This window comes from Oryctolagus cuniculus, chromosome 3 (genome assembly GCF_051225735.1).
Source record: "Oryctolagus cuniculus isolate XC-2025 breed Fujian yellow rabbit chromosome 3, ASM5122573v1, whole genome shotgun sequence".
NCBI classification, from domain to species: Eukaryota; Metazoa; Chordata; class Mammalia; order Lagomorpha; family Leporidae; genus Oryctolagus; species Oryctolagus cuniculus.
The window spans coordinates 104,042,784-104,331,141 of NC_142869.1; the positions used below are offsets into that span (position 1 = coordinate 104,042,784).

Sequence of the window (288,358 nt, forward strand, 5' to 3'; positions counted from 1 at the left end):
AGGATTCATAAAATATATTTATAAATGATTTATAATATGGAAATATTCATGTTTGGATGAAAAATGAAAATAGGACACAAAAATCATATACAGAGAGCATAATGATGAGTAGACACCACAAAGAGCTGTGCCTAGAGGAAAAAGGACTAGAAGCAAAACCACTGGTAGCTAGGGGAGCAAACTACAAGTAAATATTTTTGTCCTACTTTTCTTTATTTCCAAGTTTCTGTAATGGCACAAGCCATTTGTGTTATTTAAAGAAAGAATGTTATTTAAAGAAAGGTTTTTAACACCTTACTTTGATTATCAAATAGCCAAGCTGCTTCTCAGAAGACATCACCTCATCAGATAAGAGATCATATTCTCCAATCACTTCAACAGGAAAGATAACAATTCAAATGAAGAAGCTAGGGCAATTTACCCAAACGAAAGCAGAGTCTCTCCCTTCTGCTTAGGGCCTGAACTGAAAAGTACCCTTTTCATACTGAAGTGCAAAGTCATGGAACAGAAACTCCAGGCATTTGTTAAAAGTTCAAAAGCCCTGAGGAATAGGAGACAGATGGGCTTTAAATCATCCAAAAACCACTTCATAGGTTGATAGCAAATCATAAATGATTTCAGAGTCTGAAAATTTTGCTGCTTTATAGTCCTTGGCTGTAATTTGAGCAGAACTTAGATGAGTTTCTCCTGAAAGTTCAGACTCTAAAATGTTTATGAACATGTTCCAATTCAATTCAAGAAGCATTTATTAGATAGTGTGAAAACATTTTGTAAACCTGAAGTGCTACTAGAAAGGAGTGAGGTATTATAAAGTCACATTGTGGGCACAGATATGCCAGAGCAACCCAAGCAAGACACATCCTCCAGAGAGCCAGCAGTGTCCCTGAACAGCACAGTGTCCCCATAACCCAGTGCAAGCAAGAGGAGGTAAAAAGTTGCCTTCAGAATCTGAGAAAAGGAAACCAAATAGGGTAAGCTTAACATATTGTGCCTTAGATTGTGAAAAACAATGGCATTTGGCCATATCCCAGAAGAAATGTATATTTTCTGTTTAAAGAAAAGAAACAGAAATTTTGTTCTGTGTTTTGACAATAAGACTGAAAACTTTACTTGTTTGCCTTGGCATCTTAAAACAAAGACAAGCTAAGCGTTCTGCAATTTTTCATCTCATTTTTCTGATAAAGAATTTGAGTTAAGTTGTAACGATAGTCTTTTGGTGGGAAATAGTCCAGGTCCCTGAGTGTGCCTAAAATTGGTGTACAAACAGATGTCTGAATGTGAGCTGGTGTGACTGTGGCTCTGGTAGGATTGTCATTCATTCCCACAGAATAGAGCTGGTGCTATAATACATCCAAGATGGCCTACACAATTGGCAGGGCCTAGCTCAAAATGAAAATATGAGTCTCCTAGTTAAAAATTATTAAGAACGTTAAGATGATGACAAGCAGACATTAAATCAACACAGTCCTGAGCATTGAGCCCTTCTGAGTGTGAGGATCTCACAAGTCAGGGTCCCATGTGACAACACAGGTCACAAGCTCATGAGGTTGGCCTGATGACATTTACTTGTCCAGGACTGGATCTCATATTCCTATTTTTCTGATTCCCTTATTGAGTTTGCTATCCTCTAGCAAACTGATGAGTAAAGTGTCTTATGTTTGCAGCTCTATTCTTTCCTATCTTTTACTCTTTTCCCTGACTCCAAGAAACTTGAAATTCTCTGCTGTTACCCAGTTGCTCAGAATCTTCCCTCACGATATCCCACAAAGACCAGGTTCCAGACAAGATCCTGACTTAGATAATATCAATCTCTTTTTTCAAACACAGCCAGATTTTACTCTATTTTTTTCACATTAGGAAGAAGAAAACATTGATAATGCCAATGAAGACTTCTTTCAGAATATACACACTTAATCAAAATTACAGAATATACAAAACCTAATATGAGTAGACTAAGACTCTGGATTTGCTGGTTCTCCCAAAAATCAATAGGAGTTGTCTCAGGAATAGAATGATTGATTACACCAAATAGCACCAACTGCTATGCATAACCACATCTAACCATGTCTTAAATGGTCTACTACTATAATAAAATTAAAGAAACAGCAGACAATTGTCAGCAAGCAACACACAGGAGGCCAGTTTGATGTAAAGATATTTCATTTCAAGAGAACTGAATTGTCTGTTTAACAAATATCAATTGAGCACTTATTTTTCACACTACTCATTACTTTGAAAACAGGTACAGGGGCCGGCACTGTGGCGCAGTGGGTTAATGTCCTGGCCTGAAGCGTCGGCATCCTATATAGGTGCCAGTTTGATATCCGGCTGCTCCAAATCTGATCCAGAACTCTACTGTGGCCTGGGAAAGCAGTGGAAGATGGCCCAAGTCCTTGGACCCCTGCACTCGCGTGGAAGACCTGGAAGAAGCTCCTGGCTCCTGGCTTCAGATCAGAACAGCTCTGGCTGTTGCAGCCAATTGGGGAGTGAACCAGCGGATGGAAGACTCTCTCTCTCTCTCTCTCTCTCTGTCTTTCTCTCTGCCTCTCCTCTCTCTCTGTGTAACTCTGCCTTTTAAATAAATAAATAAAAATCTTTAAAAAAAAAAAAAGAAAGAAAAGAAAACAGGTACAGAGCCATGTTTTACCCAAATAACATTGCTATGCATCTAGGTCCATGATAAGATCAGAAAAGATTTGTATATAGGGCCAGATGCTGGCCTGAAGAGTTTATATTTCATCTAATTGTGTACAGAAAGTCCAAATGAATCCTATGTAAAAACACAGCAAGCTAAAAGTAAGATTCATTAGAAATTTTTATTCTGACAGATAAGAAATCCAAAATGAAGAGGGTAGCAGCTGTCAAAAGAATGAAGGTTTGCATCTAAAATATGTAAAATCCAAATCGTACAGAATGCATGTTTATCGGTTCAATTTTAAATGATGAACTCCAAATTTAATTATCCTTTCTCAGTTACATTTCATTGATTACACGTAGTGCTTTGCATTTCTGTCTTAATTAGAAAGATTGTTCAATTTAATTTGGGCCAGTTGACCAAAAGATGCCTTGAGAGGTATTTAAATTCACAATGCACCATGACAAGCAGGCTTGTAGGTTTTCTCTAAAGTATTACAAGATGAAGTTACTAAGGAATACTCAGGGTCAACCATTTGGCATAGTGATTAACACGCCACTTGGAATACTAGCATCCCATATTGGAATGCCGGGGTTCAAGTCCTAGTTCTGCATCTGACCACAGCTTCCAGATAATGTGTACTCTGGGAAGCAGCAGGTGATGGCTCCAGCACTTGAGCTCCTTACACTCAGATTGGAGACATGGATTTAGGTCCAGGCTCCTGGCTTTGGCCTGACTCAATTCTGAGTACAGAATGAATCAACAGATGCAATCTATTTCTCTCTCTGTATCTCTCTCCTTTCCAAGTAAATAAAAATATTTTTAAAAACATTCAACACATAAGGCCAGTGCTGTGGCATAGTAGGCTAAGTTTCTGCTGTGATGCCAGCATCCCATATGGGCACAGCTTCATGTTCCGGCTGCTCCTCTTCTGATCCAACTCTCTGCTTATGGCCTGGGAAAGCAGTGGAAAACGGCCCAAGTGCTTGGGTCCCTGCACCTGCCTGGGAGACCCAGAAGAAGCTCCTGGCTCTTGGCTTCAGATTGGCCCAGTTCCAGCTGTTGCGGCCATTTGGGGAGTAAGCCAGCGGATGGAAGACCTTTGTCTCTCTTTCTCTGTCTATAACTCTGCCTCAAATTATTAAATAAAATCTAAAAAAATAACAAATTTCATGAAACAAAAAACTTTTGAATCACAACTAATTTTAAAATTTACACAAAATATTGAGATTTACCAGCTCAAATTTACACTTCATAACTAACTCTAGAGCTGAAGTTAGGAAAACAGATATCATGATGGGATTTACTTATTCCTATGAATGAAGCCTTTGGGAAGAAGGGCAGGCCTGAGATGAACTCAGGACAAAATACCTTAAGCATTTAACTTGTATTGGTTGGCCTCAGTACCAGCCCTACCAACTGCACTACTCATTATTTTCATATTCAACACAGTAGTCCTCCACACATAAAGAAGAAATATGGTGCCAGGACCTGGCAGGGAATTTTTTTCTTGTCTCCATCAAACTTTAGAAATTATTTGAAATGCCCAGTAACTACAAAGGGTTAAAAAAAGTTTAACAAAGTTTATAGACTATTGCCATAAAATGGTCCAAATTACAAGTAGGACAAAAATTACAAGTATGTGTCATTTTAAGATATCTAAATATAGGTAACTTGGATGAATTCTGAACTCATAAATTGATAATTTATGGAAATTTAAACCTAAATCATGATCACATTGACCTTTTCACTATGTATGGAGGAAAAAATAGGTCAGCAAAGAAAAGAACTGAGTACTCACGAGGGATTGTTTAAGACAGTGACCCAATTTAAAGATAGCTTTGCATATAAGTGATTGTTACGCTTATAAGTGATACTGATTAAAGCAAGCGAGGTGAGTTCTGATGTACTGCCTGTAAAAAGACATATTTTAGAGTTGGCTTATATAAAATTAAATAATGTGCCAGTAATATCTAATATAGCATTTTTTAACTTACTGAGAGTAATCTTCTTTCAATTCAATTTGAATTAACTATAACCAAATATGGGCTAAGTTAGTTAATAGAAAATGCATATAGCTAATTATAATGAAATCATACACACAAAATTAGAACTTCCTGATATCAGTGACCATAGTGAGTCAAGAATCCCTAAATTTAGGGCTGGAAGTAATGCTTTATCATAATAGTATTTGTTTTGTTTAGAAAATATATGGCAAGCATGACACAAAATAAGATTAAACTCAATAAATGAGTCAGACTGCATGGGCTTTAAGTTCCACACTGCTTGAGAACTCAGATGTCCTTCAAAGTATTTTTTTCTTTGACGTTGAGTTATGAAAGTGTTATTTGCAATAAAAATTTTACTTTAAGTGGTTAAATTTAGCATGATAAATGATTCCATTCCCTTAAAAACAAAAATAATTCAATTTGAAACAAAATCTGATTAAGTCATTAGTTCTAATAATTAGCTTGCAGAATACACAAGATACAGAGAATCATGTTCAAAACCATCACAAAGATGCAAGCAGCCAGATGCAGAATGTGGGAAATGCTATAATGCTATCAAACCTGGGATTTTCAGCAAATAAGCTGAAATAAAAAAAAAAGTGAGAGGATCTGTAGATTAAAAGATGTGGAAAAGACATAGCAGTGGGTTACAGTGGATCTAACTTGGATCCTCACTCAAAAATCCTAAATAAAATTTAAACAATAGGGACAATCTAAACACAGACTGCATAAAGGCCCATGTGTTTTAGAGAAACATATTGGAATATTTTTAAAAAGTAGTAAGATTTCACAAATTTGCTTCAAGATGATTTTGAGAAAGGGATGGATATACAAAACAAAATTGGCCCTGCATTTAAAATTATTGATGCTGAGTGATGTGCGTGCAGAGGCTTATTACACTGTCAATTCTTATATTTATTTGAAAGTTTGCGTAACATAAAGTTTAAATCACATGAAATGCTATTTGCCTCTGTAAAAATAAAATGATTGGAATTTGTAGGTACTAAAAAGCTGAACCTGTTTCATGACTAGGAGAGCCAGTCTCACACTGTCTTGATTTCCACTGACCAGCTGAAATCCCATGATCAGCTGAAATCCCGTGGCCTTCTTGGCTGAGGTTGAAAAGCTAGCAGGACATGGGAAACTGCCCTCAGGTGTGGGGAGCAATCCGGACTAGACTGAGTTACTGGAATTAAGACTTATTCTATGCATCTGCTCTCCCACAATATGGCGCTGGGAGAGAAGTAAACAGCTTCCGCACAGCTGCCTCCAGTTCAACTAATAAACTGTAGGACTTGCTCCTGATTGGAGGAGAGCAGCGTACTCGGCGTGTGGGCAGCCGAGTTGGGATTGGCGGAGGAGGACTATAAAGGAGGAGAGAGACGGCATGCACCAGGAACATCTATGGGGAACATCTAAGGGAACCCGTGCAGCCCCCCAGAGAGCCGGCCGGCGGTGTGCCGCTCCCCTGCGGAAGTGGGGAATGTGGCCAGGGGGAACTGCCCTTCCACGGAGGTGGAAGGGATAGTAGCCAACCCGGGAAGAACCAGCAGCAAACCCGGGGAGGGCCGAGTAGACGAAAGAACAGCGCAGGGTCCTGTGTTGCTCCTCCACGAAGAGGGGGAGCGACACTCAGGTAGGGACCATCCCATCAATGAACGAAGCAGTGCAGTTATGTCACGGTGCTTTCTGAGAGTTCTCTGAACCAGCCTGCTGTGGGCTCCCCCTACCTACATCAGGACATCCAAACTCCTGTGATTTGGCTCACTTTTTTCTCTAATTGTAGCTCTGTTACCTTTCTGTCATTGAAATCCTCTGTGAACAGGTCTCCATCCTGACCAACATTTAAATGTGTTTGGAAAGATAAGTATAAGTCCAAATTACACCATAAAAATACACAAAAACTAAAATGTCTTACATGAAAGGTCAATGGCTCTTCAATATCCTTTTCCTTTTCTTCTCTCCCAATAAGGAATTAAAAGTACTCACTTCCGGCTGGCACCGCGGCTCACTAGGCTAATCCTCCGCCTTGCGGTGCCAGCACACCGGGTTCTAGTCCCGGTCGGGGCGCCGGATTCTGTCCCGGTTGCCCCTCTTCCAGGCCAGCTCTCTGCTGTGGCCAGGGAGTGCAGTGGAGGATGGCCCAAGTACTTGGGCCCTGCACCCCATGGGAGACCAGGATAAGTACCTGGCTCCTGCCATCGGATCAGCGCAGTGCACCGGCCGTGGCGGCCATTGGAGGGTGAACCAATGGCAAAGGAAGACCTTTCTCTCTGTCTCTCTCTCTCTCTCACTGTCCACTCTGCCTGTCCAAAAAAAAAAAAAAAAAGTACTCATTTCCCAGACTCCTACAAATGGCTGATTATATGACAATCTTGGTCAATGAAATTTAGGGAAAAAAAATTTTTTTTTTTTTGACAGGCAGAGTGGACAGTGAGAGAGAGAGACAGAGAGAAAGGTCTTCCTTTGCCGTTGGTTCACCCTCCAATGGCCGCCGCGGCCGGCGCGCTGCGGCCGGCGCACCGCACTGATCCGATGGCAGGAGCCAGGAGCCAGGTGCTTTTCCTGGTCTCCCATGGGGTGCAGGGCCCAAGCACCTGGGCCATCCTCCACTGCACTCCCTGGCCACAGCAGAGAGCTGGCCTGGAAGAGGGGCAACCGGGACAGAATCCGGCGCCCCAACCGGGACTAGAACCCGGTGTGCCGGCGCCGCTAGGCGGAGGATTAGCCTAGTGAGCCGCGGCGCCGGCGGAAAAATTTTGAGAGAGAATTTCAGCAATACTTTTACAAAAAGGATCATTTTATTTTTTTCCTTTATCCTTGTCCTGTATGGATTGTATCATGATACCTGGTGTTGTAGTTGCCATATTGCAACCATCAGGACAAAAGCCACACTAAAGACGGCAGGGCAGGAACAGAAAAGGAGCTAACCACCCATATATTGTTTACCCTCTAGCCCTTATAAGAAAAAGATTTCCATGTTTTATGAAGTCATTGAGGTGGTATTTCTTCTTCACAGGGCCAAAACAATCCCTAAATGATGTGTCAGCCTATAAACGCTCAAAAATCTATTCCTTATCGGCTGGCGCTGCGGCTCACTAGGCTAATCCTCCGCCTAGCGGTGCTGGCACACCGGGTTCTAGTTCCGGTCGGGGCACCGGATTCTGTCCCAGTTGCCCCTCTTCCAGGCCAGCTCTCTGCTGTGGCCAGGGAGTGCAGTGGAGGATGGCCCAGGTGCTTGGGCCCTGCACCCCATGGGAGACCGGGAAAAGCACCTGGATCCTGGCTCCTGCCATCGGATCAGCGCGGTGCGCCGGCCACGGCAGCCATTGGAGGGTGAACCAACGGCAAGGGAAGACCTTTCTCTCTGTCTCTCTCTCTCACTGTCCACTCTGCCTGTCAAAAAATTTAAAAAAAAAATCTATTGCTTATCATTAAATTCCCAAGGAGAAATCAAAGTCCAAAAATTGAATTTACATTGTCTCACAAGAATAATTCAAAGTGAATAAAGTAAAAATATTCTAAAAATTTCTCATTTGCTGAATCTCAATTAGAAGATCCTCAACCAGGTGGCTCGTCATTGCAAATGGCTCTTCTACTATTAATAGTCTATGCATCTGTGACTCGGTTTAACATTCACTTATTGAGACCATTTAATGCCCTCACATTTTATTTGTGTTGGAAGAAAAAATTTATGTGTAATGTATGCTTCTAAAACATATGAGCAGATCACACATGTCAAATATACTGACTTTAAATAAACAATTTACAAGTATTATAGCATCCTGTTAGTCATACTGTTAAGTATATGAAAGATCATACTCAGACCACTTCTAGACCACATTCCCGTCATGCTAATTAGAATATTTCACCCTTTCTATAGAACAACTTACTATCGTTTATAATGTGTGTGTATTAAATATTCAGGTATCATGTACAAAATATATGATGCAAATTGCACCCTCTCGAGGTATGCCAGGGTATAACCCACCCACAATCAACTGTACTTACAATAAGGAGAAATCAGTGTAGGATGAGGTCAGAGATATTACTTATGGAAATAGTTTTGGGGTTAAGCTGTTAACATGTTAGGCAAAGTAGAGAAAGAGTCAAATCTTGTGTCTTATGGATTTTAGATTAAGTTCTCATTGCATTAAGAATAGGTGTCTATTCTCAGAAAATGGTAAACCATACCTTCAATATTGATCCCCATATCCTGCCAGGTCTGCAAACATAAATAATTTTCAATCTTTTCATGAGAAATCCAGGAAGGACATTTAGCACAGTGGTTAGGATGCTGTTTGGGATGCCTGCATCCCATATGTGGAGCACTTCAGTTTGAGTCCCAGCTCGGCATCTGAATCCATCTTTCTGCTAACTAGCACTCTGGAAGGCAGCAAGTGAAGGCTCAAGTGCTTGGGTCCTTGTCACCCATGTGGGAAACCTGGATTGATTCTCAGACTCCTGGCATTGGCCTGGCCCAGTCCTGGTTGTTGATGACATTTGGAAAGTGAACCAGATGATAAAATCTCTCTCAAATAAATAAACATTAATATAAACATTAAAAATAAACATTAAAAAAGAACTACATGGGAGTGTGTTATCCCATGCCACAAAAGCTCCTTCAGAGAGTGCCAGTAACCAAATTGCAGAAGCTCTTTTGTTGCACTTGAAAATTACCCACTTGTAAGAGAATGAACATATGTAGCGGAAGCATGGTGGTAATTACACTTCCTGAGATACCCTGAATATAGCTGCGAATATGACATTGCCACCAATGGGGCTCCAGCCTCACTGATAAGACACTCAAGCCCAGGGATTTCATTTGCAAAACATAAATACAATGTTTGACCTATTTCTGAACAGTACTATGACAAAGAAGAGGAACTCCTTTAATGACTCTTTTGAGTGAAATGGTCACTTGACTGCTCTGGAAAATGCCCTTCTTAATATCTCTTTCTTTTTTCAGACTTAAAATGGGACTAATCCCACTCTCAGGTAAGATCAAATAGAAAATCATTTCTAAGTAGTTAAAGTCAAGAGTACTCAGCTTCGTAGGGCATCTCATCTCCTGACATTTAGTTTTCTTTTTTTAAAACAAAAGAATTCTCAAACTCAGTCCTTTCCTCCTTGGATAGAAACAAGAGCCTGTAAATTTTTATAATTTACCCACATGATTCAGATATTAGCCAGTGCAGCCTTGGGCTGAGAGATCACCTTAAAGAATTTAAACCACATAATTATGCTGCTTCACATTTATTTTTCTATAGGAGAATGTTTTCCAATTTTCCTGAAGCTATGAGCCTCTTTAAAAATAATATTAGGTTCTCAAAAAGTTCATTGAAAAAAAATGGAATTGAAAGATATGTTAATTTTGATGCAAAAAATTTTGAAATACATGCATGGCTTTTTCACTTTATGCATTTTCTACAAAGCTTTTGAAGCACCCTTATATTCATAAAATACATTAGTAAAAGGATGAGTTTTTTTATAGCCAGAGGCTACAGACTTAGAGATTTCTAGACACTGTTCCCACTGAGCAGCCCCCAAGAGCTGAGGGAATCAGGACCCTAGCTCACCTGTAACCCATTCAAGAAAAGGAGGAAATCCTGTGACAGGTATTTTAACTTAGAAGTGTGATATCCCATGCCACAAAAGCTCAATCAGAGAGCCAGGACATTGAATACTAATTAGTTTCCCTTTCCTCTTCAATCTTGGAAACGACTTATCCCTTCAAGTAAGAATAATTCAATATTTAATAGTTTATACCAAACATTTAAAAAAGTTTTATACCTAATATTACTTGGCCTACATGATAACAAATAAAAAATTCTAAATTCTGCTGCTTCCAGCTTGTTTTTTTTAGTATATAAACTCAAGATTCCCAGGAAATCTAGCTGCTGCAAATCATAAGCATTGATTTTAAACTCTTAACTAGCTACGGAATTTAAAACTTTAAAAGCTCTGCTTTGACACTCAAAGACTAAGGAGACTGATTTATTGTCAGTGGAGTCTGTTCATTCCCCTGAACAACACACAGGGTCTTTTTAAAAGTTTTTGGAAAACATATTATGAAAAAACTATGTTTGAATTTCAAAAGTGTTTTTACAATAAAATAAACTTATTTTTAATTCCATTTTACCCTGAACTCCTTAAAATACCCTTTATATGTCAGCTTCAAAAAAGCATGCCTTAACATAGAAGGGGTGCAGTAGACAATTTATATATATATATGTTACGGTTTATTCCTTTATTAAGTGAGGAGATATTTCAATAAGCTGAGAGACAAAATGAACCATGGTAGAACCAGATAATTATATAAACTTGGGGAAAATATGTTAAAGGAAGTGAAAGGTTCTTAACTGAAGTGATTCTCCTTTTAAAAGGAAAGGAAAGGAAAGAAATATTGGGTGTTAACCTGATATTTACTTGAAGATACTCCTTCTGTTCACATATTTTGATTGCAGCAAATGATTCTGTAAATTCATGATACAGTAATGCTCTATTGATTTAACCATTCTCAGTGTACAGTAGTTTCAGTACAGGAATGGCCCAGAAAACTATAGCTTACCTCCTAAAGTCCTGATTCTAATCTTTTGCTTTGTTATTTAACTGAAAATTATTTCCACCAACTATGAAAGCAAGATATGCTTAGTGTAGGTCTAAAAAAATAAAATCATGGGGCGGAGCCAAGATGGCGGAATAGTGAGGGCGCGCACCGATAGTCCGGGAAAATTTAGTTTAATAAAAGGGGAGTTATGGTAGCCTCAGAAAAAAGAACCAGGAAAATATTGCAGAGGAAACTCTTCTGGATCGAGTGGCCGTGAATCGGAGGACCTACTGGGAGAATAAGGTCGCCCACTGCGTGGAAGCCGAGCCGCGGGACCGAGCCGAGGAAGCCGCAGGGTCTGCGCGCCAGTGCTCGAAGGGGAGTGCGTGCCACACAGACAACAGCGAGGAGACTTGGGACGTCCAGGGCTCCGAGTCCACACATCGGCGCTGGAAGGGGAGCGGACCTGCGTGGAGAGCGTGGGAGCCCACAGTTCGGGACACCAGCGGCAGACTCAACACACCAGCGCTGGAACGCGAGGTGAGCCGAACCTCAATAGCCCGAGACACTGGCAGGCAAGCGGAGAGAGGAGACTAGAGGGAACGACCCCCGGGGGGGGGGGGGAGTTCAGCAGGCTAACTGGAAGAGAGAGAGAGAAAAAAAAAAAAGGTGACTGGTACGGACACGGGTTTCTCTCTCTCCGCTCACCTCTCAAGGGCGAGCAAGACAAAGAGCAGGTGCCATCTTGGACATACGTCATAAGCAGAGCGACCTCAGGTCTGCACTGGCCCTGAGCCTAGCAGAAAAACCTGACTCTGGGCAGGGCGAATTAACAGGAGATTAGGACCTAGTAAATTTGTGGTGCTACTGAACTGAGACTGTGAAAAAAGAGACAGTGGGGGAGAGAACTCACGGAATTCACGTGAGCACTCTCCAGAGACGCTACAATTCCGTAACTTTGGCAACCTAGTGAGAGACTGAAGGAGAATTTGAGCCCACTCTGAGGGCCGAACAGATTCCCTGAGTGGTCCTTGGGAAAGAGCTTCCGATCTCTGGCTCCTGTGGGTATATCATTTGCCTGCTAACTACCTCCAACTTCGTTCAGCTGTGCGGAATTACTTCCCTTTTGAATCAAAAAAAAAAAAAAAAAAAGAAAGAGAGAGAGAGAGAGAGGTTTACCACGCCTAACCTGGGAGTGTCACCTTTGGCACACCAAACAGAGCTCTCAGGCCACACCCATCTCAAGCCCTAAGGCTCCATCAAAAACAGATAGTCCACTTAATCTAGAGTCATAGTATAACAAGAAAAAGCACCACAGTGAAGAAACCAAATATCTCCAATATGCCAAATAACAAACGCAAAAACCGAAGTAATAAAAACAAGGAAGTCACCATGACGCCCTCAAATGAAAAAGACACCCCAATTCAAGATTATGAAGATGATGACATAGAAGAAATGCAAGAAGCAGATCTCAAAAAATTGATAAGAACATTAAGAAGTTCTCAAAAACAAATTCTGGAACTACACAAATCCTTAATGGACAAGATAGAAAATCTCTCTCGTGAAAATGAAATATTAAGGAGGAATCAAAATGAAACGAAACAACTAGTACAACAGGAAACTGTGATAGTGACTGAAGTGAAGAATTCAATAGATCAAATGAAAAACACAATAGAGAGCCTTACAAACAGAATGGGTGAAGCAGAAGAGAGAATATCGGACTTAGAAGACAGAGAACAGGAAAGGATAGTCAGACCAAAGAAAAGAAGAGGAAATTAGAAATCTAAAACATATTGTCGGGAATCTTCAGGATACTATTAAAAAAACCAACATTCGGGTTCTAGGAGTTCCTGAAGGCATGGAGATGGAGAAAGGATTAGAAGGCCTTTTTAGTGAGATATTAGCAGAAAATTTCCCAGGTTTGGAGAAGGACAGAGAAATCCTAGTACAGGAAGCTCACAGAACCCTTAATAAACACGACCAAAAGAGATCCTCACCACGACACATTGTAATTAAACTCTCCACAGTGAAACATAAAGAAAAGATCCTAAAATGTGCAAGAGAGAAACGTCAGATTACTCTCAGAGGATCTCCAATCAGACTCACAGCTGACTTCTCATCAGAAACCCTACAAGCTAGGAGGGAATGGCGAGATATAGCCCAGGTACTAAGAGAGAAAAACTGCCAGCCCAGAATATTATATCCTGCAAAGCTATCATTTGTGAATGAAGGTGAAATAAAGACTTTTCATAGCAAACAGAAATTGAAAGAATTTGTTGCCACTCGTCCAGCCCTGCAAAAGATGCTTAAAGATGTGTTACACACAGAAACAAAGAAACACGGTCATCAATATGAAAGAAGGTAAAGGAAGGAAACCAAGGAAGGAAACCTCACAGAAAAAGATCACAGGGAATTCAAAGCATGTATTAGAACTTATCTTTGGCAAATGGCAGGGCAAAGTTACCACTTATCATTAGTCACATTGAACGTGAATGGCCTGAACTGTCCAGTTAAAAGACACCGATTGGCTGATTGGGTTAAGGAACAAAACCCATCTATTTGCTGCTTACAAGAAACACATCTTTCCAACAAAGATCCATACAGACTGAAAGTGAAAGGCTGGAAAAAGATATACCATGCCAACAGAAATGAAAAAAGAAATTCTTTGCCTGTGCCAATACCTTGATGGGTTTCTCCATTGGCAAAGAATTTCTGGAAAAGACCCGGGAGGCACAGGCAGTCAAAGCCAAAATCAACTATTGGGATTGCATCAAATTGAGAAGTTTCTGTACTGCAAAAGAAACAGTCAGGAGAGTGAAGAGACAACCGACAGAATGGGAAAAAATATTTGCAAACTATGCAACAGATAAAGGGTTAATAACCAGAATCTACAAAGAGATCAAGAAACTCCACAAAAACAAATCCAACAACCCAATTAAGAGATGGGCCAAGGACCTCAATAGACATTTTTCAAAAGAGGAAATCCAAATGGCCAACAGGCACATGAAAAAATGTTCAAGGTCATTAGCAATCAGGGAAATGCAAATCAAAACCACAATGAGGTTTCACCTCACCCCGGTTAGAATGGCTCACATGCAGAAATCTACCAACAACAGATGCTGGCGAGGATGTGGGGAAAAAGGGACACTAACCCACTGTTGGTGGGAATGCAAACTGGTCAAGCCACTATGGAAGTCAGTCTGGAGATTCCTCAGAAACCTGAAGATAACCCTACCGTTTGACCCAGCCATCCCACTCCTTGGAATTTACCCAAAGGAATTTAAATTGGCAAACAAAAAAGCGGTCTGCACCCTAATGTTTATTGCAGCTCAATTCACAATAGCTAAGACCTGGAACCAACCTAAATGCCCATCAACGATAGACTGGATAAAGAAATTATGGGATATGTACTCTTTAGAATACTATACCGCAGTAAGCAACAACGAAATCCAGTCATTTGCAACAAAATGGAGGAATCTGGAACACATCATGCTGAGTGAAATAAGCCAGTCCCAAAGGGACAAATACCATATGTTCTCCCTGATCAGTGACAACTGACTGAACACCAAAAAGGAAACCTGTTGAAGTGAAATGGACACTATGGGAAATGGTGACTTGATCAGCATAGCCCTGACTGTTAATGAACAACTTAATACATTATCCCTCTTAGTAGTTTTTTTATCTGTTCTACTTAATATGACTGGTTTAATTCTGTAATTATCACACAGTTATTCTTAAGTGTTGAAAATTAACTGAAATGTGATCCCTGTTAAACATAAGAGTGGGAATAAGAGAGGGAAGAGATGTATAATTTGGGACATGCTCAGGCTGACTTGCCCCAAATGGTAGAGTTAGAAACATACCAGGGGATCCAATTCAATCCCATCAAGGTGGCATGTACCAATGCCATCTCACTATTCCAAGTGATTAATTTCAGTTCACAATTGATCATAATGAAAGGACTAAGAGTCAAAGGGAGCACATGAACAAGTCTAGTACCTGCTAACGCTAACCGATAGAATAAATAAAGGGGAGAGTGATCCAACATGGGAAGTGAGATACTCAGCAGACTCATAGAATGGCAGATGTCCTAAATAGCACTCTGGCCTCAGAATCAGCCCTAAAGGCATTCGGAGCTGGCTGAAAAGCCCATGAGAGTATTTCAGGCATGGAAAGCCAAGACACTCTGGCAAAAGATCTCTGCGAGTGAGATCCCAGTGGAAAGAAAGAACAGGTCTTGAAAGAAGGAGGTACCTTTCTCTAAAGGGAGGAGAGAACCTCCACTTTGACTATGACCTTGTCTAAACAAGATAAGAATTGGAGAACTCAGAGGGCTTCCATAGCCTTGGAAACTCATGACTGGAGCATAGGGAGATTACTGATGCCATAGACAGGAGTGTCAATTGGTAAAGTCAACAACAGGAGTCACTGTGCACTTACTCCTCATGTAGGATCTCTGTCCTTAATGTGCTGTGCATTGAGATTTAATGCTATAACTAGTACTCAAACAATATATTTCACTTTGTGTTTCTATGGGGGTGCAAACTGTTGAAATCCTTACTTAATGTATACTAAACTGATCCTCTGTAAAAAAAAAAAAAAATTATCAACTCCCAACTTGACTCTCACTGGGATTAAACATGACAATAGGTCTGATCTGATTTCATCATCATTTAAAAAAAATCATCTATTATTTTTCACTTTATGTTTCTGTGTGGGAGCAAACTGTTGAAATCCTTACTTAATGTATACTAAGCTGATCTTCTGTATATTAAGATAATCGAAAATGAATCTTGATGTGAATGGAAGGGGAGAGGGAGTGGGAAAGGGGAGGGTTGTGGGTGGGAGGGACGGTATGGGGGGAAGCCATTGTAATCCATAAATCGTACTTTGGAAATTTATATTCATTAAATAAAAGTTAAAAAAATAAAATCATATAATAAAGTATAAAAAATAAAAATACATAAAATCTGTCACCACATGAGAATAGCCAAATCCCAACACAGACCATAATCAAGCTTTTCTGTTTTGCTAATACATAGGATGTTTTAATTTCCCTTGATTACTAGCAAATTTGAATATTATTTTAATTCATCAAATAACTTTTTATAGAATTTTTTAAAATCCTGACATAATTGTATTTTTCTCATTATTAAGGAAAAGTTTTCACAGATTACTGATAGTAATCTTTTGATTGTTAGTTATATATGTGCCAAAGATTTTTTTATCTTCTCACTTGTTTCTGACTTTTAAAGTTGTTACATAATAACATCTATAAACCTTTTAAATTTTCCCCCTTTTTAAAATTATGTTTAGAAAGTCACCCCTAGCCCCAAGGTTATAAAAATATTTAATATATATGAAAAACAATAAAAGCACAAAACAACTTTTTTTCAAAAAGTAAGTCATTTTTTGTCCACTTATGTAACAATGGAAACAATTTTTTTTACAAATGATTTATCAATTGTGTCAACTCAATTTAGTGACTAACTAAATCTTTCTCCACTGGCATGAAATATTTCTTTATTATGCACTGAATTTCATTTATTCCTGAAACTGGGATCCATATATTTATATACCTATGTATAAGCATATATTTTATTCAGGATTAAATATTATTAAATAAGGATATTTAATTTTAATTACAGTGGGAATTTTGATTGACTGTATATGGAAATAAATTCATTTATAGAAAACTAGTATTCACATTATTTATTCTTCCCATCCAAAAACATGAACTTTCTGATGTAAGTAGTAACATAATTACTATATTAATTATTAATATACTTTTATAAAATTTTTCCTAATTTTTTGCTTTGGATGTATGAATTTTTTTTCATTTTTAGGATAGTTCAGTTGCAATCAATCATATTATGTACAATGGGTTTCAGTAGATTCCCTTGGTGTTTTTAGGCCAAGGAATGCACCACACAAAAATAATTTTACTTGCAACTTGCTAAAAATTTTGCCTTCTGTGTTTTTTTTTCCTCTCTCATGTTGAAATTACTCAACTGGATACCCATTTTATAATGAAAATTGTGTTTAAGTCATTATTATGTGGGAGGGATGACTCTGTTTCCATTTGTCCCAATTTTTCAAAGCCATATTAATAGATAAATGATGATGTGTGTGGGATTTGTGCTAAAGTTGGATAGTTTCTAATCTGTTTTCAATCTTACTAATTATCTTTTCTAACAAGTTTCCAATCTGCTCTTCAACAGCTTCTAATTTTAGTTGCTGCATTTTTCATTTATAGAAGTTGTGCTTTGTTCTTTTTTTCAAATCTTCTGATTCACCTTAAAATATGTAAAGATTGTAAGTTTTTATTTAACTATGGTGAGTTGAATTGTTTGATGTCTGTGTGTGTTAATTCCAATATTTGAATTCTGTAAGAAGCTATTGCTAACACCTGTTGTTCTACCAGTTCTTGGTCATATTGCCTTCTTACCTGTGTGCCTAGTTATATTTGACAGTTTGTTGAATACTACTCTTGAATAATTATTTATAAAGATTCTCTGTTACCAGGATTAACTATGTACCCTCCCTGGTGAGATACTGTGTCTGCTTCTTCAAGTTGCCTGGGTATCTTGGAATAGTACCCAAGTTCACAAGTAGCAGTTTCTTGACCAGCTCCAGCACTGTAGCTGTGACCACAAAATCCTAGGGGTAATTTTGTCCCTTTTGCTTTTCTTCTGCTCTACTCAAAGTAGGCAGCCTTTTTTACATTTAAGGTTTACATTCAGATAATGGGTACATTAATCTATAAAATAAATGTATAATTTTAAATGATAATAGTATATTCCAAATACTTCCTGGAGCATTATTATTCTAAAACTACTTATTGTTTAACTGAAATTCAAATTTAACTGTGTATCCTAATTTTTATGGCAATATTAGTAATAGGTTAGTTCTTGTTCATAAATGATATAAGACTTAGTGACCCCAGGTAAATGCAAGAAATAAAATTTTTTTAAGAATATCTCCATGGACAGACCTTGGGCTTTAATTTCTGTTCCTCTTTTCCTACAAACCACAAATAAAGTCGAGATATGCAGCACAGACAAATGCCCCCAAGAAAAATGATTTTGGTGCTTTTATGATTGCCTTACATGTCTGATTCAGGTTATCTTCCCAAAACTGCTGTGGAGCTATCAATTATCATTTTAGCCTGTTAGTGCTTTTTTTAAAAAAATTATTTATTTGGAAGAAAGAGAGAGAAAGAGACAGATCTTTCACCGGTTGGTTCACTCACCAAGTGCCCACAACAACTGGAGTTGGGCCAGGACAAAGACAGGAGCCCAGTACTCCACTGGGGCTATCTACATAGATGAGAGAGACACAAGTATCTGAGCCTCTCATACCCACTAGCCGGAAGCTGGATTGGAAGAGTAGCTGGGGCTCTATCCCATGCATTCCAATGTGGGCTACAGGTGTTCCAAGACAAAGCTCAACCAGCTGTACCACAACACCTGCCCATAGCTTGCCAATGTTTTAGACACTGGTTTTGCTTTTGTTGGCAATGCCTTTTGTTATTGGCATTATTCTAACAAGAAGGATGGCTTGAAAACCTAATCTGAATTACTGAGGAAGTTGGGAGACTTTCAGTTACCACAGACAGAGGCTGTGTCTTCTTCCAAACTACTGAGCAGTGCAATTGCATATTAAGTGTATGAAAGGGAGCAGTTGTGCAAAAGACCTATCTTTATCTGGCAGATTTTTTTTCATACTTTAAGCACTAATAAATTGAACATGTTAAACTGGCGCTTTCATCCCAGCTGGAATTAATTACTACTTCCTCAGAGCTCTCAAAGCAATTTGTAACTTAATATGGCACTAAACCCTCCCTTGGATTATAGATTTGTGTATACACATCTGCCTTTCCCCTTCTATTGAAAGCTTCTTGATGGCCTGGTTTTGTGTTCTCACCTTCAGAATTCAAACACCCTTCAGTAACGTGGTGGCTGACATGCTTTCAGCACTCCAAAGATATATGCTAAATTATATTAACTGAAAGGGGAAATGGTAGAGATTTTATCCAAATTCAAAAGTCATACACTTTCTAACTTAAGAAAAGGAATATAGATGTTAATGAGCACAGGCAGGTTGAAGACAAATGTGAGCATTACTTAAGAAGGGTAACAGAGCTGTTATATGCTATTAACACTGCATTTTGCATCAATCTGTCAGTCGCCCAGCTGCAGACAGTACCCTAAAGAAATGAGACAGGACAAATATATGTTAATAAGGACAAAGTAAGAGGTATGCCTGGAAGTGGCCATAAGTCATGTTAGGGGTAAGCCATAGACTGCACAGAGGGATGTGGTAGGATACAGAACTGCATTCGCAAGTGTGTAAAAATGGAAACAGGGACATGACAGCACTTTCAGTTGCACCAAATATATTTATTTTGCATTGAAATAAATGTATCTTTTAATTCTTCTTTCAACAAATTGTTTGAAGTTCCCCTGAATAAACAGTCCTCTAGCAGACTCCATAATGCTGGTTGAGGAGTGGTGGTAGAGGAGGTGGTGATAATAGCAGGGGTCCAAGGAAGTTAGATCGAAAACTCCCACAGCTCATCTTCTCATGATGCAGAATTTTGGCCCTGGGAAGTTATCTTATAAATCATCTGCAAATCCCTCTGCAACAACAGTACATTTCATGTTCTTCATTCCTGCCTTAATCAGGAAAATTTGAATGTAAACATCTGTTTTTTTAGGACTTCAAAGACCTACAGAACAACAGAATAAAGAAGGGAGTTCCTGGGAGCAAACCAACATAATCCAATTAATTACCCTGCACATGGCAAGGAAGACAGGATGAATATCAAATAAGCCTAGAGAGAAGAGAGCAGGTAGAGCTGGATGAAGGCTTTCTTTTTGAGAAAATGCGTGAACACACATGTATGTTTGGCCGAGTACTCTAGATACTGTCAGCTGCTAAGTGGACTCCTCTCTGCCTTAGAAGACGAAGTGGTTAATTTTATGGCCACTTACCTGAGACACAGGGTGTTCAGATACTTGGTCAAACATGATTCAAGATGTTTCTACAAGGGTGTGTATAGAAGGGAATCACATTTAAATGTGTAAACTTTTAGTAAAGCAGATTGCACTCCATAGTATGGGCGGGGCTCATCCCATCAGCTGAAGGTCTGAACAGAACAAGACACTCTGGCTTCCCTTCCCCTGAACTAGAAATTATTTCCCAGCAGACAGCTCCCAGATTCTACCTTCCCAGCAGCTCTTCCTGGTTGTCCAGCAAACAGCCATCATTTGAGCTCAAATTACATCAGTGGCTCTCCTGGTCTCCAGCCTACACATTGCAGACTCACCAGCCTCGAGAGTTATATGAGCCAATTCTTAACAAGAAATATGTAAGTCGGAACAGCACGGTGGTTTAGTAGGCTAAGTCTCTGCCTGCATTGCCAGTATCCCATATGCATGCCAGTTCATGTCCTGGCAGCTCCTCTTCTGATCCAGCTCTCTGCTTATGGCCTGGGAAAGCAGTGGAAGGTGGCCTAAGTGCTTGCACCAGCGTGGGAGACCAGGAGGAAGCTCCAGACTCCTGGCTTCGGTTTTACCCAGCTTCACCTGCTGCAACCATTTGGGGAGTGAACCAGCAGATTGAAGAACTTTTCTCTCTGTTTCTCCCTCTCTGTCTGTAACTCTACCTCTCAAACAAATAAATAAATCTTAAAAAAAAGTAAGTAAACAAATATACACACATACATGCTTTGGACTCTGTTTCTCTGGACAACCCTAACTAACCCAAAAGGATGCTCACAGGAAATGTAGAGATGGTAAATGAGTAAACAGAATCCAAAAAGCTGAATTAAGAACAGCCCCATGTAATATTTTAAAGTATTTTCCAGGACCAATTTACCCATTTCCTTCTAGATGTACCTCCTAATTTCTGTCATAATATCAATTTTAAAAGAGCCTAGTGATAGGTAGGATCTCGGATGAATTCCTGGATGCACAAGGTCTATTTCACAAGAATCCAAATTCTGGCCATCCTGACTTCAAAGCTTATTGTACACATCATCATCTAGGAGCATTGCCAAATTTACCACTAGAGGGAGTAAGCACTTTAAAAAACTATGCTGCCCTTTGGCTATATTTTATACACAACTTATGCCTTAAAATATTATTTTTAAAAATGTTGCTCATGGGGCAGGCGCTGTGGTGCAGCAGGTTAAAGCCCTGGCCTGAAGCGCTGGCCGCCCATATGGGTGCTGGTTCTAGTCCTGGCTGTTCCTCTTCCAATCCAGCTCTCTGCTATGGCTTGGGATAGCAGTAGAGGATGGCCCAAGTCCTTGGGCCCCTGTACCCATGTGGGAGACCTGGAAGAAGCTCCTGCCTCCTGGCTCCTGGCTTTAGATCAGCACAACTCCAGCCGTTGAGGCCATCTGGAAAGTGAACCAGTGGATGGTTCACTACCTCTCTCTGTAACTCTTTCAAATAAATAAAATAAAGCTTTAAAAATTTTTTTTGCTCAGGGCTCTGCATTGTGGCATAGCAGGTAAAGCAGCTACCTGCAATGCTGGCATCCCATATGGGTGCCAGTTCAAGACCCAGCTGCTCCACTTTCCACTCAGCTCCCGGCTAATGCTCCTGGGAAAACAGCAGAAGATGGCCCAAGTGCTTGGGCTCCTGTACCCAAGTGGGAGTCCGGGAAGATGCTCCAAGCTCCAGTTTCCTGGCTTCAGCCTGGCCCCACCCTGGCACTTCGGAGTTGTAGAGGGAACTAGCATGGTTGGAAGATTCTCTCTCTCTCTCTTTCTCTCTCTTTCTCTCTCTCTCTCTCTCTCTCTTTCTCTCTCTCTCTCTCCAACTCTGTCTCTCTAACACTGCCTTTCAGATAAATAAATAAGTCTTTAAAAATTGTTTTCTCAGATAGGACGACTGGCCCGCTTGCTTTCACTACTGGCCAAACCCATATAAAACAAGAAGTGGTGGAGAATATGAGAATGAGCAGGAGCTATCATTTCATCTTTTAATGAGCCTCGGATTTAAGACCTTGATGTCCATGCTCAAACTTCAAAATTCCTTAATTTTAAACACTTTATGTATTAGAGAAAAGAGCCTCCTGTACTTATCTTACCTTCTCATGTTTAGAGAGTACTCAACCTGAACCCAGTATCGGTGTAAGAGTGAATCACCCACAGGCGCCGCAGCTCACTAGGCTAATCCTCTGCCTTGCGGTGCTGGCACACCGGGTTCTAGTCCCAGGCGGGGCGCCGGATTCTGTCCCAGTTGCCCCTCTTCCAGGCCAGCTCTCTGCTGTGGCCAGGGAGTGCAGTGGAGGATGGCCCAAGTCCTTGGGCCCTGCACCCCATGGGAGACCAGGATAAGTACCTGGCTCCTGCCATCGGATCAGTGCGGTGCGCCAGCCGCAGCGCGCTGCCCACGGCAGCCATTGGAGGGTGAGCCAATGGCAAAGGAAGACCTTTTCTCTCTCTCTCTCTCTCTCTCACTGTCCACTCTGCCTGTCAAAAAAAAAAAAAAAAAGAGTGAATCATCCAAACGCAGAACAAATTAAAATCATGACACAGATTCACAGATTCCTGTCTATGCAGAGATATTGCTGGATATGTTTACTTCATGTGCAGTCTTATGGCACCATGTATTTTAACTTTATAATTCCATGAATTTTCTACAATAATTTGGAAATAATTCTGATTGTGGGTGAAGTGGGAATTTTAGGACCCATTTGATCAGCACACACAGTGTGAAATCACAGTTAAGATTGCAGGGGCTGGGGCTGGGGCTGTGGTCTAGTGGGTTAAGTCACTGCCTGCAGCACCAGCATCCCATGTGGGTAGCAGTTCAAGTCCTGGCTGCTCCACTTCCAGTCCAGCTTACTGCTGATGGCCTGGAAACCAGTGGAGGATGACTCAGGTGCTTGGGCTCCTATGCCCAAGTGGGAGACCCAGAAGGGACTCCTGGCTCCTTGCTTTGGACTGGCCCAGCTTCAGCCATCACAGCCATTTGAGGAGTGAACGAGCAGATGGAGAACCTCTTTCTGCCTCTGTCTTTGCATCTCTGTAACTGTTTTCAAGTAAAATAAATAAATCTTAAAAAAAAATGTGTGCAGGGTCTGGTGTTGGACAGTGGATGAAAATCCTGGGTCCATCAGTTATACCAGATTTTCCTGAAATAGGAGATTCTAGCCCATCTGATTCAACTTTTAAGAAATCCTCTCTGCTTTAACATTCACTAAAAAGTAACCTAATGTTCTCCAGTTTTTTTGCCTGTGTGCTGTTGTCTTGCTTCCACCTTATGAAATCCACTCTTCTGCATTGCTTTGGGAGTTTTCATTGTATTTTGTAGAATGAAGACTACCCAGACACACAAATAAAAAACAATTATATCCATAACTAAATTTATTGAAATTTTATCTTTTGATTAAAGTAAGAATAGCCAGGTACATTCTTAATAGGATTGCTCTAAGGAATAAATAAGTAACTCATTTAAAATGCCTGGGACTTAGGTAATGTTCAATGTTATTCATTATGAAAATTATTAAGATTCAGAGAAAATTCATGTAAATCAAGAGTCCTGGAGCAACAGCTTTAGAAAGATAATATCTAAAGAGGTAAGCATCATTCATGAAGCAGCTGAACAGACTTGACTAACATTCCTTTCCAAAAACTCATTCTTGTAAACTACTCTGTGCTTGCTGCTATCCAGAAGCTGATGTAACCATAGATGGCCACAGGCCTTATCTTAATATAGAGAAATATTTACATAGGAGTCATTCAAACCTTTAGACTTGCTGGATTAAGCCTCAGATCTAAATAGGAGTCATTCAAACCTTTAGACTTGCTGGATTAAGCCTCAGATCTAAGTGAGATAAATAAACTCAGGACAAAATAGGAGCCAGATCTGGCTGGGAATAATCTGTGAGTTGCTCTATTGAAGCCTATCTAAGTTATTCCCTTGCAACTTTTTTTTATTTTTACAAACATAGAAATTTTTTTCTGAGTTATTATAAATGTATTAATATTTTCAAAGTTATTAAATATTTACTTTTCTCAAATTTAAACTAAGGGTGCCTGTAAAAAAAATTTAAAAAAACTGATGGTGCCTATTTACAAATAGAACATTACAGACACATGCTAATGCAAATAACAAAAAACAAAAATGGTACAAAGTGGGCTTGATTTTTACCATATTTGAAAGAATTGAGTTATCAAGGTTCTCAAAAGGCCTCACCCATGAGAACAAACCTCTTACAGGAAATGACAACATGCATTTGCTTTGTCTGTTTTGTTGTATCCCAAGGACACTTGTCTGTTCATCTCCACACCTCACTGAGAGAGAAAAAAAATTAACACTAAATTCTTTTTTCCCCAGAAACTTTTTAAGGAATATGAACTTCATACGTTTCATAATTACAACTTCAGGAATATGGTGATTCTTCCCAACATACCTGCCTTCCTACTCACTCTTCCACCCTTCTTCCTCTTCCCTCTCCTACTCCAATTCTTATTTTTTACTAAGATCTACTTTCAATTAACTTTATACATATATGATTAACTCTATATTAAGTAAAGTGTTATATAAAAAAACTATTCTTCAACAGTCAAGACAAGGGCTGTTCAAAGTCATTGCTTTTCAAAGTGTCAATTTCACTTCTATAGATTGCTTTTTAGGTGCTTATTAGTTATCACAGTTCAGGGAGAACATATGGTATTGGTTCTTTTAGGACTGGCTTATTTCACTAAGTATGATGTTTTCCAGTTTCATCTATTTTGTTGCAAATGACCAGATTTTGTTTTTTGTTAACTGCTGTGTAGTATTCCATGGTGTACATATCCCATAATTTCTTTTTTTATCAATTTTTATATGTATTTTATATTTTTAATAAAATTAATTAAAAATAAATAAAACTCCTTTATTCTAAGGGTCTACATGTCTCCCAGAGGTGCATAATTTTATTTTCATGATCTCTAACCTTTTAAGTGAACACCATTTTGGTTAGTGTAGTGATTAGCACTAATATGATAATAAGTCAGCATTTTGCATCTTACTATGATTAATAAAACTCTGAATATAAATGAAATAGACTCTCTTGCCCTGGGACAATAGCCTATGAACATTGCTTTGTAAAATCCCCCATTATTCACTCGAGGTCTAGTATATACAGCATAGTATAGAACAGCATGAATAAAACAGCATTTCCAATGGATCTAAAGGGTACAATATTTAGCCTTAGTCTTTTTTTCACAATAAGGAAAAAATTACTTTTAATTCAATTCAATAAAATTTAACCATTCTGAGTTTTAATTTTTTTTTATTTTAAGCATTCTTTTTTTGAGAAACTTAACTTTGAAGAAGAACCCAAGAATGATACAACTTTTGTGAGCACTTAGACATAACTATAGCTTATGAAGCATAAGAATACCCCCTACTCAAGATGGCAGAATAGTGAGGGCGTGCACCGATAGTCTGGGAAATTTTAGTTTAATAAATGTGGAGTTACGGTAGCCTCAGAAAAAGGATCAGGAAAAAATTGCAGAGGAAACTCTTCCAGATCTAGTGGCTGTGACTCGGAGGACCTATGGGTAGAACAAGGTCGCCCACCGCGCAGAAGCCGAGCTGCGGGAGCCACAGGGTCTGCGCGCCAGTGCTGGAAGGGGAGTGGATGTGACACAGATGACCAGCAGGGAGAGCAGGGACGCCCACAGCTCCGAGTCCACACATCAGCGCTGGAAGGGGAGGTGAGCTCAGTAACCCGAGACATTGGCGGGGAAATGGCAGTCAGAATCTAGAGGGAAGCAGGCTTTGAGGAGGGAAAGTTCACCAGACTGACTACAGGAGAGAAGAATTAAAAAAAAAAAAGGTGGGGGAGTACTGGTACAGATGAGTTTCTCTCTCTCCCAACCTTGCAAAGGTGAGCAAGAGGCCCCACTCTGCATATACATAACAAAAGGGTAGAGCTAAGGAAAGGAGGTGCTACAATTCAGTAGCCTAGGCAATGCAGTGGGAGTCCACAGGAGAAACTGAACCCACACAGACTCTTTGGGTAGAAGCCAGACATCGGAAGCTAAATACCATCAATTCTACTCAGCCGTGCGGTATTACTTACCTCCAGAATAAAAAAAAAAAATAAATAAATAAATAGAGAGAAATTTACCATCCTTAACCTGAGGGTATCACCTTTGCACACCCGTAACACAGAAGAACCAAGCAGAGCTCTCAGGCCACACCCATCTCAAGCCTCCAAGGCTCCTCCAACAGCAGACAGTCCACTTAACACAGACATAGTATAAAAAAAAAAAAACTCACAGTGAGGGAAGAAGAATTAACTATGCCAAGCAACAAACACAAAAATCGAGGGAACAAGATCAACGATGACACTATGATGCCTCCAAATAAACAAAACACCCCAAGACAAGATTATGAAGATGATGAGATAAGAAGTAATGCAAGATACGGATTTCAAAAAATTTATGATAAGAACATTTAGAAGTTTTCAAAAGCAAATCCTTGAACTACAGAAATCCTTGTTGGACAGGATTGAAAATCTCCCTCGTGAAAATGAAATTTTAAGGAAGAATCAAAATGAAATGCAGAAACTAGTAGAACAGGAAAGAGTGATAGTGAAGAGAAATCAAAATGAAATGAAGAATTCAATAGATCAAATGACAAACACATTAGAAAGTTTAAAAAACAGAGTCAGCAAAACAGAAGAGAGAATATCGGACTTAGAAGACAGAGCACAGGAAAACATACAGTCAAAACAAAGAAAAGAAGAGGAAATTAGAAATCTAAAAAATATTGTTGGGAATCTACAGGATACTATTAAAAAAAAAAAAAACATTCGAGTTCTAGGAGTTCCTGAAGGCATGGAGAGAGAGAGAAAGGATTAGAAGGCCTTTTTAGTGAGATATTAGCAGAGAACTTTCCGGGTTTGGAGATCCTCACCACGACACGTTGTAATTAAACTCACCACAGTGAAACATAAAGAAAAGATTTTAAAATATGCAAGAGAGAAACGTCAGATTACTCTCAGAGGATCTCCAATAAGACTCACAGCAGACTTCTCTTCAGAAACACTACAGGCTAGGAGGGAATGGCGAGACATAGCACAGGTGCTAAGAGAGAAAAATTGCCAGCCCAGAATATTATATCTGGCAAAGCTCTCATTTGTGAATGAAGGTGAAATAAAGACCTTTCATAGCAAACAGAAATTGAAAGAGTTTGCCACCACTCGTCCGGCCCTGCAAAAGATACTTAAAGATGTGCTACACTCAGAAACACAGAAACACGGCCATCAATATGAAAGAAGGTAAAGGAAGAAAACCTACCAGTAAAAGAGCATAGGAAGCTCAAAGCATATACTAGAAAATATCTCCGGGAAAATGGCAGGGCAAAGTCACTAAGTATCAATAGTCACATTAAACGTTAATGGACTTAATTCTTCAGTTAAAAGGTACAGAATGGCTGCATGGATTAAGGAACAAAACCCAACTATTTGCTGCCTACAAGAAATACATCTCTCTAACAAAGATGCATGCAGACTGAAAGTGAAAGGTTGGAAAAAGATAGTCCATGCCAACAGAAACCCCAAAAAAAGCAGGTGTACCCATATTAATATCAGACAAAATAAACTGTTAAGAGAGAAAAAGAGGGGCACTATATAATGATTAAGGGTTCAATTCAACAGGAAGATGTAACTATTATAAATGTATATGCACCTAATTACAGGGCACCAGTCTATTTAAAAGATATGTTAAGGGACTTAACAGAAACAGTCAGGAGAGTGAAGAGACAACCGACAGAATGGGAAAAAAATATTTGCAAACTATGCAACAGATAAAGGGTTAATAACCAGAATCTACAAAGAGATCAAGAAACTCCACAAAAAACAAAACAAACAACCCAATTAAGAGATGGGCCAAGGACCTCATAGACATTTTTCAAAAGAAGAAATCCAAATGGCCAACAGGCACATGAAAAAATGTTCAAGGTCACTAGCAATCAGGGAAATGCAAATCAAAACCACAATGAGGTTTCACCTCACCCCGGTTAGAATGGCTCACATGCAGAAATCTACCAACAACAGATGCTGGCGAGGATGTGGGGAAAAAGGGACACTAACCCACTGTTGGTGGGAATGCAAACTGGTCAAGCCACTATGGAAGTCAGTCTGGAGATTCCTCAGAAACCTGAAGATAACCCTACCGTTTGACCCAGCCATCCCACTCCTTGGAATTTACCCAAAGGAATTTAAATTGGCAAACAAAAAAGCGGTCTGCACCCTAATGTTTATTGCAGCTCAATTCACAATAGCTAAGACCTGGAACCAACCTAGAACCAACCTAAATGCCCATCAACGGTAGACTGGATAAAGAAATTATGGGATATGTACTCTTTAGAATACTATACCACAGTAAAAAATAATGAAATCTGGTCATTTGCAACAAAATGGAGGAATCTGGAACACATCATGCTGAGTGAAATAAGCCAGTCCCAAAGGGACAAATACTGTATGTTCTCCCTGATCAGTGACAACTGACTGAACACCAAAAAGGAAACCTGTTGAAGTGAAATGGACACTATGAGAAATGGTGACTTGATCAGCATAGCCCTGACTGTTAATGATCAACTTAGTATGTTATCCCTCTTAGTATTTTTTTTGTCTGTTCTACTTAATATGACTGGTTTAATTCTGTAATTAATACACAGTTATTCTTAAGTGTTGAAATTTAACTGAAATGTGATCCCTGTTAAATATAAGAGTGGGAAGAGAAGTACAATTTGGGACATGCTCAAGCTGACTTGCCCCAAATGGTAGAGTTAGAAACATACCAGGGGATTCCAATTCAATCCCATCAAGGTGGCATGTACCAATGCCATCTCACTAGTCCAAGTGATCAATTTCAGTTCACAATTGATCATAATGAAAGGACTAAGAGTCAAAGGGATCACATAAACAAGTCTAGTGCCTGCTAATACTAACCGATAGAATAAATAAAGGGGAGCGTGATCCAACATGGGAAGCGAGATACTCAGCAGACTCATAGAATGGCGGATGTCCTAAACAGCACTCTGGCCGCAGAATCAGCCCTTAAGGCATTCGGATCTGGCTGAAAAGCCCATGAGAGTATTACAGGCATGGAAAGCCAAAACACTCTGGCAAAAAAAAAAAAAAAAAAAAAAAAAAAAAAAAAAAAAAAAACCTAAATGAAAGATCTCTGTGAGTGAGATCCCAGTGGAAAGAAAGAACAGGTCTTCAAAGAAGGAGGTACCTTTCTCTGAAGGGAGGAGAGAACTTCCACTTTGACTATGACCTTGTCTAAATAAGATAAGAGTCAGTGAACTCAAAAGGCTTCCATAGCCTTGGAAAGTCATGACTGGAGCATAGGGAGATTACTGATGCCATAAACAGGAGTGTCAATTGGTAAAGTCAACAACAGGAGTCACTGTGCACTTACTCCTCATGTAGGATCTCTGTCCTTAATATGCTGTACATTGAGATTTAATGCTATAACTAGTACTCAAACAGTATTTTTCACTTTGTGTTTCTATGTGGGTGCAAACTGTTGAAATCTTTACTCAATGTATACTAAACTGATCTTCTGTATATAAAGAAAATTGAAAATGAATCTTGATAAGAATGGAAGGGGAGAGAGAGCGGGAAAGGGGTGGGTTGCAGGTGGGAGGGAAGTCATTGGGGGGGGAGCCAATGTAATCCATAAGCTGTACATTGGAAATCTATATTCATTAAATAAAAGTTTAAAAAAAAAAAGAGAATACCCTCTATTTAATACACTAAAATCAAGTAAATATTTGAGAACAATTTTTACTATTAACTCTCATAATCCAATTCTTTGAGGACAGAGTTCCTGCATGGGAAGTTATTGCACAGCAATTCCTGTTGTTAATTTAACAATTAACATTCTTATGTATGATGTCAGTGATCACCCAAGGCTCTTGACATGAGCTACAAAGGCTATGAAAGCCTTTTGAAAGCATAACTCCTTCAATATTTAGACAAAGCCATGAGCAAAGTAGAAGTTCTCTCCTCCCTTCAAAGAAAACTGCATCTTTTGCGGAAGACCACTTCTTTCCAGTGGGGTTTCACCCACAGAGTTCCTTCATGTAGGACACTTTTTGCCACAGTGTCTTGGTTTTCCCTGCCTGAAATGCTCTCATAGGCTTGTCAGCCAGACCAGAATGTCTTATGGCCTGATTCTGAAGTCAGAGTGCTATTTAAAGGGATTGTCATTCTGTGAGTCTGCTGTATGGACTGCTTCCCATATTGGAGCATTCACTCCTTTTTAATTCTATCATTATTACCAAACACCTAATCCTATTTATGTGATCACTTTAAACTTAATCCTATCTATATGCTCACTTTAACACTTAAAATGCTATTTTTAACACCCAGCTTAAAGGGATTTAGGGTCCCATGGCAAGTTTTTAAATTGTACCCTTAGAGGAAAGTCCATGGGATTGTATTCAGAACTATACAGTTTTACAGTTACAAACTTAGAAACATGGCAATTCTTTCCACCATGCCCACCGTCCCACCCACACTCCTACCCCCTTTCTTCTTCCCTCTATTATTCTCACTCTTATTTTTTACTAAGATCTATTTTTAATTAACTTCATACACATATGATTAACTCTATGTTAAGTAAAAGTTCAACAATAGTTGAGACAAGGACTATTCAAAGTCATTGCTTCTCAAAGTGTCAAGTTCATTTCTACAGATTGCCTTTTAGGTGCTCAATTAGTTTTCACAGGTCAGGGAGAACATATGGTATTTTTCCCTTTGGGACTGGCTTATTTCACTAAGTATGATATTTTCCAGTTTCATCTATTTTATTACAAATGACTGGACTTCATTTTTTATCGCTGGCTAATATTCTATCATGTACAGAGCCCATAATTTCTTTATTCAGTCTTCTGTTGAAAGGCATTTGGGTTGATTTCATATCTTAGCTATTGTGAATTGAGCAGAAATAAATATGGGTACAGATATTTCTTTCATATGCTGATTTCATTTCCCTTGGGTAAGTTCCCAGGAGTAGGATGGCCTCATCATATGATAGGTTTATATTCAGATTTCTAAGGTATCTGCATACTTCTCTCCACAGTGACTATACCAGTTTACATTCCCACCAACAATAGATTAGGGTATCTTTTTCCCTGTATCCTCACAAGCATTTGTTGTTTGTTGATTTCTGTATGAAAGTCACTCTAACTGGGGTGAGGTGAAACCTCATTGTGGCTTTCACTTGCATTTCTCTGACAACTATCGATCATAGGCATTTTTTTCATGTGTCTGTTGGCCATTTTCATTTCCTCTTTCAAAAATTTATTTGCCCATTTCTTCACTGGGTTTTTTGTTTTGTTGTTATTGAGTTTCTTGATCTGTTTATATATTCTGGTTATCAACCCCGTATCAGTTGCATAGTTTGTAAATAATATCTCCCATTCTGTCAGTTGCCTCTTCATTTTTGCTGTGTGTTTATTTTTCAGTACAGAAGCTTCTCAAGTTGATGTAATCTCATTTAATAATTTTGGCCTTGATTGCCTGTGCCTCTGTGGTCTTTTCCAAGAACTCTTTGCCTGTGTCAAAGTCTCAGATGTTTTCCCCCAATGTTCCCTAATAATTTGATGGTATCAGGTTATAGATTTAGGTCTTTAATTCATTTTGAGTGGATTTTAGTGTAAGGTGTAAGGCAGGGGTCTTGCTTCATACTTCAGCATGTGGAGATCCAGTTTTCCCAGCACCATTTCTTGAAGAGACTGTCCTCGCTCCAGGGATTGATTTTAGCTTCTTTGTCAAAGATAAATTGGTTGTAGATGTATGGATTGATTTCTAGCATTTCTACTCTGTCCCATTGGTCTAGCCATCTATTTTTGTACCAGTGCCAGGTTGTTTTGATTGCCTTGTAGCATGTCTTGAAATCTGGTATTGTGATGCCTCTGGCTTTGTTTTTGTTGTATAAGATTGCTTTGGCTATTCATTGTCTCGTGCGTTTCCATATGAATTTCAACATCATTTTTTTTCTATATCTGAGAAGAATGTCCTTGGGATTTTGATTGCTATTGCATTGAATCTGTAAATTGCTTGCAGTAGTATGGACATTTTAATGATATTGATGCTTACAATCCATGAACATGGAAGATTTTTTCAATTTTTTGTATCCTCTTCTATTTCTTTCTTTAATGTTTTGTAATTCTCATCATAGAGATCTTTGACATCCTCGGTTAAATTTATTCTAAGAGTTTTTTTGTAGCTATTATGAATGAGATTGATCTTAGAAGTTCCTTCTCAGCCATAGCATTGTCTGTGTATACAAAGGCTGCTGAGGTTTGGTTTTTTTTTTTTTCTTGTTGATTTTATATCTTTTATATCCTGCCACTTTACCAAACTCTTCTATGAGTTCCAATAGTCTCTTGGTGGTGTATTTTAGATCACCTATATATAGAATCATGTCATCTGCAAATAGGGATAATTTGATTTCCTCCTTCCCAATTTGTATCCCCTGGATTTCTTTTCTTGCTTAATGGCTCTGGCTAAATCTTCCAGGACTGTATTTAATAGCAGTGGTGATGGTGGACATCCTTGTCTGGTTCCAGACAAGGGGAATGCTTCCAATTTTTCCCCATTCAATTGGACGCTAGCTATGGGTCTGTCATAAACTGCCTTGATTATGTTGAGGAATGTTCCTTCTACACCCAATTTGCTTGGAGTTTTCATCATGAAAGGGTTTTATATTTTATCAAATTCCTTCTCTGCATCTATTGAGATAATTGTATGGTTTTTGTTCCTCAGTTTTTTAATGTATTGTAACACATTGATTGATTTGCCATTATTGTACCATCCCTGCATATCAGGGATAAATCCCACTTGGACAGAGTGAATGTTGTTGGATTCAATTGGCTAGTATTTTGCTGAGTATTTTTGCATCTGTGTTCATCAGGGAAACTGGTCTGTAGTTCTCTTTGTCTGTTTTATCTTTTTCGGGTTTAGGAATTTAGGTGATGCTGGCTTCATAGAAAGAATCTGGGAAGATCCCCTCCCCTTCAATTATTTTGAATAGCTTGAGAATAATTGGATTAGCTCTTCTTTAAATGTTTGGTAGAATTCATCAGGGAAGCCATCCGGTCCTGGGCTTTTCTTTGTTGGGAGGGTCTTCATTACTGATTCAATTTTTGTCTTGGTTATGGGTCTGTTTAGGTTTTCTATGTCTTTATGGCTCAGTTTTGGTAGCTACCTAATAATTTTTATCCATATTATGCCTTCTACCTACCAGCAAATGAATAAACAAAATTGAATTGTCCTATGTATAAAAGAACAACAAATTCCATTCAAGAATTGATTATGAAATTGAAAATGAGAGCTCTGCTATTTGCAGTGCATATCAATTATTATCTAAAAACAAGAGCTGTGGAGAATAAAAAAGATCTGGGTCCACCAGGATTGAGTACCACTATGAGAATCTGTGCAGACTTCAGACCACAGGGAAGGTCATTCACTATCTCACCTTCCTGCGGAAGAGACTCATCCTTCAACCTGAAGTTAGCAGGGAACAATCTCTCCTCTTCTGGCTGTGAAAGGTCAAGGTATCTAGGAGGCAGATGTGGGCTGTAGCATGTCAAGGGGGCCCTCTTCATAAAGGAGCAGTCCTGTATTGGGAAAGAATGCCCCATGCTAGGATCCTGAAGAAGTCCACCCTCCTTAGAAATACTCCAAAGAGAAGAAACTGACCCACAAATTAATTTTTCACTTACTGCCAATGGAGGGAAGGAATACCTTCTCCATAAATTACCTAGGAATAACTATATAAAAATAACTTTAACAATGACCTCATTCTACACTTGACTTAATTAAATAGGTCAAAGTCACATATGTAACATTTAAGATTATAATTCTAGAATAAAATATAAAATTAATATTATGATATTGCGGTAAGCAAGGTTTCTCCAACACATTAAAATGAGTTAAAGCATTCAAGAAAATATTGTTTATTAGATTTGCTCAAAATTTGAAAATTTTGTTCTTCAAAAAGACACAATTTGGGGACAGGTATTTGGGACAATCTTTTTTAAAAAAGATTTATTTATTTATTTGAAAGGCAGAGTTACAGAGAGGCAGAGGCAGATAAATAGAGAGGTCCTCCATCTGTTGATTCACTCCCCAGTTGGCCACAATGGCTAAAGCTGGGCCTATCAGAAGACAGGGGACAGGAGCTTTGTCAGGATCCCCCGAGTAGGTGCAGGGGCCCAAGGACTTGGGCCATCTTCTACTGCTCTCCCAGGCCATAGCAGAGAGCTGGATTGGAAGCAGAGCAGCCAGGACTCAAACTGGCTCCCATATGAGATGCCAGCACTGCAGTTAGTGGTTTTAACCACTATGCCACAGCACCATCCCCAGCACAGTCACAGTCTTTTTTTTTTTTTTTTTTTTTTTGACAGGCAGAGTGGACAGTGAGAGAGAGAGAGAGAGAGAGAGAAAGGTCTTCCTTTTGCCGTTGGTTCACCCTCCAATGGCCGCCGCGGCTGGCGCACCGTGCTGATCCAATGGCAGGAGCCAGGTGCTTCTCCTGGTCTCCCATGGGGTGCAGGGCCCAAGCACTTGGGCCATCCTCCACCGCACTCCCGGGCCACAGCAGAGAGCTGGCCTGGAAGAGGGGCAACCAGGAAAGAATCCGTGCCCTGACCGGGACTAGAACCTGGTGTGCCGGTGCCGCTAGGCAGAGGATTAGCCTGTTGAGCCGCGGCGCTGGCCCCAGCACAGTCTTTTAAGATGCCACTTGGATGCATTCATATCTGAGTACCTGGGCTTGAGTCCTGGCTGTGCTCCTGATTACAGCCTCCTGATAATGCACCCTGTATGAGACAGCAGGTGATCACTCAAGTATTTGAGCCCCTGGCTTTGGCTTGGCCCAACCTTGCATGTTGATGGCATTTGGAGAGTGACCTAGTAAATGGAAGATATCTCTCTCTCCCTCCCTCTCTCCCTCTCTAAGTAAATAAAAGTTTTAAAAGACATTTTTTTAAAAAAGGAAACCATAGATTGTGAGAAATATTCATAGCACATATACCTCTGATTAAGACTTAATGTCTTAATTTTAAAAAGGGGCAGGTGCTGTGGCATAGCAGGTAAAGCCACCACCTGCAGTGCCAGCTTCCTAGATGGGTGTCAGTTCGAGTCCCGGCTGCTTCACTTCCAATCTGCTCTCTGCTATGGCCTGGGAAACAGTGGAAGAAGGCCCAAGTCCTTGGGCCCCTGCACCCACATGGGAGACCCGGAAGAAGCTCCTGGCTTCAGAGCGGCTCAGCTGCAGCCATTGTGGCCAGTTGGGGAGTGAACCAGTGGATGGAAGACCTCTCTCTCTCTCTCTGCCTCTCCTCTCTCTATTTATCTCTTTCAAATCAATAAATAAATCTTTTTTAAAAATCTAAAATATATGAAGAAACCAAGAATAATCTACAATAGTGGTTGCAAAAAAATGAGAAAGATACATATGGTGGAAAATATGACTGAGCTTTCAGAAATGAGTCCACAAGTTCCTCCTTAACTACCAACTTACATTGTCCTGTCCCCTTTGATTAATGTCATTAGTTGTTCATATTACTAATCCTGGTACAGGTGCACCACACATACACACACACACACAGAGGCAATGTCCCTACCCTTCTTTTCATACTACGCGAAAGAACAGAGCATCAAACTGCACAAGTACATTCAGAAATTCTGTGTCTCCTATCACATAGATTCCCATAGAAAACCAAAACAATGAATTACCAGTATATTCATTTAGTTAACATTGTATTAAAGGTCTGTTAGATTCTTCAACAACCTGGTTTCACAAATATTTTTCAACTCATCAAGAATGATTTAGGCCTTGATTATCTAACATCCAAAGATGCTTGAAAAGTAATGTATTTTTAAATTGAGACAAATATATAAAATCACCCTAAGCGGAAGGAAATGGGAGAAAAAGAAGAAGGAATAAAGAAGATACATCAAAAGGCAGACACTGTTCACTGAGCAAGTTGTCTTTGGTTAACATTTAGAAGAGGAACTCATATGCAAATGTTTTCCTGTGGAACCCCATCAACTATAGACTATAGCATGAGTAGTGGGACCAACCACAGGAATGATCTTTCTTTCCTTCCTGCCTTCCTGACTGCCTTATGTCTTTCCCCCTTACTTCCTCTGTCCACTCTTCTTTCTCACTCTCTTCCTCTGTTTCTTTCTTTATTATTTGAAAATCCAAATTACATATGAGAGTGAATTCATTTATATCTATAAAATACTTATATTTACTCATATATATACATTTCTCTGAAATATTTTTCAGTCATATGATTTTCTTACTACCTCTTGTAAGTGCTTGGAAGATAGGTTGGACAAATTCTTTTCCCTTACATAATTTCTTTCCTTCTTTTCCACCAGCTATCCACTGTTGTCACCAAAATGAGTGTAGAATCTGGTAAAAGATTCAGCTCAGAATAGGACATTGCTTGGAAGTGTTCTATTTTCTAAATAAAGGGCAATAAATAAACTAAGCGTAATTACACCTAACCTGTAAAAATATGTAAACAGAATAGCTGCCTTTAAAAGAAACAATCATTGTTCAAAGGTTGCTGAATAGTTAAAAGTTAGATTTATATTTATAACATTTTTCAAGTTTGACACTACAAGGTAAGTCTTTTTCTAATTCTATCCAAGAAGTAAATATTTGTAAGATTAAGGTAAATGTGGTGTTTTGCATTAATGTCTACATGGAATCAACTTGATATACATATCACTCATTGATCAAACTAAAATCCTGAGACTAAATTTGAATTACCTGTGAATCACTTTCAGAACTTCAAAAATATTCATTTCCTCATTTTTAGCTTTGAAGTCTTGAGAAGATCAAAGAGACTTGTTTAACAGCGCAAACCTTCTTAAGAGCTTTCTAAGACTTTAAACATCATACATATTTCACATATAAGACAAGATTTAGGAGAATTTAGGCCACAGTGGTATAAATGTCAGATTCGTTTGCTTATAATATAAGTAATGCAAATGTTCTACAGCAGTCATGATCAAATTTTGCTTTTTGATGAAAAACAGAAGCAGATGGCCCATCCAGGATGATTAGAGCTAAGTAAAGTATTCTAATACAACTGATCCAGGGAAAGAAGGAAGGAAGGAAGTGGGGAGGAAATCTAAAAAGTGGAGAGGAAGGAGACAGTCACACAGAAAGGGTTCCATTTAAATAATGATATTTATGACAAGAAGAACTGGTAGTGATCTGACTCAACCACAATTATTGTTCTAAGTGGGGAAACTGAGGTCTTGAATTTAGAAGTAGCTTGCACTTCCCTTATGCTTCAGTTTGCTATTCAGATATTACCTGCTTCATTGAATATATACTACCATGGCCAAAAAAAGAATCAATCTGTCATCTCCTAGATCTGAAAAAAGCAGAGACCCCATTCATTCTACTGGAATCCCAAGCACTTTCATTCTTGTAAAATAAAAACTAGTTATATTTAATAAATGGGTTATTTAATAGAGTCAATTTCTGTATTCTAAAAGTGAGCTATTGATGTATTTATCCAAATATATTGGACAGAATCCATAGATATAGATATATGAATGCTGCCTTAGACCAAAGTCCAAACAGGCATGGTAAAATAATGGAAAACAAATGGACTTTGGATATAAATAATGACAATAATAATTAAACTTGAATGTCACATATAATCCTTAATGAATATGTGTTATGGGCCAAGAAATATAAGTAACCTGTATTCTGTCTCTCTCATCCCCTTTTATAGAAAAGATTTATTCATTTATTTAAAAGGCAGGGTGAGAGAGAGAGAGAGAAAGAGAAAGTGAGAAAGAGTTCTTCCATCCATTGGTTAAAATGGCCACAACAGCCAGGGTTGGGTCAGGCTGAAACCAGGATCCAGGAGCTTCGTCTGGGTCTCCTATGTGTGTGCAGGAGCCCAAGCACTTGGGCCATCTTCCACTGCTTTTCCAGGCACAAAAGAAGGGAGCTGGATCAGAAGTGGAACAGCTTGGACCTGAACTTTCACCCATATGGGATGTCAGCTCTATAGACAGTGGCTTTACCTGCTATGCCACACTGCCAGCCTCTTCTCTCACCTTTAAAATGAGCTATGCAGTGATATATGGTTATGGTGAAGATGATGGGAGACAACGCATTTTACAAACTTAGTGTAAACCTGGTGAATAAATGTCCTCAATTTTATGTATTATTATGTTTATTATTATTATCATATTTTTATTCCACAAAATTATTAGTTCACATTAAAAAAAACACCTAATTCATGACCTGATGATCCTCATCCTTGAAGAAAATTCTGAAGCTTTATTGTTCTACACTATTGAAAATAACAAGTGACTGATTCAAATGCTGGAGTATTTTTCTTTTCATATAAGTGGAAACTGGTCATAGAGAAAGGGTATTACTGTGCTTAAGAGATCAAATTATATATTCAGCATGGTTTGATAACCATCACAAAGGCAGCTGGAAAATATTAATAACAGTAAATGTCAATTGGATAGTTACTATGTGTAGAGCAGTTTTCTCACATTATCTCATGGACCCAATATCAATCCTGTGAATTAGGCACTACTATTATGCCCATATCATAGATGAAATAAATTAAGGCACAGAGAGAGTCAGTACTTCATTCAAGTTTGAGGAAGTAATTGATGGAGCCAAGAATTGAATAGGTATTTCCCAGACTATTAACCTTTATACAATCCTACCTTTGTAAGCCCTAGTACTGTTTCAAAGTAAGATGAAATATTGTGATCAAATATTCTCTCTCTGTATTGATTAAGGTATTACTATAATAGAGAGCAACAATATCTGAGATTGTGATGATTTTTCAATGCTATTGTATTTCTCAGTTGTATAAGAGTTGAGGTAGGTAGGCCAGACTGACATGGCAGCCCCATAGCTACACTTCTGTACATGTACATTTACATAACTCCCCCCAACACACCTGCATCTCTGCTGAGGAGAAGAGGGAAAATGGACAAGAAGTAGGTGCTATACTTTTACATGTTTAACTCTAAATATACCCATACTTCTACTGTTCCACTAACCAGTATTTGTTCACATAGCACAACTAGTTGCAAGAGATATTGTAAATGTGTTTTTAATTGAAGATGGCATGTGATCAGCTAATATTATATTAAAACTAGAGAAGGGGAAAATCTCTAGTGGATTCCACACTGCCTAGGCCTATTTCTGTCCAACAACCAAGAAGTCAAGATTCAGAATATGCTGTGTCTTGGACATTGGTATAAACACCCTGATGCTTTCTGTGTTCTGCACTTAAAGCCCACTGAAATTGTGTTTACATTGGCACTGAGTCTTTTCTCCTAATGGTCTATTACAATACCCATGAATATAGCTCAGTTTACATTAATCACAATTTCCTGTTCATCTTTGGTTTACCTAATGTGGGATATGCCTTTATTTCACATAAAGGGAATTGCTCTTTCTAGCCTAAGTTCATTCCACTCAGTTTCCCTTGATCAATCTTAATCTCTTTGTGTTCTCTGCCAGGCATTTACTATCATGGGCAGATATGTTTTCAATAATGAAAGAATTTACCAGTATCACAGTTTCCAAGAGCAAGAACTTCAAACTTATAAATTCCAGTTTTCTGTTATAGAGGTAAGTATTCCATTTCTCTTATGACATCTGTCTTTGGTTCTCCCTTGATCAAAAAATACTTTAATCAAGACTGAAGATAGCCCATAGAAAAACAAACAATTAAAAGTATCGGTCCTGATAAGGTAATTGATCGCTTTTGCTAAACTGTCAGAAGAGAATCAAACCTCCAAAATCTAAACTACATTGGAGAAGCAAGTATCTGGTGGGATGAAACAGTAAATAACAACCTCATAACACTTAGGACAAATGGAATGATTTTCTTCTTCAAAAGAGCCTCTAGAAGGAATGTCATCCTACTGACACCTTGATTTTGGCCCATAAGACATGTTTTTGTACCTCAGACTTTCAGAACTGTAAGATAATAAATTCATAATACATTTGTGTGGTTTTAAGTAGAGAACAAAAAAAAAATGAGTGAACACACAATGCAGAGACCTTAAGAAACACTATCCTACTTTGCCTGCATTGCTCTTTTGTTCTTCTCTTAGGCAGTGTTTTTAGCATAGATTTATAAAATCATAGCCTAACCTCCTCTTGTATTTGGGCTTTAAAGTAGTCTTTACTATCTAGTGTCCTTTAAGTTCTGAACACTCAGAGAATAGCACCACATCAATAGGACAGAATGTGTTAACTGTAGGGGACATCAAGGGTAAAAATTTTGATGCCTGTCCATGGAGCAAAGTTTGTTTAGATAGTAACTCCACTTTATTGTTCCTGCCAGAGACTCAAATAACAATTCAACAAGTTTACTTCAATAAAGATCTTAAAATGAAGTAGAAAAACAAGAGAAATACCAAAATTAAAGGGCTTCTAGATCTACTGTGCCCTTGGTTTCAAATACCTACATCTTGCTATTCAGAAGCATAAGTAAGCACTGACACTCTACACCAACAATGCCTTCTCTTTCAGCAGTGGCAGTGCATTCAGAAGCTGAATGAGAAGTGACACGCAAATAGCCCTCTCAGCAACAGTGACCTGGGCATGTCCCCAAGTAGGGGCCCAGTTTTCATAACTAACAAGGCACAAGCCATGCAGAAGGGGGATGAAGCTTTTTGGCAGCACATGATACTAATTCTGATGAGGACACTAATTGCCGTGGCTTTAACATGTGGAATTGTGTCTTTTCATTATCCTGTGAATTTTCAGAGGGTCTTTGAATGCTGTTTAAAGAAACCTCTTTATCAAATAGTAAAAATTCTTAATGACAGGTTGGCAAACTAGGGGAAAACAGCACCATAAACAAGTGAAGACACAAACAATTCTTCCTGGAGGTTATAGCCATCTAATGCCCTGATTTGTTATTTTATTGAGCATAGGGAGAAGTAGTCACTTAATGATCTTAAAATCCAAATTACCTGGAGAATAAGTTCACTGACTTTTGGTTGCTAGAATTGTCAAAAGGTATATACGAAGAAGTTATGAGGGAGTGGAACTCAGTAGTAATGACCACAGTGCTTATAATTATACCAAAAGGCCATTAATTCATTAAGCAAATAATTATTAGATAGATACTCTCCGTCATGGAGAAGAAACACATCTGAGGGTGAAACAGAGAAAATATTGCACAAATAAATGTTTAATCACAGACAGCTGTGTTCAATGCTATAAAAGCAGATGGCAATTGACCAAGTACAAGAGGCCTGTCCTCTGCTGGTCACTGGAGGAGGCTTATGTGGGCAGCTGACACTTAACCCAAAACTCAGCAGAAGAAATAACACTTACAATGATTTTTACAGCAAACTTTCTGAGTTTTTAAGTATTTATCATTTTATTCTACTTGAAAATAAACAATAAAATATTAAAATCCAAGCTTCTTTGTCTAGTTATCTGAGGTTTGAAACTCAAGATATAAGGGCCCCTAAAATACTTGATATTCTTGGTATTAGACTTGAAAAAAAGGGAGCTGTAGATTTAGGAAGTGAAATATTAAGGAATCATGATCCGTAGCAAGAACACTGGCTTTCTGAGCCATTCCTAAGGGATAAAATCATTTTATCTCAAGAATTCCCTTTTACTGTAATCTTTATCTGCGAATCTAAGGAGAATTTTTCCCTGTTATCTTTTTTTATCCTAAATTGGTTTTAGCCCAGAAGAAAATTGCATATTTCCAGAAGATAATGGTCAACTTATATCTGACTTGATATTACATCAGGTGTTTGATTTCATTCCCAAATTTCTAACAGCAAATGTAGTACGTATTGGAAAGAAAAAGAAAAGTATTACGTTATTACTTTTATTTCCAGACATTCTGGCTTTGAAATAATATTTTTAAGGTTTATTTATCTAGTGTACAAACATTGTCTTATGTTTTGGATAGTTTTTCTATTTTTTCCAGGCCCCTGTTAAGTTTCATTTTATAGCACTTTTTCTAATATACGCACGGTGGGAAAAGCAGCTTCTCTAGAATTCCAGTAGATGGCAGCATACAGCTATTGTTCTGGCCAGGATGGTCTCTCTTCTACAGAGCAGAGTCAATACAAATAAAGTTCTGATACACAATCTAAGCTGGATATATAAGCCAAGTCCAGACCAACTGACAAATAAAACATCTCCAAATGTTCCTGTGCAGCAGCCAATGGAAACTCAGAGCTAAAACTATAATATTGAAAAAAGCAAACAAGAGCAAAATACATGTCCTCTTACACACTGACTGATCCACTGACATTTCAAAAGCAATAAAAAGAACATTTATGAATTTGAATACTGTTTATAGGTCAATTAGGTGAAAGAAACTCGAGGCCTAAGTGCTTACCTCATTGTTTTGTTACCAGGAGTGATGCTGAAAGCAGTTAACTGCCAGGAAGACTCAGAGCCCCCAGCTCTTGCCTCCCCTACCATGGTTGGAACTGAATCTCATTTCTTCTTCTGCAAGTAATAAGAGCCCTAGCATCCTGCTGCCAGGATATCTGGGAGCAGCTTCTAGACCCTACTTCACTTTCCCCAGTGTAAAATAGCAATAGTGAGTCCTTCACTGCCTCCTTGATAGGGCTGTGCTGGGGATCACAGGAAGGTGAGTGTACCCCATGAGGTATCACAGGATAGATTCAGGCTGCAGCATCTGGTGACAAAGGTGGGCGCTGCAAGCCACTGATGAGCATTTGAATCCCAATCCCTACACTTTACCATTTAATGTTGGCCAAATTACTCAAGCTCTCTATGCCTCCTTTCCATTATCATACAGGCATGATGATAAGAACTAGATTATGAGACCAGAACATATTTCATCTGTTTTCTCTGCTCAGTGCATTATGCTGTTATTCAGAAATAAGCTTCGCCATGAACTTGCCATTAACCATCTGTATAGACTTGAGTAAATCACACAACCTCTCAAAGTCTCAGCTATTTACAAATTGAAACTACCATAAGAAATGAGAAGTCTTTTTACTAAATGGAAATCTGGAGGAATTAGAGAGACTCAGTTGACAAAGGCATTCATGGAAGTGGCCAAGTTTGGAAGATGAGTCTATCAGAGAGCTGTCACATGGTCTGTATTTACAGCTCAAACAATTCAAAACATTCATAGCAGCAGGTGTTTGGCACAGCTGTTAAGGCACTGGCTTGGGACATCTGCATCCCTCATTAGAGTGCCTGAGTTCAAGTCAAAGCCAGTTTCCTGCTAAGGCATATCCTGGATGGCAGCAAAGATGATTCAATTCATAGGGTCCCATGTGGGAGACCTAGACTGAATTCTCAGCTCCTGGCTTTGGCCTGGCCCTGCCCAGCTATTGAAAGCATCTGAGATGGAAGATCTCTCTCTCTCTCTCTCTCTCTCTCTCTGTCTGCCACCCTGCCTTTTTTTATTATTATTATTTTACAGATAGAATCAGACAGCGAGAGAGAGAGAGAGACAGAGAGAAAGGTCTTCCTTCCATTGGTTCACCCCCAAATGGCCGCTACAGTCAGAGCTACACTGATCCGAAGCCAGGAGCCAGGTGCTTCCTCCTGGTCTCCCATGCGGGTACAGGGGCCCAAGCACTTGGGCCATCCTCCACTGCCTTCCCAGGCCACAGCAGAGAGCTGGACTGGAAAAGGGGCAACCTGGACTAGAACCCGGTGCCCATATGGGATGCCGGTGCCGCAGGCAGAGGATTAACCAAGTGAGCCATGGCACCAGCCCCCACCCTGTCTTTCAAATAAACTAAACTAAAATAAATATTTTAAGACACACATATTCATATGCTAGATGTTAAACAAGTGACAAAGGCCAGAGGCAACACCAAAAGCAACTGGATCTGGAAAACTTTTCAAGAGCGGGCCACCCAAGCCCCAAGGAATGGACAGAAGGAGTGGGTAATTGGATTCCCCACAGAGAGGTAGAATCTCCCAGCATTTACCCCAAGGTCTACTCTTTTTTTCTAAGCCTGCCCCAGCAGTCCTCTTTCCCTACAGTTCTTTGCTACTGCCTGCCTTTTTCTGATGCTGTAACACTGTTTTCTGCATTCAGTATCTGATCATTGTTGCTAACAATTTGGGGACCCTTATGAAACCCTTTCTATGTTTTAACTTAATGTTCACAACTTCCGTATGAAGGTTTATCAATTTTAACTCATTCACAAAGAAAATAAGACACAGATCATTTAAGCAACATACACAATACATGATATTTACTAGACAATAAATGAAGTGCCAACCCAGACACTGGTTTGGGAGCCCATGTTCTTAACAACACCAAGGAACTGACAACTGTAAAATTCCCTTACATACAAATAAAGTACACTGGGAATAAGAGTGAAAAAAAATACTTTAATAGATCCCTTTTTCCATTTCCAGCAGTTGTCCTCTGCACCTTATACCTTGAACCTAGCAATGCTATCAATCAAACCTAGACTAAATTGACCAGCAAGAGTATTTATCACATTAAGCATTTGGTATATTGATAAAAATGATGTTAGAAATGGAAAAATAAGAGGTTAATGTCTGGAATCACTGTTTTTCCTCATAATCTTTTGTTAATAATATTGCAGAATGAACAAAAGTGTTTAATCATGATTCTCTATATTAATCATCTTATATCTTACATGAGTGTTTTAATAAAATTTAATTTTTTTTTCTTTTCATTGTGTTTATTAAACTTCAGTTTTGCCTGTTAAATACAGTAATAAAAATTGGAAATTGTATTTTGTCTGTCTTATCTGTTAGTTTACTTTCCAAAAGGACTCCAACTATAACAGAGTAGCAGGCCAGAGCTGGTGCTTTCCCATGAATAGTTGGGGAAACACTGCTATTAGATATACAAAGGTGAGCTGGACCAAGAATTATCCTGCAAGAAAGTCTGATAGGTCTACCAATTTAAATGAAGTTCATTTGTGTATGAGGAAAATCAAAATAATTGTGCTTTGATCAAAATAAATCTTAAGACCATTTCTTGACCCAAAAGTGACTCATGCATTTCATCTGTGATCTACATGCCCAGCAGCACAAATGAAGGTGGAGCAAAGAATGTGTTGTCTCTGAGTTTTTGTGGAGACTCCCAGATGTCTCACCCAATATCTCTGCTCATGTGTCTTTAGATAGAACTTGATTAAATGACAACTTACAGCAAAAAAGGAGCTTTGAAATATCCCTTCATTGAAAGCACTGCTTTTGGAATAGTGTCTATTACCAAAAAGGAAGGAGGAGGATAAAAGCTATGATTTAAAAAAAAAAAAAAATATAGCAACCTCTGTAACATTAACGGGTATACAAATCATACTTTAACAAATGAAACAAGACTGTAATATAAACACCATAAAAGAAGTTGATATAAAATACTTAAGAGAGTTAAGGAGATAATTCATTCTGATGAGAAAATTTCATGAAAAAGAGAAAAATTGTAAGACTTGTACTCAACCACACCAAGGCATTGTTCAGGTCATCTGCCACGCATTATCTCATTCTTTCCCATGACAGCAGTTCCACACAGGATATGTAAAGTCTTCACAATTGAAAGTCTAGTGAGTGATAAAACCCTGATTAAAGGAAAAATAAAAGTGTGCTACCAAGAGTGTAAGATTTAGACAGGAGTGTGCATAGGAACAGGGGTAGAGAATCTGAAAGATCTGAAAGAGAATCTGAAAGTTCACTGGCTTGAGCTTGTTTTTCAGAAGATGTTCCAGGAAAGCTTTTCTTGCAAACTTCTGTTCAGAGGAGAGCAGACCACCACAGACAAGGAAAGCTACAACAGCCCAGTGGGACTGTTTTGAACATACAATGTATGTTCAATGTGTGTTCATTTTTGAACATACAATGTATGGGAATATATGTGCTTGAGCAGGAAGTGTCCTCCCACTTCCTCTTTTCTATATCTTGAGCACTCCCCTAACCCTTGCTATCAAAACCCCGGCCAAACTGTTTCTCAAGAAGTCACTTACTTTGGGAAACTGTAACTTTCTAGTATCCTTTGCTTGTCATAAATAAATAAAGCTTTTCTCTGAGCAAATTCCACTTGTGGTTGATGATTTGACAACACCCAAACAAATGGTTGCCCTATGTCTGCTAACAAATATTCTGAACAAAAGAAGCATGAGGAGTCGGAATAGGAAATTGCAGGTTATGTACCTCAACAGTGATCAGTTCAGTTTGCCTGGTGCACAGAGATCCTGAAGAGGGCAGTAGGAGTCAGACTGTGGAGTTAGCCTGGCTCACTCCATGCCAGTCTCAAGAACTACAAGCTTAGTCTAAAACAAGATGAAATAATGGAAAACACCATAGATTAGGGTGGATGTGTTGCCCTTTATAAAACTGCTATAAAAACTGAGAGTTGAGGAAATGAGTGCAACTCTAGAATAATTTAGAAGATATCTTATCCAACATGATCATGAGATTAGCAGACTCAAAAATTCAACACCTACCTCCCACCACACACACACCTGACAATGTATCCAGCTCCTCACCTATGTGTACATCTCTAGCTCCAAGACAATCAGGAGCAAGGAGTGTCCAGATGCTAACTGAAAAAGACTCCGCCTGCCCTATTAGGGCCTTCCCTTATTTGTATGCATTTCCAGAATACCCCAATGTAACAGAAATATGACCTTCCTGGGGTGGGCAATAGTTACCAATATCACCATTTTGAGGATTCTGTATGTAAAAAAGGAACACAAAGCAAGGTGCGAATGCCTCCACACCCAGTAAAAACCCCTGTCTAGCTGCCCTCATTGAACAGTCAGATAAATCTCTTCCCATTATGCTGTCTCCCTTGTTCTCAATCATAATTCCCCAATAAGCCTTGTCTGTGTTGCACAGTGGTCTTTCGTCAATTTCCATTTGCAAGTGAGACAAATAATCTCAGGTTGGTAACAGACATGATACTTAGTTACATTTTTAAAAAGGACTCATAGCAGGAAATCACGAAAATCTGGAAATGTATTTAGGTGAGAACAAAAGTCTTAAGAATAATCAGATGTGACGCAGCACATGTATTCATCAAACTATTTAGTGGAGGATTAAGGTTGTGGTTTTAAAATAATATTAAAGTATATTATCACAAAAAATTAAAAGAAAAATAATAAACAAGGAATGAGAGTAGGAGAAAGGAAGAGTGAAGTATGGTTACTTTCTTCAAATTGTATATATGAAATACAAGAAATCTGCTCTTTTTATGTAAATAAATAAATAAATTTAAAAAACAAAGTCTTAATATGGATAAACATAAATAAACGATTCAGTATTGCAGATGGGACAGCCAGCCACTAGAATTCTTCATTGCTTTTCTTATATAACCCATCTCATCCTGCACCCTTCACAATTTCCATTTTTTTCTTAGGTCTTAGTAACACTGTGAAGCAAGCCAAGTACAAATTCCTTGTAGATGTTTTGCAGTTCTACCAAAAACTAAACATAATGTGGTAGCATAGTTTAACAACTTGACTTTACTGACTTCAAAGCATTAAATTGACTTTTCATGGAAACCAGTGGCTTTTCACACTTATATTTCACCAGCCATTTAGTATCTGTTAAGGTGTATCAACACAATATGTAAGGCTGAAATAAACAGGTTTGGGAACCAACATAAATGATCTCTGGTGCCTAGATGTTTCAGTTGATGAGGTCATAATTGCTTGGGCACTTGATTAGCCAAGAAAGAAATTAGCAGTGTCTTTGTGGGACTCTATCACTAGGTCTTGTAGAAAAAGTAGACTGTCAGTTAACCAAATTAATAGGTTATGTGAGAGACATGTAAGAGAGCATCTACTATTTTAGATGTGAAATATCAACATTTATTTCCTTTTCAAATATTTTAGTTTTCTTTAGTAAAGTATAATTGAAAAATAAAATTATATGTTATAGCATAAAATATGATGTGAAATAATTAAATCAAGCTAGTCAACCTATTTATCACCTCACGTAATATCATTTTTTTTGTCATAAGAACACTTATTATCAAGCCTTTTAGGAACATTCAAGGGTATAACACATTATTATTAACTATTGTCACCAGACTGTACAATAAACTTTCAGAACTTACTCAATCTAACTGTAACTGTGTACCTTTGATGAACCTCTCCCCATTCCTCCCTTTCTGCCCTGGACCCTGGAAAAATGCTATTTAACTCTCTGCTTCTAGGAGTTCAACATTTTATTTTCTATATATAAATGAGACAATGTATTATTTATTGTTTGGGGTCTGGCTTACTTCACTTAGCATAATCTCCTCCAGGACTATTCCTTTATTTTCCTATCTTTTTGTTCCCATCATTTTCCTTAAATTTATTTTCAAACATTTTTCTCAAATAGTTCCAAGTACCTTTGTAAAGTTAACGTTCCTCATATTGAACAAAAGTTAATCCATGGATTTTCTTCGCATTAACCCTAAAACAATGTGCTTCATCCTGATCCCATTTCGTATCTTGGCACATTATTTATATGCACTTCTAGATTCACAGAACAGTGTGTGGAAAGGATTTTAGAAATCATTAAGTTGGGGGCCGGTGCTATGGTGCAGTGGGTTAACGCCTTGGCCTGAAGAGCTGGTATCCCATATGGGTGCCAGTTTGAGAACCAGCTGCTCCACTTCCGATCCAGCTCTCTGCTATGGCCTGGGAAAGCAGTAGAGCATGGCCCAAGTCCTTGAGCCCCTGCACCTGCGTGGGAGACCCGGAAGAAGCTCCTGCCTCCTGGCTTCGGATCGGCACAGCTCCGGCCATTGCAGCCAATTTGGGAATGAACCATCGGATGGAAAACACCTTTCTCTCTCTCTCTCACTCTCTCTCTCTCTCTCTCTGAGTGTGTGTGTGTGTAATTCAGACTTTCAAATAAATAAATAAATAAATCTTTTAAAAAAGAGAAATTATTAAGTTGAACATCTGAAGTCTCTAAATTATCCTGTCTATAAAAGTCAAATGTAAATTACATGTGACAGTTAAATTTTCTAGCAGTCATATGAAAAAGTTTAAAAGAAATGGCAGAATTAATTTATGATACAATTAATCTATTATATCCAAAATATCATCATAAAAGCAATATAAAAATGATTATCAATAAAATATTTTACATTCTTTATATTAAGTCTCCAAAATGCAATGTGCTTTTTTAATTTGCAATGCATCTCAGATCAGACTGGGCACATTTTGAGTGTTTAATGGCCTCATGTGATCAGTACCTACCATACTGGACAGCTCAGCCTCACTGATTCTACACGATTAATCTCCAGTTCAGAAAGTTTAAGTGACTTGCTCCAAACCATTAACTATGACTAGTCATACTCTGGTTCCCAGTTCCCAACATTTTGGGTAAAGAATAGTGCTAATATAACATTGCCAAACCTAACAGAAGTTTCACAGATCTAAAGGTTTACATAATACTGCATTGTTTTGATTTTGAAATACAAGCATGTTGTAGAGAATGTAAAAAAAAAATCCAGAAGTATATATAGGTGAGAATAAAAGTCATTCTTAAGAATAATCACAAATGTTAAAAAACAAACACTATGAGTAACATCATACTCATGCTTTTAAAAACCCAAATATTCTAAATATTGTTTGGGGGCTATTTGCTCTCTGTTATGACTTTAACATGGTTTCTCTTCTTTTTTAGAAAACTTTCTTACTTTTATAAAGCATCACTAGCATACTCTCTGCCTTTATAATTGGTGTAGTTTTTTAAATGCTACAATCAAAAGAGTAGCAGCTGTCCAAAATATCAACTTATTAGCATCAGGGAAGAGAAACACAGCCAGGATCTAGCAACACTGTGTTTTTAAATACTTCTAATGATCCAAAAGCAGGCCTGCCAGAGTCTTCCAGCTGTTAGGAAAGGTACAAGCCAGGTTTATGAATTCATCTATCCCAGATCAACTAATTCTGAGTAAAGAATTATTTTCATAAAATAAAATACCATTCTTCTGTATACACTCTGATATGTATCACTGGAGCTGTAGTGTTTGGATTTTAAACATATTATGTTCCTTAGTGTTTACATGCAAACATAATCAAGATTCTATTATCTAGAAATAATAGAAACTCAGAATATTTTACATAGAAATCTGGTTCTGGGAGTGGGCGTTTGGCCTAACAGTTAAGATGCTGGTTGAAATCCCACATCCCTGTTGGAGTACCTGGGTTCAATTCATGGCTTTGGTTCTTGACTCCAGCTTCCTGCCAGTGCAGATTCTGGAAGGCAGTGGTAATGGCTGAAGTAATTGCACTCATGCCACCCATGTAGGAGACCTGGATTGAGTTCCTGATTTTGATCTGGCTTCAGTATGGTCTGATCCCAATCACTGTGGGCATTTGAGGAGTTAACCAACGTAGTTTCCCTCTTTCTATCCCTTTCTCCTTTTCTCCCTCTCTCCCTCTCTCTCTCTCTCTCTCTTTCTCTCTCACTCTGCCTCTCAAAAACAAACAAAAATAAAGATTCAGATTCTGCAATTCATGTAAGTAGTTACTCCAGATACTGATACACATGAATGAAGTTATGGTTTAAACAAATTTTAAGTGGGTTAGAATAAAGAGAATTTGGATCCATATAGTATCTAGGAGAAAAATTCAGGATTTCAAATCACAGCATAGAGATAAAAAGGAAATTGAAAAAGTCAATTAGAGGAGGTGAAGGGGTAATTGAGTTATTTTCAGATAATATCACAAAAATTGGATTGCACCCAATTGTGGCCATCCAGACAATACCAAGTGCTTATGTTAATTGCCACCTCCTTGCAGCCGGGGAATTACACAGCACACAGGAAAGCATTATTGACCATATTTGTAGGATGAGCCAGAATTCTGCTTTTAAAATGCACCCAAAAATCAACAAGCAAACTACTCCCAGAACATTGTGTGGGGAAGCAGACAAAGCCAAATTTATAGGCAACTATTCAGCACAATTTATCAAATTTGGCTTCACACTGCCCAGTCTGTTCTGGAACACATTTGACCTGGCTTTGATTGTGCATTTAAAGGCGATCTGTTCTGAGGAGGACTCCCCAGCTGGGCTGAGAGATTTCCTGGCCTTAGGCCATGCAAAACAGGCAGCATCTCTACTTCTGTGCTCAGACTCCTTCATCAATTGTTTCAAAGTAAATGAGGATAGGAAAAGCCTGGGAGATGAGACTCCTGTATATTTTTGGTTTCTAAAGTTTGGAGAGGTTGTTGATTAGCAGAGTTTCAAAGTGAAATTGTTGTTATCCATTGCACTTAGCTTGGGAAGAAAAAAATGCCTGGCACCCATGGCTCCCTGAAATGTTATCAGTCTTTTCACAATATTCACAGAAATCTCTTCCAGGCAAAAATGATTTATTCAGTATCACTTTCACAAATGATACTCCTCTACATTTTTCACTCTTCTTCATGCATGGAATGTCCAGCTCTCATCAGTCTGACCCTTCATACTCTATCCGAGTTTCCAAGGTTTTTCTCCATGAACTTCCCTGGGTTTCCTGAGCCTCTCTCGCTCTGTTTGCATTCCCAAGGCCCTGAAAAGAGGTAGTAAATAACCACTACTTTATGAGCTATCACTTTGCATTATCACCCAAATGTGTGTTCTGAACATCAACCATGAGCCAGGCTCTGTGCTGGGTGTTGAGAGTGAGCAAATACAGAGCATGAGCTCACCTGCCTAGAGCTCCCGGACTAACTCAGGAGATAGACACCACCAAACCAAGTCATTGCTTTCTCCCCCTCTCAATTTTTAGTGGTGCCTCTCATTTTGCACCTAGTATTGATTATAATTTTATCTTTTGTACATTTGTTTACTCTCCCTAATTAGATTGGAGATTTTTATATGAAAGAAAAAAACCAACACATCCTCCCATTGTTTCATTCCAAGTACTGAGATTATCTTAGTTTGTTTTCTGGTGCTATGTGAGAATACTTTAGACTTGGAAACTTATAGAAAACAAATATGTTTCTTACAGCTCTGGGAGATAGGAAGTCCAAAATAGAGGGATTACATCTGGTTAGGGCCAGCTCTCTGTACTGTAATATGAAAGAATACAAGAAAACCTGTGAGAGGGCAGGGACAAGAGAAAGCTGAGGAATTCCAACTTGCCTTTCTAACAACCCACATCCACCGCACGTATTCTAAGGTGTAATACCTGAGGAGCACTTCTAGGACAGCCCCATTAATCCATAAGGAAGATAGAGCTCTCATGACCCAAACACCTCTTATATACCCAACTTCCCAATACCACTGCACTGAAAACTAAATTCAGGATGAGTTTAGAGAGATACTCAAACCGCAGCAGTGTGTACTATTGTGTGTACTCATGTAATTCAGAACATACTACTAACACACGTTGTTTCTAAGTTTTGCTACAGCTGTACCTGAGTATCTAATGGGGAATTGCTTCCAGAAGTCCCCATGGATACAAAAATGTGGGCATGCTCAAGTGTTTATGTAGAATGGATTCATATTTGCATAGAATCTACATACATCCTCTCACATACTCTAAATACCTCTAGACTACTTATATTATCTAACATAACTAGATAAAGACTTGTTATACTATATTATTTAAAGAATACATTTTAAAAATCTGTATGTATTTAGTGCAGGCACAATTTCTTTTTTTGAATATTTTCAAACTAGTTGGTTGAATGGGCAGATGCATCCTTTGCACATTAGAGATTCATGTCACAGGAAAATCAGTGACTGGCCCATGTCTTGACTGTCTACTCTCTCCTTGTGCCAGCCCAGAAGCATGTACTTCCTAAGCATTATTTGAATGAATGAACTGATTGAGACTGGAATTAGTATTCTAACCCAATGAAAATTTTAAAATACATATTAGTTTAAAATCTTAAACAATAAGAGCAAACAGTACATAATCAGAGGAGATTCTTATTTCTCCCCTGCTCACTATAGTGTTTTTAAAGACTTGAAATTCTTATCTTTAAGTTCTCTATTCTTTAGCACACAAATACTCACTTCTATTCCTTCTCACTATATTTTTCCAACACAATTTGGCGAAGTCCACTTATTGGGTGTAATACCTTAGGAGCACAGAATGCATTTCAAGAGATCCCTCTGACCCACAAGAGTATGTTTAGTGGAAATGATTGTGATGTGCCCTTCAAAACACGCATTGCATATCATCTGGCTGTGCAGAGGGATTCCATTCTTTCATCTTTAAATCAGAGTCTAAGAACTACTTAGGAATTAGCATAAAAGACTACACTGGCTCCAAAATACTTTCTATTAACACATTTCCAAATCTTACCTTAGAGACCAGCATCCATCTTTCCCTTTATGCTGTAGTTTGATGCGTGTTAACCTCCTACAGTGCTTAAAGGGAGAATCCTGAAATCCCTGTTGTGCTTGAGACATAAGAAATTCAGAACAAAAAAGTCAATTCTTTACAACATCATGTCGAGATATTTATATATTTATTTAGGGATTTTGTAATTATTTGCTTTTTTTGGATTTGGAAGCTTAAAGGTCATGAATTGCTAGCTGGTTTAGTAATAAGCTCTATCCTAGGGTGATGCAGAAAGATGCAACATCAGCAGATAAAGTCAAAGTGGAAAACATCAATAGAGTAAGGGCAGGAAGCAGGATGTGAGGCTAAGGTATCTAAGATTCTACTGCCTTCTTGTTCCTCTACCCAAGAAATTAAAATTAAATCAGAGTGAAATGAGAGCAAAGGCAAGTCAATGAATAACAGAGAACAGAAGAAGAGGTGAGTGAGTATACTGAGGGGAATGAGAGGAAAGCCCTTGTTTTCCTCATCTGTAAAGTGAAGGTAATAATAATACTAATCTCAAGACCATTACATTGCAGAATTCTAGAGGACACTCACCATTCATACCACAACCTACCTCCTAGGGATCATATAACTAACAAGAAAGTATATTAAGTTTGTAGAACAGCACCTGCTACATACTAAAGGCTCAAAAACGGCTATTTTCTTCTCTAAATATCTGTTTTTCAAATTTTTTCTCTTGTTTCTTCTCTATTACATGCTTCCATAATGACTGGATGTCTCATTCATCACCTGATTTTCTTAGCAATTTCATTTGGTTTGGAAGCCATGACTTTCTTTTTTTATTTTTTTAACTTTTATTTAATGAATATAAATTTCCAAAGTACAGAATATGGATTACAATGGCTTCCCCACCCATAACTTCCCTCCCACCTGCAACCCTCCCATCTCCTGCTCCCTCTCCCCTTCCATTCACATCAAGATTCATTTTCAATTCTTTTTATATACAGAAGATCAATTTAGTATATATTAAGTAAAGATTTAAACAGTTTGCACCCACATAGAAACACAAAGTGAAAAATACTGTTTGAGTACTAGTTATAGCATTAAATCTCAATGTACAGCACATTAAGGACAGAGTTCCTACATGAGGAGTAAGTGCATAGTGACTCCTGTTGTTGACTTAACAAACTGACACTCTTGTTTATGGCATCAGTAATCACCCTAGGCTCTTGTCATGAGCTGCCAAGGCTATGGAAGCCTTTTGAGTTTGCTGATTCTGATCATATTTTCATATTTAGACAAGGTCATATTCAAAGTGGAAGTTCTCTCCTCCCTTCAGAGAAAGGCACCTCCTTCTTTGATGACCTGTTCTTTCCACTGGGATCTCACTCACAGAGATCTTTCATGTAGGCTTTTTTTTTTTCTTTGCCAGAGTGTCTTGGCTTTCCATGCCTGAAATACTCTCATGGGCTTTTTAGCCAGATCCGAATGCCTTAAGGGCTGATTCTGAGGCCAGAGTGCTGTTTAGGACATTCGCCATTCTGAGTCTGCTGTGTATCCCGTGGAAGCCATGACTTTCTAAAACATTTTTATTAAGACGTAGATTACCATAGAGAAGTCAAATTCCTAGCTCTGATTATTGTTTCTACTGGGACTCAGTCAATTTCTTGTTAATGGATTTAGAACAATTATCCACTAAGACTGGAACAGTTCAATATGAAATCCATTCAAGACATCTCACCACTAAGTCCCCAAAATCAAATGAGTCCAAACAGAGATGTGTTGTTTATATTAAGGTCCAGCCTGGATATTTAAGTCTTAGCATGAAGGAAGAAAGCAAAATATTTCATTCCAATTATGTAAGTGATAATATTTGTGATATATTAGGTTAAGAAAAAGTATTGGGGCCGGCACTGTGGTGCAGCAAGTTAAAGCTTCAGCCTGCAGTGTCGGCATCCTATATGGGTGATGGTTCGAGTCCTGGCTGCTCCACTTCCAATCCAGCTCTCTGCTATGGCCTGGGAAAGCAGTAGAAGATGGCCTAAGTTCTTGGATGCCTGCACCCAAGTGAGAGACTCAGAAGAAGCTCCTGGCTTCACATCAGCTCAGCTCTGGCCGTTGCAGCCATTTGGGGAGTGAGCCAGCGGGTGAAAGACCTCTCTCTCTGTGTCTGGCTCTACCTCTATCTGTTACTCTTTCAAATAAATAAAATAAATCTTTTAAAAAGAGAAATTATTATTAAAATTAATTCTGTGCCTGTATCTTCTTGCTTTTTTAACGTATCTACTAGAAAATTAAAATGGCATATGTGTCTCTCATGTTTATTAGGCAGCACCAGCCTCAACCCATTTTTTTTAAACAGGCAGAGTGGACAGTGAGAGAGAAAGAAACAGAGAGAAAGGTCTTCCTTTGCCATTGGTTCACCCTCCAATGGCCGCCATGGCCTGCGCGCTGCGGCCGGCACACCACGCTGATCTGAGGGCAGGAGCCAGGTGCTTCTCCTGGTCTCCCATGGGGTGCAGGGCCCAAGCACTTGGGCCATCCTCCACTGCACTCCTGGGCCACAGCAGAGAGCTGGCCTGGAAGAGGGGCAACCGGGGTAGAATCCAGCACCCCGACCGGGACTAGAACCTGGTGTGCTGGCGCCGCAGACAGAGGATTAGCCTATTGAGCCATGGTGCTGGCCATCAATCCATTTTTTAAGAATACTAAACCAGTATTTTGTTTGAGCATTTGCCAACGGCATTGTAACCTTTCTCTGCATTCCCACCATGAACTGAGATCTAATTTTTATCCATTTAACATGAGCATTGTGCCTAGTACAGCCTTCCCCCAACTCTCAATGCTAACTGAAAGCCCTAATGTAGCTCCCTCCAGTCAGGTTCACGTTGCCTAGGGCTCCTCAGGACTGACTGCCCAGCAGAATCACCCAAAGACAGAGCTTTTATGTGCAGTGGTGGTTTTCGGCACCTGTGGTTTTCAGTCCAAGGTGCAGCCAGAGTTACACATTACTGCTTCAAAGCCAATTTCTCCAAACGTTGACTTTGAGTGAAATATAATGGTAGTACAGTTTTTCAAGTGGGAAACAACTTATAGTCATCCACTTTGGTGCTATTCCTTCATAGGTAATAGAAGAAAGAGTGTGTTTACCACTGGAGGAACTCATACGCATGGTGGTGAAACAGTCAAGATAACCACACAGACTAAGCCCAATTTCTCTTAGCTTCAGGCCAAAATTTACTGAACTCAGCAAGTATCTTGTTATCTTTGTTTTTAAAGGAGAGGTAACACACTAATTATTAAGATAGTGCATAGATTTAGCCATATAAATAGAATTGTAAGTGATTGGCTGTTTTTCATATGAAATTTCTTAACTCTTTATCTTTGATTTATGAATTTTTTCCTTGTTACATATTTCAGTGAGCTGCTGATTGATTTTTCACCAATAACTACAGATGATGATTTGGAACAAGCACTGTTACTGCTGGAAATCAGCCAAAACTTATTTATTTAAGGTATCTGTTTGATTTCATAAACCAAACCTAGCTGGTAATTTATAATAGTGCCTGCTGAGAGAATGCCTATCATGAGCTTGCAAGACTGAGTAGACCAAAAAACTAATTGCCTCTCAATGTCACAGTTAAAGGAACTTAAAACAGTGAGAAAACTTAAAATTAAGCTCCTAGCATTTAAGAATCCCTTTCCCAAGCTCGGAAGAAAAGGTGAATCAACCTGAAAAAACAAAAACAGAAAATCAAAAATCTCTTTTTTTTAACCCATGATTTTGCAATACTGAGCTCAAAGTCTGGAATATGGTAATACTTGCATACTTTTTGTTGAATTTTTAATCAATTCATAAGTAAATTGGCATAAGTAAATTAGCTACTTATAAGAAAATGTTAACTCATACTATAATAAACTTGGAACTTGTATATTAGCAGGACCTACAAAATTAATTTAGGTAGACTTTTATAAAAACTATAAAATTATCACTTAAATAGTTCTTTGTTGAAAAAGAAAGTTTAGGTTAATAAAATGTAGTGTGGCAGAATAGTTAAAGGCATGGTTGTGACTGAAACACTGGGTTTGACATTAGCTAGATGGATGGCAATAGGTAGGTAATTAAATGGATGGTTAAATGGCTGACTACAGATAAGCTCACTGAACTTCATGCTTCATAGTGAACACAAATCAGTTATATAATGAGAAAAATATTAATAAAGTTAAAATTGAAAGTGATGCTTTATGTAATAAAACTGTATTCTCAAAGGTAAAGAGGATGCCTTTCCTTAAAATAACACGTGGTGAGGTACTAGAATTATAAAGTGTAACCATTTGAAATATGGGCTATTGACCAGAAATGAAATGGCTGCTATAAAAATATTTTCCCTAAAAAGACATATGTGAAAAAGAAAAAAATTAAAGGAGGAAACCTGGTCAAGTGAGAAGCACATTCTAGAATTATAAATGGTAACTCCAATAATTATAAATATATCATATATGAAAATTACTAAGCCAGTAGTACTTTGGGAAAAGATGAGAGGCAGGGTAGGGAGGGCTGGTTTGTCTTCTGTGTGTCCTGGAAAGACTTCATTTGCTGTTCCGGGAGCCTCTGGGCAAGGAATTTCTGGGAGAATTTACAGATCAAGGAATGCTTAAAGAACTGGAAACCAAGGTCAGCCATGTTATATGGACTCAGGAACCTCAAATGAAAAGGAAGGAACCCACTGCTTCTCCAGGGTCCAAGATGGATGGGCTTAAATAACAGAGCCCTTCAGACAGTGAAGGGGTGAAGGGGTCTGGCAGAGGGGGCAACACTAAGCACCTAATCTGGAATTGAGAGAAGACAACAACCAGGTTCAGCTGAAGAAGAAAGTTTGAGTCAAGAAGAAAGAAAAGTGAGTTCTAATTTAAATTGGCTCCATTAGGACAACAATAAATGCAATGTATTATTATTTTTTATTTTAAATGCTAAAGTCACAGTGTCAAAAATATTGGGAAATGAAAGGACTAAAAATAAAAATCAAGATGGATGTTTAGTCTACTGGTTAAGATGCCTGTGTTCCACACTGGAGTAGCTGGGTTCAATACCCAACTCTGGCTCCAATACCTATCTCTGACTCCTGATTGCAGCTTCCTGGGATGCAACAAGTGACGACTCAAGTAGTTGAGTTCCTGCCATCCACAACAGATGGCTGGATTAAGCTCCCAGATCCCAGCTTCCACCTTACCCAGCCCTGACCATTGCAGGCATTTGGGAAATGAACTAGCAGATGGGAGAAGCATATTCATTCTCTCTTATTCTCTCTCTCTCTCTCTCTCTCTCTCACACACACACACACACACACTCCTGCTTCCCCCCTCACTGGTGCTCTCTCTCTCCCCCCCTACCCCTCTGAAATAAATACATAAATAAGAATTTCCAAAGAAATATACAAATCAGGGCCGGCGCCGCGGCTCAATAGGCTAATCCTCCGCCTAGCGGCGCTGGCACACCGGGTTCTAGTCCCGGTCGGGGCGCCGGATTCTGTCCCGGTTGCCCCTCTTCCAGGCCAGCCCTCTGCTGTGGTCAGGGAGTGCAGTGGAGGATGGCCCAGGTGCTTGGGCCCTGCACCCCATGGGAGACCAGGAAAAGCACCTGGCTCCTGGCTCCTGCCATCGGATCAGCGCGGTGCGCCGGCCGCAGCGCGCCGGCCGCGGCGGCCATTGGAGGGTGAACCAACGGCAAAGGAAGACCTTTCTCTCTGTCTCTCTCTCTCACTGTCCACTCTGCCTGTCAAAAAAAAAAAAAAAAAAAAAAGAAATATACAAATCAGAACAAGCAGAAGGACTTCTAGTATCTGTCTTAACAGACCTGAGAAAACTAATCCTAAGCCAGTGTGTCCAACCTGGAAGGAAACCAATTTGTAGTTTCAAAAAAAGCTTCAGGAAAAGATGGTTTCAGATATCTCTTAAAAATGCAACCCACAGATGCCTGCAACTACGGCACCCCTCTCAAAAAATGTAACCAGAAAAAAAATCAATTGAAAGTTCTGATTAATAAATAGATATTCCCAAAGTCCTCGCCCCAGCTCGATATAGATGGGTGAATTCCCCTTCTTCACTACCAGAAATTATAAAAAAGAGAGCTTCTGGACTGGACATCTTGAAATATCTGGACATGAGACATCCTAAAAGTTTGGAAATGTGTAACAAACACAGAGATTCAGTGATAGTTCACATATTGAATGTTCACATCATTCCTCCCAGGCTTGCATCACTGGTCAACTCTACTTGAAGCAAGACTTATTATACAGGCAGAGCTCCTGATGGGGAAGGGAAGAGTCTTCTCCGATCATTTCTATCAGGACAGGGGAGTGGTGCTAAACGAGTTGCTGCTTGGGTCCTCTGAGGAAATAGTCCAGGAAAAGCAACTTTGGTGACATGCAGAGTTGACACATGTCTCCACAGGGTGGTACAATCAGCTTTTTGGTAGCCCATTTTTCAATATCAGCAAACAGACAAGGACCCCTTTGCCATTAGGAAATCTCTTACTATGAAAAAATGAGACTAAAGTATTCAAAAATAAAACATTGTGGGAGGAGGACAGATACTACAGAGAGAAAGTAATTCTGGAAATGAACTAATATTCTAAGAAAGATGGGGAACATATTTCAAGCAGGTAATAGCTTTTGTAAAAACAGAAGTATAAGATAAATTAAAAATTTGAAGGCCGGCGCCGTGGCTCAATAGGCTAATCCTCTGCCTTGCGGCGCTGGCACACCGGGTTCTAGTCCCGGTCGGGGCTCTGGGTTCTGTCCCGGTTGTCCCTCTTCCAGGCCAGCTCTCTGCTATGGCCCGGGAGTGCAGTGGAGGATGGCCCAAGTGCTTGGGCCCTTCACCTGCATGGGAGACCAGGAGAAGCACCTGGCTCCTGCCTTCGGATCAGCGCAGTGCGCCAGCCACGGCGGCCATTGGAGGGTGAACCAACGGCAAAGGAAGACCTTTCTCTCTGTCTCTTTCTCTCTCTCACTGTCTACTCTGCCTGTCAAAAAAAAAAAAAAATTCAATTGAAGATTTGGAAGACATTTCAGCGAGTCAAGGAAAAAACATAGGGAGGTGAAATATAGTATTGAAAAAAACAAGAAAATAGTCCAGGAAGACCATGATATGAATATTAAACCTATCAGAGAAGGGAAGAAAAGGATAGAGAAAAAAAATGGAGAAAATAATAAAATAAATAATTCAAGAAAGTTTTCCAGCATTGCACAGGGTATATTCAGCTTGAAACAGCCTTCTGGATTCTCAGCATAATAGGCAACTGTAAACCCACATGAAAGGCACAGCATCATGAAATGCAGGATACAAGCAGAAAATTAAAATCATCCAATGAATGCAAACCAAAATAAGAAGCCAGAAATATTTTTAAAAATTTAACTCAAGATAACTTGAAAATTGTCAATAATAGCAAAAACAATAGAAGATAGAACAAAGCTCTCAAAATGAAGAGAAAAAAATAATTTATAACATAGTTATGTGCATTCAAAATAACGATGCATTGTGATGACTAAAAAAAAAATTTTCCAAATTTTCAGTGTAGCCAATACGTCCCCTCCCACATAGATTTCTCTGGGAAGCTACTGAGAAAAGCTCTATTTGCACAGGGGAGTAAAGCAAGAAAAGGAAAGCCATGGTACTCAGGAGACAGGAGGACCAATCCAAGATACAGGGGATGGTAGACCCAGGATGCACTGAACCCAGTTAAAAAGAAAAAAAAAGCATATAGCAACAAGTCAAAGATTTCTAGAGAGACATCCCCAAAAAGATAAAGTAATTGATTGACTACTGACTATCTTTGTACAGAGAAGATTTAAGCAATTGGAGAAAAGCCAGTGATCAGTTTGTCCACAAGTATGTAAAAATTCAAAAATAAGACAATTTTTAATTCTAGGAAAACAAAATATACAGAAATATAGTGACCATAGTCATTCATATATGTTAACCATGAAAATAATTTATGGTACTCGTAATATGGTAAAAGTCAGATTATTGTAAATTATCATTTTTTAATTTTGTAACAGACACATAAGAATTGGATATATTTGTGGGATAACATGTGCTACTTTCATACATCTTTTTTTTTAATATTTATTTATTTACTTGAGAGGCAGAGTTAAAGAGAGGGAGAGACAGAGAGAGAGGTCTTCCATCAATTCGTTCACTCCCCCTAATGGCCACAACAGCTGGAGCTGCACCAATCCAAAGCCAGGTGCCAGGAGCTTCTTCTGGGTCTCCCACATGGGTGCAGGGGCCCAACCCCTTAGGCAATCTTCTACTGCCTTATGAGGCCATCATCAGGGAGCTGGATTGGAAGTGGAACAACCACGACTCAAACCAGCGCCCATATTGGATGCTGGCACCGCAGGTGGATGCTTAACCTACTATGCCACAGCACCAGCCCCAATGCTTTCATACATTGTGTAATCCCAATCAGGGTAAATATGTATATCTCCTCAAATATTTAACATTTTTAATAGTGAAAGCTTGGAGAAATAAACAGAATATCTATAGTCACCCTATCATGCAATAAAACCCCAAAGCTTCTTACTCTTAACTAACTATAATTTAGTACCCTTGAATCAACCTTTACACATCCCTCTCTCCCCTCTGCATTCCCTAGCCTCTAGAAGCCAAAACTGTAGTGTTAACTTCCACGAGATCAACCTTTTAAGACTGCACATATGAATTAAATTATATGATGCTTGTCTTTCTGCACTTCACTTATTTCACTTGACATAATGCCTTCCAGTTCCATCCATGCTGTTGCAAATAAGGTTTTTTCCTTGTTGTGACAGAGTAGTATTTTGTTACTTATATGGATCACATTTTCTTCATTTTGATCCATTCGTCAGTGGATGTACACTTAGCTTGTTTCCGTTTCTTGGCTACTCTGAACAGTGCTGCAACAAACATGGAATGCAAATATGTTTTTTGATGGACTGATTTTATTTCCTTTACAAATATACCCAGTAGTGGGACTGATAGATCATATAGTAGTTCTATTTTTCATTTTTTGAGGAACATCAACATTGTTTTCCACAATGACTATATTAACCTACACTCCTACCAAAAGTGTGTAACGGATCGCTTTTCTCCACATCCTTACCAGCACTGTTATCTTTCATCATTTTGATAAAGCCAATCTAACAGGAGTGAGGTGTTATCTCATTGAGGTTTTGATTTGTGTTCCCTGAGTACTAGTAATGTTGAGCATTTTTTCATGTACCTGTTGACCATTTGCATGCCTTCAAATGAGAAATGTCTGTTAAGGTCTATTGCACATTTTAAAATTGGATTATTTGCATTTTTGTGATTGAGTTGTTTAAGTTCTTTGTACATCTTGGTTATTACCTCTTGTCAAATATAAAACTTCAAACATTTTCTCCAAGTTTTTAGGTTGTCTCTTCACTGTGTTGATTGCTTCATTTGTTGTACAGAAACCCTTTAGTTTGATGAAATCCTGTTTGGCTATTTTTTGGTTTTGTTTCCTATGTACCTGGGTCTAATTTTAAAAATCCCTTGCCAATTCTAATGACTTGAAATGTTTTCCTTACATTTTCTTCTGATTGTTTCAAAGTTTCAGATCTTATATTTAGGTCTTTAATCGATTTTGAGTTGATTTTTGTACATATTGAGAAATGGTAGTCTATTTTCATTCTTCTGCATGTGAGTAGTCAGTGTTCCCAGCTAAACATTAGATATTTAACCATGCTTTTGATGTGACTATATGAAAGGGGTAAGAAGATGGGAAATAATAAAAGAATGTTACAGCTTTATGGTCAATAGCAGAAAGTTGATAGAAGATGTCTATCTCAGAAATATTGCTGAAGAGAAACATAATCACTATATTTAGAAAAGTAGGAAAATCAGAATGGCAAAAACTGAAATAGAAAAATAGAAACAGAGAAAAATTAAAAATAAAAACAAAAAATTTAAAAATAGGAATAAGTACCAAAGAGACAAAATAAAATTAAAATGTGCTTGACTATGGGGATCCAGATATATATATATATATATATATATATATATATATGTATATATATTTACATATTTATCCAGAAGATAACACAGGACTATTGTCTTTCACTATGTTAAAGGAAAATAAAATTAACTTAAGAAGCAGGAGAAGGCAAAAAAAAAGAAGATAAAGAAGAAGTCTTGCCATTTGGCCATCAAAATCACTTCTCTGGAAGTTTCTAGTACAGGTTGCTCACAAGAAGCAAAGGCATTTATTTCCCTTCAGGACAGAGAAGGATCCTCACCACACTTCAGGCCAACTTCAGAGAAGGCTGATCACTCAGCCAACTCTAAGGAAAGCACTACCATGGAAAGCACATTCATAGAACAGCAAAACTGAAAGCAACAGAACCCAGAAATGGACAACTACAAAACTGCAGGCAGGAGCTAGGATTGTGAATTGTCAAGTTCTTTCCAACAACCTCTAATTCCTCCCCAATTACAGAATCCCACAGAGAATCACTTGGGATCAAAAATGAAGGCTGGAATTCTTGCTAATCAAGCTGAACAGTTAAAGTGTCAATGGAAATAACATCATCTACAATGTTAGAACTGACTTCACAGTGTTTCCTGATTAATTGACTATAAGGAGTCACTATAGAAAAGTCCAACAGAGTGCTATGAATATACATATATATTTTGTCCAACTAAAATAGGTTTAATAAATCACAAAAGGGTGTTAAATGTAACTGCCTCTTGTAGTGTAGGCTGAAGGACTACGTGAAGAATGTCTGCAACTTAAAATATATCTCCTCCAAGTTTTATAAAACATAGCTGTACGTAACTGAGAGTTCAAGTCATTTTTTTAAACATTTATTTCTTTATTTGAAAGTTGGAGTTACACAGAGGGAGAAGGAGAGGCAGAGAGACAGAGAGGTCTTTCATCCTCTGGTTCATTCCCCAACTGGCCACAGTGGCCAGAGCTGCACGGATCTGAAGCCAGGAGTTAGGAGCCTCTTCCGGGTCTTCCCACAGGTACAGAGGCCAAGGAATTGGGCCATCTTCTACTGACTTCCCAGGCCATAGCAGAGAGTTGGATCAGAATTGGAGCAGCCAGAACTTGAACCAGCACCCATATGGGATGCCAGCAAGGCAGGCAGCAGCTTTAGCGGATACGCCACAGCACCACCCCAAGAGTTCAAGTCTTAAAAGTAATAAGACTGTGGTTCAAATGTCAGCTTCACTACTTGCTTATTTTATGAACTTACAAAATGTTCTTATGGGCAGGCACTTGGCACAGTAGTTAAAGATGCCACTAGAAACCCCTGTATCCTATGTCAAAGTGCCTGGGTTCAAGTCTGGGCTCTACTCCCGATACCAGCTAATGCAGATCCTTGGAAGCAGCAGTAATGGCTCAAGTACTTGAGTTCTGAGACTCCTGCTGGTGACAGGGACTGAGTTACAGGCTCCTGGCTTTGGGTCCTAAGTTGCAGTTTTTTAGGGATAGAGACAGCAAATGGGTAAGCTCGCTCTTTCTCTCTCTTGCCATCTCTCTCTCAAACCTTCTCATAAAGAGAATGAATAAAACTTTTTAAAAAATATTTTAATACCGTGTTTGTTCTTGTGAAAAATATTACAATAATGGCAAATGGCTTTGAAGATTTTGAGAAATTAAAATAAATCATAGCTATTGCTGAATTCTCAGGGAAGGATGATACAAAACCAATGCAAATGAACCAACATATGCTATGCTTTCTGCTACCCCCTGCATACCTCTGTGTTCTAGAAATGCTAAATGTACTTTTATTTAAACTTCAAAATTCACCACAAAATGGCAATTGGTAGAATTTGGATTTGCATATAGACCTATCTGACTTTAAAGACCATGTGCATTTCACTAAAGATTCCTAACATGAATTCCATTACTGCATCATCAAAGATTAATCCATCAGATCAAAATCTCTGCTCTCTGTCTCATCTCCACACATCACTTAGAAAGAAAGAGTCCTTTGAGGACATGGTGGTGTAGCTGACAGAAAATCTTTGATCAAAATAGTGAAATAAGCAAAGTCCCAGGAAACTTGTCCGTACATAGAGGATTTAACATGGGGAACCCCCAAATAACAGGTGAATACAAGAGTGCCCACCCAGATGCAAAAAGAGTGGGGATGATAAAGAGAAAATAAAAGAGCTCATTTAGAATTATGAAAATGAGCTACATAAGGGCTCTGTCCAAATCCAAACCCTTCACAAGCCAAATATTTAAATTTGTAGCCATATCAGAAGTTGTGATATTTTATTATTAATGTTTCAAACATTGAAAGTTATTGTAAGTAACAAATACACTTGGATATCAGTCAAAGAGGCTTCATATTCTTATATCCTATCTAGGCAGAAAATAATGTAAATGCAGCCTCTATCTTCAAGGAGTTTACCAGTAATGCCTCTAATAAGACACTGTCAAACATTAAAGATTCTAATAAACTAAAGAACTGTACAAAAAGCATCTAATGTGTGGTGCTCACAACATCTGTGGAAGAAACTCAGAAAGCTGGGTTTGACTGCAGTCAGATAAACCAGGGAAAGTTTCAATTGAGTTAATCCTTGAAAATTGATTTGATTCAAACATACAAATGGAATAGAAAGATGGTTGACAGAGGTTGGGTTTGGAGGTGGGAATGGTGAAAGAACAAAACTTTGAGTTACAATATGAACAAGTTTTATTCACCTAATTTGCAGCATTAATAGTGATGGATATGTTAAGTGATTTGATTTTGGTAATCATTGCACATATTTTGCATATCAGATCACATATTTTGAATATACACAATTATTATTTGTCAATTAAATATTTTTAAATAAAATAAATAGACCAGTACAGAAATAAACAGGGTGGCAGGATTTTGGAGAACATGAAGGAGTGAATTTATGAGCTTGGGAATGTCAAGGCATGCTGGAGGAACAATGATTTGCTTTAACTGGAGATGAAAATTTAGGTTCAGAAGTTATAAAAGGTAAGCCTGGGGAAGTGAAGAGGCAACCAAAAGAACGGGAGAAAATATTTGTAAGCTATACAACCGATAAAGGATTAATAACCAGAATATATAAAAAGATCAAGAAACTCAACAACAAAACAAACAAAAATGGGCAAAGGACATAAACAGACCTCTTTCAAAAGATGAAATCCAAATGGCCAACAGACACATGAAAAAATGCTCAGGATCACTAGCCATCAGAGAAATGCAAATCAAAATCACAATGAGATTTCACCTCACCTCAGTTAGAATGGCTTTCATACAAAAATCAACAAACAGCAAATGCTGGTGAGGATGTGGGGAAAAATCCACTGTTGGTGCAAATGTAAATTAGTAAAGCTGCTATGAAAAATAGTATGGAGATACCTCGTATATCTGAATGTAGACGTACCATATGACCCAGCCATCCCACTCCTGGGAATCTACCCAAGGGAAATGAGATCAGCATATGAAAGAACTATCTGTACCTACGTGTTTATCACAGCTCAATTCACAATAGCAAAGACATGGAATCAACCCAAATGCCCATCAATTGAAGACTGCATAAAGAAATTATGGGACAATTTCATCACGGACTACTATATAGCAGTTAAAATTGTAATCTGGTCATTTGCAACAAAATAGGTGAAACTAAAAAACATCATACTTCATGAAATAAGCCAGTCCTAAAGGAACAAATTCTATATGTTCTCCTTGACCTGTGATAACTAATAGAACACCTAAAAGGCAACCTGTAGAAATGAAATTGACACTTTGAGAAGCATTGACTTCCCTTGAAGTCAACCCTTCTCTTGACTGTTGAGTAACAGCTTTTTAAAATTTATTTTTGTTTTCCCCTGAGCTTTTCCTTTATCATGTTTTCCTTATCTTTTTTCTTTCAAACTAATCATTGAACTCTTTACTTAACATAGAGTTAACCATATGTATATGAAGTTAATTAAAAGTAGATCTTAGTAAAAAATAAGAGAATAAGAAAGGGAAGAGGAAGAAGGGTGGAAAGAATTATCACGATCCTAAAGTTATAATTGTGAAATGTATGAAGTTTGTAACTGCAAAGCAGTACAGTTCTGTGTACATTCCTACAGACTTACTTCTAAGGGTACAGTTTAAAAACTTGCCATGGGACCCCAAATTCCCTTAAGCTGGCTGGTAAAAATAGCAGTTAAGTGCTGCAGAGATCATATGGATAGGATCAAAAGTAATCATATAGGTAGGATCAAGTGTTAAAGTGATCATCTAAATAAAACTAAGTGTTTGGTAATAATAATAGAAGTAAAAAGAAGTGAATGCTCCAACATGGGAAGCAGTCCAGACAGCAGACTAATAGAATGACAATCACTTAAAGTTGCAATCTGACCTCAGAATTAGCTCTTAAGGCATTCTGGTCTGGCTGAAAAACCCAAGAGAGCATTTCAGGCATGGAAAGCCAAGACACTGTGGCAAAAACTGTTCTAAATAAAGGACTTATGGAATGAGTCCCCAGTGGAAAGAAGCTACCACCGAAGAAGGATGTAGTTTTCTTTGAAGGGATGAGAGAACTTCTCCTTTGCTTATGGCCTTGTTGAGTTAGTGGATCCAAGAGGCCTCCACAGACTAGGCAGCTCATGTCAAGAGCCTTGAGTGATCACTGATATCATACATAAGAGTGTTAATTGTTAAATAAGAAACAAGAGTCACTGTGCACTGACTTCCCATGCAGGACCTTTGTCCTCAAAGAGTTATATCATGAGACTTAATAGTAAAACTTCTCAAGAATCACTTTCTTTTAGTGTATTAAGTGGAGGATATTCTTATTTCTCATAAGTTATAGACATACCTAAGTGTTCGCAAAAGATTTATCATTCTTGGGTTCTTCTTTAAAGATAATTAAGTCTCTAAAAGGAAAGGAGGAAGGAAGGGAAAAGAACAAGGGGGAAAAAATGCAAAATCACCTTCAAGATGCAATAACTTTCAATAGCCCTTGTCTGGACTGTTGAGGAACAGTTTTTGTTATTATTGTTTTGTTATTTTTCTTTTTTTTTCTTTTTCATTCTCATTCAAAGTGTTGAACTCTTTACCTAGAATAGAGTTAATCCTCTGCATATAAATTTAAATGAAAATTGATCTTAGTGAAAAACAGAACAGGGAACAGGAGAGGGAAAAGGAAGAGGGATGGGAGAGTGGGTGGAAGGTCGGGTACGTGGGAAGAATTACTAGGTTCCTAATGTTGTATTTATGAAATGCATGCAAATAAATTTAAAAAAGAGATAAGCCTGGGAAAATGGATTGTAGGCAAATAAAAGAAAACTTTGAGAGTTAGACTAGGGTATTTGAATTTCATCTCCAAATAGGAAAGAGTTATTAAGGTTTGAGTTTTGCTTGCTTATTTATTGTTTTATTCAAAATATGATGATTACAACTCCATTCCCCATTGTTTCTCCCTACTTTGACCTATAGATTCAAAATGCAGTCCAACATAAATTCTAGAAAACTTTTTTAAGATATTGACATACTGATCCTTAAATTTATGAGCAAAAAAAAAAAAAAAAGGAATCCAGAGTAGCCAATTCTGAAACTCTTACAAAGAAAAAAGTCAGCAGCCTCACGTTATCCATTAATAAGACTTCCTTTAAAGTTTCCATAATCAAGGCAATGTTGTATTTCCAAAAGATAGACATACAGATCAATCAAATGGAGTACAGTCCAGAAAAAGACCAGCACAAATATAACGAACTCATTTTGACAAATTTTTAAAGGCAATTCAATGTAGACAATCTTTTCAACAAATGATGAGAGAATAACTGAACAAATCTGGGGGGAGTTTGGGGAGAGGGGGAATAACTTAGACTCATACTTTACAGTGTTTTTTTTTAAATAATGATAATAAGTCCAGGTAGCTGGTGTTTGTTCTAAGAGTTATGATGTCCATATTCCTTTTTGGAATGCTTGGATTCAGTTCTCAACTCTGGTTTCTGACTCTAGCTTCCTCCAAGTGGGGATGCTGGGAGGCAGTAGTGAAGTTTCCAGGAATTGGGCCATTGAGAAGCCAACACTGAGTTTCCACCTCTTGGCTTCAGTCCTAGCACAGCTCTAGACATGCACGCATTTGGGAAATGAACCAGCAGAAGAGCATATTTTCTCTCTCCCAACCACTCCCCTTCTTTCTCTCTCTAAGGTTAAAAAATGTTATCCTCTAAATAAGTACAACTTGTATATGTCTGTTAAAATATTAAAATAAATTCTTTAAATCCACTTCAATCTACAGTCTTTGCTCCCTTTATTCCTTCCCCATGATCAACGCAGAGTCAAAAATTCAGACATATTTGACTTTGCCAGGACCTCTCTTAATTTCTCCTATGTTCAGGAAGACATAACTGTTATGTGAGTCACTCTGTACTCTTCAAAGTATATCTTGGATCTCTTTTTGAAAGTTCTAAAGGGAGGTACTCCAAAACTACCAAAAAAAAGTTAAGAGTTTTAAATAGCTCTAGAGTAACCATCTATTTGACTTTGCTTCATCTAGTATTCCCAAACTTAGAATTTTTCTTCATGTAAATATTTTAACTTTTGTCAGAGCTTGCTTTGTAAACTACTATAAAATACTGAGAAACACAGATGGTAGAACACACTCTGCACTTTGGGTAACACTTAAAAGATTAACTTGGAGTCAGAGTGTTGAGGTCTTCATAAATTCAAGAGGATTGGGTGAATTGTTTTCACTGCCTATAATCTCATGAAGCTGGTTGATTTATGCATAACCCTTACAAAATCACAGTCCAGGTAGTTCATCCTAAAGAGGGATCATAATTAGATAAATCCAATCTAAGCAAACAAATCTAATTTAAACAAAACTCAGGTTCTTAATTTTTTTGATTGCCATGAAAGTTATGCACAGTCTCTACAGTATTTTTTATGATTCTACCTTTTGTTATTTTCTACTGCCTTTACACTGAAACTACTCCTACACCTCTCTCTTTAATAGCATCTGAAAGGCTCCCTGAATACATACTGCATTCTGTCTCTTTCAGTTTACTTCACCCACCATGTTCCTTCAAATTACCATCACTGGGACCAGGAAGAAATCTGACAAGGTAGGTATTTCATTAGGAAAAAGGAAGAAACCACAGCAGATGCACATGGAATCCAAGGAAGGGAGTGTCAGGAAATACTCACCCGGAAATATTTCTGCTATTCAGTCCTAGGGAGGAGCTTAGGCCTGGTAGAGCACTTCAGCTGCCAGTGAGTAGGCAATCTGCATTAACGGGTCAGGGGCCTCAGTGCTTTTAGGCCAACTGTGGCCATTATAACCAATGCTGAGCTGTAAACCGAAGAGAGGATAAAACATAGAGATTAGAAGTTCAGTTAACGAAGCAGGGCTGTTAGAAGCAACTGGGGACTTCTTCGGGCCGAAATTAGACTACATAGTTGTTGGGGTAGCTGTGGAAGTGAAGACTCAGAAGGAGGAGTTGAGCTATCAGAGAGGGAGTTGCTGGAAGGTCTCACTGAAGCACTGCCACATGTGAAAAATAGAGCTGTCAGAATATTATGAGAAGCTGAGAAGGTTCACAAAGGGGCACCACATGGTGTGACTGGGAAGGTGCTCTGTCTGGGCATGTACCACCTCTGTGGACACACAACCAAGTGGAGGGCCTGGTGCAGCTGTTGGCCATCTGGCACAGCACCATGGATTGGAACCAGACACGATGGAGGGAAGGGACAGCCAGCTGGATCTTTGTTATGTCCCCAGCTGAGAGTGGCTGCCACCACACTTTTACCTTCTAGATCAAATCTCCAGCAGATTCTCTTTGACTAATTGTAACACAGAACTGGATGTGGAAAAAGATACTGGGCCATGTGGTTTCCAGCTTGATGAAGCAATCCATCACAGGGGCTGTTAGCAAAATGAAAAAAATAAACTTATCTCATTTCTGGTTGAAAATGGTGTTCCAATGACGAGAATTTAACAAGCTTGGGTAGGGTGCAGATTCCACTCAGTTTCAAGCACTGTGCCAGATAGTCTTTCTCTCTATATATGTATATATACATGCAGATAGATAGAAAGATAGATAGATAGATAGATAGATAGGAAGATCCTACACATTTCACCCTGACAAGTGAAACATGAGAATAGCACATGAATGATGTGATCCAGTGAGGACAGAGTAGAACAGAACAGACCTGCTTCACAGAAAGAATGAAGACCTACAATGTAACATCTTGTAGTGCTCATTGATCCTGCCAAAGGACACAGTTAAAAAGCCATATGCATTTCAGGAGACAATGCTTAAATAATTAAGAAACTGTCTGTAACCAAAAAAAGATCAATCAGTCAATGTGTGTGTGTGTGGCCACAATACACTACTGCATTTTTCCCCATTTCTGCCAGTCACAATAAAAGAAGAATGAAGAGGACTTTGTGTAGTTCTGGAATGTTACATCTTAAAAGATGCCACAAACAATACAACTGGAGGTATTGCTGTGTGATGGTCAGGAAAGAAATCTCCCAAGTTCCTAGTTTCAATCCTGAGCTCCATCACAGGAGGCTAAGTGATTTTTAGTGAAAAGCTTAGGTCCTCTATTTCTCAGTTTTTCTGTTGGAAATTTCAGATGCTATCTGCCATACAAGACATTCATGATGATTATTTGTGTTAATGTATGTATAGATCCTAAGGTTAAAACAACAGAAAGCTCAATTTAGAAACAATGAAAATTAAGTATTACTGATATTTCTACTTGTAAGTTTAATTTTAAAAATAATCTATTGTCAATACAGAATGGTTTAAAATTATAGTTGCAGGGGCCAGTGCTGTGGCGTAGTGGGTAAAGGAGCTGCCTATAGTGCTGGCATCCCATATGGGCTCTGGTTCAAGTCCTGGCTGCTCCACTTCCCATTCAGCTCTCTGCTATGGCCTGGGAAAGCAGTTGAAGATGGCTCAAGTCTTTGGGCCCCTGCACCCACATGGAAGACATGGAGGAAATTCCTGGTTCCTGGATTTGGATAGGCACAGTTCCAGCCATTGTGGCCAACTAGGGAGTAAACCAGCAGATGCAAGATCGATCTCTCCCTCCCTCTCTCCTTCTCTCTCTGTGTAACTCTGACTTTCAAACAAATAAATAAATCTTTAAAATTATAGTTGTATATTTTTAATTTATTTTCTTTCTCTTCCATATCAGTCAAGATGCTTGGTCTATCATTATACAAATAACAATAAATGCATCACAGAGTTCCAGAATTAGATTATTTAGTTTTAAAAATTGTAATCTGAGGGGCTGGCGCCGTGGTGCAGTAGGTTCATCCTCCACCTGTGGCACCGGCATCCCATATAGGCACTGGTTCTAGCCCTGGCTGCTGCTCTTCTGATCCAGCTCTCTGCTGTGGCCTGGGAAAGCAGTGGAAGATGGCCCACGTCCTGGAGCCCCTAAACCCACATGGGAGACCAGGAGGAGGCACCTGGCTCCTGGCTTCAGATCGGTGCAGCTCCAGCCTTTGCAGCCATTTGGAAAATGAATTAATGGATGGAAGACCTTTCTCTCTGTCTCTCTCTCACTGTCTGTAACTCTACCTCTCAAATAAATAAGTAAAATCTTAAAAAAAAAAAAAAACAACCCTGTAATCTGAAATAGAATACAATTTGAAATAGGTATGAACTCACATAAAATAAGTCCAAATAATTGAGCAAAAAACTTAAAAATAATTGAATTAAAGGCAAAATTGCATCTTAATAACTTAAACTTTTAGATAGGACATTTTATTTCCCCATACGTTGTTAAATCTATTTGCTCGCATGAAATTCCTGCTAAGTATAGCTTCACAATCTGGATTTTTGCTTAAGTTAATGTCAGCACATTAGGCCCTGCTCTTTACTACTTCCCAATAATCAATAAAGATCTCTTGCCCTTACTCTTCCTGTGTAGGTATTTGTCCTAAATAGCACTCATTTTGCTATAATAAATAGATCCCAGTGCTCCTTGGGTGTGACTTCCCATCACTTTCCATTGGCTCCCAATTGCCCCCACTTTGCACTCTCTACTGATGTACTGTTTCCTACAAATTTGAATAAAGCATAATATACTTCTCTGGATATTTTATGTGCTACTTAAAAAGAAGAGATATTGGGGGAGGAATAGAATTTCACCAGCATAAATTCGATATATTTAACTCAGGCTTAATACTATCTGTTTCAAGTAAGCTGACCAATACTAAGTGGGCATGTACATTTTTCCTCATACTGAGTGTAAATTAATCAGAAAGGTTTTTTTTTTTTTTAATTCTCTATTCTTCCTTTATATACACATAAAGACAGATTATTGATTGATTCTGTCTAGCTAGGTTTCATTTTAAATTAGTTGTTTATTTTTATCCATTCATGTCACTCAGCAAAATGCAAATCAGATTTAAGCTATTTGTTGTTGACTATTTCAGGGAAAGACAAGTGGCACCTCCCCACCCATTGCACTTCACTTACACTATAAGTGTATAACTCCTAATATAAGGAGCCTCAGTCTAGAAGGCAATGATTAATCTCCAGAAGTGACATCACCCTTGTAAGAAGGCACGTCCCATATGTGCTAAAACATATGATATGTATTCAGCCCCACAGTTATCTTTAAGAGGGCTTGAATTCACCATTTATGAGGCAGTGCCACATTTGGCCAGTAGATAGCACTCAAGATATTCCAATAAATGGAGAGAGGAATCAGCTTATTACTCTACAAGGAAAGCATCAGACTAGTTCATTTCAGATCAGCAGAGCAGAAGAATACAAACTCCTAAATGTCTAGAGATTAGGATTTTTAAAAATCAAATCCCTATGGCCTCTTAATGTAAACTTGTACTTTATTAGAATAGGAGAATTAACTGATAAGTGTGTTTCCTAACACAATTTCTGTCAGAAGGTGGTAAGGTCCCACATATTTCACCCTGACAAGTAAAACATGAGAGTAGCATATGAATGATGATGATGATGAGATCCACAGGACACAGAGTGGAACAGACCAGTCCTATTTCACAGAAAGAATGAAGACACAAAATGTAACACCTTGTAGTGCTCATTTATCCTGCAAAAAATTACATGCATTTCAAGAGACAATGCTTAAATAATTAAGAACCTGCAAAAAAGATCAATCATAATTACATAAAGCAGGTGGATAGCACCTTGGCAGGGTTAAACCTACTAGTTTGGTGTTGCTACTGTTATGTTTTGACAAGTGATGACTTTCTTGGTATGTAAGGAGTAACTCATGTTTCTTTGGAGGTAAGAAATGGTAAAGAGCTGCTTTAGTGATTTTGAACTATCATCTCCACATTGTAACTTCAGTTCATGGGTCTTCAAAAAGGTATAGTGTTTAAAAAGGCGATGAATGCTAAAGTGCCTTAATAGATACAGAAAGCTGAGAGAGTCTTTGAACTTCTTATTCATGTGAACTTCCAAATTCCTTCCTATTGTAGCTGTCTGACTTGAGCTGTGTTCACTTGCAACCTAAAAGGGCTATCAATAATACATGGTGGAGAATTGGTACCAGAGGTGAGGGTAGGAGGTAAGCATCACTCCAATCTCTGTTCATCACAGGTTTCTGTCTTCCCTCTCCTATGAACCCTAAGTATTTTCAGATTGAGAAATTTCTATTTGATTGTGCTTTATAAATGTTTTCTCTTCCTTTTCCCTTTCATTATCATTGTAGTATAGGCAGTTAGCTCTCCACAGCTCCAAACTACCCACAGAGTAAGCCTTGCATAAGAAAAAGAGCCACTCCCCTGGGGTCCATTCTTGATCTGCTATGACCTGACAGTGATTTTGGGAACATCACTTTCCTGCTCTGGGCTTCAGTTTCTTTATAAATTGAACAACATTTTCAGTACTAACTGTGGTCCTATTCCCCCATTCTCTCACCATATATGAAGCAACATCCAAAGCAGTCCAATAGAATCAAGAATACAAATAGGTCCTGGTAGTATTCTGTTAAAGCTTCACTGTATTTTCAACTATTGTGGTTACAACTCTGTAGAGGAAGGAAGGAAGGGAGGAAGGAAGGAAGGAAGGAAGGAAGGAAGGAAGGAAGGAAGGAAGGAAGGAAATGGAGGGAGGAAGGAGAGAGAGAGAGGGAAGGAGGGAGGGAGGAAGGAAGAGGGAAGAAAGAATGAGAGGGAGGGAGGAAGGAAGGAGAGGGAATAAACTTAAGTTTCTGGTAGAGTAATAGTTTTCAAGCATGCCTTTGTGTTAACATCTGAGTGAAAAATATCAATGTTCAAGCCCACCTTCATATATATTTAAAGCCTCCAGAAATTCTTTGGGCAATTGGGATTGAGACTCAATGTAATGCAGAGTCATATTTCATTAAATGACTCAAAAAATAAGCAATTACCTAAGAGTGGCACTCAAAAGGATTTCTCTTATGAAAAACTGCTCTCCCAAAGCCCATCAGTTTCTTAATACTGAGGTCTAAGGTATCAAAAGCCTCCCCAGGAATTCCTCCTATCCTTGGGGTTGGTGCTGATATGTCCCCAAATCCTGAATTCCACTTCTCTGAGAGCTGCACAGTATCCCCATATCATTCTCCCTCCCTATCATCATTCTGAAATTATTGCCAGGTCAATGCTTCAGGCTTGCTTTAGTTAAACCTCTCTTCCCGATAATAAGATAGACTCTGGCTTTTAGCATCCATAGATCATTCCCACATCTCTTATTAGCTAAAGGTTCATTCGTTCACTACATCAAAACTTTATAACTGGTGGCAAGTTGAAAAAGACCTAAGGCAGAGTGATGAATTGGAAAGAGCAGTATATTGAGAATTTCAAGGCCTTGAATCAAATGACAGGTAACCTTTGGAGACTCCATTTCCTTAAATACAAGGTGAAAATTATACCCACTACCACCCTGGATGCCACACTGCTACTACTTTCTTAACAACTTTCTGATAATGATGCTAACAAACAGTAAAGAGTAGGAAAGCAAGTACAAGGGAGAAGCACAATAAGAAGGTTCCAGATAAGTCACAAGTTAACTAATCTGCTCTCAAAGCACTGAACATATCCTTATGGGTTGCGATAGAATCATATGGTAGTGACATTTGGTAGATACTGCTTTCTGCTTTTGGTCTATGTGAAGACTATTCTCACTACCCTAACATTGGAAAAATCATTCTTGCAAAATGAGAAGGTAATGACCTGACTCTCTAGTTTTTAAATTGACCCTGAAAAAATGTGTAATTTTTTTTTTAAAAAGAGCCCTTTAATTTGCCAAGTAAGTTCTAAGATATTCAAATCCCAAATTCAGTTAATTGTTCCTTTCCTGTGACTTACACTCACATCTCTACATCCCGTTCTTTTCCAGCTACCATGGCCATCTCTTCATGCCACTGCTTCCTCAAGATCATCCTACATGTTAACACTGCATATATTTTTGACAAAGCTTTGTGCAACTTCTTGTTTTCTGCAGTCTGAACTGTATGACTTGGCAGTTCCAGATATCTATAGTCTTGCCCATATCCTACCCTTCCCCATCTGATGTCTCCCCACCCATCGTTTGTTCATGCTGTTTCCTCCCCCTGGACTAATCGTGACCACTCCTGAAGGTTCAGCCAGCACATATTTCATCTGTTCTGTGAAGTCCTCCCGCTGACTGGCCTTCCCTTCCTCTCACTGTAATAAGCAGCATGAACATTTACCTGTATTGTCTATTGTGCTACATGGATTTCATGATTCCTGGTTAGACTTCATGCTTCTAGAGAATAGATAACATGTATTAAATACTTCTTCCTCCATCCCCCCTCCCTTTCAATTTCATGTAGTTTATACAGCAGAATTTGGTGAAATCGGTAAACAATAAAACATCACTTAACAAGTAACACAGTAACATCAGACTTAAGTCAGTAAGGTCCCTGGAGCTTCTCTTTGACACAGCCTGATTACTGGAACATGCAAGTTACCACACATAACCTTTAGCTTTTACCTTGGAATTTAACATCCCCAACTGTGCATCCTGGGCCCTTACAATAATAATACTGTTACAAAGACACATATCCAGGTTTTTCAAAACATATTCATTTATTTGAAAGGCCTAATAGCAGAAAAGAGGAATGGTAGGGGAGGAGGGGAGAAGGATAGGGGAGGGAGAAAGGGAGAGAAAAGAGGAGAGAGATCTTCCATCCACTGGTCCCCTCCTCAAATGCCCACAACAACTGAGGGTGGTGCCAGACCAAAGGCAGGAGTCAGGAACTCTAAGTCATCCACATGGGTGTCAGGAAGGCAAGTACTTGAGCCACCACATGATGCCTTCCTTGGTTCATTAGCTAGAAGCTGGATTGGAAGTGGAGAAGTCAGGACTTGAACTCCAGTATGGGATGCTGACATCCCAAGAGGTGGATTAACCTGCTGTGTCACAATGCCTACTCCTACATTTCAAGTTTTATATAAACAACTTCTATTTAAACTTTATATACAGTTTATATGTATTTCCCCCAAGCATGGAATTGATCTAAGAAATACAAACAAATTGAAAGAAAACAGGGAAGTATCCCAGTAATTAAACAACTTCATTCTTTGTGTTAATGATGTGTTTAAGACACGCACCTTTGATTTAGAGAGATGGTGATAATGGAACTGCAACCAAATGGAGAAGGGATCTCATCTTCTGGTTTTCTACCAGAGTCAGCTGAGGCTCAGAGACATGGAGTCTAAATGACCTACCTGCCTTGCAAAACCATGTGCCCTCCTTCCCCTTCTAGCTGCATGTATTCAAAAGAATGTTCCTCAGTTTCTGCCAAACCTTCTCATTAAGTCCATTTTGTTTCCAAAAGGTCACCTGTAAATCAATGCAGTCCTAACCAGGAACCCAAAGATGGGCAAAAGAACCACCAAGAGAGATCCCTTGTGGTTTCTGAAATTATCTTTTATTTCTAGGGCTAAAGAATATTCTAGAAGAGGTATAAATAGCTTAGTAAAGTTGCTAAAGAGGATTTGGGGTGGAGGCATGGATATATGATTTAGTGATTTTGTTTAGGATTCTGCTGCAAGGAAAAGGAATAATCTCATGGCAAGCAAAAGTGGGATAGAGCACTTAAAGGGGTGAGGAAGAGTATGTGGTCCTTGTTCATCTCTCCCCCTCCATACAAGGAATAGAGTGGTATGGAAAAGATCCCCCACCCCCTCCCTGCAGCCTCAGAGACAAGGCACTGTAAAAGTCACACTGGGATCCTACAATAACTTCCCTCCCCATCTGCACAAACTTGGCACACACCATGAAAGCACAAGTATGGGGATACTTCAAATAGTTCATGGAAAATGGAAGGAGAAGATTTTTTTAAAAGATTTATTTATTTATTTGAGAGGCAGAGTTACAGAAAGAAAGGTCTTCCACCCGCTGGTTCACTCTCCAAATGGACGCAACGCGGAGCTCCAACGGCTAAAGCCAGGAGCCAGGAGCTTCTTCTGGGTCTCCCACACGGGTGCAGGCGCTAAGCACTTGGACAATCCTTCACTGCTTTCTCAGGCCATAAGCAGAGCGCTGGATCAAAAATGGAGCAGCCGGGACATGAACTGCTACCCATATGTAAGCTGGCGCTACATGCTGAGGCTTAGCCTACTAAGCCACAGTGCCACTTTGAAAAGATGTTTTTAAGGTGCAAAATTTTGGAAATACATGCAGAGTTTTTCACGACACTTGTTTTCCATGACCCCCACACATGCACAAATTTCAAATTATTTTTCTCTAAAATAAACTTATCTTCCATTTTTCTACGAACTTTTTGAGGCTTTATAGCACTTGCCTTACTTAAAACAACCCTCCTGCTTTTGAGACCTAGACCTAAGCTGCCCTGCTTCAAACGTGGCCCTGGACTACTGAAAGATTTAACAAATCTCCCTCATTTCTGCTTTGGAGGGGACGGAGAGATGGTTCTCGAAGAGAAGGGAACTTTTCAGTCCCAAAATTACAACCAAAATGTTTCGCTGTTGTTGTGTTTCATTTTTTAAAGCCTAGAAATCAATTGCAATTCAACTCCCTTGCCTCAATATATTTCTCTTGTTAAGGAGCTTTGCATCTCAGGTGTAAGAACTAGCCTTGCCTTTCCTAGTCTGTTAAACAGCCGCCTGGCCTCTCATCCCTGGAGAAGTAAATTTACCTCTGTGGACCTTAAATTTCCCATCTGTTAAATACCGGGGTTGATGGATGGTACCTCAAATTCTCATCCACCATCTACGTTGTGGGAGTCTGCAAGTCCCCTTGCCTGTGACTTTTCCACTTGAGGGGACAGCACAAATGCAGTGAAAGGTTAAGGATGCCTCCACCAGAGATTTGTTAACACGGAGGTGGAGGCTCCTGGGCATCGGATTTGCAACCTCGCGGGCCTCCAACCTACCCGCCTCTCCAAGTCCAGCATAGAGGGCGGCTGCACCGGGCTCTCCTCTTTATTCCGCTCCTCTCCCGCGCAGCAGAAGGTCCCCGCAGCACAGCTCTGTTGCTGTCCTGGACACCGAGCTGTTTACGCCACCCCAAACTACAGTAAGCCTGGACCACTACTGCTCGCTCCGTTTCTCACAGCTCTGCCGCTACCCTTCTCTGGAGATCCCGCGAGGTCCTCATTACTTCTCAACCCCCAAAAGTCTTCCCAGCCGCGCCAGCATCCTTGCCCTCGGTTCTTCGGGCCAAGCGCGGTAGAGGAGTCAGGGCGCTCTCCCGGGGCGTCCTCTCTCCAGCCCCACCTCCCCGTCCCTGCCGTTTGGGTTCGCAGACCCCACGCCCCGCCCCGGGACGCTGCCGCCCCCCCCCAGATCCCGGGGTGCTCTTCCAGCGCATCCACCCCGGGAGAATCCTTCTCCCCTCCCCACCCCATCCCATCCCCATCCCCATCCCCACAGCCCGCCCCCCATCCTCCCCAGCCAAAGCCGGAGCCAGTCAGTGGGCTGGGCGCCTGGAACTGCCGCGCCGTGCGGACCGGCCCTCTGCTGGGCGGGGGAGATTCTCGGCCTCGCGGGGCTCCCGGGCGCCAGTGGCCGGACGCGCTTAGCTCTGCCAGGCAGCTGCCCGGATCCCAAGAGCAGCCTCGCGCGGGAACCGGCCCCGAAGCGCTGCGACCCCCGCCAAGCCTGAGTGCCGGCCGAAGCTCCAGGCGCCCAGCGCGCTCCTCGCAGCCCCCTCCGCTGTGGGGCGCGCGGGGGCCCGTAGAGGCACCTCCCGCCGGCCCGCCCACCCGGCCCGCGCGGCGCGGCGCTCGCTCGTTTTCCGGGAGGCGAGTGAGGCGCGGTGTCCCCCCGCGTCGTCAGTCCTGCCCCGCGAAGTGGAGATGCGCGAGAGGCAGGCGAGGGCGCGCAGCTCGTGAGACGCCGCGCCAGCCGGCACCATGCGCCTGCGGCCGCTGCCCCTCGTCGTGGTCCCCGGCTTGCTGCAGCTGGTGAGTGCGCCCGCCTCGCCGCGCGCAGGCCACGCGTTTCGGCGGGAAAACCGCGTCGGGGCCCAGTCGGAAGCGGGACCGGGGGCGCCCAGAGTGGAGGGAGTTGTTGGTTGCCTCCGAGGTGGAAGGGGAAGAACTGCGGACTGGGCTAGAAGGGACATTAGACAGCTGAGGAGCTAAGTGGGCAGTGCGACTCAGGGCTGGGATGAAGTAGGTTGAAAGTGGCCGGAAAGAAGGTGCGGGCGAAGGAAGAGGGTTACGGAGGAGCCATTAGCGAGGGGACGGGAGTAGGCGGAAATGGTGGGAACGGGTTGACAGACGGGAGTTTGAGAAAACCCATGCTGGTGGGGCTTGTTTCTCACGTGGTGTTTTGTCCAAACGCCCGCAGACACTTCTTCCCAGGCAGAGAGCATCCCGCGTCCTCTTCCCCTGAGCCAGAGCGGCTCCTTGCCTGGGGGCGGGGGTTGGGGGAGAACTTGGGCAAAAGACCGACTCGGGGTTTCTCCTGGTTTGCCGAAAGGCTCTGGGCTCTGAGGTGGGGTTTTCTGCCTGCGGGGATGGCAAGAGGTAACTTGCACGCCCAGCCGCACGCACGAGCCGCTCCCAGCCTCCTCTAAGCGGTCTTCTAGGCTCGGAGGCCGCTTCCGCCTGAGGGCTAGGAAGGGATTTAAAAGGTGGATCCGGGTTCGCTTGCGACTCTGGGCGCCAGTGCGCGTGGGGGTGATTCCGCGCTCTCCTGAGAGCCGCCGCGCGCTCCTCCTGCCAGTGCGTACCTGTGTGGACTGTATATACTGCTGGTTCATTTTCTGTAAGAGAGACCCAAAGGAAAGCCTTCGGGAGGAAACTTTGAGTAAAGTAAGGTCAGAGAGGAGGACCGCTTCGACTCATCCGCCGCGGAGATGGGGTTCTCATCCCAGGGCACCTGTGTTGATGAGGCGCTTAATGAGAGAGAGGGCTTTCTCCTGACGCCGCGGTTTCCTTGGCCCTCAGCCTTAAGATTGTACCCAGTTAAAACCAGGTTCCAGAGCCCAAGCGTGACAGACTCTCATCGTGTTCCTCATAGAGGGAAAATCAAGTCACTTAGCAAAGTTTCTTTGTGGGATCTGTGACACTGTGCAGGCAGAGGCTCTTTGTAACTTTAGAAGGTGAATGAGGCCACCGGAATGGCCAGACCTCCTTCCCTGCCCTCACAGAGATTACCCGTCTCATCTCCTAGTGCTAATAGAAATTCTCCAAAAACATCAAGAAAATGCAACGACATTTTCAAGTGCCCTTGAAGGAGCCAGCACAGCCTGGCTATATACAACCCTGCATGTTAAAATACATTTTACATATAAGGCATTATGCATCCAAAATATATGCCACATTTATCTTTAGTATAACTTGCTTAAAAATGTTTAAAATCTAGATTCCAATCGAAGGTGCCTTAACAGAGCAGCATTTGAATGGCGAGAATAAGGAAACGTGTGGGGGAAATCAGGTCCTTCTGTGGGCTCTTTTGAATATTTTCATGAATCTTAGTTCATTAATTTTGCATTCAGTGATCAGGAACTGAGAATCTGCCTCATAAGCATGTGTTAGGCTCTTAAAGACGAGAAAATGTATTTGGGCCTGTGTTGGGGAAAAGTTCTCCCATCAGCTACAGTATTGGAAATTTTCATCCACCCCACTCTAGTCCATAGGGAATAGAAATACTACTTGAAGGGATTACACACCCTCCTTAAGAGCTAGATTCTAATATTGCAACATGGGTTGATTGATTACTTTTTAAGGAAGCTTATGTCACATTCTAATCTGCGTTTGGATTGTGCTGGGGTTGTAATGTAGTGTGTGTGTGTTTTTTTTTTTTTTCCCTGGGAGCACTTTATCATGGTAAGTGTGGTGGGGAGCTGCAGCCCTGTGATAAGCACACATTTCCTTATGCTGCCATCCTTTTGGACAATAAAAGGCTGTTTACATTCTCGGCATTCTTAGAGCTGTTTCCAGCCTTGTAATACAAGGGGGATAGGCTGTGAAAGGAAAACAGAATGGCTGAGTGGGTAGATCTAAATTGAAACACTCTGGATTCCCACCACCCACCCCACCCCTGCAGGTATCACAAAGGACAGATCCTCATTTGTTCCTTTGGAGGACTTCTACTGTTGTTCTACCTTTCTCAGCTGATATTGAACTTCTTGGACACATTTTAACAGCAAGTGGATGACATATTTTCTAGATTTGAAAACTGAGCTTTTAATTTTTTTGGAATCATACCTACACAAGAGACAATGCCTTCTGCTGATGTAGAGGGAAAAAAATCTGTAAAAATATTTGTTGGGGGCAGAGAGGGGCTGATTTGCATTATTGTTGGAATTGGATTTTACTTTTTCAGCTGCTCTGCCAGCCTGAACAATATACTTTTTTAAAATGCTAAATGCTTTCATTGAATAGTGGATTCCATTGAGCATATTGAAAATATAATTATGTGAAAATGGCCTGTTTTGTCCACAGTCTTGAGAGTTGGGTCCAAACAAGGCACTAACCGTATACTAATGTTTACAATAACTGAAACTTTTTATCCTTATTTTTATGCTATTTAAAACTTTGAAGGAAACAAGTTGAGTTGGTATATATTGCAGGTAGTTTATAAGGAATGTGTGTATATGGTACCTGTCGTTGGCCAGTTTTCCTGGCCTGTGTCCAGTGTTTCTAACAGATTGCTATACCTATTTTAAATGATTACTTGATATTTACAAAATTTGCATACCCATCTAAAATGTATTCTTTTCTTTGAAGTCTTTACTAAGCAACATATTCTTCATAAGACTATTTAGGGCACATTATTTTTCTTTTCCTATTATCTAACAAAGAAAAAATATCATTTGAAGTTAATATTAAAAAAAAGTGAGTTTTGCTTCACGATACAAGCTAAAAACTTCACCAGATGTCAACTTCTTTCAGATTATTGGGTAACTCACTGTAAGTGTGATTTTTGCTCTTAAATAAAATGGAGATTATAAAAAGGTTAAATTTGAATTTAAATGATTAGCTCAATTTAATAGAATTTAGCATTGGTTTAAAAACTAAATTTGTTGTACATTTCAACTTTTTTTGTGATAAAATACTAAGTTAAATAAAATAGAAGTTTAAAGTGATAGAAATTATCACATTTTTAGAATTCTATAAAATGAGAATAGCTATGATGCAAGATAGTACATTTTCAAATTCATTCTTGTTACATGATATCTCATATATATTAAGGATATTTATGTTTATCTTAATAAATTAATAATCTCAGTATCTGCTTAATATGATATTCATGTTTATTCCCTGTTCTGTATTTATTAGAATGACTCTTCCATTCAAAAATCACAATTTCCCTCATACAGCCTTGATCAATAAACATCAAAACAATCATTTCCCATTGTAAGATCAATATCATCTGTTGGTCATACGACAACACAGAAGAGAGAGAATCATCACCATGTCATGGTCATGGCCAGGCTTTAAAATTAACTCCTCATTGTAAGCATCATTTTCTTAGATGTTTTAAAAGTGAGAATTAGGATTAGACAATAAAGTCCTTGGTTCCAGCCGCCTACCTCCCATTGGCCGCCACTAGCCTATTCTTAGTTTATGTCATCTGGTCTTGCTTTAAATGCCATCGATATAGGGAATGGACTCCTTATGGCAAATTATTTTATTGCCTAATAGATTTCTGAGTGGAAACAAAAAAACTTCCTTAATCTTTGTTCTATATTTTTCTTAACTTCCTTTTTTTGTTGTTTTTGATGAACAGAATTTTGAATAAAGAGAAAGCATTTTTGGAAAACCTTTCACAGGTTTACATTGTTAGCTTAAAATGTATAGTTCTTGGAAATCGAATGAATTAAGAAGTGTTGATTTTTATTATTTACAATCTGATGTTAAGATGTGTATTTGTTTAATGCATTGCTCACCTTTTATCTGTTCAAAAGATAATCAATACATCTTCAATGATTTCATCATTTAGCAGTAGCAATCAAAGAGGAATATAAACGTGTCACAGGTTTGTGATTTTGTAAAAGCTGCAGGGCTGTCTCTTAGTGTTTACATATTCTCTGTACTCCTTTACCTGAAGCTGTGCTGGGTGAGATTTGAGAGAAGAATTATAGCCACACACTCAAGTGCCTTCAGTTAAGGCTGTGTCAGCATTTCTGTAAAGAATCTCATTTCTGTCTTAGCCATAAGCATTATTGTGGGTTTGAAGTTGGCATTTAATATCTTGATTTGGGAGTCAGTTATTTTGAAACTGCCTTAAAGAATTGGTTCAAGTGATTTTGTGTGCTCACCCGTGTGAGGTTCCTCTCTATGCATTTCTTCAGTATTCAAGATGGTGACTTAACACACTGATTTGTATAGTATTGTCTTGGTGGCTCAATTAACAGGCAAAATCCTTTAGTTTTTACTTGCATGAAGGATATAACTAAAGTTGTTACATGTTTGAATTATTTTGATTATCTTTTCCTAATTAAATATTTTACTGCCGTAAGATTTTGTAACATGATTAAATTATTGATTATTTCAATTTCAGGCTCCCTAGTCATTGTTTTTATGAGTCTTTATTTACTAACAGTCTATTTAAGTTTTTTATTATTTGTGACATGACCAATGGTGTAGTTGACAGCTCCATTCATTATTTTAAAATCCTTTTCAGAATCAAAGGTATCTAACAGTTTACAGTATAGATTTTCACGTTATAGAAAAATTATGATGATTGAAAATTTTTATTTCATGTTCATTTTAATTTGTGAAAATCTAGATTAAAAATTCTCAGACACTTGTTTGGTTCATTATGCTATAAGGTTGGTATTCAATAAGCAACTGTCTCTTTATAGAACCTCTTAAAAATGAAAGTTTTATTACATAAACCCAAGTGCTACAGGAAATGTTTTTCTTTTAGCTAGTCAAATCATCTAAGAAATTCACATAGTTGTCTTGCAATTTACCATTCTTGTCAATTTTTCTTTTCTTAGATAAATGGATCTATGTTAAGACATTTCAGAAACTTCAACTTCAGTGACAATGCTGTGTTAGATTTGTGTATACATACCCATTTTCAAGTGTATTTCATGTAATTGATGATATTCTTTTCTCTCAACAAGACTAGAAGATAGAGAAGGGCATTTTTAAATGTTTCCATTCATAGATTAGGTAGAACAAATAATTTGGTATTGAAAGACTTGGATTTGTGTAACATTGTGGAATAGTGGTAAAGATAGCTGCCTTCCAAAAGGCTTGTGTTCTGTTTCTAAATAAATCAAACATTCAACAGATAATTTACTATTTGCTTTGACCTAAACTTTCTACTGAGACTGGATGAAATAGTGAGGACATAACAGGAAACAAAATAGATTTGGTCACAGTTGAGAGTGTTTGTGTGTTGTGTGCCTTGGTGGGTCATCCTACAGCCTCAGAGCTCTCATCTATAAAATGAAGTCATTAATGACACTCTTATCTCTCTTTTCTTTTTTAAATATAATATACAGTATTTATGAATTTTCCTTCTTCTGTTCACATCTTTAGTTATTTACAACTTAAAATATATCTTACATACAAACATAATTGTTTGAAATATAAATTTCCTATAGGGGTAAAGTTAACCACATCACAAATGATAAATTCACTTAGAAGTAGAATCAAAACACAAAAAGACTTATTACTGTTATCTTTGCTTATGGGAAAGGAAAATGTAGTGAAACTATGCAAAGGGAATTGATGAACACTTAACACATGTAATCAGCAAAATCAATAAAATTTAAATTAAAATGGTACATTCCAGGTTTACCCCTCTTTATGCTGTTTTTAAATCACAGACTACTAACATCTAGTCATTGCTTCAATTTAAATAAAAAGCAAATTACTCTCAGTTAAATTCTAATTATTAAGATAAGCAAATTTATAGAATAATAGTGCTATTTAGCCAGAAAACTGGCCTGTGACTTTTGTATGACTCAGTAGAATATAATCCATTTTAATCAAAAATACTTTTAATTAACTTCAAAAATCTCAAGAGTTCATTTATAAAGGTTTAAAATAAAACCAACAAGAAACTGACGAGTGAGACCTGTCAGAGATGGAGAAAAATCTCCAAGGATTGTAACTTTGGAGATAACCCAAGTGAAACAGAAAGACTTGACTGGTCCCAGGGTTCAGTTTAACTGTAAGCACTGCAAATGTCTCTACAAAGAGACCATGATGTTGTGATATTGCTATTTTTTAATTTGCCAAACAGTGATTGTAAGGTCATTAAAAATACTTGTGTAAGTCTCTTCATATAAGAATATGTACAATTAAGATTTTCAAGCATTGTCATATATAATGACGGTTTTTAAGTCTCATCAGTTTTACCTAAAGTTACGTAACATGGATATTTATTCTCTCAAAACTGTAACACTAGAAATAGTGCAGATTATTCAAAGGGAATAAAACACATGGTAGTTTCTATGGCAGATAAACCATGATTTCTGTTCCAGAATTCTATTCCTCAAGTGTGTGTAGGCTTAACTAGTGAAAAAAGTTGATAAGTGAAAGAATCTGTATATTTTGAGTGGATAAAGTATACGATAAGTAAGTAGGGACTGTAGAGAACTCTTTACCATCTTGTAGTAATGCTAACAATAATATTTATTAAAAAGGTTTGCATTTCATCAGTCCAAACAAGACATGATTGGAGTAGTTTAAGGAGTAAGGCTATGAAAATGGAAGGAGAAGTGAAGTTTTCAAAGGCATAGTTCCATAGTTTTGAAGTTACCTGTTGTTTCCATATTGGAGACTCTCCTATTTGTCCCCACTCTGCAGAACCCAAGCCCATCTCTCTATAATTTGCTGTCCATTTTGACTTGGACATTTTACTACCCATGCATACCCAAAGCCACACACACACACACACACACACACACACCTTTCCTGAACAGATGCCTTCCACTCTTCAGGGAGTCAGATCTTGAAGTCACCATCTCACTCTTTTGTATGCCTTGAGTGTTTGTGCTAAGACTAGTGGCTTATATAAAACACTGCATAGTTTACAAAATTCTTTGCTATAAGATTTTATGGTTCATCTTCATGTCAGCTCTGAGAGGTAAGGCAAGCCATAGTTGGCTGCATCCTCTTTACAGGTGAAAAAAACAGACTCACCAAAGGTTTCAGAGACAGACTGTAAGCTGCACAAATGGTAAAACTTGAATTTTCCACACCCAGTCTAGCTCTTTCTTCATAGCAACAACCATGTGCAGCATACTGAGGCATGCATAATGAATACCATCTTTTTAGACACTCATCATTGACACCCAGAATGATGGATTTTGGGGGCATTTTTTGAAACATCTCACTCTACACAGCAACTTCTCTTAAGTAGAATGTCAGCCCATTTTTTCTTAGGGTTATTTAAAAAAATATTTATTTGAGCAGCCTAGAGACAAATAGAAAGACAGCCTCCATTCTCTAGTTGACTCTCGAAATGCCCACAATAGTAGGGAACAAAGCCTAGAGCCAGGAATTCAGTCCATGTCTCCCACATGGGTAGCAGGGGGCCAGTTACTTTAATCGTCATTGCTGCCTCCCAGGGTCTGCATTTGCAAGAAGCTGGAATCAGGAGTGGAGCTGGGAATTGAACTCAGGTTTGATGATAGGAAACACAGGCATATTAACCGTAGACTAACTGGCTGCTCATCTCAGGGATATTTTAAGCAAGTTTTGCCATAATATGAAACAAGTTAAATAGAACAAATGGGTTCTTGGTGTGTTCCTTAATCTGTAGTTCAATTTAGAATGTAACTTCATAGAGTCAAGTTGCACAGCGTTTCAGTTTTTAATGCAATTTTTCTATTAAACTGATGTCCAAGTAATGTGGCTCTAGTTAGAATCAGCCAAGGATTTGAGAATTCCTTCCATTTCCCAGGATCTCATCTTAATCACTCAGATTGAAAAGATAAGTAGGAGAGAATGGGGTTTGAGGGCCACTTAACTCTGCTTTTCTAGTGGACAAGAGGGATTATGAGAAGGAGCTGCTGTGCATATGAGGCCGTGTAGATAGGAGGTGTCCACACTTGTGCAGAATTTGAGAACATAAAAATACAATGTAGTTTTACTAGTAGCATACTTGCTCTTGCTTTTTTCTCTTTCTCACTTAAAAATTATTTATTTATTTGAAAAGGTAGATTTACAGAAAGAGAGAGAGAGAGAGAGAGAGAGAGAGAATATGAATATCTTGCATTCACTGATTCACTTCCCAAATGGCTGCAATGGCCCAACAGGGGGCCAGGCTGAAGTCAGAAGCCTGGAACTCCATCGGGGTCTCCCATGAGGGTGGCAGGGACATAAGCACTTGACCTATCCTCTGCTGCCTGCCCAGATGCATTTTCGGAGAGCTAGGATGGAAGGGGATTAGTCAGGAATCAAACCGGTGCCCATATGGGATGCATGTGTCACAGGTGCGGTTTAACCAACTCTGCAACAATGCCGGCCCATCTTTCTCACTTAATATGAAAATATAAATTTCATTGTAAAGGTTACACACTGTGGTGGATGTTATTGTTTTTCTGCTTATATCCTTTTGGAGGAACTAGCTTTGCAAGAATACACTCAAAGCTGTACAATACCATTCATTTCTGTTGAGGAGCTCTCGACCAATGACTGATAGATGCCAGAATGTGAAAAGTCCAACTCCCTTGTCAGGCATTCTAGCAACTCTGAGTCCTGACTGTGACTGGAATGTCCCTGCAAGAGCAGCTGAAGCCATCCTCTGCAGGACTTTGCCTCAGATCCCACACTTCCACAGCTTTCTCCCATTCTCTCTTGCTGCCCCACTCTTTTGCCAGGCTTCCCTGGATGCCTTTTCATTAGAAATCACTTTCACTCACTCAAATACTTGTCTTAGTGTCTTAGTGTCCTCTTCCGGGGAACCTAAGCTCTCTGTTTTTTTTTTTTTTTTTTTTTAATATTCAGTAAAGTTTAAAATAATTATCCTCACCCTTACCTACTTGCTGGCACTTCATACTGACATTGAGAGATCATCACTCTCAGTGGTTTAATGTCTATCCTTCCAGGTAGTATGGATATGTGTGTTTTTATCATGATGATGTCATGAACAACATAATGTTCTCTCATGTGTTTTTTAAGAATAATTATTCTTGGGACCAGTGCTGTGGTGTAGCAGGTAAAGTTGCCACCTGCAGTGCTGGCATCCCATATGGGCACCGGTTCAAGTCCTGGCTGCTCCACTTCCAATCCAGCTCTCTGCTATGGCCTGGGAAAGACCTTGAGCCTCTGCACCCATAGGGAAGACCTGGAGGAAGCTCCTGGCTCTTGGCTCCTGCCTTCAGATCAGTGCAGCTCCAGCCGTTGCAGCCTATTGGGGAGTGAACCAGCCAATGGTAGACCTCTCTCTCTCTCTCTCTCTCTCTGGGAAGTGAACCAGCCAATGGAAGACCTCTCTCTCTCTCTCTCTCTGTCTTTTTCTCTTTCTCTCTGCCTCCCCTTCTCTCTCTGTGTAACTCTGCCTTTCAAATAAATAAATAAATCTTTAAAAAAGTTATATATTCTAGCCATTTTTATACAATACAGAGCAGTTGTATTTTTGAAGGTTCACAGTATTTCATAGCAGTGCTGAGCTGTAATATATTACTTAATCCTCTTACATTTTGATTTCTTTGGTAATTTGTAAGTATATCTGTAAAATAAATTCCTAGAGTTATGAATGCTAGTTCCATGCTGCAAATACACAATTTGAAATTTGATAAAAATACTTTTTCCTTAAAAGTGTCAGTGTGTGGTAGTATTACTCTCAGTATCTGTGCATGCCGTATTCCTAAGGGACAATTTTTTTTAAATGTTGTCCATCTATTACATGAAAATACCTCTGTTTGTAAAATGTGATATATGTTACTTACTAAGAATGTAAAATATGCTTTCATATCTAGTAACTCTTTGTATTTTTCATTTTTTTAAATTGCCCTTTCAAAAATTTCCAAATTTTTCAATTTTTTTTTATAACCTTTAAACTTTTACAGTTTCCTTTTAGTATTGTTCTGGCACAATTGTTATTTTATTATTCCTAGATATTTTATACATTATGAGGTTTTTATGGATATCTTTTTTATGCCTGACATTTTAAAATTGGTTTTTGCTGGATTATAAGGAAAACTATTTATTTTTGCATATTTACGTCTGTTCTGTTTCTGAACTATACTATTAGTTCTAATAATTTTTATTTGATTATGCTGGATTTTATGTCTAGACAATCATATTACCTTGTAATAATCTTATATTTGGCTCTTTCTATTGAATATTCTGTCTCATGTTAAATTTATTCTCCTAGTATACTGGATAAAACCTTCAAAATATCATTGAATAAAACTGAAGTTGGGCAGTTTTTCATGTTTTAAACTTTGATGTAAATTTTACTAGATATCAGCTGTGCTTTTAGTTTCTGAAAAATCTATCAAATCAAGAGTATACTTTTATATTCCACAGTAAATTTACATCCAGAGTTGAAATTGACTTCAGATACATTTTAGCATCTCTCATAGTAATCATTTAATTTTTAAAACTTAATCTGTTTATCTTTCTTACTTATAAATAGGACCCCTAATATTAAGCTGGAATTGTCTTATCTTAATATAGTGACATGAATATATATGTGTTTTTATGTTATTAGTATTTTATTTATGAATTTTGTGTCTATATTAATTAGTGAAATATAGCTAAACTGAAACAGAACAGGTTTTTGCATCAGGATTGTGCCAAGATCGTAATTAGAAAGTCATGTATTTTTCCCCTCACTCAGTTATAGGAGAAGTTAAAATAGTTGAGAATTATTTTTCACTTGTTTGTTGAGAATCATCATAATCCATTTGAGCCTTTTTGTTTTGAGAGATGAGATCTTTTATAAATCTTTTATGTACTGTATGACTACTTATACATTCAGATTTTTTTCTTAAATTTAAATTTTATTTGTTTAAAACTTGGCACATGTTTGTGAATCTTCATATTTATTCACCATAAGATTATATATACTACTACCTGAATTTTAAAAAACATATTATATATCTATGAATTTATGACATGCATTTCCCCCAAGTTTATATGAATTGTTTTAGGACACCAGTGGCTAGAATACCACCTTCATTCTCTAAGTCTAGTACTATAATAGAAGGCCTCTGTGGTACATTCCATGGCGAAGTTCCAGAGTAGTTATCAAGTTAAGAGGTGAGCGTCCTAAGCCCTGGCCACTTTCTGCTCAGCAGGGGCCATTGCAGTTTCCTGGGAGCTACCCAGCTCCTGCGGCTCTAAGCTTAGTAGTGGGAAGGGGTGTGTGGTAGTGTTAAACCTCAGCTTCTTGCTCAGGTGCTGTTCTCTTTTGCTTGTGTTTGCTTACAGCCTAATTAGCATGCTTGGCTTTTCAATCATTCTGAGTCATTCATTTTTTTTACATTTTGCAGAGATTCTCAAATTTTGTAAACTCTTCTGGCATCCTTTCCTCTTTCTAGTACCCTTTGCATTCATGTTTATTTTTGCATTTCTGTTTCATTTCCTTGAGATTTGGGGAGAGAGGAAAGCTGAAGGCATTCACTCCTCTGTCCTCATTGCAACTGGAAATCTTGTAGTCATTTTTGGCTCATCTTTCCTCATTCCCTATAATATCCATTCAGTCACAAAATCCTGTGACATTTTCTTCCAAATCCCGCTGTAAAATGGCTTTTCCTCTCCATCCCCAGTCATTTCATCATTACCACAGCCTCCTGTCTTATTCCATCATGAGCCCTCTAAATTCATTCCATGTCCTACAGAAGCATCTTTCTTAAATTCTCCTTTGATTTATTATGCCACTCCACTATCAAGAATGAGATTGTGATTCTTTTTTTCTTAACACATTGACTCTAAATTCCTCTTCCTGGCTTTCCCAGACTAAAATTTCTCATCCCGTATTCATTATGTACTCTTAACTGCAGCCAGGCCTGTGTCCTTAATTTTCTGTAAATACTTGAGAGTGAAGGAAAAAGCATAGGTTTTGATGTCAGACTGACTTGGATTCTGCAGCTTTCTCTGGCATGGTGGACAAGCTAATAAATCTACTCATCTTGATTTCTTTCCTCCTAAGAGAATGGTGATTATAACTGTCTCATAGAATTACACGCAAAAATGTAAATTGCCTGACATACATCATTAGCTTAACAAGTGTCCCATTTTCCTCTCCACCTGTATAAGCTTAGATTCTTTGTGTACAAGCAACAGGAACTGACTCTTACTGACTTAATGAACACATTCATTAAAATGAATCAGTGCACAGGAAAGACTGGAGACTCCAGCATGTGTCTACAACAGAATCCACGGTCTAGATATCAGGAAATTGTCAATTAGCCAAAATAGTGAATAAATGCCAACTGTTCTTTTTCCTTCTCTAATCCTTGCTTCACATCGCTGAAGATGCCAAGTCCTAGTTGAGTGAGTCTGGTTGACCTCAGTAATTGGCCTTGGCTTGAGAGGGGCATGATACTTTGATGGATATTCTAGACATCCTGTGGAATCAGTGCTAGCAATTCCTATGAGAGAACTTGTGATCAGCACTCTTGCTAAAGAAGGAGCTCTGTTAGAGAAAAAGACCTAAACAACTACAGAGAAGACTGATTCCAACTTTCTACTCATACACTTCAAAGACACCATCAGAAACAAGGGACAAAGAGAAAACAGAACAGCCTACTTTAAAAGAAACTAATAATACAAGAAACGGACTATAATTTTTAAAATTCCAGTTAGTTTTCTCATAGTCAATAGGAAACTGTGTCTTGAAAATAAGAACAGGTTCTTATGAATAAAGATCAACTGGGGAACAAGAAAGAATTCTTTGAAATCAAATGTGGAACCAGCAAAATAAAAAGTCCAGAGGAATGCTAAAATGAATGGGGATAAAGCCAAGGTTGATGAACTCAGGAAGTTCCTATAATATATAATGAAAAGGGCTGGCGCCGCGGCTCACTAGGCTAATCCTCCACCTTGCAGCTCCGGCACACCGGGTTCTAGTCCCGGTTGGGGCGCCGGATTCTGTCCCGGTTGCCCCTCTTCCAGGCCAGCTCTCTGCTGCGGCCAGGGAGTGCAGTGGAGGATGACCCAAGTGCTTGGGCCCTGCACCCCATGGGAGACCAGGATAAGTACCTGGCTACTGCCATTGGATCAGCGCGGTGCGCTGGCCACAGCGCGCTGGCCATGGCGGCCATTGGAGGGTGAACCAATGGCAAAGGAAGACCTTTCTCTCTGTCTCTCTCTCTCTCACTGTCCACTCTGCCTGTCAAAAAAATTTAAAAAAAATTAAATATATAATGAAAAGACCAAAACGAGAAATATGTTAGAAGAATTGAAAACACAGAAGATAAAGCAGGGAGACGAATGGAGAGCTTCAGGAAAGGTGACAGAGGCAATGAGAGAGAAGATATAGTCAAAGACACGGAATAGGCCAACCTGAAAAATTCATAATGAAATTTCTGCACTCAAATGGAAAAAATTCAAGAATCCTAGTAGTTTTCAGAGAAACATGATAGATTACAGACAAAGCAAACACCTCTGGTTAACCACACTGGATGTTAGAAGCAGTAGAGTGCCTTCAAAGTTCTGACAGAAAAGGAATACTGAACTGACAGCCAAATTGCCAATCAAATATGAAGGGAAAGGAAGAGAATGAAGAGGGGGAGAAATTCAGAGAAGGCAAAATGACATTTGGACCACACAGGACTCTCAGGGAGGTTACTGCTGGAAAAATCCTCAGAGATACTTCAAGCAAGAAAGGGATGCAAGACAGAGGGATGATGTGGGATGCATTTGCAGTTTAGCCTCTGATGCTCAGAAGTCAGGGGTTCCAATTTCTCCTGTGGCACAGTCATATGTGGCTCTACAGGGTGTTCCATTCAAATAAGCTCACTGTTATGAATGTATTTATTAGTGTGCTGTATTTGAAGTGGATTTTTACACAAAGCATGAATAATTCAAATATAGTTTAAAAGTGGAGCATAATATAAAAATACTGATGAACTAATATAAAATAATAGAAATTTGGAGGTAAAGATAATACAAGGGGTAAAGGGAGGTGAACATGCCAAGTTCTTTATCTTGCATATTAAGAAGCTATTAGAACTCACTAATATTAATAAATTTTAAGAAAAATGTTGTCTTAAAAGTTACCAATCACTAAAAGAATTCAAAGTAATATAGCAAGCCTTCTGTAAATAAATTTGATTGAGTTTTTATTGTTTTTTAAAATTAGCTTTTAACAAATTCAATATGGTTTGTAGAACCAATCCTAAGAACATAATGATATTCCCTTCCCTCTCACTCATACCCTCTAAACTTGATTGTTTTCATATATTCTGTAATTTATATGTATTAGAAAATAAATTTAAATTATCATCTAAAATGACACATTTTTTCCCTTAAAATGTGACTTTGTATTTTATCTCAAAATGCATTTATATTTTCTCTAATATTTCTGACAAATGGTTATTAATCTGTAAATTTGAAAATAAAAGTGATCTTTTTTAAAAGGTTTTTTTATTTATTTACTTGAGAGGTAGAGTTACAGATAGTGAGAGGGAGAGACAGAGAGAAAGGTATTCCATCTGTTGGTTCACTCGCCAGTGGCTGCAACGGCCAGAGCTGCACTGATCCGAAGCCAGGACCCAGGTGGTTCTTCCCATTCTCCCATGCTGGTGCAGGGGCCCAAGGACTTGAGTCATCTTCCACTGCTTTCCCAGGCCATAGCAGAGAACTGGATTGGAAGAGGAGCAGCCGGGACTAGAACCAGCGCTCATATGGGTTGCCGGTACTGCAGGCGGAGAATCAACCCACTGAGTCACAGTGCCGGCCCAATAAAAGTGATCTTTTTAGTAGGGCTGGCTGTCCAGTGGGGTGAAGACAAGCACATGATGCTATGGGTTCTCCTCCATTACCAGTGAGGTAGGTTTATCAGTCTCAGCACCATTGTTCATTTTGCCCCAAATAATTGCTTGTTGAGGGAATGGATTGACCAGTGCATTGCAGGATGTGAAATGTCGTCCCTGGCCTCTCAGCACTAGATGCTGGTGACACACTCTCTCACTGTGACAACCAAAAAATGGCTCCGGACGTTGCCAAGAGTACCCTGGGGGAAGAATGGCCCTAGTCACTTCAGTGGGTCATTTCTGGCTGTACGAGAAGCTGAACCAAGAGACCTCTTTGGCCCTTCTCAATTGTATGCTTTGTCCTTGAACTGTTGGGAAGGGGATTAACATTTTATATCGAGATGATTTCTTTCTTAATACTTTTGTTTTTCTAACTAAGGCAAATTTCCTTCACTTCACTTCAGTTCAGCCAGTATTTTCAGGTGCCAACTATTTCAGGCTCTGTGCCCAGTGCACACATCTCTTTTTGACAAATTTTCCATTTTAAGGGAAATAAATGATGAATGAACCCCCTGATATTCCTTGTCTGGATAAGGAATTCCCTAGTAGAAATTGTCACACATTCATTTTGCCTCAGGTACAGTTGTTAGGGCTGGCTCAAAAAGTTTTAGTAAAACCTTCTAATTTCCATGTTTTAAAGTATGGTAATGAGGAACATTACTTTGTAGGAAGACAGTAAATAAAACTGAAAATGACAGTCATAAACAGTGGTTGGCTAATAAAAATGTGACCTAAATCCCACCTTATTGGCATATTTGTTACAATTAAGATGTACCAGGATAATATTCTTTAGTTAATCACAAACCCAGATTTTATATTTTTAATAACAAAACAAGGGGAAGTAGTTTTGAGTGTAAAATTTTATTCAGTTTTTGAGATTTTTGCAAGTGGCTTAAAATTAATAATTTTACTGCTTAGGAACTAGATTGCAGTTCCTTTTTGTCAAAAAAATTTGGAATTTTTGTGATTATGCAACTGTCAACTATGAATTACTTGATTTTAATAAATGATATGCAACAACTTTCTTTTATACTGGCATGCAATTTTAATTGAGTTTTCCTTTTAAGGAAATTCTCATTTCTAAAAAAAATATATCTGTGAAGATCCCTATGAGAGCTGTGTCTCATCCCTTTAAAATAAGCATGGTGATAAAATCACAGCTGGTGATACAACTTGAAAGATAATATATTTTTATGAAATTAGAGCTGTGTATAAATAACAGCCTTACTTACCTGGGTTAAGTCTGAGAATCCCAGTGCACTGTAGCTGGGTGGCTGTTACATGCCTTCATTTTTTTCTCCCAGAAACCTTTTATTTACATTATACAAACTTTCATAAATACAACTTTAGGAATATAGTGATTCTTCCCACTGTACCCACCCTCCCACCAACACTCCTATCCTACCTTTCTTCCTCCTCCCTCTCCTATTTCCATTCTTTTTTTTTTTTTTTTTTTTTGTAAAAATGCTGCATGTTTTAATCCAAGAAATGAACAGTTCACAAGCAACCCAGAATAGGTGCCAGCAGTTCGCTCCGAACAGCCGCAGCAGCCGTTCAGCCCTGCAGAATCACGCTGTCCAGTGCTTCCTGAGATGCTCCTTCAGCTGAGGAATGGAAGGCAGCTGCTGCTGGCACTCGTGACAACGAAGGGGCAGCTTCAGGAGCTCAGAGGTCCCATCTCGGACAGTCACTCCGCCAGCCTCTTGCACCATCCCGATCACAGCTTGTGATTCTAGGAAGTATTCTGTATTGAAAGAATTCCAGTGTTTTTTATTTTTAAGGCAAGGAGAATCAAAATCCTGGCTGATCACATGAAGGTGTACATGGCTCATGCTAGGAATGGCGTGGTAGCCCAGTCGGAAGCGAAGTTTGCTGGACCCAAAATCTGCAATCACCTTTTCCCCTACAGTGTGCATATGCTTGAGGAGTTCAAGGTGTTCCCTGGTCACAGCCTTCAGACTGGAAATGGAGGCCCATGGTAAGACCAGCCAGTGGTAACGGGCCTTCGGATATTTATCCTTAATCACTACCACCTGCTCATCTTTGTAGACCTAGCAGAGAGGCACAAGAGAAGAAAACAGACATCTGCATTTTGGGGTCCTGCATTGAAATCTTCAAGCCTTGACTCCAGTGACCCAAAGGTTCCTGCTTCACCTTCACATATCCCTTGTTACACTCCGCTTTCAACTTGCTGTCGAGAACATTTCTTATCAGTGATCTTGGTCTCTGGGCTGCGTCCAATCACAACTGCTTCCAAATGTGGAAGTTTGATTCGCTGGTGCTGGCTGTCCTGTCTCACCAACCAGCACACCCGCATTGTCGATCTACTACATGCCTTGTGACATTCCAGCGCCAATAAAAAGACATGAGCTGTCTTCAAAAGGTTCAGGGTCGCTCGGCGACACAGAGCGATGCGCTCACGTTACTCCAGCCGTGCCTCACCTCCTATTTCCATTCTTATTTTTTACTAAGATCCATTTTCCATTAACTTTATACATAGGATTAACTCTATGCTAATTAAAGGCTTCAACAAATAGTATGAAAAATAACAACTATTCCTCACCAGTTTTTTATTTCTCTTTTGATTTCTTCAGTGACCCACTGTTCATTCAGGAGCATGTTATTCAGTCTCCATGTGTTTGCATATGTTCTAGAGATTCTTAAGTTGTTGGTTTCCAGCTTAATTCCATTGTGTTCAGAGAAGATGCATGGTGTGATTTTTGATTTTTTTTTTTAATTTGCTGAGACTTGCTTTATGATCTACCTGTGGTCTATCCTAGAGAAAGTTCCATGCACTGGTGAGAAGAATGTGTATTCTGCAACTGTAGGATGAAAAGTTCTGTAGAGATCCATTAGGTCCATTTGTTCTATAGTATCAATTAACTGTTATTCCTTGCTGATTTTTCTAGTTGATCTGTCCATTGCTGAAAGTGGAGTATTGAAGTCCCCCATTACTATTGTATGGAAGTCTATGTCTCCTTTTAGATCTATTAACATTTCTTTTAAATAGCTAGATGCCCTGTAATTAGGTTTGTTTACATTTATTATAGTCACATCTTCCTGTTGGATTGATCCCTTAATCATTACATAGTGCTCTTCTTTGTCTCTTATAGCAGCTTTTGTGTTAAAAATCTATTCAGTCTGATATTAGGATGGCTGCATCAGCTTTTTTTTTGGTTTCTGTTAGCATGGGATATCTTTTTCCATCCTTTCACTTTCAGTCTGCTTGTATCTTTTTTGGTGAGATGTGTTTCTTGTGGCACCAAATAGATGGGTTTTGTTTTTAATCCATTCAGCCTGACTGTCTCTTTTAACCAGCTTTGAGGCCATTTACATTCAAGGTGACTATTGATAGGTAATGACTTTGCCCTGCTAGTTTTCCATAAATATTCCTACTGTTTACTCTGGATTCCTTTTGTACTTTTACTGGGAGATTTTTTGCCTTCACCTTCTTTCATAGTGATGGTGGTGTTTCTGTGTTTCTGTGTGTAGCACATCCGTAAGCATCTTTTGAAAGACTGGATGAGTGGTGACAGTTTCTTTCAATTTCTGTTTGTACTGAAAGGTCTTTATTTCACCTTAATTCATAAATGTGAGCTTTGCAGGGTACATTATTCTAGGTTGACAGTTTTTTTCTCTTAAGACTTGGAATATATCTCGTCATTCTCTCCTACCCTGTAGGGTTTCTGATGAGAATTTTTCTGTGAGTCTAATTGTAGATTCTCTGAAAGTAATCTGAAATTTCTCTCGTGCATATTTTAGAAATTTTCTATATGTTTTATTGTGGAGAGTTTGACTACAATGTTTTGTGGTAAATATCTTTTCTGGTCATGTCTATTAGGATTTCCATGTGCTTCCTGTACTTTGCTGTCCCTTTTTCTCTCCAAATTGGGGAATTTTCTGTAGTTATTTTTCGTGAAAAAGGACATCTAAACCATTCTCTCTTTCCACACCTTTAGGAAATCTTAAGACCTATATGTTGGGTCGTTTGATCATATCCCATCGATCTCCAACACTGTTTTTTTTAGTATTCTAATTTCTTCTCTGTTGTCTTCTAACACAGATTTTCTTTCTTCTGCCTCACCAAGTCTGTTTTCAAGACTTTCCACCACATTTTTTATTTGATCTATTGAATTATTCATCTCTAATATTTCATTTTGATTTCTCTTTAACACCTCAATTTCACTGGAAAAATGTTCTTTCATGTCATGTATGGATTTCTTTAATCCATGAATTTGCTTCTAATTACTTCTGAGTAATCCTTTGATCAATTTTTTGAATTCTGTTTCCGGCATTTCTTCCATCTCTTCATTTTCACATTCTAGTATTGAAGTGTTGTGTTCCTTTGGAGGTATCATGTTGTCTTCCTTAGTCTTATTTTTTGAATTGCTGCATTTATTTTTAGGCATTTCTGGAGATACTTGTTGGTGTTGTGTTTTGTTGTTTTTCCCTGTGATGGCTTTTGTCTTTGGACTGTGCTTCTGTGGATTAATGGAATGTCTGCTCTTTCAGTGGTATTCCCTGAGGTGTATGCTGAGTGTGGCCAGAGAGCTCTGTTCATCGCTCCATGGTGAGGGAGTGTCCAAGGTGATACCACTGAGCGTGGTAAATATCCTCTTCCTCCTCCACCCCCCCTCCCTCCTGCCCACCACTGCTCTGTTTGCATAGTCTCATACTTACCTCCTCTCCTCCATGGAAACCAATGCTTGTTCACTGCTGAAAGAACCATAAGAAAGATCTGTGTTGTCCTTGGTGTTAGGCACAGATCCCACAGCAGTGACCCTCACCAGGGAATCAGGGAGCCCTGAGTATGTGGAACTGCCCACAATGACTACCTGAAGATCCTGCCAAACCCTGTGCTTTCACATGCAGCGGCAGTGTTTTCGCAGTCCCAGCACACAAGTCTCCCACAGTCATGAGCACTCAGCCCCCTGTCAGTTCTCCCAGTCAGACTCAGGCATCTCCTGTTGGCTGGTTGCTGGGCACATGGACACAAGCTGGAACAGCTGTTATGTATGTCCAAAATGGCACTCACGCTGTCTTGGCTATCTATAGGACTCCAGTGCCAGGTAGTCAGGGAGAGAGAAACCTGGCCCTTTTTTTTTACCTCTAGGTTGCCAGGTGTACTCTCCTCCACAGGACTCCAAACTGGACTTTTGCCAAGCTCTTCCCTCAGGTATATTATCAGTGGCTTGGGCTGCTGAAGTCTGGTCTCACCTCACTCTGCAAAACTGGGGCTGAGGTGCTCAGCTGCTGGGGTCCTGAGTTGTGCACATCCACACCGTTCACATAGATTCACAATGTCCCTCTAATTTGCATGGAGTTTCCTCTGCTGTTTTCTCCCTAACTCTTCCCTGATATTGCCTGTATGCCTGCCTCTCTCTCTCTCTCTCTCTCTCTCTATATATATATATATATATATATAAAGAAAGAGCCTCCAAAGAGGCTGCAGGAGCCCTAAATGTGTGTGTGTGTGTGTGTGTGTGTAAAGGGCAACCCCAGGGCAGACTCTCTTATTCCTGCACCTGCTTTTATACAGGTATGCAGTTATAAATGCAGACAATACTTTTCTATCAACCTTTCCCATCATATAAAAGTTTTAACTTTTCATTGATAGAAGATGTCTTGTGTCTGTCTTCAAAGTTACAGACCTAAATTGTGCTACTGCCATTCTCTGTGCAAATATCTAAACAAGCCAGTATTTACTGATTACTCTTAGCTTCTATCAAAGGTTAATGTAGGGAATGTCAATTGGAAAACATTTTTTGGTTTCGTTCAATAGTTTAAGTGTTTGCTGTAGCCTTGGCAGTACACTAAGCTTTTCTTTAAAATATACTACCAGGAGCATAGATGTTTCCTCCTGATAAATCAGATACCCTTTTTGAAAGAATGAGAATTTTGACTCAGTGTTTCCACTTAAAAATTTTTTCTAGGAAGAACAGAACTAATTTACAGCTCAATTGCAACAAGTATCTTTACTAAATTTAATTCTCTGGAAGTTTTCTCTCTCATCTTCTCCTTGACCTTGTATTTTTTGTGTGTGTATGAATAGTTCTGTGTTATATGGTTTATGTCATGTGCATTGGAAATACATTTTGAAAATATTTGGGCTAAAAATACCTTTGCTAGATGCTTTACCCTTGTTGTCCTAAAGTGCCTATTGCATTAATTTGGTGAATTCACTTGAAATTTGTGGGCATGAATTTCCTCTAAACTCTTCCTTCTGAAGATGGGATTGGTTGGAATCAAGGAATCCCAAATACTTGTTCGTAGACAAGCCATAGCAAAAGAGCAGTTCCAGAACCTTCAGGCATGTCACATCCATGTCTGTGGCTGCTGCCAAGGCACCAGGTGATGCTGGAGCCCAGCCAGGCTTGGGAACCCCTGTACCAGATGGTGTCTTAGATGTCCTTTGGCTTTATGAATTTATGATGCTTTTGGAACCCTGGCTTCTGGTGTGTGGACTATAAGCCAGCCCCTAGGGAAAGAGCTGCAGATGTTCTGATTACCCTACCAGTGACTCAGGAAGAGAAATGCCTCAGGTCTTGAGGGGGCTTTCCAGTTTTTGCAGATGTTTCCCCCAAAGGTATATTTACTGTTCCTGTCTCTATGCTCCATTTTACGCTTGCCACACCGTTAGAGCATAGATTGCAGGGCATTGTAACTGTGGGTGCACATCTGTGTACCTATATTCCACTTAACTCAAATGAAATCCGTGAACTCCAGGAATGTGCATGTCAATCTCTGTAACACCACAGCCAGTTGCGTAGTAGATATCAGAGAAGTGCTTTGATGAGTGGATGAATTATTGAGAGAAATCACTTGGAAAACTACCTGTGACAGATTATATGGAAGAAGTTTGGGTGGCATAGTATGTCTAAACCCTTAGCTTGTTTAGTGTCACTGATCTTCAGCTGGTACCTGAAGCTCCTTTGTTTTGGAGCTCTGAGTTTGTGTGGAAAACGTGTCTTACCCTTAGCAGTGTAATCATTAGGATGTTTGAGACAGCACTTCTGAGCCTTGAGTAAAGTGCTGTACTAAATAAAATGGACTATTATTTTCTCTGCCTGTCTCTCTTAAACCCAACTCTGTTTTCTTTTGCTGGGACAAAGAAAGTGTATTCTCAGTAGCCATAAAACTGGTTGATTCCATTGTTTACTCTTTTAGAAGTAGATAGAAAAAAAAAAAAACAAAACAAAAGAAGTAGATAGAGATAGCCACAAAAATAAAATTTGATGTTCATTCACCAACACCTACTCTATAATGCCTTATAATATTTTCCTCTTATTATTTCCTCAAATAATTCTAATACAATATCTTGATGTTTCAGTGCTTTTCTGTATTAATGTTTTATTTCCTTATGGGATTTTTTATATTATTAAGTACACTGTCTTAGCATAACTCAAATTGCTACCTTTTCAAATTCCAGTCACCTTATTATCAGATTTTTATTCAATGATAATGAAGGTGGTTTCATGATTGAAATGTTGACAATTTTCAAAGACCAGATACAATTGTAAGTCATCACTTGACTGACAAATAAACACTGTAACTTTCTTATGACAATGAGACATCCCTAAACTCTTCCATCCTGTATAAAAATAGGTACATTTAACTCAGGGAGTGGGGAGCTTGATTTGAAGAGCCAAGCATAAGTCTGTAGGGAGTAGGGGTCTTCTCTTCATATTAAATAAGCATGTTTCCAATAGATCAGGGACAACCTTTCAGTGGAAAGACAACTCTGCAAACTGTTGTAGTTTAATGGGACCCAGAGGACAGCTCTATTTGCTGAAGGCATTCTCTCGTTATACATAGCTCCCCGGCCTAGGCTGTTGGAGATGGGACTTGTTTCTAGAAACAACCCCATTTTGGGGTTGTGAACAAGAAAAATATTGGAGTTTAATAAACCCATTTTCTGTATTGTACCACACTGAAGTTAGCAGGCCAGAGTTGATTTGCTAAAGGCAGGTGACCAAGTAATCCAGCAAATTCCTTCCACAATAGTGCAGTTTTGATTTGTTTGTCTTTGGATTTATAAGGATGTAGAGCCAAAGCTATTTGTCTCCAAGTTATTAAATGAAATGCTCTTCTGAAAGAGCAGTGTTTTATTACTAAGTATCGATAGTATACAATTGGAACTATTTTATTAATGCCTGCAGTGAGCAAAGGCTATCGTCTTTGAATGTTATTTGTGAGAGATTTGAATATTTTTATTTTAAAAACAGTTGCGAATGGTAGAGGCTTCTGGATAATGTGTGAATTGTGGCCATGGCAAGTGATAGGCCAGTATGGGTGTGAAATCTAAGCATAAAACACATGTCCTAATTGTGTGTTTTTGTGGTCTTATGTTGACCCTTGTTGATGATAATTGAGTGTAGTTCAAGGTTCTCATCTCTGGATATGCCAGGAATAAACTAGGAGGTATATCATAGAAGACAAAAAGCTGTAATTTTTGTTTTCACATCTGCTTTCTCATCCCTCTCACACTTACTTCTGAATCTGCTGGATATGTTTTCCAACAGAAATTCCTGCTGAGTTCCTTCTCTGAGAATCGGTGTTGTTCTGGCTACTTCCCAGCTCTGTATATACTATACTATGATTCTCTAATCTGGGAAAGAAATTCTGTGAGTTTCATTTGTGCCTGACCCTAATTCTACTTGGGATTTTAACCAGCCTAATCCAGGATTTCCATCTTCTCCACCCTGCAATCTGAAATGCAGTGAGTTTGTGGGCATTCGGCACTGTTCTCCAACATCCTCTCTGAACACCTACCAGCACTTTACGTGATTAGCTGCTGACCCATGCCTTTCAATTTTCTAAATCTTGGTCTCTGAGTTTCTCTTTAGCTGAACCTACCAGTGTTTCTTTTATCTTCAGAAAATACACACATTTGGATGTATGAGATGAAGTGTATTTTACTGTAGATTTGTACTTCAATCAGAATCTTTCAAAGTTAAATATTCTGATGCCTACATGGGCCGGAAAACCACTTTCCCAACTTTATTTTAGTGAACTTTGGGGGTGGAGGAAGATGCACTTGGTCCTTAGAGCCTGAGCCAGGATCCTCCTTTCTCAGCTTCAAATGGCACAGGAAACCCCCATCAGATTCCCAGCAGACTCCCAGAATAGCACTCTTTTCTGTGCCACCAAACACGCTTCAGCTCCTTGCTTAAAACCCACAGGAGGCACAACAGATGTATTAGTAAATCAAGGAAATTCCAAAACCATAAAGAAATGCAGCCAAATAACGCTGAAAAGCTCTGATGTATAAATATGTCTGGGAGTCAGCCATGGTCCCTGACTGCTGGGGACCTGGCCAAGGAACTGGGCATTAAGTCTGCCCATTGCTGGAGCAATTTAAATACATAAGTAATTGGAGAGATTGTGTAATGCAGATGAGAAAAAAACAAAAGCATCTGATATAAGGGTTAGCTAGGGGCAGCCAAGGAACACTGTAGGAAATGCATTGCTGAGATAATTAGTTGAAGTTAGACAGAGCCCAAGGAGGGAAGACTACAGTTGACTGGATAAGCTCAAATTGGGATGAGGGTTGGGGCAGATGGCAGGGAATAGGTTTGAACATACACTTTGGACTTTTGTGGATCTCTGGGCTTCAGGCACAGCTAAGCTCATGCACCCTTAAAGTCCTCTTAGAATAGATATGTACCTGGAAGAGTTATTAATTTGTTCGAGATTTGTACATGAAGAGCTTGGGTTGTTAAGTGACTGCCACCGTCCTGGATACACACTTCCCCAGGAAGTCAGGCCTTTGTCTTGAGCTGGGTTTCTGTAAAAAAGTGAAGTGATTGTTCTCCCATTAGTACTTGTCTTCAGAAAGAAGGTCCATGTCTGCCCTGACTTGGAGCTCTGCCTGCCTGTGTACTCGATCCCTGAGCCTGATATAGTAATTTCAGGCAGTGTTCTCAACTTTGAGTGTTCAATGGCCTGGGAAAGTCTATCTGTATGGGAGATAAAGAGCTCTGAGGAGGGACCTGGAACTGGAATATTAAGCAGTATCTATAGGACTTCTAAGCGGAGTTTGGAGAGGACTCTTTGAGAAACATCAGCCAAAATCTGCAGGCCTGATTATACTTAGCTTGAGAAATTAGTCTTTGAGAAACATTATAGTTTTAACTGAAGGATCCTGACAGCATTTTATCTAAAAAAGCAGGAACCTTTGTATAGTGAATGAGCTACGATTCCCTAGACCCTAAGTAAATTCTTAAGGTTAACTTCTTGGGGTTTCACCATTCGTGAGCATGTTTGTATCTTAAAACTTAAGCAGACATTGCATATGTAGAAAGATGTAGTATACATCAGGTGACAGAGGAGAATGGTTTGTGCATGAGTTCATTACTGCACATAAGTAGGGAGAGAGCCTGTTTGTCTCATTGCTGTGCCACCCTGGATATAAGGGCATTAGTTTAATATAGGGTTGGGTTTGTTGCTTTATTCGGTGTTTTGGAATGAACAAATATAATGAGTTTTAAGTCTTTGATTTGGAAAAAAAAATTTTGAGAATTAGGTTTTGAGTTGAAGCCTTATTCAGAAACACTTCATAGAAGAGTACTTAACATAAGAGTGTGTGACAAATACCATTGATTGGTTTTCATAATCTCCAGTCTTTTGTCTTTGGTCCAGCATTTTACTCCTTTTCCTCCTTCTCACATAGCTAGGGGTGCAGCAGCCATCTGTGAATCTGAGGAGGCAAGCATGGACAGAGAACTTCACTTTAAAATTGGCAGAGGAATGACAGACAAAACATGGGTCTCTTTATGGCACTGCAAGCCTCTTTACCAACACTGGCCTGGCTGTCTCTGGACTTCTTTCTTGAGTCCGTGCCTACCTAAGCAATATGGTAAGGTTTTGTTATTTGAAACCACACATTCTCTTAATATATGGGAGACTAAAACATTTTGTGAACTGTCCCACCTTAAGAAAAACACTTCCTTATCAAAGAGGGTTGTGAAACATTGTGAAAAGAATATGTTGGTTTTGAAATAAACAAAGGAGTGGAAGCATGTTGTTTACAAGCATGCACAAGGATCTCATGGAGTTCAAAAAGAGTTACAAGGAGTGTTCAAATATCAATGTATTCTTACCTGTCAGGGGAGATACCATGGTCATGAAGGTGGTTTTCCCAGGGTGAGGCTTATCCATTGCACTTCGGATGTGCTGACCTCTGTGATTTCCCCAAATGTGGGAAACTGGACTGCATAATTTGTGGTAGTGGGGGACTGCATTCATGAAAATAAAAAACCAAACAGCAATGTATTCCTTCCCCAGGCCCTCTCCCCTATAGATTAGTTTAGCCCTTGAGGTGGTGATGACCAAGTGTCTCAAGACCTGAGGTGGTGAATTTTCTATCTGCCAGACAGCCAGAGGAAACATTTTTTTGACATGAGCAAATTGTGATATAAAGATTGGACCAAGTTTTATCCCCTCGGAATGAGAGACTGAGGATGGAATGACCTCAAACCAATTCTGAGTGAACTTTTGCTGTGGTTGCTGGTGACGAGCAACTAGTATAAGCATAGTCTGACAACTTCAGAGTTCTCCAGACATATAATTTTTTAAATTTATACATTTATTTGAAAGGCAGAGCTACAGAGAGGCACAAGCAGAGAGAGGGAGGTCTACTGTCCACTGGCTCACTCCCCAAATGACTGCAGTGAAACCAGAAGCAGACGTATAAATCAGGCAGGAGAATAGTTGTAGAAGTCCATGGTCTCTATATAGATTTGAAAAACTGGGACATGAGATAGTTAGGCAAGACATATTTCAACCCAAAGGCTTATCTGGAGGTCACAGGCTCAATCAAGTGGAGAGGTGAGTCAGACACAGAAACAGTATTGTGTAAAGAACTCAAGACTGGGGGCAAGGAATTGAACTTCAGTCTTGACTCTACCCTGTTGACTAGCTAGAGATACTAAGCAGGGGATAATATTACTGTACCTCAATTTTCTTCCCTGTAAATAAGGATATTTTATATGAATGCTAAAGTGTATTCACATCTAAAATTCCATGATTCTACTGTAATTTTACAAGGATAGAGAAATGTGATATTTAGGGCCAGAGCTGAATTCAAGCAGAGACCTCCTAGGACCCTGTATAGCTCATTAGTGCAACTATTTAGTACCACTATATTTAGAACTCAGGTAATAGTATTTAAAATCAGGTAAAAATATTTTAAAAAGCAACCAGCCTTTCAAAAGAGGTGAAATGTCATTCAATAATGATTTTAATTTTTCTGTAGTTCTCTGTCTTAAAAGGATATTGGCTTCTGAGAACTCAGAGGGCTTCCATAGCCTTGGAAACTCATGACTGGAGCATAGGGAGATTACTGATGCCATAGACAGGAGTGTCAATTGGTAAAGTCAACAACAGGAGTCACTGTGCACTTACTCCTCATGTAGGATCTCTGTCCTTAATGTGCTGTGTATTGAGATTTAATGCTATAACGAGTACTCAAACAATATATTTCACTTTGTGTTTCTATGGGGGTGCAAACTGTTGAAATCTTTACTTAATGCATACTAAACTGATCTTCTGTAAAAAAAAAAAAGAAATTATCAATTCCCAACTTGACTCTCACTGGGATTAAACATGACAATAGGTCTGATCTGATTTCATCATCATTTAAAAAAAATCATCTATTATTTTTCACTTTATGTTTCTGTGTGGGAGCAAACTGTTGAAATCCTTACTTAATGTATACTAAGCTGATCTTCTGTATATTAAGATAATCAAAAATGAATCTTGATGTGAATGGAAGGGGAGAGGGAGTGGGAAAGGGGAGGGTTGCGGGTGGGAGGGACGGTATCAGGGGGAAGCCATTGTAATCCATAAGTCGTACTTTGGAAATTTATATTCATTAAATAAAAGTTAAAAAAAAAGGATATTGGCTTCTTTTATGAGATTTGGTCTGCAGATTTGGCAAATGATAGAAATTTCCCTTAAAATTAGAGTCTGAGAGTCTTAGCAGGTTCATCCGTTTCATTCTTGAATCTCCCATTTTGAATTCCCACAACAGACAACAGTCTGTTGAAAGCCATATCTTAACAATAGTGCTCCTAGAACCACCATTTCTTGTCACTTAGAAAAATTGACTCTGGGACAAAATTCATTGGTATGTATAGTGTTCAACTAGGCATCATAACCAGTGGGAGATGATAGTTGGACAGATATTTAGATATCGATATACATACTCACATAAAAGTACATATATAGATACATACACACAAATATACATACATTTTTATTAGAGAGATTTGTGTGTGAACAAATGGAATTTTTTTCCTCAAAGAAACCGTTTTATTTAATGAGTGCAAATTTCATAAGTGCAACTTCAGGAATATAGTGATTCTTTTCATCATACCTGTTTTCCCACCCCCACTCCCACCCAACTCCTCCTCCCTCTCCTATTCCCAGTCCCAGTCTCCATTGTGAAAAACAAAAAAACAAAACAACAACAACAGAAAAAACTGTTCCTCAACAGTCAAGACAAGGGCTATTCAAATCATTGCTTCTCAAAGTGTCAATTTCACTTCTACATATTTCCTATTAGGTACTCTATTAGTTGTCACAGATCAAGGAGAACATATGGTATTTGTCCCTTTGGGATTGGCTTATTTCACTAAGTATGATGATGTTCAGATTTTGTTGCCAATGACTGGATTTCATTTTTTTCACCACTGTGTAGTATTCCATAAAATTTATATCCCATAATTTCTTTATTGAGTCCTCAATTGGCAGGCATTTAGGTTGATTCCATATCTTAGCTATTGTGATTTGAGCAATAAATATGAGGATGCAGATAGCTCTTCTGTTTACTGATTTCATTTCCTTTGGGTAAATTCCCAGGAGTGGGATGACTAAGTCATATGGAAGGTCTATATTCAGATTTCTGGGGTATCTCCAGACTGATTTCTATAGTGGTTTTACCAGTTTACATGCCTACCAGCAGTGGATTAGGTTACCTTTTTCCCCACATCCTCACCAGCATTTGTTGTTTGTTGATTTCTATATGAAAGCCGTTCTAACTGGGGTGAGGTGAAACCTCATTGTGGTTTTTTATTTGCATTTCCCTGACAGCTAGTGATCCTGAGCATTTGTTCATGTGTCTGTTGGCCATTTGTGATTTCCTCTTTTGAAAAATGTCTGTTTAAGTCCTTTCCCATTTCTTAATTGGATTGTTTGTTTTATTGTTGTAGAGTTTCTTGATATCTTTATATATTCTGGTTATTAATCATTTGTCTGTTGCATAGTTTACAAATAATTTCTCTAGGGCTAGTGCCATGGCTGACTTGGTTAATCCTCCACCTGCGGTGCTGACATCCCATATGTGTGCTGAGTTCTAGTCCCGGTTGCTCCTCTTCCAGTCCAGCTCTCTGCTGTGGCCCAGGAGGGCAGTGGAGGATGCCCCAGTGCTTGGGCCCCTGCACCCGCATGGGAGACCAGGAGGAAGCACCTGGCTCCTGGCTTCAGATTGGTGCAGCACCAGTCGTGGCGGCCATTTGGGGAGTTGAACCAACGGAAGGAAGACCTTTCTCTCTCTCTCTCTCTCTCTCTCTGTCTGTAACTGTATCTGTCAGATAAATAAAAAATAAACAAAAAACAAAAATAATTTCTCCTATTCTGTTGGTTGCCTCTTCACTTTGAGTGTTTCTTTTGCAGTACAGAAGCTTCTCAATTTGATGTAATCCCATTTGTTGATTTTGACTTTGATTGCCTGTGCCTGTGTGGTCTTTTCAAAGAACTCTGCCTGCACCAATGTCTTACAGGATTTCCCCAATGTTCTCTAGTAATTTGATGAAATCAAGTTGTAGATTTAGGTCTTTAATCTATTTTGAGTGGATTTTCGTGTAAGATATAATGTAGGGGTTTTGTTTCATTCTCCTGCATGTGGAAATCCAATTTTCAAGCACCATTTGTTGAAGAGACTGTCCTTGCTCCAGGGATTGGTTTTAGCTCCTTGGTCAAATATAAGTTGGTTATAGATGCTTGGATTGATTTCTGTTCTATTCCATTGGTCTATACATCTGTTTTTTTTGTTTGTTTGTTTGTTTGTTTGTTTTACCAGTACCAGGCTGTTTTGATTATAACTGCCTTGTAGTATGTCTTGAAATCTGGTATTGTGATGCCTCCAGCTTTGTTTTTGTTGTGTATGATTGCTTTAGCTATTCAGTCTCCTGTGTTTCCATGTGAACATCAACATAATTTTTTCTAGATCTGAGAAGAATGTCCTTGGTATTTTGATTTGTATCATATTGAATCTGTAGATTGCTTTCAGAAGAATGGATATTCTGATGATATTGATTCTTCCAATCCATGAACATGGAAGATTTCTCCATTTTTTGTATCTTCTATTTCTTTCTTTAATGTTTTGTAGTTCTCGTCGTAGAGATCTTTGACATCCTTGGTTAAATTTATTCCAAGGTATTTGATTTTTTTGGTAGCTATTGTGAATAGAATCATTCTTAGAAGTTCTGTTTCAGCCATGGCATTGTCTGTGTATACAAAGGCTGTTGATTTTTGTGTATTGATTTTATATCCTGCCACTTTACCAAGGTCTTCTATGAGTACAAATGGATTTTTAATATGGATTTAGCATTATCAGATTACACAGTCTCTGTAAGGCTGTTATTTCTGTGTGTGGTGCTAGAGTTTGAAGTCCACAGGACAGGCATTCAGGAACCAGGAGATCATCAGCAGGCTAGAACTCCACAAAGGTGAACTAGAACCTGTGTTAGCTCTCATTAACTCTGACTTTGATCATTAGGAGGTTAAACACACATACCTGGCTCAGGAGCAAGCTTTATCAGAAGATAAAAGCAGATCCAAGAGAATATGGAACACTTGCAGATCCAGCTGCTGTTTCATGTCATGTCTACAGATTAGCAACAACCTGTGTGAGCTGCCCAGTGATGTTTTACTTCCTTCTGCTTTCTACATTTCAAAACAGTCTGTCTTATGGGCCTTCTAACCTCACCTGCAGGAAAGAAAATTTCAAGAAATGCAGTTCAGCCTAGCCAAATTGACCTATTACAAAGCCATCACAGTGGGGAATAGAAGGAAGCATAAAACATATTTCTTGCCCCATAGAACTTTATAGCTTGCTTAAATTAATGGAGATCTTTGTAAAGTACTCGACATAATTCTTTGAAACTGCTAGTCACTTTCCCAGGTAGCCTTGTATAGTAGGAGATTTAAACTCACATTTAGCCTTTTCTATTAAAGTCATATTGCTTCAGATTGTGTAGACAGTGACACCTCTACAAAATGAAAAAGAATACTATGTTTTATATCACTGCTTAGGGTGTGAGAGTTTAGCTATTAAAATGACTGGGTCAGATTTGCTGAATGTTGCTTCATTTGTTCTGTGGTCCAAAGTTAAGAATATAATCTTCCAGTCTAACTATTGGCTGTATGTCTTAACTATTGTCAGATACATTTCTGAACACTTCTGCTCTTGCCATTAGAGTTCTGTAGTCCGGTCACATTTTTATGCAACTTATTTATGCCACCTTTAATTATTATTGTGATTTTATAATTTATTACTGTGGACCTGTTAAAAATTGATTCTAAAGAAGAACTTTCATTGATAAAATTCAGTTAAATATCTTTGAGAGCTTAAATAAAAGGTAGCTGATTACTATTAAAAATTACTTGAGGGGCCGGCACTATGGCGTAGTAGGTTAAGCCTCCATCTGAGGCACCGGCATCCCATATAAGCTCTGCTTCGTGTTCCAGCTGCTTCTCTTCTGATCCACTTCTCTGCTAATGGCCTGGTAAGGCAGTAGAAGATGGCCCAAGTGCTTGGGCTCCTGTACCCACGTGGGAGATCTGGGAGAAGCTCCTAGTTTCTGGCTTCACATGGGCCCAGTTCTGGCAGTTGTGGCCATTTCAAGTGTGAACCAGTGGATGGAAGACCTCTCTCTTTGTCTATCCCTCTCTGTAACTCTAGCTCTCAAATAAATAAATAAATCTTTTTTGAAAATTAACTATGGGCAAAGCAATAGAAAAAAAAGGGTAAAAAGTGCTACAGCTCTAATATTGTACCCCCAGATTGCTTTGCAAATCTGTTCATTTTGGGAATAATTAAAGGACCTAGTACTGGGAATCTTAGAGATAAGTGTGGTATTTTTTTCTAAATAAATATGACACATAACTCCATTAATGGGGCCCATTCTCAGAGAAAAGGTCTTGGCTTGACAATGAAAGACTAACATGTCTTTGTGTTTTGGTCAAAGTAAAAAAATGTATTTAAAGTTCTAGTCAGTGAAATAAAATAAGAAAATGAAATGAATGATGTGCCTATCCCAGAAGGCATAGCTATTGCAAGTGAATGTATAAAAAGATGCTCCAAATCTTATTTCATTAGGGAATTGAAAATGAAAACAATTAATATACACCCTTACATATCTATTAGAATACCTAAAATATAAAATGACAGTACCAACTGCTGGTGAGCTTGCAGAGCAATAGGAACTCTGTTTTGTTGCTGATGGGTAAGCAAAGTATTGCAGCCCCTTTGGGAGACAAGTTTGGTAGCTTCTTACAAAGTTAAACATAATTGTTGGACGCATGTGATCTGTGTCCAACAGATTTGAAAACTTATCTCCATACAAAAACTTGCATGCTGATGCTACAATGGCTTCATTTGTAATCACCCAAAACTGTAAGCACCCAAGATGTCTTTCAAATAGGTGAACAAACCGTGGTATATTCATGTGATAGACTAATACCTAGTGATTTAAATAATTGAGCTATCAAGGTAGGAAAATACGTGGATGAATATTAAGTACATATTCCTAAATGGAAGAAGCCAGTCTAAGAGTTCACATAAGTACTTTATGAGTCCAATTATGTGACATCCTGAAGGGAGACAATCATGAAGACACTAAAATGATCACTGTTTGCCGAGGCTTCAGGGACCGGGACCAGGGGAGAATTAGGATGGTGAAGCCCAAGAGATGCTTTAGATACCCTAAAGTCCTTATTGATATAAATCATTGAATACATGAGTAGGGGAGAATAGAAAGCTCTCCCAAGCAGAAGAATTCAAATAATGTACATGAAGCTCTATGATATAGGAGGGTGAGCAAAGAGAGAGAGAGAAAGAGAGAGGTCTTCCATCTGCTGGTTCACTCCCCAGATGTCCCTAATGGCTGGAACTGCGCCAATCTGAAGCCAGGAGCTTCTTCCGGGTCTCCCACGTGGGTGCAGGGGTCCAAGAATTTGGGCCATCTTCTACTGCTATCCCAGGCAATAGCAGAGAGCTGGAACGGAAGTAGAACAACTGGAACTTGGACCGGCACTGGGATGCCGGCACTGCGGTTGGTGTCTACCTGCTATGCCACAGTGCTGGTCGCCCCACCATGATGTCTTAATGAAGAAGTATGTCCTTTACATAATGCAGTGAAACTAGCTCTTTAATATTCCTCTCCAAATCATGTCATCCCCGTCTGATGATGAGAAAAACATAAAAAAAATTCCCACTTAGGGGGCATTCTACAAAAATGATCTGTCCAGTACTCCTCAAACTGTTGATGTTATCAAAAAAAGATAGCCTGAGAAACTCAGATGAAGTAAATGCAGTGTGTGTCGGATAAGATCCTGGAAATGGAAAAGGGTACCAGGAAAAAACAGCCCATCGGAGCATGGTGTGGGCTTTCATTAAAAAGAACACTGAGAGAAGAAAACTAAATTTTTAATCTTTCACAAACTGACCAAATAGTTTTTCCCACTAGATTTTCACTTCAAAGATGAAAATAAATAATGCCTTACTTTGAAACTCGGGGAAAAAAAACATATCAATTCTAGTTTAATAATGATAACAGGGGTTGGTCCTGTGGTGTAGAGGTTACGGCTGCCACCTGCAGTGTTGGCATACTATATGGCTCTCAGTTCAAGTCCCAGCTGCTCTACTTCCTATCTAGCTCTCTGCTATGGCCTAGGAAAGCAGTAGAAGAAGGCTCAAGTCCTTGGGACCCTGCACCCATGTGGGAGACCCTGAAGAAGAAGCTACTGGCTACGGAAAAGCCCAGCTCCAGCATTGCGGTCATTTGGGGAGTGAACTAGCCAATGGAAGATTCATTCTTTCTCTTCTCTTTCCCTCTCTTTCTCTCCCTCCCTCCCTCCCTCCCTCCCTCCCTTTGCTACTCTGTAGCTCTGACTTTCAAATAAATAAATAAATCTTTTTAAAAAAAGAATTGAAAAGAAAACAAGTTCCCTTAAATGATAACAGATGTCACAATGATGTGAGATGTTAATAATAGGAGATGGGTGTGGGTTTTGGGGGATGCCAAACCATGTTCACAACCTTCTGTAAATTTAAAACTGTTCTAAAATTAAAGTTTACTTTAAAATGTCCAGGGGCCAGGAGCTCTACTGGATGCCTTACTTTTATCATCTCATCCATTACCCACCATGACCCCATAGGAACAGTGTTTTGACACTGAGAGAAAATGGGGTATTTACTCCTGTATCTAGTAAATAAGGTTGTAGTGGAAAATAAATCATATGTGGACTTTTTCTCTTTACATTTCTGTATCACATTGTTAGATCTAGGAGGCCTTTAAAGCCATGTTGCTAGCTAGAATTAAATCATTCTTTTTTGTTCTATTCTCAAAATTTATTTTTTATCCCTTTGAGCTTCCGTTTCATCTTTCCATGTGTTTTTGAGTTCAAACTCAAAGAATTCCTATATTTCAAGCATTCCTAGATTTATTTCCCCACAATTGCAATAATGCCTGTTATTTAATTTTATTATTAAATTTAAGGCTTAATATTATTTAAATTCAGTGCTCCTCACAGCCTTTCAAATACAATTGAAGATACTCTGGGAAAAAAAAAAACAGTAAAAATTTTAAATTAAGCAGAATTATGAGGGGATGAACAAATACTTTAACCATAAGGTTTATACAATTGTATAATCTATTAGGAAAGCTGTCAATTTTATATCATGGCCAAGAAAAACAAGGAAATGTGATTAAGTTATATGTCTCCTTTGAAGAAGGAATATACCAATTTCTCAGAGACATGAAACTTTGCCTCATTCCAGATTCTGAAAAAAATCTATTAGTTAGAATACTTTAAAGAAGTAACATAAAAGAATTGTTCACAATACTTTCATAGCCAATATGGAAATAAACTTTATATGGTTTTTCTCATAAAACATGACTAACAGATTGAAGACATAATAATAAAAGGCAATTCAATGCACATGGCTATTTGAGATGATATTGTAATTAGTCACTGTGTATTGTAGTATATTCCAAATTTTAATTCACTTTGAGGATATATTGGACAACCAAGAGAAGTATATAACTTGCTTATTTCTAAAATTGTCTCCTCTAAATATTAACTTTCTCATCTGAGTTTCTATGAGTTGCTGGGTCTGAGAAAACATCGATTGTTCTCTAAAATATGATCTGTGTTCTCACTTTTTGTCTGTGTGTGTGTGTGTGCGTGTCATGTGGTATTGTGGATCCCTTTTTCAATTCCTTTTTATTTTTTAAAAAATGTTGACTGATGGCCAGCACTGTTGCTCACTAGGCTAATCCTCTGCCTGCGTCACCAGCACCCCGGGTTCTAGTCTCAGTTGGGGCACTGGTCCTGTCCCAGTTGCTCCTCTTCCAGTCCAGCTCTCTGCTGTGGCTCAGGAGTGCAGTGGAGGATGGCCCAAATACTTGGGCCCTGTACCCACATGGGAGACCAGGAAGAAGCTCCTGGCTTTGGATTGGCACAGCACGCCAGCTGTAGTGGCCATTTGGGGGGTGAACCAACAGAAGGAAGACCTTTCTCTCTGTCTCTCTCTCACTGTCTAACTCTGCATGTCAAAAAAAATACTGACTGGCATGTTATACTTCTACCTTTCTATGGGGTACAGTATAATAATTCAATGCAAACACACAGATGAAGCAATCAAACCAGGCAACTTTCTTTCTTTGTATTTGGGAATTACTGGTTCTTTCCTTTCAGTTCTTTTTTTTTCTTAAAACTTTTTAAAAATAAATTTAAAAATTTTTTATTTATTTGAAAGGGAGAGAAACATACAGAGAAGAGCAGACACACACACACACACACATACACAGGGAAAAAGAAAGAGATCTCCCATCAACTGAGTCACTGCCCAACTGCATACAAAAGTCCGGGCTGGGCTAGGCCAAAGCTGGGAGCCAGTAACCCAGGGACCCAACTACTTGAGACGTCACTGCTGGTTCCCGGGATGTGCATTAGCAGGAAATAAGGATGGGGAGCCAAGCTGTGGCTCAAAACCCAGGAACTCTGATATGGGCTGTGGGCATCCCAAGTTGTATCTTAACCGCTGCACCAAATATCTGCTCCCCTTCCAATTCTTTGTACAGTATATAATACATTATTATAAAATATAGTTACCCCAGAAAAATGGATGCCAGTGGAGATCATCATGTTAAGTGAAATAAGCCAAGCACAGAAAGCCAAATACAGTATATTCTCTCTCATGTGAAGTTTTTTTTTATTTTTAAATAAGCATTTGTTTGAATAAATATTTCTTCCAAGTACCGTCTTTGTCCCAAGATATCCTGAATCATTTGAGAACCAGATACCTTGCTCTCATGAGTACATAGTTTACTGGAAAAGATGGAAAATGACACAAATTAGATCATCAGGAAACTGTTGAGTGGTTAAAGCACGCAATCTGGAAAATAAAATTTAGGGTAATGAAAGGTGGGTGGGATATACTGTTGAGCGAGGGGCCATGGGTTTCTAGAGGTGGTAAGAGAAGCACTATATGATGTGATGCTTGAGCTGAGACCAAGGTGAAATGAAGCCTGATGGGGATATCTGAAGGAAGGTCTTCTGTTCCCAGGGAGGGGGAACAGAAGATGTATGATGGCCATTTGTTTCCTATTTGGGGGTGTAATAGTTGGAATAATAGCAGTGTTGAAATAGTGAAGAATGAATTTCCAAGTAAGGATGCCAAGGTCCATCCTAATGGTATACTTCCTGACATTGCCTCCCCAGTGAAGTTGGTGTTGTTACAATGCAAGTTTCATGAGAGGTTTAGTAAGATAAGAGGCAGTGCCCTGAAGGATGTCAATAGACTTACAGTTTTCTTGGAATATGTTTCCATAAGACTGGAAAGATGAAAACAGCCTCACTTCTTATATTTGTTTTGTTTTTTAGATTTATTTATTTATTGAAAGTCAGAGTTAGAGGGAGAGAGAGAGGGTGAGGGAGAGAGAGAGAACCATTTGCTAGTTCACTCCCTAAATGACTGCAACTGGCAGGGCTGCACCAGGCTGAAGCCAAGAGCCGGGAGCTTTATCTGGGTCTCCCATGTGAGTGGGAGAAGGAGCCCGAACACTTGGGTCATCCTCTGCTACTCTCCCATCAGCAGGGAACTGGGTCGGAAGTGGAACAGCTGGGACTCGAACAGGTACCCATATGGTTGCCGGCGCTCCAGACAGCGACTTAACCCACTGCAGGCATCAGCCTCATCGCTTCTACTAAAACAAGTGGATTGAGTGATATAAATTTGCTGAATATTAAAAATAAAAATTTTCAAAGTTAGGAATGATAATAAAATGCAGTGTTGAGAAAACCTAGTAAATTAATGGGCTCACTATTGTAAAAATATATAGTCATTTTAATTATTGTAAGTTTAATTTGTCTTTGAAATAAAGTGTTGAAATGAAAAAATCTGTGAATGAGCAGTGGTAGCACTCAGATGGGCAGAGAGTATTTAAAGAGATCCTCTTGCCTTCTGTATCGAGAAGCTGAGGACCACAGATTTTGAAGCTTTATTTCCTAGAACAAGGAAGCTTTATGTTACTTCTCCATAATTACGGAAGGCACCACTCACCAAGCAAATACATTCCCAGACTGGCCACAGTTCTACAGCTAAGTGCCTCCCCCGGGGCTTTATTTTATACTTTTCAAAGTCACAAAGCATTTTTTAGAAAATGTTTAATGAAATAAATTTGTTTATTTTACCTCATTGCAGTCCACTAGCTCTGGGTTGGTTTCCTCTGTTGTCTTCATAAACAATCTGATTTTTTAAAATTTTCAGTTATTTTAATCATTTTGGGATGTGTATTTGGTTGAACATAAAATGTTCTCACTCAATCAGGCTTTCCAGGTTTCCAGACAAAAGATCTGTCCTGTGCCACAGTATGTGAGAAGCTACAAAGTACAAGACAATAGAACTCACTAATGTTGTTAAAATGCACAACCAACTACAGCTTGTAATATTTAGAACTTTTGGGGACTTGAGAGTGTCAAGAATTGTCTTGAAGTTCTTGGGGCTTCCCAAAAATGTAATCCTTAAAGTGGTATTACTCCTAGCAGATTTATCATTGTTCCTCTGTAAGGTCTTCTTATGTTAAGTACTGCATCTTGTTTACCTTTGTGTCTCTAAAACCCTAACATAGTTTCTGGCCTGTATAACCTAGTCAGTAAATGCCTGCTGAATGAGTGAGTGAGTAAGTGAGTGGATGAGTGAATGAAAGACCATGGTGCCGCTGCTCACATTTATAGATCTATTCACTGGACTAGTCCATGATGTTTGTGACTCTAAATTTGCCTATTTACTATGTAGACTTTTTTCCCCTCATTCTGTGAGCTTCTTTTATTTTAATATCTCAAAATGATGAATTATTTAATTCTTCATTTGCCTATGCCACAGGGTATATTTGGGTTGTATATTCATGTTTAGAACTAAATTGTTTGCATATATATTCCAAGTCACTTTTTTATTCTGAAACACTAGAAACAGAACAAATGACAACTTTCACATTCACAAAAAGCTTCTTTTGAACTTAGTAAATGGCAACTATAAAATGCAACATCATTTCAGTCTTCACCGTAGCAGGGAACAAAATAAAAATACCTGAAGCAACAAAAGATTGCATTATTATTGTCATCCTGTAGGAGCCTCATGTCACCCTAGATGTCATTGCATATCACTTGCATATTGTCTGTTTAAGACCAGGAGGGAAAAAGTTTAAAGTGGAATGAATCCTAATCAGTCAAATGCCTACTATGCCCTGTCTTTTCAGCCTCACGGGTGATGGTTACCTGTGTCCCTAGAGTCAGTCTGATTTCTAAGCATAATTTGAGATGAAAAATAAAATAAGCCATTTATATAAGCAGATCTCTGCCATCAAATTGATGTAGATACCAGGAAATGCTTGTGTTGTTCTTAAATTAAGTTTGCAGAGGAATGTTTTCTCATTTAAATTCATCCCATATGAGGAACAAAACTTAGACTGTGGTGTTTTCATAAAGGAAATACGTCATGTCAGTGAAATTTATTACTTTTTTCTTTTTTGTTAAAGATTTATTTATTTATTTGAAAGGCAGAGTTACAGAGGGGCTGAGGCAAAGAGAGAGAGGTCTTCCATCTATTGGTTCATTCCCCAAACTCCCACAATGGCCTGAGCTAGGCTGATCCAAAGCCAGGAGCCAGGAGCTTCTTCCAGGTCTCCCATGCAGGTGCACGGGCCCATTGACTTGAGCCATCTTCTACTGCTTTCCCAGGCCATAGCAGAGAGCTGGATTGGAAGTGGAGCAGCCAGGTCTCAAACTGCCTTCCATATGGAATGCTGGCACTGCAGGCAGTAGCTTTATCTGCTACACCACAGCACCAGCCTCCTATTATTTCATTCCGACATTATAAATTGTACTCTAAAGCCAGGAGCCTGGAACTCCACCCACGTCTCCCACATGAGTGGCAAGGGTCCATCTTCTTATCTGCCAAGTCTCCCACGTGAGTGGCAAGGGTCCATCTTCTTATCTGCCAGGCACAATATCAGGAAGCTGGATTGGAAGCATAGGAACCAGCTTCCTGATATGGGCCTCTAGTGACACAATTAGTGACTTAACCTGTTGAACTACAATGCTGGCCTCTCATTTCTGTAGTACAAGAAGTGTCCCCCAAACCTTGAATACTTCCACAGTTCAATTTTTTTTAGTTGAGAATTCTACTTGGAATGCAGAAACAGATGATAAAATAAAGTACAGGAAAATATCAGATTCTGGAACTTGTATTACATTTTCTATTTCACTTATTTATTTCATTTATTTACCAGCAGAGAGACAGAAAGAGATTGAGAGACAGACAGAGAGCTCCCTGTCTGTTGGTTCACTCCATAAACGCCCCCAACATTGGTGCTGGGCCAGGCTGAAACAGGAGCTGAAAACTCAGTTCAGGTCTCCCATGATGGTGACAGGGACTTAACTACATGAACCATCTCATGCTTCCGCCCAGGGCATGCATCAGTAAGAAGCTGGGACCAGGAGCAGATCAGGTGCTCAAACGCAGGTACGCATCCACATTGCTCTCTGACCATCTAAGCCAAGTGGCTGCCCCAAATTTTCTGAGTTTTTTTGTTTGTTTATTTGTTTTGAATATTACTTTCTGGGTCCATTATAAAACAAGTTTAAAAACACCAATAATATCATATGAAAACAATTTTATAAATAAAAAGAAATATGTGAGGGCTTATTATTAATAATAACTTCACTAATCAAACCTAACAATTAGATGAACTAAGTCATTTGAAAATTATATCTTTTTGGTGATAGAAGTCAAAAGAAGCAAAAATCCAAACTTTGTTTATTCCACTTTATTATATCACCACAGAGCAATCCTTAAACTTGCTGACCACCTGAATAATTTGAATAATTTTCTTTTTATAAAACATGTCATACTTAGTCTAATTTCAATTGTTCTGTTCTTATATCTATTCCTAGGTTTGCAGTAACATGCCATCATTGAGTTCCAAAAGTTAATCCAATAATAAATACAAATTTCTATTTCTGCTATTTAGATATGGCAGTTTCTTCTTCCTCTGGTGGTATATATGTTTTTCGTGACATATTATTCTGGGTGTGTTTGTGTGTGTGTGTGTAAGTCCCCAGTGCTGGCATTTTCTATTTCTACCCACTTCAGTAATATATCTTTCCAGTTGGTGCATAGTTTTTGGACACCTCTTTGGTTTGAACTGCCTTTCTTGTCCAAAGATTAGACCATGATGGGAGGCAGCCCAGAAACTCTCCTTGTTTGGCATCAGGATGGCTTATTATAGTGCTAGCATGGAGAGGTTATAAAGGATGCTACCAAGTTAACATTTAATGAGCTTCACTCTGAAACACTGTGCTGAGAGCTTAGTAGCAGTCCTTACATAGTCCTCTGAGATAGATAGAATCGTTTTATTTCTGTGTTCCAGATGAGGAAATGGAGGCTAGAGAGGTAAGTAAACTTTAATTGTTTGTTCTCTCTCTTCCTTGCTGACACACTGCAGTGTCACTAGTGCTTAGCACAGCGCCTGCCACTTGACAAGGCTTATAGAACACTGGATAAATGAGTACATGAAATGACTCACCTGGAAAATGGCACAGCTGATAAAGGAATCCATCTCATCTGACTCCAAACCTCTTGTTCAACCTCAACAATTTCAGAGGGAAGATCTTAAAATCATGTTAGAGAAATAAGTCCAGGAATGATGATCAGAGCAAGGAGGGCCTGAAGGTGAAGGTTAAAATCTCAGAGATTGATATAATAACCAGTCCAACATAGGCTAAATGAAGGAAGGCAGCTAAAAGTGGAGGAAAGGGAGAAAATTTAGACAAATTCTGGAGAGGCAGGTGATATCCATAAGTGGGTTAATGAGTTACTGACTTGTTTTTGTGATGTGGCTGAGTTGACTTCAAGAAGGGAAGGTACTCTCCCAGTCCTCCTTCTCCAGCCCCTGTCCCAGGACAGGTGGGCACAGCCAGCATGTGCTTGATTTCAGATAAAAGGTCCTTAAGTGCATGCCCAGATTTACAGTCACTTTCCTGACCCCTGCTTTTCTCGAAGCTAGGCAGGGTAGAGCAGAGCTCTAGCATTGCAATTGTGGCACATTCAGAGAAGGTCCATTAATACCATGATGATCTCACAACCATGAGAGGGGACAGGGCACAATTAGAGGCCATGTGCACCATGTGAGTCCCCTTGGCAGCCTTTGAGGTTGCCTTCAGCATCTCAGTTGGACCATCAGTAGACCTTTCCAGTGGTCCCGACAATTGATATTTAAAGCACAGGTGCAAAAGTAAAGCATGTGCCTCTCTGGTTGACTCTATTCAACAACAACCAATTCAGAAACACCTGACATTCCAGTGAGGTTCATTAGGCAACAGCATCAGTTTTCTCTCCCTATCAGAGTTCCTTCAAAATTAATAGGTTCTGAGTTGTCATAACCTTGTTGAACCTGAGGATGTATGCTAAGTGTGCAGGAATGGTCTTCAATCCCTGTTTATGATCGTGAATGATGAAGAACAACTGAAATGTCCATCAACAAGAGAATGCGCAAATAACAAGATTTATCTTCACAGCAGAGTAGTTAGCTTTAAATGGGATAGGAATATATTGTATTCAGTGGGCCCTGAGTTAGGTTGGCATCTACACATTTAGGAAGAAGCTTCGCGAAAGGTTTAGGGAGAAAAAACGGATGCCCACTTAGGATCAGGGCCTGGTATCAGGTTAATCATAAAGCCATTTGTTTTTTGCTTCATCCTGCTCTCAGATTACACTTTCTTGTAGGGAATCAAACTGGAGAAGAAATGATAGGGTGGCCCTGATACCTTCTTCAGGAGCAAATACTGCTCTCACAACAGAATTCTATTTTTTTTTATTTTTATTTTTTATTTTTTTTTTTTATTTTTGACAGGCAGAGTGGACAGTGAGAGAGAGAGACAGAGAGAGAAAGGTCTTCCTTTGCCGTTGGTTCACCCTCCAATGGCCGCCGCTGCAGCCGGCGCACCGCGCTGATCCGATGGCAGGAGCCAGGAGCCAGGTGCTTTTCCTGGTCTCCCATGGGGTGCAGGGCCCAAGCACCTGGGCCATCCTCCACTGCACTCCCTGGCCATAGCAGAGAGCTGGCCTGGAAGAGGGGCAACCGGGACAGAATCCGGCGCCCCAACCGGGACTAGAACCCGGTGTGCCGGCGCCGCAAGGTGGAGGATTAGCCTATTGAGCCACGGCGCCGGCTACAACAGAATTCTAATATGAAATAATTGGGGGTAAGTTTTTTCAGTGATGATGAGATCAAGTAAGAGAGGCCAAGAGTGAGTAGGATGCGAACAACACAGATCAGTGGTCGTTTGTTGTCTTTTCATATGCTTAGTTCACATTTTCATTTACAACTATTGCTTCATGGAGGTTAGTAATATCTTCATCTACCTGAGCAGCTTTGGTCAGGTGGGTTGCTGGGCATAAAGGGCAGGGTAGTGCCACCAAAGCTTCCTGTTGCCTTTAGAGCCATCATAGATTGACCCTAAAATCAGATATAGGTATTTTTAGTTCTTATGGCTGACATCAGACTGGCATTGAAAATCCTTCCAGTCTCTCTCCAAGCAGGATTCTCAATTGTGGAAATTATATCTCCAGGTACATGCCAGCAGAGTGAACTGTGCTGCAGTAGTACATATAAAAGTGTTTCTTGTGCCAGTTAGCTTCTCCTTTCTTGTGGTTACAGAAGGGGAACAAACACAGGCAAATATCAGATTAATGGAGTCCAGGAAGAGATCTCCATAGATACCTAGTGGTATCTCTAGTATTATGTCAAAATTAATAAAAATGTGAAATTTGGTAGTCTGTGCTGCTGCTCTAGGCGCAACGTGCTGTGACTGTTTACAAGTTCCTAGAAAGTACACAATGTGCTGACTCAATTCATTTAGATAACCACACAAGAAACACAAATTCCCTCTTGAGCCGCCAACTCTCTTGCCTCCTGTTCCCATGACTGTTAACACTGCCACCAGGATATTGGAATCCATAGATGGCGATTTTGACCATCTGTTGCTGGACTAGACCACCAGCTGTGTTGTCCCATAAGAGTAGAATGTCTCTATGTTATCAAGTGCAGTAACAGCCTTTTAGTCATTTTATAATTATGGGATACATCAAATTTAATTGTTGAGGCATCACATAGTACAATTTAAGTACCCTCTTGCTGTCCTACCAGCCACGTCTGTCCTGTAATCCAATTCTTGCTTTCCCACCCTGCAGGTAATACATATTATGAAATGATAGAGTAGTTTTACCTGAAAAGTTACATACTGAAATACACATAAGCACATTTATTATAATGTCTCAGGCTGGGGTGGGCGTTTGGCCTGTAATTTAAGACTATGATTTGGAGTGCCTGCATGCCATATCAGAGTTCCTGGGTTTGATTTCCAACTCCTCTTCTGATTTCAGCTTCCTGCTAATGTGCCCTCTGGGGGGCAGCAGGAGGTGGCTCAAGTACGTCAGTTCCTGCCTCTATAGATGAGGACTGAGTGGCCTAGCCCCAGATGCTGCAAGTATTTGAGGAATGAACCAGCAGATGAGCTCATTCTGAATCTCTTTCTCTTTCTTTTCCTCTGTCTTTCTCCCTCTTCCCCTCTACTTCTTAAATAAATAAAATAACAATAAAACCAGTAATTCTGGTCCCCTTCAGTTCTGAGAGACTGCTTTAAAAATATATCTAGGACTTTTTTTTATGTTTTTAAAATTTATATAAGCCAGATCACACTTTGAACATCCATTTGCAACTGTGTAACCCAACCATATGTTTCCAGGATCATTCCACTTTGAAACATATAATGTCTTTCATTTTTACTACTGTAGTATATAAATAGACGACAGTCTATTCACTTTTCTTTTTGGCATACTTTCATATTTTTCTATTTTTCACTAGAAAGTATGACATAATTAACCACTTGTGTAAGAATTCAAATGCATAAGGAAAAAGTGCAAATAACCCAGTTTCCGAAAGAGAAAGGAAGGGAGGGAGGAAGGGACATACACAGTAACTGAAAGTGGAAACTTCTGTGGCCAAGGAACATTTGAAAACTTGCTTAATAACCTCTTTAATAGTCAGTTGAATAAAGATTCTGTAGCATGTTTATGGTGTGTAGGAGAATTTAGGTAACTTGACTCTGTTATGCACTGCTGCTGGTACAGCCACTTTAAAAGTAACTCTCAACGGCTTCCTGGTCCTGTTTCCAGGAATGACACTTCATCCTACTTCTCACTTCTTTCTTTTTTTTTAAAGATTATTTATTTGAATGGCAAAATTACAGAGAAGCAGAGAAAGAGATCGACCTTCCATTCACTGGTTCACTCCCCAGAAGGCCGCAACAGCCGGAGCTGGGCCAGTCTGAAGCCAGGAGCCAGGAGCTTCTTCTGGTCTCCCACATGGTTGCAGGGGACCAAGGATTTTGGCTGTCTTCTACTATTTTCCCAGGCCATAGCAGAGAGCTGGATCAGAAGCAGAGCAGCTGAGACTCCAACTGGCACCCATATGGGATGCTGGCACTGCTGGCTAGGGCTTTAACCTGCTGTGCCAGCCCTCTGCTTAAGACAAGAATCATCATTCATTCCGTTTTTCCCGTAGACTGATGTCTAGGATGCCCCACTGCAGCTGCACCAAAACAAGAAGGGCAATCTGAGAAATTGCTCCATTGGTCTTCAGGGCAGCAGACACAGAGGTATTGTGGGCAAGGGACTCATATTTTCCTAAGTGCAGCCACTGTGGCTGTATCCATAGCTTGGCAAACCTCACATGGAAACCTGACAGCTGGGCATGCATTTCTCCACTTGTGCCCTGAAGCCTGCCTGGCTCAGAGTCCTGGACTCTCCAGGTATGTCTGACCATGTCATTTCACATGGCACAGGAGTATGGATCCTGGCAGAGTCTCTGGAAGCAGCCACCTGCCCTCTGAGATGTGATGCCCAGCCAGGGAAGAAGTGAGCCTGACTTACTGGTCCTCATTTGGTGGAGCTGGAGCCAGAAACTGTAGTATCCCTTCCACAATGGAGGAAGCCAAATTGTAAGAACCAGAGCCCAAGGGAATACATGGGAAGCATGTTCCAGCAAGTCTGCACAGCAGGGGAGGCTTAAGAAAGAGAAGGAAGGCTAGGGCACTTGGAGGAGGGAGAACTGGGAAGAAAATCTAAGGAGCAGCACATTAAAAGCACAGTCACTGCAGGAAGACAGGTATCACATGGACACCTATGCAATGCTAGAACTTTTGAACTAATCAGCGAAAGGATTGTTGAGTGGTTGTGGGTATTGGTGGAATAGGCATTCTATACAAGCCTGTAAGGTATGATGTGGAATAGTAGGAGCAGAACCAAAGAGATCAATGAGTCACTCTTCTCCTTCACTCTTTCCCTCTGAAAAGGCCTTGTCCTTTTCATTTTCACTTCTATTTCTTCTGGCCAAAAAGAGACCCATCATGCAATCAATCATCAATTCACAGACTATTGTACTAGTTAGAGGAAAAATATTTATGTATGGAGAAAAAAATGTTTATGTTGTAATAACTATAACAAATCCATAACATTATGCCTACTGGAAATACACAGTTTTTATTGTGACAGAGTCACTCCTATGCTAATAATATCCATAAAGAGAGAAGAATATTTAAAGCCATGATAAAAAATAACAGGATAGCTTCATTTTTATAATAGTTTCATTGAAATATAATTCATAGACCATAAAATTCATTCTTTCAAAGTGTATGATTTTTGGGCTTTAGTATATTCAGAGTTGTACAGTTATCACTGCTTCTAATTTAAAACATTTCGTCACCTCCTAAAAGAAATCCCATACCCATTGGCAGTCACTCTCCATCTCATCCCCAACTTCTCCCTAACTTTATCAACTCTAACTTACTTTTCTGTTGATTTTCCTGTTCTGGGTATTTCATATAAACAGCACCCTATGGAATGTGCTTGTTTATGATGTCTTCTTTCACTTAGCATAATGTTCTCAACCCTTCATTTTTTTTTTTTTTTTGATAGGCAGAGTGGACAGTGAGAGAGAGACAGAGAGAAAGGTCTTCCTTTTGCCATTGATTCACCCTCCAGTGGCCGCCGTGGCCGGCGTGCTGCAGCCGGCGCATCGCACTGATCCGAAGCCAGGAGCCAGGTGCTTCTCCTGGTCTCCCATGGGGTGCAGGGCCCAAGGACTTGGGCCATCCTCCACTGCACTCCCTGGCCACAGCAGAGAGCTGGCCTGGAAGAGGGGCAACCGGGACAGAATCCGGCGCCCTGACCGGGACTAGAACCCAGTGTGCCAGTGCCGCAGGCGGAGGATTAGCCTATTGAGCCATGGTGCCGGCCCCTTCATTCTTTTTTATAACTGAATGACATTCCAGAGTATGGATATACCATATTTTGTTTATCCATTTACCAGTTGATGGACATTCTTTTTTAACTAGAAGTGGGTCTTTTCTATGTGATTGTAGCATCAAAGATATACTTCATGGCATATGTAGGTCTATTTCTCCTTGTGTTAGTAACTTCATCTAATCAATGCAGACTAACTTGCAGGATCTAATTAATTCAGGCTAATCAATGTGGATAACATTTTGTCATGAGCAATCACAAGGACTACTTTGAGACTATCCTAACTTGAGATACATTTTGTGATTGCTTTCTGTTAGCCAGTTTTGTGGGGAGGATATTTGAAGTGTGAGTTATAATGTTTACCACAGGGAATAGTTTTTCATGTAAAAAATGATGTCACTAAATTATACCAATACACATGGATTTAGAAGTAAAAATATTGTTGCTCTTGTGGTTACCATATCCGAGACCAATCAATATTTGCTGTTATTTTTAATCACTTCCATATGTATTGTGATGTAATCCATTGTTTTCAAGGTCAATCTCTAGGCCACCTAGGTATCTTTGGAACCCAAGTTTCAAAAACACTTTTGTTGATCCTCGAAATCTTGAGTCAGGATTTAAATGAGGCCACTATTTCTTTCTACTTGGGTTTGTCAAATAAAATTGAATTGCTGTGTTCCCAACAGCACAGTCAGATGCCTGCTTGCTAGGATGGATATAATTTCAGACAACTAAAAGATTCTTGCTATTCACTCATTTGACCTGCTTGTATCTTATGGACCTGTGTATTCATATCTGTGGGATCCACTGCTGCCACTGGACACTCATCAAGTGTTTGGAAATCATAGGAAGACACCTTTAATCTCATCCTAATTCTACAATCCTGTTGTAGTTTATAAAATGAATATTTAGCAGAAGAATGAGTATTAGAAAATTTCTTTCAAAAACACATTCTGATAGGTTTCCATTAAGACTCAAGTTCATCTCTTCATTACTCAAAAGCAACCTGTTTTTTCCAGTATACTGTATTAAAAAGCCTTCACTTCATCCCAGCATTCCTCAATATTTGAAGTCATGTGAATTCCACATCTTCACAGCTCCAGCCATGTGCCTTAAAGATAAGATCAAGTGTTAGCTCAGAGGCTCCTGATATCCATTAGACACCCAGATCTGGAGCTGTTGAGTCAGTTACACAACCTGGGATTCATTATCCCTGGAATTAATACCTCAGTAATGAATTCGTTCGATTTGAGCCAAATTCTGTGTTGATCTCTTTCATTTGGAATGCTGACAGTTGGCTAGAGTGATAGGCTAATGATGGCATGGGGCTGACTGTGCAAGCCCACTAAACAGAGAGTATATGCTCCATTTTGTGGAAGGTATATCCATGAATTAGCAACCTTGGTAATATTCTCCCCATCAATGCCCAAATCAAATTCAGTAAAGCATTCTCTCCCTCTTCCCCCTCCCTTTGGAGATGCTCTCCTTCTGCATCTAATTAATTATGTGAGGGCAAGAAGGAAATAGAATACAGGTGGTACTCAGTTATTGATAGCAGTCATCCAGAAAAGGATTGGATGTGATCACTGCAGTAGTACCCAATCCACTAAGTACCTTGCACTCATGTCAATTTTTGCTGCATTAATCTAGGGTTTTTTTTTTCTGGTTAAGTTAGAACATTCACTTCTAGGTTACTTTATATTAAGGTTTATGAGTGATATTACTTTTGTAGACAAATTAAATAACAAGGGATGCCATCTTCAACTGAGATCAGTTTGTATATCTCTTCCTAAAGTCATTGAGATTTTTAGGACAAACATCTTCAGAATTTCATTAGTGACAAACGTGAGGAAAGACAAGTCAGGTGTGATTTTCTGTTTTTCTAGCATTCTCTAACCTCACTTCAAAGAGCCATGAAGGCAAGGTAACTCTGAATGACACTGGTCTAACTATCCCCCAGCACCATTTCTGAACCCATCTGAGTGGTTGAGTGAGTGCACATGTGGCTATGCAGGCCTCCAGCTATTGGGCTAGTGATGTCTTTGGATCTGCCAGTGCTGTCTTGGCCAGAAACAATAACTGCCTCTGAGCATCACTCTACCATGAACTGATACCCTCCACAGGCTTCAGTGGTCCCATCCACAGCAGAGCTGAAAAGTCAACAGAATTCATGGAGCATCTGGCCAAGTTGTCAAACCAAGGTGTTTTCATTGCCTCTCCCAGTGGACTTTTGTTCTGTTCTATTCCAAAACAGGTCATTTCCACCAGGAGTTGACATAGCACTTATTACTTGCCAGGAAATATGGAGGGGAGGTGGAAAGCAAGAGGATTGTCCCAACATAGTTCTCTGCTATAAGGATCTATTTCAAGGGCTGTTTTTCCCACTCACCCCCCACTCACACCTCCACTTACATTGGCTTTTCAAAAGTGCAGGTGGGAGCCATGCTTCTTTCCAGCACTGCTACAGCAAGAGTTTACAGCATGGCCTCATGCACAATTTCAGATCTAAAACATGCCTTTTTCTCCCTCAAGCCCCATTGCAGTCTAATTCTTGCTTGATATAGAAGGCAAGCAAGAGACTTTAAACTTTATTATGCAATAAGAATTAAAATTTTGGATGATAAAAGTTATTACACATGAGTGAGTTTGTCTCTCCAAATCAATGAAGTAAATTAGGTTCCCTGCTTTGTAGCATATGGTATCCTCAAAATTGCCTTCATATAATTATAACTCTGTTTATTAAAAAGAATTATGTAACAATATGGTTGATTTATTCTGGTGTGATTGGCTTAGAAACTTAATTGGACTGAGCAATATACCCGAGATAAAATTAATTTAATTAGCGAATTCATTTCAGGATGACTAGAACCCCTCATCACATTTTGGTAATCTTCTGAAAAGGTGTGCAAGCAAACAAGCAAAGTTCAAGACCAGTTGGATACCTGTGTGGCATACTGATTAAAACAGGAAACAGAAAAAATAAAGTACCATTCCAAAACACCTGCAGCCAGAAAGTTGAAAATAATACTTTACCTCATTATTAACTTTTTTTCAAAAAGACAGACATAAATAGTTCTAGATCCCTGTCTCATCCTAAGCTGATAACTGAGATCTAGTTACTGAAATCCAACCTCACCTCATCCTTTTCTACTCCACCACTGCATTGCAATCATGATATTCGGCTGGCCAGGTCATTGCTGGTCCCAGGACCCTGCAGTTGGGGCCAGTCTTGTTGCTGCTTTTCTATAGATAAGAGAATGCCATGGTACAAATATGTGCTATTGTGGACCAAAGCACAGATAGATGCATTAGGGTGAAATTATCACAAAGATTCCAGAAACAACTCACAGCCCATACATCCAAATAATTCCAGGAGCAAGAACTACTTCTTCCCTCCCACTTCCTATCTGTTCTCCCTGCTTCTGTTACTTTTTCCTCTTCTTGTTCTTGTACATTCTGCACAATGCCACTATTTTTTATTTGCTTATGTATATTTTTTGCCTCTTCAAAGATACATATGGATCCTGTCTAATTCCAAAAAAGGACCCGATGCAGCCTCACTACCGCTAGGTTAATCTTGCACCACTCCATTTGATCATATGTTATTTCCCTACATGAGAGCAGATGGCTTCCCATTGACTGCAGAGGAGAGTCACACCTCCTCAGTATGGCATCTGAGTCTCTCAGTAACCCATTTACCACCATATTCCTCCGGCCTTGCCTCCTGGGATCCTACTGTGGGGACCCTGTGTGGCAGGCTTATCAGATTACCTGTCATTTCTTCCCTCAACCATTCTTTTTCCTTTTTTGTGCCCTTCATCCCTTGGCTCATCCAATATTCTATTTCCAGTATAGTTCTTCACTGAATTTCATTGCCGTTTTCCATATGAAACCCTTCCCATCAACCCAGCTGGCAATTATTTCTCTCTTTTCTGAGTATGTGTGTGATCTGTGTATACTGTGTGTGCATGTGTACATAATTTTGTGTCAAATACTGTGCTTCTTTATAGCCATCTAATAGTTTCATTTATTCTAAGACTGTTGCCCTCTTTCTCTCCCTTGTGTCTCCTAGTCCAGTAATCTAATGTGGAATGCAGGGATTACTTACTGGTTGAATGAAAGCTCTGTATTATTATTTCAGTGCTTGTGAATGGTATGATTTTTTGTAATTTTATTTGTATTATTCATGCAGTGCTTTGTAGTTTCTCTCCTTCAGGCAGTAAAACATTGCCCATGGAAGCAATAATATGCAAACATATTCACCATCCTACATACACTGTGGGCTTTAACCTGTTGTTGAAGTTCCTTCTCTTAAAACAATAGATTTTGTTTCCAGGAGTCCATTAATTAATGGAGCTCACATGTCTTCAGGGCTTGCTGACTTCTGGGTACTGTCTGTTGAGTCTGTGAAAGTTTCCAACAGACGATGTCTCTGAAGACGGTGTTAAAGGTCTGTCCATCTGCAAAAAAGCTGATGAGAGACAACATTGTCAATTCACCCTAATCTATGCCCCTGATGCTGTGGCATATGTGGCATGGGCGATAACATAGTTTCTGCATGCGGCACTAATCTTAGAACAAGGGGGGGGGGGTGAATTCAGACAGTCCCCTCAGTTCTGACTCTTTGTTTCAGTGTAGTTAGATCAGAGTTGCGCTGCATTGCATTGAACTTGGGTGCTTTGATTTCCTTTGTTGTAGGAACAAAACTGCAAGAGAGAGAATAGAACAGAGGTGCTTCTATAATGAGCATTGAAGTGATCAAGGAAATCTATATTCGACAAAAGACCCATTTATCAGTGCCATGAAAATCCTTTGAATAACCACAGTACCTTTTTTCTTTAAAGTCTTTTATCCTTGTGGACTGATGTAATAGGTATTTCTCTAAGGGCTAGATAAAGATTTTTCCACACAATGAGAGGAGATGAAAATATGTTTTCCAAAATAAAGTTAGAAATATTAATTATCATTTGGGTGAATCCACTAAGTATCATGCATTATCCCAAGTGTTTCTTCTTCGTTATTTTATTAATTACCAGAATAGTCCCACAGGCTACATATAACTCATTTTATAGGTGGAGAAAATCAGAATGTAATAAGGTCAGATTGAGAACCCAGATCCTAATCCTAATGTCTTTCTGCAATACTGAACTGTATATGCATATGGAATTGAAGACGTTCTGCTTAATAAGGCAATCGAACAGCTCCTTTGTGTTGAGCACTGGGTTATTAACCACCAGTCAGACTAGCAATGTCTTTCAAAGAATGACACACTACATAATGAGATAAAGAAGCTCTCCACAGTTTAGACTGAAAATCGTATATTTTATGGTTACTACTGATGAGAATACCAGCAATTGAAAAGGCGGGAGGGAGCCTTCAGTTCTGAGTAATCTGAACACACTGCTTTTGACTTGGGAAGGATTGTCCCAGAGAGACTGCAGCATTAAAGAGACAGATTGACTTTGAAATACATATTAGAATGTGTAGAGAATGGAAACACAAGAAGTGAGAAGCAGGGACACCATAATAGGATACCAACTATAAAACCTCCTACACGAATCATTCTCAACCTTCAGTTCTTTCATATTCTCAGAATCATAGGAGATTGATAATCTCATAAAAGCCAGCATTTCGAAGTCCAGGCAACCATTGTCATGGATTTGCCAGAATAGTACGATGCTTGTGCTTATTGCCTGACATAACCTTTTTTCTGCCTGACCCCAAACTACTGACTTTATCACAATTTTATTCTTGTCCTTTTTCTCACCTGGTGTTCTTTGCTACCACATCCTAAATTAGGACTCTACCACTTATAAACTGATAACACCCCGGACTACATTTCTGCCCTTGACCATTTTTCTTATTCCCATCTCCTCATTATACATCTTTCTCAAGATGTTTGTGACCTATGGCAAGCTCAGTTTACCCAGCACTAAATTCTCTGCAGCCTTCTCTGATCCTGCACACCTCATTCCCAATGTTTAGAACATAATAGGGCCGGCGCCGCGGCTCAATAGGCTAATCCTCTGCCTGCGGCGTCAGCACACTGGGTTCTAGTCCCGGTCGGGGTGCCGGATTCTGACCCGGTTGCTCCTCTTCCTGTCCTGCTCTCTGCTGTGGCCCGGTAGTGCAGTGGGCCCTGCACCCCATGGGAGTCCAGGAAAAGCACCTGGCTCCTGCCTTCGGATCAGCGCAATGCACCGTCTGCAGCGCGCTGGCAGTGGCGGCCATTGGAGGGTGAACCAATGGAAAAGGAAGATGATAGGTAATCAAACTTTTATTGAACCCAAATTTCGCTTCTCAGTAACTTCCATACATTCTGGACCTGTCCTTTACAACTACATGGGATGTCTCATTCTTCTTTTACCTGACATCTCTTCTAATAGCCAAAGAGCACTCTTAATTTCCTGTAAGTCTTCTCTTTTCCTGATGTCACCAGCAGATTATCTCACTATTCCTGGCTATATTTTTATAGCACTTCCAGATGCTGGTCACTATGTTCTGGATAAACTCATTGTTTAATGCCCCTTTTGGAATCAAGTATGAATATCAAAATGTGGTCAGAGCCACAAGGTACAGTAACTTCCTTTGATAGCTTTGTATAGGATCTGTACTTCAATTGTAGCCAAACATTATGAGAGCTTTCTTATATGTCATATGTTATTTCTCTTTTTAACTGTAGCTAGAGGAAAATTGAATATCCAGATATGTTTTCACTTAAATATTTTTCAAAGTTTAAGTGCAGGACTTCCCATTTCTTTCTGTTCTTTTCAGCTCTTCCCTTTGTGCCTTTCAAAATCTTTTTGATTCTTGGTCTGTCATCTGGAAAATTAACATCGTCTCCCAACTTTGAGTCACCTGAAGATTTGATTAATGGTTTCCCTCTGTATTTATACAGAAATAAGATATCCAGATGGTTGATCCTTGATTAAAGTCAATTGTTCTTTCTAAATATCTGTAAGTTCCCATCTCATTTTTCTGAGTTCTCTCCAGTTAACACAGTGGTCTTCTGTTAATCTTTTTTTTTTTAAAGTTATTTATTTATTTGAGGAAAAAAAGAGAGAAGTAAGGTGGAGGGGGGAAGCTCCCATCCTCTGGGTTACTCACCAAATGTTTGCAAAGGCCAGGACTAGCCCATAGTCAAATCTGGGAGCTTTTAATTCAATATAGGAACTTAACTACTTGAGCCATCATCTGCTACCTTCCAGTACCTGTTTTGGCAAGAAGCTGGAATCAGGGGCCAGAACCAGAAATCAAACCATTACTCCAATATTTTGGGGGAGCAGATGTCTTAACTGCTAGGCTAACTTCCTTCTCCTATTATTTTTCTTTAAATATACTTAGCATTGGATCATTTATACTAAAGAATCTTACTGAATGTGAGGAAAGGTTTCTTCAAGGGAATTTTTCTTTCAAGTCAATTCATTATAGACCATGTAAATATGGATATATCAGAAAGAACATACAACACAGGTTACTAGAGTAGGTTCACTTTCTTCAAGACATATTTAAGGGATTTGAGGGATTTGTGAATGTTAAGGAGGGCAAGAGATAACTGAAGGGCAAGAAGTCACAGACACTGCATGAAAATGGAGAAATGTAGTTAATTGCTTAGTTTATTTTATACAGTATCATATTTCTCATTTGTCTCAGAACTATTTCTTCTAATCTAGACATTTGAGTTTTAAGTCAAATATGCCATACTGTGCATAATTAGTAAAAGTGATCAGTCATCTAAAAGTAGAATAAAGAGAATGTGCAGTGGAACCATGACAAGCCATTTCACTAAGAATTACAAGAACTAGTTTTCCGGACTTCATAATAAGAGGTCAAGGCCACAGATTAGAATGAGACTATAGTGGGAGGAGCAATTGAAAGACCTGAGGCTCAAAAATAAAAGTCAAAAAGGCTGCAACATGGACTCCTGCTGGCAAGGTGCAAGTCAGGACCAGAGCAACGTCCAGCATAAGGAAGCTGTGAGGCACACAGACAAGAAGGGTCAGTCAGTGTATTAAAGAGAGCCTGAACTCACACCTCATTCAGAGAGAAACCTACAGCCTCACCTGTGACACTGCCAGAATTTCAGATGTGATCATCACCCAAAGAGAATCTCTTTCTTCACAAGTGAAAACATCTTTGTTTCTGTTATCCTTACCTAGCCATGCAGGTGCTACAAGGTCCAGATGCCTATTAGTCTCTCTTCTGGGGCTCTATGTATGACAGGTCACCAGACGAGTGCCCAACATTCTCTTCTCCATATTTCTCTAAGGACTCAAAAGACATTGGTTGCCTGAGATGTTTACATCCTAATCACACTGTATGTAGGAGAACAGCAAACCTGCAGAGAGCAATGTTTCCCCATGCTTTCTTATTTCTAGTTTGACATACTCTGAGTGTAAACAGATTTCTAGGAGCAATCAGCCAGTTTTGTGATCTATTTTGCCACCTTAGTGAGACCTTTCTTATTTTTGTTTCCTCTTCATCCACATATCCATTCACACCTACCGACTGCAGAGGCTTGCTCAGAGATTGTGTTCAGATTTTGGCAGAGGTGCAGCCATGTGGATCATAGATTGAGACAATGGATACCTTGTAAATAATAAGAGATTTAACTAGAAATGATAAAAGTTTGGGTTATAAAAAAGCAGTGCTAATTCAAAAGCAAGTGACTGTTGGGAACCGTAAAGATGGACTTGACTATTGACTACGGCCATGCTGTCCTCTCTTCCTAGTGATGGTCTTATGGTCTTACTTCTACATAGGAGAATGCTGATCTTGGGTCTTCCTGTCTTCTCTGTGGGTTGACTTTTTGTTTTTAGCAGGTCTATCTACATGTTTACAAAAATCTGTAATCTTTGGTGTCCATACACTTAAAGCTCAGTGTGGAATTTACCAGAGAACTTGAAACTCAGCTCTAACCATCAGATGTGGGCAGTGGTTAGCATTTTTAGTTCAGTCCTTTCATTCATCTTGACCCTTACCTTCGTTGGTCAAAACCCCGGAGAGACAATACTCAAAGGCAGATTATTTGTGAGTTGCACAGTGTTCTCCTCTGGAGGATGTATATACATTTGGGTTTCCTTGATCGTCATTGCATCGTCAGCTCCTAGATTAGAGTTGGCAAGAGCAGGTACTCAATAAGAAATGTACTGCTTAAATTTAACCAGATCTTTTAAATCTGATCAGGTTACTTTCAGTGCTTTTTTTTTTTTAACAAGAACAAAACAATGCTGAACCCAGAGTCATTGATTTATTCAACAGACATTTCACAGCTTCCTATTGTGAGCATGTAGAGCACATCCTATATAGAGTGAACAAAAGAAAAAAGTGCTTCTTGCTCTTAGAAAGCCAGGTATACCAAGGAGGAGGCAGAAACTGAACAAATAAAAGGGAATTGTTGACGATAAATATTTCTGGAAGCTCTGAAGGAGAACAGGGAGTTGTAAGACAATAAAAGAGACAATTTAAATTGTTAATCATAAGGGAACCCTCTGAGGAAATGAAGGTGGGACCCAAAGAGAAACACTAAAGAACAGAAGGAAGAATGTCTGAGAGAGAGAAAAAAGCACTTGTTGGGACCTGGACATGATGCTCCTCTTATCTATTGCTGTGTAACAAACAATCCCAGCTACCTAGCAACACAAATCAGTAAGCAGCTTATTGGACTCATGGATTCCGTGGGTCAGGAATTTGGACAGGATAGAGCAGGAGTGATTTTTCTCTTCTCTCTGTTGTATGAAGACTCATAACATCAGAAAACTTGGAATTTCAGGATCTAACATCATCTAGAGTTATCAGACTTCATTTACATGCTTGAATTTTGTGTTATTGAGACTATAAAGACTAGGCTTAGCCACCTGAATATCACCTGAGCATCCATGCCTGGGCTACCCACTGGTCTGGGTTTCCTCCTAACTTGGTGCCTTGCAGTAGTCATAATTCTTACAGCTTCAATAGTGCACAGCAGATGATGTCTAGCCTTTTATAACCTGGCCTCAGAAGTGTTGTGGGCTGAATCGTGGCACCTAAAATTTATATACTGAAGTCTTAATCTTGAGGACCTCCTAGTGTGACTAGGTTTGGAAACTGGTCCTTTTCAGATCTAATAGGTAAAAAGGAATCCAATGGATGGAGCACAATCCAATATAAGTGCTGTTCTTACAAGAACAGAAAATTGGGGCTTGCGTTGTGGTGTGGTGGGTAAAGTCACTGCCTGCGATGCCGGCATCCCATATGGGTGCCTTTCATGTACCAGCTGCACTTCCCATGCAGCTCCCTGATAATGGCCTGAGTAAAGCAGCAGAAGATGGCCATAGTGTTTGGGCCCCTAGCCACCCACATGGGAAACCTGAATAAAGCTTCGGTCTCCTTGCTTCGGCCTGGCCCAGCGCCAGCCATTGCAGCCATCTGTGGAGTGAACCAGTGGATAAAAGGTGTCTCTTTCTCTTTCTTTCTCTCTGGGGCTGGCACTATGGAATAGTAGGATAAGTCTCTGCTTGCAGCACCATCATCACATATGGGCACTGGTTTGTATCCCGGCTGCTCCTCTTCTGATCCAGCTCTTTGCTGTGGCCTGGAAAAGCAGTAGAGATGGCCCAAGTGCTTGGATCCCTGTATCTGCATGGGAGACCCAAAAGAAGCTCCTGGTTCCTGGCTTCAGATCAGCTCAGCTTTGGATGTTGTGGCCATCTAGGGAGTTAACCAGCTGATGGAAGACCTTTCTCTCTGTCCCTTTCTCTCTCTGTCTGTAACTCTACCTCTCAAGTAAATAAACAAACTATTTTTAAAAAATCTCTGTGTCTGTAACTGACTTTTGAAATAAATAAATAAACCTTAAGAGAGAAAGAAGAGGAAATCAAGACATTAGACAACAACAGTGGGATACCCATATGAGGATATGGGAGAATAAAAAAGATGGCTGTCAGGCCAAGGAGAGAGGCCTAAAAGAAACCAAACTTTTTGGGGTCACCAAGACTTCCAGCTTCCACAATTGTAAGAAAATAAATTACTATTGTTTAAGTCACCTAGTCTGTGATATTTGCAACAGCAACCGAAGTAAATTTGTACATCACATAACACACATCACTTCTGATATACTCGATTGCTTAGAGCAGTCACAAATCCATCCATATCCAGATAGGAGAGACACAAATCCCAACTTTTCACGAAAAAAGTGTCTGAAGATATGTGTCTGTGTTTTTGAAATGGCAGCATGGTAGAAGAAGCCTGGCTGTTTGAAAAAGTGAAAGCAGTGGTGTGGCTCTGAAATGATGGGTAAGGTATGACATGGGAAGACCTAATGTCAGAAAGCAGGCAAGGGTCAACTACTTGAGAACATTATAGGCCACAGCAAAGAACTCAGATTTTGTTCTAAATGCAACAGGGATAATTTTGCAACATTAAACAGTAAAGTAACATTTTGATTTATATTTTTAAAAGGCATGGAAGGGCCAACACTGTAGCGTAGTGGGTGAGGCCACCACCTGTAGTGTCGGTATCCTATATGGGCGCCAGTTTGAGTCCTGGCTGCTCCACTTCCCATCTGGCTTTCTGCTATGGCCTGGGAAAGCAGTGGAAGATAGCCCAAGTCCTTGGGCTCCTGCACCCATGTGGGAGACCAGGAAGAAGCTCCTGTCTCCTGACTTCGGTTTGGCACAGCTCCAGCTGTTGCAGCCACCCAGCGGATCAAAGACCTCTCTCTCTCTCGCTGCCTCTGCCTCTTTGTAGCTCTGCCTTTCAAATAAATAAATAAATAAATCTTTAAAAAAAAGGCATGGAAATTGTTGTGGGAAAAAGAGACAAAGTAAGTGTAATTTCTGATGGACAGACTAACTAAGCAGTTAAGCAAAACTGTTGACTTGGATCAAGGTGATGATGGTAAAGAACACTGACAATACCCAATGCTAGTGTGGGTGTGGACCAACAGGAATGTCTCGTTCATTGCTACTGAGAATGCAAAATGACACAGCTGCTTTGAAGACAATTTGTTCATTATGCCCTTAGGTACTCAAATGAATTAAAAACTTAGGTACATGCAAAAATCTGCACATGAATGTTTATAGCAACTTTATCCATATTTGCCAAAACTTAGAAGTACTCAAGACATTTCCGTTGATGAATGGATAAATTGTGGGTATCATGCTTGGAATATTATTTAATGCCAGAAGTAGATGAGATATCAAACTATGAAAATAAATGGAAGAATTTTAAATGCATATTAATAAGTGGAAGAGCCAAACTGAAAAGGCTGCATACTGCATGATTCCGATTACATGACATTCTGGAAAAGGTGAGTAAAAAGGTCAGTAGGGATGCTTAGGTAGAGCACAAGATTTTTAGGGTGGTGAAACTACTGTGTCTGATCTCATGACCATGGATACATATCATTATCTGTACAAGCCCACCAAATATACAGAAATTTGTGAACTAGGATCTCAAGTTGATGATGTATCAGTGCTGGTTCACGAACTGTAACGAAAGATGCCACTTTGGACTGGGATCTAAGTAATAGGGGAGGCTATGCATGGGGTAGGCAGGCATTACATGAGAAATCTCTATAGTTACAGCTTAATTTTGCTGTGAACTTAAAACTTTTCTAAAAAGTAAAATATACAAAATTTGGTCTTCAGTGCAGTGTTGGAGGGACATCTTTGTGTGTGTGTGTATGTGTATTTTCAAAAGGACACAAATTAAGCAATTTAGTTTACTATAGATTGAGTGTTCTTAATCTCTAGAAATCTTAATGAAAGTACAGCAGTATAGTAATAGTCAAATTTAGTAACTCAGTTTCTACATCTTGGTTAATAATCTAGAGGGAAATAAATCAACGTTATGTTAATTAAACTCTGAGTTGGCTGTACTTTGGGAGGTGTTATGAATGCTCCTGAGGAGAAAAAGTCAATATGCAGAAATATCAAGATACAGTCAGAAAATCGCAGCACAGATGAGACAAATTCATACATCCTGAAACAAGAATATAAATGGAGATAATGTGAATGACAATAAATACTAGAAGCAAGCATGCTGGAACAATGATAATACTTCTTACCTGTGCATTTGAAAATTTTTGCACACAGTAAATGGTTTTTTTATGCAGAAAAATAAAGTACAGAGAAGCTGTCAGAGAAAGCCACTGATCATTGAAGTTAAAAAAATACAGTTCATTGTTAGAAGATTATTTTGAACTACAGAGAACAACTATATACATAGTTTGAAAGGACAAATTTGAGATAAAGTCAAGGACAAAAATCAATATATCTACAATGCCAAATATTACATAGCATGAGCCTAAAACATTATTTTGTCCCAAACTTGAGTTAAAGCTATACATGAAAAAATTTTTTGTTCATGAATTTTAACCCAAAGCAGAGTCACAATTTTAGCATGTATTAATGAATTATTTGCCTTCAAGTCAACAATTGTTTACCAAATCAGCCACTCAAGAAATGAGAACTTTGTGGATTCATCTCCTTTCTCCACCCACCTTAACCCCCAAAAAGGAGTCCACACTTATCTCAGATTGGGATAGATATTAGTAAGATGTAATAAAAAGTAGAATCTGAATTCAGAGATGAGTAAATAGTTAATTTCAGAGAGGATAGGTAAATAGATAAGTGTGTCTGATCTGTTTTGGGTGCTGCTTCAGTACCCATTCAACACAAAGTATCAGATGAAAAACTTGAACATTGGCCATTTTGTAAATATTTATGGCACATCATTCAGTAACTGCACATTTAAGAACTTGAAGGAGTTTAAGGTAAGATATTCTGGTAATTAACTGACCTTTCAATTACTTTGCTGTTTAAGAGACATGTTTCTGACTATGTCTTAAAGCAAATATAAACTGTTTTTATCATACCAATCCTAACTCATCTTTCTCACTGTTCCCAATTGCTACCATTTGCTACAGTGAGCTGTCCAGAATTCTGCAGCCCCAGAAGGGTGAGTGCAGTAACAGTGGCAACTGCTGCCACCAGTGTAGTCTCTTCCATTCACAGATTAATTTTCAACTATGTGTAATGCTGTTTATTGTGAGTGAGTGCCTACTTTCAAAGACAGCATGTACGATCATGCTTAGTGCTGAATAAGCATTAGATTGCTGTTTAATTAATCAGCTAATTAGTGGCATTCTGTTCAGACTGATTTTAATAAGAAACACACATATACACATACACATTGTGTCACTAAAAATATTATGAGCTACCTGGTGTCCTCACCAACTGTGAGCTAATGCTTACTTAAAGCTAAAAATAACTGAATAATTAAAGGAGAAAAGTGGTTATGATGCAGGCTCAGATGTCCAACAGTGAACAGTTGATGTGCTGAGCTCTGCCCCACAGAGGGACATTGCTGTGGGTTGAATGGATCCTTTCAAAATGCAAGTATTGGCAGTGTGATAATAATAAGAGGGGAGGTGTTTAAGAGCTGATTAGTCCATGAGGGTTTCTTCCTTGTTAGTAAGAATTAGTCTTTTACAGAAAAAGGCTTCAGTCGGCATTAGATTGACTTGCCCTTCTGCCTTCTGCCATCTGAGGGCACTGTTCTTCCCTCTGGAGAATGCAAAACTAAGATGCCCACATATTACAAAGAACAGTCCTCATCAGACAACTGAACTTGATGGTGCCTTAATCTCAGACTTGTCAGCCTCCAGAATTTTGAAAAAATAATTTCTGTCTATAATTTGTGTTATAGCAGCACAGACTGAGACAGCATAATACAACAGTTGTTAAGCACACATACACAATCACCCCATTCAACAGCAGTGGTTCTGTGAAGTTAGAGTTGACATGAATTCATGCTTTTTGTCACATACTGCCAACTCTGCGGGCATGGCTGTGATTGGTGGAAAACGGAGTGTTAATGGAGTGTTGCATGGATGCAACACTAGTTAAATTTGATAAAATACTCTAATCTGCATAAAACTGATCCTAGTACAAGGAATCATAGACCAAGAAATGGATGGCTGAGGAGTAATGGTGAAATAACACAAGGGATCAGAGAATGTGAAGTACCAGGCAGTAATGGAGAAGGTACTGGGAAGGACAGCTTAGGACAGGGAGGAAGGGCCTTGGGATCCATCTCGGCTCAGCTGCATTCCAGCTGCAGGGTGTAACAGTTCTGAGGCTTGGGATGAGTAAATTGGCTTCTCTTGGTCTCCAATATCACCATTATTTCCAAAAGTAGAAATAATGATTCTCATTATTATTCATCATTATTATATGGAACTGTTCAATTTAAACTGATTACCAAGGCCCTGACAAGAGCTGGAGTCCAAAGAGATGTTAGTTTTCCCTTGTGATGTTAAACCTCAGGGTCTTTGAGATGCCTAACCCTAAGATGGGGCAAAATTCAGTATTACATGTGGAAATACAACTCAGAAAAGCAGGGTGCTGAGGAAAACCAAAGTCATTCCCATAACAGTTGGCCTTGAACCTCATATGGAGAAGAGAGGCCTCATGGCATAATCATTGAAGACCAGTTTTCAGCGACAGGTTTGAACAAAATGGGTTGATTTTTCTTCAGATACCAACTACTCTGCTAAGTATGCTTCACCACGATGCTTCTATCCATGTTCATTATTCTTACTCTTCAATGAATTTCTCGTTTTCATCACTTCCTTTTGGATCCAAATCCTCTGCCACCATTGGTGGTTGCTTCTCAAAGCTTCATTAAAGCTGCTTAGATTAAGACTTTGAGCCTTGGGAAACAAAGTTGGCTTGCTTGCTTACTTGTCTCTCGGGTTGCTTAGCTTTCCTTTAATTTGAAACCCTACAGTGATTCTCCTCAGTTTTGTTTTGGGGAAGAAACTGTTGCAAGCAGTTCTTGCTGCTGCTTGCCCTGTTGATAGAAAATAATGCGGTGCTTAACCTTTCTGTTTTTGTTCACTGAGAAGGCAAGTAGTCAAGGACACAGGAGGCAGCAAACAATCGCTGAGAAAGCATTGGTGCCGCTCTTGACTGTGTTCCATGTATACCAAATAGCTGAGAAGGCCTGGAGCTGCAAAGACTGCAGGACCTAAAAGGAGAGTGGGAAGGAACTAATGATTCTGAGCACTTGCAGGCACTGTGATTATTTTGTTTTATTCTTAAAGACCACCTGAAATTCCTGAACCAAAGATCACACTTTGGCAATATGTCAGCAAATGCTGCCCAGGCCACCTTCTAACTCAATCCAGAATATAGCCACCCCAGAGCATAGCTGCTGCACACTTCCAGCTCTAGCCTGGACAAGGCCTTCTTTGTTGCTCTACTGGATCGTTGTAGTTATCTCCTAATGATTGGAATGATCTCTTCTGATGCCCACTACCATCCAAACTCAACACTGCAGCCCTAGCAATTCTCAAGCAAGTCAGATGGTGGCTTCCCAACCCTCTGATCAATCAGAAGAGCTTCTGGCCTGGATGCCTGCCCATGTTTGCAGAGTGAATCTTCCCTCTGCCAGCAAATCCCACTGTGGCCTGGTCTGTACCACCTCCTCACTATCATTGCCACCACTTATTCCTCCCTGGTTCCACCCCAACTACATGAGCCAACTTGGTACTCCATCCCCAAGCTCAGCTTTCCTCTGCCTCAGGATTTTTGCACTTCTGTCTTATTCCCAAGTATCATCAGAAATATATTTCCTCACTTTTGCAACAGTGTGCTCAAATACAATCTCTTCCTTGATCACCTTACATTAAAAAAGCATTCTCAGTTCTATCTCCTTGTTCACTTGTTCTTCTCTACCACGTGTCATTCTTTCATAGTATTTGTTCATTGATGTCCATCTAAGTCCACTAGTATGTTAATCTCTTGAGAAAGGCACTGACAGATGAAATTGACTTTCTGAGAAAAATTAATTTATGGCCCTAAAGTATAAGAGGAGGAGCTAATTGCTATGGTAGGTTTGCAGATTCAGTAAAGGCAGAATACTCAGAGCATACTGTAATAAATAAATCTAAATCCTGCGAATTCACAGGCATCTGCTGTCAAAGTTACTCAACATGGGGAAGTTTAAGCCTTTTTCCGTCTCAGATTTGCAAGGAGGAAGAAGAAAGGTAAGAAAGCAAAACTAAGCCTAACAGGATTCTTTAACTCCCATAGTTTGTGTCACCTCTGTAGCTATTAAACATAATCTTTTTATTCGTTTTTCCTTGCACAAATCATATCTCTCCCATTGTGACTTTCAAAAATAGTCTAATGCTTCTTTCAAAATAAAATAATCTTCCTGACTGCAGTTATTAATGCACAGCCTCCGGATGCCTCCAGTATACCCTCTTTACTGTTGTCAGGAGGGTCTTTTTTCAACATACATATTAGTTTACTCCATTTTGTTCAAAGAAGACTATGGCTGACAATAAAACCAGCATTCCTTGACCTAGTACATAAGGCCCTTTCTGAGTGAATTATTGTACCCCTCCTAGCCTTCTACTTGGCCATCCCTCTTCTGGTAACTTTTAGTTGTGCAAAGCAAAAATATTTAATAATGCCCTGCATACATCATTCACTTTTTTTAAAGATTTATTTATTTATTTGAAAGTCAGAGTTACACAAAGAGAAAAGGAGATGCAGAGAGAACAGAGAGAGAAAAAGAAATGTCTTCCTTCTGTTGGTTCACTCCTCAATTGGCCGCTACGGCTGGAGCTATACCAGTCCGAAGCCAGGAGCCAGGCACTTCTTCTGGGTCTCCCACATGGGTGCAGGGGCCCAAGGACTTGGGCCATCTTGTACTGCTTTCCCAGGCCATAACAGAGAGCTGGATCAGAAGTGGAGCAGCTGGGACTCAAACCGGCACCCCTATGGGTTGCCTGCACTGCAGGAGGCGGCTTTACCTGCTGCACCACAGCGCTGGGCCTCATCATTCACTTTTGTTTAACACTTTTTTACTCCACTCTAATTGCTGTGTTCTCTGCCTCAGTTCTACCTATGTGATTATCATTAATATCTAGTATCACCTGAGACCCTATGTGTTAGGCTTTGTTGGAGGTGCTTTCTGTATTGTTTAGCGCTCACAATAACGCTGCTCAAAAGCATTTTTGTCCAGATTTTGCAGATAAAGGAATTGAGTTTCAGAGAGCCCAAGTTCCCATAATTATAATGTGGGGGAGCGTTCAGTGCCAGTGCGTGCCATCTTCCCACTGTGCTGCATACCCCTAGGATGCCATCTCCTCCTAAGAACTGCAGGCTCCTCCCTGGCAGAGCCTTTTCTTTCTCTGTGTAACTGCACTGCCTCAGTGCTCTGAACCATCAGTTTTACAGTTGCATGTGTAGGTTTAAGTGTGGAAAAGAACATGACTGGGAATTATGTCTTCATAGCAGCAGTCCTGTGGCAGTCAGCCCCCAATCTTGGCCCTGTGGCCTTGCCTCTCACCACCCCTTCAAAGACATCTAACCAACACCTGAGCTTCACTGAAGTGTGTCCCTTTGGTTTATGATGAGCCCTGGTCATTGAATACAGCCATCCCTGAACACCTATGCTTTGTTGTGATCTGCCTATGAGGAAGTCCACAAGCATACTTATTTTTTGTCATTGCAGATTTTGTCTTGTGTGTGTGAGAAATGGGGTGTTCTCCACTCATTGCCTATGTTTTTCATCCTGTCAGTTGGAAGTCAGCTTTGAATTGTCCTTCCAGTGATGAAAATTGATCTCTGTTGATGTAACTACATAGCATTTTAAAAATTATTTTTTACATTATAGTAATAATGCATTTAAGTAATCAGGAAAATTAAGGTTTTTAAAATTTTTTAAATGTTATTATTTATTTGAAAATCAGTGAGAGAGAGAGAGAAGGAGAGACATTGAGAGAGAGAGAGATATCTTCCACCTGCTGGTTCATTTACTAAATGCCCATAACAACAATGACTGGGCCAGATTGAAGCCAGGGACTTGGAACTCCATCCTGGTCTCCCATTTTGGGTGACAGAGTCTCAGGTATTTGAGCCATCATCACTCCCAGGATGCATTAGTGGGAAACTGGATGGGAAGTAGAGGAGCCAGGACTTAAGATGGAACTCCAGTATGGGATGGGGGCATTCCAAGCACTGGCTCAACTCACTGTGCCACAACATCTGCCCCAATAGATTTATTTTTTGTACTGGATTGAATGATTTGAAAGTTCATAGTGAAAAATAAATAAATGTAAGAATTCCCAAGAATATATGCAGGAGAAAGAATAATGTGGTCTATGTAGTACCAGATACTGAAATTTACTTTAAAGCTAATGTAATAAAAAAAGTGGTATTTGCACAAGAAAAAGCAAATAGAGCAATGGAATAGAATCAAACCAGGAGACATATGTAAGTATCTATGGGAAGTTATTATATGATAATGAGAGCATTTCCATCCCATGGGAAATAGAGTTTATTTCATAAATAATGTTGGCGTTATTTGGCTATTAGAACAAAAAATAAAGTTCAAATTTTATTGACGTATTTAAACATTCAAAGTTTCAGAAAAAGAAAATATCACTACACATGTGTATACTTAGGGATGTTCCGTCTTGTTGTAACACATTGCCTTTATAATTTAAGAATTATTGGATTTGTTTTGAGAGTCATATTTATATGTTATATAGTACAAACTTCAAAACTCAGAAGTTTTCAAAATAAATACCCAAAGTCTCCTTCATTCCCAGGACCCTCAGTATGTGGTTTCTGTTTTTTGGCTTTTTAAAATAATGTCTACTTATTTATTTTAATCTACTTGAAAGGCACAGTGACTCAGAGAGAGACAGAGCAAGGTCTTCCATCGTTGGTTCATTCTTCAAATGCCCACAATAGCCAGGGCTACACCAGGTTGAAGCTAGGAACCCAGAAATCCTTGAGGTCACCCACATGGGTGATAGGGTCCCAAGTACTTGAGCCATTATCTGCTACCTCTCAGTGCATTACCAAAGGAAGCAGGATCAGAAGTGGAGTAAGAGGGACTAGAACTAGCACTCCAATGTGGGATACAGGCATCATAAGTGGTGGCTTAACCTCCCTACAATGCCCACCCCTTCATGATGTTTTTAATGTGCATTTTATGTGCATATGCACAAAAATATTTACAAAATTGTACATTAAACATATAATTGTAGACAACTTTCCACAAAAATAGATATATAGGTCATTCTTTCCAAAGACTACACAGTATTCCATTATATGACTCCTACTTAGTTTAATTAAGTAATCCTTTATTATTAAGGGAGGTCTTTAATATAATTTTTTTAAATATTTATTTATTTATTCGAAAGTCAGATTTACACAGAAAGAGGAGAGGCAGAGAGAGAGAGGTCTTCCATCCGCTGGTTCACTCCCCAGTTGGCCCCAATAGCCAGAGCTGTGCCGATCCAAAGCCAGGAGCCAGGAGGTTCTTCCAGGTCTCCCACGCAGCTGCAGGGGCCCAAAGTCTTGGGCCCTCTTGTACTGCTTTCCCAGGCCATAGCAGAGAGCTGGATCAGAAGTGGAGCAGCCAGGACTTAAACCAGTGTCTGTATGGAATGCTGGCACTGCAGGCGGCGGCCTTACCCACTATGCCACAACGAAGGCCCCTTTAATATAATTTGTAAACAGAATGATCAAAATGAAAAGTCTGGCTATCTCTATCTGACTCTCCAGTTCTCTCCACAGGGGAAAAAATGTTCCTATGTTTTAGCTCTTCTGTGGTTACCATTACAGCTTAAATTATATTTTTCTATTTTTCTTATTTCAACTTCTGAGAATAGCTATTGACTTTGATCTGGCAACTATACAATGTAATGAGTTTAAACTGCATCTCTCATCCCCACTACCTCTCATCATCTGTTCTTTTGTTCTATCACTATGTTTATGCATCCATGTGTAATCTGTAGGTTAGCTCAAAGCTTTTCAACCAAATATAAAAGCCACTAATGAGATTATGCCCTTATTAATATTTACTACAGAATCAAGTTATGCTATTACGTTTATAGGGAAATAAGTACACTGTTAAGATACTAAACTCGAGCCATTCAAAGGATGGCTTCCCAACCATCAAGGTTCAAGTGGATTCTGTTTTAATTTCTTCTGAGTTTTCTAAAATCATATTCAGTTGCTACTCTTGTGGCTGGCAATGTAGAGCTCTTTTTTGTTCATGCTACTCTAGAGCCAAACTGAATAATGGTTTTGGAGAACTTGTGAGGGTGGTAAACTTGCAGAGAACTTGTATGACTGAAGATGCTGCATAAAATAATAGTTTAAATATGGAACTCTAAATTCTTAGTCATTCCTTCAGCTTGTTGTTTTTGAGTCATGGCTCCTCTATGGTCCATTGCTGCTGATAGGAAATACAAAATTCATCTGATTGTCCTTCCTTTTTAAGTTTTTTTCATGTTTTTTCCCTTTCTAGAATTTTTGAATTTGTCCTTTTAGAACAGGACATCTTTAAGTATGGGTCTTTTTCTCATCTCCCTTTCTTAGTCCTGCTGAGGCCTTCAATGTAAAGGGCATTATTCTTCAGCCTAGGATATTTTATTCCACTGTTTATTTTTTATCTTCCTTCTCTGCTCCCCCTTTTCCGTCTGTTTTTAATCTCTTGAAACTTCTTTGAGTCAATTATTAAACCTCTTGAATCCATTCTCCATATTTTTAACTTTATCTTTTGTTTCTTACATCTTCCTGTTTGTTTTACTTTCTGATTATAGGAAATTTCCTTGCTTAAATTTCCGAATCAATTACTTGATGTTTAATTCCCTAGTAACATGGTAGTCTATTGACATTTTTAGTTTTGCAACCATATTTTAATTTCCAAAACTGTTTATTGACTAGTTTTATAGGTATAATAGTCTTTGTGATTTTTCTAGGGATAATATTTAGAATGTCTACTGTTGCTTTGGATATTACTTCCTCACATTTCTGTTTATCTTTTAATCTCTGTTCATTTTTCTGAATTGTATGGGTGGCCTTGAGGCACTATACTATCAGTATTAAAAGTTGTTCAAGTGATTCTCATATGGAAAAGGACTTAGAAATGTCACTGTTGGGTCATTGGATTGGATGCATGGTTGCATAGTTTCTGCATCTTGTCTGTTTTCATGTAATAATGTGTCCTGTAGGTTTTTCCTTATCAGTATATTAAAAACTTCCTTCTTACAGCCTCATTGTATTGTATTATGAGAATGTACCATAGTTATTAAACTATTTTCCTATTGATTTGAAAAACTTGGGTTGTTTCAAATATCAGAACAAGGAATTTTTTTCCTCTAACGCTTCAATGAATAATGTAATCCATCCACTCTCATTTTATATACAGACAGTTAGGTTTACAAGATAAATTCTTCGAAGATTGCTGACTCAAAAAGTTAAGTGAATTTTTAATTTTGATAAATATTAATAATTGTTCTTCAGTTTTAAACAACCCTGGAAAGAAGAAGTGATTTGATCATAGTTAAATAAGTTTTTTTCTGGGGATGACTTTCAGTCCAGTATTTCTTTCACTGTGTCACACTGCCTTTCACTGTGTTCTCTGCCAGTTAATTTAGTGGAATTGTTCATAAGAGACTGTTCAACATTACATGAATCAGTATTTGGAAAAATACCTGCTGACTTAGTCATCTTCAGGCTGCTATAACAGGAATAATAGAGATTTAGGTGGCTATATCAGACATTTATTTCTCACAGTTCTGAAAGCTGGGGAATATAAGATCTGGTATCTGTTGAAGGTGCTGTTGCTTTGATGTCCTCTCAGTGAATGCTCACATGACTGGGAGGGTGAGCTCTAGTCTTTCTTTTCTTGTAAGGATGCTAATGCACTCTCATTACCTCATCTGTTTGTAAGCACCTGCCAAATGCCCTGTCTCCTAATACTATACCATTGTGGGTTACAAAATAATGGATTTGGGGAATACACAAATATGCAATTCATTATACCAGCTTACCCATCATTAACCATAGTCTCACTGCAATAATTAAAAAGATAAATCCATACAAAGATAATGCAGCACGATATGAGGATACTTCAAAACATTTGTGGAAAATGGAATTAAAAGGTAAGTTTATTGTGATGCAAAAAATTTTGAGATCCATTAATAGTTTTCTATTACATACGTTTTCCACAAACTTTCTAAATATCCTCAAATTGCTATTTATTAAGAGTAGAGTTAGAAGTAGGCTAGAAAGTTTAAGGAAATTTTGGAGAGAGAAAGCAGAATAGGAAAAACTAATGCCAGAAACCCCAGAGATAATAGCAGTTCTCAAGATATCTTCCAAAGAAATTCCAACTACAAAGTCGATAAGGACAAATGCAAAAGTAGATTAGCAGGCACACAGGAAGAAATTTAAATTAAGAACTGACTTTAGAACACACAGTCCAGCTACTTCTCAAGGCCTCATCTCACCCCAGTATTCTGAGGTTACCTCATAGATGGCATGGAAAGTTTCTGCTTCAGTCATTACTTATGTAATGACTGAAAATTCCTCTAGTAATTGAAGTTGCAGTCAGGATTGAGAAAAACTGCTGTGAACAACTGAAATTAATAGTTTTATGTATCTAGCATAAAATAATCTATACTTTTAAAATTGAGTTGAGAGTGAAATATCAAATCCTAAAACCACAATTCCTATGCCAAAAGACCTTCTAATCAATTATAGTAAACAGACAGAGACTCAAGTAAAAACCAAAGTGACTATAGAGGACCCTCTATGACACAAGATTTTTTAAAGCACATTTGGTTACTGTATTTAGAGTGGACAGATCACCAGTATCTTCATCACTAATGAAGAAAACATATTTTGCCCTAAATTTTACTTCCAGATTTTTGTATCTCCTGTTTATCGTTGATATTCAGGAATTTCACTATCATATGTTTACTCTTAGAATTGTTTTACTCATTCTCATTGTATTATTGTTTGTAGATTCGTATCATTCATCAGTTATGGAAAATTCTTTATACATTACCTCTTCAAATACTTCTTATCCTCCGTTCTCTGTCCTTTCTGTGGTTCTTATTAGCTATATGCTACCACTTTTTATTAACTTCAGGTTTTTTAACTTTCCTTTTGTGTTTTCGATCTTCTCATCTGCTTATGCAGATCTCAATTCCTGTCTACTTATTCTCTATTTAGCTATATCCAACTGGAACTTTTCCTTTTTCTTTCCAAATACACCTTTTTATTAGTTTCTATTTGATTCTTTGACAAGCCTCCATGGTCATATCTAATTTTCTAATTATAATTTCTAATTTCTTGTTCCTTGCTTGTACTTTTGATTATTATATTATTTCTTTAGTTCACACAAATTCATTCTGTATTCTGACAATCCCAGTCCTTGAGAGTTCAAATCAGTTCCTTGTCATTTATTCTCACTCTCCACACGGGGCTTTCTCTTGTGCCTGGTGACCTTTGTAAGTTATTTGTTCTTTGTCTAAAGGAATATTTGCCACAAGAGAGTATTTGTGTCTGTTTCTTCCGTGAACCAAGGATCTCCACCACTCTGGGACCATTTGGCCCCTTTGAGAATCACAATTAAACACAGTACTCCCAGGCCCAGTTTATCTCTGTTGCTCTTGGCCTTGTACCATTATGACAAAAGATCTCAGGAAAGCACTGCTCCTTCCCTCAGACTTTTGCCAGCTAGTTCAGCTCTGCACAGTCCATGGTTTGGACTTTTGTGATCATTATGAAGTATGCCTTAACTAGGATCTTTTTTTAGATTATTTATTTATTTATTTATTTGAAAGTCAGAGTTACACAGAGAGAAGAGAGGCAGAGAGGGAGAGAGAGGTCTTCCATCCTCTGGTTCACTCCTCAGTTGGCCGCAATGGCCGGAGCTGTGCCAATCCAGAACCAGGAGCCAAGAGCCTCCTCCAGGTCTTCCATATGGAAGTGGAGCAGCCAAGTCTCGAACCGGTGCCCAAATGGGATGCCGGCACTGCAGGTGGCAGCTTTATGCACTATGCCACAGTGCCAGCCCCAACTTGGATCTTTCCTGCAGCAAATGAATTTCTCAGAACATCACCAGGTCCAGCATATTGCTTGAAGCCATTACCTTGATGAGATACTTTTAGCAATGTTCTGGGAAGTCATGAGTGAATATATCAAAAGTAAATGAGCGTAAGATGAAATAATTTGTTTGGTATGTTAGGATAAACTGGAATCAGGCAGCTGTCATGTAAATATAGTGAAAATTACTCTCTGGTCTTTTTTCTATTAATTCAACATCTCTTTTCTGACATCACAAATTAACTTCCAAATTAATTTGACTTCAGTGTTTTACAATTTTCATTTAAAAGTGTGAGAAAAATGTGCTAATAAGCTTCTTGATTAACTTTGCAAGTAAGTTTACGGTTCTATCGTACATATGTAATGATTCTCCTGTTTTCTGTTTCTCAAAGGAATCACAGAGCTGATGCTTATGAGCAGCAATAATTTGAATAAAAGCAGATATATGCATATATACACATACTTATCCTTTAGTCATTGTAATTTTTAGCTTGTAATATGCAATCAGGTTGTTTTCATAAATAGTCTGAATTTTTTCAGGAACTGGACTTCCATTCTGCAGTTCTTCTACTTGAATTTATTGAAACAAGGTAGATAATTTGGTGGGAGACCATAATGGAAGAAAAGTAGTTTGATTGGATTAATGTTATTATCCTAGAAGGTTGACTTGGTTCTTTAATTCTTTACACATTTTTTTTTTTGTCAGTCAAGTAGCAGAAAAGTGGGTTATTTCCAATTTCCAGATAAGTGAACGTACCTTGCTTCCTTTCTTTGTATTAGAAGAGTCCAGCAGTTTCTCCCTGTACATCATCTTCAAAAATATTTCAAGATTCTTCTTAAGGTGCTGGTTATATGAAAAGTGTTACACTATTTCCAAGAATTCAGGATACAAACAGCAGCTAAATGAGGGTATATTTAACATCAGGGTTGGGTATATGACAGGTACTTAATTATTATTTGTTGAATGAAAGAATGAATTAAACATTTTTTTAAAGATTTATTTATTTATTTGAAAGAGTTACACAGAGAAAGGAGAGGCAGAGAGAGAGAGTGAGAGAGAGAGGTCTTTCATCTGCTGGTTCACTCCCCAGTTGGCCACAATGGCTGGAGCTGAGCCTATCCAAAGCCAGGAGCCAGGAGCTTCTTCCGGGTCTCCCATGTAGGTGCAGGGGCCCAAGGACTTGGGCCATCTTCTACTGCTATTCCAGACCATAGCAGAGAGCTGGATCAGAAGTGGACAGCCAGGTCTCGAACCAGCGCCCATATGGGATTGCTGGTGCCTCAGGCCAGGGCATTAACCCACTGAGCCACAGCGCCAGCCCCTGAAGTAAATATTTTAAAAAATAATTAATAATTTAAAAAAATCATACTAGAAGTGACCTAATTCTGATACTTTATTTGTTCAGTTACATAGCATTCTACCCCAGCATACACACATATACATAGCAAGAAAGAGAAGCAGGGAGAGAAAATAAATTTATTTATTTTATTCCAATGTGAATTTTAAAGCCTACGTAACTAATAAATACAGTGTAAATGAATGATTTATTGCATTAAGACATATTCAAGCTTTTGCACTTTTACAGCAATAAGAAGAAATAAAGAAATTTCTCTGATATTTCTGGCCTGTTTTGTTTCACTAACTGCAGTGGGTTTTTTTTTTTAACATAATTTGAAAATAGGTCAGTGAATAAGGAAGTGCCAATAGAAACTAAAAACTTATCTTGTGAGGAGATAAAAATCAGTTATCTGGAGGATTGTTCAGTAATTCACACTGAAAACAGAAAGGTTTGATAAGAAACACATTGGATTCCCCTGGTGGGTGCATTGTGACTCAGTGAGAAACAAATGATGGAGGCTCCCATGTGTCCCTCTCCTGTCCCTGTCCTGTTGTCTGGGCCAGTGGCCTCATCACAGAACATACAGCATGAGCATATTCTCTTGGGATCCTGGGCAAATGGAGATTTTGTCTGCATCGGTTTTGTGGAGTTTTTTTTAGGTTTATTTATTCATTTGAAAGTCAGAGTTATAGAGGGAGACAGAGAGACAGAGATCTTCCAAGTTATAGAGAGAGACAAAGAGACAGAGATCTTCCACCTGCTAGTTCACTGCTCTATGGCCACAATGGCCAGAGCTGGGCCAAACTGAAGCCAGGAGCCAAGAGCTTCTTCTAGGTCTCCCATGTGGGTGGCACAGGCCCAAGCACATGGGCCATCTTCTGCTGCTTTTCCCAGGCCATTAGCAGGGAGCTGGATCAGAAGTGGAGCAGCTCGTGTCAAGAGCCTTGGGTGATCACTGACATCATAAATAAGCATGTCATTTGTTAAATCAACAACAGGAGTCACTGTGCACTTGCTCCCCATGCTGGACCTCTGTCCTTAATGAGTTGTACTATGAGAATTAATGGTAAAACTTGTCTTCAAACTGTACTTTATACCTTGTGTTTCTGTGTGGGTGCAAATAGTTGAAATCTCTCCTTAGTAAAGAGTTGATCTTCTGTTTATCAAGTCAATTAAAAGTGAATCTTAATGAAAAATGGAACGGGAGAAGGAGTGGGAGGTGGAATGGGACTGTGGGTAGGAGGGCGGGAATGGGGCTAAGAAACACAATATCCCTAAAAGCTGTACATATGAAAATTTGTATTCATTAAATAAAAACATTAAAAAAAAAGAAGTGGAATAGCTGAGACTCAAACCAGCATCTGTATGGGATGTCAGCATAAGTTTTCTACAGTTAACTTTAAGTGATGTTAAAGCCAGCCTTTAGAAAGGAGATTATATTTCTTATGTCTTCATTCTATTTCCCTCACTGAAATTAAAAATCAAAAAGATAAAACTGAGTACTGAGCACAACAGCTAACCCAACACAACACAGCAAAGCTGTTAGGGAAGCTCGCTCAAGTTTTATTTTGTCTCCCTTCCTTTGGAAATTCCTATAGAATCTTTGCTCCTAATGGGCAAGGATCCCTCTTCAGATCATTTGAATCAGAAAGAAATCTGAGAAAACCTGGCACATTCCTCTATTATGTTTGAGACTTGCTGCTTCAATCCAGGGAGCCTAGGCCCAAATCAGAATGGCCGAGTTTCAACTTCCAATAAGAAGAGCTTCCTGGCAGGGTGGCACAGTGGCTGAATGATCTCCCAATTCAGTTTTCTCCCAGGAGGGAGCCTCTTTGCACTAGCAGAAACTGTTTCTCTATAGTCAACTGTTGAATATGGGGAAGCATTGCATAATTAATGATTTTGGGGGGGAACACTTTCTTCAATAACTAATATTTAAAATTTCCTTGGACAGTCATTGTGTCATAGTGGGTTAGCTGGTGCTTGCAGTACTGGCATCCCATATGTGTGTACCAGTATGAGTCCCAGCTACTCTGGTTCTGATCTAGCTCCCTGCTAAAGTGCCTATTAACTTTGGACAGTCCTTTAAGATATTGGCATACTCATACAGTTTTCCATTCACACATGGAACCAACAGTTGAGCCCCAGTGTGTTTAGAATATAGTAGAATGTGTGGTCAATGGGACAGAAGGAATGATAAAGTAGCTCCCAGCAGCATAGAAAAGTGAACCACTTTGTATTCTGAGAGTTAAGCAGGAAGATATGCGTACACATACATACAGTAGTTGAAGTGAGTCTGGGGATAAACTAAAGATGGCACACTGCTGCAGAACTAAAGAAAAGTAAAGTTCCCAAGTCTGAAAGTAGGGGTAATGTGGTGAATTACACTAAGTCTCTTTAGAGTAAACCTGCTCCAACAGAAGGTGGTCTGCCCAGAGAAGAAGGCACATAAATTCCAGAAATGGAAAGAAGCCATGGCCCCCTGAGCTATGAGCCACTGGAATGGACCAGTGGACCAGTGGGCCCAAGGACATGAGCATTCCAGCCCTGTGAGAAACGAATGTTTTCAAGCCAGCAGCTTGTTTTGATTCCACAGTCTACATGTATTCTTACTGTAAATTGGGCTCTAGTGTAAGTGTATGCACTGGGGAGAGACTCTTCTACTCATGTAACATGCATGCTTCCATCATGTAGATCATAACTGACATTGTCAATTAATTAATTTAATGATATTCTTCATTATGCACACATCAGTCCCGTGATCACAGGTAATATGTATCCATCCCTGAGAGAATTCTGTTCAGAATGTGGCATTCATAGTTGGATTCCCCATTCCAGGAGACTGAGGATGAGGCCCTAATCTTGGTGACTGCCCAAGAGCCCTGATATGAGAACATTTGTCAGTCAGCCATCTGCCCTCTTCTAGTGACAATTCTGGGTCCCTGGAGGTTTATCAGATCAAGCTAAACATATGTCAAACGTTGCAAACTATGTGATACCAGCAAAGAATATATACTTCTATCCAAAGTCATCTTGGAAACTATCCTAGAACAAAATGTAAAAGCTTAGTAGGCAAAGGACTGTGGTGAATGAGAGGCACAGGGCCATGAGCCAGATGCCAAAAAATGTACCCAGCATGGGCAGGCAGAAGCCAGATGGGAGACTCCTGTTAGGAATAGTGGGAGAAAATGTGGAAAAGGTAGGTTGAACCATTGTGGGATGCCTAAACTGCAAGAATCAGGCTTTTGAAACATTTTTAAAAGAACTCAAGGATAGGAGCCAGCTCTGTGGCGAGCAGGTTAATGCCCTGGCCAGAAGCACCAGCATCTCATATGGGTACCGGTTCTAGTCCTGGCTGCCCCTCTTCTATTCAGGCTCTCTGTTATGGCCTGGGAAAGCAGTAGAAGATGGCCCAAGTCCTTGGGTCCCTGCACCAGTGTGGGAGACCCGAAAGAAGCTCCTGGCTCCTGGCTTTGGATTGGCACAGCTCTGGCCATTGTAGCCATCTGGGGAGTGAACCATTGGACAGAAGACCCCCCCCTCTCTGCGCCTCTCCTCTCTCTGTGTAACTCTGACTTTCAAATAAATAAATAAATCTTTTTTAAAAAAAAGAACTCAAGGATAGGTTTGAGTAAAAGAAAAAAAAGTCATCACTGTGAATGATATACTATGGAGCCAATATGATGGATTCAACTGAAATGCAATTTTAAAAGCAAAGGCGGTCTGCACCCTAATGTTTATTGCAGCTCAATTCACAATAGCTAAGACCTGGAACCAACCTAAATGCCCATCAACGGTAGACTGGATAAAGAAATTATGGGATATGTACTCTTTAGAATACTATACCGCAGTAAGAAACAACGAAATCCAGTCATTTGCAACAAAATGGAGGAATCTGGAACACATCATGCTGAGTGAAATAAGCCAGTCCCAAAGGGACAAATACCATATGTTCTCCCTGATCGGTGACAACTGACTGAACACCAAAAAGGAAACCTGTTGAAGTGAAATGGACACTATGGGAAACGGTGACTTGATCAGCATAGCCCTGACTGTTAATGAACAACTTAATACATTATCCCTCTTAGTAGTTTTTTTTGTCTATTCTACTTAATATGACTGGTTTAATTCTGTAATTAATACACAGTTATTCTTAAGTGTTGAAAATTAACTGAAGTGTGATCCCTGTTAAACATAAGAGTGGGAATAAGAGAGGGAAGAGATGTATAATTTGGGACATGCTCAAGCTGACTTGCCCCAAATGGTAGAGTTAGAAACATACCAGGGGATTCCAATTCAATCCCATCAAGGTGGCATGTACCAATGCCATCTCACTAGTCCAAGTGATCAATTTCAGTTCACAATTGATCATAATGAAAGGACTAAGAGTCAAAGGGAGCACATGAACAAGTCTAGTACCTGCTAACACTAACCGATGGAATAAATAAAGGGGAGAGTGATCCAACATGGGAAGTGAGATACTCAGCAGACTCATAGAATGGCAGATGTCCTAAATAGCACTCTGGCCTTAGAATCAGCCCTAAAGGCATTCGGATCTGGCTGAAAAGCCCATGAGAGAATTTCAGGCATGGAAAGCCAAGACACTCTGGCAAAAGATCTCTGTGAGTGAGATCCCAGTGGAAAGAACAGGTCTTCAAAGAAGGAAGTACCTTTCTCTGAAGGGAGGAGAGAACCTCCACTTTGACTATGACCTTGTCTAAACAAGATAAGAGTCGGAGAACTCAGAGGGCTTCCATAGCCTTGGAAACTCATGACTGGAGCATAGAGAGATTACTGATGCCATAGACAGGAGTGTCAATTGGTAAAGTCAACAACAGGAGTCACTGTGCACTTACTCCTCATGTAGGATCTCTGTCCTTAATGTGCTGTGCATTGGGATTTAATGCTATAACGAGTACTCAAACAATATATTTCACTTTGTGTTTCTATGGGGGTGCAAACTGTTGAAATCTTTACTTAATGCATACTAAACTGATCTTGTAAAAAAAAAAAAAAAGAAATTATCAATTCCCAACTTGACTCTCACTGGGATTAAACATGACAATAGGTCTGATCTGATTTCATCATCATTTAAAAAAAATCATCTATTATTTTTCACTTTATGTTTCTGTGTGGGAGCAAACTGTTGAAATCCTTACTTAATGTATACTAAGCTGATCTTCTGTATATTAAGATAATCGAAAATGAATCTTGATGTGAATGGAAGGGGAGAGGGAGTGGGAAAGGGGAGGGTTGTGGGTGGGAGGGACGGTATTGGGGGGAAGCCATTGTAATCCATAAGTCGTACTTTGGAAATTTATATTCATTAAATAAAAGTTAAAAAAAAAGCAAAGGCATATTTGGATGATATTACCTTCAGATAACTGTGACCTTGAGCAGGGTGGAGGCAGATGGATGAATGAAAGGAATGTATCAGTGTAGAAAAAGAGTCAGTAAATGTCTATTAAAGTGTCCATTAGTAGCAGAGATCATTGCAGTCAGCCAGTTGAGCCACTGCTTGGGACACTGGCATCTCATACCAGAGTGCCAGTTCAAGTCCTGACTACTTCACTTCTGATCTAACTCCCTGAGGAGTAAAAGATGGCTTAAGGGCTTGGTCCTTGCCTTGAGGGAGACCAGGATGGAGTTTCTGGCCCCTGGCTTCAGCCTAGTTCATCCCCAGCTCTTGTGGAAATTTGGGGAGTGAAACAACGGATAGAAAATCTCTCCATCTCCATCTCTGTCTCTCTGCCTTTCAAATGAATAGATAAATAGATTAATGGATTAATTATTCAGCTTTCTTTCTCTGCTAAGATTTTTTGATAGAATTGTGCCAATGATAACATTGTGCATTATCAGAGTCATAAGGAGCAACTTACCTCACTTTAATAAGTGAGGAGTTGATCCTAGGAAGAGGGCAGCAAGGTGAATATTAAATGAGTAGAGAGGGGATCATAACCAGCCAGAGATGCCAAGGAAGGTCAGAAGGAGACTGAGGTAGTTGCAGAGTGTGATACTCTCTTGGATAAGGGGTGATTGAGGTAAATTTGGGAATCAGAGGTTGGATTACAGCAGAAAGGAAAATAGGACCAGTGAATAAAGGTTGTATTCATAGGAAAGTAGTGAGACCCACAGCATAGAAACAAAAGATTTAGTGAGGCAAACCCATGGAGAAGTGTAAGTTAGTAAATTATAATAGCTTTCAGTAAAATTTATCTCATGGAACCTAGCATGGAATAAGGATATCAGTTAATCAATAGGCCAGGTAATGTCAAGGTACCTCTTAGCCCAAATAACCAGTCTGCTTGGGTCTCAAGAGAAACTGCAGATTGGAACCCTTGTATATTGTTGCTGGGAATGTAAAATGGTATAGTCACTGTGGAAAAGTTTGGCATTTCCTCGAAAAGCTAAACATAGAATTACCATATGATTGAACAATTCCTCTCCTGGATATATACCCGAAAGCATTTCAAACAAGGACTCAAGCAGATACTTACTTGTACACCATTATTACAGTATGATTCACAATTGCCAGATATGACCACAAGTCAAGTATTCATCAACAGAAGAATGGATAAGCAAACCATGCTGTAGTCATACAATTGAATATTATTCAGCCATAAAAAGGAATGATGTGCTGAGATACCTACAACACGGACAGATCCTGAAAGCATTGTGCTAGGTAATATAAGCCAGATACCAAAGGAAAATGTGTAGTTCCAGTTATATGAAGCATCAATAATAAGCAAATTCATATAGAAAAGGTAGGCTGCCAGGGATTGGGGGTAATAGGGAATTGTTGCTTGATAATTTCTGTTTGGAGTGATGGAAAAGTTTGGGAAATAGATGGTAATGATTGTTGCATAACTTTCTGAATATAATTAATGCTGTTGACTTATACATGTTGAAATAGTTTAATTTTTTTACTTATGTTAACCAGTTCATTCTTAAAGATACAACTCAGGAGCGGCCAAATGCAAGAAATGCCCAAGACAGAGTTTGAGGCGGTTGAGGGGGCCACAGAACCTTCATACCCACTCCAGTGCCATCTTCCAACACATTGGTGTATATACAAATAGTCCATTTTTCTTCATCCCATTTATTTTGTCCATAGTGAAATCTGTGTATCCTGCAGAAAAATAATGTTTACCAGTGTGGAAGCACTTAAAAATTTTTAATAGATTATTCATTTAAATAATGATCCAAATAATGTTCATATATCACATTCTGTTTTAAGGTCTTTTAAGGCCTTTTCCCTCTATTTTTGTTCCCTGCCTTCATTTTGTTGTTGCTGAAGAAACTAGGTCATTTAACCTGAAGAGTTTTCAAAAGTTTATCATGCTAATTCCATTCATACAATGTAATTTATTGAGTTCCTTTGTGACCTGTATTTTCTATAAATTGATAGATAAATCTTGTTGCTTAATAACATTCAGAGTATGCTTTTCTTGCAAAATTTTCTTTACATATAATATTTCATATTTCCACCAGGTGACACATGATTGTACCTTTTGATGTTACCAACTATTGGTGATACATTTTAGAGGTATTATTTCATTACAGCTTGCAAAATAATAATATATGTCATCCCTTTTATTAGCTAAAGCACTTCTATATAGGGAAATTTTCCTTCAATTATTTGATTACTTTGATTTAAATTATATAAGAATGAAGGACAAGTGCTTAATTCTTTTTCTTTCAAAGCTTTTTAAAAAATAAAGAAACCCCCCTCTTTCTCTCTCTCTTTCTGTAATTCTGCCTTTGAAATAAATAAATAAATCTTTTAAAAAATGAATAAAAGGTCATCAATGAGTTATTCTTAATGCTAGTATAAACCCATGAATTTCAACATATTTAATGTTACTCAATCAAATTTCATTTTTGTTGTAACTGATTTATTTTTTTGACAGGCAGAGTGGACAGTGAGAGAGAGAGACAGAGAGAAAGGTCTTCCTTTGCTGTTGGTTCACCCTCCAATGGCCGCCGCAGCCGGCGCGCTGCGGCCAGCACACCGCACTGATCCAAAGCCAGGAGCCAAGTGCTTCTCCTGGTCTCCCATGGGGTGCAGGGCCCAAGCACTTGGGCCATCCTCTACTGCACTCCCTGGCCACAGCAGAGAGCTGGCCTGAAAGAGGGGCAATTGGGACAGAATCCGGTGCCCCGACTGGGACTAGAACCCGGTGTGCCGGCGCCGCAAGGAGGAGGATTAGCCTATTGAGCCACGGCACTGACCTGATTCCTAAATTTTTCATCTTTGACTAGTGGGAATTTACTCAGATTGCCTCCTAACATGACCCAAGTAATCTTTGATAGCTACCTTTGGAAGAGATATCTTTCAACAGATGAATGCATAATATGGCACAGATAATGGAATATTATTCAGCACTAAAAAAGAAATGACCTATGAAGTCATGAAAAGACATGGAGGAAATTTAAGTGCACATTACAGAGTAAAAGAAGTCAATGTAGAAAGGCTACACACTGTATAATTCCAACTACGTGACATGGAAAAGGCAAAACTACTGACACAGTGAAAAGATCAGTGGTTGCCAGGGGCTGCGGGTGGATAAATAGGTGCAATGCAGCACAGAGGATTTTTAGGGCCATAAAACCATTCTATGGTACTATAAAGGTGGGTACATGTCATTTTATAGGGGCACTTCAAAAAGGTTGTGGGAAAGATAGCTCATAAAAATGCTTAGGTTTTTTTTAAAAGATTTATTTATTTATTTTTGAAAGTCAGAGTTACACAGAGAGAGGCGAGGCAGAGAGAGAAGTCTTCCACCCAATGGTTCACTCCCCAGTTGGCTGCAATGGCTGGAACTGGGCCGATCCAAAGCCAGAAGCCAGAAGCTTCCTCCGGGTCTCCCACACAGGTGCAGGGGCCCAAGGACTTGGGCCATCTTTGCTTTCACAGGCCATAGCAGAGAGCTGGATTGGAAGTGGAGCAGCCGGGTCTTGAACTGGAACTCATATGGGATGCTGGCACTTTAGGCCAAGGCGTTAACCTGCTGCGCCACAGTGCCGGCCCCAATACCTAACCTTTTATTTTCATTTTTCCATAAACTTTTTGAAGTACCCTTATACATTTTTTCAAAACCCATAAAATCTACAAATTCAAGAGTGAATCCTAAGGTAGACTGGGGACTTTGGACATTGATGTGATGATATAGGTTCTTCAGTTGTAACACGTGCATCTCTGATAAGGGATGCTGATAATGTGGGAGGTTATGCATGTGTGCAAACTGGATTATAGGGGAAATCACTACACTTTCCACTTCGTTTTGTTATGAACCTAAAACTGCTTTCAAAAGTGTCTATTAAAAATGGTTAAAATCACTTTTTGTCATATATATTTTAGTATAATGAATGCATTAAAAAAAAGTTGCAAAAATGCTGTAGGGTTAAGAATGAAAGACAAAGTGCATCTGAGCCTAGTGGTTGATGAGAGCCTGCCCTCTGCTCCTCCAGGCAGCTGCCCATGTTGTCCTGAGAGGAGGGAAGGGGCTCAGCATCCTCCCAACTGGAACTGCATCCCAGCACCCTCCAGGACTTTCAGAGTCAGTGTGGGGGACCTAAATAGCTTCCTTCTTGATTGGAACTAGTTCCACTGCCAATCCCTGCTGCTAGAATGCACATGTGGACCAGGAGAATATGTGATGTGCCAGTTTCTGAAGCTTTTTGTTGGTAGGATGCCAGAGAACACAGCTTTCGCTGTCATAATTGATCTAAATTTAAATGCTCACTTGTTTTTGTTTTAAACCGGTTTGTGTGTATATGGACACAGCTTAGGTTTGTGGGCACAGAGTATATTTTGTCAACATGGAGAGAGTGAATCAGAGTTTTCTGTTGTCTAAACCAGCCCTTGTTTTCAGTCTTGAATTCCCTGTGCTTTGATCAATGTCCTCCAGCCTTTGAGTCAAGGAGAGGTTGGAATCCAACTGCTTAATTGGAGGTTTTCCAGTTCACAGTAGTTAACTTTTCAGCAACTTGTCTCCTTAATTTAGAACAACATTCGAAGTATAATAAGCAGTATGCTTCACATCAGTTTTGCCCTATTTCTAGCCTGCTATGTAGAATACTCCAAACTAAAAGAAATTTATTGTCTTTCAAGAGCTTTCAATAAGACTAATGAGGAATAAAAGAATTGTCTAGAAATGTATTAGCAATTTTCATTCAGATTGCTAAGTGGGCTGGTTTAATATTTTTAATGAATGCAGCATTACTTTGCATGTTAAGTCACATTACATCTGCCTTCATTGATGAAGTTATTTTGGGATTTCGACAATCAATACAATCTTTTTGCAATTTTCAATTCCTGGTGTAAGATGTACTGCTGGCTCAATTCTATGTACAGAAACTTTCTGAAACATCTTACTTCTATGTTGACGCTTCTCTCAAGTTTGGTTGTGTGGCCTTGGTGATAGTTGTGAGGTGGTTAGAGGATTTGAGGACCGAGGAAAGTTGTGGTTGCCTTTCATTAGTGTTTTTCAGATGTGGTTTCCTTGTTCTATGCCTGAAAATGGTTGAAATTCTCAGTTTTAAATGATTTGTTAATACCCTGTGCATTGGGCTCCTGCAGTTTTGGACAAGATAGATAGTGCCATGCATGAAGCTCTTAGAGAGAAGACAGCCCTGGCATCTTGAGACAGTTAGATTTGTGACTGTCATCCCAAATTACTCCAGTAAGAAAGATACAGAGGACGTATCTATAGTAATCAGCTTGACTGCCCAAGGAGACTTCTGACAAGGTCAGATTTTGAAAGGGCAGACACAAGTCTTACTTATTAAATTATCTGATGACATGAGACAGAGAGAGAAGAGCTATGTTGGCTGACAAGATTCAAAAGAATCTCAGCAGGCTGCAATGATGGGCTGAATCCAGAAAGAAGCAAGTTAAAAGGGATAATTTTAAGGTCTGAGACTTGGATACAAAAAGAACACAACCATCAGAGGAAAAGGATATATGGTTAGCAAGCATGGAAAACTTTTAGTTGAAAATAAACTAAAGTTGTGAATCATCAATATGGCGAAAGCTATGCTAAGCTCTCCAGAATGCTTATGCAACCCCAGACTGTATTAATAGACTATGGTATTTAGTAAGAGGAAAATGATAGCATACATACAGCATTTGGAGGCAGTATACACAGATGTCAAGCGCATGCTCTTTGGGGTCAGAATACCATGTTTCAGATACCAGCTCCAGGTCATGGTTCGGTAGCTTTCCTCACACCAGATCAGGATCAAAGTCACTCGGAACAATATCCAGTGTACAACAGACTTCTTAACTGAAACTCTGAGTGTTCATTCTTTCACAGATCTTTTGATGTAGAGTAAAACCTTTTGAGAGTGTGGTTGATCTTCATCACATGGTTTGATCTCTGGTTTGTGACTGTCCTCTTTTCTCCTTCACTTGGCTTGTCTTCTGATTGATTATAACAGGATTTGGAATATCATCTTTTTTGAGTGTGGGTCTCCTAACTGGAGTTTTTCATTCTCTCATTTATTTCTTAATATTCATTTATTTGAAAGGCAGAGCCACAGAGAGAGAAGAGGACTGAGAGACATCTTCTACCTGCTGGCTCACTCCCCAGATAACCAGCAACAGCCAAGTCCGGGACAGAGAAAAACCAGGAGCCAGGAACTCCATCATGGTCTGTTCCACAGCATGTCATCTTAGTGCAGACACCAGGAACTCTCCCACTTTCTAGCATGCATGGTGTACTTATTCCCTTCAGTCTTAGTTCCCTCATCTATGAAATACTTACAATATGGGTAGACTAGTAATACCTATCTCACAGAGTTGTTGTGAGATCCAGATGAGATAATAAGGGAAACTTCAGTAAAAGTTTGTTATTATTTTAGTAATAGACATTACCTCTTCTGTCGTAGTGATGCAAGGAATAGCTTCTTTTCCCTTAAAACACATTTTCCCCTGACTCTGACTCGTAAGAGTAAACCTCAAGAGCAGGAATCCTGGTCTTCAACTTTGCATCCTCTCTATATAGTAAGTTATAACAAATGTTTCCAGAAATAATTAATGGCATTACTTTTTCATAAGGAATTTTACGTAAAGAAGCAGGTTCACAATAAGAATGAATTTACCAGGACAGTTTGGAGAATTGAAGGATGGTTTATGATTGAAGAAAGTGGAAGCATTTGGTCTAAAATGAGGCTGAATCAGTGATAGGAACATCTTTGTCTATATGAAAGTTCATTGTATGGAAGAATCAGGGAACATGTTCTCTAAGACCCCAGAAAGAGATTGAGAACTAGGATCACTAAATACAATTATAAGCAGACAAACTTCAGCATAGTAGGAATATGAATTTAATAGAGTTTAAAGGTGAAATAGACTTCCTTGGGAGATAGTTAGTTCTATCACCAGACATGTTGACACATGGGTAGGACGGCCAGCTGTAGTGATTATGTGAAACACATTCCAGATGTGTTGTGGGGAGTGAGAGAATGTGATTTTTCTAGAATTGTAATGGCAATGCAAGGAAGTCAGTTACTGAGGGAAATCTACCAAGAAGGACTAGACAGAAGACAGTTACGAAGCCTTTAGACAGCTGCCGTTATGAGTAGTACTAAATGTCACTGCCTAATGTTTTTTGTTTATTTTGTTTTTTTTTTTTAAAGATTTATTTTATTTATTTGAAAAACAGAATTACAGAGAGAGGTAGAGACAGAAAGGTCTTCCATCTGCTGCTGGTTCAGTCCCCAGATGGCTGCAATGGCTGGAGCTATGCCAATCTTAAGCCAAGATCCAGGAACCAGGAGCTTCTTCTGGGTCTCCCACGTGGGTGCAGGGGCCCAAGGACTTGGGCCATCTTCTGCTTCTATTCCAGGCCATAGCAGAGAGCTGGACCAGAAGAGGAGCAGCCGGGACTAGAACCAGCACCCATATGGATGCTTGTGCTTCAGGCCAGGGCTTTAACCTGCTGTACCACAGTGCCAGCCCCACTGCTTAATGTTAAAACCATATTTTCTCTTCAAAAGAATGACTCTTTATTGTTTCAATGTGTCTGAAATATGATTAAAAATATACATTTGTACTTCCTATGAGAAATCTATATCTCAGAGAAGCAAAGATCTTATTATTATTAATAATGGTATTTTCTACAATGGTATTATTTTCATCTCAACTATATGAATTTCCAAGACTCATAAGTTTGAATGGAGCTTACCATAGTACTTCAAAAAGTTAGTGAAAAGCAGAACTAAAAGCTAAGTTTCTTTTGATTCAAAAAAACATTGAAATTGTTCCTAGTATTTTCTTAACATGTGTTTTCCTGAAAAAGACCCTTCATAATCTTGATTATGTTTAATAGTACTTACCTTGGAAACATAAAAAAATAAGTTGATAGGTTTTACCCTACTGGATAAAATCCACTGTTGTACCTGTAGCTCTCAGAGTACAAAATTCTAAAAGCATAGATATCCTTTCATTTTCATATTCAGGGGCAAGGCACAGTAGTTTCAATGCAGTAGTCTTTAGAGACATAGAAAGTTATTACATATTGAGGGATATAATTTGAGTTCCACCAGTGTATCTTTGACATTCCATATTGGAGTCTTACTCTACTCATGACCATTGTATACTGATAGATTTCCAATTTAGAATATCTTTAAGGTAATCTATAAAAAGGAAAAAGTGTCTTCCCTTTTACATATAGATGTACCTATCCAAATTAGATTAGACTTTTTCATTAAGTGATTCATACCATTTGGACTGTGACATGAAAACCAGTACTGACACCATATTAATTATCCTGCTTCCATCCTGATTGGTTGGTGCTGGACAGCTTCTATGCTGGCTGGTTAATACCCATGCTCAATATAATATAATATAACCATACTGGAATCCTCCAAGAAGCTAAAGTGCTCAAGTTTGCCATCTCCCTCCTTCTGATTTGATTGGTCTGAAGTGACACACACTTTCTAGAATGGTGTTTTTCAACCATCTGTGTAAATGACCAACTGGTATTTGTATTAGCTTTAAGCTTCAGTTTGATACTTTTTTGAAAAATGTGGGGCCACATGATTGGATGTTGTTGCAATGTCAAATTGCTACAAAGGTTTTTAAACCCAGAAGTATTTATCTTGGACTGGTGATAGCCTGTGGATTGTACTTTAAGGAGAATTGTTTCTAATGCAAAACTGTGTGCTTAGGGAACCTGGGTTGTGTCAGTCACTGCCTTCTGTGTGACTTTGTGTGACTTTGTACACATCTCCTTGTGTGGATACTTCATACTTCAATAACCAGAGGACACCTTTCACCCAAGTCCATGGACATGCATTTTGAGTGTACCCAAAGCACATAAGAAAATGCTAGACTTTTTGTCAAGTGTGCTGTATCCTGGGCACTAAGACTCCAAAGGACAAAAGATTGCTCAGATTCAGGTAGTACCTTTAGTAGACTCGAACTGAAGTATGAATGAGGGAGATTTAGCAAGCATGTGTTCCTACCATTATTGACCATACACTGGTAAGTGATGCAATAAAATCAAATACAGTGAAGTGGTATAGGAAAGGCCTGTGACTCCCAGAGGTACCATAGGTTTAAAATTAAACATGACCATTTGTATATTTTTTAAGATTTTATTTATTTGAGAGAGTTACAGACAGTGAGAACGAGAGACAGAGAGAAAGGTCTTCCTTCTGTTGGTTCACTCCCCAGATGGCCGCAATGGCTGGAGCTGTGCCAATCCAAAGCCAGAAGCCAGGTGCTCTTCCCGCTCTCCCACGCAGGTGCAGGGACCCAAGGACTTGGGCCATCTTCTGTTCTCCCAGGCCATAGCAGAGAGCTGGACTGGAAGAATGGCAGCCGGGACTAGAACCTGCGCCCATATGGGATGCCGGCACCTCAGCCGGAGGATTAACCTTCTGCACCACGGCGCCAGCCCCCCATTTGTATATTTTTAAAAAGTCTCTCCCACTTTTTAAAAGAATAGTTAAAAGTAGACATATGCTGGATTCTCAACAAGTGTATCATTCTGAATTAGAAGGTTGTTTGCCATACTTCTAAGTTGCATCATGCCAGCATCCATTAAAATGTGTGTAAAGGCTCATTGTCATTGAGTTTCACTCTCTCCAGTTCATGTGAAGTTATATCATGTCCCAAACATTCAACCTGGAGTGGAAACCATGAAGTCCTTTTAAGACAGGTAACAAGAACAGCTCTTCTTACATAAGACGCTTTGTGGTTAGAACCTAGGCTAGGTCCTAGTAATGCACCACTCAGACACCTGCTGGGCTGCTCAGTGATGACACCAGGACCCACCCTTCAGTTGTAATAGTTTGCTGTGGCACCTCCACCTTTAAAAGGCACTGGGGACTTATTAATTTCATCCTTGTGCAGCTTGATTTATCCCTTCAAACATCTGTCAGCTGTGCTTTGTCTTGAAATTGATGCTGATACTACTGCCGATTTTTCAATAGCAGCTGGAGACATTCATTAGTTAGACTCTCAGAGGGTGTGTATTGCTGTAATGTTTTCTTTTACTAATGATCTCTGAAGCATTAAATATTGTGCATCCAATATCTACAGGAAATCTTGAATTTGTATTTCCTTACTTCAAGACTTGAAGCATTAGATTTTACTCAATTAGCTAAATTATTAACAATCCAGGCCCCAGGTTCTGGAGATTTAAAAGAAAAATGGACTTCAAGTTCTTGGGTTAAATACTTGTTATTTAACACAGGAGAGAGAACATGGCCAATTCTCTCCAGTAGAGATAAATAAGAGCCGAAGCACACTATTCCTTAAAAGATTTCTAAATTAATTTGTCAATATAACATTCCTTGATTTAGTTCTCATTAAGCTTGATTTGGCTCTCATTTGCTTTACCTCTTCCCGCACTCAGAATAGAGATGTTCTTTCGCCCTTTCTCCTTCCTTAACTTCTTTGCATTCCCTTTGCTTTGGCCATTGCTAAAGCTCTTATTGCTCAAAAGCTTAAAAGTAATTCTCATGTTTTTATTCTTAACACCTGGCAATTTACTTGTCCTATATAGACAGTTATGCTTAGTAAAATAAGCAGTTCCAAAAAGACAAATATTATGTTTTCTCTGATATGTGCTAATTAATATAAAAGAAACTCAAAAAATTAGTAAGAATGAAACTCAGATCTTCTGATTTGATTATTGTTTAGAGCCCTTGTCTATGTTCCTGTGGAACAGTGGTCTTTCTACATTTTACTTGTTGAACATTATGGTTAGTAGTATATTAAGCCTTGGAATATAAAGTAAATTGAAATGTGTAACTGCAAAGAATTAAAGGAATAAAAGAGAGGGTGTCAAGGGAGGGAAGGAAGGTAGAAATTGTGGTAATCTTAGAATGGTATCTATGAAATAAAATCTGTTCTCTTTATAAATAAAAATTTTAAAACAGCATTTTATATAGCATTTGAAATCTTGAATATTTTCAAAGAAATCATCTGCTTCTCCGGCCTCATGTGTTCATGTGCTTCCGTCATTAATTGGTTTTCTTCAGACTAAGTTATTCATATTCTATGGAGGTGGGGAGGGTAGAGATAGAGAACTCAAGAAAAATTTTGAGACTTCTGAGATTGTTCCTGGACGTGGCTGGGCCACATTGGGAGCCATGAGGTAGTAAGATGCTATGGACCAATTTTGTGATCTTAAACTAGGAGCTAAGTATCCGAATGTGAAAGGATAAAGAAATAGTCTCTAGAAAATGATAAATGGCCTCAGTGTTGCAGAGAACTCTCAATATTCTTTCTCACTTGATTTGCCCCAAACCATGCCCCAAAACAGAGTAGCATGATGTTCCTTCTCCTCTCCTGTCTTATGACAGGCAGCCTATCCAGGTCTGCTCCCTGCAACAGCTACCCTGTGCCCCTATGTGTGGTGTTTACATAGAAGTGAAATGTTATCAGGGCAGGCGTTTTGGTGCAGTGCTTAAGATGTCTGCATTCCATGTCATAGTGCCTGAGTCTGGGTCCTGGCTTCTGATTCCAGCTTCCTGCTAGGGTGTACTGTGGGAAGTAATGTAGGTTGGATTCCTGGTCCCTAGCTTTGGCCTGGTCTGGCCCTGGCTGTTGTAGGCATTTGGGATGTGAAGCAGAGCAGGGAAGCGCTCTTTCTCTCTCTCTCTCTCTCTCTCTCTCTCTCTCTCTCTAACTCTGTCTTTCAAATAAATAAATGCAATACATAAATTTGCATTTGAACTGAACATGTATAGTATTTTGGTGGCCATTATTCCCTAAAAATACAGCACAGGAGCAATTTATATAGCATTCAAATTGTATTAGGTATCATTGGTAATCTAGAGATAATATAAAATTTATTGGGATACTAAATATAAATACTACATCATTTCCTCTATGATATTTGAACATCTGCAGATTTTATTATCTATGGGGTTTGAAATCAAACTTCCACAGATAGAAAGAGATACCTTACTAAAAAGTTTTAATCACGGTCCAGCATTGTGGTAGAGCTGGTTAAGCCAGTGCCTGCAATGCCAGCATCACATATGAGTACTGGTTCGAGTCCTGGCTGCTCTACTTTTGATTCAGCTCCCTGCTAATGTGCCTGGGAAAGCATAGAAGATGGACCCCTGTACCCATGTGGGAGACCTGGATTGAGTTCCAAGCTCTTGATTTCAGCCTGGCTATTGTGGGTACTGGCTTTGGGAAGTGAACCAGCAAATGGAAGATTCTCTCTCTCTCTCTCTCTCTCTCTCTCTCTCTCTCTCCACACACACACACACACACACCACTCTGCCTTTCAAATAAAATAAATACAAATATATTTTATTTTTAAATTTGTTAGTTTCTTGATTTTTTAAAGATTTTATTTATTTGAGAGGTACAGTTACAGTGAGAGGGAAATGTGGAGAGAAAGGTCTATCTGCTGGTTCACTCCAGTGAACCAGTGTTCCAATGTTCCAATGTTGGCCGCAACATTCGGAGCTGCGCCAATCCAAAGCCAGGAACCAGGAGCTTCTTCCAGGTCTCCCACATGGATGCAGGGGCTCAAGGACTTGGGCCATCTTCTACTGATTTCCCAGGCCACAGCAGAGAGTGGGATTGGAAGAGGAGCAGCTGGACTAGAACCGGCACCCATAGAGAATGCCAGTGCTTCAGGCCAGGGCTTTAATCTGCTATGCCACAGCGCTTGCCCCCAGAGACTTTAAAAAGCAGTGAAATCTCATCTAGTAAAGTACCCCAAATGCCAAACTCAGTTCTCCAATTGTTTTTTCGTCTATACAATGCAAATAATACTCACCTGAGCCAAAGTTCCAAGTCATCAGGCTTGCAATAAACATTCAGTAAGGACACTTCTTTTCAGTCTTCCTTTTACAGTGCCTTGTGTGGGGTGGATGCTGAAGAGATGCCGCTATTTCTCACCAGAATGTGTTTTCTCTTCCCCTGTTCGCTTCATCTTCCTCATCCATCTTTTATTCCTAGTCCCATTTAGAACCCTTTCTGTCTTCCCTAGTCTGCCTTTTTTTCTGCTTTCTTTCATAATTATGCCTTAAATCTGAGAACTCTATTTAATTCTGTGAACCCATGGACATTTCCTGGGCTGGCTGATGACACTGCGTGCCAAAAGTACTGAAACCGTTGACCTTTACCGTAAAACAAGGAATAATTTACCCCTCTCCACTTCCCACCCACTGGCCCAGCAGATTGCAAATTCTCCTGGAATTAGATTAGCGATTGCATAGTAAAAATTCTCTCCACCTGACAACAGAACTATTACCTGGCATGCTTCCTATTTGATTGCTTTTGCTTTTTTTCCCAGAAGGTATTATCGTGAATAGTTTTACAATTGCATCTATTTACCATATTTACAATTCTTGCCTGCCTTTGTTGCCTTTCTTGAAACACAGTCTTCTGCATCTCTTTCAAACTGTGCACGGTAACTCTTGCTTGAGGCTCCAGGGGATGAGAACAGATGTGAAATTCTCCTGCAGTTAGAAGATATCAGCGCCACTGTGGTTCAACCACCGATATGAACCAACAGATAATTACAGTTTAAAATTAGTATTTTAATGAACCAGTCTTAGCAAATGTAAAGTGAAATCTCGAAGGCATTCAAGAAACAAGCAGGAGGGAGGACATTAACTAAGAAGCTGTGGTCAGCAGGTGTGGGGCTGATAGGGTTGAGTGCTGCACATTGCATGTCCTGCACTAGGGGGAGGGAATCCCATATTTAAAGGTGGGCAGACATGTCTACAGCTGTGTCAAATTGTAATCAATCAGACATACGAGAACTTCAATCTCAGAATCCCAAATTAAATATCAGTGCAAAATATGGGGAAATAAATTCCTTGTTCATTTAAACCTACCATCAAGGCTCCCCTTTTCCCTTTCAGAAATTAATGGTATAATTAAATATTTATGTGGCCTTATACCTAGCAGTAATTGTTATAATGCCATAAACTGTTGCTGCAAAGCAGAAATTTTGCAAGTCAGATATTGGTAGGTGGAAAGATTGGAAAATTGTTGAGGCTTATTTTTCAAATGTTTATAGAGCTAAGTATGTATTTCACTAAAGGCTCTGTTATTATACAAAGGGTTCAATTAAAAAAAAAAACATGGGTAAGGTTAAAAATGGTTTGAATGCTGGATTAAGATGGACTGTTAGATGTTAGGGTAACAGCGGGAACCTGGCTCTGTTTATTTTGCAGGGCTCACTTGCTTGGGTAACTTGGATTAGTTGCTTAAGCCCTCTGTGCCCTGATCTCTCATCTACAAAACGAGGTTATTACAATTTGCCTTATTTGGCTTACTGGGAAACAGGGAAACAGAACTTGGTGATGCCTGTAAACTGCACAGGCCAGCACAAGAATATATTGGGACATGCGTGGAACAATGTTTTATTACGTAGCCTGTGCACTGAGGCAGATCTGCCATGTAGGAGCACACAAGCCTCGATTTCTATCTTCACATAGTTTGGCCTCCTGCAAAATTTTGAATTAAAGCCTGCTATTATCAAGAGAATACACATGAAATATTTTCACCACTGGTGCTTTGCCATTCAGCAGGAAACTGGTTGGGATTAGACAGAGAAGTTGCTCACCCGGGGTTCTTACTTGGCCTATCCCTGCAGAAAATGCCCACCTTGTGCTAGCATTTCTCTGTCTCAGACGTCTGGCCCAGGATCTCTGCCCCTATTGCCACCCTGACCGGTTTACATACTTACATCTTTAACTGTTCTCCCTGCTGCCCCCAGGCCACTTCTACTATTACTGGCACTGGATGCTGCTCTTAGACCATGCATGAAGCCAAAAGAGAAATCTCTTGCCTTCCCTTTCCCTACTCTATTACCAGTGATTCTTAGTGGTTTATTCACCAGGAATCAACTGGTAACCTAGGTTGTATTGTTTGTTTCTTTACTTTCTGTATTTTCACAGCTCCACCCTGGGGCCAGCCATGATTGGATAAGGGAGAAAAAAAACAACAGCTCTTTTTCCTCTCAGGGCATAGGGCAGCACTTTCATTTCAGCAGATAATTTTTCTTCCTTCTTTCCACAAAAGATTAAGATTTGTACTTCCTTGACAACTACAAAATGGGTTTGCATTCATTCCAATTTTATTTCTTTTTTTTTTAAACTTTTATTTAATGCATATAAATTTCCAAAGTACGACTTATGGATTACAATGGCTTCCCCCCCATACCGTCCCTCCCACCCACAACCCTCCCCTTTCCCACTCCCTCTCCCCTTCCATTCACATCAAGATTCATTTTTGATTATCTTAATATACAGAAGATCAGCTTAGTATACATTAAGTATGGATTTCAACAGTTTGCTCCCACACAGAAACATAAAGTGAAAAATAATAGATGATTTTTTCAAATGATGATGAAATCAGAGCAGACCTATTGTCATGTTTAATCCCAGTGAGAGTCAAGTTGGGAATTGATAATTTCTTTTTTTTTTTTTTTACAGAAGATCAGTTTAGTATGCATTAAGTAAAGATTTCAACAGTTTGCACCCCCATAGAAACACAAAGTGAAATATATTGTTTGAGTACTCGTTATAGCATTAAATCTCAATGTACAGCACATTAAGGATAGAGATCCTACATGAGGAGTAAGTGCACAGTGACTCCTGTTGTTGACTTTACCAATTGACACTCCTGTCTATGGCATCAGTAATCTCCCTATGCTCCAGTCATGAGTTTCCAAGGCTATGGAAGCCCTCTGAGTTCTCCGACTCTTATCTTGTTTAGACACGGTCATAGTCAAAGTGGAGGTTCTCTCCTCCCTTCAGAGAAAGGTACCTCCTTCTTTGATGACCTGTTCTTTCCACTGGGATCTCACTCGCGGAGATCTTTTGCCAGAGTGTCTTGGCTTTCCATGCCTGAAATACTCTCATGAGCTTTTCAGCCAGCTCCGAATGCCTTTAGGGCTGATTCTGAGGCCAGAGTGCTATATAGGACATCTGCCATTCTATGAGTCTGCTGAGTATCTCACTTCCCATGTTGGATCACTCTCCCCTTTATTTACTCCATCAGTTAGCGTTAGCAGGTACTAGACTTGTCTATGTGCTCCCTTTGACTCCCAGTCCCTTCACCATGACCAACTGTGAACTGAAACTGATCACCTGGAACAGTGAGATGGCATTGGTACATGCCACCTCGATGGGATTGAATTGGAATCCCCTGGTATGCTTCCAACTCCACCACTTGGGGCAAGTCAGCCTGAGCATGTCCCAAATTATACATCTCTTCCCTCTCCCATTCCCACCACCATGTTCAACAGGGATCACATTTCAGTTAATTTTCAACACTTAAGAATAACTGTGCATCAATTACAGATCTAAACCAGTCATATTAAGTAGAACAGATAAAAAAACTACTAAGAGGGATAATGTATTTTATTTCTTTAGGTAGTTGAAACTTTGTTACATATTGTTGAATTATTTGGGAGATTGCTTTAAATTTTATGTGTATGTTGTACTTGTATGTCTATGTACAAACACACATTCATATACATTTTCAATGTTTTTTTACATTTCTGTTCAGTATAATAAACATTTATTACATATCATGCCTCAGGTATTATGCTGAACATCATATATACAAATCAAAGCTTATTAAATGCTTCATTGTTTACTCTAAGTGTCAAAGTAGCTAAAGTCCCAAAATTCATTACCTTCTCAATTTCACCAAAGCCAGATGACTAAATGATTCTGCAATAGTTACCTGAGTCTGTTAACCTTGGTTTGGAAAGATTTTAGTTTCAGAATCGAACATGAGAGACTGTTGGCTTTTTTCAAAATATAGAAATACATTAAAAGTAGAAGGAGAATTATCAGTGACCTTTCTGCCTAATTGTAACCTGCTAGCATTTTATGATATTAATTCTAACATTTTCGATTCACTTTTTTTTTTTAAAGATTTATTTATTTTACTTGAAAGTCAGAGTTACACAGAGAGAGAAGGAGAGGCAGAGAGAGAGAAGTCTTCCATGTGCTGGTTCACTCCCCAGTTGGCCGCAATGGCTGGCCAGAGCTGCGCCCATCCAAAGCCAGGATCCAGAAGCTTCTTCCAGGTCTCTTATGCGAGTGCAAGGGCCCAAGGATTTGGGCCATCTTCTGCTTTCCCAGGCCACAGCAGAGAGCTGGAGCCAGTAGTCGAACCAGTGCCCAAATGGGATGCCGGCATTGCAGGCGGTGGCTTTACCCGCTACGCCACAGCAGCAGCCCCTTGATTCACTTTTAATATACAGTGTAGTTGTAATAATACCTATGTACAATTGTGTAACTATTTTACCCAAGCAATATAGAAATAAATACTCCCCATGTATTAAAACCCATATAATTTAAAAATACTGAATAATAAGCTTTTTAAGTAAATGCATAAAAATCACAATAGTATTCATTGATTTTTTTTGGAGATTTTGGTTGCTTTCACAGTATTGCAGTATAAGTAACACTGTAATGAACACTTGTATACATTGCAGTGGTACTGTAGAAAATTTCCTAAGGAAAATACTCCAAAAGAGCAATTATTACATCAAAAGAAATAAAGAATCTTAAAGCCTCTTGTGCACATTATAAATTGCTTCCCAGAAATGTTCTCCTAACTTCCATTGCTATAATAAATTAGGGGAAAATATCCAATTTCTTTTACAGTGTTGATGTTCTCTTTTAATTCTGAAACAAATTTGTTGTCTCACACATCTCATATTTGCTAATTTCTTAGTCACAAAGTATTGTTGTTTTATTTGTATTTAGTTGATTAGCAGTGATTGAGCTTTTTATTGAATGTTAACATTAGCCATTTATATATCCTCTGAAGAGAATTACTTTACTTATCTATTAGTTTATTATTTTTGTTTTGCTTTTCTCCAATAGCTTGCATTATTTGTTTTTTTTTTTTTCAAATTAGAAAAGGAATGAAGACATAATGTAGAAAAGGATGCTTCCATCCCAGTGTGAAGAGGAAAATAAGAATCACCAAGCATCCTTCCACAGCTAGTTCATGTTTTTGTTTATGTTCAGCCAGTAATTTGTAATGTGTATATAAATTTTTTCTTACCAAAGTTTATCACTTTTCCCCACTTAGCAGTATTTCATTTTTCATGTTAAATAACCTTTATTTGCATTATTTTAATGAATCCTAATAAATTATATTTGAATATTTTCATTAAATATATATTCTATACTTTTTGCCATTATGAATAATGCTATAATTATATTTCAACATTTAAAACTTTAAGGCATATAAAAACTTTAAGGCAAATTTCAGGAAGTATAATTTACATATTATAGAATTAAGATATTTTAAGAATATAGTTCCAAGGGTTTTGACAACTGTATACATATGTGTAATCAAAATATACGACTTTCTGTCTCCTCAAAAAGTTCTAAGTCCTAGTATATTCAGTACCACCTCAATCCGTGGTCAAAGGCAATGACTGGTCTTCCTGGAATGAGTTTTTTCCTGTTCTAGAATCACATACCAGTGCAATCATGCAATGCAAAGTCAATTCAAAAAGCTCCAGGAACATGGAATTAGAAGAAGCTAATTTTGGTGTCAAAGATCTTTGAAATACATGCAGTATTTCCATAAGACTCATTTTCATGAACTTTTTTTGGTGAACTTTCTGGGAATAGTATAATATATAAAGAATCATACAGTTTATGCTTTTATATTTTGAGATTCATTTGTGATGTTGCATGTTATCAATGGCTTGTTGCCTTTTATGCTACTGTTCCATTATATGAAATGATCTGCTTATAATTGTTCTATAATTACTTTTTGATCAAATAGTTTTATCATTTTTGTTTTCAGTTTAATTACCCATTATTCTCTAATTGTTTATCCATTATTTAATTTTTGCTAGTTGATGGTTCATTATTAGGATATTTGCATTATTTTCATTTAGGGACTAATATGAAGAAAACTGCTATCCATAATTATATAAAAGCCTTCATTAAAACATATTTTACACACTTCTCTTGGATGAATACCTAGGAGTAAATAGCTGAGTCTAACTGGCAATATATATTTTTAACTTTATATGAAACTGCCAAATTGTTTTTGCTAAGTTGCTTTTATTTCTTACTTTCCTCACTCACAGTGTTCTAAAGTTACACTTAATCTACATCTTAATCACCATTTGATCCTGGTAGTCTTTTTAACTTTAGCCAGTCTAGTGGATCTGTAGTGCTATCCCATGTGGTTTCAATTTTCATTTCCCTGATGACTAATAAGGTGAAACATTTTATAATGAGCATATTAGCCACTTGTGTAGATTTTGTGACATAAGAAGGTACTTCAAGAAGTTTATGGAACAATGGAATTAAAAGATAAAATTATTTTCTGTGAAAATTTTTGAAATCCATGCATAATTTTTTCATAATACTCACTTCCATGGCCTTTTTTAAGATCCAAAAAGTATCTTCTTTTACTCAAGTTTTTGCTCATTTTTAAGGATTGTTTGTCTTCTTAATAGTGAGCGAGTGAAGTCTTTATTTTATTCTGGATACAAGTTCTTTGCTGGATAAATGTGTTGTGAATATGCTTTTGCAGCCTATGGATTGTTTTTCCTGGTTTTTGTTTTTTAAGATTTATCTATTTATTTGAAAGGCAGAGTTTACAGAGAGAGAGGGGGAGAGACAGAGATCTTCCATCTGCTGGCCCACTCCCCAAATGGTCCACTACCCAAATGGCTACAATGGCTGGGGCTGGGCATACCGAAGCTAGTGGCTAGGAACTTCTTCAAGGTCTCCCATGTGGGTTGTAGGGAACCAAGGTTTTAGACCATCTGTTCTGCTGCTTTTCCAAGCACATTAGCAGGGAGCTGGATTGGAAGTGGAGCAGTCAGAACTGGAGCCGGCACCCATATGGGATGCTAATGTCACAGGAGGTGGCTTTACTTGCTACACCACGATGCTGCCCCTGCTTTTACTATTCTTTTTTTATTTCTTTTTTTTAAGATTTATTTTATTTATTTGAAATACAGAGTTACACAGAGAGGTAGAGACAGAGAGAAAGGTCTTCCATCTGCTGGTTCACTCCCCAGATGGCTGCAATGGCCGGAGCTGCGCCGATCCAAAGTCAGGAGCTTCTTCTGCGTCTCCCATATGGGTGCAGGGGCCCAAGGATTTGGGCCACCCTCCACTGCTTTCCCAGGCCACAGCAGAGAGCTGGATCGGAGGAGGAGCAGCCAGGACTAGAACCGGTGCCCATATGGGATGCCGGCGCTTCAGGCCAGGGCTTTAACCCACTGCGCCACAGCACTGGCCCCTTTTACTATTCTTAAAAAAGTGTTTTTCAACAAGCAGACACTGCTCATTTTGATGACATACAATTTTATCATTTTTTTTTTCTTTTCTGGTTGCTTTTTGTATCTTGTGTAAGAAGTGATGGCTTATCATGAGGTCACATTTAGGTCTGTGATCCATTTAAAGCTAATTATTTTGTATAGTGTAGAAGAGTTGGTTCTGTGTAGAAATCCAGATGTTTCAACACTATTTGTTGAAACAAGTATTCTTCCCCTCTTAGTTGCTTTGTCAGTTGTATCGAAAATCTATTGAAATATGTGTGTTTATCACTGCCCTCTCTATTCAGTCCCATTGATATATCAGTCTCCACAGATACCAGTACCATGGAGCATCAGTTTACTTTATGGTAAATTCCTGACAATGGGGTATTGGGCTACTGTTGAAATATTACAGCTACTGATTCATATGCCCAAAACTCTCTTGGGAAAGATTGCATCGATTTATTCTTCCCAACACTTTCTCAACCTTCACTGTTGGTTTCTCAACCTTCAACGTTGGTTTACTTGAAAAAAAAAATCAGCTTAATTTTTCCATTATATTAAATAATTATATAACTATTCATTGGCTATTTGTATGTTTTTTCTTGTTAATTATGTGTCTTCATCCTTATGTATCAATATTGATTTTTACTTCTTAATGACCTGTAAAATCTCTTCATATGATTAGGATATGAAACTTTTTACTACCATACTTATATCAAATAATTTATCAACTTGCATTTTAATTTCATTAGAGTTTTGATACCAAATGGTATTTCATATTTTATTTTTAACAGATTTGATAAATATTTTTAATGTTTTCTAGAAATCCTGTTAACATCTTTTTAATTTTTTTCATTATTTATTTTCACTTTATTAGAAAAGCAAAGAAACAACAAGAGAGAGAAAAAGAGACAGAGACAAACAGAGAGAGGTCTTTATCAGCTTGTTTGCTCCCCAAATGTCAGCAGCAGCTGAGGCTGGGCAATGCTGAGGCCAAATGCCCAACCCTCAGTATGTGTCTCCCCACAAGGGTAGAAGTGACCCAACCACTTGAGTGTAGTCTCCCAGAATGTGCATTAGCAGGAAGCTGGATTGGGAGGGGAGCCAGAACTCAAACCAGGTGATCCAATGTAAAGTCTTGGTGTTCCAAGCAGCATCTTAGCTTCTGTGCCAAACACCCACACCTCTGGTTCCACTTTTGTTTTTGCTTATTGCTCTTTTACCTAGCTACTTTACTGCACTGGTATTAATTTGTAATCCTTTTCGTTTGATATCTTTGGGTTTCCTAGTTACAGCTTATTTTTCTTATTAGGTGGTAATAATTTAGCCATTTTATTGCCACATTTTTTTTGTATTGAATTGGCCAGAACTTCTACAGAAATTGAAAATAATAAAGGTGATAGTATTTACATGATCTCCAAACTCAAATATCATTTCCAGGTCATACACAACTGTATTTAAAATGAAGACTACTTGGAAGTGAAAAAAAAATAGAAATTATCTAAATTCACTCCTCATGAATTTATAAATTTCTCTTATAATTTCAGAGACTGTGCTTTAACATCTTGAGTGATGACAAAGGAAAGTTCACTGTTGGTATCAGTTTCTTAGGGCTGCTGTAACAAGTACAGTGGTCCCCTTTATCTATCAGGGATAAGTTCCAAGAACACAGAGGTTGCCTAAAAACTACATAGTACCAAACCATTTTTCCTATACATACAGCAATAATAACTAATAATAAGTCAAAAATTATAAGTTTGCTAGCCTGAAAGTTATATAAATATGATCTCTCTTTTCTCTCTCTCTCTCTCTCTCTCTTTCTCTCTTTCTCTCTTTCTCACCCACTCTTTCTGTTGAAAGAGTCAAGATAGTATTAGGGGCTGGCATTATGGCACAGTGGGTTAAGCCATCGCTTGCAATACTGGCAACCCATATTGGAGTGCCAGTTCAAGTCCCAGCTATTCCATTTCCAATCCAGCCTCCTGTTAATGCACATGGAAAGCAGTGGAAGATGATTCAAATACTTGGGTCCCTGCCGCCTGTGTGGGAGACCGGAATGGCTTTCCTGACTCTTGGCTTCTGCCTGGCCCAGTCCCAACTCTTGCAGCCATTTGGGGAGTGAACCAGTAGGGTGGAAGATTCTCTCTCTCTCTCTCTCTCTCTCTCTCTCTCTCTCCTTTTTTAATAAATAAGAAAATTAATAATCTTTTAAAGAATTCTAAGAAAAGATAGAGATTGGTATTTTTGGACTGCAGGTGGTTGTGGGTGCATGAAACCACAGATAAAGGGAGAACTATACTACACAATAGAAGAATTTATTCTCTTATGGTTTTCAGGCTGTCAGTTTGAGGTCAAGATGTTGATGCATCATCCAAAGCCTGGACGGGAGGATCCTTTCTTGTGTCTTCCAGCTTCTGGTAGCCCCATGGCTTCCTTGGCTCCAGTCTCTGCCACTGTCTTCTGAGATTTCATCTGTGTGTCTATCTGTGCATGGCCTTCCATCTGTGTGCTACTCTCTTCCTGTCAAAACACCAGTCATGTTGGATAGAGCCCACCCTATCCACATCCTCCTAACTTGATTACCTGAGCAAAGATCCTGTTTGCAAATAAGCTCACATTCACAGGCGTGTGGGGTTAGAATTTGTTAAAAGAAAAATGAGGCAAAATAAAAACGTAAAAGGTTTGTATGAGTAAGCAACAATTCATGAATCAGGAAGCAGCAAACCAGAAGAAGTTTAATGCTCTGCTGACAAAGCGGTAGAGGCAGGTATTTATTGAGTGAATGCAGAAGTAAAACAAAGTAATTACTTGATTGGTCACAGTTATAAAATTGCCACTTTTGGTGGAAAGTCTCTGATCACACAATTCTATGTTAGTTTTCTGCTTTTCATTGGCTGTGGCTACGTTGTGTTTTTCTTTAGCACAAGCACTTAGCAGAAATGACCCAAGTTAAGTCTTGCTTGTATTTGCTCTTTAAGCAAGGTTAAGGCTGTACTTTTAAGGGCTAATTGGAATTATTTGCTCAAGAATTTTATAGGCATGTTCTCTACCTTAATTTTACTTTTATGGGGTTCAACATTATCTTTTTGGGGAACACAATTCAGCTTATACAACTATCATAGGAGCAGACTACTCTTCTGATAAATGGACCATGTGGTTAGAAAACTTCTTCCTTTTACCAAACTGCAATATGCATACTTAGACCTGGAGCACAATCCCTGCAAATCTCACATGCTCTTTTTTTAAAAAAAAATTTATTTATTTGAGAGGTGGAGTTACAGACATTGAGAGGGAGAGACCGAGAGAAAGGTCTTCCTTCCATTGGTTCACTCCCCAAATGGCCACAATGGCCAGAGTTGCGCCAATCTGAAGCCAGGAGCCAGGTGCTTCTTCTCAGTCTCTCACATGGGTACAGGGGCCCAAGGACTTGAGCTATCTTCTACTGCTTTTCCAGGCCACAGCAGAGACCTGGATTGGAAGAGGAGCAGCCAGGACTAGAACTGGCACCCACATGGAATGCCAGCGCCACAGGCAGAGGATTAACCCACTGCGCCATGGCACCTGCCTCTCACAAGCTTTTGTTGGACATCCCTGTAGATATACCAGAGTTGCGCCCATAGTTCAGTCTCAGGGATCATCACATTTTGATGAAAACAATCAAGAAATGGCCACAATCAACAATCCAGAAGTCACATGGCTACCTGATGCCACTATTCCATGGAGAATACATAGAAATGTACACATAGAGCTAGGCTGCAGGAGTTTCAGAAGGCATCCAGGAATGCAATTACATTGATGATGGAGGGGACAATGGAGGTGGAAAGAGAAGAGGCATGGGAATAGAATACTGGAATTAATGATGAATTAGATAGAAGGAGGATAAACACAAGGAAGGGCGCAAGAAAACCTCAAGTGCTAGGTTGTATGACTGGTAGATGGAGATGTGCTATATGGAAAAGAAGGAGGATGTGTTTGCAAAGGGGAAATCAGGAAACAAGCACAAGAGACCCTGTCACTGCATGAGGTTCAGGCATTGTTAAAGAGAAGTTTATACTCTAGAATGGTTTCCCTGAGCATTACCCACTCTGACCACTTCCTATAAAATCTCAAGGGAAATCTTGGGGGAACATTTAACCAAGTCATTTAGTATGAAAGCAATATTGGAGCTTTGTGAGGAGGATTGCACTCCTTTTAGCAAAGTACATTTCCTAAAGGCGTGTGCTTTCTATTTGACCTTGGGAATGCTGCAAGATATGAAAATGTCCAAATTTTCAGGAAATTCAGCCTGATGAAGGGAACTAAATGAGCTCAGTCAATAAGTATAATGGTGGGGGCCCAAAACTCGGGGAAAGAACAAGTGCCTCAGGTTTCAAAGCACACATTAGAGAAGAGACGCTCTCATAAGCTGTTTGAGACTGATGTGACTGCAATCTGTAACCTCTAATTTCACGTTTTTCTTATTTGCTATAGCATCCTTACTGTCATTCATGTAACTTATAATAATAATGTTACACATTTGAACTCACATATAATTGTTCATTAATGAATGACACTGGTGTCTCTTGTATATACTGGAATTTTACAGAAGCTTGCATGGGGTGGGTGGTTCCATTGCTCTGAGAGTATAAAAACACTGGTGTAGGTAATAGGTGGCTATTTAAGGGCTTGAACAAGCAACAAGAAAAGTTGCTGGGCCAGATGCCCAGTACATGTGGTTTGATATAAAATACCGGCAAGGCAGAGCCTGCACCTTAGGTTGTGGTCCTGAGCCATCTTCTAATCCCCGGAAAGAAGAGTTTGACCTTTCCTGCTACATTCTCACTAAGTATAGGGAGAAGTTTTGGGTTAGAGAATTTCCTTAGATTTCCAGAGAGAAGAGATTTTTATCTCATTTTCAAATAATTGCATTTATAAAGAAGGAATCCACTAGCTATGTGAGCCAAGTATCAGATGACTGAAAGAGAGCCCCCCATATGTACACCTGGCCCTGTCAGTTGTCAGCCAGGTGAAAAAGTTTGTGCAGCTGTGGAAACAGAGTATTAGCCTGGTGGAGATTGTGTGAGGAAGTGTTACGGTCAGTTGAGTTACAACAAAGTGTTCACAGTACCTCCCTCTCCTTTTTAAAATTTTTATCCTCATTTTTAACTACTGGTTACATAATCATAGAGTACCTACATTGTGTTTTACAAGGTGCAAAACTGGTATTGTGTAACTTTCCATGGTTCAGTTAAAATTAACCTGTCTATAGCAAACTAGATTCACAGATCTTGAATCCCAGTGTGTCCGGGCTGAAGTCAGAGATCTGAGTTCTTAGGTGTAAGTGGTGGGTGATTATCCATTGAAAGTAACAGAATTCATTATTTTATAACACCCTATAAACTAATCCATTTAATGATTATGACCAACATTTCATAATATTATTTTTTAAATGTTTTGATTTAGTCTTCATTATTCTTCTATTAAATTATTATTTATTACTCCATTCCATTCTTCCAACTTCTGACTTGGCTCCCCTTCCCCCTTCTCCATTATTTTCCTTACTTGACTGCTTTATTGACAAACTTTAATTAAGATTTAAAATATTTCCCAAAGTGGCCTAAAGGTAAAATCTAGGGAAGCAAAAACTTTGAAAAGTCCAGGAAGTTTCATACCACAAGTGAGTTTAGGTTTTCAGTTTTTTTATCGGTGGTTTATTGTGATTCAAGCAGTGTGAAAGAGATTGGTGACATAAAAAGAATATGATAAAAGGAGTTTATAAGGAGAAGTGCCAGATTAAAAAAAAAAAACACAAAAATGGCAATATTAAAGTATGTAGCCAGTATGTTAACCTGTGCTTTCATAGGGTACTCTGGCACGTGACATGGAGAGGCACTTGACATAAATCTAAACTTATGATTAGTTTACCATCAGCTATCTCTACACTGTCCTATGTTCGGTGGAAGATACAAGAAACCAAGAGACATAACTGAGGCATGGAAATAAGATTTTCACACCTGAATCCAATTTATTAAAATCACTGGCATTCTCTAGGGATAAAGACCAGTAGGATAGAGAGATGGGCACTGAAGAGCTACATTTCAAGAAACTGGCTCCTGTGACTGGGGGCTGGCAAGTCCAAATTCCAGCAGTCAAGCAAGCAAGCTGGAGCTCTCCAACAGTAGTGAGTGCTGCAGTCTGGAGACAAAATTATGCCTTCCTTTTTTTTCTTCTCTTTCTTTCTTTCTTTCTTTCTTTCTTTCTTTCTTTCTTTCTTTCTTTCTTTCTTTCTTTCTTTTTTTCTTTTTTTTTTTTTTTGACAGAGTGGATAGTGAGAGAGAGAGAACAGAGAGAGAAAGGGGAATTATGCATTCCTCCGGGAATCTCAGTATTGCTTTTAAGATCTTCCAATGATTGAATGAGGCCCACCCTCATTATCAAGAATCTTAGGGACAGAAAATGGCTCTGGTGAAATAAGAAAAAAAAAAGTTTTGGTTGGACAACTTGTGGTCAACACATTAGGTGTGTGGCTCATACATGTCATGCAATGTCTCAGCAGAACCCTGGAGCTGTGATGCAGCTATCTAGAAAGGATATGTGGAGGCCAGCACCGCAGCTCACTAGGCTAATCCTCCACCTAACAGCGCCGGCACACCGGGTTCTAGTCCCGGTCGGGGCGCTGGAGTCTGTCCCGGTTGCCCCTCTTCCAGGCCAGATCTCTGCTGTGGCCAGGGAGTGCAGTGGAGGATGGCCCAAGTACTTGGGCCCTGCACCCCATGGGAGACCAGGAGAAGTACCTGGCTTCTGCCATCGGATCAGCGCACCGGCCACGGTGGCCATTGGAGGGTGAACCAATAGCAAAGGAAGACCTTTCTCTCTGTCTCTCTCTCTCACTGTCCACTCTGCCTGTCAAAAAAAAAAAAAAAAGATATGTGGAAAACCCATGTGAATCACCAGAAATATTGCCAGCCCAGACTGAAAGAGACAAAGAAGGGAAGAGATGGAGAAAGCATGCCTTAGTGGACAAAGCCAGGGATACAAAGGTGATGGGACCTCCTGGGGCTGAGGGTGGACAGCAAGGAACAGTAGCTTGCTGAAACAAGGACCATTCCAGGCCTTGCAGTTGGGACTCTAAGTACTCTTCTGTCGCTCCCCCTCTTTGCGGAGGAACGACACTAGACCCTGTGCTGTTCTTTTGTCTGCTCGGCCCTCCCCGGGTTTGCTGCTGGTTCTTCCTGGGTTGACTACCGACCCTTCCACCTCCATGGAAGGGCGGTTCCCCCTGCCACTTTCCCCACTTCTGCGGGGGAGCGGCACACCGGCTCTCTCGGGGGCTGCTCAGATGTTCCTCAGGTGTTCCTCTTAGATGTTCCTGGTGCATGTTGTCTCTCTCCTCCTTTATAGTCCTCTTCCACCAATCCCAACTCTGCTACCCACACGCCGAGTACGCTGCTCTCCTCCAATCAGGAGCAAGATCAGCTCCTGCAGCTCAGTCAATCAAATTGGCGAGAGGCAGCTGTGTAGAAGCTGTTTACTCCCTTCTCAGTGCCATATTGTGGGAGAGCAGATGCATAGAATAAGTCTTAATTCCAGTAACTTAGTCTAGTCCGAGTTGCTCCCCACACTCTTCAAAATGCAGGGGGGAAATCTAGAGAAAATGAGTACTGGTTTGGATTTAGATTTTACTCTTCATAAAATTGCAAGTTTTTTTTCTTTCTAATTGTATTTAAAATATATAAGTTTCTTTTGTTTTTAAGTCTAAGTTCATCCCACTTCTTTCCCCTTCCCCTGTCTTCCTCTCCCCTGTTTCTCTCTCTTTTTAAAAGCTTTATTTATTTATTTGAAAGTCAGAGTTACACAAAGAGAGAAGATATTTCATTTTTTACAGCTGAGTAGTATTCCATAGTGTGTATATATATATATATATAGCATAATTTATTTATCCATTTATTAGTTGCTGGATATCTGGGCTGACTCTATATCTCAGCCATTGTGAATTGAGCTGTAATAAACATGAGGGGTATAGATCACTCTTTCATAGCTGATTTATTTTCATTTGGGTAAATTCCCAGGAGTGGGATGGCTGGATCCTATGTTAGGTCTATATTCAGATTTCTAAGGTGTCTCCATACTGTCTTCCACAGTGGCTGCACCAGTTGTACATTCCCACCAATAGTGGATTAGTACATTTTTCCCCCCACATCCTCACCAGCATTTGTTGTTTGTTGATTTCTATATAAAAGTCATTCTAATGGGGATGAGGTGAAACCACATTGTGGTTTTGATTTGCATTTCCCTCATGGCTAGTGACCCTGAGCATTTTTTCAAGTGTCTGTTGGCCATTTGAATTTCTTCTCTTGAAAAATGTCTAGTTCTAGTCCTTTGCCCATTTCCTTTTTTTAAAGATTTTATTTATTTATTTGACAGGTAGAGTTATAGACAGTGAGAGAGAGAGACAGAGAGAAAGGTCCTTCCTCCGTTGGCTCACTCCCCAAATGGCTGCAATGGCCGGAGCCGTGCCGATCCAAAACCAGGAGCCAGGTGCTTCTTCCTGGTCTCCCATGCAGATGCAGGTACCAAGCACCAGGGCCATCTTCCACTGCCTTCCCAGGCCACAGCAGAGAACTGTACTGGAAGACCAGCAACTAGGACTAGAACAGGTGCCCACATGGGATGTCGGCACCGCAGGCGGAGGATTAACCTAGTGCACCACAGCACCGGACCCTATCCTTTGCCCATTTCTTTTTTTTTTTTTTATCTTTTATTTAATGAATATAAATTTCCAAAGTACGACTCATGTGTTACAATGGCTTCCCCCCCCATACCGTCCCTCCCACCCACAACCCCCCCTTCCCACTCCCTCTCCCCCTCCATTCACGTCAAGATTCATTTTCGATTATCTTAATATACAAAAGATCAGCCTAGCATACCTTAAGTAAGTATTTCAACAGTTTGCTCCCACACAGAAACATAAAGTGAAAAATAATAGATGATTTTTTTTAAATGATGATGAAATCAGATCTGACCTATTGTCATGTTTAATCCCAGTGAGAGTCAAGTTGGGAATTGATAATTTTTTTTTTTTTACAGAAGATCAGTTTAGTGTACATTAAGTAAAGATTTCAATCGTTTGCACCCCCATAGAAACACAAAGTGAAATATACTGTTTGAGTACTCGTTATAGCATTAAGCCTCAGTGTACAGCACGTTAAGGACAGAGATCCTACATGAGGAGTAAGTGCACAGTGACTCCTGCCGTTGACTTCACAAATTGACACTCCTGTTTATGGCATCAGTAATCTCCCTATGCACCAGTTATGAGTTTCCAAGGCTATGGAAGCCCCCTGAGTTCTCCGACTCTTATCTTGTTTAGACACGGTCATAGTCAAAGTGGAGGTTCTCTCCTCCCTTCAGAGAAAGGCACCTCCCTCTTTGAAGACCTGTTCTTTCCACTGCCTTTGCCCATTTCTTAACTGGGTTGTTTTATTTGTTGTTATTGAATTTCTTGAGCTCTTTATAGATTCTAGATATTAACCCTTTGTCAGTTACATAGTTTGCAAATATTTCCTCCCATTCTGTTGGTTGCATCTTCACTTTGCTGAGTGTTTCTTTTTGCAGTGCAAAGCTTTATTCTTCCAGAGAATTTAAACTAGTATACAACTAAAGGCAATATGTATTCTTTAAAAATGAAGGTAATACAAAAAATAAAATATAAAAATAAAAATATATAGTGTTTATATTACACAGCAGCATGAATTAAATATTTAAATATTAATAGGGAGAATTTTAGTTTTACTAATTTCCTTTTTTTAGAATAAACCTCATTTTTGGTTTATTAGGCAAATATATTATACATTAAATTCATCAAAGTGCTTTGTCTTGTTGTGTTACATTTTTTGGTGTCAGGCCCATTGGCACATTAGTGAGGAAAGAGCATCTTGACCTTATACAAAAACCTAATTTTTGGATTTATTGCTACCTTTCAATACTTGGACTGTGGACAAGCCTCTTAACCTCGCCAAGCTATTTCCTGTCCTACATCTCTCACAAAGTAGATATCAGATTCAAATGTGGTTATTTATGAGAACTCTATAATTCATAGTATAAATGTCCAGGAATGATGGTTACCAGAATAATTCTAACAGAATTATTAGTTTCATATTCACCAGTTAAATGCATTTACACTTTTTATAGGATAGGTATTTTCTGGCAGCAAAGTTATAAAACGTATTTATGTTGAATGAGTATCAAACAGCACATTCCAGTAGACTGTGAATATTTACATTTAAAGTGAAATATTCTGTAATGTCTATAAAACAGCTTGAAAAAATATTTTAACTTACCAATGTCATGTTTGGTAAAAGAGTGTAACCAATAAATGCTAATAGTGAACAAAAAATAAATAACTAAAAAGCAGCCCACTAATCATAGATGTTAACACTACAAAATGTCTTTACCGCAACACCTAGATCAGTGTTTGAGTAACCGAGAGCTACAGCCTAGTCAAACTGACTCTTGAAGTTGCCTGTCACAGCCACAGTATGCTAATTGCCAAATCAATGACACCTGAAGATTGAAATGTCAAATGGACTTGGTGGTAAAATACAAAGCCCTACACATGTGCACATCCCCTGTCCCCCATCTCCTGCCTCCACCCCACATTCCCCCCATGTATTTTCTCACCCCTTATAGAAACCCTGCCTGCACCGAAGTGGAAATGGAATAATCTGGCATTTCCACTCACTTAACTGCTCTTCCCTCTGTGGCAGCTTTCCTTTTTAAATGCCAATTTTGAGTGGTCAAGACCCAGATTCTTGTCTCCTTCCCAGGCCACAGTATTTCCTAAATATTTATGTGTTCCTATCATGTAAGGGTCATCTCACTGAAAATCGGCACGGGATTTGTGAAGACAACACAGTGCTACTTAACATGCTGAGTCATTTACTTCTCAACGAAGAAAGGACAGTTTCAATCCACTGTATTAGAGTATCAGAAAAGCACCTTGTTTGACTTTGTAAAACTTGCATTAAAATGAGACTGCATCTGACCTTGTTGTACAGGAAACATGGCCTGTTTTATTTAGCAGCCCCTTACCACAAGACATTTGTAACATTTGTTTCCAACCTATTCATAATTTCAAAAAGAGCTCCTTTTATTTAGCTTTCTAACTCAAATCATCTAAATTTTCTTTGACAGTCTCCCTAAGTTCTAATAGAACTATGGGCATGTGCATGCACACGTGTGTTTACACACAATATTTCTGTGTGTCATCATGTATTGTGTGCATGTATGTGTGCACTGATTTTTTCTTTTGCAGAGGCTTATGTCGCTGACTTTCCAGATCACTGTCATCAAGATAAAATAAGGATTGCCATATTTAACCTTAGCAATAAAACTCTGCCAAGCATTGCAATCTAGCTTTTTGGCTCTTTCTGCTAAGAGTTCTGTCTTCACATTTATGTTTCCTGTTAGTTCCTGTATCAATTTAGAAAAATGTAAAGGGTAGCTATTAAAAGATATCTGGGAGGTAAAATGAATTTGCCGCTCTCAGCAGAAAGGATGTCGTCCAGTGTTTAGCTTTCTCTCTTTTCCTAAGCAATCATTTGTTTTACAACTTGCAAAATGCATTTTGAAGCAATGCCACGTTATGCCACAAAATATTAATAGGTACAATTAATACATTGATATATGTTTGATTTTGTCATTCTTCATTCCTTTTTCTTGTCGTTCTTCTTTTAATCTGCTGTGACAGCTCTGTAATGGAGCCCCAGAAATATGACTCTAGGGCAAGCCACACGACTAATCATCAATAAAGTATTGCATGTTGTCCAGCAGATACGTGTTCCTATTTTGTCAGCAAGGATGGTATTCTGTAGAATTTCTACCGAGGGAAAATGCTTTCTAAGATTCATTTACAAGCCAAAAATTTAATGGCTTGCTGAGATTGGTGATCATGACAGAGTTTTTTGTTTTGTTTTGCTAATGAACAGGTTGCTTTAGTTTTACCTGCAGCATACAGGACGGAGCTGTTATAACACCCAATTATATAAATTCTATGCAAGCAACAAAAACAAGGCTTCAGACCACCCTTCATTGCTGGTTCTGTGGTTCATCTGTACAGGGATCTTCAGACTGCCTCTAAATTGAAGAACATTGGTTATTTTGTGGTTCATGGCTTAAATTAATACCCCTTTGAAATAATTAATGACTGGCTATATAGATTCTACATTAACACCATGAGCAAATCCACAAAGCAAGCCAGATATTCTTCCAAACTGGCACATAGCAAAGATTGTCACTTAGTCATTAATAAATTAATAAGTGCTTCCCTTATTAAATTCGTCCAGGAAATTCAAGAGGAACAAGCCAACTGCCTTTAAAAATATTTGTACAGATCTGTATCAATTTATCTCTTGTTGCATATGAAGGTTGTTATTAAGGCAAGACTCTTTCAGCTTGTTAGAAATCCACATGTGCTGGGTGTTCAACTCATTCTGCCTGAAGCTGGAAAGTTAAATTTTCTTCTTTGAAGAGTAGAAGACTACAGTTCTTTTATGTATTATAAATTAGTCATGGTCTTCCTTCTTAATGGTGAGTGATCTATGCAATTGATGCATTGCATGTTATATATGTGTAGGTTACAGTAAGTGTTACATAGTGAGCCAATATAAACTAAATATTTTATGTTTATTGTAAACACAAAAAACATCTACTTGAAGTATAGATGTTTCCTCAATGTTGTGACTGTAGAGGGAAAAGGTTTCTCAGTCACTGTGAAAATCAGGGACTTTAGCTAAATTTGTTGCCTTTTAGCATACTTCCCCCACATCTATAAATATAAAGTCAAACCTATATCATTTCAGAATATTCTTATTTATCTATGGCACACTTAGTCCATTGTCAAGTAGCATTAACCTATATTATATTCATTATATAGAATTATAGGAGAGGGCTGTATTGTAATCGTAGCGAAGTTCTCACTGTCCCAGAACCAAGCTCTTTGGAGGTTTAAGGGTGAAGACAAGGCCTGTGGAGGTCATCATTTTCCAACACTACATCTAACAGAAACTCAGCACAGATTCACCATCAGAGTCTGCTTATGGTTCTGGAAAAAATCACTAAATTAGCCTTGCACTAGAAAAACTATGCTGTGTTATAATGTTATCCCACTCTCATTAGTAGTTTACAAACAAATCAATATACAATTTGGAACAGGTGATAAAGAAATATAAATACCAAGATCGATTTGTTTTCTTGTGACTAATTCATTATTTATCAGCTATCAACTGGTAAATCTTGGATTTCATTGCTCTCATCTGAATAGAGATTTATTGCTCAATTCTTTTCATTGTTGCCCTGTTGCTTACCCTGTTTCCTTCCTCCTGTTAGTGCTGCCATTTCTCATTCTGCACATGTGCCGATACACACACACACACACACACACACACAGCAGGGAACTCACATCCTACATTGGCATACAGGGGTTTGATTCCTAGCTCCAGCTCCTGACTCTAACTTCTGCCGTTGCAGATCCTGTGAAGTGGCTGCAATGTCTCAAGTAGTTGGATTCTGGCTACCCACACTGGAGACCTAAATTGAGTTTGCAGCTCATACTTGGGGCCTGGCCCTGCCCCAAATGTTACAGACATGTGGGAAGTAAACCAGGAAAGGGCATCTGTGTATATGTGTATGTGCCTGTGTTTCACAATACACATTTTCATGAACTTTTTGAATATCCCCCTTTTTTTTTGACAGGCAGAGTGGACAGTGAGAGAGAGAGAGAGAGAGAAAGGTCTTCCTTTGCCGTTGGTTCACCCTCCAATGGCCGCCGCGGCCGGCGCGCTGCGGCCAGCGCATCGCGCTGATCCGATGGCAGAAGCCAGGTACTTCTCCTGGTCTCCCATGGGGTGCAGGGCCCAAGCACTTGGGCCATCCGCCACTGCACTCCCTGGCCTGGAAGAGGGGCAACCAGGACAGAATCCAGCGCCCCGACTGGGACTAGAACCCGGTGTGCCGGCGCCGCAAGGTGGAGGATTAGCCTAGTGAGCCGCGGTGCCGGCTCTGGATATCCCTTTTTTTCATGGATTTCAAAAATATTTTTCCACCAAAATAAACATCTTTTTTAAAAAAAATAACAGAAACCAGGGCTGGCACTGTGGTGTAGCAGGTAAAGCCGCTGCCCTGTCTGCAGTGCCAAAATCTCATATGGGCACCGGTTCAAGTCCCTGCTGCTCCACGTCTAGTCTTGCTCTGTGCTATGGCCTGGGAAAGCAGTAGAAGATGGCCCAAGTCCTTGGGCTCCTGCACCCTCGTGGGAGACCCAGAAGATGCTACTGGCTCCTGGCTTCAGATCGGCTCAGCTCCAGCCATTGTGGCCAGTTGCAGAGTGAACCAACAGATGGAAGACCTCTCTCTTTGCCTCTCCTTCTCTCTTTGTGTAACTCTGACTTTTACATAAATAAATAAATCTTTTTAAAAATAACAGAAACTGTCAGGTTGGTTATTCTTAAGTTGTTATATATTTATTTGAGAAAGACAGAGAAAGCTCCTATCTGTTGGTTCATTCCTCAAATGCCCACAACAGCCAGGGCTGGGCGATGGCTGAAGCTGGAAGCCAGAAAGACAACTCAGGCCCCCGTGTGGGTGCCAGGAATAGTTACTGAACCAATACCCGCTGCATCCAACAGTCTGCATTGACAGCAAGCTGGAGTCAAGAGCTGGAGCTGGGATGGAACTCAGGCACTCTGGTATGGATGTAGAAGTTTTATCTGCTAAGCTAAATGCCTATCTCTTCTATGAACTTTTTCAAGTCCCCTTCTATAGATGTATACATAGGAGTGTAAATATGTAACAACTATAGATGAGTGAATTACTACTTATGTATGATTATTTCTTTATGTTTCTTTCACTATTCTTATGCAGATTGGGTGAAGGCAGGAACTATGTGCTGTTCAGCAGTGTACTCTCAATTCTAGGGGCATTTGTGCTGCACCTGCAATATGTTTGAAAAGTGCATTCTGAATAAATGACAGAGAAAATGAGTGCCTGCCTGTGTGAGCAAGGTTCAGGGTCTCCTCAGTCTTACTCCACACTGCAGAATCCACTTCCTTAAAGTTGTTCCTGCCTGCACACCTGCCTCATTAGAATTCACTTTCTGCTCGAAAGCCTTCTTGAAGTGAAATCCTACCTAGGGCTTTTTAATACTTTGTTAAGAAAACTAGACTTAGAGAGGGGACGTGGCTTGCACAGTTTGCTGGGATGGTTAAGTGACTCTGCCAAACATTCATTCCTATTGTCCTGACCCTAAGACCTTCCAATAAATCAAAGCAGTTTCTCTGCTTTGGTCTTATCTGACCTGAGTTCAGTTCCCCTGCTTCTTTCATTAATTCCTTCACTTTGCTACCAGTTTTCTTATTGGGCAAATTTAGCCACTGGAGGATGTCGCAACAGATTCTTTTCTGTAATGCACATACTTGATTGGAACACTCCACTTCTCTTCCCAGTTCAATGATTCGCAAATACAATGTGTGAGTACAGTATCATTCTGATGATTGTAGATGTAGGCAAAAGTCAATGGAGCAATAAACATAATATGGAAAAATAAAATACCATGTTTGTGCAACCATTAGTAAACTGTTTAAGGCTTCCTGTTTTCTTAAACAGGATGTGTTAACACTATTTATTCCTTCATGGCTAAGTCAAGAGAAGCATATTTAGAGGCAACTGGCTTACCAGGTTCAGCTTGAATTATTTAGGAAATCCAGGTGTATCCTCTCCTGATACCTTGTAAGTGAAGAGAAAATAGATGGTAAATCAACATGTCAATTAGAATTGTTAAACACCAACCTGAGACAACAAGGGTGACATCTCTTCCCTTGGTGTCTCTTCAAGAAAATACTATCTGTTAGGACGGCTGTAGGAGAGCACTACATATACAGATCATGGCATGATAGGAGGGACTTCAAAAAGCTCATTGAAAAACTGAATTAAAAGATAAGTTTATTTTGGTACAAAAAAATAAAACCCATGCATACTTTCTTTCATGATACACATTTTTCGTGAGTTCTTTGAAGACTCCTCATGTATGTGGAATGGAATCTGAAGCCCAGAAATTCTATTTTAAATGTTCTTCATTTCCTTTTCATCACTCCCTGAGTGCAGAGAAATCTTTTCCCCTTGAAGTCTAGGACCCAGCCCAACATGTAGCTATAGCAAAGGAGCAAAGTTAGCACAACAATGGACATAAAGAAGAGAGGTATCCTAAAATTATGACAAAGATGGGATTGTAACAGAAACCAAAAAAAAAAACAAGCAGCATTTCTTGTGCTGCCCCATCCAGGGTGCACTATACACAAAGAATCGTTCTTTGTGAGGTTTCTTTCACTAGCTCCATTCACTTTGATAAATAGGATAACCTGCAAAAAAAGCCCATCTAATAGTTGATAGGTTCCCATTGGATGTGTAGAACCAAGTACAATGGAATGGCTTCTAAATCGAGAAGGGGCATTTAATTCTAATGTAGGCTATCAGTAATTCTAATTCTATATAAGACATTTATAGAATAAGTTTTTCTTTATTAAGCTATCAGGTATGAAATGGGGTTGAATTTTTAAGGAACCAATATTAAATACAAAGAGAGGAGCAATACTGCTAATGATGATGGTGGACTCTACAGCATGTAAAATTGCCAGGATAATTTAAAAATAGTCTGTGAACACCTGAACAACTCTGAGGTTATTTTAGATAATCCAATGATGCTGTAGTTATAAATTGGAATATTTGAGAGTTTCTGACTTAAAAAAGATAATAATCAGGGGCAGGCATTTGGCTTAGCAGTTAAGATGCTCACATGCAATATTAGATTATCTGGGTATAATTTTCAGCTCCAGCTTTTTTAAGATTTATTTATTTTATCTGAAAGGCATAGTTACAGAGAGGCTGAGGCAGAGAGAGGATCTTGTATCTGCTGGTTCACTCCCCAGATGGCTGCATTGGGTGAAGCTATGCCAATTAGAAGCCAGGAGCTTCCTCCAGGTCTCCCACATGGGTGCAGGAGCCCAAGGACTTTGGCCATCTTCCACTGCTTTCCCAGGGCATAGCAGAGAGCTAGACCTGAAGTGGAGCAGCTGGGACTCGAACCTGTGCCCATATGGGATGTGGGCACTGCCGACAATCACTTTACCTGCTGTGCCACAGTGCTGGCCTCAAGCTCCAGCTCTTGACTAGCTTTCTACTAATGCAGATCTTAGGAAACACAGTGATGGCTCCAGTATTTGGGTTCCTGTCACGTGTATGGTAGACCTATATTGAGTTTTCAGAACCCAAACTCTGTTCCTGCAGCAGTAGGGGGTTAGAGGTAAACCAGCAGTTGGGAAATTACTCTTTCTCTTGCTCTCCTCTAAAAATAAAAAAAAGAAATCTAAACAAAACACAAAAATAAACAGTCCCTGGGCTGATACTGTGGTGCAGTAGGTTAATCCTCTGCCTGCAGTGCTGGCATCCTGTAGGGGCACTGGTTCTAGTCCAGGCTGCTGCTCTTTTGATCTAGCTCTCTGCTATGGCCTGGGAAAGCAGTGGAAGATAGCCCAAGTGCTTGGGCCCCTGCACCCATGTGGGAGACCTGGAAGAAGCTCCTGGCTCTTGGCTTTGGATCGGTGCAGCTCCGACTATTGCGGCCAACTGGGGAGTGAACCACCGGATGGGAGACCTCTCTCTTTGTCTCTACATCTCTCTGTAACTCTTTCAAATAAATAAAATAAATCTTTAAAAAATAAAATAAACAGTCCCAAACCAAGTGCTGCTGAACTAAATGCATTTTCAACTAAGTTTATTATAGCAAAAGTCTACAAGTCTTAAAAGAATTGTGGAAGCAAGATTTTAAGAAAAATCTTTTCTACCTAAGCCAGGAAATCAAGTCAATGCCAACAGTGACAAGTCATGTTGTTGGCTACTCTCAAGATGAAATAAGGATACAGACACTTTACCTAGGTGTTCTTCCCCCTAAAAACTCTTAAGACAGTCTAATCATGAGAAAAATGTCAGGCAAACCCACATTGAGGAGCATGCAACAAAATATCTGACCAGTACTCCTGACAACACTGACAGTCATGGGTCCAAAACAAAGGAAGTCAGAAATTCTGGTGCTCAAGACAAGCCTAAGGGCCAACAGTGACCAAATGTACTGTAGGATCTTGAATGGAATTCTGGAACAGATAAAGGCCATTGAGGCAAAATTAAGGACATCTGGTAAAGTGTGATTTTTGATTAATGTGTCAATATTGATTCATTAGATGTGACAAATTGTTGTGTATTTGATGGTCACAATGGAAGACACTGCATACAGGGTGTATGGAAACTTTGTACTATGCAACTTCTCTATAAACGAAAATTATTTCAAAATAAAATGTTTATTAAAATATATGGCAGCTACGGATACAGCTGAAAAAGCCTCTTCTGATATAATGTTTGCAGAGGAAGATGCTTTTAGTTTATAAATTATTTTCATAATTTGTGACAGTTCTCACATCTGCTACTATAAAATTCATTGCAGCTTCTCTGCCTCTTGGGAAAAAATGCATTTAATTATCAGTGAAATTCAACTTCAGCTTGTTATGATGAATGATTTGAACCTGTCAGCTTTCCCCCCTCAAAAACAAAAGAACAGAGATGAAATACAGTCTTATTCCTCTACGCCTTTCCTTCCACCTGCTTCTTTTAATTGATGAAGGTTTGAGCTTTTATTAATCTTTTTGAGCTCTTCTGTAAAATGCAGAAAAAGCTAATATGATATCATTGTATCTAGCTAATGTGTGTGCTTTGTGAAATTGATACACCCTGCCAAGACATAAATTACTTAAGCTTTGATAAATGTGTCCAAATCAAGGAATGTTCAAACAGATAAAGCACAGCAATTCCTCTCTTTTTCTTTTTAAAACTCCATTTTGTGCTTGGGGTAGTTAAGGTGGTTAAATGTTTTTGCATTATTATTGTAATATAATGGGACAAAAACAGCTGTAACACTGAAATTAGCATGAAGGGCCCAGCAGGGACAAAAGTAAGCAGGGCCATCTAGCCCTGTGTTTTGTGGATTACATCTAACGATTCTGCCTTGGAATGAGTGGTTTGCCCACAGATTCTGAACCACCTGCAGTCATTTCCTGGCACGTTGTATCACAGAAACTGTTCAGAGATGAGAACACTGGGGAGATGTATTGTACTTTTAGTTCCCACTGCTGACTCACTTGGTACATTGGAATCAAAGATCACAGATACTTTGTTGGCATAGAGAGCTCACCCGTGTCTGATCTGGATGTGACTCAGAAGGCAGTGAGAGAGGAAACACAAGGAAATATGTGATGGAAGTTGTGAAGTTGAGAAGGTTGACTGCCACTTGGTCACTAATTTATCACATTGCCGTAAGTAAGTTGCTCAGCCAACCATTATTCAGTTTTCTGGAGGCTTGAGAACCCCTCGGAGATGATTCTTTAGCAGAAGGCACCAAGGCTATCCATTGGACCAAAGAGCAGTCGATCAGTCATTGAATGCTTTTTGGGAATGAACAAGCTCACTAATTTCCATCCTTTGATTTAATCACCACAAGCCCCCAGCCAGGGAGAGACAGGTGCGAAAACTGGGGTCAGGTTTTACATGTCAGCAAGGGATAATGACATCATCAGGCCCCCTGATGCATGGTTTTCCTTCCATATTCTACTGCTTCCCTTTTGACAGTGATGGGTGTCGCTCCCCCTCTTCGTGGAGGAACGACACAGGACCCTGCGTTCTTCTCTCGTCTGCTCGGCCCTCCCCGGGTTTGCTGCTGGTTCTTCCCGGGTTGGCTACTATCCCTTCCACCTCCGTGGAAGGGCAGTTCCCCCTGGCCACATTCCCCACTTCCGCAGGGGAGCGGCACACCGCCGGCCGGCTTTCTCGGGGGCTGCACAGGTGTTCCCCTTAGATGTTCCCCTTAGATGTTCCTGGTGCATGCCGTCTCTCTCCTCCTTTATAGTCCTCCTCCGCCAATCCCAACTCGGCTGCCCACACGCCGAGTACGCTGCTCTCCTCCAATCAGGAGCAAGTCCTACAGTTTATTGGTTGAACTGGAGGCAGCTGTGCGGAAGCTGTTTACTTCTCTCCCAGCGCCATATTGTGGGAGAGCAGATGCATAGAATAAGTCTTAATTCCAGTAACTCAGTCCAGTCCGGGCTGCTCCCCACAATGGGTAACTGGGGGACAGGGTTGTGGCTTATTGGTCCCCAGCCTTCCCTGATTAGGTCTCCTGAGGTTGAGCATGAGCCTTGGGGACCTAGGTCACACAACCATCTGGCATAGCTGCCCTCTCCGCTCTGGTGATTTATGACCAGAGGAAGGCTGAACAAGTACAGTGCTGGGAGAGGAAGCAGAAAAAGGGGGTGCAGGTTTCAACTTTTAAAGACACCAAGAAATATATTCATCCTTTTAATTATACTACTCTGCTAGTCAAGAAGTACTTACTGATAACTGTGCAATTTTGGCTTTGATAGAGAAATCACTACATAGAAGGACTGTGTTTTGTTTCATTTCATTTGAAAGGCAGAACGAGAGAGAGAGACAGATCTTTCATCCACTGGGTCACTCCAGTGCTTGCAGGGGCTGAGCCAGGGCAAAGCCAGAAGCTCATTCTAGGTTTTTCATGTGTGTGTCAGAGACCGGGTACTTGGGCCATCACCCTAAGGCGTCCCAGGATGTGCATCAGCAGGAAGCTGAAACTGAAAGCAGAACTGAGAATCAAACCCAGGCATCCTGATATCGGATGTGGGCATCCCACATGAGGCTTAACTGCTGGGCCAATGCTCATCCTTGTCGATGTATCTATTTCTCTACTTGGCTAATATTGTCATCAATGCTAGTAGGAAATATGATAGTCTGGGGAAACCAAACAAAATTAGTGCACAAATCACACACCTTTTATCTAAGAAACCATCAGTGAGTGTTTTCACTGGGTGACAGAAGCATAGATCAGTGATGTTAGCCAAGTTTATTATGTTTTACATAGATGAACCTTAAAATTAAGGGCTGCTTAAGCAGGTTTGGACCTAAAGTATAGTTTACTAGAATGAGTTTTCTAGAAACCAAATTGTATTTTAAATTCTTATATGGAGAATCTTTTCTGAAGAGTTAAGGAACTTTTGTAAAAGCAAATAATTCCATCCATCCGTTTGATAAGCTTCAAGTGTTTTTTTTTTTTTTTTTTGCACTCATATTTCTTAGGTGAGTCATGTATGTTTGGTCAAGTTCCATTACAACATAAATTACTACCAGGAAAATCCACAGATCTTAAAAATAAGTCTTAGTAACAAGCCATTTATGATATGATAATTATTTTATTGAGCAATCTCAGGACCATCACAATGGAAGTCTAAGAAATAAGAGAAGGATCTCATCATTGAGTCTATCATGTATTCTAAAATGTGCCAGGGAGTGGGTGTTTAACATAACATTTAAGATACCTGTGCCCCACATCAGAGTGCCTGGGTCACATTCCTGGTGCCTTCAGAATTCTGCTAATGTGCATCCTGGGAGGAAGCAGGTGATGCCTCAAGTGTTGAGTTCCTGCCACCCACAGAGGAGATCTGAATTGGGTTAGCCTTCTGTTTGGATATTTGGGGAAATAACTCACTAATGTGATACCTCTCTCCCACCCCTCCATCAATCCCTCTTTTGCGCCTTCCCTCCCTCCCCCAAATAAATAAAAATAATAATAAAAATAATAAATAAATAAAATAAATAATAAATAAAAATAATAAAAATGAACCAAGATCAGCTGAGAGTTAACATCACAAAATTTCCTCATCATTGAATAATGAGTTCAGTAAGTTTTCAGTAATTGAGAAAGAGAGTAGAGAACAGAACAAGTAACTGAATCAGAAAAATATGTCATGTAAAGCAAACATTTTAAGAAAAGATAGAACATGTTGCTACTGGTAGCAAAGAGTGTTTCATACTTGCAGTTGAAAAAATTATTTTTGGGCCGGTGCCGTGGCTCAATAGGCTAATCCTCCGCCTGCAGCACCGGCATACTGGGTTCTAGTCCCATTCAGGGCGCCGGATTCTGTCCCAGTTGCCCCTCTTCCAGGCCACCTCTCTGCTATGGCCCGGGAGTGCAGTGGAGGATGGCCCAAGTGCTTGGGCCCTGCACCCCATGGGAGACCAGGAGAAGCACCTGGCTCCTGGCTTCGGATCAGCGCAGTGCGCCAGCCGCAGCGCGCCAGCCGCGGCGGCCATTGTGGGGTGAACCAATGGCAAAGGAAGACCTTTCTCTCTGTCTCTCTCTCTCACTGTCCACTCTGCCTGTCAAAAAAATTATTTTTGAATGGAAAATACAGCTTAGTCCTGTTAATAAAGTATTAATCAGTAGCATGTAGTATAAAGGTAAGAATTCAGATTTTCTTTTTAAGAGAAGCCAGTTGAATGGGAAGATGCCAGAACGGATAAAGCTACGAAAGAGAGGAAGGAAGGCAGGAGTGAAGGAAGAGCTGCAGAAGCTGTGTGGAATCAGATGGGGGTGAGGGAGTAAGTGAGCATTTGTATTACACCAGACATTCAACAAAGCCAGGGTGTGTCCCATCAGCATTTACCAAGCAAGGCAGACCTTGTGAAATACCGGAAACAGGTGAAAAAACAGGTCACAGACTCTGGGCTACAAGGATCATGATCACAGAGAGGAGAAATTGGATCTTGATCAGCAAGGGTGTCTAATCTGTTCATGAGTGCTTGTCCCTCTCTTTGGAGAAGGAGCCAGGCTATGCCAGTGCTCCAGATCTCAAGTCTCAACTGCACCTGGGGCTGGCCATGTGATGCAGCAGTTAAGATGCTGTTTGAAATGCCTGCATTGCATATTGGAGGGCCTGGGTTTGAGGTCTGACTACTCCTGATTCTAGCTTTTTGTGAATGTGTACCATGGGAGGCAGCAGGTGATGATTCAAGTACTTGGGTTCCTGCCACCATGTGGGAGACCTGGATTGAGTTCTAGTCTCCTGGCTTTGGCCTAGCCCAGCTGTGACTACTGCAGGCGTTTTGGGGGTAGGCGAGCAGATGAGAGCCTTCTCTGAGCCCTCCCTCTGTATGTCTCTCTGTCTCTCTACCTTTCAAATAAATAAAATATTTGGGGCAGGAGGGTGGTGGTGGGAAGAATTAGACCAGCATACTATACTCCAGGGAGAAGTACCAGTGGATGAGAATGAAGTTTGTGGACATTTAAGTATCAGAAACATTTTGAGTCAGGAATCCAAAGTAATGACTTCTCTTCCCCTGTTGAGCATGCCAGTCTTTCCACAGCAGGAAAAAGAAATATCAATTCAGGATGTGAAGGCCTCTAAGAAGAGGTATATGGATTTAGGTTCTCAAAAAAGGAATGTGTATCCTATCACATTATGTGTTCCGCCAACCTCATAATCTTAGTGAAGAGAAAATAACTTTTTTTAAACTCCAGAAATAAGAAAAGCTCTAAGGAAATTAATCAAAGGGAGAAATGTATTAGGTAAGACCCCCTCCCATTCAAAGCAAAAAGGACCCCAACCCATGCATTTTGGGTCCTTGGATTCCTGCTCTAAAGTAATCCTGGGACTTGAAAACACTCCACAAAATTCTGTTAGCACTGACATCTAAAGTTTTGTGAACCAATGGAAGAGAACCTCAGGTTACCAAACTGTATCATATAGTTAAACACAAAATCTATAATCCAGCTTATGTCTCTTTTTTTTTTTCTTTTTCAAGATTGGATTGAAAGCTATAATTTTTGGAATAATCTGAGGCCAGTTTTACCAAGAGCTTTGCCAAGTTTGAAAGGGCCAGAGAACCAGTGCATAAACATAGCCTCACTTCTTTTGTCACCCTTTCCATCATGCTGACAAGCTTTCTGTGAAATGACTGCATGAGTGGTTTGTGCCAATAAAGATAAGAGGCTATCTGTGTTTCCACTAGAACCTTCATTTCACTAATTCGTCTATAAATATTCACTTATGTCAACAGTTTCATATATAATGATTATATCCCTCAGAATCCATATTAACCTAATTAAATGACTTTTCCATATCACAAAGAATCTTATACTACAAAAAGAATAAGAAGCAAAATCAAATGTAAATAAAGTACTATGTTTTGGTGGTTATTATGCAGTCCAAAATATGCAGAATCTGTAAAACACATGCATGTAACTGTTACTTAAGAATGCTGTCTTTCTGGGAATAATTCAGTTGTAACACATTTATTAAATCACATGCAGTCTATTAATTAAGTCAAAATCTACTTTTCAGTGTTAATTTTTATTCTATGAAGGCAATTAAATATGTAATTATATTTTTTCAACTGAAATTTTTATAGAACTTTCTAAAACTGATTAGGCCTTTTATTTTACAGTGTGTGATGGATTTACATTAAAAGCTATGAAATTATGTCATAAGCCTTTGAATATAATAATATCTGAATATTTCCAAATATATTTAAGAGACTTATCAGTATCTCAAATTCATATGGTTTTTACCTCCTTGGTAGAAACTTTAAGCATTCCAGAGTTTTCTTCCTTTTGAAGGAAAAGGCTTCACAAATTTTGATTTTAAATGAGAGGCCAAAGCACTACATTCACCAATCTAGAAAAACAGAATTGTAAAAATTAGGAAACAGAGACTAAAACTACATTAGTGTGTCAAAATGAAATATAGTCTTCTTTATCTCACCATCTAATTTTTGTACTCAGTTTTGTGTTACTTGAATTAAATGCTCATCTTATTACACTGTGGGGCCCAACTGTGTATGTGAAATGCTACTTTGCAAGAATTTGAATAATTTTGAAAGAATTCCCCTTCTACTTTGACTTCAGTCTGCGTGCATGCTGAAAGCCTAACCTGAAGTTTGTTTCTCTCCCTTCTTTCAAACAGCTCTTCTGTGACAGTAAAGAAGTGGTGCCTGTCGCAGAGGGACTAGACTGGGAAGACAAAGATGCTCCGGGGACATTGGTCGGAAACGTGGTTCACTCACGGATCATCAGCCCCCTGCGCCTGTTTGTTAAGCAATCCCCAGTGCCGAAGCCAGGCCCCGTGACGTATGCAGACAGCATGGAAAACTTTTGGGATTGGCTGGCCAACATCACGGAGGTTCAGGAGCCATTGGCCAGAACTAAACGGAGGCCAATAGTAAAAACAGGAAAATTTAAAAAAATGTTTGGATGGGGTGACTTCCATTCCAACATTAAAACTGTCAAACTCAACCTCCTAATCACAGGAAAAATTGTCGACCATGGGAATGGAACATTCAGTGTTTATTTCCGACATAATTCAACAGGCCTGGGCAATGTTTCAGTGAGCTTGGTACCCCCCTCCAAAGTAGTGGAATTTGAAGTTTCTCCCCAGTCTACCTTGGAGACCAAGGAATCCAAGTCTTTCAATTGTCGCATTGAGTATGAAAAAACAGATAGGGCGAAGAAGACTGCCTTGTGCAACTTTGACCCATCCAAGATCTGCTACCAGGAGCAGACTCAGAGCCATGTGTCTTGGCTGTGCTCCAAGCCCTTCAAGGTCATTTGCATCTACATTGCCTTTTACAGTGTTGATTACAAACTTGTGCAAAAGGTCTGTCCTGACTACAATTACCATAGTGAGACCCCCTACTTATCTTCTGGCTGAATCTTTCTGCAGCTATGGAAATGAAGGACATAGATATATAGATATTTAAGTAGAATGACCACAAAACATGATAAGTTCTTCATGGTAAAGGATCCCTTCTGTTTCTGGCATTGAACCATAGTTCTCTATCAAGTTTTCTAATTAAAAAAAGAAAAAGAAACATCTTCAAATGTGGAATGTGTTTGTTTTGTTTTGATTATAAGTACTTTTAACTAAGGAGTCAAACTGTTGATGGAACCATCACTTTTGTGTAAGATGACCAAGTTCTAGAAGTATCATTAATTCTCTAAAAGAACAAGGATACGCAGCCATGTGTAACAAGAAGGAATCGAATGATGCACGTGATTCATGTTGCTCTGAAAATGAGCCTGAATTTGACGTATGTTTTGAAAAGTTACCTTGAAACTAGGAGATTCAGTAGTAACCAAAAATGTTGTATTTGATAAATGAATTGTGTTTCTGACATTGAATTCCTTTTTTATTCCTAACTCTCTCCCCACATCTGTACCAGCATTGATACCAGAAGTGAAAGGGTACAATTTGTCTCCAAATCCACGTGTGGAGTTACAGTGCCACAGTGGAACTGGGTGTATCATCTGAGCTGGATGTGAGTGGAATGTGATCTAAGCACTTAGCCATGAGTTGATCACAATCCTTAGTAATCTCATCTGAGTGATAATCCTGGTGTGTGATCAGGAAAGCACATCTGGGTATAAGTCAGTTCCACAGTAATGAAGCTCAGTAGTTTCTAGATTCTTCTGTCAAATTCAGTGCTGTGGGGTTACCAAAAATGACAAAGCTTGTGTTCACCCTCGCTGTTAAAACCTCATTCTATTTGTTTTACAGTGTGATTTTATATACACGTGTACAGTAATTCTGAAATTTGGAGGAAGTAATTGCTTCCTTGCTGAGATTGGGAACAAAAATTGGAAGTGGAGACAGGAAAAATTCCAGGATTCTGGCTGGATTTGTTGTATTTAGCATTTCAGACTAAGTTCTCATTGCATTTAACTATTTGAATGAGGGATCAATTTCTGTAAGGAAATATAGGAATATTTAAGCATTTCTAATTAAGTGCTAACAACCCTGATACCTGGCTTACTTTGCCAGACTTTTGAAATTACTTCCAAATTAAGGTCACTTCCCAGTCAGTGCCCCTGGCATCATCTCTGTGGGAGTAAATGGCAATCCTGTATGGTGCAACTGGATGATCCTTGAATTAACACAGAATGAAGATGTGGTTGGCAGGAAAGAGGCTGCTAGAACCCAGGAGACTAATGGAGTGCTTACTCATTTTATAATACATGTTAACTTTTTCCCTTCTCTTGTCTGTAAAATACCAACTAAAGTAAAATATTAAATTGAAGACTAAAGTAAGCTAAGTCCTAACCAACAAAAATGCATTTTCCACCTTGTTCAAACAGCAAGCAGCTCTGTTCTCTATTTTACATCTCGATTCCTTTCTTTTTACTGGTGAAATCTGCACAGTGTTCGATTTTGTCCTTTGTAAAATTGTACTAGGCTTAGTGTGTGGTAGTGCAGGCTTGAAATATTTTCTCTGAGTTCATCGGGTGCTTTTGTAATTTTTGTGGTTGGTGAGTAACATTTTGAGACATGTTTTTATTTTCATCTAGACACAAGAGTAAAAGACTATTTATTGTAAAATATGTGGGAACCATATATGTATATATACTTAGCGAGTTTTCTGTGTACAGAGAAAGTATGTGTACACATTTCTATGTAAATAAAAAGAATTTGCTAGATCTGTCCCATGACTTCAGGGTGCTTATTTTGTGAAAACTCTTCGTTCTGCTTGTTTTTTCTTTTCCCCCTCACAGAAGTTTATTTTATGTGTGTGTGCGTGGGTAGGTAGGTGGGTAGGCTTCTGTGTAATACCAGCTGAGCATTAAGACTTTGCCTGTGTGCATATTAAATACAGCAGCTTGGCTGTGAAGATTAAAAAGTAAAGTAAAAGGATAATTCACATAAAACATCTGGTATGTAGCATGGCATCAGGGAAGAACTCTGTAAATGTGAGCTGCCGATACGGTTGCTGTTATTGTTACAACTGGAAATGAGATTTAAAACTATCTGATGTTCAAAAGCCGAGAGGCACAAATGTTGTTCCCATGCAAAGTAAAAATACTGTAAATCGACTTATACAATTCTTAGGTTTTAGCAGTGTTGGTGGATTTTTTTTAAGTTTCCCATAGGCATATTTTTAATTTGGAGTAGAACATATGTCACATATATTCCTAAGTCATAACTTCATTTCAAAGCCTACATAATTGTCAGTAGTGGTACTTGGCACAACATAAATCAGACCCCATTTAAACATGCAAATGCACACATTTATACAAAATGAGTTTTGCCTTTTAGTACTGTAGTTGAGGAAAAGGACTTTTATGGAAGCTAATTTTGTATACAGTCACAAGTTGTTCAGAAGATAAATACCCCTTTTTAATTTTTAAAAATTATTTTTAATTGTATTGTTCTTGAGATAATGTGTTTTTAACTTAAATTATAGTAAAATGCTTAATGACTTTACTGAATAAAGAATTCAACAAGTAGAAAGACAGTATTCCATCAGGAAAATAGGCAAGACTATAAACAGTAATCAAAGGAAATGATATTCAACATGTCATATAAAGTAAATTTTAATGAAGTCATAAAATCATTAATATTACAGTAGTATATAATTCTCAATTCACTTGGTAAATATTTAAATATTTAATTTAATAAGCAGATTGACTGCAAAAAATTATCAGCCCACCATTAACATAGAGCAATATTTCAAAGAGAATACAAACTACACTGCTGTCTCAGTCCCCCTCATTTGAGAGACAAGTCTCCGTGAGGGCAAAAGATTTGTCTACTGGTCAGTGGCAAACCCAGCTGAAATGTGTTTCTCAGGACTCCCAATACCAGATCTTGTACCACATAACAAAGGAAAACTCAACCAGGTAATCAAGACAATAGAAACAATTGTTGTGAGTTTATAGCAAGGCATGATCCAAAAGCCAAAACTAAATGTGAAACTTGGGAGATGCTCTCCCTCTGAAATCTTCAGGGTTGTAATTTCTCATGACCAGAGAATTTTTAAAGAACTAAAACTATTGAGAAATAAAGTCAGGGTAAATCTGTTAGAGCCAAAGAAATGCATCCTATTATATATTCGAGATATGACTGGCTACAAATTAACCACAGAACAAGATTTGCAGAGTTTTCAAGTGATTATAGCACTTGAGAAAATATTTTCAAAGAAATTGGTAAATTATATGGAGTTCCTTGACTGTATAAACTCTTATTTTATTCCATAAAGAATATTAAATTAGTTAACTAGTCTGTAAAATAGAGAATGGAATCATGCATTATTACTTGAATAAAACTGTAGTTAACCCAAAGTCAATCGGTCAGAACTTTCAATAAATGTTCGTTTAATATCACAAATTGTAAAAGGCAAGTCACAGGAAAACAAGCTCTTAATAGGAGTTTTTTTTTTTTTTTCAGAAAATCTTGTAGAATATATTCAAGGATGATTTCATATTCACCCAGCCTCCTATCCCATATTGTGAGATGTGGAAATCTGGGAACATATCCTATTCTGCTTCATTTTTAATCTTCCCCTTTCTTCATACAACTCAACTCCCCCATAAATAGTATTTCATATATTCTGTAAAAGAATGAGTTGATTTCTTTGTTCCCACCAAAGCACCTGGCAAAGAATCTGGTCTGTAATAGAGTCAGTAAGTTTCTTCAAAGAAAAGAATCAGTAGAAGGGATAGAGATGATAGAGAGAGAGAGAAAGATTTATTATGGGAATTGGCTTCCATGAGTAACAGAGGCCAAAAGTCCCATGATCTCCCATGCGTAAGCTGGAGAACCAGGAAACCTGATGAGGTCAAAGTTAAAGTTGTAAGGAATTTGATGTCTAAGAGCAAGAGAAGATAGATGCCCTAGCTTAAAGAGAGAGCAAGTGAGTGAATTTGCCCTTTCTCTGCCATTGTGTTATATCTAGGCCCTCAGTGGGTTGAATCATGCACATTCATGTTGACCAGAGCAGATCTCCTTTACATTAGTCTGCTGGTTCAATTGTTAATCTGTTCCAAAAACATCCTCAGAGACACACCCAGAAATGTTTTATCAGCCATCTGGGTATCCCTTAGCTCCACTAAGTTGACACATAAAATTAACTGTCACAAGCAGGTACCTGATCAAAATCTGTCAGTTGAATTATTAAAATCTCCAGTGCAATAGATGATTATTCAAAACCCACTCTACTCACATAATGTGACAGTATCTTAAACTGTTCCCACCATGAACACCATGCCCCAGCTAAACATGTTACCCATTGAATATTAACTCCCGGAAACACAGAAACTTAGAAGCTAAAAACGATTTTAGAAATCATCTAGGGACCGGCGCAGTGGCTCACTAGGCTAACCCTCCGCCTTGCGGCGCCGGCACACCGGGTTCTAGTCCCGGTTAGGGCGCTGGATTCTGTCCTGGTTGCCCCTCTTCCAGGCCAGCTCTCTGCTGTGGCCAGGGAGTGCAATGGAGGATGGCCCAAGTACTTGGGCCCTGCACCCCATGGGAGACCAGGATAAGTACCTGGCTACTGCCATGGGATCAGCGCGGTGCGCCGGCCGCAGCGGCCTTTGGAGGGTGAACCAATGGCAAAAGGAAGACCTTTCTCTCTGTCTCTCTCTCTCTCTCACTGTCCACTCTGCCTGTCCAAAAAAAATAAATAAATAAGCTAGGGTAAATTTTATTTATCAGCTAAACAAATGCAAATTTGACATGGCTCAACAGCCTAATTGTTCTTACTGGCCTGATTAAAGCCATTCTTTTTGTTCCTTACTCCTCCAAATCACTGATATTCCATATCTGCAATAGAAATCCCAGCTGTCCACCAAAATGTATTCTGCTTCTCCCATTGCAGTGGAAGGGTCAGTGTATTAGGTAGATTCTCAGTATTCTAATAACAAGTACCCTAAAGGAAGTTCTTAGGAAGGTTTATTTCAGCTTACAATTTGGGAGTTTCAGTGCGAGATCAGTCAACCCCATTAGTTCAGGTGTCTTCTGTGGCCAGAGGACAGCCGAGGGATGATCACATGGAAGATCAGAAAGCAGCCATGGAAACTGGTCTGTGAGAACTCCTGCGCCTGATAACGGCCTTCTAAAGCCCCAGGTAGCCGAGAAAACTCATGGAGCCTACCTCCTAGATGCCATAATGAGATTAAGTCTCAGCACTTAATCCATTTGCATTAGACTGTAGAGTCCAGGCCCCCTATTTATTGGCTTATCCAAAGTATAGTATCAAGTACGAAGCTGTCCAGCTAGATTGAATGCCTCTTCTCTCATGCAGTGAGGGTTGGCCTTGTTGATGAGCTTCCTTTAATGGAGTGTGAGGGGAAGACACGTGTACACTTCCAGGAGGAAACATACATAGGTGTGCTCATGCCGCTTCCCCTACAGCTGGCTCTGATAGATGCTGAGGCACAAATTGAAAGACACAAAGCAAGACAGATGCTGGAGTGGTTTTCTGATTATGGAAAAGAGTTACTCAACTAACCCAAAACCCATCCTGGATTGCTCAATGAGAGAGAAGAAAATGCTTGTACATTGTTCTTTAAATCCTTGAATTGTTGGGATGGATTTGTCACCACAGATTGTCATGACCTAACTAATAGAGATGTTTCATATGTACTCTAGCCCACTCTCATCTTTGTCTTTTTGAATTGTTACTTTTAGCATATGACATTGGAGTAACAATTTCACTTGCACTTTTATCTTGCTTTATCATTGATACTTTTCATGTGCTCTGTCATCAAAAAACAATACAGGGCCGGTGCCACGGCTCAATAGGCTAATCCTCCGCCGTGCGGCGCCGGCACACCGGGTTCTAGTCCCGGTCGGGGCGCCAGATTCTGTCCCGGTTGCTCCTCTTCCAGGCCAGCTCTCTGCTGTGGCCAGGAAGTGCAGTGGAGGATGGCCTAAGTGCTTGGGCCCTGCACCCCATGGGAGACCAGGAGAAGTACCTGGCTCCTGTCTTCGGATCAGCAAAGTGTGCCGGCTGCAGCGCGCCGGCTGCGGCGGCCACTGGAGGGTGAACCAATGGCAAAAGGAAGACCTTTCTCTCTGTCTCTCTCTCTCTCTCACTGTCCACTCAGCCTATCCAAAAAAAAAAAAAAAAAAATACAGATTCACAAAGCCTGAGATCACACTTTACATTTTTTTGAATGCCCCTCAATGTCAGGCTAAAGCTATTGTCTTTTAAGTAATGTATACACAGTGCTAAGTTGCAAAATGGATTGGGCTTTGTGGCACAGGGAGTTAAGCCACCATTTGGGATTCACCCATCTCATATCAGAGTGCCTAATATCAAGCATCACCTCCATTTCTTATCCAGCTTCCTATTCTAATGCACACCCTTGGAGGAAGCAGGAAATGACTCAAGATCTTGGATCCCTGCCAAGAAAACCTAGATGATGGAGTTCCTGGCTCCTTGTTTGCATCTGGCCCATCCCGGGCTGTTGAGGACATTTGGGAAATAAACTAGTGAATAGGGGTCCATCTCTCTGTTTCTCTCCCTCCCTCTGCCTTTCAAATAAGTAAAAATAAACTTCAAAAATTAAAGATAATATAGGAAGTTATTTCCTTAAAAACATTATTTTGTTACAGACATTTTGTCTAATGGTTAAGATATCCCTTAAGATGCCCATGTCCCATATTGATGTGCCTGGATTTCATGCCCAGCTTCACTCTTTGATTCCAGCTTCCTGCTAATGTGACCTCTAAGAACCAGCAATGATAGCTCAAGTAATAGGGATTTGGCCACCCACATTAGGAGACTTGGCTTCAGCCCTAGCTTGGGGTCATTTTGGGCATTTGGAGAGTGAATCAGTGTGGGAGATCTCTGTCTCTCTACTTTTCTGGCTACCTCACTCTTTCTGTGTCCCACTTTCCCTCTCTCTCTGCCTCTGAAAATTATTTTTAATAATAACATTATTTTACACATTACCCATATAAAATAGAGAATTCTTAAAACAAAACAAAAAAAGAAAACCAAAAGTCAAGAATCATGGTAGTTCAACTTCACTAAAAAATATAAATTTTTTTATCTTTTTTTTTTTTTGAAATGCACTCAAACGAGTTAATAATTCAAATGGTACTGACATAGTGTATGATAGATCTCTCTCTCTCTCCCTCTCTCTCTCTCTCTCTCTCTCTCTTTCTGTATAGCAATTCTGTTTCTATGTCCAGAGATAAACCATAGTATAAATTTCTTGTGTATTCTGGCAGAGGTAAATTAATATGTTTTTAAAGTATTTTTCAGATTTATCTGGGAGACAGAGAGATGGAGAAAGAATAAGCTCCCATCTTCTGATTCACTCCCCAGATAACCTACAATATCCCTGGGTTGATCCAGGAATTCAATCCAAGTCTCCTACATGGATAGCAGGAACCCAACAGCTTGAGCCGTTGGCTGCTGCCCCAGGATCTGAATTATCTGAAAGCTAGTATCAGGAGCCAGAGCTGGTTATTGAGCCCAGGAACTCTGATATGGGACACAGGTGTCTTAATTGGCATATTAGCAAATTTCTGTCATTGAAATATATTGAATGCTTAAGGATATTTTCTTCATAATGAATACTCTATTATTTGAGTATTCTGCTTAACTGAAACAATGCAATCATTTGTTAGTTTCTCATTCTTAAATTTAGTAAATCATTTTAAAGTGTCATAAAAATAAAATTTTAATTTAAAAATACTACCCAAAATCCCATCACTAATTAATTAAGTATATTTAGTGTATGTTTTCCTTCTCATCTTTATCCAAATATATAGACATTTGTATAAATGTGTGTACATACCCACAAACACAGGCATATATCATTTTATGGAGTTGGAATCATGTGCAGAATGGTCATAAAATAAATACACCATTATATCTGATATATAAAACATTTGGCACAAAAAAGATGCCAAGAATATCACCTAAGCAAATCATATGGTAAATAATTAGAAGCTCAATATGAAGTCCTGCATGGAATGCTGCAGTGGTTCTATGAGTAATGGGATGCCTTCTACCTTCCGTCTTTTTTTTTTTTTTTTTTTTTTTTTTTTTTTTTTTGACAGGCAGAGTGGACAGTGAGAGAGAGAGACAGAGAGAAAGGTCTTCCTTTTGCCGTTGGTTCACCCTCCGATGGCCGCCGCGGCCGGCGTGCTGCGGCCGGCGCACCGCGCTGATCCGATGGCAGGAGCCAGGAGCCAGGTGCTTTTCCTGGTCTCCCATGGGGTGCAGGGCCCAAGCACTTGGGCCATCCTCCACTGCACTCCCTGGCCACAGCAGAGGGCTGGCCTGGAAGAGGGGCAACCGGGACAGAATCCGGCGCCCTGACCGGGACTAGAACCCCGTGTGCCGGCGCCGCTAGGCGGAGGATTAGCCTGGTGAGCCGCGGCGCCGGCCCCTTCTGTCTTTCTTGTCATCCACCCTATGACCAGTAGAGGCCCAATAGAATAGCCCCTGAAACAGAGTAATTTTGCCGAACTTGGAGCCAAACAGAAATTACAAATTCTGTTTAACAGACATAAGCTCTGATATCACTCTCGATAGAGTGTGGGAAGCCAATTCATTCTCAATGCCCCTGTGGCATCCACTGTAGTAAATGGAGTTTATTGTTATCATAATCCTACTCCACTCCATTTATGAAAGAGCCATCCAAGTCTTAACATTACAGATATGAAAGAATCTTCACAGGGAAAAGGAGCTATTGCTAATTGATGCCTACTCTGTTCATCACCATCCTGGATACCTTACAGATAAACACAGATATTGGAATTAGTTCAGCCCATATGTAAGTCTTTAATCTATCATTTAACAGTAGTGTGATCTTAGCCAGTTACTCACCCTCTCTGAGCTTCAGTTTTCTCATCTGAAAAATGGAGTAATAATCCCTGCCTCATGCTGCTGTTAAGGTGAAAATATCACGTAAGTCATGAGCAGTAAGGGATGGTAAGAAATTTGAAGGAAAATATTATTATTTTTTGCTAGCAATACTTTTATACAGCATAGACCCACCAACACCAGTATAAATAGAGTTCACTGTTTGTATTCAGAATAACTCTCTCTGAAATCACCTGGAATATTGTAAAAATATATATTACTGGGCTCAAAGCCGTATTTTTAGATAGGCAGTGGGAATTATAAGTCATCTTCAGAGAGATGGCTGTCTAAATTGTTTTCTATCTGTATTTAGAAGAAATTGAAAATGCAGACATAATGACCTGTACAGAAGAAACCAAAGATTTTAAATATATGTATATATATATGACATAGCAGATTTAAGTAGAAAATAAGTACTTCGCTAAATATAAAAAGAACAAAAGAAAACTAATTTTACTTTTTTAAACAAACCTAATTTTACTTTTAATATAAGCTATTTATTTTTGTTGTTTTTGTTTTTTTTTTTAATTTATTTATTTATTTGAGAGATAGAGTTATAGACAGTGAGAGAGAGAGACAGAGAGAAAGGCTTCTTCCCGGACTCCCATGTGAATGCAAGAGCCCAAGGACTTGGCCCATCTTCTACTGCTTTCCCAGGCCACAAAAGAGAGCTGTATAGGAAGAGGAGCAGCTAGGACTAGAACTGGCACCCATATGGGATGCTGGCACCACAGGTGGAGGATTAACCTACTGCGCCATGGTGCCGGCCCCTAAGCTATTTATTAAAATAATGACCACCATGCTATCTAGATAGTAGTTGGCTCCTGGCGGATGGTCTTGCTCTTTATTGTTCATTTTACCTTGGCATAACTGACGTAGTTACATTGCTGTATCCCAGCAGCTCATTTGTGCAGTAAGATCTTGCCCAGTGTGCTCTGTCCACAGCACTGGGAATGAGCCATATTACCCACACTGATTCAGTCAGAAGCTTTCTCTGAGAATTTAAGAGTTAGAGCCAACAGACAGTTCATCTTGGGCCATTACCCTTAGGGGTTATTGCCCATGATGTTTTCCAGCTCATTGGTAAGAGGAGCAAGAGGGCCAGCGCCGCGGCTCACTAGGCTAATCCTCCACCTGCGGCGCCGGCACACCGGGTTCTAGTCCCGGTCGGGGCACCGGATTCTGTCCTGGTTGCTCCTCTTCCAGTCCAGCTCTCTGCTGTGGCCCGGGAAGGCAGTGGAGGATGGCCCAGGTGCTTGGGCCCTGCACCCACATGGGGGACCAGGAGAAGCACCTGGATCCTGGCTTCGGATCAGCACAGTGCGCTGGCCACAATGCGCCGGCCATAGTGGCCACTTGGGGGGTGAACCAACGGAAAAGGAAGACCTTTCTCTCTGTTTCTCACTGTCTAACTCTGCCTGTCCAAAAAAAAAAAAAAAAGAGCAAAAGTTGCTGTCCTGCCAAAAAAAGAGGAAGTAAGCACTCACAAAGGAGCAGAGATGAAAAGGCAAGTATTGAAAGTACTTAGATCTCTCACTTAGTTCATTCCTGAAGACTGACCACAATCCCTGCCCTAGGGCTCAGTGACACAGTTCTATGGATCAACACAATAAACTTTCCTTTATGTAAATGTTTTTCCTTTAGATAACTGTATTAGTCATGTAGAGACCTAGCAGGAGATAAAGACCACACAGAAGCTCTGAGAATCCTGTGGAGAAGTGTACATTTCCCCACTTGTTTGACTTGAGGTTTGATCATGATATGTGTTAGGCACTTGGATTTTGCCCTGAGAAGAAATTTAACATGTAATTGTGGGGTTTGTGTTAGTTTTCTTGTGTTTCTTCCCTGCAAAATAAGAATAACATATGCCTTCAGCCTGGGGTCCAGAAGGAAGAGACACTTGGAACCTGAGCCAGAGCCAACCTATAGCCCAAATCTTTCATGTTAACACAAATGCCTGTTGTTCTCAGCTCCTGTCCATAGCCAATATTGTAGAGAATGGCTGGAGAGGAAGAAGAGGAGGAGGAGGGGAAATGTGAAGTAATCCCAAAACATTTCAAGTGTTTAAGCAACCAAGAGTCATAGATAAATAAAATATTAGTGAGGGAAACCTAAGGATTTTAGTCTCTCCACTAAAAGAGCATGGAAAACTTGTATTACTAGTAGGCTATAAACTTCTTTACTGGGAGTAAAACTTTATGGGAACAAGAATCATTTTTAATAGACTTCATGATATGTAACATTGTGCCACATATTCTAAATGGTACAATAAATAATTAGGATAAGGATGATAACAATAGATTTGCTATTCTTCCAAAATCAAGTTGGATAGTTGCATTTCTACTTTTCCAGTTATACAATGTAGGGAAAAAACTGTACTGTAGTTCTCGGAGATTTTGAGCAAAGAAAACCAGAGCGTGTTATTTTGCAAAAGACAATCCAGAGTTGGATTCTACAAGTGATTTATTCTGCTACGTCACAGGAAAATAAATGCCTTTCCAACTGACTGAGACTCTTTTCATTTGTCAACTATTGATCCCCTCCCACAACCTCTCTTCTTAGCTCCATGATTCTTCTAGAGGTTAAACCAATGAAGCCCAGTCCCATTTATTTCTTCCTACTTTATGCTGCGGTATCACCATCGATAACATCAGAGCAGCCAGCCACTCATCTTCAGGTAGTGGCAAAGTGGCAGACACCAGCTGGAGGGAAGCTTTGAGAAGTTGTCTAGGCATTTCTTCTCAGGATTCAAAATAAAAATTAAATCTTGAAAGCAACTATAGGATGTATAGTTTTTAAAAATATTTAGTTTAAAGTTATGTGCAGTTTCACCTCCAGTTCGCCTTGTGCCATTCCAAGCAGAGGGCTAAAAGGACAATGATAGTAGAAATCAGCATATTGTGTATTAAATAGTAGGTTGGCAGGTCGTAAGAGGGATACTGAAAGGAATGGGCTAAGTTGAAGGTCAAGAAAAAATCTATATATTCTCAAATGTGCTGTTGATCATTTATTTATAGGATTCACTACTGACCCTTCCCTTACTTAAACCTTAATCTTTAAATCATGCTAAAGAAGATTCTGCTCCTTAAATATTTTCATAGATAACTATTGCTTATCTCTGAGGTATTTTTCATAGAAACTCATATCAAGTTCTGTCAATTAAATTGATCTGGTTGTGAATATCCCAGGTATTCCACAACTACCTAGATTGTCCAGTCACTATCCTTTATCATGGAACTCAGAGACCAAAATAAAGCATATGTGTCTATCTGAATAAGTGTTGCTGATGGTGAGTCAGGGGTTTTGTCATTTGAGGGATATCATCATTGGAATCATACAGACTTTCCTTTTAGGCTGGAACTACACAATATTTCCTCTCAGCTTCTTTTCTAGCATATGAAATATTGATATTAGGTTATCTGTTGTCAGTGATGTTCACCATATTATTAAATTTAGCAGATCAGTTTCTTTATTTATTTACTTGTGCTCCATCTTGCCCAAGAAAGTGTTTAAGGTATCTAGCAAAAAAGAATTTGTAGCTTACATGGGTGCACACTGAGTGCCATAATCAATTAGCAGTGTCTGCCGTGAATATGTGAGGGGAAAATAGTGGATATGCCATTCCAGTTTAACGTAAAAAAAAGGAAACCAAGGTTTTAATGACTATATGTGGTTAATCATATACTGGAAAAGGTCTTCACGAATTTTACACTGAGGTAGAAGCTATACAACAAAAGACTGATAAGTTTGATAATAATTTTAAAATATCAAAGCAGACCATAAACAAAGTAAAAGGAAATGAAAATGGAATTATTTGCCAACACTCTTTAAATAAAGTGTTTGTGCACTTTAAAAGACTGCTTTTGGGTAAATAACCAAAATATAGCCTCCACAGTTAATTATGCGTAGAGAACATTTAATCAGCTTCACCTAAGAGATCACCCAACTTAGAATGACTTAAGTAAAGAAGGTTTTACTTTTTTGTGCAAGACATTTCTGGAGGTAAGGTGTCTGGTCTGTTATGGATCATCATGATATCATCTTGCTAGTAGAGACCAGGCTCTTCCCGCTGTGCCACCCTTAGTAGCTGGCTTTTATGCCATTCTCACTTGAAGGTGACAAGATCTGCTGCAATGCAGTCTTATATCAAGAAGAATGAAGAGAAAAGACACAGGAAAAAGTGAAAAGAGAAACGACCTGGATTAGCTACTTCATTTTAGAGGGGTTTCCCCAAGGGCCTCTTAACAAACTTCTAATAACTTCTCATTAGCCTGCACTGTGGTATGACACGGCCAACTCTTGCTGCACGGTGAACTGAGAAATACAGTTGTTACTGTTGCCATTTAATTTGGCAGATGATGGCTCTGGGCTTAGTTGAAGTTTTGTCACTAAAAATGAGAAAGGATTTTGGGGTAGTAAGTTAGTTTCCTCCATCATCATGCACCTGTTAAACAAAGGGCAGGAGGGAGGGATGAAGAAAGATAAATGCCTAATAAATATTCGAAAAGAGTTTTCATCCTTATAATTAGTCAAATTAAGGTATTGTTTTTCACTTAAGCTGGAAACTTAAGAAAAATGTTAAATTGAGAGAGATGCAGGAAGGCAAACTTTCTCATTTGCCTTTTTTTTTATTTTTATTTTTTTATTTTTGACAGGCAGAGTGGACAGTGAGAGAGAGAGACAGAGAGAAAGGTCTTCCTTTGCCGTTGGTTCACCCCACAATGGCCGCCGCGGCCGGCGCGCTGCAGCCGGCACACGGCGCTGATCCGATGGCAGGAGCCAGGTACTTATCCTGGTCTCCCATGGGGTGCAGGGCCCAAGCACCTGGGCCATCCTCCACTGCACTCCCTGGCCACAGCAGAGAGCTGGCCTGGAAGAGGGGCAACCAGGACAGAATCCGGTGCCCCAACCGGGACTAGAACCTGGTGTGCTGGCGCCGCTAGGCGGAGGATTAGCCTAGTGAGCCGCGGCGCCAGCCCTCATTTGCCTTTCTCAAGGACAGTTTGGTAATACTACCAAAAGCCTTACAGACTGCTGATTCTTGACGTGGCTACAGCACATCTAAGGAGTTGATCATAGATGTGCATAATGATTGAGTGATAAAGATTTCCACTGGAGCATCAGCGTTAATATGGAAGTATTAGAAACAACTGGAACTTTCAGACAGAAGACTGATTAAGAATAGTGAGTCACATCTATACAATAGAATCTTGTGCGATTATATAAGATGATGATGTGAAAGAGAATCTTGTTGGGACAAGTCTGTTGAGGGCAGATGAGCAACACGTAACAGAAGTTGCTCACACCAACACATAGAATAGTGAGCTTTGGTGTCCTCAGCATTTTATTGCATAAAGCGTAGTTGTAATAGTTTGAACCTGGAAACTGTTTTAAGGCAAAGGAATTTAGACAGCATCCCCCACCCCCCCCGAGTCAAACACTCAGTAAAGCACCTATCAATTGCCCAATTTTCAGCAAGGCCATTTTCTGATGTACTCTACAAAACCAACTATTTCCAACATGTATGCCAAGGTAAATAAAGTTATTTTGGAATAAAACAACTTATTCATTGAGGGCATTCACCAAAAATAATGACTTCAACTAAAATAAGATTGTAACATTTCTTTCTGGCAAAAATCAGGAAGAAGTTGTTTGTTCAGGTCTTTCCTAACTCAGTATAATAAAACCCTATTGACCACAAATAAAAGAATGATTATCTTTCTCTTCACAGTAGTGAGGGGTGGAAGGAGACAGGGCAAGATGCAATTAACTTGCTCACGAATAATATAAGTATGTAAGAAATGAGGGAAGGACAGAACACTTCACAACACACCCAACTGGGAAATTTTAACTCTTTCATCTCCAAGCCTTCCCAAATTGCCTGTTATCCAGATCCTGTTTAAGTATCAATACAGAGGGCTCCACACTGAGTGTCAGCACCTTAGTCTAAGGATAAGTCAATAACACCACAAATAATCAACTATTGTTTTAACTTGATTTTCTTAAAAGATGATAATGAATGGCAGAAAAACTGTGTCTAAAGACCACGTGCTACCTCATAGATGTTGCCATGAGATACAACCTTAATTACAGAATAGCCATTCATGGTACACTGATAAATAATGAGTATACAATCTGTATATAAGCAAAGGGCTAACCTTTTTTTAAAAAAAGCTTTTATTTATTTATTTGACAGGTAGAATTACAGACAGTGGGAGGGAGTGACAGAGAGAAGTTTTCCTTCCATTACTTCACTCCCAAAATGGCTGCAACGGCTGGAGCTGTGCCGATCTGAAGCCAGGAGCCAGGTGCTTCTTTCTGGTCTCCCTTGTGAGTGCAGGGGCCCAAGGACTTGTGCCATCTTCTACTGCTTTCCCAGGCCACAGCAGAGAGCTGGATTGGAAGAGGAGCAACCGGGACTAGTACCGGCACCCATATGGGATGCCGGCACCTCAGGCAGAGGATTAACCTAGTGCACCATGGCACCAGCTCCAGGGTTGACCTTTTAACTAGGCTGTTAGCTCCTTTAGTCTTGACAGCCACTATTTCCTGTCCATAATTCTTGTTCACTATTTTTTTTTCTGGCGTTTAGCAAAGTGATCCCTAGTACGGTCAACAATATGTATCTAATTCTGTTGAAAATATTAGGTACTACATTCTAGGTGCATGCATTCAAGGCCCTAACTGTAGAATTACTGAAATTTCCCATCAAAATGGTTCTTTAAAAAAGCTGAGATGGGCGAGCCCTGTGGCATAGTGGGCTAAGCCTCTGCCTGTGGTGCTGGCATCCCGTATTGGCACAGGGTCTAGTCCCAGCTTTCCACTTCCAATCCAACTCTCTGCTATGGCCTGGGAGAGCAGTAGAAGATGGCCCAAGTGCTTGGGTCCCTGCACCTGCATGGGAGACCTGAAAGAAGCTCCTGGCTCCTGGCTTTGGATAGGCCCAATCCAGCCATTGTGGCCATTTGGAGAGTGAACCAGTGGATGGAAGTCCTTTTTCTCTGTCTCTCCCTCTCTCTGTAATTCTAAAAATCTTTAAAAAAATAGCTTAGATGATATTCAGTATCCCAACAGGAAACAAAATATACCTTGAATAGGTATTTTGAAGAAAATTAATAAAGGGACTATTTATAGGGGTGATGCGGGAATAGAAGAACTACCAAGGGGCACTGAGGCACTAGGAGGAGCTCTAGTGGGAAGCCCTGATAGTCCCAGGTGTGAAGGGTTGGGAGTAGAAAATGTGTTAGAGAAGACAGGTGAGCTAGAATTGTGGAAGACAACATGCTCAACAAGAGATACAGCCAGAAAGGGTGTGCAAAACACACCCTACGCTATCAGGACCTTAGCTTGGATCAGGGAGAAAATAGAGGAAGAAATACCCCATCCTTCCTCTCCTTCCATCTTCCAGTCTCTTGCTGGTACCTCCCATTGATCAACCCAGCCATAAGCCAAAGAGCAGTGTAGAACATAGGTTACAGTGTGTAGAAGTCAGATTCTCATCATGCAAAACAAGGCAAAGAAGAGCAAAGATTGGACTGGTTTGTTTGGGGCAAGGTAGTCCATATAGATTAATCCAAACTCAAGTTCTCTAGGAGGTTTTATTATAATTTGTTACAGCAATTTATAATATGCTTTAAACTTTGCAAGACCTTCCATAATGGCTTTTGATAAGCTACAGTTTCTTCTTGGCCTCTTGGTCTGTGCGTTTGTTTGTTTGTTTGTTTTACTCTAACTTTACTACAGACAGCAGCTACCTTTCTAAGCTATCCTTTTCTAAAATATTACTTGAGGTGAACCTGGAAGAGTACCCCTGTGTAAGAAAGCAGTTGACAACTAATGAGACTCTTTAACTTCCAACAAGTGATAATTCTTAAAATCATCACTCAAAACGAGATTACTTCCAATAACTAGGGATTCTACTTAACAATAAACAATAAAGTACAGGCCTTTCCAAAATGAGCAGATACTAAGATATGGAGGCTATATTTGCTGGGATAGTTTTAATAATTACATAAAATTAGTTTTTAAGTTATTTTCAATGTTCTGTTCCTCTAAAGGAAAGGAAGTCTCCAGGTACCTGAGAAATTACTATGTAGTCCTCTAGTTTGGAAGCCTTTTAAGTCCATCATGTTCAACGGTACCTCAACTTTCTCAGGAGAACAGTTATGCCTATGGTTCAAATATAGGGGATCTCAACCCTGAACCTCAGAGCCTTAGACCCCATGCCCCCTCATCGTCTCCACGTGGATGTCCAGAAGACATCTCAAATCATAACAGATCTCAGCTCAAACTTTTGAGCCTCCATTCAAAGTCTGCTCCTCCTACAGGCTCTCACTGCCTTTCCAGTTGCCCAGTTCCCCAACCTGGGAGTCTTACTTGACATCTTTCTCTTTCATGCCTCATAACCAGTGCTAGTGCAAGTCTTGTGGGAGCTGTCACTTCAACTGGACCACCATGTTCCTAACCACATCACTTTGGCTTGGATGACGCCATCCTATCTGGTTCACCTTCATCTGTCCAGGCCTCTGGATAGATGCATGCAGAGTGTAGAGTGATCCTTTAAGGTCTAAACTCACACCCTTCCTCTGCTCCAAATTTTCCAAGGCCTGCTTTTTCAGAGAAAAAGCCAAAGTGCCTAAAGTCACCGCTCATCATCTGAAGCCAGCCCCTTACTTCTTTAACCTCACTTCCTTGTGCTTCCACTGCAGGTACGAGCAACTTCACCTGTTCTACAAATTTAATAGGCATGTTCCTGCCTTAGGGCATTGGTCTTCCTCTCCCCTCTGGGGAAGACATCTGACCCAGTAAACCAATCACTCTCTCCCTCACCTCCAGTAAGTCTCTGCTCAAAAGTCCTCTTATCAAGTGAGGCTGTCCCTAGCCACCTGAATGTAAACAGCCATCTTTACCTTCACTATCTCTACCTTTCCAATCTATTCTCCATAGCTTGCCACACTATCAACAGTCTCCATTTTTACTTTCTTTTTTGTTATTTCTGTCCGCAGTGCCAAGAATAAAGTCCCAATGGAAAAGAAGCTATGTCTTGTTTTCCTAGCCAACCCTTCGCAACTAGCTGTGTACCTGGCACATAGTATGTACTCAATAAATAATCACTTCATGAAGGAAAGTTTGAGTAAATAGTAGACTTAACTGCTGTAGAAAGGTTTGTGTTAAATATTCATTTTTTCCCTATACTGGTTATTTGACTTCTCAAATTTTGTTCAATAAAACATATTGGATCTTGTTTCACTTTAATTAGTACATCTTTTTCTAAAATTATGTCCCACTAGGAACTTCTCATTCTGAAGTTTCTCTAGATTAAGGATCAGCAACTATTTCCATGGAGGCATGATTTTGGGGGGACAGGGAGCAGCAGACCAGAGGGTCTCTGCTGCAAATACTCAACCCTAAAGCAGCAGAAGGCACTAAAGCAGCAGAAGCCAATACTAAATGAAGAGATGTGGCCATGATTCAGTAAAATTCTATTTATAAGGGCAGGTCACAGACCATATGTGGCCTTTGGACCTTGATTTCCCAACCCCTCTTCAGTTGAAATCCCAGCAGACTGGTTGCAAACTCTGGGATATGAATTCCCACAAATTACTAGCTCTTCTAAAAGATTCACAGGCAATTAATTTTTAATATGATAGAATCAATAGGATGCAAGTAGATATCTGCTTCATTCTTTCTTTCACTGCCATCTAGCCTGTTCTATGAACTATGTTTTCTTTTCTCTCCCAGATAGAATCTTAGCTTTGTTAGTCACTCTCAGATAAAAAAAAAAAAAAAAAAAAAAAAAAAAAAAAAAACCACTTAGTTTAAAATAGCAGGAAGTTCACAACAATATTTTAATCGTATAACTCCACCCTTTGTTCAAATTCTACCATTCCTATGAGGCCCTAGTCCTCCCCTGAGGCCACTCTGCTCATGCAGCTAAAAGCACACCCCATACCCCAGCTCTGTCCAGCCTCTAGGAAGCCTGCCACACAATTTCATGTTCCATAGCTTTCTCCTTAATTATTGAATAAAAGTTGAAGTCTTTCAGAGCACAGACCAAGGGCTGTCTCTCATTTCCCTATTAGCAGGGGGTCTTGTTGATTTTACTCTCAAATCATTCATACCTCTTCACTCTCCACCAACCACATGTTGCCTAACCATATCTACCACATTTCCTCTTGACCTTCCCCTTGAATTTATTCTTGACTTTTCAGAAGGAGATCTGATCATCTCTCCATACCTTCCCAATCTTTTTTTTTTCCTTTTTTGGGGGGTGGGGGCAGAGGGGGGGGCATTCCAGAGTTCCTGTTTAAATACTGCCATTACTTTTAGAAAAAAGAACTAATTGACATAAAAGTGTATTTCTGGTCAAATCTTCCCAACTTTCCTAGCTCTACTTGTCCCCCCCCCCCCATTCCTGTCATTTTAGCTTGCTCATCTCCCAGTTGTTTTAGCCTCTACTCACCAAGCTGTGTCCTACCAGAGGCCTTCCTCCTGTTCCCATTGATGCCTTTCTCACTCCTCCCTCTGATTTTCCCTTCATTAACTCATGTTAATCCTTCCTGCTACAGTTCAATCAGGAGATGGAGGAGAAAGAAGGGTGGGAGGGAGGGTAGGGTAGGAAGTATCACTATGTTAATAAATCTGTGTATATGAAATACATGAAACTTGTATATTTAAATAAAATTTTTGGTCCACTGTTGGTGAGAACATAAACTGGTACAGCCACTGTGGAAGTGTGGAGACATCTCAGAAATCTGAATATAAAAATACCATATGACACAGCCATCCCACACCTGGGAATTTACCCAAACCAAAAGACATCAGCACATGAAAGGGTTATCTGTACTTCCATGTTCATTGCAGCACAATTCACAATAGCTAAGATATGAAATCAACCCAGATGTCCATCAACTCTTTACTGGATAAAGAAATTACTGTGTATATATACACTGTGGGTACTACTCAGCTATAAAAAAAATAAAATCCTGTCTTTTGCAAAAAAAAAAAAAAGTACTCAACTGGAAACCATTATACTTTACGTAATAAGCTAGTCACAAAAAGACAGACATAATGTTTTTCCTGATCTGAGGTAACTAATAGATTACTTGGAATGTAATGTATTGGAGTGAAACAGACATTCTGAGATGCAATGATTATTTACAGCCCTTGACTCTACTGTTGAGGACCAGTGTTTTGTTTTCTTTCTCTTCATACTATTTGTTGAACTATTTATTTAGTGTAGGGTTAACTATACAACAATTAAGTAAACTGAAAATAGATCTTTGTAAAAATTAACAGTGGGAATGTGAGAGGGAGGAGGAGGAAGGATTGCAGCGTGAGTGGGAGGAAGGGTAGGGTGAGAAGTATCACTATCTTCCTAGATCTGTATATAGGAAATACATGAAACTTGTATAACTTAAATAATTTTTTAAAAAAATTAGCACTTCATCCTATTATTTAACTTTTATAAACATTTTGAGGACCACAGCATGTGCAAGATTAGAAAATTAACATGTATGTTTATGGTTTCATTTACTTCTCTTTTCATGTAATTATATTGGGTAGGATGTTTCTTATGTGAGTAACCAAACTTGCAAATCATGTAGGTTTTTAACTATCAAAGAAATCTCTTAACTCACAAAACAAAAAATTCCAGAAGTAGGGTTTCTTTCAGGAGTCCAGTTGCTGCAATTCTGTCAGCTCTGCCTTTCTCACATGGGCTGACTTCATTTTTTGTAGCAGCAGAAACAGCCGCTTTAGTTTCAGGCTTTATGCCTAAATGACACTCCATCCAGAAGGGAGTCAAAAAAGAGTTCCTCCTAAATCAACAGAAAGAAGCCATTTGCTTCATTCTCACAGGCCAATGAGGTGAGGTGCCCCTCCACAGTATACAGAAGGGTGAGCTGAGCCTTAAATCTACATCAGAATACACCTTGCAGTGGGCAGCTGGGGACAGGGAGGTGAGTTCTCTTCTCTCCTAATTCTATAGCTGCTTCACTAAGTGCAGGATATAATGTATTATTTTACTTTATTTGAGGGAAGAGAGACAAACTCCCATCCACTGGTGTCGTCTCCAGCTTCCCTCAAAGACTGAAGCTGGGCTAAGGCCAAAGCTGGAAGCTAAGAATGCAATCCAGGTCTCCCATATCGGTGGCAAGAGCCCAATTACTTGAGCCATCACTACTGCCTCCTAGAGTCTACATTAGCAGGAAACTGGAATCAGGTGCCAAAATAGGGAATTAAACTTGAGTACTCATATTCTGATGCGAGATACAAGCATCATAACCCCTAAGTCAAATGCCTATTCCTGAATTTCTGACATGGAAGATCAGACTACATTTGCAGAAGGAGCAGAAGCTTGGATGAACTAAAACAACCAACTGTGCACCACAGTGTAATTCCCCTATGTTATCTAATTGTGTGCTAAAACACTACACTCACTTGGGGCCGGTGCCGTGGTTCACTTGGTTAATCCTCCACCTGCGGCGCCGGCATCCCATATGGGCGCCGGGTTCTCATCCCTGTTGCTCCTCTTCCAGTCCAGCTCTCTGCTGTGGCCCAGGAGACCAGGAGTAAGCACCTGGCTCCTGGCTTAGGATTGGCACAGCGCCGGCCACAGCGGCCATTTGGGGAGTGAACCAATGGAGGGAAGACCTTTCTCTCTGTCTCTCTCTCTCACTGTCTATAACTCTACCTGTCAAATAAAAAAAAAGAGAGAGATCTTCTCTATACCCTCTGTCTAATCTATGATGATAGTGAGTGTTTTAAAAAAAAAATAAATAAATAATAAAACACTACACTTAATGTTGTCACAGTCACTGTGTAGTTGCATTCCACCACATCAGCATGCCACCCTGATTTTGTTATTTAGGCAAAGATGTTATTCCCAATGTTTTGACTTATAAATAATCCTGACCTAAACGTTTTTCATGCATAAAGTTTTTTCTAACCAGTGTATTAGCATAAATGCATAAAGGTAGAATTAATGAATCAAAGGTTAGGACTTCTGAAACATAAATCGTCTCCCCAAAAAGACTTAATCAGTCCATCCTATACAGCCACCTTCAGTATATAACAGTGCTGCTTGATATTCTTGCTATTTGACACAACCCCCCTCCCCACCATTGTCAAATAGGCCGTTTTGTATTCGCAGTCTGGGTAATTTCTACTCCCATGTCAGTGTTTATGACCTGGTATTGAAAGCATTTCCTCACCATCCCTGCAAGCTTCCCAAAAGCCCACCAACTGTAATACGTTTCAATTATTCCCTTATTTGTTTGCCTGTAAAACTAGACAGTGAATTATTTGAGGAAAGGGACTATATATTCCGGCCTATAACCCAGCACGTTATCTGAAGTACAAGAATACAGAACTGTGCTTTAAATTCAAGAGGCATGGAATCTGACTACCCTGATAGTATGATCCAAGGGATCCCTTCAGTCCCCAGTTTCGTTGTCTGTTTGGAGAGAACCACAGTGCTTTGCTAGAGGGGTCTCAGTCCATTTTGAAGTATTATTAAAAGCAGCAAGAGATCATCAGACTGGAGGAGTTGGGACCTGAGGTTGGCTGAGTAGGAGACCAGATGTCACTGTACCCTCTTTCCTCCAGGATCTATTTGCATCCATCAGGATGCTTGGCACGTGCTGTGTTATGCAGAGAAGAGGAGGAAGTTTGAATGCTATTCAGGGTAGAGTGGTGGGTGGATGAGGAAGCCCTGTGGGAGCAGAAAGACATCACCTCCTATTCAACCAAGGGGACTCTTGTGACTCTCTAGGACTAAAAATGTAAGCAGAAACAGATGAAACAGGTTTTGTTGGTGTGCTTGTTTTTCAATGAAAGTTTTAGAGGCATCAGAGCAGGGTGAGAGCCAGAGGCTAACAGAACCCTGCACCTCCAAGTTCAGGGTTACGGCCTTGGAGCTAAGTGGTAAACAGAGGCAGAGAAGTGAGGGTGAGGTGCTGAGTCCTCAGTGATACCCCAAAGTTAACAGGGGCTTCCCCTGTCACTGCCCCTTCCCCTTCATTGGATCCAAGCCCTTGGCTAGTGTACTTGGAGTCGTGATGGTAGGGAGTGAGAGTGAGACTGGAGCATGATGAGAGGGGCCTCTGTGCCCAGGGTCCTGTTTTAGCTTGAAGGGTCAAGAGTTGAATAATTTAACAAGTGCTTTGAAAATAACGAGAATTGAGTTTTTCACTGTCAGATAAGGAAGTTAAGATGAAATTAAATGGGAAATACTAATAAACCTTACGGTGTAGGATTGAAAAGGCAAGAGAGAGAGGGAAACAGACAGACAGATGATAGATTGTAGATAGGTTGATTATAGATAGTAGATAGGTAAATAAGATAGATTATATAGATAGATAGTAGTAGATAGAGCTGCCTACATGTGCAGATATGCATAGATTTCCTACTTCTACCCTATAAGAGACTCTAGAAGCAACAATATCCAAGGTCTGAACTTGGTCCCTTAAATATCTTTCTCTATCAAAAAGAACTGAGGCTTCCTGGAGAAATGGCTCTCCTCAGGGCTCGGACAAGAAAAATTCATACTGAGAATAAAACCTGCTTTTTGTGTGTTTCAAAAAGTAATAAACGTTTAAGAATGATGGGAACCTCAGAGGGGCACAGAATCTGCTTAAATAGACTTCCATTTGTGAAGTGCAGGACAGTTTAAGTGTAAAAATAAATTATTATAACCCCTTGAGTAAAATAGGAATCCATGAGGACACACTGAAATAATGAATAAATAAATGGGAGGGGAACTGCACCCTGAAATAGACTGCTATTTAATAAATCCAGAAGAAATGATGGAGATAAAAATATCATTTGACTTTTCCTGGTTTCAACCATGTGGCCAACAGAGACAGCAGATGATACTCTCCCACTCTCCCCTGGTGAGGTTCACCTTCCTCTTTACCACACGCACTTGTTCATCATTCTGAATATTTTCTTGGCATATTATTTATGGTATCACTTTCTGCAGTAATTTTTTGGTCCCTGATTTTGACCTCCTTCCAGCTTGATAAAGTGGGACTGCACCTCAAATCCATACTTCCTTTTTCTTCTCTGCTCATTGCCTCCATCATGTCCCTGCCATGCCTCACTCTCTCTCACCTCCAACCACACCCCATATCTAGAGCCTCAGACTGGGCAAAAGCAAAATTCTGCTTCATAAGATGAGGAAAGTGGGTGTCATTTTCTCTTCTTTTTCTTTCAGCAGCTCATCATATTCTCCTCTGCCTTCCCGCCACTTAATCTGAACTGTGTTTCTAGTAATGTTTTTCCAGGATGACTTACTCTTAAGGACTTTCCTACTCCTTATGTGCTCTGCACCTGTTACAAAGATGAAGAGCAGAGATGGAGGGGCAACTAGAGTATCCAGGGCAATGTGTTTCCCTTGCTTTTTCTTTCATCCCCTTTGATCCCCCTCTCTTATCCTTCACCTTGTAATTAATGTTTTAATTATTAGGTGCAGAAGTAGGCAAGTAGCCCAAAGATCTGAATTGCTACCAATACAATTTATGTGACCTCACATGAGCAACTTAACCATTTGGGCTTTAATTCCTTCATTGAAAAAACAAAGACTTGGACCCAATAATCAGTTAGAACCTTTTTGTTTCTGAGTCTCTGAGTCTGGGATCTGGGATTTCAGTTTTTAATATGGGAATGCTCCTGGACATTGTGCCCAGATTCTCTTCTTTTCTGACGCCAGGTGATCTCATGAAGTCTCTTGGTTTCTTACAACATAACACCAATAACTACACATTTCAAATTCAGGCCCAGTTTTTCCTTTCCTCTCACCAAAAGTTTCTCATCATCAGTTGCCCACTTGATTCCATTACTTGGCTATCAAATGGGTTGAACACTTAACATCATGGATAGAACTTTTCATATGTCCCCTGTACCTTCTTAAGTCTTCCCCATCTCAGTAAATGATACGATTTATCTAGTTTCTAAGCAAACTTCATTGATTCCTCTCTTTTGTTCACTCACTACCTCCAAATTAGCCAAAACTCCTGTTGGTTTTTCCTTTTAAAATACCTCTCAAATTTTAAGAGAGAATTGCAACAAATGTAGTCGTTCAGATCATAATTAATTTTATTGGTTATACCAGAGTAGATCAGTAGTCTGACCCAAAAATAGTTCAGATAGTTCCATGCCACCACACAGGCAGATTATATTTACAGCCAGAGAAAAAGAGGCAACATACGGAAAATGGACATCAGGCACAGAAACAGCTCAATTGGTTCCAGGTCTTATCTGCCTTATTTGAGCGTTGGCTACTTGTGATTGGCTGAGACTCAGATGCTTGTCACAAGAGTAGGTTCCAAGGGCCAGCATTGGGGCAGAGGGGGTAAAGCCACCACCTGCAATGCTGGCATCTTATATGGGCACCAGTTCAAGTCCCAGCTGTGCTACTTCTGATCCAGCTCCCTGCTAATGTGCCTAGGAAAGCAACAGAAGATGGCCCAAATACTTGGGCTCCTGCACCCACGTGGGAGACCTGGGAGAAACACTTGGCCCCTGGATTCTGCCTGGCCCAGCCTTGATCATTGTGGCTGTTTGGGGAGTGAACCAGTGGATGGAAGATTCTCTCTCTCTCTCTCTCTCTCTCCCTCCCTTTCTTTCTCTGTGTAACTTTGAATTTCAAATAAATAAATCTTTATTTTTTAAAAAAAGAGTAGATTAGTTTGTTCACACATCAAGTTTGGTTACAGTTCACTATGTGCAAGAGACAGTTATATCAAACTTAAAATGTATGTACAGACACAGCTTTGAGCCAAACTTCATTTGACTTAACACAAATCAGACTGCTTCTTGGCCATTTGCCACAGTTATAACCTCTCCAAGCTACCATTATCTCTCCCTTGAATTATTATTGCAGTCCCTCTGGTTCTCCATTACATAGTTTCCAAAGAGCTTTTAAGTCATTTTAAAAGTCTAAGTCCAAGCGGCTGGCGCCGTGGCTCACTAGGCTAATCCTCTGCCTTGCGGCGCCGGCACACCAGGTTCTAGTCCCGGTGGGGGCGCCGGATTCTGTCCCGGTTGCCCCTCTTCCAGGCCAGCTCTCTGCTGTGGCCAGGGAGTGCAGTGGAGGATGGCCCAAGTACTTGGGCCCTGAACCCCATGGGAGACCAGGATAAGTACCTGGCTCCTGCCATCTGATCAGCGCGGTGTGCTGGCCGCAGGGCGCCGGCCATGGCAGCCATTGGAGGGTGAACCAAAGGCAAAGGAAGACCTTTCTCTCTGTCTCTCTCTCACTGTCCACTCTGCCTGTCAAAAAAAAAAAAAAAAAAAAAGTCTAAGTCCAAGCACATCATTTCTTTTGTATATAATCTCATCTAAAATAATCTACCTCCATGTTTGTTCCTGTCTATTATCCCCCTAGTCTAATACTATTTTTCTTCAAAGTATTTGTTATGACCTAATATTGTTATGTATTTCATTGGTAATTGTTTGTCTCTGTCACACTAACATAAAAGACCCATAAGGATAGTGTCATATATTTCTCTCCCTGTCCCTTGTTGTGTATTTCTTGCTAGATCAGTGCTTAGTACAGAGTAGGGACCCTATCAATTGAAGAATGAATGAAACAATGAATGAATGAGTGGGTATAACTGCTCTTTAGCAGCTTGGACCTGCTTCAGCTGCTCCCATCACAAATCCAGTTTTCTTGTATGCACCCCATTTTCAGATGCATACTGGCACCTGTCTCATCACTCTCAACCCATAAGTTTCACTTCCCTTATATTAACAGCTCCAAATGAGGTAGCATACCTCCTGTAAGGGAATATTTTGTCACAGCATCAGAAGTTGAAAGAAGCAAAAAAAAGAAAGTAAACTCCAACCTTGAGAATCTATTAAAAATTTTATTTATTTATTGGAGAGGCAGGCAGACATAGACACAGAGAGCTCCCATCCACTGGTCCACTCCCCAGAAGCTCAACTGGGCCAGGCAATAGCTGGAAGGAACTCAACTCAGGTCTTCTGTATAGGTGATAGAAACCCAACTACTTGAGCCATCACCTGCTACCTCCCAGGATCTGCATCATCAGGGAGCTGGAGTCAGATGCCAGACACAGGTATCAAATCTAGGCACTCTGATATGGCAAATAGGCATCCCAACTGCTAATCCAAACACTTACCCCAATATAGAGAATTTAAACTACCTGTGAAAGCGGCAAGGAGAGAACCCAGCATCTCCAAGAGCCTAGTTGGAAATCGGCCCCATGGGAAGGTGTTTCCTAGTCACTGCTCTCAGGTTCAACTTGGCAGCCAACCAGAACTTGAAGTCCTTCACTTTTCTGGCCCCTTGGTTGTCTTTTGACCTGGGTACCTGTGGTACCTGTATACCAGTATTAGGTTCAAAGTTAGTGTCTAACCCCATCTGGTCTTCCATTAGAACTTTTAATTGATTCAACACTGCAGGACTGCTTTCTGTGTGAAACACTATACTAAGTACTCTGAAAACTATTTTTAAAAATGTAGAAGATGCTACCTCAAGGAGCTAATATTCCAGTGGTAAACATGGGCATTCACTTCATAGTCTCCTGGTTGCAGTGGTAATAAATTTCTCAACAGAGAAATCACTTTTTTATGGTGGTTCATATCAGTCTACTCTGTGGAATCAGGAAACATTTAAAATATATAATTGTACTGAAAGCTAAAAGATGAGGTTAACTAACAAAAGCTGTGCAAAAAGAGGGCCATGAGAGTGCAGTGGTTAAACTGGGAAGGTGCCAAGTGTATTTAGAGGTACAGTACAAAGCCACCGTGGCCAGCACATAATGAGCAGAGTGGAAACTGGCAGAAAGCAGGTAATGGTAGGATGGTACAAAGCCTGGTGGACCAAATCTAGAATGTTGGTGTTATGCTAAGAACAATGGGAAATCACTGAAATGTTTAAGCAAGAGATGGAGGACAGGGTATAATCAATTTGATATTTTGTAATAAATGCTCCAGTGTCATCAAAAAGAATTGACTAGTACAAGGGCAATCACAGAAATGGGATGTCAATTAGAAAGCTTTTGAAAGATCCCGGTGAAAAATGATGATTTCCTAGACTGGATTGTTAGCAGTGAAGCCAGAGAGAAGGAGATGGACTTGAGAAAGGGGAAGGAAAATCAGTAATACTTGGTGATGCATTGGATGTAGTCAAGTGAGAGAAATGAGTCGACATGGGAAGACTGCTAGATGTCCGATTGGAGCACCTATGTTAGTCTACACTGGAAACAATGCAGATTCAAGGGAAGATGACTGTGAATTTGGACATTTTGGCTTTTTTGGCTTTTCAGTGGCAGTTATTTATTTTCTGTGAGTCTTGGATCCATATGGTTTGCAGTGAGAACATGCCTCTCCTGAAGAGCGGACTTGAAGCCTGGTGCATTGTCAAGCAAAGAGCAAGCACTCCACAATGTCACTTCCCTTTTTCTTCTTACCTCGTGTCTCAATTCATTAATTCATTCAACATATATTATCAATTTTCTCCTATGTGTCAAGTATTCTTCTAAATACATGAGTGAACCCACAAAGTTCCTGCTCTTGCAGAATGTCCTTTCTAATAGGTTTAGACAGTTGATAAAATCAGCAGATCTGAACTCTAGCTATATATTGGGAGGATGTATTGAGCATGGAGAAGAGGAAAGAGAGAAATGCAGGGATGGCTTTCTCTTTGCTACAGAGCGATCAAGGGAAATCTTTCTGGAGGTGGTGCTTCAGTATAGGAATGCATGAAGTGAGGAAGCCAGCCATGAAGATGGGGATGAGAAAGAGTACTCCAGGCAGAAGGCACTTAAAATTGTAACAGCCCTTGGGTGCCTGTCGTTTAGTTTGTTCTAGAAATAGTACAAAGACTAAAGCAGCTGGAACTCATTGAGCAAGTGGAATGAAGTAGGAGTTGATGCTGAAGAAGTAGGCAGATATAGGTTATGAAGTGTTGCAGTCCAAGGTAAGGATTTTGGCTTTTACTTGGAGTGAGGTGGAAGCCACTGGAGAATGAGTAGAGAAGTGACAGGAACAAGGGAGAGACAATTGATGAGGGTTTTAGTCTATGCAAAAAGCCAGAAGCCTGAACTGACAAAATCAACTCTAATGCTTTCTTCTATTTCTGTCCAAACTCAGTCAATATAAAACAGCTATAGGATTTTTTAAAAAACTTACATTTTTGGAGCATTTATGAAGAGTATGTACCAGAGCCATTCACATGTTACAAGTGATTCCAATAATGGCCTCTTAACATTGCACCTTTGCTGGAAATCAATTCAGCCACAGTGCTAGCATGCTTTCATTCAGAACAACCTAGGAAGTGGATTTTATTACCTCCATTATATAGATAAGGAAACTGAGACTCAAAGAAGTTAAGAAATTTGTTGGCCAGAGCCACAGCTCACTAGGCTAATCCTCCGCCTGTGGTGCTGGCACCCTGGGTTCTAGCCCCAGATGGGGTGCCAATTCTATCCTGGTTGCTCCTCTTCCAGTCCAGCTCTCTGCTGTGGCCCAGAAGTGCAGTGGAGGATGGCCCAGGACCTTGGGCCCTGCACCCGCATGGGGGACCAGGAGAAAGCACCTGGCTCCTGGCTACAGATAGGGCAGTGCGCCGGCCATAGCGGCCATTGCGGGGTGAACCAATGGAAAAAGGAATACCTTTCTCTCTGTCTCTCTCTCTCACTGTCCACTCTGCCTGTCAAAAAAAAAAAAAAAAAAAAAAAAAAAAGGAAGAAATTTGTGCAAAGTTACACAGCAAACTCTACAGTGACACAGTTGGGATTCCTGACCATGGCTTCCACACTCCGTTTCCATGATTCGTTGCCAACTTATCCCAGAGGCACCTGATTTTCCCCTTGGCCTTGTTCTTAGCTAGAAAGGGATGGATCTGAAAACACACAGGCAAATGACCAGCATTTAAGTATATTCATTATTTTAAGAGGACACATGTTGACCACTCCTCAGAGGAGAATATGCATCACTAATAGTGAGTGGAAAGGAGGGCTTTCTGGGAGCAGATGACTCTTCCAGCACATCCCTTAGGTTGCCACCTGTGTGCTTGGCCAGACAAGGCCTGTATTTCAGAATTGTACAACTCACCAAGTGATCTAATTTTCTGGGCAGCAGTTACTCATCTACATGTATCACTTAATGGAGAAAAAAATCGACAAGTCTGAATTCCCCTGAGTGAAACATCTTTATTTTTTGAATTCTCATGGCTTTCCTTGGGATAAAATGACCACAGCAGTGTCTGCCAAATATGGATCAACCATGTGTCCTATGTTCTGGTCACTTTTTGTATACCGTCCCTAACTTTCTCATTACTGAAAGAAGATATACTTCATTTTCTCACTTTTACAAATGAATAAATTAAGGCAGAAAAAAAAGCTAAGTATCTTTTCAAAGGCACTCAGCTATTCTGAATCTAGTCTGTCTGGCACACTTTTCATCTCCCTTATTATTTCTCCCATCAAACAGGTGACTAGTTTCATTGCTGTAGGTATCAGCTTGGCCTAATCCCCAGATAGTGTCATTTCATTTATTTGACAATTAATTATAGCTCTGCATAGAAGTTGACAAATAACTTAAGTCTGTGCCCTTTGCTCTGACTGTTCCTCCCCTTCCCTGCCTCCCCTTATAGCAGGGGCTTTCCTATTCAAATACCATCTCAATGTCCTTTTTAACTCCTGCCCATCACTCCTAAAGATATGAATAAGTGACACTCTTGGCTACAGTACAATTGTTTTGAAACATGGAGACTTTAAGAGCAACAGCTGACCTAAAAGAACAAAAACTCAAGAGTAGAATTTCTGGCCTTGAGATGTTTGAGGGTAAGAAAATTGGGCACTTGAATGGCAGACTCCATGACCACTGGCCTGGTTTCTTTGAATAATGTCAGTCACTGCCCCTACACTTTAAAATGACCTCAAACAATCCTTTATGTAATATAATTGTTAATCACCTCATTCTATAGGTAGCAAATTGGAGGGGGTCCTCCTTAATGAGATAGGTTGTTGCTGCTGGTATTCTTGTTTTGCTTATTTCTTTGTTTTGCATCCTGATACAACTTGCCAGCAATTGGAGAAACATGGACAAAATCAAGCAAACATGTTCTTTCAGAGTGTTATGGAAATTGACTCATAGCCAGAAATCCAACTCTAGTGTGTGTGCAAACTGATATATGGCTGGGTGGGACAAGGTTCTGATTCCTCAGATGACTCAAGAACACTATCTTGAGAAATTATCTGGTCTGATCCCTGTTTTCATCTGTAACTCAATCTAAATGAATAACCTTGTTAGCATTAATTCTCACTGATAACAAGCCCATCTTATTTCTCATACCCATACAAATTCTGTGGATCAAGTCCCATCTCATAGCTGTGTTTTTAGAGAAGATATTTGAGCCTATTTGAAAATAAAAGGCCTTTGGCAGGTCATGAACATTTCTGGCATATAAAAGGAAGAAATTATTCCTGGTCATAAGCACATCTGGTAATCCCTCAAACCACAGCACTTGGTTGATCAGCCAGCCCAGCTCCCTTGAGAACCTCGGTATCAGCCAAATGAAGAAGCAATTGAAAGTGCAAAGAAGCAGCACACCCTGACCATTGCCTCCTAGAGTACACAGTAGCGGGAAGGTGGAGTTAAGTGCTGGAGCTGGGAATCCAACCCAGGTACTCCAACGTGGGACTCGGATGTCCTAACTGCTATGCCAACTGCTTTCCCCTAAATTTATCATTTCATTCCATTTTTCCAAGAACTTTTTGAAGTAACCTCATACTGTTAAAGGATCTGTAATAGTGATTCCCTACCACAGCTTCAGATTAGAATTACTAAGAGTGGGGCCGGCTCCGCGGCTCAATAGGCTAATCCTCCACCTTGCGGCGCCGGCACACGGGGTTCTAGTCCCAGTCGGGGCGCCGGATTCTGTCCTGGTTGCCCCTCTTCCAGGCCAGCTCTCTGCTGTGGCCAGGGAGTGCTGTGGAGGATGGCCCAAGTGCTTGGGCCCTGCACCCCATGGGAGACCAGGAAAAGCACCTGGCTCCTGCCTTTGGATCAGCGCGGTGTGCCGGCCACAGTGCGCCAGCCACGGCAGCTATTGAAGGGTGAACCAACGGCAAAGGGAGACCTACCTTTCTCTCTCTCTCTCTCACTGTCCACTCTGCCTGTAAAAAAAAAAAAAGAATTACTAAGAGTGTATGTAGTGGGAGCAGGTATTATGGCTCAGCAGTTATGATGTGATTTGGGACGCCCACATCCCATATCAGTGTGTAGGTTTTAGTCTCTGCTCCACTTCCAAACAAGCTTCCTGCTAATGCACACCTGAGAGGCAGCAAGTGATGGCTCAAGTGCTTGCATCCCTGCCACCTATGTAGGAGACCCAGGTGGAGTTTCTAGGCTCCTGGCTTTAGCCAGGCCAAAACTGGTTGGTACAGGCATCTGGGGAAGGGAACTAGTGGATGAAGATGTGTGTATGGTGGGAGGATGACTCTGCCTTTCAAATGGATTAATTAATTAAAGACCCCACGTAAGACCAATTAAATAGTTATGTTTGAAAAGATCTCAGGTCTATTCTAACACGCAGCCAGGACTGAAAATGCTGAGTTATATACTGATTCTCAAACTTCATTGTCCGTGTCTGTGGCCACTTCCTGCTTTGTTTCTTCACTTGTAGGGAGCCCAGAAATCTGCATATTAAACAGTCACACAGGTGGCTCTAAGGCCAGTGCTAGAGAGGAACAACAGTTTGAGAACCATTAGCATCACAATTCCACAGGTGGCAATAACAATCATATTAGTAGCCAAAGTCAGCCATTTGGCCAACAGACAGGAAAAGGGTAAATGCAGCATAGGCATTTAAGAAGATTTTAGAAGCTAACCTGGGCATAAAATGTCGTGAATCACCATGGCTCACCAGGAATTTCAATGGTCTTTTGACTCCTAAGCCACTCAGTTTAAAATAAATAAATATACACTACTACAAATATGAAATACTGAATTTAGAGGATTTTCAGAGTGTCATTTTTTCAAGTGGTTTCTAAGCAATTTTAATATGGAGGGCAATAATTCGAGTCTTTTTTCCATAGTGCACAGCTAATTACCAGACATACCCATCCTGCCAGCATTTAATGCCAACATAAAACATGGTGACATAATGAAGATAATTGAAAGTATGACTTTCATCAATATTTAATTAGCATTTGGTGCTAACTCATTATTTCGGTACAATTAATTTGACATCTTGCTATACGTCTTGAACAGATTTCCATCCAGAGGGCTGTTTTATTGGTGAGACATGCGTAACACCACACATGCCCCTGGCCAGAGGAAACAATATGAAATATGAGCTAGATGATTGACAATTTAATCTAGTTCTGCATAGGACAGCCTAATATATTAAAACCAAATAAGCATGTTTACTAAGTAAGGCAAATCCAGTAGTAATGAAAATCACGGCCTTGCTCTGGAGAGCCAGGGATAGAACTCCCATGGTTTGGGCACAACTTCACAGATATCAATTTTTCCCCTAGTATCAAGAAACATTTAAAGAGTAGAGGAACCAATCACCTGCAAGCAAAAAGTGAAACAACTCACCTCTATGCCCTGAGAATCTCTTGCTAAAACAAGGCATTTAGCAACAAGCAGAGAGCAGAGAGAAAGCATCAGGTGAACATAAGACCTGGATTTTATTCAGGAACTATGATAGAACCACTTATCAGCCTTTGGACAAGTCATCGAATGTCCCTATGGAAACAGTAAATAAGCCCCATTAAGCCAGTGTCCCTCAGACTGTCTTTGTTGAAGGACTAGATGTGCCTTTTACTGTTTTTTTTTCCAGAAGTTTTCAATTAGTTGTGAATTGATACTTTATTAAAAACTAACTTAAAAAATGAAAAGAAGCTACTATGTTCCTGATAGAATTTTGTGCACTCATGTGATGATACAGCAAATAAGACTGCAAGCAAGGTCCCCAAACCTATGACCCTTGTATTCTACTGGGAAGAAAAAGATAGTAAATGAGTCAACAAATAAGGAAAAGAACATGTAGGGGGGAGCAGTAATGAGAGCTATGAAGAAATAAGGCAGGCAATGGACGAGAGCATTGAAGAATGTGAAGCTGCTTTGAACGGGGTGGTCCCCAAAGGGGTCTCTGATTCCAGGACTTTGGGTGGTGAAGATTCAGGCATGCTTTCTTGGGGATGGGAAGTCCAGGTATATCTTCTGGGTGGCTGCATGCCAGGCACTTTTGAAGATACCAAGACTGCAGAGATTGATATGGCATAGCCCATGACTCTGAGGATGTATTTTAAAAATTTATAGTCACAAATAATTGGAATATTTTAACTTAAGGGAATCAGGTCATTTTGTTGACCTCATGCTTTGACAACTGCTTTATTTTTTTTTCTTTTCAATCTATGCCTTTTTTCTGTTTATTTTTTTATTTATTTTTTATTTAGTAAATATAAATTTCCAAAGTACAGTTAATAGATTACAATGGCTTCCCCCCATAACTTCCCTCTCACTCACACCCCTCCCATTTCCCTCTCCCTCTCCCATTCCATTCACATCAAGATTCATTTTCAATTACCTTTATATACAGAAGATCAATTCAGTATATATTAAGTAAAGATTTCATCAGTTTGCACCCACACAGAAACAAAAGTGTAAAATACTGTTTCAGTACTAGTTATAGCATTACTTCACATTGGACAACACACTAAGGACAGATCCCACATGAGAAGTAAGTACACAGTGACTCCTGTTGTTGACTTAACAATTTGACACTCTTGTTTATGGTGTTAGTAATCTCCCTAGGCTCTAGTCATGAGTTGCCAAGGCAATGGAAGCCTTTTGAGTTCGCCGACTTCAATCTTATTCCGACAGGGTCATAGTCAAAGTGGAAGTTCTCTCCTCCCTTCAGAGAAAGGTACCTCCTTCTTTGACGGCCCCATTCTTTCCACTGGGATCTCACTCGCTGAGATCTTCCATTTAGGTCTTCCTTTTTTTTTTTCCAGGGTGTCTCAGCTTTCCATGCCTAAAATACTCTCATGGGCTCTTCAGCCATATCCTAATGCCTTAAGGGCTGATTCTGAGGCCAGAGTGCTATTGAGGACATCTGCCATTCTGTGAGTCTACTGTGTATCCCACTTCCCATGATGGATCGTTCTCTCCCTTTTTGATTCTATTAGCTAGTATTAGCAGACACTAGTCTTGTTTGTGTGATCCCTTTGACTCTTAGACCTATCAGTGTGATCAATTGTGATCACACCGCTTTATTTTTAAATTTTTATTTATTTATTTTCATTTTCATGTTACTTGAAAGACCGATGTTTCATTGGCTAGTTATCTCCCCATATGCACACAACAGTCAGGGCTGATATAGGCTGAAGTCAGGAGCCAAGTATTCAATTCAGGCAGCTGACATGGGTAGCAGGGATCCAAGTACTTGAGCCATCATTTGCTACCTCTTAGGGTGTGCTTTAGCAAGAAGCTGAATCAGAAGCAGAATAACCAGGACTTGAACCGGGCACTCCAATATGGGATGCAGGCATCCCAAACAGTGACTTAACTGCCCCTGACATTACTTTTAAAAAATTAACTTTAGGAACATGTTGGTTTCCCATGGTGCCCTTTCCTCCTCCCTCTCTTGTTCCCACTCTTATTTTTTTACTAAGATCTATTTTCAACTAACTTTATGCACATGATTATCTCTATGTTAAGTAAAGAGTTCAACAACAACAAAAACCTGCTCTCAACAGTCAAGACAAGGGCTGTTCAAGTCACTGCTTTTCAAAGTGTCAATTTCACTTCTACAGACTGCCTTTTAGGTGCTCTATTAGTTATTACAGGGGACTGACTTATTTCACTAAGTATGGTGTTTTCCAGTTTCATCTATTTTGTTGCAAATTACCAGGTTTCCTTTTTTATTAACCACTAAGTAGTATTCCATGGTGTAATATCCTGTAATTTCTTTATCCAGTCTTCAGTTGACAGGCATTTGGGTTAATTCCAGGTCTTAGCTATTGTGAATATATCTGCAATAACATGGGTGTAGAGATAACTCTTTCATATGATGATTTAATTTCCACGTGTTCACAAAGATTTAATTTGTTTTAATGTATAAGTGGAAGATTTTTTTATGTCTCATAAGCAATAGTTACATCTAAGTGCTTGCAAAAGATGTACCATTCTTGGGTTCTTCTTCAAAGTTAATTAAGTTTCTCAAGAAATATATATATATATATATATATATATATATAAATTAAACCTCAGAAAGATTTACTTTTATTGAATTAAAAATACTTTTTTTCCTTATTGTAAAAAAAGGGTATGGCAACAATGTAATGCAAAGCAAAGCACAAACAGGCATTCCATTTTTATTGCACTATTAAAAACCATTTTTTGAGCCAGGTAACTCAGTGTACATACAAATTTATATACATCTTCATCTGTAAAACTGAAATAGTAGCTATCTCATGGATAAAAAAAAGAAGTATACACTCACTGCAAGTATACAATTAGGAGCTCAAACATTCCATTTTTGTTTTTATCATGGATCTTATTTAAAATACAGTCTGATTTAGGCATATGGACTTAAATAGAATCCATATACCTATTTCAATAAAAAAAATTAACTAGTAACTCCTTTGTTGAGCACCTACTATGTGCCATATCCTCTTCTAAGCCATACTCACAGAAATTTTATAAGGCAGGCTTGATAGTGATAATTATGTTATTATTATTTAGTAGATAATAATAAGGTATAGAATAGGAAGTACTCTGGGATCTGACCCAGTATCCTAAACCCTTTCAATTATTCTGAAACTGCTCCTGTCTGGATCGGCAAACATACTTTTCCTACGCAGAGTTCAGGAGCCTATGTGTTTATAAAAAAAGGGAGGGGTGTCAGTGGATAATCTTTTCATTTTGGAGCAATGAATATTTCCCACTGTCAATATTCAGGTTAACTATTCTACAAAATAGAAAGCAATGTATTCCTCATTAAAATAATTTAGAACTTAGGGGGAAAAAAACAAAATACAAAGACATAAAATAAAGTCCCTGTTTTTTGTTATTAGATTCAGCAGATGTAAAATTGCTCCTAATTTTCTGTAATCATTCTGTTCTTCTTTTCAGTTTTCTTGCTTATCTTGTGGATTGTCAAATGTTTGCAGACCATGTTTGAGGGGCACTGCTTTAGATTCTCTTCAAAGTTGTGAGAACTAATGGATTGAATAGACCATTTAAAAGAACTTGGAGAAAACACGGAAAGCATTCTATGAATATAAGATGTTACCTCTGAGAAAAGAGGGCAGCTGTAGCATTTGGATATGGCAAGGAAACTGTAGCTTTCCTTATATTTTAAATAAGAAACAACAGTGATCCCCCAATTTTCCAAAAAAGGCTTTTGCTTATTTATCTCATTTATTTGAAAAGCAGAGAGACAGACAGAGATCTTCTATCCACCATTTCATTCCTCAGCTGTGGCTGAGCAGGTTGAAGCCAGGAGCCAGGAAGGTCTCACACAAGGGTGGTAGTCATCACCTGCTACCTCCCAGGGTGTGCATTAGCAGGAAGCTGGAATCGGAAGTGGAACAGGAACTTAAATCCAGGCACTCTGATATGGAAAGCAGGCATCTGAAGCACTATCTTAATTACTACGAGAAATACCCACTCCAGTGATCCCCGAGTATATCACTTCTCCGAGACCTCCTGGAACATATATTCAGAATTAATGCACTACTTAGTGTTTAGTCCTACTATAAGTAGAAGAGAAATTAGCCAAATGAGCTAATTGGTATGCAAATAATATTATGATCTATCAAAACCTTTGGAAAGCACAGAGAAATCTGGTTTATGATATCCTATGTACATGTTTTTGTTTATTTAAATAGTTTTGCCAAGATCAAATTAAGTAACAGCACATGTTTAAAATACACAATATGATAGCTCTTGGCATAAGAATACAGTGGTGAAACTATTACCACAATTGAGATGATGAGCATACTAAAAGCATAGAATATACAGACTATAAGGTCTAGAAATACAGGTTTAAATTCCTGCTTTGCCTCGTGATTAATGTTATTATGTACAGTTAATATCGTGTCTCTTATCACAGTTATCCCTAAGGATAAAATATTTTCCATGTTATTGTAAATGGAATTTTCTTAACTTAAGTTCTGATCATTGGATGCTAGCATAGCATACAATTGATTGTTAAGATATCCTCACAATTACATCTAAGAAAACTAAATAAATGGAGTTTCCCAGGGATGACAAGCTCTAGAAACTACAACCACCTTGGAGAAAGAAGATGGTTGGCAGGACTGTTCAAGGACAGCCTTCGACTGTCTTCTCCCTGCACCCCAGAGTGTAGCCTTGGGCAGTGGCTGCCTGGCAACCCGGGATGTTTAGGAGTAACCCCAGGGATGCAGTATGCCCAATTCCACTGAGAAATTTGGTTTATTCTAATGTGTTAGTGATTATCTGCTAATAAATCCAGGGCTGAGCGTTCTGAGTTCTGGAGTGAATACTAAACTCAAAAGGAAGGGAGGAGGCAGACAGTCACATCTGGAGGGGACAAGACCATGTGAGTAGTTCTGGCTCCCAAGAAGAGAAGTCTAGGCCATGTTAACAAATGTTTTCTCTGAATACTAATGTAATTGAAAAAATATTTAAAAATTTAAAAGTAGGTATATTAAGGCTCACAACATTTTTAAAAGACTTTTTATTTATTTATTTGAGAGGCAGAGTTACAGAAAGAGAGAGGGAGAGACAGAGAAAAAGTCTTCCATCTGCTAATTTACTCCCTAGGTGGTAGCAACAGCCAGAACTGGGCCGATCCAAAGCCAGGAGCCAAGAGTTTTTCCAGGTCTCCCACATGGATACAGGGGCCCAAGCACCTGGAACATCTTCCACTGCTTTTCCAGGCCGAAGCAGAAAGCTGGATCATAAGTGGAGCAGCTGGGACTCGAACTGGCACCCATAAGGGATGTTGGCGCCACAGGTAGAGGCTTAGCCCACTACATAGCACCGGCCCCCCCCCCACAACATTTTTTAAAAGATTTATTTATATATTTGAAAGTCAGAATTGCAGAGAGAGAAAGAGACAGAGAGAGAGAGAGAGAGAGAGAGAGACAGAGACAGAGAGAGAGAGAGAGAGCATGCTCTTCCATCCGTTGATTCACTCCCCAAATGGTCACAATGGTCAGGGCTGGGCCAGACTGAAGCCAGGAGACCCACTGTGCCTCCCATGAAGGTGCAGGACCCCAAGCATCCAGGCCATCCTCCACTACCTTCCCAGGTGCACCAACAGGGAGCTGGATCAAGGTGGAGCATCTGGGACTCGAACCGGTGCCCACATGGGATGCTGGGCTGCAGATGACAGCTTAACCAGCTATGCCACAGCATTGGCCCAACTCACATTTTAAGTATAAATATTTTATTTAAACTCAAAACAAAATTCATTATAATTTGACTTTAATGAAAACAAGTTCATTAATAATATTTTAAAAATATAACTCTGGAAAAAATTATCATTAAAATGTATAAAAACCTCTAAGGAGGGCTCACTTTTCCCTGTGTCTCAGCCTCTACCATGACTCAAAACAACATTACTTTCTGAGAATAACTCCATACAAAGAAAACGAAACAGAATGAGCCAGGGTGGGAAGGGAGAAGCAGAGTCAGAGAAAGAAACACAGAAGGGCTTGATAATATTCGTGGCATGTGTGCTGCTGGCCTTATCAGAAGCCAAACCTGTAGGTGCTTCTCAGCAATGTGAGCACTCTTTTATGTTGTTGTTGTTGTCATCCTTGTGATTTGTGTTTCTGTACTTTGAAATTCAAAGGCCAACTTCAAGCTGGGAGTTTGTCTTCAATGCTGAAGTAGATTCTGTGAGACCATGGCTGTGAGTTCAAGTCATGTACTTGGGAGATGATCCCAGGAAGTATGGGAGCAAAGTAGGATTGTGAGATGGAGAGGAAGGTATAAGATAAAACGAATATTTATAAAGTGGGGCCTCAGGGTGAACTGTGCCAAGGGACTCAGGAGCAGTGTAGAAGACACCTCCGAGTCTCCTCACCCTGCCCAGGTGAGGGAGCTGGAATATCGACACTCCAGCTCTCAGCTGTCATTGGCACTGACTCCCTTGCTCCTCTAGGCTGCCCCTCACTAGAGTTATGACAAAGATGTGCTGTTAGGTACTGGAAAACTGAGTGCCAGGGCATAGACGTGGTAGCTCCTACGATATCTGCCTTACAGGATGATCAGACATTTACCAAGGGCACATACACAAAGTCACCGTCGTTACAGAGAAATGTGAGAGGCAGGTCTTGTAGAGTAGAAAGCTCATAGAATTTGGATTTAGAAAGAGCAGACATGATTTTTTTTTCAGAAAAAAATTTTATTTATTTATTTGAAAGAGTAAAGGGGAGCAGGGAGAGAGAAACAGAGACATCTTTCATCCACTGCTTCACTCCCCAAATGCTCACAAAAACCTGGACAGGGCCAGGCTGAAGTCAGGAGCAGGGAACAAAATCCTGGTCTCCCACAAGGATGGTAGAGTCCCAAGTGCTTGGACTATCATTTGCTGCCTTCCCAGGAGCATTTTCAGGAAGATGGATCAGAAGTAGAGTAGCTGAGACTTACACAGACACTCTGATATTAGATATAGGTGTTCCGAGCAGCAGCTTAATCCACTGTGCCACAGCAGCTGCTCCCAGACTTAAAATGATCTCTGGCTTTTTGATTGTGCGGATTGGACAAATCTCTTAATGTCATTTGGTCATTTGTGTGTTTCCTCAACTCTGTAATAAGTGGAATAATAATAACACTGATGTCAGAGCAATTCGCTGAGGATTAAATGAGGCATATGGGCCAGCGCCGCGGCTCACTTGGCTAATCCTCCGCCTGTGGTGCCGGCACCCCGGGTTCTAGTCCCGGTCGGGGTGCCGGATTCTGTCCCGGTTGCCCCTCTTCCAGGCCAGCTCTCTGCTGTGGCCCGGGAGTGCAGTGGAGGATGGCCCAAGTGCTTGGGCCCTGCACCCCATGGGAGACCAGGAGAAGCACCTGGCTCCTGGCTTCGAATCAGCGCGGTGCGCCGGCCACAGCGCACCTGCCGCAGCGGCCATTGAGGGGTGAACCAACGGCAAAGGAAGACCTTTCTCTCTGTCTCTCTCTCTCACTGTCCACTCTGCCTGTCAAAAAAAAAAAAAAAAAAAAAAAAGAAAAAAAAGAAAAAAAAAGAGGTGTATGATTGATGATAAATGCCTTTCAGCAGGTGACTAGCTTTTTCTATTAGAAGTTCCCATGATTTAATGTATGCAACATGGGAGTTTATGAAACATACAGAGTTCTGAAACGTATGCCTTAAAGTTTCTGGCTCAGGATGCTTGGAATGAGACCTAAGACTGCATAGTTCCAAAGTTCCCCTGTGATTCTGAAGCAGGTAGACCATGGACAATACTTTAAGAATTGCTGTTGGCCGGCGCCGCGGCTCACTAAGCTAATCCTCTGCCTGTGGCGCCGGCACCCCAGATTCTGTCCCAGTTGCTCCTCTTCTAGTTCAGCTCTCTGCTGTGGCCCAGGAAGGCAGTGGAGGATGGCCCAAGTGCTTGGGCCCTGCACCCGCATGGGAGACCAGGAGGAAGCACCTGGCTCCTGGCTTGGGATCAGCGCAGCGCACCGGCCACACCACGCCAGCTGTAGCGGCCACTTGGGGGATGAATCAATGGAAAAAGTAAGACCTTTCTCTCTGTCTCTCTCTCTCCCACTGTCTAACTCTGCCTGTCCAAAAAAAAAAAAAAAAAAAAAAGAATTGCTGCAATAGCAGAGAATCTATGAAGAGACCGAGAGACCGAGGTGGGGAGAGAGGGAGTGGGTAGATGTGACTGAAAAGCCTAGTAATCATGTGAAGATTCTAAGTAAACTAAGGGCAATTTAGTTTTACTCTGTGGGCAGAGGGCACCAGCGGCATCTAAAAACTGGGGAATTGGGGCCAGTGCTGTGGCAGAGCAAGTTACGGTACCATCTGCAGTGCCAGCATCCCATATGGGTGCTGATTCGAGTCCCGGCTGCTCCACTTCCAATCCAGCTCCCTGCTAATGACATGGGAAAGCAGTGGAAGATGGCCCATGAGCTTAGGCTCCTGCATGCACGTGGGAGACCTGGAAGAAGTTCTGGGATCCCGGTTTCAGCTAGCCCCAGTTGTTGTGGCCATGTGGGGAGTGAACCAGTGGATGGAAAATCTCTCTCTTTCTCTGTCTCTCCTTGTTTTTCTGTAACTCTGCCTTTCAAATAAATAAATAAATATTCAAAGAAAAAAAGAGAGAAAAACCTGGGGAGTGAGGGCCAGGGTTTTGGTGCAGGTTAAGTCGCTGCTTGCAATGGCATCATCCCTTAAAGAGTCCTAGCTGCTCTGCTTTTTACCCAGCTCCCTGCTGATACATCTGAGAGGGCGGTGGAAATGGCACAAGCACTTGGCTACTGCTGCCCACATGGACAACCCGAGTGAAGTTCTTGGCTCCTTACTTCAGCCTGGCTCTTGCAAAACACTGGGAAGTGCTGTGCTTATAAGCATGATGTAGAAGGATGCTCCTGACTGCTGCTCTGAGGACGCACTAGGGGAGTAGGAAGCGAGAACCAGAAACTAGCAATAGGGAGGCTGCTGTCAGAAATCAGAAGAGAGGAAATAAAAGCTGGAATCTGGACAATGAATGCTAGTGCAGAGACAAGGGGGCACAGGGAGTGAGAAAATAAACGTTAATGGCAGAATTTAAGAAAAAAGCAGAACACACAAATCTATATTATATAATGGTTTTATTTCACTTGTAGATTTATGTGTGTATGTATGTATGTATATATATATATATATATATATATATATATACACACACACATTAACAAGGAAAATCCATTAGAAATAATTATTTCTCCGTGTCAAGCATTGTGGCACCACAACCACTTGTGACACCAGCACCCCATTTGAGTGCTGGTTTGTATCCCAGCTACTACACTTCCAAGCTGGCTGCCTACTAGTGTACCTGAGAAGGCGGCAGGAAATGACCCACGTTCTTGTACCCCTGCCACCCACATGGGAGACTCAGATGTAATTCTAGGCTTCTGGCTTCCAACAAGCCCAATCCTGGCTGTTGTGGCCATATGAGGAATGAACCAGTGGATGGAAGATCTCTGTATCCCTCTTACTCTGTAACTCTGACTTTCAAATACAAAAATAGTTTTTAAAAAGTAATTATCTCTGTATAGTACAAGTGAATCAAGGGTTTTTAAAAAATCTATTTTTATTCTAAAATGCTCTAAGTAAATATGTGTTACATTTGTAACATATAATATAGGCTTAGAATAGAATATACATAATATAACGTAGACTACGAAGACAGAAACAGGAGAAATTTCATTAACATAAATTCAGAATTTCACAAGGGCGAATGAGGAATGGCCACAAAGGAAAATCTGTGAAAAACAAACCATCCTCCTTGAGGACTTAGAGGAAAATGCAGGTGAGTCATTTGGCATTGTTAGTTAGCTATGATGTGGCTGTGTGGGAAGAAAGACTGTTTTCAGCTACCTCATAGACCTTTAAAATACAATTTAATGAAAGTACTATGGGTTGATTGATAGCTGGAATCTTGTTTGTTTGCAAAATGGGTAAAACTTGCACTATGTATTTATCACACATTCAAGGAGTGAAATGCTTCTCTGTTTCCTTAATGATTTTTAACTTTAGAGTCAGATATTCACAAGGGAGGAAAAATCCATAGTTTTCAGAACTGACAGAAAAAATGTATAAGGCTTGTGGCAATCATGCAAGGACCACAATCTGATAATATATTGAAGAAGGAAAAAAACCCAATATGTTGAGTAGTGCTCCTTAGGCCAACGTATGCTAATTTTGCTTGAATGAAATTTGAGAGTTGATTGAAGGTGAAAAGGAGTAAACATAATCCATGCCCACAAAAGTCGAGGATGGCACAGCACAGAGCATTCAGGTTTGGCAATGTCACTGCCTTAATGAACTTCTGATTAAGGTCAGTCTCATATTCAAACTACCATTTTGCAAAAGAGGGTGAACAGCTCCCTTGACTTCCAACATCAGCTGGTAACCTTGAAGAATCATCAGAGTTCCTCTTCATAAGTCCTTCTCCGTGGACCTGCAATGCAAGCAAATCAAGACACTTCTTGATCTTTATCTTCAAAGAAAAAAGTCAGGCTGGTTTCAGGTAGGTAAAGGGCTGGTTGTCTCACAACATTAACAAAGGATGCAGAGAGGGATTTTCCCCAACAGCTCAGTTGAGCAGGGACATCACCGTGCAGGAGGAAGTACAGGTCAGAAAGAAGGAGGGTTACACTCTGCCCTCATTCAAAACAAAGCAAATGGTCCTAGTCACCTAGGGAGAAAGGCCTGGCACACGTAGTAAGATTGGCAAGTGGCAGGGTTTATATTCTTGAGAATATTTGGACAGGTATAGTACATTAAACAAGGCAGTAACAAACAAAGCAAGCAGAACTCAAGTCAATATTATAGAAATACTTGCTCAATGCTGTCTATTGTTCAGGAAATTAATTCTTAAATTTAAGGCTTCCTACTTTATGAGCTGTGGACTTCTAGGGATCCAGGGATTTTGTCAGGGGCTCTTATATCTATAGAAACACAAATATTATATAAGAAGTTATAAAAATGAACAATACTATAAGGCCAGTGCTGTGGCACAGTAGGTTAATGCCCTGGACTGAAGCGCTGACATCCCATACAGGCGCCAGTTTTAGTCCCGGCTGCTCCTCTTCCAATCCAGCTCTTTGCTATGGCCTGGGATTGCAGTGGAGGATGGCCCAAGTCCTTGGGCCCCTGCACCCACATGGGAGACCAGGAAGAAGCTCCAGCCGTTGTGGCCATCTGGGGAGTGAACCAGCAGATGGAAGACCTCTCTCTTTCTCTACCTCTCTCTGTGACTCTTTCAAATAAATAAAAGAAATATTAAAAAAAATGAACAATACTATATGGTAAGGTTTGATATTGTTTCTCACCTACATTTACAAACACACACTATTTTTAAAATGCAAAGCAATTGTGTTGTGATTAATTTCTAGTAACTTTCTTAATTTTTATTTTTTTTAAACTTATTGAAATGAAAAGAGAGTAGGAGACACAGAAAGATTGAAAGAAATGTCTTCCATCTGCTGGTTCACTTCTCAGATGCCCCCAACAGTCAGAGCTGGGTCAGGCCAAAGCCAGAAACCTAGAGCAACTCAATCCGGGTCTCCCATGTGTGTGGCAAGGACCCACCTACTTGAACCACCACCTGCTCCCTCTCAGAGTGCACATCAGCAGGAAGCTGGAATCAGATGCAGAGCCAGATCTCAAACTCAGGCACTGTGACATGGAATGCACGCATTCCAGGCAGTGCCTCATCTGCTGCCCTGGATGGCCACCTTTCATGGTCACTATCTGACATTTTATATTCTCTCAATCAACTTACACTGGAAATATGTCAAGTGTGATGTGAGAGATCATGAAAGATTTTTACATTAAACAGGCCCTTTCCTGCTCAAAAATAATGCAAATGCTTACATTAAAAAATTTACAATTATCAGTATATGATAGTGAAAGTTTCTGATAATAGTTGTGAGCAATCATTCTCTTTCAAGGCTATACATTCTAATTCTCTGAAGAATTCTTAAAGCCTCAATGTCCAGATCATATTCCAGATCAAGTAAATCAGACTACATGGAATGATATGCCAGCATCAATGTATTTAAAGCACATGTACTTCAGTTTTAATTTCTTTGAAAAACTGAAAAACCGAACATGGTAAAAATTGCAGTGCATAAATAAGGATATACAATGAGGAGTAATATCTATATCACCTCTTATTGTTTGATAGTTTATCTTTCTCAGATGCTATCATTATTGTCAGATTCTTGGTAATAATGTGGAGATATTCTAAGCACATATAAAATTTATATTTTTATTGTTAACATATGAAAAATTATACCCACCAAACATTTGAAAACCTTGCACTTTTGGATGCAACATAGATCTGTGAGACCACGGGTCCTCAAAGAAACAAGTTGCCAACCCAGGCAGGATCAGTTGCTTCTAAATTTTGAATAAATATTTCTCTGCTGTGTGTTCATTAATTTTGCCATCTGTTAGCTCTTAATGACAGACAGCAGTAGTAGACACCAAAGGTTAAAAAACACTTTGGGAGATAAACTTTAGTTTGGAAAAATTCTATCAATTAACTTAATTTCTATGCAAATGCATACTACTATTAAAATTTAACCTTAGGACTAGTTTGAAAACCATTGCCTGGAAGGGTTCAGAGCAGTGCTGGGTAGAGAAGACAGAAAGCAGTAGAGCTGCTGGCTCCATTCCTTTAGATAGCCAGACCCTGGAATGAGAGTACAAAAGTTGGGCAGGAGTTGTCCAAAGTTAATTAGGATTTGCTCTAAAAGTCATGTTTTTATTTTTTCATTTTTCTGGAAGTCTCTGATTTTCTTTATTTAACAATCCACTGTACTTTGTTGTTTTTTAAAGTTGGGGACAATGTGTCTTCAACATTGAATCCTTAATGGCTAACCAGGTGGCTGGGCCTGGAAAGAAGACCCACAAGAATGAAATAGAAGGTGTGGGTGATTAGGATGAGATCAAGGGAGACCTACAAAAGTTGGGAAGGGGCTGGCGCCGTGGCTCAATAGGCTAATCCTCCACCTAACAGCGCCGGCACACCGGGTTCTAGTCCCGGTCGTGGCGCCGGATTCTGTCCCAGATGCTCCTCTTCCAGGCCAGCTCTCTGCTGTGGCCAGGGAGTGCAGTGGAGGATGGCCCAAGTGCTTGGGCCCTGCACTCGCATGAGAGACCAGGAGAAGCATCTGGCTCCTGGCTTCGGATTGCGCGGTGCGCCGGCCGCAGAGCGCTGGCCGCGGAGGCCATTGGAGGGTGAACTAACGGCAAATGGAAGACCTTTCTCTCTGTTTCTTTCTCTCTCTCACTGTCCACTCTGCCTGTCAAAAAAAAAAAAAAAAAAAAAAAAAAAGTTGGTAAGGAGAATTTGTCCAAGGAATTTTTCAAGGGGAAAACATGGAAGTCAGAAGACCCAGGCTTCAATCCCAAGGCTTGCTCTATCAATATGGCCTTCAATTGGCCAATCCTTTTGGCCTTTAAACTGTGGTTTTTGGAACCCTGATTCCTTGGAGATGTGGAGTGAGTGGGAGCATTGTGAAAGACTGGCCACCTTGACCATCTTACTCCCTTCCATTCAGAACAGGTTTTCCTTTCTGGTTGGCATTTTGCCATAGCATCTTATTTGAAACCAAAGTTTTCTTTCTGTAATTTTGGCTAAATCCACTGGAAGATAATTTCCTCCAGCTCAAACATTATAGGACTCAATATCTAGACTTAAAAGCTATGAAATTAATACTCTAGATGCTTGAATTTTAAAACTTCATTTCTTCTTTGACCAAAAACAGAATCTTTTCTTTTCTTTTCTTTTCTTTTTTTTCTTTTCTTTTCTTTTCTTTTCTTTTCTTTTCTTTTCTTTTCTTTTCTTTTCTTTTCTTTCTTTCTTTGACAGGCAGAGTTAGAGAGAGAGAGAGAGATCTTCCTTCAGTTGGTTCACCCCCCCCAAATGGCCGCTATGGCCAGTGCACTGTGCGGATCCAAAGCCAGGAGCCAGGTGCGTCCTCCTGGTCTCCCATGCGGGTGCAGGACCCAAGCACTTGGGCCATCCTCCACTGCCTTCCCGGGCCATAGCAGAGAGCTGGACTGGAAGAGGAGCAACCGGGACAGAATCTGGTGCCCCAACCAGGACTAGAACCTGGGGTGCTGGCGCCACAGGCGGAGGATTAGCCTAGTGAGACATGGCGTCGGCCAGAATAATTTCTTTGAAGTACTCATCTGAAATATTCACAGACAATCTTAGTGTACACAGGCATATGTGTATTCATGGCTTTTTGTTATTTTCTAAGCAGATCAATAATTCTTTTTCCTAGTCAGCTTTTGTAAAATAGCACACAGGATTTACCAGGCATGTGAGAGGCCCCAATGAACTTATCTCTTCCAGTGAAGATTTCTGAGAAAATAAAAATGTGGAAAATATTTTTGCTCTTGCACCACCCCCACCACCAACTTCACAACAAGTCTAGGGACGCACCACTTTTCTGATAGCACCCACTTCGCTTCATTTAGAGATAAGTGAGAAAGACACTATCCTAATAGGAATCAGAATACTGAGGATTAATTATTTTCTCTGGAGTCAACTAAGTTCCCCACCCTTTTGGGGGATGGGCTTTTGCTTTGGGGAGCTCTCCTGCATCACTGATGATGCCACCTTTTGTAACAAAGCAGCCACAGACGTCAGCATTCTGAATTCTCAAATACTAAGACACTAGGACTTAGTCAAACTTAGAGTCCTGCATGCAATGGAAAAGACACTGGGCTAGGATTTGGGACAATTGAGTTCTAGTCTGGGCTTCATTGCGTGTCCTCCCTGAGTCTCAGATTCTTATCTTAAAGATAGGAACGATGATCCTTGTTCTACAATTCTCAAATCACCTTCAAAAGATGCATGAAGAGTCTTCAGTGGCAGTAGAGTGCTATGAAAATCAATAAATTCGATATGGGAACAGAAAATGATCTACTTGACATTTATTCCAACTCTTTTGAGATACTATTTTATTACATTTTCTTTTGTCAATAACATAATACCACAGACAAGATGAGTTATCAATAAAAGAGGCATATATTGGCTCCTGGTTCTGGTCCAAGGTTAAGGGGCAATATCTGGTGATGACTGTCTTGCTTGACAGAGCCTCCAGTGGGACAGGGCATCACCTGGCAAGAGAAACAATGTTAGAGAGATCTAACCAGACAAACTCTTCATAGCAGATCTGTTCTCAAAATGACCCATTAAGTTGTTCATCAACAGTCAGGGCAAGGGCTGATCAAGTCACCGTTTCTCATAGTGTCCACTTCACTTCAACGGGTTTCCTTTATGGTGCTCAGTTAGTTGTCACCGATCAGGGAGAACATACGCTATTTGTCCCTTTGGGACTGGCTTATTTTACTCAGCATGTAATACTTTATCCCTTTAGTATTTTTTTTTTTGTTCTACTTAATACTATTCGTTGAACTCTGTAATTAATACACAACTATTCTTAAGTGTTGAAACTTAACTGAAAAGTGATCCCTATTAAATATAAGAGTGGGAATAAGAGAGGGAAGAGATGTGCAATTCGGGACATGCTCAAGCTGACTTACCTCAAACGGTAGAGTTAGAAACATACCAGTGGATTTCAATTTAATCCCATCAAGGTGGCATGTACCAATGCCATCTCACTAGTCCCAGTGATCAATTTCTGTTCACAATTGATCATAATGATAGGGACTGAGAGTCAAAGGGATCACATAAACAAGACTAGTGTCTACAAATACTAACTGATAGAATAAAAAAGGGAGAGAACGATCCAACATGGGAAGTGAGATACACAGCAGACCCATAGAATGGCAGATGTCCTAAACAGCACTCTGACCTCAGATTCAGCCATTAAGGCATTCAGATCTGGCTAAAAAGCCCATGAGAGTATTTCAGGCATGGAAAGCCAAGACACTCTGGTGGAAAAAAAAAAATATCTAAATGAAAGATCTCCGCGAGTGAGATCCCAGTGGAAAGAACAGGTCATCAAAGAAGGAGGTACCTTTCTCTGAAGGGAGGAGAGAACTTCCACTTTGACTACGACCTTGTCTAAATATGATCAGGGTCTCCGAACTCAAAAGGCATCCATAGCCTTGGCAGCTCATGACAAGAGCCTAGGGTGATTACTGATGCCATAAACAAGATTGTCAATTTGTTAAGTCAACAACAGGAGTCACTGTGCACTTACTCCTCATGTAGGATCTCTGTCCTTAAGGTGCTGTACATCATGATTTAATGCTATAACTAGTACTCAAACACTTTGTGTTTCTGTGTGGGTGCAAACTATTGAAATCTTTACTTGATATATGCTAAATTGATCTTCTGTGTATAAAGATAATTGAAAATGAATCTTGATGTGAATGGAATGGGAGAGGGAGCAGGAGAGGGGAGGGTTGTGGGTGGAAGGGAAGTTATGGTGGGGGCATTGTAATCCATAAGCTGTACTTTGGAAATTTATATTCATTAAATAAAAGTTTTAAAAAAATAAAAAAGAAAAAATGACCCATTAATTCACCAATATATTAATCACAAAAATGGATTAATTCATTCTTGAGGGAAGAGCCCTGGTAGTTCACCTCTTAACACATGATTAGTTTACTTTTTTTTAAAAAAAAAAGATGTATTTATTTATTTATTTTGAAGGCAGAATTACAGAGAGGCAGAGGCAGAGAGATAGATGCTCTGGCTCAGTCTTCCATCCACTGGTTCACTCCCCAAATGGCTGCAACAGCCAGAGCTGGGCTGATCCGAAGCCAGGAGCCAGGAGCTTCTTCCAGGTCTCCCACGTGGGTGCAAGGGCCCAAGGACTTGAGCCATCTCCTAATGCTTTCCCAGGCCATAGCAGAGAGCTGGATTGGAAGTGGAACAGCCTAGACTCGAACCGGCACCCATATGGGATGCCAGCCCCTCAGGTGGCAGCTTTACCCGCTACACCACAGCGTCATCCCAATTTTCTTTCTTTCTTTTTTTTTTTTTTTAAAAGATCTATTGGCCAGTGCACGGTTCACTAGGCTAATCCTCCGCCTGTGGCGCCAGCACCCCAGGTTCTAGTCCTGGTTGGGGCACCAGATTCTGTCCCGGTTGCTCCTCTTCCAGTCCAGCTTTTTGCTGTGGCCCAGGAAGGCAGTGGAGGATGGCCCAAGTGCTTTGGCCCTGCACCTGCATGGGAGACCAGGAGGAAGCACCTGGCTCCTGGCTTCGGATCGGCACGGTGCGCCGGCTGTAGTGGCCATTTGGGAGGTGAACCAACGGAAGGAAGACCTTTCTCTCTCTCTCTCTCACACCGACTAACTCTGCCTGTCAAAAAGAAAAAACAAAGATATATTTATTTATTTATTTGAAAGTCAGAATTAACAGAGAGAGGGACACACACACACACACACACACACACAGATATTCCATCCACTGGTTCACTTCCCAGATGGCCACAACAATCAGGGCTCGTCAGGCTGAAGTTAGGAGCTCGAAGCTTCATCCAGCTCTCCTATGTGGGTGGCAGGGGCCCTAGCACGTGGGCCATCCTCTGCTGCTTTTCCCAAGACATTAGCAGGGAACTGGATCAGAAGTGGAGCAGCCATATGGGATGCCAGTATCTCAGGCTGGGGCTTTACCCACCATGCCACAAGGCTGGCTCTCGAGATTAAATTTCAATAGGAGTTTCAATGGGGACAAGACATATTCAATTGTAGCAGATGCCTCTCTGTGTTGCAAAGCCTAGATAGTCAAAAAATGTTTCTCAGGTAATTCTTCAACTGGTGGTCTGGATGTGATTCAGTTTTTGCCAAAAGACTTGAGCACACATTTTTATGAAAGATTTGAGAACAGAATAGATGCTGGCATTGTGACACAGAAGGCTAATCTGCCTGCTGTGACACCAGCATCTCAGCTCCTTAACTTCCAACCCAGCTTCTTGCCAATGCTCCTTGGAAAGCACCAGAGGAGGCCCAAATACTTGGGACCCTGCCACCCATGTAGGAGACCCAGATGGAATTCCTGGCTCTTGGCTTTGACCAGGCTGTTGCAGACATTTGGGGAGTGAACCAGAGGATGGAAGATTGATAGCTATTATCTATCTATCTATCTATCTATCTATCTATCTATCTATCTTCCCCTGTCTCTCCCTCTTTCTATATTTCAGTAACTCTGCCTTTCAAATAAATATAAAACTCTTTTTAGAAAATAAGGAAGAAGGAAGAATGAAAGAAGAAAGGGAGAGTGAGAGGGAGGAAAGAAGGAAGGATAACAAGCAAGAAAGATTTGAGTACAGAAGTGGATGAAGGGAAGAGCCCGGGCTTTGCTGGTTTGGGGGCTGGCAGCCATAGAGGCAGCTTTGTTATGGTGGTGGGAGCAGCAGCTTCCTCATCAGCCTGGGACTGTTGTGTGGTTTTGGGGTCATTCCTGGAAGTTTAGTCTGCAGTTAATTTCCTTGGTATTCCAAAACATTGTGTAAACTAGTCAACACTCTGCTCTCAAGGTTGTAAATAAACTTGAATCAGAAGATATTTCTGTTTTTCTAAAGTGCAGGTGTCAGGGAGACAGAGGACTTCAGACACAAGGAAGCAGATCTTCAGATGAATGTTTAGGGTATGTTTTAAAAAACAGTTCTGTGTACACAGAACACAGTGTCTAAGAACACACTGGCAGGAGAAATAGGTTGAGAGGATGATTTGTGGACAAATGATAAGGACCCTGTGTATCATGCTAAGGACTTTAAACCCTTATTTTGTGGCTGATGGAGAGCAGCCTATTCATATATGCGCTTCTGAATAATTTGGGATTAGTTCAGGCCAAGAATTCTCAATGGTGAGTAGCAGTGTAGGTTTATTTCCCATGCATCCTACGTGTCTGATATGATTAGATCCTGGCCCAGTTCCACTGCACTTCACTGCAGAACTTGCTGATGGAATAGACTGAAAAACACACGCAGGGCCTTGAAACTTCTGCTTGCATATATCACAGGAAATCCCAGTCCCATTTCACTGACCAAGGAAATACACAGCCCAGCCTGACACCATGGAAAAGGAACAGTAATCCTTCCAGAGGGATGGACAGAAACATTTTTTAATAATAATACAATTCTCTCTTTTTTTATATGGGGGAAAAAGCCATTGTAATCCATAAGCTGTACTTTGGAAATTTATATTTATTAAATAAAAGTTAAAAAAGGCAAAAAAAAAATACAATTCACCACACTCTGGCTGCCTTGAAACGAATAGGTTGGAGGGGTATCATAGTAATGATAAAGTATTATTTGTTCATTCCACAATAATGAATAATTTTTATATAGCATCAATCTGATGAGCTAATCATCCAAGTGGTGGATAAAACAAACAAGCTCTTTGGCTTCCTGGCACTTTAGGCTAATATTGGTTGTGTACCACACAATATTATAAACATTTCTATATGCATTGTCTCATCTATTCTCAAACTGATATTAATATCTAGTTTATACAATAGCAAACTGAGGCTTAGTGAGATAAAATAATTTGACCCAGACCAGCCAGAATGTGTCAGAACAGATCCAACCTGAATCCAGGCAGTGTCACTCCCAGGCTGCATGTGTGGATCTTTCATGGTAAACCATAACTCAACTGAAGTAGTCCTCAGGAGGCACAAGGAAGACCTGAGCAATAGAGATGAGCAAAGAATATCAAAAGATAGTTAGCAAGCAGATATGTCAGGGCCTGATTATAGAGAAAATATGCATAGTGATAACAGGGACATCTATGATGAGTTGGGAAACTTGACAAGTCAGTGACTAGTTTAAGTAAATTTTTAAGTGATTCAGAAGAAGACTATTTTCTATTTATTTTTTAAAGATTATTTATTTATTTATTTGAAAGGCAGAGAGAGAGAGAGAGAGAGAGAGAGAGAGAAAATCTTCCTTTTGCTGGTTTACTCCTCAGTGGCCAGGACTGTGCCAGGATGAAGCCAGGAACTGGGAGCTTCTTCCAGGTTTCCCACGGGTGGCAGGGGCCCAAGTACTTGGGCCATCTTCTGCTGTTTTTCCCAAGCACATTGGCAGGAAGCTGGATTGGAAGTGGAGCAGCTGAGACACTAACCAGCAGTGTCTATATAGGATGCCAGCATTGCAGGCAGCAGCTTTATCAGCTATGCCATGACACCATACCCAGAAAAAGATTATTTATTATGGCAGCTGGTAAGCATGGTTTTGGACATTTGGGTTTGAAATGCCTTTAAAGAACCTTGAAAAAATTTGGAAAGCTTGGAATCCAGGAAAGAAAAGTGAGGGATGAGAAGTATGGTAAACCATGTTTGTGTAGGCTTTTCATTGATGTGAAGCATCAGATGTTATATCTCATGTATAGATTAGCTTAAAATGGTCAAATAATGAAGTCTCAAGTGCTAAAGCCAGAGGAAAATATCCAGTTGGATAACCAGGAAGTAATTTAGTGGGCTGTTCCTGAACCCAGAGGAGGTTCCTCAGGAGATACTCAATTTGGAAGTTACCCTTTTCCTGTCAAGAATCATTCAGTAATAGGTATTTGGATGAGACATTTTACCCAGCATGTGTTAGAGGATAGTGAGCATCTTTATTTTTGATAATTGTGGATCTGCACCATAGCTAAGAGGGCAGAAATAAGTAGGGAGACATCAAGAACTGATATGTACTCTGTACTTAGTGTCAGAGGTAGGGGGAAATTCTCTACATGTCGAATTTTAGTTCCAATACAAAGAAGTTAATACCTGAGTGGCTAACAGTGTGAAATATAGACCAGGTGGACACATGAAAATGAAATCAAATACAGAGCCTGAGTGAGCATCCGACAAGACAGAGAGGGTACAGTCCTTTTGTGTCAGCCATAATGAAGGTTGTCCCTAACACCCTTATTAGATTGAATGTGTTACTGCCAGAAGAGACTCAGTTTTTGTTTGTTTGTTTGTTCGTTCTTTAATGTTGGAAATCTGTCACTTTGCAGATCTATGCAGTTTCTGGAGTTCTGAGCCACAACTCAAATTTGGTTTTGTAGTCTATCCTTGCTGTGTGTGTGTGTGTGTGTGTGTGTGATTATTTATTTGAAAGGCAGAGTGAGACAGAGAGCAGGTGAGACAGAGAAAGGCATCTTCTGTCCACTGGTTCACTCCCCAAATGGCTACCGTAGCCAGAGCTGGGCCAGACCAAAGCCAGAGGGCAGAGCGCCATCTGGATCTCCCACATGCTTGGCAGGGGTCCAAGTACTTGGGCCATCTTACTGGGCCTTCCCAGGTGTATTAACTGGGAATTGGACCAAAAGCAGAGCAGTTGAAAACTGAACTCTCCTACTGATTGAGGATGCCAGCATTTGCAGGTGGCAGATAAACTCCCTGAACACCACCATCCCCTCTCACTTTGTTTTGGGAAGAACCTTTTCCAGACATGCAAATATAAGGTAAGTACTCATTTATTGCCCGAGGGAAGGCTTGAATATAGCAAATATAAATACTTAAGACCAAATTATTAAGGAAAATGAATAGTAATGTTAAGTTGGACATTTAAGAAACATGTGTTACTGAAGTATTAACAAAATTCTTCACCCTAAAAGAAGGTTAGATTGTCCTGTGCTTGAAAATTGTGGCTTGTTATTGAGACATACTGGTGAATTCTCAATTAACAGTTACCTATGAAGGATAAGTACCAAGACCAGTCAATCTCAGAAGATGAACATGAACTTGCTGTCTATCCTTGGTGCTAGAAGAAAGAGGGTGGAAGGTCTGCGCCGTGGCTCAATAGGCTAATCCTCTACTTGCGGCACCGGCACCCCAGGTTCTAATCCCCGTCAGGGCGCCGGATTCTGTCCCGGTTGATCCTCTTCCAGTCCAGCTCTCTGCTGTGGCCCGGGAAGGCAGTGGAGGATGTCCCAAGTGCTTGGGCCCTGCGCTTGCATAGGAGACCAGGAGAAGCACCTGGCTCCTGGCTTCAGATCAGTGCAGCGTGCCGGCCACAGCAGCCATTGAGAGGTGAACCAACAGAAAAGTAAGACCTTTCTCTCTGTCTCTCTCACTGTTCACTCTGCCTGTCAAAAAAAAGAAAGAAAGAAAGAGGGTGGAGATTATGGGAGTGTTTGGCACATTGCTTCTGAAATGGGACTGTTGGTCTCTGCATGTGCCACTTCATAGTTGAAAGAATGATATTAGGAAAGAAATCATAGATGACATCCCATCCTGAGAGTGAGGGTGTGAGTCTTCCACCTCAAGGGGAGCAGGTTGTCCCACTGTCAAACATCCTTTAAAAATGCTCATCCTTTGACATGAACAAGGTGAAGGAAGTCCTCTTTCTCTTCCTCGTACTGTATTTTGAACGCAGGAAAGAGGATGGTTTGACCTACATGCCAAAGGAAGTGGATTATTTGGCACATTCTTGGGAAATAGGAATTCTGAGTGGTCCCTATCTCATGGCTTCAGGTTAGGCCCTAGCTGACAAAGGTTGTCTCAAAGGGCACTGCAATTAGACTAATCTGTATAAGTTTAGTTCTTCTTGCATTTCTGTTCTCCCCAGGTTTACAGTCAAGTCCATTTAGAAATCACATTAAGGTAAGCCTCAATTGTGTTGGGACAATTACCAAGGATATTGTCTGTTCCCATAAAACTACTAGAATTTCAGCTGTGGTCTCTGTTAGAGAAGAGCTGTGACAAGCAGAGTATCCATTACATGGAGGTAGCAGCAATAGGGGCCCCTGGGAGGGGGTTGTGCCTTTCTCTGGCTCATGCTAATGCGGGCAGTGGAAGCCCTGCCTCCTTTGTGCAGAGAACCTCTGTCCCCAATCTCTCCAATTGATGCCCCCTGCCACCTTTGTATTTCACACAAGGAAAGCAGTCAATAAACCTCTGCCATGATTCCAGCATGTCCTTCTAAGGACTCTGAGTTGAGATATTGAGTCCCTGGGAAGGGATATCCAGCCACCCTCCAGCCCAGCCATTCTTAACCTTTAACAGTGATCCCTAAATCACTCCCTCTGTTTCAGAGTCAATGCCAGCCAGGCATCCTAGTAAGGAACATACCTGAAAATACTATCATTTGAGCAACATTTTAAATGGAAAAAAATTATAGACTCATGACTCCTTATCCTAAAATAACTCAAGATTACCAGTTCTTTTTTCTCTTTTTGTTCTAAATTAGTATTTTTTCCTTTTTCTTGGTTCTCATGCTTTACATTCAATAATCTGACAAAATAGTTGGACTATTTTGTTATACCCACAAGTTTCAAGCCAAGCTATTAACATAGTGTCATAGGACAAAGCATCCAGAATAGAAACTGCTCAGATGGAGCACTGAAGTTCTCTTCCAGGCAGCAGGATTGTGTTTTAAATTTCAGGCATACTTAAATTAGAATTATTAAGTTAAAATCATTTGGGCTTTTCTACCCATTTTAGCCGATGTTCTTTTCACAGCCATGTGCCCCTGTGTGTATCTCTGTATACTTTTTAACAGTTAGGTCTAGAGAAGCAAGCTGAGACCTATAGCGAAAGAAACTTTGGTTGAAGATCAGAAAATCTGGACTTTATGCCCTTACTCATACCTTCGTATTGTCTGACTTTGAACATGTCAGTCAGTTTAAAGGTGGTGCTGTTACAAAGGTTTAAGATATTATAATGTAAAAAAGTGCTGAAAACATTAAACACTTACTAATGGAAGATGCTGATTCTCTTCATATGGTCTTTCCCTGTTTACTGTAATCCCTAAGAATGCTTCTGTGGGCAAGAATTTGGACTTTATTTCTACTGAATCCCCACAACTGTTCTGAAAGTAGTTGGACTTTATATTAGTTTGTAAGTATTAGAAATGCAAAAATAAATATTCAACTTTCAAGGTTTGCTTTTCTTGTGATGTTTACCATAATCTTGGGGGCAATATCTAGACAGGGTTTTATCCTATGTTCCCATGAGGTCGAGCCTGACGCAAAATGTACTTGCTAATATTTGTTAGTGAACAATAATGCCAAAGAAGCAGGAAGAAGGCAGTGAGGCAGGGAAGGAACAGCCAGTAAGTTGCCTGTCACTTCGTATATCTTTAGGGACATTCTTCTGTGTGGACTTCTAAATGACTAAGACTTGGGTCCAGTCACTATCCAGGAAAGAAAGGAGGGGTGCATTTTTTTCTCTGCTCCTGTCTCTCAGTGGTCAAAGATTTGCCTCCCAGGTTTCTGTTAACTCTTCCATCCTATCCAGGTGGCAACTCCCTGGATAGTCCAAGCATCTCCCAACTCTTCAACAAGAAAGTGATGGACTAAGCTAAGCACTATAAGGTAGGACCTTTGTGAATTCAGACAGAGATGCCACACTCACTGGGACCCAAAAATTGCCAAAGAGCCTCCGTAGAAGGCAAGGCTTCCAGGATCATAAATGGTGCTTAAAGATCTCAGCTCATGACATTCTTAACATTTACTCCTGGGATTATTTTATCTGCCTTAACATAGCCAATTTGTATGTATTTTTTCTCTATCATTGTTCATAAGAAGGTTGCCAATAAGTAGTTTATCAAAGTGACTCAAGAATTTTTGTATCTTCTATGAACATAGAACACACAGAAACCCATATGGTTTCAGAAATATTGCAGAGCCTCATGGAACACGTTTCCTTCCACCTTTAAAGTAGAACTTCCTCTGCTTTATTCTCCACATCCACAGGTCTTGTGTGCCTCCATCAGGATAGGTGACCTCGTAGAGAGTGCTAATTAGGCAGCTTTAGACATTTCTTTAGCACTTACTACTTAACTGTGGTCAAACTTCTAGGATTGGCTCTAAGGCAAAACTTAAAATGGTCTTTCCTTTTCCATTCCCAATTTTTCTTTTCTCTTTTATTTTCCTTTATTTTAAATTTTAGTTTCTACATATAAGGGAGAACATACAGTATTTGCCTTTCTGTTTCTGGTTTATTTCACTTAATATGATGTCCTGCAGATCCAACCATTTGTGGCAAATGATAGAATTTCATTGTTTTATAGCTGAATACTATTCCACTGTGCATATATGCCACATTTTCTTTATCCATTCATCTGATGATGGGCACCTTGATTGAATCCACATTTTGGCTATGTGAACAGTGTTGCTGTAAACACAGTGGTGCAGGTATCTCTCAAATAGGGTGAGTTCAGGTCCTTTAGGTACATACCCAGTAGTGGGATTTCTGGATCATATGGCAAGCATATTTCTAGGTTTTTAAAGAAATCTCCATACTGTTTTCCACTGTGGCTGAGAAAATTTACATTCATACTAACAGTGTGTGATTTTTCCCCTTTCTCCATATCCTTGCCAGCATTTGTTGCTCTCTGTCTTTTGATAATAGCCATTCTGACAGAAAATTTTGTCTTTGAGAATGATTCTTCCATCTTCTCAATCAACCAGACCCCTGGGCTACCAAAGTTCTCATGCTGCTCCATTCCAATCCATCCTTGGCTTCCTCAGATTCTGAGCCCATGTGTGCAGACAGTAACACGACTGTCTTGCCATTCATTCATTCGTCAAATGTATTGTTGAGCATCTCCTCTGTGCCACTCACTCACTGAGGCTCTGAAATTCAACAATGTCTGTAGATAACTAATAGAGGGGACAGATAACAGAAACAGGTAAGCTAATAAAAAATTTCAGGTTGTGATACGGAACACAAGAGAAATAAAATGGAATAGGGTCAGTCTGTATGCTCTAGGAATCTGACATTCATCCATGGTTGACTGTGATTTTAATGCTTTGCTACAACTCTAAGAGTATTGCCCTGTGAGCTTCGTTAGAGCATTAAAGAGTTCTTTCATCTTTGCATTCTCAGTGTCTTCCTAAGGGCTTACTTAAGTGTTGATTTTTTTTTTTTTTTTTTGACAGGCAGAGTGGACAGTGAGAGACAGAGAGAAAGGTCTTCCTTTACCGTTGGTTCACCCTCCAATGGCTGCTGCGGCCAGCGCACCGGGCTGATCCGAAGCCAGGAGCCAGGTGCTTCTCCTGGTCTCCCATGCGGGTGCATTTTAATAAGAGACAATGTCTTAGTCCAACAACGGATCTTCTTGAGAACTGGCAGGAGGCCACTGAGGTAAAGAAACCTCAACACTACCTCCACCCCACCTCAAAACATATACATATCACAGGACGCCCAGGGATGTCTGTCTAAATTGTTCCATAGGAGGTGTCCTATAATAAAGTGCATTGGCTTTGGAGGAAGAATTTTGTCTGTCCACCTTAATAAGGAGGTTGTTTATTATTATTATTATTATACCTAGTTATAATTATATTCTGAATTATATTTGGAATGAGGGCCATCACACTGAATGTACCCTCTAGACTTTTTAATTTTTACCCCCAATATACTTCTTACATTATCAAAGGAAAGAGATAGAATATAAAGCAAAGCAATAAAGCCAGACAGGGGTTTCAGATATTTTCTTCCTCTTATTATTTCCGTACATTATTGCTTAGAATCGGCTATCTCATGCTGAGTAACAAATAATCCCAAAATCTCAGTAGCCTGACATAACAGAGGTTTCATCCTGCTCATATAAAGTCTGTTGTGGGTCCAGATAATTCTCTAGGACAAAGCTCTCCCTATTGTATTACTCAGCATCACATCGTGCATCTCAACATCGGTCCAATTTATGAGCTGCCGTGGCTTGTGTAAGCCTGGCCTGGAGATGACACACATCATTCCTAACTACTGCCCCAAAGCCAGAACCTATTTTATAATCCCGCCCACCAGTAAGAATTCTGGGTGGGGCTGGCGCCATGGCTCACTTGGTTAATCCTCCGCCTGCGGCACCAGCATCCCATATGGGCACCATGTTCTATTCCTGGTTGCTCCTTTTCCAGTCCAGCTCTCTGCTGTGGCCCAGGAGAGCAGTGGAGGATGGCCCAAGTGCTTGGGTCCTGCACCCGCATGGGAGACCAGGAAGAAGCACCTGGCTCCTGGTTTCTGATCAGCACAGCTCTGTCCGTAGCGGCCATTTGAGAGGATGAACCAACGGAAGGAGGACCTTTCTCTCTCTCTCACTGTCTAACTCTATCTGTCAGATAAAAAAAAATAATAAATAATAAAAAAATTTAAAAAATAATTCTGGGAAATGTAGGGAAGCAATTAAATTTTTTGAGGCACACCACAATTTGTCATATATTTGTCACTAAGGGAATCAAACAAAGAAGACAGGAAGCAAGGGGAGTTCCTGGGCCCACAGTCCTGGTCTTTGCATGTGGTATTCTACCTACACCAAGATGTGGGTTCTGGGAGGTTCTTTTTTTTTAACTTTTATTTAATGAATATAGATTTCCAAAGTACAGCTTATGGATTACATTGGCTCCCCCCCCAATGACTTCCCTCCCACCAGCAACCCTCCCCTTTCCTGCTCTCTCTCCCCTTCCATTCATATCAAGATTCATTTTCAATTTTCTATATATACAGAAGATCTGTTTAGTATACATTAAGTAAAGATTTCAACAGTTTGCACCCACATAGAAACACAAAGTGAAAAATAACTGTTTGAGTACTCGTTATAGCATTAAATCTCAATACACAGCACATTAAGGACAGAGATCCTACATGAGGAGTAAGTGCACAGTGATTCCTGTTGTTGACTTTACAAATTGACACTCCTGTCTATGGCATCAGTAATCTCCCTATGCTCCAGTCATGAGTTTCCAAGGCTATGGAAGCCTTTTGAGTTCTCCGACTCTTATCTTATTTAGACAAGGTCATAGTCAAAGTGGAAGTTCTCTCCTCCCTTCAGAGAAAGGTACCTCCTTCTTTGAAGACCTGTTCTTTCCACTGGGATCTCACTCACAGAGATCTTTCATTTAGGGTGTTTTTTTTTTTTTCAGAGTGTCTTGGCTTTCCATGCCTGAAATACTCTCATGGGCTTTTCAGCCAGATCTGAATGCCTTTAGGGCTGATTCTGAGGGCAGAGTGCTGTTTAGGACATCCGCCATTCTATGAGTCTGCTGTGTATCTCACTCTGGGAGGTTCTTACACAGTCTTACAAAGCAGATAGTTGGAAAGGATACTTGAAGTCTTCTGTCACTTTTCCCTAGATTCTGCCGCCACCCCTTCATCTGTGATTGTGGTTACAATAATGCTTCCCCAAAGCAGTTTAAAAGATTTTCATGACAAGTTCTGGAAATAGAGCCAAAAACATGTTTGTCAGGCCATCAAAGAAGGTGGTACCTTTCTCTGAAGGGAGGAGTGAACTTCCACTTTGACTATGACCTTGTCTAAATAAGATCGATGTCCGTGAACTCAAAAGGTTTCCATACCCTTGGCAACTCATGACAAGAGCCTAGGGAGATTACTGACACCATAAACAAGAGTGTCAATTTGTCAATTTGTTAATTGACAGGAGTCACTGTGCACTTACTCCTCATGTAGGCTCTCTATCCTTAATGTGTTGTTCAATGTGAATTAATGCTATAACTAGTACTCAAACAGTATTTTACACTTTATGTTTCTGTGTGGGTGCAAACTGATGAAATCTTTACTTAATATATACTAGATTGATCTTCTGTATATAAAGATAATTGAAAATGAATCTTGATGTGAATGGAATGGGAGAGGGAGTTGGAGATGGGGGGGTTGCAGGTGGGAGGGGAGTTATGGGGGGGAAAAAGCCATTGTAATCCATAAGCTGTACTTTGGAAATTTATATTTACTAAATAAAAAAATGTTTGTAAAAAGCATGGTACAATCATTTTGTAACATAGTTATAAATTTAAGCATTTTGATATTTTATTTTGCATGTTGTTCAGATCTAGGGAAACTGTTGTCACTATTTAATACTCATCTTAGAGAACAGGAACGTGGCATCTGCCCAGTTTTGCAGTCTGCTGTGACAAGAACAGGTTCTGCGTACAACAGAAGATTCTGCTAAGGGTCTTGCTCCTGTGGCTGAGGAAAGAAAGAAGCATTTGTGCATGTGCATTTGCATGTGTGTGTGCGTGTGTGTTTGTGAGAATGGGTACAACAGCATCACAGTATTATTTACTTTTGTTAATTTCTCCAGCAACACAACTGCAGGTGGCAGGCCCTAATTGTAAACCTCTGGGAAAGGAAGGATTGGGGGAAGGAAAGTGGCTAAAGGACAAAGTATGCCCTTTATTGGGATAGTGCCAGCCAAATCTTTAATAATTTTTTTCTTCAGTCTTAAGCATTCTTGTATGTCTCACATTCATTCACTTATTCATTCAACAAACACTAAGTAACCATATTAATCCCTAGGGAAGGCACTAATGAAGCAGTGATGAGTAAAATTAGCACGGTCCTTACTCAAGTAGCCTACTCTAGTGTGGGAGACAAAATAGTATGCAAATAACCACATAAAGAAATACAGACTTTGCTATCCATAGATCTATGCTAATTTGTTCTCAAATTACTTGCTGTTTGTCCTCTGCTCTGTTGCATTTGTTACCTCTGCCCTTCTGGCAGGTTCCGTCACCAGAAGGGGCTGGCAGGAGATTGGGGGGTGAAAGGAGGGGAAGCCGCAGGGTGTTTCCCCGATGAGTACTTCTCCAGACGGCCCCAGGTTGAGTCTAGCACCCACCGTGTGACTTCATCCCCAAGATTGCAGCACCCACCAGGCATTTCTCAGTGCTTGATCTCAGATAACACTCTCTCCTCTCAGTGGCTCCAGTTCCAAAGATGCCAGTGACTCCCAAGAGTTGTTGCCCATGTTGTCCAAATTTCTGTAACCAGTTCCCTTCATCAAGTTCCCTCTGGCATGGGTTTCCTTCCTGGGCAGTCACATAATAGTAAAAACTGTGAGGGTGGCCAAAGAAGTAAAGTATATTGTACCAGGAGAACACAGGGAGACTCTGTCAGAGCCTTCGTGATCAAAGGAAGCTTCTCTGAGGATAGACATGTAAGTTTGGATAGGAGGGATGAATCAAAGCTAAAAGGTGAAGACTGTGGTTAAAAGGGTTCCTAAAAGAGAAAATAGCATGGGCAAGGGCTGAGTTAGAGTAGCTGAGAGCTGTTAGGGAACTGAGAAAAAGGCGGCATTACGAGAATGTGGGAAGCAAGGAGAGTGTCACAGAAAAAGGCAGCAGAATGAGAAACAGAGTGAGTGATGCAGGCCTTATGGGCGATTTTTAAGATTTTAGTAGCATCGTGAGGACAACAGGAAGCAACTGAAGAAGGTTTTGTTTATTTTTAAAGATTTATATATTTATTTGAAAGTGAGAGTTACAGAGAGAGCGCTCTTCCATCTGCTGGTTCACTCCCCAGAAGGCCAGCTACAATGGACCAGGCTGGACCAGGCTGGACCAGGCCGAAGTCAGTAACTAGGGGCTTCATAAGGGTTTCCCACTTGGGTGGCAGAGTCCCAAGTACTTGGGCCATCTTTCACTGTTTTTCCTAGGCCATTAGCCAGGAGCTGGATTGGAAGTGGAGTAGCTGGGACTTGAACCGGCACCCATACGGGATGCCTATGACACAAGCAGCAGCTTTACTCACTACTCCATGACACTGGCCCCTATACTATACATTTTTAAACAAATGGATAGTATGGTATAGATGCATTCTGAAGTAATCACTTTTTATATAGTGCAAAGGATATAGTAAAAGTGGGTAAGAAGGGATTTAAAGAGACCAGTTAGGGTGTACTGAAATCATTCAGGCAAAAGGAGATGGCAACTTGAGCAAAGAGTGGTATTCGAAATGGATGGACTCAAGAGATATTTAGGAGATAAATCAACAGGACTTAGTGATTGGTTGGTTAGGAAGAGTGACGAAAAGAGGGATGTCAGCATTGAACTTTGCAGTCTGGATATCACAGATAGGTGGATAGATGGTGGTGCCATTCACCAAGACAAGAAACACTGAAGGAGAAATGGGTTATGTGTGCATGAAAAAGCTAAAAGGAGATGGATCATATGTTTAGCTTTGCTCATATTGAATTTAAAGTGACTTAGACATACCCAAATACATTTGTTTCTAGTAGGCACCTAGACAGATAGGGCTAAGGCTCTGTGGCACCTGCAATAGGATTTTATACCTACACCCTTTGCCATGTAACTTTGCAGTACCTATTACTAGTGGGAGGAGCATATTTCCTCACTCCATTGATTTTGGGTTTGTCCATGTAACTTGCTTTGGTTGACAGAATACTACTGGATAAGATTCAAGCAAAGACTTTAAACAGACTTTTACGTTTGTCTTGTTATTTTAGTGCTTTTGTGATATTCCTTGGGATGAGCATGTTTTAGTAGCCACTTTGCCTCTAGTTTAAGCTCAGAATGAACACATATAGGGGTGATCCAAACACAATATGAAGTCCAGGTCCATCCTGACCCAGCTAACCATGACCTAGCCTATCCAAACTGCAGGCCTGTGAGCATTGTCTTAAATCATTGAGCTTTTGTGTGTGTGTTTTTTGTTGTTTTTTTTTTTTTTTTCAGAAGAATGTAGCTCTAAGGAAAGCACAGGACAGAGATAACGCACTTGTAAGTCACTGGCATGTAGATAGTATCCACAGTCACTGTATGGATAAGAATCTCGTTAATGATGGAATTTTTGGAAATCTTCACTTCAATAAAGCTGGACCAGGCTTTCTTTGAGCATCCCTTAGTCATGTAGACCAGGTTGTACATCTTAATATCTTTAGCTATCTCTTCCAAAGCAAGCACTCCAACCAGGCCTGTTAATCAGACCTCAGGCTCCAAACATGTCACTTCTTCCTACCCAATCTCTTTATTCTCTACACATCTTTGGTTTTACATGCCAACAATGCATTTGGTCTTGATTTGTCTTTGAATATCAATGGCTTATGCCTATAAAACATTTTCAATTTCAATGGAATCTTCAATGCCTTGGTCTAGAGGCAAACATAATATCAGGCTACTTGGAGATGACATCTTGCTAAAGGAAGTCTGTCCACATCACAAGGAACACTGCCTATATTCAATTTTCTCCAAATGCCTATTAGATGACTTGAAACAGGATCCTTTAGAATCCTCAATTTAGATTTCTTGATGGGAGGAATAAAAGGTGAATATTTGTACTATGTATGTTGATTTATGGTTCCTCAAGTTAAGGGATTCACACCCTTCAAAGCTATCTCATATTCTCATACTCTTAACTCTTCCACTCTTGTTCTGTTATTTTTCTTTCTGTGTTTCTCATTTCTTTTCTCTTTATCTGCTCAGACTCCACTCATGAATTAAAGCTTTAATTACTTAGATTTGAATACAGGGAGCATGTTGAAACATTCAGTAACTCCTTTTTACTTTTCCCTCTGCTGTTTCCTTAGCTTAGTCACTACCGTAGTAAAACTTACATCCATTTTCTTCCACTCTTCTGTTCTTTGTGTTTGAAGAATTCTCTCATATTCATCGTACTGGGTAATCTAATTTGCTCTATCCCATTAATGACTCCCTTTCAGAGGAATGGTTCCAATGAATATTTGTCCCTCTAAGTTTCTGATCAACCTGCAGTGGTATTTGAGTCCCATGTGGTCCTCGGGGCAAAAATCAGGAGAAACATCACAACAATCCCATCATTACCATCAGGATTCCTCACTGTGGGTTTTTAAAGGGCACCTATGCAGGAGTTGCAGGTCCTGATTTCAGCTCCAGTTCATGTATTGGGAAGCAAGATAGTTTTCTTTCCTTTAATGACGTGCTTGTTAGTGTACAGGATTGATAGCTTAATCAAGCTGAATAAAAAAATAAATATGGTTAAATATCAAGAGCTGTAACTGTTAGGAATGCACTTGGGCAACAGAAACAAATGGATCTACTCACAGGAACCTTAATAATTGGTTTTATTTCCCTCATGGACCAAGACTAGGTTAGGCAATTACTACATTGGTTCAGGGGACCAAGAGTGCCTTCTTCTTCTTTCATCAAGAGAGCAGAATCTTTACCAAAACATGTTTCCACAAACTTGCACTTATTTCTCATTATGTGGGTCATATGGCCACACCTTACTTGAGGGAGACTGCAATGAACTGGGAATATTTGGGAGAGAATCATTTAGAATTCACTGCCATACCAAAGGTGAAACTTGTTGAAGTGAAATGGACACTGTGAGAAACAGTGACTTGACCAACTCTTGTCCTGACGGTTGATGTACAATGTAATACTTTATCCATTTTAGTATTTTTTTTTTGTTCTAGTACCATTGGTTGAACTCTGCAATTAACACACAATTATTCTTAGGTGTTTAAATTTTAACTGAAAAGTGATCCCTGTTAGGAATTTGGAAAACATTATGCTGAGTGAAATAAGCCAATCCCAAAGGGACAAATACCACTTGTTCTCCTTGATAGGTGACAACTAACTGAGCACCAAAAAGGAAACCTGTTAAAGTGAAATGAACACTATGAGAAACGGTGACTTGATCAGCCCTCACCCTGACTGTTGATGAACAACTTAATACGTTATCCCTCTTAGTATTTTTTTTGTTTGTTCTACTTAATACTTTTGGTTGAATAATGTAATCAATACACAATTCTTCTTAAGTGCTGAAACTTAACTGAAAAGTGATCGCTGTTAAATATAAGAGTGGGAATAAGAGAGGGAAGAGATGTGCAATTCGGGACATGCTCAAGCTGACTTACCTCAAAAGGTAGAGTTAGAAACATACCAGGGGATTCGAATTCAATCCCATCGAGGTGGCATGTACCAATGCCATCTCACTAGTCCCAGTGATCAATTTCTGTCCACAATTGATCGTAATGATAGGACTAAGAACCAAAGGGATCACATAAAGAAGACTAGTGTCTGCAAATACTAGCTGATAGAATAAAAAAGGGAGAGAATGGTCCAACATGGGAAGTGAGATACACAGCAGACCCATAGAATGGCAGATGTCCTAACAGCACTCTGGCCTCAGAATCAGCCATTAAGGCATGCAGATCCGGCTGAAATGCCCATGAGAATATTTCAGGCATGGAAAGCCAAGACACTCTGGGGGAAAAAGAAAAAAACCTAAATGAAAGATCTCCACGAGTGAGATCCCAGTGGAAAGAATGGGTCATCAAAGAAGGAGGTACCTTTCTCTGAAGGGAGGAGAGAACTTCCACTTTGACCATGGTCTTGTCTAAAAATGATCAGGGTCTCTGAACTCAAAAGGCATCCATAGCCTTGGCAGCTCATGACAAGAGCCTAGGGTGATTACTGATGCCATAAACAAGATTGTCAATTTGTTAAGTCAACAACAGGAGTCACTGTGCACTTACTGCTCATGTAGGATCTTTGTCCTTAGTGTGCTGTACATTGAGATTTAATGCTATAACTAGTACTCAAACAGTACTTTTCACTTTATGTTTCTGTGTGGGAGCAAACTGTTGAAATCTTTACTTAATGTATGCTAAATTGATCTTCTGTATATAAAAAGAATCAAAAATGAATCTTGACATGAATGGAAGGGGAGAGGGAGTGGATAAGGGGAGGGTTGCGGGTTGGAGGGACATTATTGGGGGGAAGTCATTGTAATCAATATTCTGTACTTTGGAAATTTATATTCATTAAATAAAAGTTTAAAAAAAGCAAAAAAAAAAAAAAGAATTCTCTGCCATAGAAATGTTTTAATTAAAATCACATGAATCAAAATATCTAAGACTTCCTTTAGTGAAGACACAGTGCTTCCAGAGATGCCAAACTTCTATTTGTTCGGAGAAAGTAGAAACTGGAATAGAAAGTCAAGTGCAAGGGCCAGCGCTATGGTGTAGCAGGTAAAGCTGCTGCTTGCAGTGCCAGCATCCCATATAGGTGCAGGTTTGAGTCTGGCTACTCCACTTCAGATCCAGCTCCCTGCTATGGCCTGGGAAAGCAGTAGAAGATGGCCCAAGTCTACGAGCCCCTGTACCCACGTGGGAGACCCGTAATAAACTCCTGTCTCCTGGCTTTGGATTGGTTATGGCCATTTGAGGAGTGAATGGAAGACACCTTTCTGTCTCTGTCTTTCTGTCTCTGTATCTGTCTCTCTCTCTGCCCCTGCCTTTCTGTAACTCTTATTTTCAAATAAATAAATAAATCTTTAAAAAAAGTCAAGTGCATATCCATACCTCTTCCTTGAGGCTGTCTTCCCTATTTCTAGGTTGTGGGTCCAAGGAGTCCAGTGACTCAGTTGGCTCTGTAAATGGATATTCTCAACACAGAGTGCTCCTCTGGGACTCTGAGGTATTTAACCCAGTGACTGTGCAGGCTCTAGAGTCATGTGAGCATAGTGGAATTCCGACTTTTCTCTTTTTAACTGCTCATCTTGAGCAAGTTAATGTTTAAAACCCTCATGTTACCCATTTAGAAATGAGAATAACAGCATTAATTACTTCCTTGTTTCACAGTGAGGATTAAAAAGAAAGTACTAAATAGAATATCTGCCATGTAGTATTATACAGTAAATGGTAACTGTTAGCATTAACATTAGTAGTAGCTATAAACTAAATGTTTATTTCTCCTTAAAATTTATGTTGAGGAATAGGGGCCTGGGATTTGTAGCACAGCAAGTCAAGCTATCACTTGCAACATCTGCATGCCAAATGAGAGTACTGGCTGCTCCACTTCTTTTTTTTAAGATTTGTTTATTTGAAAGGCAGATACAGAGAAAGAAGGGGAGAATGAGAGAGAGAGAGAGAGAGAGTGTGTGTGTGTGTGTGTGGGAGAGAGAGAGAGAGAGAGAGAGAGAGAATCTTCCATCTGCTGCTTCATTCCCCAGATAGCCACAACAGCAGCTGGGATGGGCCAGGCTGAAGCCAGTAGCCAGGTGCTTTTTCCAGGTCTCTCATGTGGATAGCAGGGACTTAAGCTCTTGGGCATCTTCTACTGCTTTCCCAGGCCATAGCAGAGAGCTGGATCAGAAGAGGAGCAGTTGGGACTCAAACCAGTGCCCATATGGGATGCTGGCACGGCAGGTGGAAGCTTAACCTCTATACCACAGCACCAGCCCCACTCCACTTCTAATCCAAATTCCATTAATGTACCTGAGACAGAAGTAGAAAATGGAACTGCCATCCTTGTGGGAGACTAGGATGCAGTTTCTGGTTTCTGTCTTAGGCCTGGGCCAAGCCTGGGGCAGACCTGGCTTCTGCAGCCATTTTGCAAGTGAACCAACAGATAGAAGATCTCTGTCTGTCTGTCTTTCTCTCTCCCTGTTGCTCTCTCAAATAAATAAATCTTTTTTAAGGCATTCATGTTGAAACCTAATCCCCAGTATCATCTAATCTGGGGGCAGGCATACAGAGCATGGTTAAGCCATGAAAGTGGAGCCCTCATGAATGGAACCAGTATCTCCATAAAGAGGCCCCAGAGAAGTCACTCACCCATTCGGGAGACAGAACAAGGTGACAGCCATCTCTGAACCAAGAAGCAAACCTCACCGGATACCAAACCTTCCAGCATATTGATCTTAGGCCTCTCAACTCCAGAACTGTGGAAAATAAATATTTTTGTTATTAAAGCCATTCAGTACATGGTGTATTTGATACAGAAGCCCAAACAAGGGCCAGCACTGTGATGCAGTGAGTTAAGCTGCTTCCCCCATATGCGAATGCCAGTTTGAGTTCCAGTTGCTCTTATTCAGATCCAGGTCCCTACCAATGCACCTGGGAAGGCAGCGGACAATAGCCCAAGCACTTGGGTCCCAACCAGTCACATGGGAGACATGAACTGAGATTTGGCCCAGACCTGGCTGTTGCAGCCATTTGGGAAATGAAGTGGTAGATGATGTTTCTCTCTCTCTCTCTCTCTCTCTCTCTCTCTCTCTCTCTCTGTCACTCTGCTTTTCAAATAAATAAATCTTATAAAAAGAAGCCCAAACAGATTAAGATAATAGCAATAAAGAATAAAAAAGGTTAAGTTTACAAATTCCTATCTCTGTTAACTTTATCCCAAAGGTTAGTTAATAATAAAAGATGCTGAGCCGGTGCCGCAGCTCACTAGGCTAATCCTCTGCCTAGCGGTGCCGGCACACTGGGTTCTAGTCCCGGTCGGGCGCCGGATTCTGTCCTGGTGCCCCTCTTCCAGGCCAGCTCTCTGCTGTGGCCAGGGAGTGCAGTGGAGGATGGCCCAAGTGCTTGGGCCCTGCACCCCATGGGAGACCAGGAAAAGCACCTGGCTCCTGGCTCCTGCCATCGGATCAGCGCGGTGCGCCGGCCGCAGTGCGCTGGCCGCGGTGGCCATTGGAGGGTGAACCAATGGCAAAGGAAGACCTTTTTCTCTGTCTCTCTCTCTCTCACTGTCCACTCTGTCAAAAAATAATAATAATAATAATAAAGGATGCTGAATAATGAGCTCCTTACATTTGCATCTAAAATTGAATCACATGATCTTATTGGAATGCATCCTAGAATCTCTATACTTGTTAATATTTGAATGACAAATTCTCATACATTTACTAAGGTTTGTAAAGAGAACTGTGCCATTCCTGAATTTAATGATCAGTTCTGATAATGTATCTAGTAAGTTCAATAGTTATTCATAATATTATCTTGCCAAATTCAATTTGCAAAGACAACAACTTCAGAGCCATTTCTTTTAACCTCGTTTGTAATATTGCCCATTAAACAGAAGATGTACTGTGCCAGATCTTGTTCATTTCAAAGCAAATTATATGAGGTGACTAAATTGTGCACCATAAGAAAGAGTCCAATGTTTTACCAGCAGGGCCACAAAATCAGACATCTGCTTTTTGACAAGATGAGAGATCCAGAGAATTGAGACCTGATGAATCTTAATGCTGTCTGTCATATACTACAATGTTCATCAATTATTTCTTTGTGAAAGAATGACTAATGATAATTCCTACCAGGGGATTATTTGCATATTCAAGCTCAAGTGTTTTGTGGAGAAGAGAATGTTGATTTGTTGTGAGGGTAAACTCTTTCCCTCCAGAGTAAAATGCTTCTTTTCTACACACTTGCTACATTAGGCTTGCTATTGAAACTCAGGAGGTGATAAAATATAATTCAGGAGCTGAGTCCAAATCTATATTCCCATTTCCAAGTGAAAGAAAAAAAATCTTCTCACATTTTAGACTAAAACTTTGAATAACATGTGCTGCAGCTGCCATTGTTCATAAAGGAAAAATGATCTAGATACAATTGGCCTAATCAACTCTTAATCTGAGAGCATAAGTGGATGATTACACCCAGTGCTACCACATAAGCAGCTGCTGACATCAGGGTCCTTTTGAAAATGCCAGATAGGTGGCACTGGAGCTTTCAGACTCCAGGGCTCACAGAGAAGCTGAGCCACTGCATCTGGTGGAACCATCCGCTGAGCCAAAAAGCTGTTTCCTTCTGCAAATGAATCAATGTTAAGATGGCTGTCCTTCCTAGACCATCAGTAGCTGCTGGCCATGGTTGCTGCCTTCCAAGAGGGTGTTGCTGGAAGAAGACAGGAATCAAGCACTGCTATACTTGTCTTCTTAGTTAAGCAGTTTGATACCAGGAACATATCAGAAAAACTTGCAGCTACCATAAGCCTACACATGATGCTTCCAAACTATAGTGGAAAAGCAATAGGAAGCAGGGCTAGAAGATAAAGCATCACCATCTGCCCGGCCCTATGCTATACTTAGCCTATTCCCTCTGACAGTAGAAAGCCAGTTTGGTCCTGGCCTGCCAAGTCTTCCTGGAAACCATGCACAGAATGTTCAGGATAAATGATAAACCATCTAAGTGAATACAGAGGAAAGGGCAGTTCTGACAGAGTTGGGCCCATAGGCTGAAAACACTGTTTTTTGCTGTATTCATTTCTTAGGGCTGCTGTAACAACCAACTACAAACTGGCTGGCCTAAAACCAGTAAAATGTATGCTGTCATGTTTCTGGAGGCTAAAATTCTAGAAATTTTTTTATTTTATTTTATTTTTTTTTTTTTTTAATTTTTTGACAGGCAGAGTGGACAGTGAGAGAGAGAGACAGAGAGAAAGGTCTTCCTTTTGCCGTTGGTTCACCCTCCAATGGCCGCCGCGGCTGGCGCGCTGCGACGGCGCACCGCGCTGATCCGATGGCAGGAGCCAGGAGCCAGGTGCTTTTCCTGGTCTCCCATGGGGTGCAGGGCCCAAGCACCTGGGCCATCCTCCACTGCACTCCCGGGCCACAGCAGAGAGCTGGCCTGGAAGAGGGGCAACCGGGACAGAATCCGGCGCCCGACCAGGACTAGAACCCGGTGTGCCAGCGCCGCAAGGCGGAGGATTAGCCTAGTGAGCCGCGGCGCCGGCTTGGAGGCTAAAATTCTGCAGTCAGTGAGGCATCAGAGCCACGCTTCCTCTGCAGCCAGTCAGGAATAACCCTTCCTTGCCTCTGCCGGCTTCTGGTAGCACCAGGTATCCTTTGGCCTGTGACAGCAAATTTCCAATCTCCGCCTCTATCATCCAATATGGCCTTTCCTCTCATGCCTTCTTATAAGGGTGACAGTCATTGGATTTTGAACATACCCTTCTCTAGAATGATTTTCACTTTGTTACACCTGTAAAGACGCTACTTCCATACACTTGGAATTATGTCTAATTGAATCTGTTCTCTTTATACTCATATCACATTAACATGAGAATTGTGTTGTACTGCTGTGACCCTGCAAATCTAATGTATTAGTAAATTCCTTTAAAAAATGATTTAAAACTGTTGAGGAACAGTTTTTATTTTCTCATACTATTTGTTGAACTCTTAGTATAGAGTTAATCTTATGTGTATAAAGTTAATTTGAAATAGATCTTAGCAAAAAAAAAAATAAGTATGGGAATAGGAGAGGGAGGAGGAAGAAGGGTGGGAGTATGGGTATGGTGGGAAGAATCACTATGTTCCTAAAGTTGTAATTATGAAATTTCTAAATAAGGTCACATTCATAGATACAAGGGTTAAAATTTCAACATATCTTTTTAGAAGAGACAATTAAGCCCATAATATTGGCAAGTGAAGAATGAATAGAAAGTGTCTTATGGAATTTAGAGGAGGGTATTTCTCTATTCTTAGATAGAAAGAATATCATGATTTAGGCCCAGGGTCTTAAAACATCATGAGGGGGGCTGGCGCTGTGGCATAGCAGGTAAAGTCACTGCCTGCAGTGCTGGCATCCCATATGGGCGCCAGTTCAAGTCCCAGCTGCTCCACTTCTGATAGAGCTCTCTACTATGGCCTGGAAAGGCACTAGAAGATGGCCCAAGTACTTGAGCCCCTGCACCCACGCGGGAGACCCGGAAGAAACTCCTGGCTCCTTGTGGGGAGCAAACCGGACTAGACTGAGTTACTGGAATTAAGACTTATTCTATGCATCTGCTCTCCCACAATATGGCGCTGGGAGAGAAGTAAACAGCTTCCGCACAGCTGCCTCCAGTTCAACCAATAAACTGTAGGACTTGCTCCTGATTGGAGGAGAGCAGCGTACTCGGCGTGTGGGCAGCCGAGTTGGGATTGGCGGAGGAGGACTACAAAGGAGGAGAGAGACAGCATGCACCAGGAACATCTATGGGGAACATCTATGGGGAACATCTAAGGCGAACACCTGTGCAGCCCCCGAGAAGAGCCGGCCGGCGGTGTGCCGCTCCCCTGCGGAAGTGGGGAAAGCGGCCAGGGGGAACCGCCCTTCCACGGAGGTGGAAGGGATAGTAGCCAACCCGGGAAGAACCAGCAGCAAACCCGGGGAGGGCCGAGCAGACGAAAGAACAGCGCAGGGTTTAGTGTCGCTCCTCCACGAAGAGGGGGTGCGACAGCTCCTGGCTTTGGATTGGCACAGTTCTGGCCATTTCAGCCGTCTAGGGAGTGGATGGAAGATCCCACCCCACCCCACCCCCACCCCGCCATCCCTGCCCTGCCTTTGTCTCTCCGTAACTCTGCCTCTCAAATAAGTCTTTGGGGAAAAAAAAAAATGTACAGTTAAAAAAAAAAAAAAAAGCTTCCATGGTCTGAACTGTGCCACTAAGATGGCTTGTTTATTACATATGTAGAGAGATCACTGGTGTAATCACAATATTCCAGCCCGCCCTTAACACGCACAGGGCTCATGATAAGAATACAAATGGAGGGCCCAGCATTGTGGTATGGCGGGTGAAGTTGCTGCCTATGACCCAGGCATCCCATATGGGTGCTACTCTGTGTCCCAGGTGCTCCACTTCCAATACAGTTCCCTGTGAATGACCTGGGAAAAGCAGTGGAAGATGGCTCAAGTGTTTGGGCCCCTGCCACCCACATGAGACCAGAATGTCTTCCACCTGAAACAGCCCTGATGGAAGATCTCTGTCTCTCCTTCTCTCTCTAACTCTGCCTTTCGATAAATAAAGCTTAAAAAAGAAAGAAAACAAAAGGAGAAACATAGTACAAAGTTATATTTCATACCACTGTTATTAAATAAAACACATTCTACTCTCCTGTTTTGATGAATACATCTTCATTTACTACAAAATTTTTAAAGAAACTGGAAAGCAATGGTTTTGATTTACTGAAAGTCAGGAAAACATCAAAGATGATCTGCCTGGGTGTTCTATTGAAGGGCTGATGATGTTGGAATGAGTAATAATATAGACAGATGGCCGGCTCTGTGGCTCACTAGGCTAATCCTTGCCTGCAGTGCCGGCACCCCGGGTTCTAGTCCCGGTTGGGGCGCCGGTTCTGTCCCGGTTGCTCCTCTTCTAGTCCAGCTCTCTGCTGTGGCCCAGAAAGGCAGTGGAGGATGGCCCAAGTGCTTGGGCCCTGCACCTGCATGGGAGACCAGGAGGAAGCACCTGGCTCCTGGCTTCTGATCAGCACAGCGCCAGCAGTAGCAGCCGTTTGGGGGGGTGAACCAACGGAAAGGAAGACCTTTATCTCTGTCTCTCTCTCTCTCTCTCTCACTGTCTAACTCTGCCTGTCAAAAAAAAAAAAAAGACATAATTCAGAAGTTATATACTTATTGCATAGAATTTATTTTTCTTGTCTTAATTTCAGAAAATATTAATTACTTTGTTATCAAGTTTTTCATATAATTTGTGTTTTATTAACAGTACTGCGAAATCAGTCCCAATTTCTTAAGTGCTTATTGTTCTGAGGTAGTTTGATGAATTTTAATCTTAAGAAACATTGCTTTGCTGAAGCAAGAGCAATGGTATTTCAACAAAATGCTTAGGACAATATCTAAATTCAGATGTGAATCATGAATTTTATAGATCATGTTAAAAATATTATAGTGCATTTACATATGAAGATTTATCATTCTCATAGAAAAAAGTTATATCTAATTTCAACACAAAAATTGCTGTCACTTATATCATAGTTTGGACCATTATTTAAATGATTAACAGTGATTTCACACTTCTTGAGTTCTTATTTCAAGTATTTCATTATTGGCATGGTTACAAGGTAAGCTGAAAATAGTACTAAAGTGGGTTTGGGGCAAACTTTTGATTCATGCATGTTTTCCTTTACCAATCATATAAGCATTATTATTATAGGTTTCTCACGGGCAATCTTTTAATTTATTCTAAAAAGCTATTTTTCATGTATTAATTTTAATTACTTTTTTATAAAATTAAAGTTTAATAATTCTTTTTTTTTAAAGATTTATTTATTTACTTGAAAGTCAGAGTTACACAGAGAGAGGAGAAGTAGAGAGAGAGAGAGAGAGAGAGGTCTTCCATCTGCTGGTTCACTCCCCAGTTGGCCGCAACGGCCCAGCTGTGCCGATCTGAATCCAGGAGCCAGGAGCCTCTTCCGGGTCTCCCACGCAGGTGCAGTGGCCCATGGACTTGGGCTGTCTTCTACTGCTTTCCAGGCCATAGCAGAGAGTTGGAACGGAAGTGGAACAGCTGGGTCTCAAACTGGCGTCCATATGGGATGCTGGTACTTCAGGCCAGGGCGTTAACCCACTGCGCCACAGTGCCGGCCCCAACAATTCCATCTTTCAATGTCCTTCTGGTTGCCAATGTAAAGAAATGTCAAATTTCTTGCATGATACATATGCATGTGTTTATATGTATTTGAATTATTTTATGTTACAAAATGTTCCTCAGAAACCACATAGATACTGTAGTGAACATGGTGCTAATTAACAAACCCTTTTTGAACCACAAATTGGAAAACAAAGAGAAACAAGAAAATGAGTGCTGGATGTAACTTGCCCTAATAAACTCCTATTCTTACAGGGAAATTAGATTCCGTTTTCATTCTTCAGTCTTAGGCGTTCTTCTCAGTTCAGGAGACATTACGTGCTCAGCCAACATTCAGGCCACAATTTGGAGGGAAAGAGAAAGAATTAAATGCTGCCTAAATGGAACATGCAAACAACAGATGTCAGATGCAGGCAGAAGGTACACAGATCAAGCGAGGAACAATAAACTTACAGATTTCCAAGATGCTGCAACCTCGTCTGTTTGCTCCACTGCCCTTTCACTCCTGTGGCTTCTGGCTCAACAAGTTGGTTCAACATGCTTTTTAGAGACTTGAGAAACAAGCATACTTCTTCATATGAAAGTGATAGACTGGGGGTCAATGTTGTGACATAGTGGGTAAAGCCATAGCCTGTAATGCTGGCATCCCATATGGACACTAGTTCGAGTCCTGGCTGCTCCACTTCCAATCCAGCTCCCTACTAATGTGCCTGGGAAAGCAGTAGAAGATGTCCCAGATCCTTGGGCCTCTGCAACCCACGTGGAAGACATGGAAGAAGCTCCTGGCTCTTGGCTTTGGACCAGTCCAGGTCCTGCTGTTGTGCTCATTTTTGGAATGAACCAGCAGATGGAAGATCTTTTTTTTGTCCTTCCTCTCTCTCTCTGTAAACTCTGCCTTTCAAATAAATAAAATAAATACTTAAAAATTATTTTATTTATTTGAAAGGCAGAGTTTAATAAAGATTTATTTTATATATTTGAAAGGCAGAGTTTACAGAGAGATGAAGAGCCAGAGAAAGAGAGAGAGAGAGGGAGAGGTCTTCTATTCTGCTGGTTCATGCCCCAAATGACCGCACCGGCCAGAGCTAAGCTGATCTGAAGCCAGGAGTCAGGAGCTTCTTCAAGTTCTCCCACATGGGTGCAGGGGCCCAAGGACTTGGGCCATCTTCAACTGCTTTCCCAGCCATAGCAGAGAGCTGGATCAGAAGTGGAACAGCTGGGACTCGAACCGGCACCCATATGGGATGCCAGCACTGCAGGCGGCGGCTTTACCTACTACGCCACAGCGCCAGCCCCAGTAAATCTTTTTAAAAATGGAGTGATAGACTGTTTTAGCTGAATAAAATAGTTTCAAGACAAATTTTTAAAAGTCAAGTCTTACTTTAAATGAATTTGATCATTTCCATAATTTTCTTTACTATCTGTGTATTAAAAGTAAATTTTTTTTCTCCCAAGGAATTATCAAAGTCCTATCTTTGGAAAGTATGAGATTGATAACAGGAAAAAACTCTGAATCAAGATCATAGGAAACTCTGTAATGCAGGATAACAACCACTCCTTAAATGAGAACTGATCCTATAGTAAAGCAATTGGGCCAGCTTGCTCTTTACAATTCCATGAAGAAAAAAAAAAAAATACCACAGTAGAAACCTAGCTTCTCCTTGCTTTCAATTTTCAATGTGTAATTAACAACAAGATAAGTTACAAAAATTCTTGAGGAGTAATATCATGAGTCAAACAAATTTCTTAGATGTCTGCACTTAAAACATTACCTCGTGAATAAACATATCAATATTTCACTTGCAGTCATTGCTACCAAGTGTACTTAGCTTTATCTCAGAAACATTTGAAACTGAATTTCTGATTAGTAACACATAAATGGGGTTTTCTAGGTTTACACTCTATTTTGGGAAAAAAAAAAAAAGCACAACTAAGGTGAAGTGTTTCCTTGGAGCAACAGCAACAAGAGCATCACAAACCCTTTTTGGTATCTCAAGGTCTGATGTCCTGACGCCACGTATTGCTAGGAGGGAACAGGAGGGTTAGAGACGTCTCATGCACATTTGAGAGAAAGTCATTAAGCACAAGGATGCCCAAAGGCTTTTGCTAACATCTGCTCTAGGAGACAGCTGATACCTTATGGAGAATTAAGAGTCCATAGCTTAAAAAAAAAAAAAAAAAAATGAGTCCATAGGTAGGTACTAAAAGCAAAGAAGTCAGTTTCTGAGTAGTCCCATCTGGGGATTAATTCAATCCAGTTTTGTAACTGTCAGTAGCCTAAGGAGTGAATGAATGTCCCTTCCCAGGAAAACTGTTCTAACTTGCATTATCTCATTGTCATGAGTTGTTAAAAGCTTTGTGAGGTTTGCAGAATGTACAATTTGAGAGAGTCTCTTTAGGAATAAAAAAATTAAATTAACACAAAATCTTTTAGAAAAGTGTTTATTTCATATGATAAAATTACAATAAATTACAAACTTTTAAAAGCTGAAAAATAGACATTGCAAGATCAATGTAAACAATACAATATTTTATTGTCTGCCATACACTATACTTTCTTCCCTATAATTTGCTTTATCTGTATAACTTTTAAATATTTCTTCATATTGACCATTTTGTAATGTATTATCTCTAAGAAGGTAACAGAAACAAAATTCAGCCTGAAACATGGCTGATGAAATTTATGTTATAGCACGGACAGATTTAAAAAACTTGCCGCTTCACAACTTATTATTGGTAATGATATGTGGTATGTCAGGATGCATAAAACATGACTTCACACACTGCTTCCAGTAGTATTTCTGCAGGTTTTGTGTCTTACACACAAAAATTTTTTGGTAAATTTCACAGAAATTTCATGAAAAAGGAAAAAAAAAGAACATGCATTGATAATTGTATATGGTACAATAATGCATATACTCTTATAAAACACAACATCCATTTTTTTCAACATCCATTTTGTCAAGGTATTACTGAGAACTGAACTTGCCTCTTAAAATTTTGCATATCTGAGAGTTAGAAGACTTTTCCGTAGGTCATTTGGCTCAAGATATTTCAAACATTGCTTCTCCATCAATTCCAACTACTTCAATGCCACATACCATAGGACATGCATATATCATGGTACAACATCTGGCCATGCACCTTTTTCAACATGGCTTCAGGAAGTTGGCATGGTAGGCAGGATTATTCCCAGAAGCCATGCTTACACCAGAAGAGTTGGCAGTAAGTATACATAAATGTTTCTATGACCCATACACATAGATCCTACAAAATATAAATCTATTCTCAACTCAGTTTCCTTAGTTGGAACCTCAAAATCCTTGTGGCCGCTCCAATAACCCCCAACACTAGGGGAAGAGTGAGAGAATGTTGGAGTGAGAAGAGGCAGCAATCTTAATCAACTGCAGTCAAAATATTTTATTTTGCGAATTTTATTAAACATGTAAATATATAATTGTATTATGATAGTCTCTCCTGGAGCCTTTGACAGAGATCCACCTGTGCTGAAGTTTTATTAGGTTCATGGTAAATCCACATTTACATACTAGCCACATTAGCACAGTTTGGGAAATATTGGATCTCCCCCTACATCCATGCTCACAATGATTAACTCATGTTATGACCTCAGCATGTATCGTCCTGCAATTGCTCTCATCCGTTTTCTGTTTCCAACTCCAACCTCTCCCTTTTCCTGATTTTACAGGTTGGTCTCAACTTTTTTATCTTCACATTCCATGCATCAGAATCTTAAACTGATTGACAGTAGCCTCAATGAAAAGTGAAAACTCTTGACTCTTTAAGTAGTGACTTTCCTTCAATTCAGAAGATCTGGTGTTTCCATAAACTACTAATTGATCAACTGATGGTGATGGAGGGGTCTGAGAGCTGTTTTCTCCTACATGCAGAATGTGCCTGTATGAATGCCAGTTATGACAGCTGCATTCATATCCACTGTCATTCAGTTCCCACAACATTCCTACGAGGTAATTATCAACATTTTTAAATAACTCATAAGTATAAACTCAGAGTATAAGTAATCTGCCCAAGAGCACACACTTAGTAAGTAGGGGAACATTCAACTGCAGTGACACTCTCAGTAGCTTTGATCAAAACCAGAGCAGGAAAACAGCTGGTTGGTCACTTCACGTCCTAGATCATTTGCCTAAGATTGAGAACCCCTTCAACATCAATGCAGCTCTCTGCAGTCACTACTCTCAGGTTGAATAAATGCTTCCTTCAAGCCCTGAGCAAATCTGGCTCTTTAATAAGACAGAAGTTACGCCTAGAAGACTGTATTCTATCCTCCCACTAGATACTAAGCTTGTTTAGAATCTTGACAATATACAAAGCACAGAAAGAGTTCAGAGATTATAGAAGATGTCATGGACTTTTATGCCTTTTTTCTCAGATGCTAATAGCCCTAAGATATTCATAAATAAGGCTGATTTGGGCTATTCAGAGAGCATAAAAGGAACACACCTTCAAAGGCCTACAGATGCCTTTCAGAGGAATGAGCCTCAGACTAAGCGGAAGGAAAAGAGACACCATGAAAGGAAATACAGATAAAACAAACAAAAAAAAATAACAAATCACTCTACAAGGATGAACATAACAAAAACAGCTAAAATAAAATTAATGGGAAATTTTTGAGTGATAAAGAAATCCCTTCATCACTGGCCTTGGATAAAAGTAGTTTATTCTTTGTTTTCGTTTCCCTCTCCTGCTGACTCCTTCACAGAGATGACAGAACCAGAACACAGTCGGTTTCCTGCTTCCAAAATACAAAACCTACCATGGCTTTGATCCTACCCTTCTTCTCTCTTGTTAAGTAGAGTAGAGTAACTGTCCTGTTGTCCGCGTAAGTCCAACTACTTTATTGAATACCATCCCAATATGTGTATTCAGAAATCTTACACAGCCCACTAGCCTGCTTCTTATATAAATCCTCATGCTTTCCCTCTTACTGCGATATTCCATTAGCCTAACAGCTTTTGCTTGTTGTCATGGGAGTGCTTATACAAAGTATGAAAAGTCAAGCAGTAAAGCAGACTGTTTTTGAGAGAGAGCAGCCCCCTACATGACCGCCACTTCCTGCTTCCCAGAGGAAAATGCTGCAGATCTTCCTTTTGGAACTTGCCTTCCTCTTTCCAAACTCCAAACTTGATGATGTGGGTATTTCTTGATGTTTTACATATTTATTTATTTATTTATTTATTTTTGACATGCATAGTTAGACAGTGAGAGAGAGACAGAGAGAAAGGTGTTCCTTTTCCGTTGGTTCACCACCCCAAATGGCTGCTATAGCCGGCGCACTGCGCCAATCCAAAGCCAGGAGCCAGGTGTTTCCTCCTGGTCTACCATGCAGGTGCAGGGACCCAAGCACTTGGGCCATCCTCCACTGCCTTCCTGGGCTACAGCAGAGAGCTGGACTGGAAGAGGAGCAACCGGGACAGAATCCTGCACCACGACCGGGACTAGAACCCGGGGTGCCGGCACCGCAGGCGGAGGATTAGCCTAGTGAGCTGCAGCACCGACCTACATATTTATATTTTCTTAATTTCAGACATTATCTATGGATTTCCCACTAAGAAAATTTAGGAGTATGAAATCACAACATCTGGTTATGGTGATATTCAGTGTTTTACATTAATATGTTAATTTAAGAACATTATTCCCACCTGAGCTACATAATGTGTGTGTGTTTTTTTTTTGTTTTTTTTTTTTTTTGACAGGCAGAGTGGACAGTGAGAGAGAGACAGAGAGACAGAGAGAAAGGTCTTCCTTTGCCGTTGGTTCACCCTCCAATGGCCGCCACGGCCGGTGTGCTGCGGCCGGCGCACCGCGCCTACCCGAAGGCAGGAGCCAGGTACTTCTCCTGGTCTCCCATGGGGTGCAGGGCCCAAGTACTTGGGCCATCCTCCACTGCACTCCCTGGCCACAGCAGAGAGCTGGCCTGGAAGAGGGGCAGCCGGGACTAGAACCCGGTGTGCCGGCGCCGCAAGGCGGAGGATTAGCCTAGTGAGCCGAGGCGCCGGCTCATAATGTGTTCTGATTGCATATTCTCTCTGTTTAACTTTGTTGGTCCTTTAGAGTTAGCAAATGATTTTGTCTGGATATTTGTTGAGGTTTCTGGTTATTATTAATCATTAAGCTATCCACAGACTTGCTGCCAGAGTTTTCTAAATACATGCAAGAATATCATATTAAAAACTCACACCTAAGATAATAACAGCATTGAAATACTAAATATGTATTTACTCTTTCAGGGTAAATAGAAAACAATTTCTTTCATTTTTCTTCTCAATTT

The 288,358-nt window shown here is 39.9% G+C and overlaps 1 protein-coding gene and 2 pseudogenes across 2 annotated transcripts; 2 read left to right on the forward strand and 1 right to left on the reverse strand.

Annotated features, from left to right (window-relative positions):
* Positions 1–80,356: 80,356 nt before the first annotated feature.
* On the forward strand, positions 80,357–207,414 carry NXPH2 (neurexophilin 2). Its single transcript, XM_017342817.4, has 2 exons — positions 80,357–80,897; positions 204,896–207,414. Exons 1-2 carry the CDS (start codon positions 80,847–80,849, stop codon positions 205,637–205,639), a joined length of 795 nt encoding a protein of 264 aa, XP_017198306.2. The 5' UTR covers positions 80,357–80,846; the 3' UTR covers positions 205,640–207,414.
* On the reverse strand, positions 97,283–98,308 carry LOC103348750 (aprataxin-like; annotated as a pseudogene). The gene is made up of 2 exons (XR_016231573.1): positions 97,930–98,308; positions 97,283–97,895 (listed from the first exon to the last, which is right to left on the reverse strand). The product of XR_016231573.1 is annotated as an aprataxin-like (transcript).
* On the forward strand, positions 106,937–107,088 carry LOC127491934 (U1 spliceosomal RNA; annotated as a pseudogene).
* Positions 207,415–288,358: the final 80,944 nt, after the last annotated feature.

Bases quoted from the DNA above. Each gene is read 5' to 3' on its own strand.
- NXPH2 (XM_017342817.4), top strand. From the start codon at position 80,847: ATGCGCCTGCGGCCGCTGCCCCTCGTCGTGGTCCCCGGCTTGCTGCAG. The intron at 80,898-204,895 runs GTGAGTGCGCCC...TCTTTCAAACAG, and splicing joins TCCCCGGCTTGCTGCAGCTG to CTCTTCTGTGACAGTAAAGA.